This window comes from Aythya fuligula, chromosome 21 (assembly GCF_009819795.1).
Source record: "Aythya fuligula isolate bAytFul2 chromosome 21, bAytFul2.pri, whole genome shotgun sequence".
Classification (NCBI taxonomy): domain Eukaryota; kingdom Metazoa; phylum Chordata; class Aves; order Anseriformes; family Anatidae; genus Aythya; species Aythya fuligula.
Window position 1 is genome coordinate 2,076,700 of NC_045579.1, and position 219,008 is coordinate 2,295,707.

The 219,008-nt window shown below is 49.6% G+C and overlaps 11 protein-coding genes across 13 annotated transcripts; 4 read left to right on the top strand and 7 right to left on the bottom strand.

Moving 5' to 3' along the window:
• Positions 1-38,544: 38,544 nt before the first annotated feature.
• On the bottom strand, positions 38,545-65,873 carry ZBTB40 (zinc finger and BTB domain containing 40). Its single transcript, XM_032201664.1, is given in 14 exon segments — positions 38,545-38,731; positions 39,994-40,150; positions 40,610-40,732; positions 40,735-40,889; positions 40,891-40,996; positions 46,061-46,229; positions 47,225-47,358; positions 49,981-50,062; positions 50,064-50,174; positions 56,858-57,000; positions 57,579-57,759; positions 64,417-64,547; positions 65,164-65,224; positions 65,226-65,873. Coding segments are annotated over 14 exon segments (2,388 nt in total).
• A 19,824-nt stretch (positions 65,874-85,697) lies between these two features.
• LOC116497737 (guanylin-like) lies at positions 85,698-94,557 on the bottom strand (the record flags this gene model as incomplete). The annotated part of the gene is made up of 3 exons (XM_032201665.1): positions 85,698-86,591; positions 87,266-87,455; positions 94,438-94,557. Coding segments are annotated over 3 exons (378 nt in total), but the record flags the coding sequence as incomplete, so codon positions are not given.
• A 3,532-nt stretch (positions 94,558-98,089) lies between these two features.
• HTR6 (5-hydroxytryptamine receptor 6) lies at positions 98,090-101,543 on the top strand. The gene is made up of 3 exons (XM_032201457.1): positions 98,090-98,818; positions 100,742-100,900; positions 101,124-101,543. Exons 1-3 carry the CDS (start codon positions 98,090-98,092, stop codon positions 101,541-101,543), a joined length of 1,308 nt encoding a protein of 435 aa, XP_032057348.1.
• Positions 101,544-102,786: 1,243 nt separating this feature from the next.
• Positions 102,787-145,696, bottom strand: TMCO4 (transmembrane and coiled-coil domains 4). 3 transcript variants are annotated; one of them, XM_032201456.1, is made up of 15 exons: positions 145,133-145,175; positions 142,295-142,479; positions 141,507-141,681; positions 136,921-136,948; positions 134,237-134,369; positions 128,678-128,775; positions 127,678-127,821; positions 127,074-127,193; positions 125,167-125,331; positions 124,489-124,625; positions 122,220-122,304; positions 120,691-120,808; positions 117,605-117,722; positions 104,764-105,260; positions 102,787-103,331 (listed from the first exon to the last, which is right to left on the bottom strand). In XM_032201456.1, the coding sequence occupies exons 2-14, from the start codon at positions 142,471-142,473 to the stop codon at positions 104,946-104,948; spliced, it is 1,815 nt and encodes a 604-aa protein (XP_032057347.1). In that variant the 5' UTR covers positions 142,474-142,479; positions 145,133-145,175; the 3' UTR covers positions 102,787-103,331; positions 104,764-104,945. The 3 variants fall into 3 exon arrangements, with proteins under 3 accessions (XP_032057347.1, XP_032057346.1, XP_032057345.1); XM_032201455.1 differs by having other exon boundaries at positions 102,787-103,748; positions 104,399-105,260; XM_032201454.1 differs by lacking the exon at positions 145,133-145,175 and adding an exon at positions 145,651-145,696 and having other exon boundaries at positions 102,787-105,260.
• A 10,045-nt stretch (positions 145,697-155,741) lies between these two features.
• Positions 155,742-165,051, top strand: OTUD3 (OTU deubiquitinase 3). The gene is made up of 8 exons (XM_032201703.1): positions 155,742-155,875; positions 156,120-156,268; positions 157,047-157,159; positions 159,959-160,081; positions 160,772-160,894; positions 161,423-161,519; positions 162,309-162,490; positions 162,819-165,051. The coding sequence occupies exons 1-8, from the start codon at positions 155,742-155,744 to the stop codon at positions 162,993-162,995; spliced, it is 1,098 nt and encodes a 365-aa protein (XP_032057594.1). The 3' UTR covers positions 162,996-165,051.
• Positions 165,052-166,988: 1,937 nt separating this feature from the next.
• On the bottom strand, positions 166,989-168,172 carry LOC116497738 (group IIE secretory phospholipase A2-like). The gene is made up of 3 exons (XM_032201667.1): positions 167,970-168,172; positions 167,688-167,800; positions 166,989-167,140 (listed from the first exon to the last, which is right to left on the bottom strand). Exons 1-3 carry the CDS (start codon positions 168,170-168,172, stop codon positions 166,989-166,991), a joined length of 468 nt encoding a protein of 155 aa, XP_032057558.1.
• A 5,543-nt stretch (positions 168,173-173,715) lies between these two features.
• Positions 173,716-174,640, bottom strand: LOC116497709 (basic phospholipase A2 homolog). Its single transcript, XM_032201629.1, has 4 exons — positions 174,612-174,640; positions 174,156-174,320; positions 173,919-174,025; positions 173,716-173,840 (listed from the first exon to the last, which is right to left on the bottom strand). The coding sequence occupies exons 1-4, from the start codon at positions 174,638-174,640 to the stop codon at positions 173,716-173,718; spliced, it is 426 nt and encodes a 141-aa protein (XP_032057520.1).
• A 1,499-nt stretch (positions 174,641-176,139) lies between these two features.
• LOC116497489 (phospholipase A2, membrane associated-like) lies at positions 176,140-177,428 on the bottom strand. Its single transcript, XM_032201228.1, has 4 exons — positions 177,392-177,428; positions 176,730-176,874; positions 176,480-176,586; positions 176,140-176,285 (listed from the first exon to the last, which is right to left on the bottom strand). The coding sequence occupies exons 1-4, from the start codon at positions 177,426-177,428 to the stop codon at positions 176,140-176,142; spliced, it is 435 nt and encodes a 144-aa protein (XP_032057119.1).
• Positions 177,429-178,878: 1,450 nt separating this feature from the next.
• UBXN10 (UBX domain protein 10) lies at positions 178,879-182,274 on the top strand. The gene is made up of 2 exons (XM_032201476.1): positions 178,879-178,904; positions 180,152-182,274. Exon 2 carries the CDS (start codon positions 180,167-180,169, stop codon positions 181,010-181,012), a length of 846 nt encoding a protein of 281 aa, XP_032057367.1. The 5' UTR covers positions 178,879-178,904; positions 180,152-180,166; the 3' UTR covers positions 181,013-182,274.
• Positions 182,275-182,651: 377 nt separating this feature from the next.
• Positions 182,652-194,256, bottom strand: LOC116497612 (ATP-dependent RNA helicase DDX19B). Its single transcript, XM_032201467.1, has 12 exons — positions 194,160-194,256; positions 193,575-193,623; positions 193,098-193,151; positions 192,083-192,218; positions 190,203-190,295; positions 189,509-189,611; positions 188,713-188,827; positions 187,970-188,147; positions 187,283-187,520; positions 186,126-186,288; positions 185,125-185,316; positions 182,652-184,547 (listed from the first exon to the last, which is right to left on the bottom strand). The coding sequence occupies exons 1-12, from the start codon at positions 194,214-194,216 to the stop codon at positions 184,486-184,488; spliced, it is 1,440 nt and encodes a 479-aa protein (XP_032057358.1). The 5' UTR covers positions 194,217-194,256; the 3' UTR covers positions 182,652-184,485.
• A 6,375-nt stretch (positions 194,257-200,631) lies between these two features.
• Positions 200,632-217,975, top strand: VWA5B1 (von Willebrand factor A domain containing 5B1). Its single transcript, XM_032201668.1, is given in 23 exon segments — positions 200,632-200,773; positions 201,163-201,285; positions 201,387-201,411; positions 201,551-201,850; positions 201,989-202,131; positions 202,238-202,369; positions 202,565-202,689; positions 204,752-204,928; positions 207,577-207,687; positions 207,763-207,965; positions 209,172-209,286; positions 210,477-210,662; positions 210,893-211,079; positions 211,953-212,140; positions 213,706-213,895; positions 214,051-214,368; positions 214,674-214,801; positions 214,858-214,928; positions 214,963-215,060; positions 215,776-215,841; positions 216,399-216,468; positions 216,641-216,764; positions 216,904-217,975. Coding segments are annotated over 23 exon segments (3,891 nt in total). The 3' UTR covers positions 217,573-217,975.
• The last annotated feature ends 1,033 nt before the right edge of the window (positions 217,976-219,008 follow it).

Sequence of the window (219,008 nt, forward strand, 5' to 3'; positions counted from 1 at the left end):
CACGCTGTGCTTGCTGCTGAGCAGCCCCTGCGCTGCTCCTGCTCCCCGTCCCTCTTTTCTGCTCCTGTCCTGCTGCTGTCAGAGCCGAACCGCCAGCCTGCACCGTGGCCCAGCGCTGCAGCTGCTCCCTGTCCTGGCCCAGCCTGCAGGATGGTGGCTCCAGCCTCCTCTCCCAGGCCGTGGGGACAGAGAGGAGAAGCTCTGAGGTTTCTCCCCTCCCGGCCGGCAAAATGGGATGCATGTGCTCGGTTATAGTCACACGTGGAGGGAAACGGGTTTGCCCTTCAGTCCTGGTGCACCCAGCAGATGAGACCCCCTGGCAAGTGTTCCTCTCACGTTTTTGGGCCAGGGAGACGGGCAGAATCCCTGCCTCAGTGCCTTTCAGGACACATTGTCCTGGGCCAGGGACCCCTGCGCATCCCTGAGCTGGGGCAGTGGGAGCAGGGGATGGCACAGCCAGGGCTGACAGCACCCAGCCTGATTATAGCTAAATACCCACATGAGACAGGGTCATCCTCTTCAAAAGCAGATCCTGGGGGGACACAGACCCCCACAATTCCCTCACCAAGGTGGGCAAGACCAGGCTGTGGGTGAGGGGGCTCTGCACGTGGGTCCGGGCCACCTCAAGCACTGAGCATCCTCCCTGCCACCCTGCAGAAGAAGCCTCTGCCTCCTTCCCATTTGTCAAGACAGGTGAGTACCCTGCCCAGCATTTAACACTCAGCATCTGTCGACAGCCTGAATGCTTCCCCTCCTGAGTGCTAACCAACACCTGGCCATGATTACCATGGGTGCTGACCCCCACCTATGGCACCTGAGGTGTTATTTACTCTTAGGTGTGCTCGTGGCTGGGTAGATCGAAGTGTGATGGCAGCTCAGGAAAAGGCATGTGAGGAAAGATGGATTTCCCCCTCTCTCAAGTGTCAGCCCAGGTCTGACCTATCTCTTGAACAAAATCTCCCCCCCTCCATGTCTCCAGACTTACTTAAGGGCTTCAGGGAGGACTCGGTGTGGTCACAAGCCCTCCACCTACCCATCTTCTTCCCCCTGGGCCAAACTCATCCCACCCTGGAGCCCAGCGTGGTCCCTGCAGATGCAGGAGGGGCACCCCACAATGACAGAGCCCAGGGCTGCCAGCAGCCTCCTACGTGCTGGAGCAAGAGGAGCTCCCTGCAGGGCTGTACCTGCCCAGCTCACAGCAGGGTTGCAACAATTCCCCATTCAGTCACCCAGGATCGTGCCTGCAGGGTTTGTTTGCAGCACTCATCACCAGAACCTGGGAACGGCCTGGGGCATGAGGTCCCTCAAGCTTTTTTTTTTTTGCACCGGCTGCCTGGGAAGCTGTCCGTCTGCAGACAGCACTGGAGAGATCCTGTCATCAGCGGGATCGCAGCACAGCTCAGGGCCCTGACGCAGGGCCGTGGGGAGGACATGGTGGCCCTGTGGCAGGCAGACAGCAACATCTCACACCACCCACACCACCACCATCTCAGTCCCAACCTCTGGAATTAACCTCTGGGGAGGCAGAAGCCAGCTTTGGCCTTGCAGAGCTGTGTGGTATCCACTCCCAGTGTGATGTCTTAAAACAGGGACCCTGTGGACCTTCAGCACAACCCAGACACGACAACCCACAGCACAGGCTCTCCAGCCCCTGGTGCCATCCCAGCCCAGACACATGGGCCATCCAGGTCTTGTGGGGGTGCCCACAGCTACTAGGCATTGCCCTCCACCTCTTCCCATTGCTTTTCACCTTCTGTGACCCAGGATCCCCAACAAGCTGCTGTGTCTGGGCCCCATAACAGCACGAAGGGGCTTTGCAGGAGCCTGGTGTGCGTGTGTGCTTGGGTGCAGCAGGGTGCTGAGCCCTGGCAGGGGGCTGTACTCGTCGCAGTGTGTCCTGAGTGCCACAGCACGTGTATGTTTTGTGAATGGGAATGCTTGCACACTGAGACTGGAGGGCTGTGGAGGTAGGGGCAGGCATCCCATTTCCACTGGGCTCTTGGATTTGCCTTCAGGATGTGCTACCTGCACCTAATTAGCGCGTGTGCCTGGAGGCTGGGCACTGTCAGGAGCTGATGCAGAATGCAAACGTGTGCAAAAAGCCCGTGGTGCTCCTAACTGGAAACACAGCTCCTTTCCACACAAGGTAAAGAAAGAGCTCAATGTGCAGCCATGGGCATCATCACAAGGCAGCCCAGGAGCCCCAAAAACCCTAGGAACCAGGCATGCTGAAGGCATCATGCCAGGAGCCCTGCCCACATCCTTCCCCCTTGCTCCCGCTCACTGCTCCCTGGTTCTGAGCAGGACAGGGTTAGGGTTTAGTGTTAGGATTAGGTTTAGGGTTTAGGGTTGGGTTTAGGGTTAGCGTTAGGGTTTAGGGTTAGGGGTTAGGGTTAGGGCACGGCTGCAGCCCCCAGATGCCTCCCCCATCTCACTGCATGCTGCCACCTCACTGCTCCCCGGGGAGTCCCTTGTCATCGCCACATCCCTCGGACCTCACACCCGGCTGTCACGCTGCAGGGAGGATATTTACAGGTGCTGCAGGGAGAGGAAAGCACAGCTCAAACGGAGGATCACCAAAAGAGGGAGCCGAGCCCAGCGATGCCCCTTTTACCACCACCCGTCTTAGGGTGAGCCCCACCTCGGGGGCTTCCCCGTTAATCCCTCAGTTCGCACCTGGGTGGTTATTGCCCGTTTCTGCCGGCTTTTCACCCGATGTTGGCCCGTCCCAGCCCCGTGTCCCTGCCAGGGGAAGCCGGGTTCCCGCTGTTCGCCCCCCCGAAGCCCCATTTTGGGGCCGGTGTCGGAGCCGTCGGGGGAACAGCACCACCTTCAGGACCGGGCCGCCCTCGTCGGGCCGCCGGCAGAGCCAGGACAGCCCCCAGCCCCCGGGAGGGGGATGCTCGGGGTGGGATGCTCGCCCCCATATCCCCGGGACGCCTGTCTGTCCGTCTGTCCTATCTACCGCAGCAATACCCCTGCAATGCCAGCATCCCAGCGACAAGTTCCCGTGCTGTTATCAGGGCTGGGACGGCTTCCCTGGTGGTGAAGCTGAGCACCACAGGGACCGTGTCTCACTCCTTTTGGGGCAGCCTACACTTTTTCCTACCCGGTGCCCTGTTTTTTTTTTTTTTTTTTTTTTTTTTTTTCCCTTCCTGGCAGCATCCTAACCTGCAGGTCCCTTCTTCTGCAAGGTGCCCGTGCTGGGGAGCAGGCAGAGTGGCACCAAGCCACTTCTGCCACCACTGTCACCCGTGTCACCTCTGGGTTTCTCCCCTGCTGCTGCTGTGGAGTGGCCACAGTGCCAGGAGTGAGCTGAATTTGGGATTTCTCACGAGGTGCCTGCCCGCTGCTGCCATGCTCGGAGCTGTCACGGGGCACGACTGTGGGAGGCCCTTGGCCAGCTGAGCAAATCGGCACCCGATTAATTAAGGTCAGGGCTGGGCAGGCCTGGCTCGCCTTTCTTCCTTGCCATGCTGTGTGTTAATATCCTTTATATTAGAAAAAAAAAATAAAAAATAAATTCTTATCATAATTTTTCCTCATTGAAGGGGATGGTTTGGAATTGGAATTGAGACAAACACAAGCCAGGAGCACTGGCTGCAGAAGGGGAGAGTTTAAGAAAGGCCTTTTGGTAATATCCATCGTTCTCTTATCAGTGAGGATATTAAACGTATTGAAATGCTAAGCAGCTCTTTAATGGCTGTCTCTGATTTTCATTAAACAAGCAAGGGATGAGCAGGAGAGAAGGGGATGCAGTTACTGTTCTCTCTCTAAGAAATTCTGATTGCTGGATATTAATGGCATTAATGCTCTTTTATCCCAGAGCACTGGTGTTCTGCTTGCCTTTTTGCCTATTTTCTCTCTTGCCGGAGTAGAACAAAGTCCCTGTTCCCTAAGGTGGGTGCACAGTTGCTACGAAACTGTTAGGGACTGGGGCTGTATACATTAGCAAAGCAAAAGCCTCCCAGGGACCATTTTTTGGTACCAACATCTCCAAGCCTTGCCATGCCCACGCTGCCCAAACAGATACACGTGCTCGTGCCTGGATGGGGCAGCCTGGTGCTTAAGTCAGTAAGGCCTGGTCTGCCCCAGTCACTTCCAGGCATGCAGAAAATATGAATCTGTGCCCTGTCTGAAGGCATGGCTAGGGAACATCTCTGCCCCCTCCTAAATCCTCTCTCTGCACCCAAATATACCTCGTTGCTCTTAATATCCCCCCTTTGCTTTGCAGTTTTTAGCATGTGCCTCCTTTCTGCATGGTCATAGAGGCTTTGCTGTTATAACCACCTCCCCAGGAGCCGGGGCTCGAAAGCAGCCAAAAATATCACAGGGATGTTGGTGGCACTGTGAGAGTCAGCAACCACAGCAGAAAGCTGTACCAAGCAGGGGAGCAGCAGCTGAAGCGTCTACTCTCTATCCAGTGCACATACATTTGGAAAATGAAGGGATGCAGGGACAGCCCCTGTGCGCTCTCGGGAAAAGATGCTACAAACAAACAAAAATTAACTGGAGCTAATAAAACAAGGGCTGCAAAAACACCAAGCAGCACTGCGTGTATTTTAATCCCAGCCTCCAGGGTGCAGTGGCTCTGATAATGACAAAGGGAAAGGCTTTGTGGGATAAGCAGGTGGTTTGAAACACGTAGACTTTGGGTAAATGCCCTGGACCCCTGCATCTCCCTGCTCTGGGGCACCCCTTGCATTTCCTGAAGTCAGCTCGTGCTTCTTTCCTCCCAGGCATTTGCACAACTTTTTCTCCTTTCCTCTCTGTCCTTGGTTTTTCCTCTCTTGTGCATGGCTTGTTCTCACCTGTCCCTGGGGCTTCGTCCCAGACAGATGAACCATCTCATTTCTGCCAGATGGTGGTGGCACCTCAGTCCCCATCCCCTGCCACCCATTGCTGCCTCCTCTGTTTGCACAGGAGGTCACTGCTTTGCTCTCTGATATCTGCCTCATCTTTTCTCTGTCTGCACCATCAGGCTTCTCCAGTAGCAACTACCCAAGTGCTGTTTACAGCATCCAAAAACAAAACAAAACAAAACAAAACGACACAAAAAAAATTAGTTGTGCTATGGGACACAAATCCCCCAGAACATCAAGAGGGGACACTTCCATGGTTATTTCTCCTCGAGGCTTCCAAACAATGGAGACAAGATGGAAAACAAAGCAGAACAACCCAAACCAGCCACCTCCAGGGTCCTGCAGCCTCCCTTGGAAGCGTGTTGCACACTGTGTTACCACCCTCCAGCATCCCCAGCTTCTGCTGTCCCAAGCAGATGATCTCTGCTTGGCCCCTAACCGCTGCTGCCAATGGTACAGCCATGAGATGGGCAGGAAAGACCTCCAGCCCCACCTCAGGAATCCTTTGCACCGCAGACAAAATGCACTGAGAGCTGCCTAAACTGTCGGCTTTATTGCAAGCACTTTGTTTCTGCTAGAAGCGGAAATCTCAAAGAGGCTTAATTATAGAGCTGGGCAGACACAGGCGTAATCCCTTTGAAAGCCTACAATGAGACACTCTCCAAAATTAATTTTGAAACTGCAAAATAACCAAACAAAGCTCCACTTGAAATTGGGTGAGTGGTCAGGGAACAGTAGTGAGAGAAGTGGGAATACCCACAGCACATCAGAGCTCAGCCAGCTCTGTTCCCCTGTGGAGATGGGCGCCGGGCAGGGGTGAGACAACAGCACAACTGCTCCTTGCTGCTTTCCCAGGGTGTGCTTTTGGGGGGTTCAGCCCTGTCTCTGTTTTTATCACCTTAGGAAATCTGGGAGGGAACCACCAATACGCAAAGGCAAGGCTGGAAATGGAGGAGGACAGTGCCAAGCTAAGATCTTCTCCTCCAGGTTGGGTTGCACACCCTGGGGTCCCCAGATGCAGTTTTAGCTTTAGTGCTTGCTCTTTCTGATGGTGAAGTTCAGTTATTTCGGGGACCATGCCACAAGCTGGGCTTCTACATACACAATTTGGAGCCTGTCCCCTGCCCAGGGGCTGTGTTCCTTCATCTGGGGTGTTGAATGTAGGACTATTTAAGAAGGACTGGAGCTACACACCCTGCTCTGGCTATAATATAAAGTCATAAATAACTTGGTTACCTTGGGTAACCTTGTAAAACTGCAGCCCAATTTCTTCAAACATTCACCTCTCCACCTTATTTCACTGAGATTTAACTCCCTGTGGAGCGTGGGGGGTCAGTGAAAAGCCCTTCATTAGTTCAAGGGTCAGCAGAAGATGAACAAACAAATTGGAATTTTGTAAAGAGATTATATCTAATTAATACCGTCGCAGGAGCTAATTAACAGATTCACTCGGAAATTGTCAGGAATATAATCTATGTTTCAAGGGTAGGTGGCAAGGGGTCAGGGAGAACACGCTTTATGTTTCACAGGGAGGAAAGGGCTCGGAGACAGGAATCAGAGGTAGGTAAAACCCAGAGCCGGGGCAGCGCTGTCACCGCAGCTGAGAAGCCAGGTCTGCAGGAGTCCCATGGCTCAGGGTCAGCAGGAGGCTGTCTGCTCTTCCCAAAAGTTGATGCAAATACTTCCAAGCTGCAGAAAGGAGTGAGGAGCTGTTTAACAAAGCCTCTGTGCTTTGGCAAAGCGTGGCATACAGCATCACGGGGCAGCTCCACCTGCCAGCCCATCTCCTCTTTACAGCTAACACGGCTGCTGTACCTCACAGCCCAGGGTGCGAGTTTTGCCCCTGGTGAGTCCTCGAGGGCTTGCCCAAAATGTGCCGCGTTTTGTGAAGGTGGTGGCATCAGCAGGCAGGTGAGGAGCGAGAGGTCACGGTGCCAGATGCTGGCATCACTTTCCCCCATGCCCCATTTTCAGATATTGTGAGATTTACCCAGTCCCTAGCATGGATGACATTTATTTGTCCTCTGGTTTGGGGACTTAAATTGAAGTCAAGAGGCTTCAGAAGGGAGCTTCAGCAAAATGCAGATATTACGGGGCCTAAGACAAGTGCCTGGGGACTGGCAGGACAGCCACACAAGGGTCATCTTCCTCCTGCTCAAAATGACAACTAGCTGTCTCTGTTGTTTAAATACATACAAGTCTGGGTCATGTCATCGTTTTGCGGCCCCCCCTTCTGTGTTTAGAAAGAGTCTTTCCATGAGGCAAAGTAGAAAGAGCCCCAAAAGGAGCTGTTCAAGTCAATTCAGCTTCCCCACAGGTTGTTCTCCTCTCTACTGCCCCACCACGAGGACATCACAACCAAGCTCTTCTCTCATGGTCCCCACTTGCACCCTGTTGTGCTGACCAAGTTCCCGTGGGGCACCAAGAGCTAGCGAGAGACCAGCCAAGGCTTTGGTCTGCTGCACAGCAGGACCAAGGCACCTGCTGGGACATCTGAGAGCACTGAGGCTCCAGACCTCAGACCACATCTCTTCCAAGCCATCCTTACAAGTCCTTGAGGACCTCTCATCCCGGTCTATCCACTGAAAGCTCTGTGGGTGGACCCAGGAGGACACCCGCTACCATCTTCTGTTCCTCTGGTCCTCCAGTTATGCTGCTCAGGTCTTGGATACTCGGGTGGCAGTGTGAGGAGAAGCAGGATCTCCTCTGATCACCAGCACACTCAGATCACAGCCACATGTTCGCAGAGAGAAGTCTCTTCACCCTTGTCTGAGGTAGTGCCTGGCTTCCTTTTAAACATACACGTTCAAAGTAAAGCAAGTTACCTTGGCTTTGAGATTTAGAGTCCATTCACCTTCTACTTCAGCACTGTCCTTGGCTCCTTTGAAGAAATCACCCGAGCTAATAACATGGTCACCTTCTGCTTTATCCATCCCGTGCACCTGCTGGTGTCTGCAGCCTCCTGCACTGCCCGCCTGTCTCCAGTACTTAGGGCACAGATCTCACTGCTTATCACAGCACAGGCAGCTTCCAGGCACTGTGGTGGTTTCATTCCTACTTTCAGATCTGCTCTCATCTCTGCCATGGGTCACTTTTGTGTGTCAAGTGTTTTCAACCATGTCTATGAGAGCTATGTGCTACTCACCCTTCAAATTCATCACTCTGGACAGGGTGACTTCGGCTGCCTCCTAAATTCTGATTTCTCTGCTTGGAGGTAGCTCTGCAACCAGACCTCTCTGTCTCTTTTGCAAGTTCTCCAGCCACAGATCAGTCCCAAGCTCTTCTGAGATTTTTCTTTCAGAAAAATCTGATTAAAACCATGCCTTTCATATGTTTCCATTTTTTTTTTTTCCACGGTGTTCCCGTGTGCCTTGGATTCCTGTGCTGCACTTTTGTAATTAGCTTCCTTGGCCTGAGTCAACTGAAAGCTGCCAGTGAAAAACACTGGTTTCAAAGCCAGCCAGTGTGAAAAATAAGACCAGTACCTTAACACCTTCTTTTTTACTGCAACCTATTGCCTACAGTGGCAGTGAGAAAAGCTGCTTGAAGCTGCTTCATCACGCCTAGCTTTGGAGGAGCTCTAGCATCCTCCCATGGACATGCACAAGAGCAGCAGTAAAAGGATGAGAGGAGAAAACCTCCTGTTATACAGCAGCAGAAGCAATCAGCAATTCACTGGTGGTATGGGAGAGAAGCACCAGACCTTCCCCTTCCAGAGAAGATTAAAAAGCCTCATTTCACCTTTCCAGGTTGCGCCCCAACCTTCAGAAAGAGATGTCTCTCACAGGCCACATGGCTGGGCACCCAGTGGTTCATGCTGGCGTGTACAGACACGGGCCCTGAATACAGAGCCTCTTGCAGCAGCACAGCCTCCCCCAAGGCTTGGAGAGAAAGGTTTTATCCTAGTGAGGTCCCCAAGGGATCAGCCATGAAGAAAAAACTCAGAAAATGCCTCTGCAGCTGGGATCATACCTAGGAATTGCAGCCCAGCCTTAGGGAGTGGAAATTTTGGCTCCAGAGCTTTTCCCAAGTCCCGGAAAGCTTCCCCTCTGTCTCAGCATTATACCAGGTGCCTTGGGCAGGGAAGGTGAATTGCAAGTCACTACTGGTGCCAGCAGCCCATTGAAGATGTGTGCTTGCATGGCTGAGGTGCTTGGAAGTGAAGTGCAAGGCTCCAACCAACCCAGTAAAAATGCAGCTCCTTGCTTACTTAAAATACTCTGTCTTTAAGGATGCCTGTAAAATGTCCAGGCCTGGGGATTTCCAGACCATTCTTCTCTATTCATAAAAAATGCTGCTCCTCCAGAGACTATTAATGAAGTGACTGAAGGCCCAAGTGCACCAAAAGGGAGGGAACAGAACAGAACTGCTTTGGCACAGCAGATGGGAGACTTGGGTCCCCTTGGGGTGTAAACCTGCAAGTAAAAGGAGAAAAATTCTTGCCTTCCCTTAAATCCCAGGCATCCCAGCTTAGAAGTCCTCCATCAGATAACCTTGCAGGAGTAAACACTCCTACACCTCCATATGTGCTCATAAACCAGTGTGAGTGCCCAGCCTCGGTTCACACCACCGCCTCCCTTTCTTATACCCCTTGTTGCATTGGGAAAGGCCCTTGATCAGAAACCCTTAGAGGATCTGACCCTCTCCTCCTACATCCCCAGGTAAACCCACGGGGCTGGAGCCTGGGGTGACTCTGTTCACCCCAGCCCTGCTGAGCCTGGCAGCAGGGGGGTCTCGGTGGGATGCTCCCTTGAAGACAACAGGTCTCCAGTTCGGGGCTTATCGCTTGTGTTCTTTGCCACTCCAGCCAGCGCTGAAGAAGATAATTACTAGTGATAATTTATTCATTACTGGTTAACCCATTTAGTCTCCCTAAGCCTGCCTCTAATTAGAAAACAAGGACCAGGCTGCCTCTCCTAGGTGGTCTCTTCTCCCTGGGAGGCACCAGCAGCACCCGCTCGTAAGCAGAAGGGGAGCTGGCAGTGCTGCAGCCCAGCAGTGCCGTGCTGATGAGATGGGGAAAGAGGGCCTGGCTGCACCAGGGAAGGCATCAGAAGGCTGATTCATGATATCAGAGGGGTTTTGTACAAGTGTCAGAGCCAAGCTGAGCCAAGCACCCCGTCTGAAACAGCACAGACCTCCTGCTGCCCGGCCAAGGAGCCACCCTGCAGCCCCAGAGCAGTGCCAGGTTCCTCATCACCCCTCATCCTCCCAGCCTGCAGGGGTGGCACTGCAGGGAGAGGTAGGGACACAGGGGACACGGGGACAGGGGTGAGGTGTCTGTGTGCCCACAGCTTTGCGTGAGGCCACTGCAGTGCAGCCTGGCCCTGAGCAAACTGCACACAGCTGCTGCGACTGCCGGCCCTCCCGCTGGGCACCAATCTTCATCTCTTTGAAATATGCATTAAAATACATGAGCCACACTCTCTGGCCAGGGCTCCCAGCACTGGATAATTGCTTCTTAAGTGCTTTCTAAATGCAAACTGCATGTCATTCTTACCATCACTGCCACCTCCCCTGCACCCAGCCTTTGATCTCCTACATGTCATGACAATATTGCAATTACCCCGTCAGTGTCCGAACGTGGTGGTGTTCCTGGCTGGAAAGCACAGGGATTTGCCAGACCATGGGGGCCTGCCCTAATGATCTGTGCATACGAGGGGCCCACAAGAGCCCTCCTTGCTGCACGCTGGCCATGGCCCAGCCTGGGCACCACCAGCCCAGAAGATCATCGAGGAGTCACGGGAGAGGACAGCCGGCGCAGCTCTCCTTGGCTAAAAAGATGCTGACTGTAAATAAATGCAAACAGTCCCTTGGATTTCCTGCTACATGGACCTTTCTGGTGATGTGTACTCTCCTTTCCCCTGGCAGAGCATTTGCAAAGTCTGTGGTCTTTAAAACTTAGCCCCAGATCCCTGCTTCTTTATCCTTTTTTTTTTTTTCCTGTGACCCCTGAGCTTTAAACAATGCTGAAGCCCCCAAAATCGTTTGTTTTATCTAAACCAAATTCCGACTTTTTGATTTATGGGGAATGCTGGGAGGGAAAAAAAAAAAAAAGAGGGCAAAGAAAGAAAAAATAAAAGCCATCACTATTCTGGATTGGTCCCAGGTGTTGGTTTATAAGCCCTGTTTTCCAACCTGGCAGAAAAGCCAAACTCTCATCCACCCACCTCCTCCCGTGGAGATGCAGCTTTGAACGCAGCAGCCGGGGGGCTTCCTTGAAGCTCACCCTGAGCCCTCCACAAGCATCGCTCAGCGGTTCAGGATGGGGCCAAGTGGAAGACCTGCCAGCACCGTGCTTCTGCTCTGACCGGGCCAGCGCAGGACCACAGGGCAGAGAAATTGCTTTGCACCCTGCCGAGACTACAAGGTGGGATTGTTTAGCAGAGCGTGGCTGGGAAAACCTTAGGGGATGCTGTGGGGATGCAGCAAGGAGGAGCAGCCCCGGGGGTCTTTTCCGCCCCCACCTGCTCCATCTGGCCCAAACGGGGACAGATAGGCCAGGGCAGAGTTGCTCAGCAGGGGATGAGAATTATGATGGAAATGCCGTGCAAAGCACCTCCCCACCGCAGCAGAGCCTCTTGGACTGTCACGCTAGCAGCCCCAGGAAAAAAAAAAAAAAAAAAGAAAAAAAAGAAAAAAAAAAAAGATCCTAATTAAGCTCCATGGGTGCAGTACACGTGCACCACAGCACCATCAGCAGCATCGCCACCAGCAGCCAGGCTGGTGGACGGGGAAAATCGTGGACTGCCACTGTCAGCGTGTGGCTTCAGGAGCAGTACAGAGGCATGGGGCTGTGTGGACCCCTTCCTCCAGCAGTCTGATATTGGCCTTGGGAAGAGGGAACAGGGACCTGGCATCTTCCCTCTCTCCCCAAGGGCTGAACAGAGTGACTCCCTTGGCACACCATGAAGCCTCAGCAGCCCCAGGAGCCACAGCATTTTCTAATGCTGAAGGGTGACAGAAGGGACACTTAAAGAGATGTTCTTGTTGCTCCTTTCCTTCCCCATTCCCTGTAGGTGGATAAGTCAATTCTGACCACTCCTAAAGCCTATAGGGATCCTTTCACCGCTCAGCTCACCCCCTCCTCTGTGCAACGCAGGTCCCTGGCAGCTGGTCCCTGGCATCACCTTTAATTTACTGTCCCCAGCAGCTTCTCAGGCAGTATTTCCCAATTTCCAAAGCCCCTTGCCCAGCCATACGTGCTGTCAGTGCCCTGCAAGGCAGCAGGCTGCTTTCCCTGCTTGCATTCACTGCCCTGGGGTGCAACCTGGCAGTGACATGGTGGGGTGGGAACGTCTCCTGCCTTGCCCAGTGCTGGTGATTTGCCCTCTGCTTCATGCAGCCCCGAGTCCTACAGTCAGACCACTTGAGTTGCTCTGCCAGAAAGCACTTTCTTGCATCCATTTGCAAGAAGGGCCCTTTTACTTCCCCAGGCACCTCTCTCTCTAGCAAGGGTGACTAGAAGACGTGTCTTCCCCGTCCCGTTCATTATTATCTCCATCTCACTGTGCTCTCTCTCATTCATCCCCTCTCAAACCAAATAGCTCCCTTCTGCTCTCTTCTCATGTGGAAATCGTTCTCCACCCATTATCATTTTCATGATTTCACTTTCTGCTCTATCCTCTGTGATGAGACACCAGGACGCAGCAGTCCCCCGTGCATTTCTGGGCACGTGGAACATCTTCCTTCATGCTGGCGTGTCTTGTCTTAATGCATGTGGAAAACTCATTTCCTCCCTTTCAGTGGAGATGCCATCCCCCGGGGAGAGCTCATCGCTGCAGTTCCCAGGCCCTGTGTTGATGCAGGGGCATCTCTAACACCGAGGAACAGATTGTGAGGGTCTCGTTCCCAGCTTCAGATGATCCTCTGCTCAGCTGCTGCACTGCCCTCTTTAATTTCTGTCTTTTCATCCTTTCATGCCAGAATAAGAAGATGCGCCATGTGTCTCTCTGTGGTTCCACACAGGAGAGTTGTTTATCAAGCAGCAGCTCAGAGACATTTCCACCCTTGGGTTTTGCACAGTGTGATCCCATCTCAGCCACCAGAAAAGTGCCAGCATCACGCTAGCAGTGCTTCCTTCAGGCAAGGCTCATGCTGCATGCATCAGCCTCTCTGCTGCACCCAGCAGAGCAGTGCTGGGACCCATCTCCACCGCAGGGCAGCATCTCCCCCAGCCGTGGTACAGCGGGTGGCCGGCCTCAGCTGCGGCCAGCCTGGCTGCTTGCAGAGCTGAATAAACACTTGGGCTGGCACACGCCTGATAAGGCTCTTTTTTATTCCACTAAACAATGTCACACGCCTTATCTGACAGAAATCCGTAGTGTTGCTCCAGTAGTTCTCCAAAGCAGTAATTTAACCCCAGACGCGTTGGTGTGAACTTGGGTAATTACCTCTGGAGCTGGCTGCGGTTCTGTGAGGTCTGTAGGTGTCACAGGTGCTCTGCCTCAGCAAGGTTATGTCGTTTAGATACTTCATCATCCCATGAGATGGTCGTTCAGTCCATAAATAAATCAACAACCTCTCTAGGCTGATACGTTGCTTTTTTTTTTTTCACATGGCCAGAGCATGGTGCGATGCTTTACACCACATTTCCCCCTGAGACTAATCAAAGCATTAGCAATTATAGCTGGTCTTTGAAGTCTCTTGGTTCATGACTGAACTATTATTGAGCTGGGTTTCCAGGTCATGGCCATGTGTCACCCCGAGAAGGACCAGCACCACCAGCAGAGCCTGGAAGTGGTGGGGTTTGTGGTGGCGTCAAAGGTAACACGCCACCCTCCTGCCTCACAGAAAAACTGTACAGTTTTAGCACAGTTTTAGGATTAACTATCTCCACCCTGTCTCTCCCCTGCAGAGCCGTGCCAGGAGCCACAGAATCACAGGACAGTTGAGCTTGGAAGGCAGCCCTGGAGGTCCAGCACCCTCTGCTCCAGCAGGGTGCCCACATCCAGGTGGTTTTTGAAGCTCTCCAAGGAGAAGACTCCACTCCCTGGGCAGCCTGTGCCAGTGCTTCAATACAGAAGTGCCTTCTGATGTTCAGCTTTTTGTCACGAGCTTTGGAGCCCCGTTTGATGTCCCTCTGTTGGCCTCTGCTGGGAGGGAACCGCAGTCAAAATTTGCAGTCTGGGCCTCGGAACCTTCTCAAGCCCAGGCACACACTGCAGCCCCTGTCTGGTGGCAGACCTTCCTGCTGGAAAAAGAAAACCCGCCCCGGCAGAGAAAGGGGAAATTCCCAGGGCTGGGGACAAAAGGATGGATGAAGCCCCCAGACATCAGCATTGTGCACGGGGCTGGGGCAAGTTTCAGGCCTGAGCTCTGCATGTCTAATGGAAAGAGATGCGGTTCCACTGCGGCAGGGACAAGCTCAAATGCACGCCAAGGGAGGCACACAGATGCCAGCATAATTAGCCACAAAATAGACTTTTCAGTATCACACAATGACAAAGAGAAATAAAAAAAGGCCTGCGTGCTGATAATTCCTCGGCGTGCCTCGGTGACAAGGAACTGGGACAGACCTGAGCTTCCACTGAGCCAGAGGAAAGTGTATCTTTAAAAAGCGGATTATCTGGTTAAACAGAGGGCAGGGGGCTGAGCCGGGAGATAATGGGGGTGTCTGTGACAGCTTTATTAGGAAGTGCCTAACGTCGGAGTGATTTCACGGCGGCTCTCAGGGGGACGGGTGGCTCTGGGAGCACCGCTCTCTGCCTGCAGAGCCCCAGCGACGCTGTCAGATGGGCTTAGAGGACACCAACCCCAGCTCTTTGCCGCAGGAGACAATGGGGGCAGCAGGGACCCCCAGCCCCCCAGCCTGCCCCCCTGGGGGTCTCCAGGCTGCGTGGAGCCTGCTCGAAGAGCACGGCCAAAGGGTGGGACGGGGAAGTGTTGCATTCGTTAGCAGCAGGATTCATTCTGCTAACCTGAAAAGAGGGGCAGGCTTGGAAGCACAGGGCAGTGTCACTGTCCCTGCTGGCACCACCAGCAGCCTTGGCCCCAACCCCGTGAGCTTGCAGGCTCAGCAGGCTCTGGTACAACCTCCCCTTTGCCTTGCAGCTGCATTCCAGGAGTCTCACCTACCTGCTCTCTTTGCCTTTTTTCTTGCAGGTTTAATCATTCCTTGCCTCGTCGCCTTCTTGTATGATGCAGAGACCCTGCAAAGCTGGCAGGGCATCCGTGCAGCTGATCCAGGCTAAGGATGGTCCTCAGCCACATCTCCAAGACCTCCTCCATGCAGGCCCAGCAGAAAGACACCACCTCCAGCTCGCGAGGTCCTGCCACCCCACTTTGACCCCATGGCGTGTCCCACACAAGCCTGGCACTGATCCCTGTGGTGCTGGGCTCCCAGATATTTGGGAGCACACAGACCCAGGGTGCAGGGGGCAGTCTTTCACCAGCACATGGAGCACAGATCTCCCTTCTCAGGGCTTTTCTGCCAGGGCAGGGGCCCAGCCAGGCATCGATGCTGGCTGAAGCACCAGCAGGATGCTCGGCACTAAGAAATCTGAACTGGGAGCATCCCATCCCCAGGGACCAGCCAGCAGTGCAGGGCACCAGAAAGCACACACAAAACCGCGGCTTTGCCAGCAGGACTCCCAGCCCAGGGCTCAAGGAGCAGCTGTAATCGGGACCAAGGGGCACTCGAGCCAGTCTGTAATCCCAGATTTTACACAGGCTGAGCAGGCCCTGAGCAGGTTGCCTGGGGTTTACAGCAGGATTGACAGCTGCTCCCATGCGGCCCAATGCCCCGGCAGCCCGAGCAGCCCCGAGCGGCTCCTGTCACCCAGGGCAGAGCTCCCCAGTGGGATGGGGGCAAGCTCGGGTGCTGAGGACCTGTGCTTTCCTGCACCCGGCCATGGCTCTGTCCACAGGCATCAGACAGGGGATGTAAATCTGGGTCTCTGTGAACAAAAGGCCACAGCGCCTCTGCCCCCAGAGCTGCCAGCTCAGCGTCAGAGGACTCCCCACGGCACAGGGGAGCCGGCGATGAAGCTGTCTCTGACAAGGGAAGCTAAAGACATAAGAGGGAGCATGAAATCGCTGGTGACAACCATAACAGGGGCAGCTCCAGACAAGAGGAGGCAAGGGGGAGCTGGGCTGTGCATCCAGCCAGGATGCTCTGCAGCCTTTGTAGGGAGAAATGCGTGCGGTGCTGGGATGAGGACAGGCCGCTGTGGCTCTTTGGCAGGTGAGGCCAGCACCCCTCGTGTCAACTACAACGTGAATGGAGTCCCTGCATTGGCCCTGCTCTCTGGCATTTGCTGGTGGTGCCCTGACCCCTGTCTTTCACCAGGATTGGGTCTCAGTGGTGTTGCCCCAATCCTGGCCATGCAGCAGCTCGTGAACACCAGCCTGTTTGCAGCACTGCCCGTCTTCTGCTGCACCTCTACAAAATGCATCAAACCACTAAGGGGATCGAAACTCCCAGGGGATAGGTTTGCAGGGGCTGCACAGAGCTTGGCAGAGACAGTTTTTGGCAGATGAGCCCCAAACCTGTCATTTCCCCCCATTTCAAGAGCTCGTCTTCCTCAGGCTCCTGGCCTGGGCAGCCAGCTTGGACAGGAAAGGCTTGCTAATTTCCCTGGGAAAGCGTTCTCTGTGCCATTATCTGTTTAACCCAGATTGCCTGAGCCATTACACTGCTCTGTCAAACCCCCCAGTGCACTGCCTGTGCTGGAAGGGCTGCCCTGGCACTGCCTCAGCACCCTGCCCTGCCCAGCCACCTGCCTGCTCCCCATCCCCTCTGAATCTCTCCCGGCCTTTCAGCTCTCCCCTTCCCCTCTGTGTGCAAGGGCACCCGAATTTCATCACCCTCTCTTTCAACTTTTCCCCTCTCCACTTCCCCCCCTCTGTAACAAATCAGTGAAAAGAGGGAAGAGAAGAGGCTCCAATGACAGATGGAGCTGGTGCTATCATCTCTCTTAACTGTCACCGAGAAAATCACACGGCAGCCACTGAAATTCAAATTAGAGTTTTGCTGAAGCTGCTAAAACTCATCAAAAGATATCTTTGAAGTCCACTGGCAGGCTGGTCATTTCTTTTAAATTAGTCCCTGTTGAAAATGAAATTGCAGGGAGTTGGTGTATTAGCATATTGGAGTGCGAGAGACAGCATAATACTGCCTTTCCAGGGAGCAGAGACAGTTTGCTCCGACACAAAAACCACACTCAAACCGGGCTCTTATTGCATTAGGATAAATGAAAGAGTCATTTCAAAGCTCCCCATTAAGGGGGACGGGCTGGCACTCAGAGAGGAGACAGCAAAGGCAGGTCAGTGCTGTCCCCGTGCTCCTGCCCTCAGAGCCAACCTGCCGGCCGCAGCATCCCAAGCCCATGCTAACGAGGGGCTGCCTCGTTAGCAGAGCTGCCTCATTAGCAAGGAGAGAGGGGCCCTCTCCCGCTCCAGTCCGGGAACTGGTGTGAAGTCAGAGTGTTGTTCAGGACTTGCGGCAAGAGCGCAGGCACCCAAGGAGGTTCAAAGCCAGGATTCATGTGATGAGAACTCCCCTCTGCTCTCCTGAAAGCTGTCTTCTTCCACGCTGTGCTTTCCTTGAGCCTCTCTGACAGACAGGAGGCTGTGTCCTGCTGCCCAGGGGTAGCAGAGCACCTGGGAAGGGTCCTGAGGATACCGGGGCATGGAGCCCAGCCCTGGAAAGCTGCAGCAGAGCCAGCGGAGCCCAAGGCAGAGCTCTTCTGCTTTAACGCTTGGCATTGACCTGAAAAAGAGGGTAGTGACTCCTCCTGATCACTGCTAACTAGGGTTAGGGTTAGGGTTAGGAACCCTAATAACCCTCCTAACCTCCTGGTAGTGACCCCCCCAACCCAAACCCTGTGTGTCCTGTGTCTCCAAAGCGGGTGCCTGCCAGAGATGAATGCAACAAGAGCTCACGGGGATTCAAAGCCCACGAGGCCCTCTACAAGTGGTGGCTGGTGGCCCCAAGACCAGTTGTAGCATCTCCCATCAGTGATTATTCCTCAGCATGGACAAAACTGAGTTGACATCTAGCTCCAGCTCAGCCCGACCCAGGTATTTGCCCAGAAATGCTGCTCCTAGGATGAGTACCAACACTCTGCTCTCTCCCAGGCTTTGCCTCACACCATCCTTCCCTGTCCCAAGGGGCTGAGCACAGTATTTCTGCCCACCCAGGAGGTACCCAGACAGCCACTTCTGGCTCTTTCCCCAGCCCTGCTAGCCCAGGGCATCCGCTTTCCTCTGCCTGCCCTGAATCTCTAAGCAAAGGTTTCCACGTCAGCCCAAAACCTTGAGATGTCAGCTGCTTTTGGATAGAGCTGTTGCTTTCATTACCGAGCTGATGTGATGGGATTTTGAGTGGCACTAGTTACACTCCTGTGTCTTTACACATCATGCCTTTGAGCCAAGAGCACTGTGCTGTTGGCTGCAGATTTCACACGGCTCTGAGCGAGGATCAGGGCAGGTCAGAGGCAGGAAGTGTGGCCAATTCCCCCTTGAACCGCAGGAGAACATGGAGCAGAACTTGCCCCAGAGCATGTAACCTGTGACATTTCCCTGGGATAATGCAAATTGTACCAGCACAGACGGAGAGATTAGCTCTGCTATTGTGAGCACGCTTGGTGCTTGAACTGAGGTTTTAGCTGAAGGTTTTGTTAGGAAGATCGCTGCAGGATAGGTCTGAATGTCTCCCTCAAATTGTTAGCTGCTTACTGGGGATTTGCCCTAGATTTTGGATGGAGGAGTACAAGGAGGTACAAATCCAAAAGATAATACATCAAGGTGAGTAGTGGGGAGTTTTTTCTCCACCGTCTTGGTTAGTTCTTGGCATTTGGGTGCATTTCCCACCCTTGTGTCCAGCACAAAGTGTCTGGATGGGGCAGGTGAGGACCGTATGGGATCATGCAGACTGGTCACCTCGGGCAAAGTGCTGCCCAAGCTGGAGATTCAAATCCAACCTGCCCTCTCTTGATCACGATTTTCAGCATTTCACCTCATCCCCTTGCACTCCCTCAGAAACCCTACAGCTTCGTCTGGCAGCAGCCTCAACAAGAGAGCAGTAGGGCAGTTAGACAGCCAGGCCAGAAACAAATTTCTTGCAGCTCTGGGTTGTTAATCATCTTCTCACTGTGATGTGAGCGGCTGGGATGCTGCAGGCTCCAATGGCTTTGCTTTTTCACTTCGCCAGCCTGGGCACACAGCAGCTCACCTTACCTGGGACAGCAGTGGCAGCATCCTGCAAACACCTCCATTGCTTGCCACCAAGCTTGAATGACAATAGCAGTCGTGTTTTTGTTCCTGCTGTTGTGATCCTCAGCTCCCGAGGCACCTGCTGCACCAGGAGGAGAGCAGCAGTGCGAGGGGCCTTCCCACCCAGACGTGCGGAGGATTGCTCCTTTCATCCGCCACATGCAAGGAGAGGAGCAGCTGGTGCCTCCTCCTGTCCAGCCCTGCACCACCGCCTCCTGTGCTGGAAACGCAGCCAGGCCCAGCCATCCAGCACGGGTGTTAATAGGCGAGCAAGAGAGGGTGCCTGGGGATGGGGAGAGCTCCGAGTCGGCAAGGCACGGCTGCCTTCATTAACCTTTCACTTTGCATGCCACTTCCCGTTAGGGAGAAAGGGCTTAAACTGTCACCGTGTTCTGCTTTAATGGTGATAGGGGCAGCCGTGCACTGAGCAGGGGCTCAGGCTGAGACTTTGCATTGCACACCCCAGTCTCATGCCAGCCTGGGTGCCAGCTTCCCACACATCCCCCCTCACCGAGCCCAGAGAGCCTTGCACACTGTGGGACCCCCTTTTTAGGACATTTTCTCAGTGATTTGGCAAGCCCATGTGTCCCTGGCATCAAACGGGGTTATGAAGTGGACTTCAAGAGGGAAAGGGGAATGCACGTGCCAGGCATGGACACGGTGTCAGCCCAGGGGCCAGCATGACGGACACGATGCCCCACATGAGGCACTCCTCCAAAAGTGATCTTAGGACTTCTCTGTTGAAACCTGCTTGCATTTACTGAGAAAATAACCTGCTGATAAGCTCAAAATGCAGGAAAATAATGTAAAACCTCAGTGGGAGACTACATGAAAGGGAAGGGGATTTTGTCTGATGCCCTTTCCAAGATGACCCTGTCCACTCATCCCCACATCCATACCAGCACCCACACCTGTGCCCAAGTGCTCTGGCCAGGAACACTTGTGTGTCATGGGATCTCGTTTCCTGGGCTGGTGTTGACGAGCTGACTTTTATGCCTTGAAATACTTTTTCCTCTGCCACAAGCTGCTCCCCAGGAGAGGGCAGAGAGGCTGGTTTTGCAGGAGGGACATGAAGGAAGAAAGGGCATCCCGTCAGCGTATTGATCAGACACTATTTGTTACAGAGGCCAACAACTGACATTTGTTTTCATAGTACTCATGAAAAATTTTATCATCCATTAATGCTTGGCACCAGCCCTGGTGTCTGGTGGTGAGTAACCCAGGTCCCACTGGTCATTCTGCGAGGCAGAAATGGGGTGACTGCACCACGAAGAAAGCCAAGATCACTTTGATGCTACCCAGGAAAGGAGCTATGTCCTCCGGGAGGATTAATGGGAGTGCAGTTCAGCCTGTGCTGGGCAGAGGGAACCATGTGCTCACTTCTCTCTGCTGGGGCTCTGACATTTTGTCTGCACGGGGACGGTTGGGTCTGGCTTGACGGATGGCCTTGCAGCAAGCTCCCAAAGCTGCGTGTCTCCTCGGGCCGGATTCCTGTAACGAAGCCTGACAGCACCACTCAGACCTGCTCCCCTGCTCAGCGTTATGTTAATGAGGGGGCAGGTGAAAATCCTACCTATATCTTATTTGCCCATTCCAGAGATAAACACACAGCCCATTAACAGGAGCGAGCAGAGTCTGGAAAGGTGGTGGCAGAGCCTGACGTAGTATATAAAGGACGATGCAGCACATCACGACTTGTCACGGGTATTGGGTAGATGTTTTTATTCCAGAAGCAGATACAACCATCCAAAAAACAGAATTACCAGTCAGATATTTCCATCAGTGATCGCAGGATCTCCCCACTCACAGTTTGCCCCACACTGCCCAAATCTGCTACCCTCAGCCAAGCCCTTTTCCCTTGTGCTGGCAGAATGAAGCCCTCCCTCCCCTCCAGCTCCTGTTCCTGCCATCTGTAGGACCATCTTCCCCAGGTGAGCCACAAATGTGGCCTGTAACCACACGTGGCTCATAACTCTGTCTTTGCCTGGCCAGGCAATCACATTAGTGGGGGTGCAAGGTGCTGTGGTGCCCATCAAAATGCACTGACCCCATAAAAAGATATAGCAGTCCAGAAGGCAAGTGGACAGTAAAGCTGTAATAAGTGAGCAGTGTGGCCCCAGTGAACACTTCCCAGTCCCCATGAGCACATGAAGAACTGTGAACAAGTTTTAAAACTCCAACCAGGAGAAGAGGAGCCAACACTCACCTGTCAAAGCACAGCCCAGCTCTAATGAAGAGATTCTGAGCTTTTGACTTCTGACAACATCCAGAGAGGTCACTTTAGAAATGTTGAGCTTTTTCCAAAGAGGTATTTTTGTCCAAGCCAGTCATTTTGTACTAACAGCTTGGAGAATAGCAAATCAGCATTCTCAATGAAAAAAAAACAACACTGTAGCCCCACTCATGCTTCTGCAGCTTTTATGCCATTGAGGACATCGAGGCCCATCAAACCTGGCAGGCACAGAGCATGAGCTGGAAGGATCCACACGTCTGTTGTCCACGGTGAGCTGCACTCCTGTCATGAGCACAGACACACACTGAGCATCTCCTCCTCACCTGAATCCCCGGACACAAGATCATCTTGGTCTTCCCCCCATCCTGCACATCCATAACCCTCAGCCACCTTCATTCCCTGGCTCCCTGGGGCTGGAGGTGTCGCTGCAGGTGGCTCCAAGCCCTGTCCCTGCTGTACCTGCCTAGGAAGGAGGCCTTGGTGGCCTTTGGTGCAGCTGATGTGTGTGCAGCCTGCTAATGCTGGAGTCTCGTCACAGGAACACATCCCTCAAGCAGTGACAGGGCCGATCAATAAGGGGACTGCTCTTTAGCAGTCCCTGGCAGGGAGCAGCAGCCCTCCCGGTGCTATCTGCCAGGCAGGCAGGCAGCCACTTGTCTGCAGGATGGATGAGGGGACAGGCTGACAACGGGGGGCTCTTCCCCTGCCACCCACACGTACAAATCGCTGCCGTGCTGCACGGCCACAGCAGGGCAGCCTGGAGATGGATGGGGACAAGGCACGGAGAGCGGGTCACGCAGCCTGAATGTGCAGCTCCGTACCCACATCTGTAAAGCTCGTGGATGTGCACGAGGACAGCAGGGCTTTGACAGGGCTCCTCTGACCCTGAGGGCCCTCTCTTGCCCCGGGTGCACCAGTGCTTGGTACCCAGCTCTTTCTTACCCAGCTACTGCGGGCAGGATCCCTGGAGCAAAGGAGAGGAAAGATTTCACGTTGCTGCCAGAGGTCCCACTGGAGTAAAGCACCGAGGGCTTGCTGTGGGGCTCGTGGGGCTGGCAGCATACTCAGATAACCACTCATGAAGTCAAGACGAGCCAGGGAAGGCAGCCAAGGCCGTCCCAGGAGACCCCATCCCTGCTCAGGAGCAGAAGCACGTCAGAGCCTCTTTGTTGTCTGCTGACAGAGGAGGGAGAGCGCCGGGCCCTGCGGAGGAGCTGCCGCCAGCGCAGAGCCCGCGGGAGGAGGCAGAGCCCTGCAGGACCCCAGGGGTGCTGAGACCTGCCGGGGTCGTGACAGCGATGGGAGCTTGGAGGGCTGCTGTCATCGCCTGTTTAGTGCTCCAAGGACAAGCACGGTGACTGCTCTGTGCTGAGGGAAGGTGCAGCCAGCGGCCAAGTGAAAGCTGGTTCCTCGGTGCAAGAGATGGGGACGAGGTAGAGGCCAAATGAAGCAATGGGACCAGCTCTGGATGCTGGGGGAAATAGTCACGGGTGCTGAACGATAGCACACACCTCTCGTTTCAAGAAAACCTCCAACCAGCACCAAAATGCAGCAGAAAACACACTCCTGCCATAGCTGCCACCTGGTGCTGGCAGGGAGCAGCAGGGATAGCATGAAGAGGTGCCCAGAGCAGGTCCTACCTGAGAAGCAGCCTCAGATAACACCTGGGAGCTCTTTTGTGGCTCGTAGCAATGATGAAATTGATGTTATTTAGCAAAGGTCCCCAGTCTGGGAACAAAGCACCTTTTCCATGTGTTGCAGAGGGGCCCAAGCCCCTCAAGAGCTTATACAAAGGCCCTGCTGCTGCAAACCTTTGGCAGAGAGGCATTAAGAGAAAACACTGTTAGACAGGGCAGGTAAAGCACATCCACATGGAAAAATGTAAAACGCACTCTCCCCAGCACCCTCAAGCAGCTGGAAGACAAAATGGGTTGATTCTGGTGGAAAACAACTTAAAGGCAACAGAGGTCCCTGCACAATCCCAGCCAGGTGAGATGCTTTTGGACACCAGGTCCCCAGGTCTGTGCTAGAGAAACACAGTTTTCCTCCAGCCCCAGGGGAGGGACCTGGGGAGCCCTATGCCACAGGCTGCCTGATGTGGGACCCCAACCCCTGCAGGGTGTCCGTGAAAGCTGGGAAAACTGAGAGCAAGGTGCAATAAGTAATTAACACTGCACCAGAGCAGAAAAGGCCAGAGCACTGGCTGCCGTGCCAGGGCTCGAGCAGGGAGCCAGACAGACCTCGGTGCCACGCAGCAGGTATCTCCCGGTGCCATGTCACCCCCCTATCATTTCCAAGAGACAAAGAGAGGAGACTGTCGCTTCCTCCTGAAAGATAAATGCCTCCAGATTGTAGCCACTCGACAGGTCCACTGAAATTCATCAGTTCTGACTTGAAATGAAAGCTGTAATAAATCTCCCTGTTGAATAGGAGATCAAAGGCAGATCATTAGAGCTCTTGGATTACCCTGTGAGAGCGCACTTCCATCAGCTGCCACGCTTCCAGGCCCCCCGTGTCCAGAGTGACCCTTTCAGTGGTGCAGTTTTGACTGTAAAGAAAAGGACAATTTCCCTCTGAAGAGGCCTGGGCTGTGACCTTCTCCTCTGCTCACCTCTCCCCATCTTGCTTTCAGGGAGGTTGCTCTGCACAGCTCGTGGCCACGTCCCTGGCAGCCCCGGCACTGTGGCCCCGGTGAACACCGTGGCACGGTGCGGAGGGGACAGGGCAGAGGAGCTCGCTGCTGGCCCAGCCCCAAGGGGCACCCATTCCCCACACTGTGAGAACCTTCCATGTTATTTGTCACAGGCAAGAAAAATCTTCCCCAGGAGCTGGGGATGGTCAGTTGCCCTCCTTAGATCAAAGACAGAGTTCATACAGACCTCAGCAATGCGTAGTGGGATTGAGTGTCTGTATTAGCCCTGGCTCTGGAGAGGTCGATAAGGACATCATGCTGATTTCCACTCTGACCAAGGTGAGTCTTAGTGAAGGGTTTGCTGACTTGTGCCCACTAGAGATCAGGAGCAATCCCTTTCCCTCTTCAAACATTTGCTGGTAGGGCCACAGCTTTCATTGGCAGGACGAGGAAAGTTGCCCCTCTTTCCCAAACCTGTGTGAGCTAATCCCTTCCCTCTGGGGTCCCCTGGCCTTCCTCCTTCTCTCATTTCAACCTCAGTAGTTGTCCCTGTGGTGCCACATCCAAGCTGGCAGCTGCTTGTAGGTGCAGGGGAAAATCACGTAGCAGGAGCAAAAGGCAAGCAGGGCGTTGGCAGTGGCATCCTGTCAGACATACAGCTGCTTGTCCACTTGTCCTGGCTCCTTGGTCCTGCCAGGAATTATCCTCTCCCAGCCTAATGCTGATCTGGTGAGAGTTGCTCCTGAGCCAGCTGGAGGGATGCTGGTCAACCCACCTCCCAGCACCAGGGGAGTAGTGTCCCCGTCCCTGCCTGTTTCTCCTGGCCTGTCAGTGTTTGGACAGCCTCAGCAGGCCGACGTGTGATGGATGTGGCATGAGGGACACCCCCTGTGCTCATCCCAGCCCAGGGAAGTCACGTCTCCATCACCAGGCAGCTGCCTGGAAGGAGGTGTTGAAACAGCACCTGGCTCTGCAGGTGGCTGGAGTCTCAGAACTTACCAAAAGGGGAAAAAAAATACAGCCTGGTCAGACATACAGCAAAGGGACCGTGATCCCCAAAAAGCCACCAGCAAGTCCTTGATGTGATGCTCAGATGTGAGGGGATCCCCGTGCACACACATGTGCTTCTGTGTGTACCACAACATGACAAAACCCGGTGACACTTCCAGAGCTGCGGCTCAACAGCTGGAGATGCAATTTGAAAGATCATGCAAATTATTTTATTTCTCTAATGGCGCAAGGCGAGTTGGTCTTTTCCAACGCCCAGGGGGGCACTGATGGATTTTCACCATGACAGGCTGACAAAGACCAGCTGAAGCTCCTCGCCACATGCAGGTGGGACCCACAGCTTGGCTCCAGGCGTGGGTGCTGCAGAGCCGGGCCGGGCTCACAGAGGGGTGAGGTTTATCTCCCTGCAAAATGCACTGCAGGAGACAGAGTGAATTTTATTCCTGGAGAGAGATTTTTTCCGCTGCTAGGGGAACTCAGACCAGGTTTGCTGAGCTTAGCTCTGAATTGAGGGACCATAATAAGTCCATTAGCTTCAGAGGAGTTATCCCGAGCACACGATTCGACCTATGGAACCTAATCTTACAGCGGACTAAACACGGGGAGGATGTAGCTGTGGAAGTGAGCGAGAGCCTCGGTCATATTGCAGACAGGAGGACGTGGCTGTGATGTGAAAATAAGCGCTGAGGGTGGAAGCAGGCTCCCGTGGGATTTGTTTCACCATTTGAGATGCGTGGGGCTGCCGATTGAGCTTCTCACTGTGCAGCTGCCCTTCTGTCCAGAATGTGGCATCCTTCAATATCACCTGAAGGGTGTCCAGAGACAGGGTAGATGTGACGGGGATGTCACACCGCAGGGAGAGTCCCACAGGTTGGGTCTCCTGTGATGTGGGGTACCCCAAATTTTGGAACACCTCTAGGTTTCTTCACAATTCAGGATGCCCCCCAGCATGCGATGTCCTGCATCTGCAAGTGCTGATAGAGGATGCCCTCAGCAGTGTCGCTGATGCTTGCCTTTTATTAGGCTCCAGACCTGCGGAGAAGGGTCGGCAGCTGGAAGGGGCAGGATAGAAAGCAACAAAAAGGGCCCCGGTGCTGGGGTTGTGGTTATGAAGACACAGCCCTGCAGCCTGTAGCTGAGCCATCTCGTGGCTTGGGAAGCACAAACGGGCACAGCACCCCCAGCCCTCGTCTCACCCCGCCTTGGGCTCAGGCAGCTTCCCAGACCTTTGAGCGGAGCCTGACACTCTCACAGCTGAAACTGCTGAGTAAGATCAAACATGAATCGGTCCCCAGGCTCCTTCAGCTGCCCGGATAATCCCCAGCCTGAAAGGGAACCTGAATCCTGAGCGGTTTCATGCGCCGGGCAGCAGAGCTGAGCCACTGAACCCTCTTTGTGCGGGGATAATGGTCGCGGCGCCTCGCCTCCCTGCACCAGCGTGGCCGAGGAGAGGAGCTCTGGAGCTGTCACCGCTCACAGCTCCAATCCAGCGTAAACCAAACTTTTTGTTTAAGGTAGTAGTTTAAAAAAAAAAAAAAAAAAAAAAAGGAAAAGAATATGTCTTTGATCTTGAATAAAGCTTTTATCACAGAGCCTTCAGTCCCGGTGAGCAAAGGGGATTATCTTTCTTTCCCACAAAAGTTCACCTCTCGGTGCAGGTCACAGGAGGAAGATTTCGCTGGAGCGGGAGGCATTTCTCTGGGGCATTCACCCCAAGTCCGGTGAGCAGCCGCTCCTGAGGAAAGCTTTTCATGAGCTAACCTACTGCCTCAAATCCTTCCGTCCATTTCCTTTCAGATGCAAAGGGAAAGAAAAATAAAATAAACCCTCTGAAAGAAAGAAGAGGGTGCAAACTCCCTGACAATCGCCTCCAGCCTCATTTAGCAGGAGAGATCTCAGCCCAGCATCCCGCTGCCTATCCTAATTCCCCAGGAACAGCCAGAACTCAAAGACATCACCTAGAAACACATCCTGATCCCGGTGCCAGCTCGCGGGCAGCCAGAGCAGAGGCTGAATTTAGTACTTCACAGGGCTTGGTGTGGATCTGACCAGGGGTTATCACCTTGAGGCCACCCAGGGCAGCCCGGAGCCACGAGCATCGCCTCTTTCCCTGCCAGGTGAACCCAAAACGTGCACAGCGCCCACGCTGCGGGCAGCTGCTCTCATTACGGATGCGCAGGGCTGCTTCCCGGCTTCCAAGGCAGGACCGTGTAAAGGGATTTACAGACAGAGCCTGGAAGCTCCCAGGGGCCAGCGGAGGAGGGAGCATCCCCAGCACACTGCCCCTCTGCTCTCCTGCACAGCGCTGCCAGCCTTGGCCAGGGCCATGGTCGGGACAGAAGGGTGCGGGGCCAGGGCCAAGTTCCCGGCTCCCAGGGCATTAATCAAAGTGACAAATACGCCTTGACATCAATTATGTTGCTTTCTTGTTCAGCCAAGAAGTAATTAACTTAAGTGAAGCAATTAGGTAAACTTATCAAGTGAGGTTAGCGGTACTTTAAGCAAACAGCTAATTGGGCTGTGAAGGGACCAGAGGGAGTGGCGCTGGCTGTGGAGCAGGGATGAAAGGGGTCAGGGACAGGGATGGGGACAGGGACACCCCACCCAGAGGGGGATCGGGGCTGAGTTTGCCGTGGCTGCCAGCTCAAGGGCAGGTCCTGCAGGAAGCACATGGAAAGTGAAGCTTGCCCTCTCCTCCCTACCTCCGAAACACCCTGCACAGCACACGCCAAGAGCGAGTCATGCCCCAGCCCCAGCCCCCTGTCCTTTCTGCTCTTCTCAGGACACAGACAAGAGGAAAAGACACAGCCTCAGGGGCCTCCTAAGAGCTGGTGGAAGGAATAAAGCGATCGATGGGGAACCCCACTGTGAACAAGAGATTCACACAAACAGGCCCTCAGAGCGTTTGCCAATAATAGCGGATGAGGCAGAGAAGGGGGACGGGCACTCGGTGCTGCCGAACTCCCTGCAGTGACAGCAATGCTGCTCGGGCTGGCAAACCTGCCCGGCCCACCTCATTCCTGCCCTCCTGCCCCCAGGGGAAAGGTTTGGGATGGGATGCTCAGGGGATGCTCCGGGAGCTGGCACTTTGTGTTGCACGGGGTGGTGTGGAGAAGAGGGAGAGGGGCTGGGGAAGGAGCTCCTGCAGCCCAGATATGCCCCCCAAGGAGCCCCTCCTCTGAGCGAGGATGAAGGACCCATCTCATTACCAGAGATAAAACTCTGCAAAGATGCATCAAGAATGACAGAGGGTCAGCGTGGCTGTGCCAAGCTCCAGCCCCCTGTCATGCGTGGAGATGGATGCCGTCCCCTCCAGGCCCAGTGCCACCACCTCGGGCAGAGGGTGCATCCACGAGTCAGGCTGGGTTACAGTCACTTTTAGAAGACTTTCATACTTTTTATTTCTTTTCCTTTTTATTTTTTTTATTTTCATGGTGAATCTAGCTCATTTTCCTATCTTTCAAGCCAACGAACTACTACATTTTGAGGTTTAATTTCCAGATTTCAGCAGAATACACAGCACAAGCTGCTTTTAAAGTTTGCTAAGGTGTCGAATCAAAACGCAATACTATAAATGATTAATGCACTCCTGTGTCGCAATGAAGCTGGAATATTTTAATTACTGAATAATGAAGTCAACACTCACAAATCTCAGCTGTCATTAAAGAATCTGCGTGGCTCCGTGTGCCCGGTGGGAGAGGAAATCTTGCAAATGGACAGGATTCGCTCACCAGAGGTGCAGCCAGGAGCACCACGGTGGTGGCAGGCATGAAGGGCTGGGCTTTGCAGCCCTGATTTGTGCTGGGCAGTGAGACTACACCCCGTGTGGGATCTGTTCTTTCAGCAGGGTGACTGCTAAAGGAAATACATTCAAGCTGCCCCAGCTGGGTAGAAATAATGGTGACCTGAGCCCATTACAGATCAGACTTCCACGAACACCCAGGTGAATACCATTGCCACCATGACAGCTTTCTCCAGCCCCAGTAAGGACAGACTGGAGCTACCTTGGAGTGGGAACTGCCTGTGTACGAGGCCAGATTGGAGCTGGAGAGACCCTGGAGACAGCAGCGTGGAGCAAATTGGAAAGGGCAACTCTGGAAGACGGTGAACAGAAGGCAGAAGGGTAAAGTTAAAGCAACCTTGTGTGTGCTGGGACATGCCTGCAGGCAGCAATAGGCACCGTGTCACCGACACAGATGGAGCATGTGGCTTGGAGTCGCAGTGACAACACTGAGGGAAGGGTGGTTTGCCCTGCTGGGGGAAAGGAGAACAGGCATCAAGCTTTATGGAATATAAATGGCTTCTTTGACGAAAGGAGAGCCTTGCAATGACAGCAGCAGGCTGGCAAACAGCCCCAGAGGAGCTGGAGGCTGCCATGGAAGCTGGACACAAAGAGAGAGGTGCTCTCTTTGTGGGAATCTTATACACGAGGGATAACTAAAAGGGTTGGAGATGTAGGGCCAGGACCTCATGGGGACATGCTGGGGTGGCTTCCGTGGCTGGGGTGCTGGGATGGGAGAACACAGGCTCATTAGGAAGGACAGGCAGGGGACACAAGGAGCAGGCATCACCCTCTGTGCCAGGGAGCCCCTGGGGTGCACAGAGCTCTGCCTGGGATGGGCGAGGGGCTGAGAGTTTTGTGTTTGGTCAGGGTTATGGTGAGAGCAGGGACAGGGGACATTATATTGGGGGTGTGCTGCAGGCCCCCCGATCAAAAAGATGAAGCAGATGAGGCTGTCTATGGACAGATAGAAGCAGCCCACCTTCACAAGGCCTGGTCCTCATGGGGGACTTCAAGCACCCCGATATCTGTTGGAAGAGGAAGTCAGACAAAACCACCATGAGGTCTACAGGGAAGGACAAGATGCTCCTGGACAAACTCAGACAGAAAAAGGAGGCCTACAGACGGTGGAAGCAAAGACACGTAGTCTAGGAGGAACACAGACATCGCCCAAGCAGACAGAGAGCAGGTTAGGAAAGCCAAAGCCCTTTTAGAATTAAATTTGGCCAGAGACATCAAGGTCAAACAGAAAGGTTCCTGCAGGAGTGTCAGTGATGAAACGAAGACTAGGGAAATTGTGGGCCCTCTCTGGAAGGAAACGGGAGACCAGGTCACCTGGATGAGGTGAAGGCAAAGGCAGGGAAACATTCACCTAAATGCTGAGGGGGGTGCAGTGCCCTGAGAGGAATTCTTTCCCCATCAGGCTGTTACAAGAAATGTTTGAGTGCCTACCACAGGATTATCACCTTTGGAGCACGAGACTAGCTGCTTCTGAAGAGAAGACCCTAGGCGAGCCAGACCAGCATGGCAAATCCTGTTTCCTCATTGATTTTCTTGAAGGACGCCCGGGAAAAAGCTGGATGTATGTATTCATTTGAGCAAGGGATATTAGAGACTCGTGCAGTGAGATTATAAGTGACACTAAAGGTTGTTCTCTCCTAAACCTCTCTTTTCAGGCGTTCACAACTTCAAAAAAAAAAAAAAAAAAAAATATTTGTGCTGGAGATGTCTTGGGCTTCAACACACACTAAAGGTTTCGGGGGAAAACTAAACCTGAGACAAAGTCTCTGTGGATGTGTTCTGCATTATTTGAGCTTACCAAAACAAAACAAAACAAAACAACAACAACAAAAAAAAAAGCAGAAAAGCAGGGAGAAAGTGCTTCCTGGTAATCGTTTGTCATAATCCTCCTCTTCCATCGTGCTGCCCACCTTGAGGACACCTTGTCTGCAGCACGAGAGGAAGCAGAAAGGCAATGGTGGGGAGTGAAACCAGACAAATTCAGGCACTTGGACATGCAGGGAGAGATCATTGCTGGGGGAACCTCCTGAGGCAGGGAGAAAAAAAGGGCTCTTCAACTCCTGGCATCCATGGGCCCACACAGATGCCCCTGGACTGGCCACGCAGGCTGCACAAAGGGCCAACCCCACAGAGGGGCTCTGGAGGAGGCACAGAGGCTCCTGGAGGTCTCAGAACACTGCAGAGGACAACGCCTGAGTCCTAAGGGCCCAGCCCATGTCTCCCTGGGCTCAGGTCCTACAGCCCCTGCTGAAGCCCATCCCCAAGCGGGCATTCAGCTCCCCGACCTGCAGCCACTGATCCCAGCTCCTTACAGCTTCTTCCTGCTTCCCATCCAGGAGATGGGCTGCTTTCGCGTTTAAACCAACACCAATTTGTCCCTCCAGCCTCCAGGACTGAGTGACCTGCCTCGGGGGAAGTGATTATGGCCTGATAGGAGCCCGGCCTGCTGCTCCTCTCCCCGTGAGCACCCAGTGTGAGCAGATCCATAGGAATGGGCTGAGGACATGGAAAAGGAAACTGTGTTGGATCACTTTGGCAAGGTGAGCTCGTGTCTGTAATGAGGGGCAGAGCCATGTTAGGGGAAAACAGCCAAGAAGCCACCAGGAAGGCAGCAGCCCCGTGGCTGCATCCTACACCTACCTGGCCAGACAGGGACATGACTGCCAAATGGGAGAGTGCAGGAACCCTCATCCACCTTGTTGCTTCCCAGAGCCGCTCCAAGATGCTCAAAATAATATCTCAGGCGTCTGCAATCCTCCAGGTGCTGAATCATCCGTCTGCAGTGCTTGCATTAGGCATGCAGGAGAGGTAGAGTTGTTTGCAGCGAGAAGTGGGGAGGGTGGCAGGGGTGGGAGGCGAGTGCCGACACACGACCAACAAGAAGTGTCAGCAGCAAGGCTCTCGTTATGAGACTGCCCCGCTGGCCTTTCGAGGACTGAGGGGAGAAGGGGACAGAGCCTGCCAAAGCTTGGCAGTCATGTGTGTATCCTACAGGGTTTCGGGCAAAAGAAAGCTTGGATGCTCAGCAGGGCTGACAGTTTGGTTTCTTCAGCCCGTAAGGAAGTCAGTGTGAACCCCAAAAACAAGTCCTCATCCTCCTGTACTGCTGAAGCAGACCCAAGCCAATTACACAAAGCTGCTGGCATCCTACAACCCATCACCCGGTCCCCAGTGCCATCAGCTGCACGGCGCTGCTGTTCTCTGCTAAAAAGGAAAAGCCCTCTCCTACCACTGAGGAGAAATGGATGAGTGAGAATGGTTTATTTATTTGGACTTCCAATAAGACTTTGACAGCATCCTGCACCGGGGGATATGAAATCATACAACCCACTCTGGTTATGCACAAGGACACCAGAACTTTTGTGTGTTTAATAGGTCTACTGAGATGTGGCAGATAGCAGAGGATTATCTGGGTTAGTCGATGAGAGAGGCTGTGAGGAGCTGCAGAGGGATTTCACTGCTAACAGAAACCGGTTTCACTGCAAGGGAAACGTGGTGTTGATAAATGGAAGTTCATGCATGCCACAGGGATCGTCTGACCTACTCCTGTGTATCACCGAACTCTCTATAATCCATAACCATGCTGGAAGAAGCCCTACCTGTCACTGGACAGCTCAGTCACAGCAGCTGCTGAATGCTCAGGGGCAAAACAAACACCATAAGGTTTGATGTGCAATGGGATAAATGAATGTAGTATTATTACTGCATTAAGTATCAGCTGATGGAGCCCCTCTCCAAATTCTCTCTTGATGTGGCCTCCGGACTGGAAAAAAGAGCAAGCAGCACAAATTGGGTCCAGAGAACTGTCCGCACATTTTTAATTGCCAAAGGATCCTTCCAGATATCCCACCTACCTTCCACCTGGCACACAGCCTTCCCTGCAACCCTTCCAGAAGGCCAGAACAGCAGTTATTTACCAGCAACCAGAGACCTTCCAGATGTGCACCTGGGTGTAGTCTCTCCACACAGCAAAACCCTTTGCGGGGCTGAGTGTGTACCACAGACCCACCCCAACCAACCCTCCCCAGTCACAAGAGACTCTGGGCTCAGTGGGAAAAGGTCAGGGAAGCACAGAGCACACATCCTGCCTGGACTAGGCTTCCCATATGCTGCAGGGCTCTAGGTATCCCTGACCCAGCCGATGACACAAATACTGTCCAGTAAACTTGACCCCCAGCTCCCCAAAAACAAGATAGGGATCGACTGCTCCTGTTAGACTTGAAAAGGTCACTGCCTAGGTTGCCCTCGGTGCTGGGCATCTCAAGGATGTTCAAGAGGGGAAGGGAAATAACGCAAACCCAAGCACCTGTGCCCTGTGCAGATGTACCTTTACTGGCACTGATGCCCCTCAGTGCTTTTGCTGGGCTACAGGTCATGTTCCCCTGGCACAGGGAGGTGAAGGCTTCCTCCCGGTCACTCCTCAGCCATGCCCAGCAGTTAGAGCTCCTTTGCTTTCAGACAATAAGGCAGCCCTTGATTTCTGCTTGTTGTTGTTGTCTGCACTGTCTCCAGTTTGTTGTTTGCTTGTCATACACTGCTGTGGGTGAGCAGCTGTACAGGAATGACATCCAGTCGCAGCGCTGCTCAGAGCATGGGGCAGGAGTAAACACCTCCGTCTTCTGCCAAAAGCAGCTACTAATGCCCCCAGATGTCACTCACAGCTCCACGCCCCTCCTGTGATGACCAGCAGTCCTCAGGATGCTTTCAGACATCGCTTTCCTGACTGCAGTCCCCTCCCGTCTCCGTGCAGCCAGCTTCATCTCTTCCCAGACACACAGCCTGACATTTAGCGATGCTGAGATGCGCACAGCTCGACTGCGCCCACATGCTAGGCAATTTGGATCCCCACTGCTCCTTATTGCTCCTCCAGCCTCTGTCTCATCTGCTCACTTTTTCAGCAAGGACTTTGTGTTTCCTTGCAGGTCACAGAGAAACAGGTGCCGTCGTGCAGCTCATGGGTGCTTCCCGGCCCTGCTCCTGTTTGTGGATAAGTTAAATATAGCAACTTAACAGCAGGCTCTACACAACAGCCGTGTGCCTCATATTAAATGGATTAAGAGATAGCTCACTTTATCAGGTTTGTTTAAATATGATTAGAAACCTGGACAGATTTCCTGCTTCGAGTAATCACAAATGGGGCTGGGAAGGCAAAGAGAAAGCTTCTGTTTGCACTCCCATCATGGCTGGAGAACTGATAAAAGGAATTCCTGTTTTAACAGAGGAAATTAGGACGCACTGCAACTTACCGCACCATAGAGCAGACTGTGTTGAGGGATTAGACGCATTAACTGGTGCTGGAGAGACAACGGAGCCCTCTCCATTAGCCAGCCAACCCTTGCCATTACCAAAGGTTGCTGAGCCCATCTCCTGGGGAAGCGCTTTGGCTCCTGCTTTCTGCAGCAAACCACGGATATTCAGGAGAGGGAATTCCCTCGGGCTGCTGGAGCATCTTGTCTTTGCCCTGTGAATTGCAGCTCAGCATTTGCTGAGCTGGAACCCGTTAAAAATACTGTTTTCCCTTTTCAGCTTTGAATTCGTCGGGGGACACGCTGGCAGCCCGCCAGGCTGATAATGAAATCTGCCAAAACATCAGCATCAGCTGCAGTGCGGGGACTGGCAGGGCCTGCCTGCCGAGCAGGGCCAGCTGCAGGAGAGACAACCCGTGCCGAAGGCTTTCAGCCTGCTGCTGCCCTCTCCCTTCTCCTCTCTCCTGGGACACTGCCTGGGGTTGGAGAGGCTTCAGCGACGTCCAAGCAGGCTTCCTAAAAGCACAGTGCTCACTCCTTGCCCCCACCACCTCCATCCCTTGCTCCCAGGCAGGGCAGCCATATCGTTGTACATAATCATAGGTGGGTTGGATTAAAAGAAAATAATAATAATACCAGAACACAGAATTTGCATGTGCTGTGTTAAGATAACACAGTGAGGCTGCACGTTACACTTTGCATTGGGAAACTCCGAGTGAGGGCTGCAAAGGACCCTGCTGTACACCGTGGCACCCTGCCCTTTTCCCAAGGTTCCTCCCTGAACAGGACAAACACTGGGGCAGAATGAAAGCTGCACAGAAAACAGACATTTCCTAACAGGCACAAGCTTCACCCTGCACCCTAAGTGGCACTAATTAACACAAGGAGACACACAAGCCCACCTCTCCCAGGCATGCACCAGCTGGTAACTGATCCGGTCCAGGAACTAGCTTCCTCCATGGGACGTTACCCTGCAGGTTTCTGTCACAAGCACTCTGCCTTTTTTTCCAAAAGCAGCTGGCACCTGCAAGAGTAGGACACAGCAAGGGACAGGACAGTCTCGTGCTGCAGCCTGACCTGGCAATAGGTTCTGTCCTTCCTGACAGAGAATGGCACAAGTCAGTGCGTGAGATCCCACATGGGTCACCCAGCACCCATGAGATCTGCAAAAATTATATTGTCCAAAATGGGGATTTTGCCTTGCAATCAGCTGATTCAGATGACACATGAAACGAGGCACTTCATTCCCTAAGTTTTATTCTTACATAGAGAAAAGGGTATGCAGCATTAGGAGAAATCAGCAGTGACTGGTACCTTTGGCACTGCGCATACCAAATCAAGGCTGTGCCCTGGGAAATGTGCAGGACAAAGACGTCACTAACGCTGCACTTTGCTCTGACACGTGTATTTCACCAACCAAGAAGAAACTGGAAAGGGAAGAGGATCTGTCTTATCTCCTTGTAATGACAGAGCAGTGTCTGATGGTGTCCTTTACAGCTCTCCCTCAGTGTGTACTGCTAGCAGGACTCTGCTGGGGACACAGCCACCCAGGCTCTTGCAGGCAGATGTGCTGTGCCACTTCAGTTCCCTGGATGCCCCACAGGGCACTGGAGCTGCACTGCACCTCAGCTGGTGTCCCCAGCCAGCACCAGGCCACCCACGGGTGCACAGCTCCTGGGGATTGGTGCAGGCAGCTCTCAAATCTGGGCCTCAGACAGGAGAGATGGCCCTAAAACAGGAGACGTGAGCCTGAATGGCACCCAGTGTGTGATTTTTGTTGCCTTACACGTCACCGTGGCAAGGCTTGGCCAACAGGGACCAAACAAATGAAAACCAAAGTGCTCCATGTGCATGCTCTTCCCTAGTCAAGCTCCCTGTGCCTTATTAAGAGGGCTATAAAGAAGGTAACTTCCCACCAAGCCCTGCTAAACCTTTACTCTTCCTCCTGCATTTTTCAGCCACAAAAGGAGATCAACTGCACCAAGAGCTCCCTACAAATGTTGGCTCCCAGATGAGGGCCAGGACATCTGCAAAGCAATGCCAGGGTCTGCTGTGAGCTCCCACCTATTTTCCATCCTCTAGGGGAGGAATAAAGATACCCTACAGTTCTGTGGGTTAAGCATCCTCACTGTCACACCAAAAGCACATGCACCAGCAAAGGCTCGAGGAAAATAAGATCACTGCAGCCACCAGAATAGTGCAGACAGCATGCCATGGGATGGCCAGGCACAAGACAAGTTCTTGCAGTGGCAGAGGTCAAGAAGACAAGCAGTGTGCAAGCAAGGTGAGACTGATGAGGAAAGAGTGAAGGACTGGACACTGGAGCTCAGTGCTATGGGTTGTAGCCTGGGAAATTCACCTCCTGCTCCACAGAGCACTCACAGGACCCGTGCAAGATTTCTGTAGCTGCAAGTCCCCATGGAGCCAGAAAATGGGGATCAGCTCCCACCTCTCCAACCTGTGGGGCAAAATCCATCACATACCTTCCACACACACTTCTAGGCATGCTTGTCTGTGCTGTCTTTGTCTCTGTGCTCAGCCTGAGCACCGTGCACAGCTCTTCCTACATCCCTGTGTCTAGATGGATGCGTGATGCTCTCCAGCAGCCTCCTCCCTGCTTTGCTGCTGGCTGCAGGGAGTGTGGGCTTCCCAGGCTTTTTCATCGCTTCACCTCAGCATCACCTGTATTTTGCTCTCTCCACAGGTGGGCACAGCCCAGGTTCAGGCTCTCCTTTAAGCGGTGATGTCCGGGGCTTGGTGCTGTGCTCTGCAGCCTGGCACCAGCTCAAGGTCTCTCCGTGCCTGCCAGCCCAGGGGCTGGGGCTGGCCCTCAGAGGCTCAGAGGAGCAGACGCACCTGGCCACTGGCACTACTCAAGACCTCGAGCACCATCTCCTGGTCACTCCTGGTTTCAGTGGCATGTTACCTTAACGCTTCCTCCATTTCACTGTCACAGCAAAGCCCTGGGGACAAACCACGCACACAGCTGAGGGAGAGAAAGGCTGCAGCACTTCGCAACATTTCAGCAGGGTCATATGGTTGCTGGCTCCCAAAAACCTGAAAAAAAAAAGATGCGAAGTTAGCTCCACCAAGCCATGGTGCAGTCCCCATGGCAGGGGCACTCCTTGCTGTTCACTCCTACTCTTCAGGCTGTAACAGGACCAACAAACTGCCTTGCTGGCACAAAAGCTCCTGCTTGTCCAGCTCTGCCTGGTGGCTGCGAGCAGCCAGCAGAAGATGCTGCTGGAGAAAACTCCAATCTGTTCATCTCCTGCACCCCTGGGGCTCTGGGCTGCGTGAGAAACCAGACATTGCTCCCTGCAGGGTCTCGGGGTGCAAGATGTGGCAGGGATCACTGCTCAGTATGTAAATATTGCAGTGGCAGAGTTCAACCTTTTGGCGTTAGGGAAAGGAAGATAAATGCTATCAGTCCCCTCTGAGCCACAGGAACCCTGCATCTATCTAATTGCACTTCATAATGGATTCAGCAAACCATTAATTATCAGATTATATTTTAGGAAACTGCAGATAAAAAGGCTTTATGAAATGTATTCTTAAAGGGCCCAGTGTGCTGCAATGAATTTGTTGCATCATCCTGGCACCAAAGAGGCAAGCTTTACTTCAGGTATCCGAATGCATTTTACAAAGCAATGTCCTGCTTTGTAAATGTTTTACAAAGCAAAACAAGGGGCCCTGGCTTACAGGCACAGCTCCTTCTTCCTTGGATGTGGCAGCTTTGTCACCTCCTCCCTGAATTAGGGAAAGGGTGGAAGGTCTCAGGGCTGTTGTCTGCTCAGAATGAGGATGTGGTTGCCCAGCCCATGCTCTGACCCTTCTTTGTAAAGCACAGTCACCTCCAAAGTGTGGATGAGATTAGACCTGCACCATGCAAGGTGTTACCTAAATGGCTGCAGAGCCATTTAACCCAATTCCCAAAGAAGACTCCACTCGAGTAGAAAAGCCCAAACAGCATCTCTGCACTAGGGGACTTTTCCAGCTGGCTCAGTGGCAGCAAGATGGTAAAGGGGAGAGAAACAGACAAAACAAAGCAGCCTTTCCTCACCCTGCAGAGTAACTGGCATCTGTGAGAATATCACTGATTCAGCCATAAAATCTCCTTCTCTTCCACCCTAAATTCTCAGGACAGCTTTTTCTTTGTTCTCACAAGCCCACCCTACCTCAACTTCATTCTAGGCTGCACTGGTCTCCTCCTTTCCACCCTGCTCAGGGCAGTGGAAGACCACACACGAAGAAAACCCATGTTACATCTTCCTTCCTGCTGCTTTATTTCTCATGAGCTGGGAGAGATGACTGGTCCCACTCACCCAAGCCAGCAGCTGCTGGCTGCAGGGCCAGTGAGACTTCCCAGGTCCTTATGAAGATCTACAAACCTCTCCTGTCCTTGGCCATGCTGTGCTTGCTAGATGCCATCCAGACTTGCTTTTCCACAGAAACCATGAATCTCCCAGCTAGAGTACCATGACTAGGTATGGCTCCTGAACTAGTCCAGTGGATACCAGGTGCCACACGTGGGCACCCACTGCTCACTCTCCTTTGGTTTCTTCATGAATCAGAGCAACTTTGTCATCAAACAAGTCCTCCATAGTCGCTGTCACCAGCTCCGAGCCAGCTTGCCTCACTTGGGATTCGGGCAATGTCACAAAGACTTGGGAGACAGCAACCTGGGCTTCCAAAAGAGATGATGTGTTCTGCTGCTCCTTCCCCTGATGTCTGAATCACCCGTATAGGAGACGAAATGGAGTGAGACATTTACAGCATCGCTTTCTTTGCAGTCGCTTTGCTGCACACATCTTTCCTTCTTTCCTGGCCCTGTTCCGGCAATAACATTTAGCTTCACACCAGAGGACTGCAATTACAATAGGCGTGAGAGTAATGGCAAACTCTAAGCTACACACCCTAATGATGCAAAAGAGAAAACAGGAGAACAATTTAAATATTTCTCTCCACAAAATTGCTATAATTTAGCTCCACAAGCAGTCATAGACAATAAACACACTATGATTACACACTAGAGGAGTGCCAGCCCAGGGGATCTTACACACTAGGCTCCCTCATCCAAGGAGCTATTCTCCACTGATGGCTGAGGTTTTAAGAGAAAGAGTCTGGGTTCAGGCCTAGCATTTGGCCTCCAACAAAACAGCTATCATCTCACGGGGTGTGTCATCTGGCTTTTAGCAGCCTCTGAGTAACCAGGCACCTCTGTACACAGTCAGTCCCTCTCCCTCGGCTCCCAAAAACAAGTTTATGAATATGAGTTGCAGCCTGTGAAGAATAAAGTGTGGAGGTAAAGGAAGGGACACTGATGGCTCGCATTCAGCTGGGTTGGAGTCTTTGCCCTTCCCCACACAGACTGCAAGGGCTGCAGCAGCTGCATCAAGCTGCTTGCCTTCAGCACAGAGCACTCAAACCCTAAAGCACTCTGGGCTTAGGGGCTTATGTACTGGATCCTTCTAAGAAGGTGGAGTCAGGAAGCAAAAGTGGTGACAGGAACCACAGCGGATTTGGGGAAGAACAAGAGGGTTGGAAGGGGTGGAGGGATGAATCCAGGGGGCTGCAGCACGGAGCAGTCCTTACCTGCACAATCTGGGCTGTGGTGGCTCAGGCCTCTGTGGTTTGGTGCTGTAGGTAGGATTATTCCAAAGGAAATGTCGGAGTGGCTTCCAACATGCCACGGGCCACTGTGAATCCACCATGGGAACCTGTAAACGAGTGGGGTATCAGGGAGAAGGGATTCACATGTTGCAGTGAGTCCCTGCTGGGTTTCAGCCCTGCACATCCTGGCCATTTGCAGCTCCCTGTGCCTTTGGGCTGACCCTGACCCTTGCACCCCAAGCTCAGAGCCCCCAGGTTCGCTACTCGTACTGCTCGGCCTCTTTCTGCGTCCCAGGGGCCCTGCAGCACCATGTCAGCACTGAGCACTTCAAGCAGACAGAGAGCACCTTCACCTGTGGGCTCTGTGGGGAACTCTTCACCTCCCAGGGTGAGCTGGAGGGGCACTACAGTGCTGAGCATCCCAAGGTGGCCACAGGTGGTTCTTCAGGGTGGAATTGGAAGCAAACTTGGCCCCACACTCCTCGCAGGAGAAGGGCTTCTTGTCAAAATGCTCCATCAGCTTGTGGTACTGCATCCCTGGGGACATCAGGGCAGCACCAGTGCCCAGCACAGGAACCCAGGGACAGCTTCTGACAGCCAGGTGCCTCCCGCAGCTTCATCCCAGCCCACCTGGGCACCACGAGCTGGCCACGAGGAGGGCAAAGAGACACAACGCCTCTTACTGGTCCTGCTGTGCCAGCCACAGAATTGGAACAGCTCAGTTATTTTTGGAGGCTTTTAAATTTGCCAGTAGCCCCACTTTTCCTTGATGAGCCAAGTGGAAAACCAATTAGGGAAGAACTAATCAGAAAGTAGTTGTGCTCAGTGGGGCAGGAGAAACAAGCTGAGCTGCATTTCCCTCACATGGCACTCTCAGAGCTGCAGGGAGGAAATTTCAGACTATCACTTTATTATGTTGTCCAGCCTTCTTCACAGCATGTGCACAGGGCCCTAGGATAAACCCCTCTTTTCCCACCCTGCTATCACCAACCCTACCTGAGGCATGAGCAAACTCTCAGCCATAGATGCCACATGCCACAGGGAGACACCTCTTCTTCTTCTTGGCCATCCCCACCGCTCCATGGACCTCCAGCTGATGTTTCTCCAGTTCTTTGTAGATTTGACTTCAGTGCACCCCTTACACTGGATTTGCTTTCCTCTGGCCACCCAACAACATTTCATGTGCACCTTTAGGCAGCAGTAGAAGTGGAAGCTCTTATCACAAGCTTTGCAGATAAAACTCCTCTTGGAAGAAGCTTTCCCTTGTGGTTCCTTCGGTTCCTGCCCTGTCCTCTTCTTTGTCTAGAGCTTCAGCTTGGGACTCACTGTTCACCTTCCACTTCCTGATCCCAGCTTCCTCTCTATTTCCTTCCATCAAGAGCCCTGTGTACAAAACAACTCCTGTTTCAGTGGTGACCAGCAGGACTGAACACCAGCCCCCTGGTTCCTCTTCTCCTGAATTCTCCCATGCAGGGAGTCACCCCTACACAGCAGGAATGGGCATGAATCAGTGGACACACTGAGACACCACAATGGTGGCACATGGCTCTGCACAAAAGCAGTTGTGGCAATGCATGGTACAAGGCACAAAGAAGCAGTCCTTTAACTTTTCCACCCACACGTACCAGGGGCTGGGTTAGGTGACAAGAGAAACATCCAGATTTTCCAAAGAGCTTGCTCCTCACTTGGTGAGGACTGGAACAATTGTTGCTTCTAAGAGTCTGCCTCTTGCTCAAGCGTGTGAAGTTATGGCCATGCTTAAATGTTTGAACATCTGAGCCTCAGGGATGATGCTGTCTCACTAATTCTGCCATTGAGAGTGGATATCCAGCTATTAATTACAAGAAACCTCAGGAACACTTCCCAAACACAAACTCTTTGAAAGAGAACACAATCTTGCTACAACCTTTTTGAGTCTTCTGGTTAGGGCCCTGAGGTATTTTAAATCACTCATTACATTCACTTCTTACAAACTCTAATGCTTTTCTGAGTCCCTGTAACACCATCATCTCAAAAAGCAAAAGCTGGAAAACTCACCTAGGATCTCGGTCTACAGAAAAGACCCACAGGGAATACACATATGGAAGAAATCAAAATACAAACAGATATATTTGGCTCCTTTGTTATAATGAGAACCATGCATTGTGTGGCCATGGAAACCACTGCAGACTTCTTTTGCCAATGCACAGGAAATTCATCCTGTATTTGAAAAGCTTCATTTCTGCCTTCCTCACTATGGGAAGAGCTCAGACAAGTTTTCTCCCTGCATGGTGATACCGCCCCGAATTTCCAAGCAGCTAGAAGCTAGTTGACATAATTCCAATGCACACTGACTCAGAAATCTGAAGATGTCAAGCGGTGACCCACCAACCCCTGACTATATCAAGGGAGAAAAACAGACCATAAGATTGTTTTCCAGTTTGCCCCCCTCTGTCAAAACAGCACTACGCACCCTTCACCTCTAAGGTCTCTTCCCACATTCCTGTGACCCACTGTCAGTTTCTCTGATCTAAGCAAACAAGAATCTTTAAACCTCCCAGAAACGTTGAACGTTGAAAAGAGTTGAATGTATGTGAAGATATGAGCTTTAAGGAAACCAGAACTGGATATGTCTAGAAGTGCTACAGCAGCAGGAGCTTAACTTGTGTCCGGCTGAAGCAAATAAAAGTTGTGCCACAGAGTCCAGTGGGCTACAAGCCAGCCCCTGGCCCTCCTGCTCTTATGCCTGTGATGCCCTGTTCAGGATTACAAGGGATGTCAGCACAGTAAAGCTGTCAGAAGCACCTCACGACAAGTGACTTCAGAGTCACACCAATCTTCAAGACACCCTCTTACCTGTTAGGGGGCATGACCTTAGAGGAATGTAGATTTCCAGAACCAAAACTGCCTTGGTCATGCCCCTGGCTGACCCTCCGGGGAGCCCACAGATCCTGAGGGTCTGTGTACATCAGCAATGCCTGAGACAGGAACTGCTGACTGTGCACTCCTCTGGGACTCAGGCACTTTGTTTCTCTGTGTTCTCTGGTGGCAAAGACATCCAGCACTGGAAGAAAAATCCTGCTGTTAATTACGGCGTATTTCACAGTGAGTTCTCTTTCTCTTTCATAAGTGGTCTGCTGAGTTTGTAATCCTGGTGGATACTGGAGTATGTGACTCCAGAAGCAGAGACCCCCTTGATGTATGACCAGTCTCTTCTACTTCTTAGCTTAAGCTGGAAGAAAACCCTGCCTACATTTTTGCATCTATCCCATGTCAGGAAGCACATGAAGGTCAAATGTTTGCCGACATGCATGGAGCCATGGACAAAAGTTATACAGGAGAGAACGGAATTTTACTTGCAGACCCTCCAATTTAACAATTGCAATGGCTGACTCAGGCCTAAGTTAAATGCCAACTGCCTTTCTTAAACGCAGCATTATGCAGACAAACACCCTCTTGTCTGGAGTTCTTGACACATCTCTGAGATCTGAAAATTACGCATATTTTGACAAACCAGATCTCCCAAGAAGTGACTCTACAGAGACCTGGAAAGCAGCTAGCTAGTGAAGAGATTGTGGAGTTGGCTGGCACAGACAAACCTTGTCCTTTTAAGCACCAGCTGCCAATAGTAAAAGCAACCCAGCTACAGAAGGGACCTGAGGAAAAAACAACAGACTTCATATTGTACCTCCATCAGAGAAGCCAAGCCATTACTTTGATGATGCTGAGTGTGGCATCAAAGGATGAAGCTTCCTCCACAGGAAGTCCTGGTGCTTGTCAAGTGGTTCAGCTCACCTACATTAGGTATCAGAAATATATTTTCTTTCTCTCTGTGATAGAGATGTAAAAAAAAACCATAGCTTTCAAATGGAAATGCAAACTGCATGTGTCTCCATGGGGCACATATGTTCTTCAGAAATGTGAGATTTCCTCCGTTTTTAGTGCAAGCTCACATCTCTCAAACATGAGGCTCTCAGTTGTCATTCACATTTCATGCTATGAGCCACATGGTTGTTGATCCATAACTGCAATCCGCAACATTCAGGGCTGGTAAGCTGTGATAGCAGAGTTAAGGAGACCAGTAGAAAAACTAAGATAAGGAAGTTCATTGTAAAGACCCATAGAATGCCAAAGAAAGACTGGTAACTGGCAATTCTTCTCTGATTGATTCATACAAAAACGTTTTTACCAAATAAATACCATTTTTTCCAGGGCTCTTGTTTTTCATGTTGCTTCTTGCCTGATTTTGTCTCAACTTTGGCTTGAAGCCCTGCAAAGACTCTTAGTAACAGCAGTCTGCTCTCTTTGATATCAGGGCCAGAGAAGCAGGCATCTGTCAGAGCGATTCAGCTGACTCCCTCTGCAAGGTATCAAAGAGCTAAGGTGGTCTGCACGTTCAAAGATACCTGCAATTTTTGTTGGCTTACACACTCTAGAATGTTAGGAGGAAATTCTTCACTCAGAGGGTGTGAGGCACTGCACAGGTTACCCAGAGAGGCTGTGGATGCCCCATCCCTGGAGTTGTTCAAGACAAGGTTGGAGAAGGTCCTGGGCAACCTGATCTGGTGGGTGGCATCCCTGCCCGTGGCAAGGGGGTTGGAACCAGGTGATCTTTAAGGTTCCTTCCAACCCGAACCATTCTGTAATTCTATGATCTCATGGTTAGACAGGGTCAAGAGAAGTGAAGCAGGTGACCAGAGCTTCAGTGGGGAACAGAGAAGGAATGGCAAATAAGAAGGAACCAGCTTTACTCTGGAAACCTTCATCAGAGCCATGACCAGGCAAAAAAGCCACCTGGATTGGCAGCAGCTCTTTACATTATAAGGGGGAACATTATAAAACATTATAAGAGGGAATCTAAATCAGAAATGAGCACAAATAATGGATCTACAGTATACAACACCTCTCAGGGGACCATTAAGGCTAAGGAAGTCAACACGTAGGAAGAACTTGAGGAAGATGAGCAGAGTGTGTGACCTTCTGAGCCCTATGGCTGGAGCAGTAAGCCCAGTCCTTGATTTCTTCTATGCATGCACTTCTCTGAGCCACCTAATCCCACCTACCACTCTTCAATCCCCTACCACCTTTCCCTATTGCTCAAGAATGAGACAAGCTAATGAATGGCGCCTCTCTCTCTACCCCTTCCTGGCAGAGAGAGAACATTTCCTTTGCTTGTTACTGACAAACATAAAAAAAAAAAGGCAAGTGTCAAAGCCAGGAGGCTTATGTTCATTCATAAAGACCAATCATGGCTCTGACTTAAATTGTCAAACCAACCAATTAAATTTCCTACCCCTAAAAAAAAGACAAGACTTTAATAAAAGCCATTTACTCTAACTAGCAGCGGTCTGTGAGTGTTCCCAGCCTGCACTGTTAGCTATGCAGCTCTAACACCACAAGTAAATAGGGATGGACTGAACTGAACGTGTCTGCGCTTGGATAAAAAGCACACCGTGCACATCCATCAGACTACGCAGCCGAAAAAATCCATACCTGGACAAACTGGGAAATATGATGGCATAAAAACATGTGAGAAAACAGAATAAGCAAGTCACGTTTGCATTCAAGAGAATGCAAACCTGCAGTTACTTTTCTAGTTCTCTTATCTTTTCCATTAAAGCACCAAATCCTCTTAAGCATTCTTCCTTCAAATGACGGATGCAGAGGCACAACTCAGCTCAGCCGGAAAGCATCCCACAGCTCAGGGCAGGGTCTCACACATGGTTATTGCTATGCATTTGTTTCTGGAGTTCAGGAAATTACCTTTGCCAAACTGGTACAGTATGTAACATTTCCCTACTGCTGTGGGACTCTCCTAGGGGATCATTTGCTTCACAAAGTGTATATATAGCAAAACCAAATTAAGGCATGGTGAGACAATTAACTCAGAAAATAGTCTGGGGCTACAAACTGCACCATCACTGTCATCCTTTCACAAGATAAGTGCACTCAGATGTGAGCTTTTCACAATCGGCCTGTGAAGTACTCACACATATACAAAGTCAACAGATTATAATGGAAGTCCAAATTCATATAGATCCAACAGTATGCTACAAGGAGAATCAAAGAAACCCCACAGGTATGGATAAAAATTCTGAGAAATAGCCTAACATAGATACAAGCAATGTAAATGAGTTGCTTAAATGTCTCCAGAGCAAAGGCTAGCATGGAGAATTGCAAGCGCACCTAAGGAATACCAGTATGGGGTCAGTTAGTCTCCACAACTCTCAGAAGCAGACACGTTTGTCTGATGCACTTTAGCAGCAGGAGAAATTTGCACTCCAAGGTGTTTATCCAGAGATCACCCCTGGGAATTCTCCTGCAAGTACAACCCCAACATTAAGAGCAGTTCTGTGAAACAATCTCAGACCACCAGGATATTGAGGTCCGCTACAACTCAAACTACCCAAAACTCCCAGTACTGGGTGTGAATGACCACAGAAGGACGAAAGCCTGTGCATTTCTTACCCACGTCCCCAAGCTCCTGCATCACTGGCTGCAGGTCTGGGAAATATACATGGACATTGCACAGCAGCTGACAGATCTTGATGGCCTGGACAGTCTTCTCCTGTGCTGTACTCAGAGCTGACTTCAAGGAGGCCTCAGAACTTTCCTTCTGAGCAGAAATACTCAGTAGCTACAGAAGTAAGAAGAAGAAAACATCACATGGCAGAAATTTTGGGCTGTCAAGGGATGGATGGTCTGGGAGCAAGGGCATGTTCACTTTTTCTGTTTCATCTTTTCTGCTGGGAACCTGCTCTGAGAAACCAGCAAAAAAAATCTTTCCAAACAAGTCTTTACCCTTCCACTGATACATGTGCATGAGCTGAAAGAATTTCAGGACTAAACCAAGTTCCAATAAATTCATTCTCAGACTTTCTGAATTGGTATCAGCTTACTTAAAACTACTTCTCCATGGAAATAGAGTTTACAAGTTTACCCAACTTGTAAATCTGTCTTTCATACACAGCTTTCCCTGGGCTTTTCTCTCGCTTCCAAATCCAAATCTTCTTCAGCCCACCACTGCAAGGAGAGCCAAAGTGAGAATCTGTGTATGCCACTATGCACCTTACACTTCCAGATCTCCAACAGCAGCTAAACAGGACAGGAATGTGCAACTGCAGATTGCTTCATGGAAAAAGCTCACAGCTACTTACTAATGAACAGAGACCATTTGTTTTATCAGAGGGCAAACAGGCAAGGCACAATGGTGATACAGAATCACAGCACCCTCAGTGCATTTTCTAGGAGTATTTCATTATCGTGTTAGATAAAGTCCTCAAACAACTGACTCAGAAGGAAACCCTTTCAATCCACTGGCAGTTCTGCTTTCTCTAAGATTTCAACAGCCATCCAGAACAGAACCGAATTTTCTGTATCTGCATATCTGCATTTTTACTAACTGAAAAGCTCACTGGCAATTTATTTCACCTAGAACCTCCTGCAGAATTATATAAAACACGCAGTATGCTCTCACTTCTGCAGAGGGATGCCTCCAACTCTGAATGCCTTGCCTGACCTAAGGAACATCCCCTGATTTCAGTGCATGCTAGGGCTTTTCCAGATTCTGAGCACCAAATTGTGCTGGCTTCAAAAGGCAGCTGGGGTACACACTGCATCATCCCCTCATACCTTTTTTACTGCTTCTGTGAGACCTGCTTCCCCTGGAGCCAAGCCCTCCAGGTCTGCTCTCTGCCTAATCGTCTCCAAGATCAACTTGCTGTGCCGCAGGATGATCTCAGTGGCTGTGCTTTCACTGGTGGCCACTGAAGAGGAAAATAAAAAATAAAGTTATTTACAAATACAAAACCCAAGGAGAACCTAAAGGCCTAACACCCATAACAACAGAATCAAGAACTGAGTGGGCTGAGTCATCATTGGTGCAAATGTTAAGGGAACACAAACCAGACTTGTGACTGTACAGTGGCAGTAACACCTTCTTCTCTCCCTTACACTAAAAAAATGCAAATTCAACCTCATTCCTTCCTCTCACACCTAATTCCAAGCTGAATCTGCTGAGGCTTGACCTGATGAATCTGAGATACAATGACTCTAGAGTAAAACCACAACCTTTTATAGATACCACAGTATGAGAATACAACAGAATAATTCAATAAAGAAAAAAAAAAAAAAAAAAAAAAAAAAAAAAGCACAAACCTTACTCAAGGCAATGAAGAGATTTGGGGAAAATACACTGTGTACCAAAAATAATTGTACTTGTCCCCAAAAATGATTGTACTTGTCCCCAGACTAATTTATAAATAAAGCTGGAAATTGCCAAGTAGATGAACCTGATTTTTTTTTCCACTGCTAGAGTTACAAACTTGGAGAAGATGCATAGTGATATTTTCATAGGAGAATCCAAAATAAAAAACTATAGTTCATCCAAGACATCTGTGCATATTTTTTGTTTGCATGCTTACATCTTCTAATCATTTTGGTTCAGTTTCAAACAGAAAGATCAATTACTCACAAGGCACTACTTGGGAGGAAAGCAGTGAAAAACACACAGCTTGATGAAAAGAAAATACAGTCCTTGGGACCTAGGAGACACACAGTGTCAGATAAGAAGAGAAAGCTCTCCAAGGTGGTGAAGGAGGCAGTGGAGACTGTGGAATAATCAAGGGATGATTTTGAGCTAGTATGAAAAACTCCTTGGAAAAAGACTTACTGGAGACATCTTGGTGAAGCTGAGGGAAACCCATCGAGCACTTTAGCACTGTAAGGTTTAGGTATGACTTGTATATGCCCCATATGGATCAGGGAGTGGTTTACAAATAAAAATATTTTTCCCTTTATCCTATCAAAATGTTTCTGATTTTATTACACAGACCTGAGTTGTCACAAATGCATTCCCAGCATCCCACCATCATACCAAGGTGAGCTCCATAACCAAAGCATATTCTCCACCAGTCCTGTCTCTTAGCACTACATTACAGGACAGGCAAGGGCTACCACTAGCAGCTCAAATCGTTCCCTCCCTCTTCATTTTCATGATAAGAAATATTTGTGCTTCTGTTTGTTCAAGCTGCAATTTGAGGAGATTCAACTCTATGTAATTAAGCAATGCTCCTCCTCGGAATGGGTATTACCACTAGATAATTAACCATGTTGGGAGTCTGGTGTTTCAAGAAAGCAATCATGCTTAACAAATGACAAAGCAAACTGCCTGTCGGGAATGTTTGCTACAGAAGAAGTTATCAGCATTATGAGTGCAGTTTTGCTTTCTATTAAACAATCATTTACATTTCACTGCATATTGATTTAGCTTTTAATTTTCAAGTCACTTAAGAGCCAGGGAAATTTGCCACTCTATCTGAATTGCTCAGACTTGTGCCTAAATCCACCCCAACTCGGAAGGCTGTTCCACCAACTGAAAGCTGAGGACTCCACGTCCCAGTACCACCATAGGCAGGCAACAAAAACAACGACAAAAAAAACCACCAGAAATAAGAAGGGGACTAGCTGTCCATTGCAATGATGTCTACTGGGGACACTAAGTATGGGACACCCATCAGCACAGTCTACTCCAGCCAGGAGACCACAAGTTAATAATCATGATCTGCAGAAACACTACCTGGATCTAGGGGAGGACCAAAGCCCAGCTAAGTTTCCCTGGCACTGAGTAGATTAAAACCTCAGAACCGCATGGTCACTTTTAATGTGAATGGAAATTACAAGGCAAGAGGCTAATTGAGCAAAAATACCTCTCTAGTTGTTCCCACAGGAGGGCAAAATGGTGATGATAAGATAGCCCTCAGAAACTACGTTCATATGTCAAATATAAGATCTGGAAAAAGCCCACAATCTCTGCGAACCAAAAAGAAATTCACAAAGACAGCAGCCAGGTAGGTCACTGCCTACATTCAACGTCAAGACATCTGTGAGTTTGGGGAAGTTTTAGATATATGCTTTCAAAGCCAGCCAACATATGTACCATGAGTTAATGTCACCAATGGATCAGAGTTTGGCAAAGATGCTTTCCCCTGTGAAGAGTTTATTATGTGAAAATTGTTCTGTCCGTTATGGAGAATCACGCTGCTGCATTTAAGTGACTCAAACACGGAAAGTAACTTGACACTAGCAGGAGGAGTTCTCCTGTTTTCCAGACATGATAGCCTAGTTTCAGCATCAAACTCAAGGAAGGAGAGCAACAGGCTTCTGCCCAACATCGCTCATTTCATTGCAAAGCAGCAGGCTTCTTTTTGGCATAGTCCTCTCACCCCAGTGCTCCAAATCAGTTTTTATTTGAATAAAATGGCCATCTCATTCCCTGATATAAAATTAAGGTTATAAGAACGCACTGAAGTTCATAAAAAGCAACCAGACTTCCTCTCAATTCACTCAACCAAGCCCCCATATATCTGAACGTAGTGCACCTATCATACCTTTGTCATCAGAGACATTTGCTGCTACCACCAAGTTGTCTAGCAGAAGGTGGAGACCAGGGAATGATGCCTTCACAACCCCCTAGAAGTCTGACCAAACTTTCAGCTTTCAGGGTTTTCTCTTCTTCCACCTTCTTGAGCAGATTTTCGATGGCTTCCCTCTGAGAGCTGCCTTCACAGCAATCCAAAACTGCCTGTGACAAAGAAACAGACAAGAAACTGCGAGTGCTTCCTACAAACTCATAGACCTAGATAGCTCTAATGAAACAGGGACAGTATCACAGTGCTAAGAACAGCAGCAAATCCATATTCACTGCTTCCTTTAATTTGATTAACTGGGAGATGTTATGGGGTGCTGGTTACAGGAGAATTTAAACACATCCCAGAGTATAAGAACATGAACCAGCAGTGTGCCAAGGAAGCCCAATGGCATCCTGCATCAGAAATAGCATGGTCAGGGGGACTAGGGAAGTGGATGTGGCATTTAGGGATGTGGCTGATGGTTGGAGTTGATCTTAAGGGTCTCTTCCAACCTACGTGAGTCTATGATTCTAAGCAATTATCCCCTTGTACAGGGAACTGCTGAGACTGTGCCCTGTATACTGTGTTCAGTTTTGGGCCCTTCTCTACAAGGACATCGAGTTGCTCGAGTGTGTACAAAGAAGAGCAACAAAGCTCACAAACGGACTAAAGAACAAGAGATAAGAGGGGTGGCTGAGCGCACCACGGTTTTTTAGTCTGGAGGAGACTGAAGGGAGATCTTATTGCCCTCTACAACTACCCGAAAGGAGGCTGCAGTGAGGAGAGCGTTGGTCTCTTTCCTCAGTGGACAAGAGAGAAAACGTGAGGAAATGGTCTCAAGTTGCACCAAGTGAGGCTTAGGTTGGCTATTAGGAATAATTTCTTCATGAGGAGGGTGGTCAAACATTGGGGCAGGCTGCCCAAGGAAGTGGTGGAGTCCCCATCCCTGGAGGTATTTAAGAGACATGGGGAGGTGGCACTAAGGGATGTGATATAGTGATAGGACTTGGTTGCTCAGGTTGATGGTTGGACTTGATCAATGAGCAATAAGACAAGAGGAATTGGCCTCAAATTGCACCAGGGAGGTTTAGATTGGATATTAGGAAACATTTCTTCACTAAAAGGGTTGTGAAACATTAGAACAGGCTGCCAGGGAAGTGGTTGAGTCACCATCCCTGGAGGTATTCAGAAGATGCATAGATGCGGTGCTTAGGGACACGGTCTCATGGTAGACTTGGCAGTGCTGGGTTAACAATGGGACTTTATGATCTAAGAGGTCTTATCTGACCTAAACGAATCTATGGTTCTATGATCTTGAAGGTCTTTTCCAACCCGGATGACTTTACGATTTGAAACCTTGAAAACTATCTGGGTGGTTTCTTACACCAACTCTTGCTCTTGCAAGTTGTTAACAAACAAACAAAAATATTTCAAGGACAGAGTTCAAAACAATTTTTCATTTAATATTCTTAGCAAATACTTTTTAAATTGGCAGTCTCTTTTCCCTCATTTCCCCCATTTCTTCTGTTTGTCACTTGAAGATGAGATGAAAAAAAAAGATGACTCATTAAATAAACACTCTATTAATTGAATGATTATTTCTATGATGAGGCCACATGAGACATCTTATGTGTGAGACATAATCAGCGTAGCTTGGAAAAGCTCTAGTATGCCACTGTAACACCTCTCCAGCTCAGCCAGTACAGACAGATTTGTGGGGAATGAGAGGGGATCACAGAAGTGTGTACACACACACAGACTCCTGCACAGGGGTCTTACTAAGTTTGTGCTCAAGGTTCCTACAAGGGAAAGCCATCTCCCAAATACATGTTGACCTACTCTCTGTGTTCCTAAGCATTTATAATGTAGAACTGGAAGGAACTTGGCAGGTTACCAGTCCATCTCACTGCTGTCATAAACACTACGTTATACAATCCCATAAATAAAATTATTAAGATCTATCCTAAAACTAGTTATCCATTTTGCTCACTTTCCTCTGGTTGGAAAGCTCTTCTACAGTCTCATTCCCCTGTTGATTCTTCTAATTTTCAGCTTAAATTTATTCATGGCCAGTGTATACCCACTAGTTCATGTGCCAACGCTATCTTTTAGCTTAAAAAGCTCTTTTAAACTCTGTATTTACTCTATTCCTCCTCTCCAATTTCTTTATAAGAGCATGATCATATTCCTTCTCAGTCTTCAGTATACTTGTCTAAACAAAGCAGCTTCTCTTGTAGAATAGCTTCTCCACTCCACTGATCTTAACAACTGCAGAACTGCCTCTACTTCAGTACAAATTCATCCTTTTTGAACACGACTAGAACTGCACACAGTATTTCAGACAAGGCACTACTCTTACCTCTTGTTACGGAACTTTATACGACTGCATCATTCAATTCTCACTAATAACATCCCCATACAAATAATTCTTCTCCCACTTGCAGATCCTCCTCTGTGTAGGCAAAAGTTCCCAGTTTTGCTCATCAGCAAATCCTCCTAGCATGGTTTGATATTTGTGTCAACAACATTAGTGATACAATTAATTGAGTACCAAGAAAGCCACTGGTAACCTTGCTTCAACATGTCAGTCCTGCCTTTGGCACAACCTGTAGTTATTTCCCAATCAGCTACATCCTCTTTTTAGGATCACCATTTCCTTTAGTTTAACAATTTTCCCACATGAAATTCAAATGCTTTGCTCAAGTCTAGATTGAGGCAGAAAACCCCATTTTTATCTCATCAAATAAAGATTCCAGGTCAGGCAGAAACAATTTACTTGAACACCTTTGCTTCATTTTATCCCATTTCTTTACTTACATGCAGTGCTTCAATTACATATGCCTTCCAGCCTTTTCCAGTGCATATTCCTGTGCAGCCATAGCTCTGGTTGCCTGATCACTGCTTCCCACTCCTACACACGTCCTAGTTTTAGCCCCTTTGTAGGGACTACTCCCAACTTGAAAAATGCATCCATAAACCTTGCTCTCATAACTATGTGTGTGAGCTCCCCCACTCTGCTGGATGATAAGCCAGAATCCCCTTTGCTCTCAGAGTTGGGGTTTCACTTCAGGAAATTTCTATTCTTGTATCTCTTCACCAAAGCTCTCCTGGATTTGTCCTTTGGCTCAGCCATGAGTTTGTGGGTCATCTCCTCTCATTATCCTTTTTCTTTACTTGATCAAACGTTTGTTACTTATCTCAGTATACACTGTGATTCCCAACAGTCTGACATGCTGCAAGCCTCTCTAATTACATACATTTTCAGACCTCTAAAGTAAATTTCTTTGTCAGTCTGCTGTTCGAGCCATTCCTGGCAGGTTCTTTACTTGGCCTAATATTCCTCTTCAAGTTATACATTCACTCAGGTCTGCAACCTCTCATACAAATTCTCCTCTCTCGTTGGGGATGCAAACTTCAGACAGTTCTCATACCTTTAACATAAAAGAAAAGAACCCAACAGCTCCTCCTGAGCTCTTATGAGCAGCTGAACTCATTAATTAGTTTCTCTCATTTCGAAAAATCTGTCCTTTTATAGCCAGAACTCTGTTAGTGAACTTGTTGGTATATCCTTCCGTCTAATTCACACTAAGCTGACTTTTGGTCTCTCAGTCTGAAGTCATCTTTTAAGAGAACACAGGAGGGGTACAAGAATAGCATCCTTTTGGAGAGCACATACTGGAACCTGTTGCTGCTCCCTGGCAGGTATCTGCACTGCACTTCAACCAGCCTGTATTGGGGTTATGTTTTGGTAGTGAGGGCTGCAGGGGTGGCCTTTGTAACCCATGTTAGATAAGGGCCAGTTTCAGATAGCTAAAAAAAAAAAAAACAAACTACTGCACAAAAGCAGCTGGGAGAGCCAAGAGTGAGAACCAGCCCTACAGCGCCCAAGGTCAGTGCATATCCCAGGCAGAGAATATCTTGTGCAGATATTCTTGCTTGTGTGGTCTTTAACACTTGTCCTAGCTCCAAGGCAGTTTGATTTGGGCACCAAGTCGTGTAGGCAGTGGAGCTAAAGGGGAGGTAAATGGGAACAACATAAAAGGCCAAGAGGGAAGAGCAGCAGGAGCTCATGCAGGGGAGCTGGAGAGGAGTAGAGTGATGGAGGGATGTTGCGAGAAGTAAGCAGGAGCCAGGTGTGCAAAGCAGGAAGAGGAAGGTGGGGTGAGGCAGGCTGGAAACCGTGGCAGCAAGGTCTGCAGTCACCTGAGAGCCCTGCCTTACCACAACCAAATGTGAAGGGGGAATGCCAACACTTCAATGACATGAGATGTCAACGTATAGACCAGACGGCTACCAGCTGGTAAAATGCCCGGTCCCTTCTAGAAGAGGTCTGGACAGAAGGAAAAGATGGGTGGTGTTTTTTTACAGCCACTCTACTGCTCCAAGTTCAGGGCTGCACCATGGACTGGTGACTTTGAACTATGTGACAACCTAAGCCAAGGGACGCCATGCACAAGGGATTATCCCTCCCTTCCATTTCATCCAAATTTGTTTTTCTTTTCTTAAGATTTTCCACCCAAGCCATACCCCAGATCCTCCACTCTACCTCCTCTCAAACACTAAAAAAGACACAAAGTTAAGCACTCAAAAATGGAATTGCTAGATAAAAAGTTCTCTACAAAACCTGAGAGTTGCAAAGGGGCTTCACTTCACCATGTAGTGTTTTTTGAGCAAAAAAAACCAGACTTGCTCCATGCACAGCTTGGAATAGGCAGAGAACGATCCTAGTTGTCTAGAAAAAAAGGGTATTACATGTAAGACTCATCTTTCTCTTGATGAATAAATGTGTCACTAATGAGGCAGTAACTGCAAGAAGAAAAATAAAAGTCTCATCTTTATGAAACCTTGGAGAACTAGATCGTATCTCTGCCAGCCCAGAGCTCTTGTGTGATTCTGCAAGAATCGGGTAAGATGAAACCTTCAGAGGTGGCAGCTGAATTCCATGTAAGTTTTCCCAGTGCCACACCTAAGACACCAGAGATCTCAAGCGCACATATGCCACAGTTCCACCGTTGTAATCAAGTTAACTTTGAAATAATTATGCACATTTCCACTTGTCTAGGGAAAAAAGAAAAAAACAAAAACAAAAACAAAAACACAGCACAAACAAATAAAGCAGACCTTAAAATAAATAAATAAAAGACAAAAGAACCCCTAGGACCCCTGTTCCTCAGTTCAGTCTACACTTGGCAATTTGCACCTGACTTCCCTGTGCCTCACCTCCCAGTGCAGCTAAAACAAGGGCAAAAAGGGAACCCATAGAGAAGAAGAGAATTTTGTATTCAGAGCAGGGTTTGGAGGCTCTGCAGCAAACAGTCTGGGAGCAGGCAGCAACTGAAGAGGATAAAAGAAATATTGAATAACACTACCCCTTCACCAAGGCAGAAGTCCTGTGAACACCAGAGCGTATGATCACGCAATTAAATACCGGATCCTATGCCCAAGGGTCAGAACTATGACAGCAGAATGGTTTTTGTTGTGTTTTTTTTCCCCACATGGGAAGGGAGATAAAAAATGGCTGTGTTTTAACTACCTGAATTTATGAAGGCCACACACACACAAAAAAAAAGAGTGCAGGGAAAAGGTGCAGCTTTTAAAAGCAAAGGCTGGATTCCGATGTGAACAGGGGTGTGAGAAAAATTCTGAAGTCCCCACTTTTGATGCAGTTTTTATGGCTGGGAGCTCAGCACCCTTGCAGACCTCTGCTGACAGCCACAACAACCCTGGCATATTCCAAGTCCTTTGCTGCACTCACACCTCTCTCCCTCTTCTCACATCCCCTCCCAGGCTCAGACGTGCTGCTCTCAGAGGAGAAAATTCATCAGCTGCTACTCACCCCCTAGCCCACGAGGACAAGGTGGATGCTCTGCTGGCAGCACTTTCTCTGGCCCTCCTGCAATCAGCTGTAGCTATATCCAAGGCTGCCCTGTGCTGGAAACCTTGTCAGGGATTGCGTGCAAGGGAGCAAGACAGAAACTGAGGCATTTACAAGATGAGCAAGGGTTTTCGAGCAGCATGTCGTGGCTCCGGTCAGGCTCACTCAGACAGAAAGCAGACATCATTCATGTCACTGAGCACAACAGTGCTTTCCAATCCCTATAATACTATGTCAGGGGAACTAACCGATGTGACAAACTAGGACAGGAGGTCTGCAAGCTATGTGCTGAACGCAGCACGCCAGGACACCTGCAAGTTTCAGCTGTACTGGCAGGATACAGCCAGCTCGCCTCAAAACAAAAAAAAAGAAAGCAAGTTTTACACTACTTTTTTTTTTTTCTCCTCTTCATGGCTTCTTCAAATCAACATACATAATGCAACTGCTTACAGGAAAGCAATAGTCCTCCACACCAACTGCTGCATTCAAGACATCAAACAATAAGCAAATAAATAAATAAAAATCAGTCAATGGGTCTGCTACACTTGCAGGCAACTGTGTGCCCAGAGTTAAAGTAAATAGATGCTGGGAGAGCCAGCTGAAAGATAACTGAGTACACAAGGACGTGATGACATGCAGGCAGCACAGGGCTGTAACAGTTCTGCTGAAAACAAACTGCACTGCAGAGTCTTCTAGAGGCTCACAAAAAGGTATTTAAAGAGACTGAGAAACACTGGGTGCCTCCTCTGCCCCAGTTGCAGCTTTTGGGGACAATCTGCATACTGGCCAGTTCACCCTGAGGCACCCTTCCCTGTTCAGCTCTCATTATTCCCACAGCTCACAAGCAGTCCATGCTGTGCAAAGGGAAATCACCCTGTGAGGCTAGCTCCTCGCTTGGCAAACCACGTGGAAAGACAGTGCCTTGCAGACACACACGTACACCCCTCGCCCACAGAGCTTTCCTTCTCACGGATTTGTTACCCGCTTCTCCGAGGCGGTCAGGAATCCCTCTTCTGCTGCCTCCAGGAACTCTATGATGGGGCTCAGCTGTGTCACGCTCTGGATCAGCTCCTCCCTGCATCCCAGCAAACGAGCAGTCAGCATCTCTCCCTCTTTCGTGCTCTCTGGGGGGAAAGGGATTCAGAAGCACAAGAGAAGAAACAAGTCAGTCTGAAGGAACTGACAGGCTCCTGAAGCGAGTGAGACTTTGTGAAAGATCTAAGTGAATAGCAAAGCTCATCCCAAGCACAAGCAGCAGAGAAAAACCACTTTATGATTCTCTTTAAACTCTGTGAAAGGAAAACGTCTCATTTATCTAACAGAGCACAAAGCCATAAAGCAAGCTGGAGGTTAACACCAGGTTTGCAAGGCCACTACTTTGTGTCAGACTCCACTAAGAAAGGAGCTTTCAATCCTGAGGCTCAGCTGTGCTCTGGCCCACGTTGGCTGTGCAGCCATCGATCCAACTCTCCAGGCAGCGATGGGGAGAGCCCTGCGCTGCCTGCAACCTGCTGCTGTGGAACAGAAACACGCCAGGATCGTGGCCAGCACACAATAAGCCTCCTGTATCTGAGTAAGGATACAAGGATTGAACAAATGCTGGAGCACTGCAGCCTGCCAGGGGGACGTGACCAGGTTGCTGAAGGTGCTTTGTCTGTGTGGTTACCCACTCATTTTGCCAGAACCTTGCCTAGTTCTCTACCTGTTTGCTGCAGGGCTTCTCCACCGTCCTGTTCCCTCTCCAGCAAGGCTGCTCTCAGCTTGGGATTCACATCTTGAAACAGCTTCGGTGAGGGCACAAGGGTCTGTGCATCCTTCACTTTGCCCAACAGCTTTGTGAGCACCGACTGTTCCCCTGCCTCTGCCAGACAGGCAACCAGAGCCTACAAGAGAACAGGCAAAGCTCAGGGAAGGTTTAACAACACAGCCAACTGCCTGATAAAAGCAAAAAGCAGAATTCTGGGGGTTTTCTTGAGGGGAGGAAAAAAAATAAAACATAGAAACCCATATACACATGCACATCAACAGAAGGTGAGCTCCCTGAGGCCCTGCCTGCACTGAATTCAGCCCCAGGAGATGTCTGGGCTGTGGCCACCAGCCCCAGCAAGGAGGGCAACAAGCCCTGCCTGCCAGCTCTTCCCCTTGCAGTGAGTCCTGCCGATGGGAGCTGGTGAATGGCCCCGTTCCAGCCCCAAACAATCCTCTTCAGACCAGGGCTCTCCTAACAGCAAAATGCCAATAGCTAGCTGACCTTTTAAGATTGTAAACACTTATTTAAGAAGCCCAAGACTAGAGGAGGGAATACAAGATATCAGTGCAGAACAAGGAGAGTACTTGCATAGAGAGCAGAGAACATTTTAGGTGGGACTTTTAGGAATTCCCATCCCCAAATCACAATGGAGTCGTATCTCCTGGCTTTGGGCACACGCTTTGGAGATAAGGCACACAAGTGCTGTCTGTTGTGGGCTCTCAGCACACCTGGTTATCAAGCTCAGAGCTCCAAAATCCACTCCAGTGACCCAAAAGAGCAACCAGAGGCAAACAAGCCTGTGCAGTTATGGAAATAAAAGGAAAAGAAATAAGCTGGAACTCTTGCTCCCATTTCCCTGGAGCCCTTTAACGCTGTAAATATTGCCCCTAAAGACACACGCTCCCCAGCTCTCCACAAGAGATGCCAGCCTTTCAGAGCAGGCATCCTTTATTAGAGACTCCAGGGATGCTATAAAAGCACCTTTGAAGTGGAGAGCTTAGCCCAGCTCCTGAGATAACGGCCATTTTCTGCTGTCATTGTCATTTTTATTTCTATGATAAAAAGACTGAATGTAACTGCTTGAGGCCACACCAGGGGGATGCTGGACTTGCTTTTCCTAGCAGGTGTAAATGCTCATATTTTAGGGCAGCGTGACAGTGCAATGACCTATTGCAAGGAGCGTCCACAGAGGGGGAGCTGCAGGAGTCCCAGTTCTTACCCACTAACGGCATTTTTCCTGCCAAACAGAGAGACGTAGACATGAAGGGCACTGTTATAAATGAAATAAAAAAAAAAAAAAAAAAAAAAAAAAAGAGAGAGAGAGAGAGATGCAGCAGATGTGCTGAAGAACAAGCTGAAAGGTATTTTTTAATCCAAGCATCGATTTTTAATAAGACTTGATAACCAGATCGTGTTTGTTCTCAAGGTTTGCATGTCTGGCCCCTACCAGATGAGGCTGATCCTGCAAAATATCTCGAGGCTCACCTTCCTAAAGGTGCTCAGCACCTTGCCATATGCATGTTTTTAATATGTATGAAAAGTAACTTGCATTGTTGTAATTTATTTATTTATTTATTTTTAATTAAAATCAGCACAGCATTACTACCTAGAGATCCACTTAACATCCCTTCCTCGGTGCATGGTTTTCGTTAATGGAAATGAGTTTTCAGAAACTGAAAGGCTCTGCTATTTATAGTCTGTTTCTGGAAGACCTTTCCTCAGACACGTTGCTCAGTGGGAGCAACAGCCTTTTAGCATTGTTTTGAAGGAGTGCATGGTGCATTTTAGACTTACTTTGAAGCAAAAACAGCTCCCAAAGAACCTGGAAGAACTGGAGAAATAGTGATATGAAGCTGGAATCCCAGCTTCCATTCAGTGGTAAGGTGCCCATGTGTTGTAGCCTCATCTATCAGGCTTTCACTGCATGGGACACTTGCAAAACCCTTCATGGCCAAATCGGCACAAAGCAGCATGCAGTCAGCTTCCAGACTGGGGCAAAAGACAGGCTGAGGGCAATTTCCCTGGGGCCAGGGAAACCAAGTCACTAAGAACGGACTTCAGCTTGAGTTGTACCACCAAATGGCACCAAAGTCCACTGAGAAGTTCAGCCCTGACTGCGGGTGTCAGTCGTGGTGCCTGCAATGCTGCTCACAGCCCTACCAGTACCTCAGTGATCACACACCATGAGAACGTCCCCCCAGTTCATCTTAAACCTCCCCAGTTCCACAGCAGCCCCGGGGTAAGAAACACCACAGAAGATATGTCCCCTATCTCCATATCAACTTCCACATTTGTGGGATTTCTTTCCTAATACCTTCAGGTCCTATGCTGCTACATCCCCTCATCCTGCTGCAGGATCTCTTGCTCTTCCCCATTTCTCCTTCACGCTTCAAATTCTTGTGCTTCTTCTAACATTCCCTGGAGTAAACCAGGTGGGAAAGTGGTGAATATCCCACGTGCAATGACCCATAACTGATCCTGCAGATTTCACACAGGGATGTGGGGAGAGAGGCAGAGCAGCAGGCGGTGCAACCACAAATCCAGCTGGCTGCTAATCCACAGCCTCACCTTTTTTCTGTAGGTGGATTTTCACATCTCATCCGTGCTTCTGCTCCCACTGTGAGACATGCCTCAGGTGCAAGAGATCTCTGCAAAAAGCCACTTGACTACTGCTGAGTGATCTCCCTTAAGCAGCAGCTTCAGCACTAATGCAAGCACCTAAAAGTGGTGGGAAGGTTCTTCAAGAGACGGGCTGGAAAGCCAGGAGGCTTAGGGTGGCAGTCGAACCTTGCTTTAAACCCTTCCCTCATAATCCCAGACACACTCAGCTCTAAGACTCACCCCTGAGCATGGCAAATTCTGCGTCAATAACTCAGCCCTAGCTTCCTTCCCTGAGGAAAGCTGCACAATCCATAGCCAGCTGCAAAGTCTCCAGCTGCAGGCAGCCAGTTCAGAGATGTAACAACCAGGCCTCTGCGAATGCAGGTTGGTTTAGGTTTTTGTTTGTTTGTTTTTACAGTGTACTTTTTGATGTGCATAACATAAAGAAAATATAAAAAAGCCATCAGAAAACCACAGCCCAGCACAGATAAAGCCAATGCCTGCAATACCAATGGCATGAACAGCACAGCGCCCAGCTCACATCTGGCCCACAGAAAAGCTCCTCGACTACAACTGAGCCATGAAGTCAACCAGTTACCACTGGTATAATACATTATATATATGATATATCATTGGCATACAGTAATCAGAGGAAAACTATGTTCCCACTGCTAGTTCAGCTCGCTGAAATGTTTTGTCTGTGGTTCCTCCCCCACCAAACCTGCATTTGTAAGTGACCTACGAGGGAGACTCCAGCATCAGGAAGGTGCCATGGAGGATGCTGGCTCCTGCTTGCTGTGCACAAGAATTAAAGCTCAGCCAAAACTTCCATGCAAGAAGACCGGAGCAATGAAAAAGTTTCTGCAGCTTTGCCACCAGGAAAACAGGCAAACCTGCAAGCTCGTGCTCCTAATCAGGATGCAGAAGGTAACAGCAAACCTTTTTCCGCCGCATCCAGAAATTCCTGCAGCTGCAAATGAAGGACAGCGATAATTGGACAGGCCCATATGCAGTGGAAATGATCCACAAGCACAGTGACATTTATTCTGCACTAGAGAATCAACGCTCCCCCACTTCATCTGAAACCAGTAGAAGAGGGAACAAATGAGCTGTGCAATAATTTGAATTGAGTTTCTCTAAGAGAGCACAGGAAGATAAGACTTGACACCAGCAAAGCTCTTCTACGCTTCCCCAAATTACTGCAATTTCAGTCTTGTTCTCATTTCCAAGCAGGTTTCATCCAGGCCAGAACCAAATTAGATAGGAATAGTTTATGTGAGTTACACAGAGAGACTTCAAAACAAAAACAACACCCCAAAAACACATCATCTTAAATAGAAAACCAACTTATAAGGGTACATCTGCATTTTTCAGCCCAGGGAAGAGAAGGTAGCAACAATCTTAGAGAAAAGTAAAAATTCTGACAAAAGCAAGGCAAAAAATCCTGCAACTTAAACTTCTGCTGGAGGTACCTGGAAATAAGGCAGCAATGCTGAAAGGAAGCACAGCACAACCCCATAAAACATAGGGCAAACACGAGCAAAGGAACAGAAACAGGGAGATGTCTAAAGCAAACTCTCACTGAAACCTAAGGAGCTTAAAGCCAGACCAGCCTCTGCTCTAAAAGCAGCTGATAAAACCCCCACCAACACTCCCGAGCCCCAGTGCTGTGCGTCAAAAACCCAATACTGCTTGCATATAGGGACAATACACTCAGAAAGGACTTGTGAGCAGGAGGACAGGCACGAGGGATGAGAACTCTCCTCTGCAGCACGGCAAGCTCTCCCTACCAGACTGCTCAGCATGAAGAAAATGCAGCTCCTCGCACTGCGTGGTTACATCTACAGCCATCTCACTGGCTTCCAAATTGCCTTTACTTATCCTGAGGCACCCAAGAGACTTCAAGCAAGTGACTGGTAAAATAATATGAAAAGGAAACAACAACAACAAAAAGAGAGGAAAAAAAACAATGATTTCCTACCACTGACACAATTTCAGCCCTAATTACACATCCCGAGCTGGGCTCTTCTGAGCTGAACTTACACTTTAAGCATCAAATATACCACTGTGTGGTGGCCCCCAAAAAAACACAGGGCCCTTAGGGGTAAAAGCAACACCCTCTGCTGAAAACAGAGCCCAGCCCGGTGCACCGACAGATCCTGCTTATCCCAGCAGGAGCTCAGAGAGCAACGGAATAGGCTGAGCTGAGAGTTTTCGCCTAAGCCCTTACTTACACTGAGCTGCATCCCCCCTCCCCACTGCCTTTGGGGCTGACACTTTTCATGCTTGTTGCAGCTGAGAAGTGATTTTTCTGCAAGGCTTAAAGAAAATCCATTTCTCATTTATTCAGCATTTATTTACAGCTACAGAAAAATTGTCCAGGTGCCATTCTGCAGTCAGATACCCAGACTGTCTCTGAGCACTGCAGCTTCCCATTTGGGCCCTACAGCTCATCTGGGAGCAAAACGGGCAGGGCATATGGCATGTAAGGGCCCACCAACCTCATCTGCCAGGCCTGAAGAAACTCAAAACATTATAGTTACTGCAAAGCAACAGAAAATGGGGCTCCTAGGCCATTACAGAAGTAAGGCAGTGTACTTGCCTACCTGCAGCAAGGGGTGTTAGCAGGTGAGGGGGACACACTGGCACAGGATGCCCCCTGGCAGCGCCTGTCCGTGCCCTGTGAGTACAGCACCCTCTCTGCAGCGCTGCTCCAGTCAAGCTTCAATTACCAATGGGTAAAACCTTAAACCTGACATCATTTTCTAATCTGGAAGATGAACAAACACACAGAAATGTAATCTTTCTGCAGGCATGCAGAGAGCAACGCACTCAAAGGTGCTCGTCAGCCTGACCAGGCTTGCAGCTGCAACCATGAATTAGGACCTACATCTACCTCCTGAAGCTCCAGCATTTTTAAATTGAACACCATCAAAGGGGTCAGCCACTAAGAGAACACAGACTTTCTTCCGGTGAACATTTAAAGGCTCATCAGAAAATAAATCTGTATTCCTCAAAGGAATTCTCCTACCTGCTGTCATACTTTTTTTTTTTTTTTTTTTTTTTTTTTTTTTTTTTTTTTTTTTTAACCCTAGTAAAGATGTTGACTTTGGTTTTCAAAAGCAGAAAGCTGTCTTGGCCAAAACATCCCATGTCACGCAGACATGCTGGTACTGCTGGGCCCTGGTAACTGAAACCCAGACAGCTTCCCTCCCAGTGAGCTTGTAAAACCTACAGGTCTCAGCCCTCTAATCTGGGGAACATGAGTTCTCGATGTCAAAAGTCAGGCTAACCACAGAGTCTCCAAAATGTTGGCAACAAAACTGCCATGCTCTTAGTTCATTACATACAGAAAAGCTACAGAGGGCAATTCATGCAGCCAGGCAACCTGGCCTGAAAACAGCTCCATCAGAAGCAGCCCAGGTGAGCTCAGCAAATGCTTCACAGCTGTGGCTCTTCCCCAGACACTGCTCAAGCAGTGCCCCCAAGTCTCCCTGCATGGCCACTACACAAATACAGGAACTTCAGTAGTGCCACTGCAGATGTAACCCGCTGCTTCTTTGGTGGCTTTGAGCTACTATGATGGCTGGCATCTATTGTTCAGAGCCCACAATATCCTCCAGCACTAACCAAGCCCTAGATTCAACTATCTTCCAACACCCACCTGAGCATCATTCACCTGCAATGACTGCTTTTAAAGTGGCACGCCACCAGGAGAAGCGTCATGGGACAGCAGGCCAACACGCCACACATCTGTCCCCACCTGTGACACTCCTGGTGAACAGCCTGCAAAGCAGAGCAGAGCAGATGCTCCACAGCAAGCCTCCGCCAAGGGCTCAGGAAGTCTGTTTGGGGATCTCGTGTCAGTCATTGCCCTGTTGATACAGTTCCCTAAGCAAATGCCATAAACAGGAGTGCCAGAGCTCTCCTACCAGGCACTGAAGATGTCTTCAGGGCAGGACACCTTACCTACTTACTTACCTCCTTACCTACACGCAGGAGCAGCTTGCTCTTACAGATGCTTCTCAAGGGTGTTGTTCAGGTGAGCACGATTTGCCCTTCAAACAACAATGCACCAGAGCCCCAGTTTCCCCATGAAAAGATTTCCTGAACAGGGCCCAAACTATTCTAGCCCTCAGCAGGGTGGAGAAGAAAAGACTTGTATTATTTTTCCAATAAACACACCTACCTCCCTTTGAGAGGCATCAATTTCTCTGCACTCTTCTAGTCTTCTCAGCACAGCCTGGGCATTAGAATGGGCCTCAGAGAAAACACTTTCATATCAGAGAAAGAAATCCAGTTTACAGCTTTTGCTCTCTGCTGCTGTGTGAGAGAAACAAGATGAGTTATTTGCTAATTGAAGGGATTCACAAAAAGCATGATGTGATTGAAAAGCATCAGTTTGTAACCAGCACATTGGCTGTAATATGAAAACTGTGACTCACAAATCCCTTCTAAAGATATCACGCAGCCTGGAGGAAAAACCAACAGTTTATTTAACACTAGTTATAAATGGAACATTTATTTTAAATCCATTGCAGCCTCTGTTTTCCTCCCATGCTGAACACAAGTTTAAAAGATAAGGTGGTATTAGCAGGCAACCCTGTGCACTTACTGTTACAAAGATTGTGTTACCACCCCATGTTCTGCACTAACACAGATCCCACTGTACATCAGATGCAATCACATGCATGGATAGAAAAGTTTTGCTCACTACAGCTCTGGTAAAGCACTAAGAGAGAAACAATCACGAAGGCCTAAGGAACATGCCAGAGGAAAAAAGTCCCTACAGAACAGGGGTACACACCAATGCTGCTACCAACCCAGGGTAAACTAGAATGAAGAAATGCAGAGAAAAAGATCCTGCATACCAAGAAAGTGTAATGCAACTGGGTTGCAAATCATTAAGAGGCAGCGCTGTGCCCAGACCTGTAACGTCTCACCTAAATCATTCTTCATGTCTTCTCCAGAGGCTCAGCAGGCTCCTCTTCGGCACAGACACGGATGAGAGCCTGACTCTGCCCTGAAGGACCCAGAGCTGCTCAGCATCATGTCCTGTGGAACCCAGGTGTGATTTGTGGTAAGCTCCTGGTCAGGAAGAGAAACATCTCCCTCCATTTCTGCTTCTACAGAGCCAGGAGAAGGGGACACTCTCTGAGGGTGCAGGGTATCTGTTTTTTCTTCTTCAGGAGTTTTTTCAGACTGGGGCAGATTATCAGCTTCGGTGATGTTTCCAGATGACTCTGCTGTCTGACTGGAGTCCTCTCTCACTATCTGATCCTGACTTGAGCAGCTGAGGAGGTCTCTAAGGAGGGTTTTGCAACTAACAGCCACATCAAACATCTGCAGACAGTCTGACACAGAGATGACTTTGGTGAAGCTGTGTTTCCCCATCAGGAGTTTGCCAGTGTACATCATCTCCAGCAACAGCACAAACTCCTCAGGTGTCACCACAGAAGCATCAATGGAGATAGTGCCTGTGCTATCCAACAAGGATTTAAAAAGCAGACTGGCAGCCGCCAAAACAATCTTGTGCGCTCTAAAATGAACAGTCCCAATGAAGATGGTACAATCACAGAACTGCTGCTCCTTGCAGAGTGTGTACAGCTGCTGCAGCAACTGCTTGCTGTAACTGGGAAGCTCCATGGCTCTAGGATCTAGTGGCCTCCTTTTGCCTTGGTCTCCACGCTGCTTTCACAAGGTCCAGCTAAAGAAAAAACAAAGGATCCTACTAGCAAAAAGAAGCAAAAATCATTTTTCAGTTACATCCCCTAGCAGTTTATTACACTGTGGTTTAGTGGTTACAGCAAGAAGAAACTCCATTCTTAACTGAGACTCCCCAAATTCAGCATCTTACCCAACTAAAGCTGCAGAGTCCAGACACTGTTCAAACATAAATATTTCAGCAAGAGCTTAGGTGTGAAAGTTAAGTCCCAGGAGTTACAAAAAGGAGAGAAGAAACTCCCAGACATGACTCCTACCACAGAGCTCTAAGATGTGTGAATGCTCTTCAGATCAGGCACTGCAGTGCCACACACTGTCTGCACCCAAGAATTAGATGAACCAATGCAGGAAGACCTGCTCAGACTATCTATCAAATGCAGAGGAGAATGTGAAGTGTTGGTTTTGACTTACAAAGCACTAAGCAGTTTGGGAGCAGTTAAGTTTCTCCCCACATCACTGCTACGATCAGCAGGAGCATCTGAGCAGTGAAGGCAGGTGACTGCTTGCAGCTCGGGCTTGTCAGCACCTCCCTTCCTGGCACACCACAATCCTAATACATTGACTTATCAGGGACATTACATGGTCCACATTTTCCCCCTAGGCTTTTTCTCGGGTTCCCAGAGAGCAGAGCTCAGCTCCTACCCCTCCACTCCCCTCATGAGGGAGCTGCAGGCCGCCATGAGGCCTCCCCTTGGCCTTCTCTGTTCTGGGCTGAACAAACCTGGGGACCTCAGCCACTCCTCATACATCTCCCAGTCTAGACCCTTCACCGTCTTTGTAGCCTCCTGTGGACACTCTTTAATAGTTTATTGTACTTTTTATACTGTGGTGCCCCAAACTGTACACAGTACTGGTGTGTCCCACACCAGCGCAGATCTCTCAACCAGATGGCAGGCATCTGACCTCTCAGCTGCTATGCAAGGATTAATTCTTGGGCAGAGAGAGTCAACACTGGATGAATCCCCCAGAAGACAAATGTTTAAAACAATAGGACGCCCCCAAAATAGGTTATCCCCATATTTTTCTTCCTCTGCTTCTTTTTGAGCTGCAAGGCTTCCAAATCACTCCAGACTCCTGAAGAACAACTGACATCTGAAGACAGCTCTGGGAACCTGTGAAGCAGCCCTTTGCCTGAGCTGGTACAGGCTGGCACAGGCTGCCGCCACCTCCGGCAACCACTGCCAGGAGCGAGCCCTACACTGCTCTGCAAGTGCTGCCACAAAGGATTTTCAAGCATGGTTTTAGGATTTGCAGGGAGTGCCAGAGAGCAGGCCATGTACAGCACTGAGAGGCAGAAGTCCACAGGCCAAATCTCATCTACTGGAGCATCTCTTTCTTCTTTTTTTTTTTCTTCTTCTTTTTTCCATGTTGCTGTAGGGAGAAGTGATAAGACATCTGCCAGCAGAATTTTTATCAGGAGGGTATCTAGAGTTTTTGTCTATGCTAGACAAGATAAAGATGTTACTGTCTTGTCTATACGTTAGGATGCCTAACACCGGTGCTGGCAATGATGCTGAAACAGAACAGCATGAGTGCTAGAGGAAGAGCACCTGGATAAATACCATTTACATGACCTTCATCTGCTTAACATCTTTGCACCTAGCTTCCTACTCTCTCATAGAGAACAGAAGTAACATTGCCTATCACCAGGGCATGAGCTTTAATGAGCCGAAGTGCATATACCACCCTTAAGCACTGCCTCGCACAGAAGCAAGCTAATAACACCCAGCTTGCACCAAATTCCTGGGGGCAGGAAAGCAGACACTGGGCACAAGTTGAGTTGGCAGCTCACTCCCACAAGGCACTGGCCCCTTTCGAGTTCAGACTTTGTTGGAAACAGGACCTCTTGCCCACATGCAGGCAGGACTCAAGCTGTCCTAGTGCGTAGCGCTGCCTACAGCATCTGTGGAAAGGCAGAAGGAACCAGAAGACATCGCTTTTACAAAAACTACAGATGGCTGAGTAATCTGACGGGTGGATACCACCCATCCATGACAGCAACTCCGTCTCAGCCAAAAGCTCCCCCATGTTTTAAATGCCGAGTGCAATGCACCTTCCTTTTCAATCGTCAGAAATTCAGACTAAAATGCCAAATGGTTTTGGCCTCACCTCAAAACAGAGTCATCATGTTCTCCATGTGAATACCACTGAGTAGGAGCACAAGGTAGGTGGGTCCTTCTCCTGAAGGTAGGGAAACCTAAGCAGTCACTGATACCCCATCCTCCTGCTTCCCAGGACCCAGCACTCTGCTCCTCCAGGAACATCATTACCAAAGGCCATTAGCTCTACTTTGCAAGTCTCAGATCCAGCCCCTCACATAGGACTGGCCACCTGCACCTAGAGCCTATTAAACACACAGGCTCTGTTATCCTCCCACACTGTTGTAAATCACAGGCAACCAAGTTGATGTCAGCTGAGTTGCTACTGAATGTGGGAGAAGAAAGAGACCCATTTCGTTTGCCAGGCTTAGTGTAATAGCAATTTTAGTCCGCCCACTCCTTGCCTGGAGTTAAAGGACTTCCAGTATCTGAGATGAAATCAGGTCTGCTGGTTAAGTGATAATAGCTGTGGATCTTCCTACAAAAGGACAAGCAAGAAACATCAGTGCCCTGGAAGAAGAGATGTCTGCTCACTTTGCCATGAATAGCCTTATGCATAAAAGCTATCACTTCCACAGTTGTAAGCTGGAAGAAGCAGCAGCACCGTCTGCTCACTCTGTTCCTGGCAAGAATATTGAAGATATATTTGCCCATGACAACGCAAAACAGTAAAGCCCTAAGCAGCCTAAAATCACCTCCCCTTCTTTATTATAGCAATTAAGAGCAACAGAAAATGTGTTTTCTGTTTCTAATTCTGAGCAATTAGACTAGATATATTTGTTAAAATACATTTTATTTCCTTCATTATAGGGACACAAGGATCCCCTATTGCCAACGAGAATAAACATTTTCTTAACGGGGGGTGATTGCCAAGACCATTGTCAAGGCAACTGCCTGCCACTTATAATAGTTTTCAAGCTTTTATTCAAAGCTTAGGACCAGAAAGGACCACCACCAGCAATCTGCCTTCTCATCTGTCACTGCCTCCTAGAGTTCTGGGCTTAATACCTTGGCTCTGGCTAAAACTTCTCTTCCTGAAAGGTGCCCAGTCATGGTAAGAACTGATGCTTAGGGTGAGAACCCTCCACTGCCATACTAAGTTATCCTAACTGTTGAAATACACGCCTCATTTTTTACCTGAATTTGTCTGGCTTCATCTCCCAGCTGTCTTCTAGCTGACTTTTGGGAGATATGCCTGCAGAACTGGGCTGAACTAGGAGTCTCTCTGAGAGCAGATAACTGATACTTCAATAGTGATGAGTGCTTACAGAGTGCAAGCTATCTGCCTCTGCCAGCTCTGCTGGGGAGAAAAAGCCATTTGTCACTTTTTCAGCCTAAAACTGCTTTTCCGCATCCTCTTTGAGCCAGGCTCAAAGATAAGACCACTGCTTTTGTTGTTGTTGCTGCTTTGTTTTTCCTTTCTGAATTTTAAAGTTACTGTCCCAGCCAAGGGCTGCTAGCTTCTCCAGGGGAATGCAGAAAAAAAATAATAATCATGTGATATTAGGTGGAAAAGTATGTGATAGAGGACAGTCAAAAATATATATATATTTGAAGCCGGTTAGTCTCCAATAAATTAAGTAAAATCTCTTGGAAGCATCCATTATATACAATATATATCTAGTCGCAGTGTTTTATGCTATAATATTGCTGTGGTTTAGTTTTGGCAGTGCCACACAGCCACTCGCTCACTCTCCCAAGGTGGGATGGAGAAAAAAATTGGAGAGGTAAAAGTGCTAGAACTCATGGGTAGAGATAAAGACAGTTTACTAGGTAAAGTAAAAGCCATACATTCAAGCAAAGCAAAACAAGGATTCATTCTGTACTTCCCATCAGCAGACAGATGTTTGGCCATTTTCAGGAAAGCAGGGCTCATCACACATAATGGGTTCTTGGGAAGACAGATGCCATCACACTGAACATCCCCCCTTTCTTCTTCTTCACCACAGCTTTTACTGCTGAGCATACCATAAGGTATGGAATATGTCTTTGGTCAGTCTGAGACTGCTGTCCTGTCTGAGTCCCCTCCCGGCTTCTTGTGCACCCCCAGCCTCCCTACTGTGTCAGGACAGTACGAGAAGCAGAGAAGTCCTTGGCTGTTTCCAAAGACTGCTCTGCAACAACAAAAAACATTGGTGTATCACCACTATTTTCATAAAAAATCCAAAGTACCACATTGTGTCAGCCTCTATGATGAAAATTTAACTGTGTCCCAGCCAAAACCATTACAAATACCAATTTTGGAGGTAGAAAAATTAGACCAACTTTTAGGCCTGTGATTTTCCGTCTTCCCACTCAACAGCACTCTCAAGTCTTTTTTTTCCTGTTATATTTATTTTAATACATTACCCCAAATCCCCTTGCTTATGTTATCTTGCAGGCTTCTTATTGCTAATTTCATTTACTAAAGACAGGGAGAACCATCATCTTACCAGCACAATTTTAATGCATACAGAAGTATAATATATAGCTTTTATTTGCTTTCCAACTTTAAGCTCTGTCTTTTGATGATTTTTCAGTTGAGGAATATTTCCCTTTACAGTCTCTCCTAGGAAATAGCTGCTTAGAGTCACCTTAACCTTTCGCAGGGAGTTTTAGGCAGATTTCCCACAAATGAGAGGATAAGACTTCCCTCTTGTGGCTAACCAAGAAATAGGTAGGAAAATAAAAAATAAAAAATAAAAAGTTTGGTGAAAAAGAGTTTACTGCTGTCCTTATTTCAGCCAATTTTTTTTTTTTTTTTTCATTTTCTCATCTCTTCTTAAAACACACCAAAAAGCAGCTGCCCCTTTCTGCATATACATTTGCCTAGCAGTCCCTTAACTTTTAATACACTTTATCATCATTGAACTTTATGGATTTGAACCTCCAGATCTTCTCTAAATCCTTGTGTTTGCACGTAGACGACCAGGACTGACATACTCATATTGGTACACCAGCTGCACATGAGTCAGCAATGTTACTGCAAGGTGCAAATGCCAGGAAGAGTTGGGGATGTGAAGAACCATGGCCTGCAGAGCACATGAATTAACTTTTACTTTCATTTATCCTGTTAAGAGAACTGCCTTTCAGAGAAGATATGGGCCGGATAGTACAACTCCAGTGGGAATCACGTGTCGAATCCAGTGGGAATCATGTAGTTCACACAGTGATGTGAACTACGCTGGATTCATATGGGCACATCCTCCCTATCTTCTGCAAGATAGCATGCACCCTGCTAACACTTGCTAACAATTTCTATTCCTGCCCTTCAATTTCTAATTCGGCAGACTAAGTAATTAAGACACAGTAATAGCACTGCACATTTCTAAAGGTAATCTCCAGAGTTAGACTGGTGGGTCTGTGTGTCTGGTTATCTGGTTCCATGCTGGTGTTTAACCTCACAGCACAGTTTCCTTCCTTATTTTTTCCTTTCTTCAGATGATTCTGTCATGCACATGGACTTTCTTGTTCTCTAGGCTCATGTGATTATTAGAGGCTAACTGTACTTTTCTGACAAGCTGCATCTGAGCTGTAAGTTTCTAGAGATGCTGAAGAAGTGTAATCTAGGTGCACGCTTAAGAGGGATGATGATATTCATGGTTTGCTGACTGCTGTAGCCATGTCCAGGTCACCTGGCAGAGCTTTCTGGAGGCATCTTCTGGTATACCCAAAGCACAGTGCTGGTGCACATTTGAAAGATGATGCAGGAGTTATATGCAGAGCTTTGTTGGACAATAAATGTCAATTTCTCAGGCCTGATTCCCAGAGTATTGCAGGAATTGATATGTTACTAGTATGGAAAAGGTGGAAGACTTGTAGGAAAGAAAGAAAGTGGCTTATGCCCCAAGAGCTTGAATACTGCCTGACTAGGTGCAGCAGCCCTTGTCCACACTGTACCATAAAGCTTACTCATACAGTAAATGAGAGCATTTTGTTATGCCGCTTTATCTGGCCTTTTGCCAGGTTTGACCTTCAAGTGATTAGCCAGCCTCAGGAAACAGGATCTTCAATTACTCCTATTTCACACTGTGCAAACATTATTCCTGCCATAAATTCTTTTAGGCAGGGTTTATATCTCCTAGATTTTATTTAATCCCAAACATGTTGATACTTATCAAACAAAGGCTAGCTTTGCTGTGTTTAAGCATTAATCTGTCTAGTTTCTTTTCAAACCCAGCTATCTCCTGACATCCTGTACTCACAGATAGCACATGCTGTATACTTCCTTGGCAATACTCTGGTCCCCAAGTGATTTACCTGCTGTTTTGGTATCTGCACCCACCTTCCATGTCAAAGGCCTTGCAGAAGTCTAGGTAGATGACATTGGTTGGTCTTCCTATGTCAACTGATGCAGTCACTCCATCCTAGAAGTCCACCAGATTGGTCAGGCATGATTTGCCCTTGGTGAAGGTGATCTGTTGTCTCAGATCAACTTCTGGTCTTGTATGTGCCTTGACTTTGCTTCCAGGAGGAGCTGCTCTGTGAACTTCCCAAGCACAGAGGCAAGGCTCACCAGTCCTTAGTTCCTTGTGTGCTCATTTCTACCTTTTTAAAAGTGGGAGTGATGTTTCCCTCTTTCCAGTCACTAGGGACTTCACCTGACTGACAGCACTTTTCAAATAGGTTGGAGGGAGGCTTGGCAACTCCATCAGGCTATTCCCTCGGGACCCTGGCATACACATCACTGGTCCCCATAGACTGTATATATATATGCATAAATATGTATCTGTATATATATTCATACACATGTGTGCACATATATACAGTGTGGGTTCTCCCAGTAGCCATTGTTAGATAATCAGTCTTCTCATTAGCTCTCCCTGAATACCAAGTTTCCCCAGTTGCCAGTGCTAGAACATAGAAGCCCACAGGGCCACAATCCCAATCCACAGACCTAACAAAGACCTAAACAGACCCCTGTACATACCTAAGCAGATATACACACACACACACATTGTCTCCACACACAGGCACATGCATACAGACAGATCTCTCTGTTGACTGACCACCTGCACAACCAGGCCTCATGGTCCCTCCAGCAGGAGGCCTGAAATCCCCCGGTGCCTCTGTCAGCCAAATCCTCCTGGTGCCTCAACCCCAGAGACAGATACATGCAGACTCCTGCCTCTCAAGCCTCTTAAGCTGCTTGCCAGCTACTCTGGCTCGATAACTCTAGCGATCACACACTCGCATACCCACACTGCTGCAGCGGCTGGAGCCCCCATGGGCCCCCAGTCCAAATCCAGCAGCTGTCACAGAGACCACGAACAAACATGCACACAGAATAAAAAGCTCCTGAATCACGAAAAGTGGTAGAAATGGAGTTTAATAAGAAGACAAGGCAGGCTGTGCTGATCAGGGCATGGCACATACTGACCAGTATTCTGTTTACATATGGCCAGTCCCTCTTATCTGTTTATCCATCTCGTTTCCAAAGTTTATCCTTCTCCAAACCCCATTGAGCCCTATATTTCCCCACCTTTGGTTCCTATAGTAAGTTTCATGAGATCCTGAAATTCAGTTCCCTTGCACCCCATGATGTGTCCCATACCCTAAGCAAAGATAGGAAGGGAGAGAGAAGAGAGGGTGAAGATCATGATATGTTTCACATTCGGACCATGGTGCTGAAGCTCTCCTGAGACAGCCCTGTGAGAAACCAGGACATAGAATCTTTTCCCTGACTTCTTATGGTTTCCCCACCTGCCATTGCATGTCTGTGCTCCTGTGTGTCCTGTGTTGGAGCATGAATAGCTGAACCTTTTGTGGGTTGCCCACCTCCCTGTAATGGGCCTGGGAGTATCAGGGGCTGGATATTATTCTGGTTCTCCCACTTGCCATTGTTTCTCTGTCCTATGTTGTGTGTATGGAGGCAAGATCTTTATAACATAAACCAACAGTCTCTACTATCTCAGGTGTCACATACCCAGGAAAACATATTAGGAACACAGATGCATAGTGTAGCATTTACATATATTTTTTTTTCCCAAACAAAACAAACAAAAAATGTTCCTGAAAAATATTAACTTATTTTTACATAATGTTGAAATTTCAACATGGGATCTGCCTTTGGATCTAGCTGCTTGCCCATGTTCTCCATCTCCCATTAGCAAAATGCTTTTGTCTGTGTTAAGACTGTATGCATAATTTATTGAGTGTTATAGGCAAATGTTAAAATAAATTTGCATCCAATACTTACTCTCTCTCTCTCGGCAGTCATTAGCTCATTCTCTTTATCAAGTCACCTGTCAAAGAGGGGATCTACCACTAGACATCAAGAGAATCAGTTGTCTGGACTAAATGAACTGAATCACAATTAAATACAGGTGCCTAGATGTTAGGAGACACCAGTTGCGTTTTGGATATTGTTTAAAGCAGATGAATGCCAAAAGGAGTACCAGGAATCAGTATATCTCCTCATCCACTGGAACAAGGAAAGAGAAAAGTTGCTGAGCTGATCAAATAGTATCTCACAATGACTAGACAGAAAACAAACAAAAAATGCCTATGTCATCAATTCTGATTCCCATGTCTGGTAGTGAAAATATTCCAGCAAGAGGAAAAGTACACTGAATGTGTCTATCAAGTTATTAGGAAAAAAAAAAAAAAAAAAGCAAGATATATACCTACAACTAGATAAGCTACAGAAAAGAGCAAGAGCTAAGGCTCTTTCTGTCTTAGACCCTAGGCTGTTTTCTTATTTTTTTTTTCCCCTTTTTTTTTTTTTTTTTTTTTTTTTTTTTCTGAATCCATGGCAGTCATACAAGATATTTAATGTAAATACTCTTTTTTATGTCATTGGTTTTATAGGTTTTTATTGCTTGCAAACCAAACCACGTCATCATCGGTGCTTTCTTTGACCTTTGCTGTAGTTAAAATATTACCCAAAGGACAGTCACACCTTTGTGTGTTCAGTGTTTGCTGAACATTCATTTTGGATCCTTTCATTTGTGTGATTGGTAGGAGTGTGAGCACTATCCAGGGATAAGACCAATACCACCAAAATTGCTTGCAATTGTTTTGCACTTCTCGTGACCACAGGTGTTTGGATCTTGCTTAGCTAGCACATAACTAGCCATGTGTGCTAGCACACCAGTGTCAGTGAATGGACTGAACACTCCAGCTGCTTTACAAGCAGAATCAAACCAACGTCATTCACTAGTGGTGATGGGGGCTTACACTTTTGTAGGTTATATATGGATATCATTAGGTGAAGCAGAAAATAGAGTCAATACCACAAAATATAAGATAATGCAAGGTGGACACATCTGGACATGAAAATTTACAGTCCGTTTGAAGACTGCTGTTGTGACATAATGTGGTAGCCAGGCAGATATTTTGGATTTCAGGATAAAAAATACTCCTGAAATGGAAGACAATGAGTACTTCATCCTGTACAAGAAAATGTAACAGGCCTTCATTACACAGAAAAAGGCTTGGCTGGTTCCTGGAAACCTGTCCCTTGAGAAGCAAAGGACTCTTTCTAGGATTAGTTCCTGATCAATGCTTTTGTGTCTCAGCTGGTGGGAAAAACATGGACAGAGAACAGATAACTCACAGGTTCCTGGCCTGTATTACCCAAGAAAGTAGAAACAAATAGGTAAGAAATGTGCTTCATAGTAAGAACACAGATTTTAAAGATTTATGTGCAGAGTTACATGTAGCTAGCGGAGAAGTGCTAGCTGATGTTCTTCTGGAGAAAAAGGCTTTTACAATTCAAAATGTGAGTAACCTGTGCTGAAGACTGTATTAAGACACAATTCTTAAGTCAAAGTGGTAGAGATTGGTAACCTGTTAGTTAGGAGCTAAAGTGTACTGGTTGACAGCAGGCTCAATGTCAGCAGTGTGTCCTGGCAGCCAAGAGGGCAAACCACCCTTTGGGGTGCATTAAACACAGCATAGCCAGTTGATCAAAAGAGGTGATTCTCCTATACTTAGTTCTGGTGGGGCTTGAACATTGTCTGCAGTTCTGCACTTCACAATATAAAAAGGATTTTAAGGTACTTGAAAGTATCCAGAGGAGGCCAACAAAGCTGGTAAAAGGGCTAGAAGGGGAGGCATAGGACACTTGTTTAGTTTGGAGAAAAGGAGGCCAAGAGGTGACTTTATGACTCTCTACAACCTCTTGAGGTGGGGAAATGGAGAAAGAGGTGCTGGTCTCTTCTTCTTGGTCACCAATGGTAGGACACAAAGCTGCACCAGAGGAGGTTCTAAATATTAAAAAACATTTCTCTACCATGAGGGTGGACAAACACTAGAACTGGCTTCCTGGAGGACTGGGTGATGCCTGATGCTCTTTAGTGTCCAAGAGGCATTTGGATAATGTCCTTAATAATATGATTTAAGCTTTGTTTAGCTCTGAAGTGGTCAGGCAGTTGGACTAGATGATCTTTGAAGATTCCTTCAAAGGGGGATGAACTATTCTATTCATTTCATTTCATTTCATTTCATTTCATTTCATTTCATTTCATTTCATTTCATTTCATTTCATGTTAGGGTTAAAAACTGTTAGGTTTGGTCCGATGTGAAACAGGCCTTCTTGTCAGACTAGCAAACTCTGACCTTTCAGTGATACATATTGCTAGCTCAGCGATATGGCACCAGGCCACAAGTCATCCAGCATGAGACAATGCTGCCATCAGCATGGCATGCATTGGCCACATGGCTGTGTGTGATCGCAGCAGCCTGTCAAGGATTGCCGAGTGCTCCCCTGGGGCTGGAGCTGCCAATCGTGCAATGCCCTGGGTTTGGGAGCATGCAGGGGCAAAACGTATTAACAGAGCAAGTCGCTCTGCATCGCTGAGGCAAGAGCATCAACTGAGGTCAATGTTGCCTCTGCAGGAATGCCTGCAAGATGTTGAGACCTACTGCACTGACGGGATGCTGACTATGACCTGGCTACGTGTCTATGACATTGACGGTTCAGAAAGGCATCGTGCTCGTTGGTACACTTGTCATCACCCTGGGGTCAGTATGTTAACAAGCTCACTCATTAGTAAATTCCTTGTCTTTTTTATTGTTGCTCAAGCGTGTGTGTATGAGTGCATTTGACAACCCCAAATAGCTCACTTGCTTTATATATATATATATGTATGTGTGTGTGTGCGTGTATAGTTCTTGTCTAATCCTTGTTGGGCTGAACCAATCAGTTTCAGCCCCTGGAATCTAACTAGAAGCTGCACCAGAGGAGGTTCTAAATATTAGGAAAAAATTATTTACCCTGAGGGTGGGCAAACACTAGAACTGACTTTCTAAAGAAGTTGGTGATGCCCAATGTTCGTTGGTGTCCAAGAGGCATTTGGATAATGTCCTTAATAATATGCTTTACGTTTTGTTTAGCCCTAAAGTGGTCAGGCAGTTGGACTAGATGATCTTTGAAGGTTCCTTCAAAGGGGGATGAACTATTCTATTCTTTCTATTCTATTCATTTTAGAAAAGCTCCCAGTGTCTGTCAAGAGCCAGATGCTGATGCTTGGCCTGAGATAATTGACTGTTTCAGTGTCAGGTGCTTTGCACAGGTCACCTGTGATTTTCAGTTCCTAGTGTGCTTTCCCTCATCAGCAAAAGAAATTGGGCAAGACCACTACAGCCCAACATTTGACTCAGCTGAGCATAAGGCTTCTAATTTTATTTGTGATATTTCTTTCTGTTTGACAACTACAAAATCAGCTATACCTATGTCATGAACATGAAAAACAGACATCAATCCTCTAGGACAGGTACTGTGTATGAACTTCATTTTTCTGCCTCCAAACTATCTCATGTTCTCCAAGTAATTTTTTTTTTTTTTTTTGTAGTTAACCTGTACCTTGACTACAGAAAACACCAAACTGGGCAGAAGCATTGGTCTGACACAGGGTAGGAACGCCCTGCAGAGGGACCTGGGCAGGATGGGTCGGTGGGACGAGGTTCAGCATGCCCAAGTGCTGGGTCCTGCACTTGGGGCACAGCAACCCCATGCAGCGCAACAGGCTTGGGGCAGAGTGGCTGGAAAGCTGTGCAGAGGAAAAATATCATAGAATCACATAATGACTTGGATTGGAAGGGACCTCAAAGATCATCCAGTTCCAACCCCCCTGCCATAGTCAGGGATGCCACCTTCTAGATCAGGTTGCTCAGGACCTCATCTAACCTGGTCTGGAATGCCTCCACAGATGGGGCATCCACAGCCTCTCTGGGCAGCCTGTGACAGTGCCTCACCACCCTCTGAGTGAAGAATTTCCTCCTAGCCTCTAATCTAAATCTCCCCTCATTTAATTTAAAACCATTCACCCTTGATCTGTCATTATCCAATTGAGGAAAGAGTCGTACTCAATCTTTTTTTATAAGCCCCCTTGAAGTACTGAAAGGTTGCAATGAGGTAACCCCGGAGCCTCCCCTTCTGTAGGTTTAACAGCCCCAGCTCCCTCAACCTTTCTTCATAGGAGAGAAACTCCAGCCCCTTAATTATCTTTGTGGTCCTTCTCTGGACCTGCTCTTAGAAATCAACCTCCTTCTTGTGCTGGGGCCCCCAGACCTCGACACGATACTCCAAGTGGGGCCTCACAAGGGCGGAGCAGAGGGGAACAATCCCATCCCTCGACCTGCTGACCATTCCTCTTTCAAGGCAGCCCTAAACCAAGTTCAGCACCTTGCGCTTTGACTTCTTAAGCTTGTCCAGGTCCCTTGGGATGGCATCCCTTCCTTCTGTTGTATCAACCACACCACTCAGCTTGGTGTCATCTGCAAACTTGCTGTGGGTGCACTCAGTCTTGCTGGAAACTGAGAGTGTTGGTCAATGTTGGCCTGAACATGAGCCAGCAGTGTGCCCAGATGGCCAAAAAGGCCAACAGCATCCTGGCTGGTATCAGGAATAGTGTAACCAGCAGGACCAGGGCGGTGATCATCCCCCTGTGCTCTGCTCTGCTGAGGCTACAACCTGAGTGCTGGGTTCAGCTTTGGGCCCCTCACTACAAGGACATCAGGGCCCTGGAGCGTGTCCAGAGAAGGGCTACGAGGCCAGTGAAGGGCCTGGAGCACAAGTCCTGTGAGAAGTGGCTGAGGGAACTGGGATTGTTTGGTCTGGAGAAGAGGAGGTTCAGGAGGGACCTTATTGCTCTCTGCAACTGCCTGAAAGGAAGCTGTGGGGAGCTGGGGGTTGGCCTCTTCTCACAGGTAACCAGTGATAGGACCAGAGGGAATGGCCTCAAGTTGTGCCAGGGGAGGTTTAGGTTGGAAATGAGGAGACATTTCTGCTCAGAAAGAGCAGTCAGACACTGGAATGGGTAGCCCAGGGAGGTGGTGGAGTCACCATCCCTGGGGGTGTTCAAGGAAAGGTTGGACATGGTGCTTGGGGACAGGGTTTGGTGGTAGGAGAATGGCTGGACCAGATGATGTTGGAGGCCTTTTCCAACCTTAATAATTCTATGGTTCTGTTCTACGATTCTATGGCTTAATGTGACCTTCACTAAACCCATTTTGATGTTTTAAATCACTTTGATTTAAATCACCTTTGAAAACATCTAAGGCTAATTCTCTATGTAAAGTACAATTTCTCTGTGTTCTCTATACGAAGTTCACTTTGGTTACGCTTGCATGTAAATCTGATGCTGACAAGCACGGAAATCTGGAGATTGCTGCTGTCCTATACTCTTCAGAATGCCTACTGGCAGTGTAATTCAGCTGACTGACATCTATTTGTCATTGATGACACGCTGAAATGCATAATAAATTATCGAATACGTTCAAAAAGGAAAAAGGACAAAATATATGTGATCATCTAAAATGATTTAAATCGTATTACATCAATACTCATTTTAAATTATTCTTCTAAAAGTCCAGTCTGCAGAAGACTAAACACTTCTGCGGGTGAATGAGCAGACCTTTGAAGTCTGTTTCTCGTCTATGAGGTGCTCCTTGAACTTACTGTTATGATTTAATGGCAACTAAATCAGCAACGTTGGCAATAAAGAGAGATTTATAGCTAAATCACATATCCTTCTGATTCACAGTCTTCCTTCATAATTCTGATTAAACCCTGCCAAGTCTATGCAGGCTGAATTCACAGGTAGAGGTCCTTGCTGGACTTTAAAGAGTTTAATACTGCATAGAATACCCCAGTGACCCAGTCTGTGCTGTGGTTAAAGCTGAGATGTGAACAGCATGAAGTAGCTTGGAAATACTACATAGATACCTTGGGGGATTTGTTCACAGAGCTCCTACATGATTTCTTACCTCATTCTGTCCTTTGCCTTCTTGTTACATGTTGTCCGCCTACAGCAGAGTAGAAATATGTTTTTGTGTTTGATTTTTAACAGGAACCCAGGAGTTGATATTCTGTAAAACGTGTGAGATAAGGGGAGAAAGATATCAGCAACAGTCTGACAGCTATGCTGTCATTAGTAATTAAACATTAATGGAAAATTCTTGCAGAAGCTACCATTCACTCATACAGAAGAGCCTGGAGATGCCAGAGTTAGCCTTGCTGGACTGCACTGGGTATATACTGATGATTTGATTCCTCAGCTGCCAAGGGTGATAAAACAGTTGTGTAAGGAATAGGCAGATCTCTGTAATTTATGCCAAATCCTAGCTGTTACTGAACAAAAAGAGGAAGATGGAGAAGGGCGCATGCTCCTGTTATCTAGGCAGTATACATGTGATGCTATGGAGAAATACCTGGGGACAAATACCAGTTATCAGCTGCAGACTTTGAAATCCGTTCTTAATCTCCCTATGTGACCTTTTGGCCTTAAAAAAAAAAAAAAAAAAAAAAAAAAAAAAAAAAAAAAACTTGTGCAAAAGTTAACATACAATATGACTCTCTTATTATGTTTATGTAATACAGGCATAATTGTTTAATAAATAATTTGAAATTAAATTTCAAAATGTTTCTATTGCAACTGGCTTTAGTAGATTTCAGAGAAGTGTTTCATTCATGTCTCGCATTCCCTTCCCTGAAGAGCTGATATTTATTACAGTAATTTGAGCATTCGGTCAGGAACATTTCAAAAAGTCACTCATTCAGCCAGACAAAAGGCGTTGAAAAGGGTTCCCAGTTCCCACAGTGAAGGAATTTTATATTGAGTTAGTTTTTACATTTTTACATGTTTAATCACTTTGTTAATCTATTCCCCAAGGCTAAGTACAAACAAAATCATTAAATATTCACAATCATTACAATCACAAATATAACTACGATTTAACAAATACCACATTTTTACTAGATGGCATCTGTCTTCCTTGAAAGGGTTTGCAGAGGATGATGAGCATGTTATGAGAAACAACTAAGGAAGTTCCTCTAAGTGAATTTCCATGCTGCCAAGGTCAGAATCAATGGACGATGCTATATTACACCCTTTTACAATCCCTTCCCAGGTTTGCTTCAAAAATGCAGACAACACAGAGGAAGGAAGTACACTGGATACAAACTACACTGAGAAAAAATTTCAGTAATCATTCCCGGTCTTCATTCACTTATCCAACGAAGCATAATATTGGTCAAGAAGTGCCTCAAACAGATATAGGTATGCAGTGCGTCACTGAAATATTTGAGAACACGGTTACAATAGGATGATGTTTGTTAATAATGCACTGTATAAACTGTGACTGTTTATGATACCAAACGTGAAGGGGGCAGAGGTGAGTGAGAATTATGACTGTGATGTTTTGTTTATGTGTTTATAAACTATGACCTTGACTTTCAAGTAATACTTTGTTGAAACTCTCAGAGTCTACCACACCCTTCAGGCTGCATTCTTTGCCTCTCTCAGAGTCTCTGCACATGACCTGATATTGAGTTGACCTTAGTCTTCAAAAGTGCTTATTTGGAAGAGTGTAAAATGTAGCCATAGGTCACAGTCAAGGTGTAATGACTGGCAATCCTGCTCAGTAAGGTATACATTTATTTTTTCATATATTTAACTCAATATTATAGCATTTTGCACCAATTATAGGCAAAATGGAAGGTTGAGCACAGTAGCATGAGAAGGTTGGTTTTATAACAACATAAGATGAACGCAATGTGACTTTAACAGAAGAAACTTCATTGTATGCATCCCCTCTGTGACAGGTGTCTAGATGAAGAGAATGAGCTAATGACTGCCTTGAGAGAGAAAGCATTAGATGCAAATTTATTTTAACATTTGCCTATAACACTGAATAAATTATGCATAGAGTCCTAACAGAGACAAAAGCATTTTGCCAATGGGAGATGGAGAACATGGGCAAGCAGCTAGATCCAAAGGCAGATCCCATTTTGAAATTTCAACATTATGTAAAAATAAGTTAATTAATATTTTTCAGGATCATTTCTTTTTTGGCTGAAAAAAAAAAGGGGGGGGGGGGGGGGAGGGGAAGAAGAAGAAGAAAGAAATGTAAATGCTACACTCTGCATCCATGTTCCTAATATGTTTTCCTGGGTATGTAACACCTGAGATAGTAGAGACCATTGGTTTATTTTATAAAGATCTTGTCTCCATACACACAACGTAGGACAGAGAAACAAGGGCAGGTGGAAAAAACATCCCTTTGACCACTCTCACACTCCATTTTAAGAGTGTTCACTCATAGCCAGAGACAGCCTTCTTCAGAACCAATTACCAGCATCATGCTGTGAGATCTGCTTCTTGCCTGTGCATCACGATCCTTTATGAAGCAGGGAAGTATCCCTTTAGCTCTGTTCACAAACACGAAGGCTCTGTTCACAAATATGAAGGACATTTAGCTCCAGGCACAGCCTGTAGTCCAGATCTCCAAAGGTTAAAAAGTCACATTAACCCATGAAATCCATATTTTTGGATGTAGAAGCAAAAGTGACTGGTTTTCACAGACTGTGTGTAGTCAGAGTAGCCATCTGCTGAATCTACATGGTCAACAGTCTCAAGTGGTCAAAGAGTCCCTTCAGAATCTTCCTGTGGGACGATTTATGGGCCCGTTTGAGTATTAATTTCCATACCTACCTGACATGTGTAGGGCTAGCTTGTATCCAGTACACTAAAGTCTTTACAAAGCAGATACACTTTGGGACATGATAAAAAGTATGCCTCCTTGCCAGTGTGTACTCCTCCAGGTAGTGTGCTTGTTCCTGCGTAGCCCTCACCAGAAAACAAGTGAACTTCTTTAACATGATCCTAGACGTGGTACATGCTAGATGCCTGGGTTACCTGGGTACAATGATATCTGGACCATCATGAGCTCAGTAACTTTTATAACACTGCAAATAACAGGCAGGAAAAGAAGGAAACATGCAGCCCATAAAAGATCGCAGGTGGCAGTCCTGACTTCTTCAAAGAGAATGATGCGTTATAAAGCTTAGTCTATCTTGCCTCTTAGAAAAACACAGGACTGATTGTCAGAAACAAAGAAGAACTGGCAGAGATGTTTCTGGCTCACTGTAACAGGCAGGATCTGCTACATGTCATGCAATTATCTTCTGAACTCTTCAATACAGCCAAAGTAAATAACTGGATGAAGAACACAAACCACCTTCTGATAAGGAAATGATAGGAATGTACATGACAAGAGCAGGTGTAGAGTCCTGCCCCTGGGAAGGAACAACCGCATGTGTCAGTACAGGCTGGGGGCTGACCTGCTGGAGAGGAGCTCTGCGGAGAAGGACCTGGGGGTCCTGGTGGACGACAGGTTGGCCGTGAGCCAGCAGTGTGCCCTGGTGGCCAAGAAGGCCAACGGGATCCTGGTGGGCATTAAAAGGAGCGTGGCCAGCAGGTCAAGGGAGGGGATCCTCCCCTTCTGCTCTGCCCTGGCCAGGCCTCACCTGGAGCTCTGTGTCCAGTTCTGGGCTCCCCGGCACAAAACAGACTGGGATGTGCTGGAAAGAGGCCAGCGGAGGGCCACAAAGATGATCCGGGGCCTGGAGCATCTCCCCTGTGAGGAGAGGCTGAGAGACCTGGGGCTGGTCAGCCTGGAGAAGAGAGGACTGAGAGGGGATCTCAGCAATGTGTATAAATACCTGAAATGTGGGAGACAGAGGGATTTGGCCAACCTCTTTTCAGTGGGCTGTGGGGACAGGACAAGGGGCCATGGCCACAAAATGGAGCCCAGGCAGTTCCGCCCCAACGTGCGAAAGAAATTCTTCACGGTGAGGGTGACGGAGCACTGGGACAGGCTGCCCAGGGAGGCTGTGGGGTCTCCTTCTCCAGAGATATTCAAGGCCCCTCTGGACCTGGGCAGCCTGCTCTAGGGAACCTGCTTTGGCAGGGGGCTTGGACCTGATGGTCTCTTGAGGCCCCTTCCAACCCCACAGTTCTGTGGTTCTGTGATGGCATGGTGAACATGGGGTAAGCAGGAGCTGACCAAACAAGTGAAGATCTTTATGAATCTCTGTGAGCTACCTGAGAAATGTGAAGCTGTTGGCTAACCAGCTCTCAAAATTTGCACTGCAGTATTCTGTGACCTTGATCTTGAAGAGGTTTAAGTATCTTCAAAAGCCAAAGTCAAAGGCTGAGTGAATTTTCTTGAGACACTCACCTGTGTAATCCTTGCCACTAAGGAGGGTAAAAGCATTTTTGGCTTCATGAGGCAAGGAACTGCCAGCACGTCAAGATGGGTGATTCTTCCACCCTGCTCAGCGTTGGTGAGGCTGCACATGGAGTGCTGTGGCCAGTGCTGTGCTGTGCTCCCCAGCACAAGAGAGACATGGGCATACTGGAAAGGGTCTAGCATAGGGCCACAAAGATGATCACAAACTGGAGCATCTGTCCTATGAGGAGGCAGAGATCTGGGACTGTTCAGCCTGGAGAAGAGGAGGGGCTCTGGGGGATCTCATTAATGCGTAAATAACTGAAGGGAGGATGCAAAGACAGAGCCAGACTCTTTTCAGTGGTGGTCAGTGACAGGCCAAAGAGGCAGTGGACACAAAATCAAACATGGGAGCTTTGCATGAACATCACAAAGCACTTCTTTACTGTGTGGGTGACGGAACACTTGCACAGACTGCCCAGAGATGTTATTGAGTTTCCCTCCTTGGCAACTTTCAGAAGATGCCTGGATGTGGTCCTGTGCACCTGGTTCTATGTGATGTTGCTTGACTGGGGGAGAGTGGCAGAGTTGGACCCTTCTAACCCCAAACGTTCTGTGATTCTGTGATTATCAGTTTAGCAAGTCAGTTTGGGGTTTCTGCACAAGCTTGAAGCTTCCAGGATGTTTCCCACAGGTGACAGTGGATCAGTGGCTAGGCAGGGAGCCCACCCTGATGAAAGCTCTCCTCTGCTCTGAATATACTGAGCTACTCCCTACAGCCCCGATTCCCAGGTTCTGTTGGGAAATGCAGTCCTCAAGATTTAGTCTGCAGTAGACTTCTACAAGGTACTATAAAACTGAAGCTTTCAGTCCCACTCCTGCCACTTCTTTCTTGGTTTCCTTTGTTGTTTCTTTTTTTGTGTGTGTGTGTCCGTACTTCTCCCATAAATACAACCTTAAACTGTACAATCTTCCTGTTATTAGAAATCTCATAAAGCAAATACAAAATGGAGATTTGGTTCCCTTCTTTAACCCTCTCTTACACAAGAGAGAAGGAAGTAGACAGACTACCAAAGAAGATATATAAATAAATAAATAAATAGAGTAAAATAAAAACACCCCAAAAAAACCACAAAATTGTCATGAGCTTTTATTTCATGTACAGTAGCATACAAACATGGGCAGACTCTTTCTTCACAATATTGCCACCAAAAACACACACACCACACAACAAAATAAAATGACAAAAACATAAATCCCGTCAAGTCAATGTTGACTTAACAAACAGGAAAATCCATTGAAAGAAGGGAACTTCTATATAACTATGAGGAAAAGGTTACTAGCTACAGTGCTTGTCCACCTCTATTCCATAAATTGGCAATAAACTATTAGTACAAGTAACAGATGGAGAATTTCCTGGGTGTGAAAGTGTAGCTAAACACTTCTAACTCGTCCCCAAGTTGCATGCTACAGTTCTGTTACAAACGTACACATACCACATGCAGACCTACTGGCACAGGCACTTATCCAATCAATTGGATAGTATGTGCTGGAAAAGATTATAAACCTATGCTGCTAGGGGTATGTGTGTAGGAGAAGGCAGATCACAGGTAGATTTAAATATTAAAAGGGAGAAGACTACTCAGTTTGACCCATCATGTTCCAATCCAGATAAAATAGTGAAAGCCAAAACAATGAACCCAGAAATTTTTCACTCCAGTCAAGCGTGACACAGCTCATGTAGACAGAGGCACAACCCAGGAAGGGAGAGCAGTCAGCTCAAGAAAAGGCTCAGCTCAGGGTGAGACGATGCTTCCTCAGCATCTCAGATAAGGCTTAGTCTTCTTGTTGCCAAAACTGCCCTGTTGGTATTACCTGATTTACTTCAAGATTCCCCCTAGCATGTCTATGTGAGGCAAGAGCTTCAGTTTGACTATAGTGGAGGTGGAGACTAAATATTGATTTTTGAGAGTATGTGATCTTGCAACACAAATGCACAAACTTGGCACATCTTCTTCGGATTGTTTCATCCTTTTTCAAAAGCACCCAGAGCAGGCAGCATTGGCACAGATTTCGCACAAATCAGCGTCTCTGACAGCCATGCCTGTTAGAGAGAAAAGAAAGTGTTTCACTGGGATAGCAAAGCAATATATTGGAGAGCAGAGCCACACATCAAGTGGCTGAGAGGTTCCTTTCTGTTGCTGTTCAATGAATTTTGATGTCATTGAAGTTATTGTTGACACAAGAAAAACTAGTTCTTGAGAAAATCTTGCTTAAAATAATGAGATCAAACCTGAAATCACCAGGAGAACAATGGTAACATGTGGAAATAAGAGAACAGCAGGGCATCTTGTGGGAGGGTGGTGAGGATGCTACCTTTTTCCGCTAAAGTGGCTAAAGTGGCTTGTAAAATCACAGCTTTAGTCATATTGGCAGCATTTCTTCCTAAGGTTTCCACTGTATTGGACAGTAAGTTAATAAAACATAATAAAATTATATATATATGTATAAACTCTGGCTCAAGAATCACTCCATATGCCTTGGAGACACAAAATGCTGAAGACTAATTCACCTCATCTACATCTCACACCTCTTTTAGGGTATCCAGAAATACACAGCTACTTGGAAGAAACTTTTGTGGGTTTTGTGTTTACAACAGCGTGGTCTGCACAGGCTACAATTAAGCACCATAGCAGTGGTGCTACGATTTCAATATTTGAGGTTGAAAAATGTGATTAAAAAAAAAAAAAAGGAAATCATCCAATATGAACTACATACTCAGCCTCTCGAAAATCATGGGTGCATCTTCTCTTTTACACACAGCTTGGAACTCCTCAGGAAGATCTTTCTCGTTGCATGGAGAATAGGTAGTCTTTGAAACCACCATGCGAGGATTAATGCTTCTGTTCTCATCCATGAGCTCCTTTAGCTTCTTCACGGATTCAAGGGAGAATTTCAAGTCGCCATCCTATGTAGATAGAAGAAGAAGAAAAAAGAATAGAGGCAACAGGGAGTTAGTCCTTAGGCAAATGTATTCCATTTCAACTGAAGACTGCTAAACTGGGAGCTCTCTCCACATACCTCTATTATAGGGAAAAGGGAATGTTGGAACAAAGCTTAAAGAAATTTGGGTGCTCAGTGAAAGTAAAGGGATCAGCAATTCAATACATACACCCTTCAGAGCAGGAAGATCTGGCTGGCTTGTCAGGGTTTTTGTTAAGCACCTCAGTGGATGGAGGCACAATTAGTGCATTTCCCACTCTTGTGAGAGAGACACATAAAATCTAAGATAGAAGGATATGGATTGAGAAACGTCAGCCTAGAAAGGAAATGATTGGGTGATATGTCATAGAAATTTACAAAATCATGAGCTGAATGCATGTGAATGGGGATTTATTTTGTTCACTCTTTCTTCTAATACATTAGTAGAGAACTTCAGGTCTTGGCTGTCACGTGGCATGCTCAAAACAGAGAAAATTCCTGCGCATTCAACATTAAGAGCTGAACCTGCTCATCACAAGATACTGTGGCGAGTTTCCATGAACTTAAAACTCGTCCATACGATTTACGGAACACAAGTTGAGAAAAACTCAATACATCGCTTCTGACTCAAAGATCATGCCAAAGCTTTGGGAAGCTTGAAGTGTAAGTATTACTCTTCAATAAGGAAGTATTACTCCATGCTATATACTGTTTTATCCTTTGTGTCTGTTAATGTCCATTCCCTCACAGTTTCAAGAGAATCACTGTTGAGGTAATAAACTTAAATTGAACGTGTTGCAATTGTTAAATACATATAATCTGTGTTAGTATGTAGGCAATCACAGTCTGGCCTAAAAGAGGAATAAGCATTTTCAATTTGTTATTTAGCATTTGCTTTATCCTTGTTTAATGAACAAGAAATAATCAGAAGTATGATCAAGTGACACCTACATATTCAAAGAAATGAATTTAATTGAGCCTGCTATGGCATACGATCAAATGTTTTTTGCTTCATAGTCTCATTAGCTTGATGTTCAATTGTGTGAGAGTGTTTTTTTTTGGGGGGGAGGGAGAGGTGTTGGTTAAAGAATACTAATAAAAAAACAACCATGGACATGCATTTATTTAACAAGTCAAACTCTTTTTTACTCCCAATTAATTTATGATTTTTCTCAGAATAGTTTATCAGACTGGCTGATTGTGAAAAGTTAATTATTTAGAACTCAGCTCTAAATTCAACTATCAGATGCAGACTCTAAAAGCACAAAACAGAGAAAAAAAAGGAAGAATTTCCACAAGAATAGTTCCAGAGAAAGCAGAAAGGGGTGAAGCGAGCTTTATTCAGTCCTTTCACATAGGATTTATCCTTATTACCACTGCTTAGTAAGGATGAACATTTATGAGAGATAGATTTATGAGGTGCATTTATGTCCTGGTGACAAAATAAAACAAAACAAACAAACAAAAACATCAACACCATCTCAGAAGAGAAAAGTGTGTCAGCGAGAGCTGAGTCTGAGCAGCGTCTTCTCTCCAAGGTAACAGTGCGTGCTGTTCTGCTGAACTAGCAGATTTTATCACAGAAATAGTCTAAGCCAGCACTTTAGGTTTTTTTGTTTGTTTGGTTGGTTGGTTGGTTGGTTGTTTCTTGAGTTTTTCTGGGTTTATTCCACAATTAGCTAGCCATCCTCTTCCAATTTTCATCCCAGTAATTCAAGATCTGTGCAAGGAACTGTCTAGATACTGATATTCAGCCTTTAAAAACACTCTAAAAAATCCAATAAATATTGCTTGTGGCTTGCAAACATTTTGTTAAATCGATGCTTTCTGTGACATAGTATGGGAAAGGGAAGAAAAGTCTTGGAAAGATTTTTCAGAGAAAAGTATATAAGCCAACTTTGTGCACTGAGTTAGTCAGACATCAGGGAAATTAAGTAGTCCAGCTGAAAAGAGTGCAACACACATGCACAGTACATGTGTGTCATGTCCTATAAGAGGCAGAGAAAATATAAATGTAGTGATTAATGAGGAAAGCATTTGAATTACAAAGAGGAGCTACAACTTCAGAGCTGAACTTTGTACATTTTTACCTCAACCAGAAACAGCTATCCTCATTTGGTTATTTTCTACAGTTCCAAGTGGAAATTTGATTTTTTTTTTCCTTAAGTTGGGAACTATTTTTTCACTCCTTCAAAACCTACCGTGCACACATAAAGAGAATCAACTATTGCTTAAATAATATTAGCCCTTTTGTTACTCCAAGGATGTCATTTACAATGCAACCACACTGGAATCTCCCAAATAGTTTCTAGGGATGAGTGCAGATAGATCTGGGAATACCCAGACAGGAATATCAGAGCAGTGATATGGCTGGTGAAGCATGATGTTAGAAACACCTGGAACATTTTACAGACAGAAAAACTGAGCAACATGGACATGATGTCAGACAACAATCTGGAGAAAAGAAAAAAATCAGCTCTATTAATTTAGTTCAACATTCCTGTTGTAGCTACAACTCTTCATACAATACAAATATATCACTGAACTTGAAAAAAAAAAAAAAAAGGCAGAAAACTCACCTGGACATAGACTCCCTGGGAGCTGTGCACCAGTGAAAGGAGTATAAGGACTGTAAAGGACAGAAAGCCTTTCATTGCACCTGCAAAGTGTAGCCTCTCCTAGCCTGAATATATTTTCTCTTGCTTTGGTATTTCACTGTCCTTCCTTTGTGTCTCTCAGATTTGCTCTAGTTGTCAGAGCGCTATCTCCCCGGTGCAAAAAAAATAAGCTTTATAAAGCCTTCACACAGCACTTGCTTGGTAATCCATTAACCTAAACTCCTTATAGGCATACAATAAACCTTCAGTGGCCTACCAGTTATCTACTCCTTGGAAGAGCAGGACAGTCACACCCAGGCAAATACTGGTGTTTATGACTCTCTCCCACTTTCAGAAACTGGCCAAGACAGGCAAGAAAATCACTGCGGCCTCCGGCACATAAATAGGAAACACTGGTCTTAGTTCTAACAGCATCCAAAACCAAGCCTCCATGTGGGGAATGGATGGGCAAAGATGGTCCTGGAGGTCATTCCCAATGTTAATGATTCTATGATTCCATGGCTTGGAAGCAGGCAAATTAATAAACAATTAAAGAAGTTGCTCTCTTGCACTGATTGGTGGCCAGTCAGTTCTGAGCTGATTGCTGAGCACGCAGTTCTCCTGGGACTGCAATCCTCAGAGGGGAGCAACGCTCTGGAACAGATGAACACAGGGTGTGCCCGAGTGTCAGCACATCCACGGTGTCATCTTGCTTTTTGCAGCACCTAATTAAAACGCACGCATTACAGGGGTTGTCATTAAAGATAACAACCTCCAATTTGCCGCAATGCAACAAATCTGTTTCTCTGTGGCTTTCAATCTTATCCAGAAACATGGAAATAGCACGTGGATATTTATCTTCTCTTATTCTCTAATAAGCAGACATGGACTATTAATGAGAGTTTCTCAGTCCCCTTGGGCCCTGGTTTTACAGGTTTCTGGGGTGCCCTCCTAGTGTCTCTCCCGACCTTTCCTCTAGGCTCCCTTTGGGTACAGGAAGGCCGCTATAAGGTCTCCCCAGAGCCTTCCCCTGCATGAAGGGAAAGCCCTGCACGCTGTGATCCCCAGCTCTGCTGCACAACACGTCTGCCCCGGAGCCAATCGCCCTACTGTGTCTGAGGGAGTTCTCTAAAAATGGAGCAGCAATTTTCCCAGAACCCCCTTTCATAACTGTTTCCCTTGCAACTCAGGTCGGAAACTCGTTTCCTTTGTACCACGGTTGACTGTGATTAAGATTTTCTGTCCATTACCTTGTATGTGCTCTGATAATTTGTGTGAATCCTTGTGCTGCATTCGCTTCTTCACTAATGTAAGGTTCATTCCAATAGGCATAGGCAAAACTCAAGTTATATAATTTGATTTTTAACATTTGATGAGAGGTAATCGGAGCTGAGTAATAAAGTCACATCCTATAATCACAGTAAAATTACAAATATAGATATTGAAACGATTCCTTGAATTGACAAGAAGGGCACTGCCTCCTTTCTCCTTCCCCTGCCTGCCATGGAATATACCAAGCCAAAGGATGATGTCAATTCATGTCTATTTGCAAGTATTTAAACCTGCCCATGAAAAGAATCAACCTACACAGCATTAGGGCCTTCCAACGTGTTTTATGATCCCTGATATTGCTAATTTTAATTGCAAGAATCCAGGCAGTCTTAGGGCAACAAGCTACAGCAAAACTCCATGGTCTTCCACACAGCCTGTGGCAACCTTAGTCCTTTGTGTTTAGGAAGTGCTGCTGTCCACATTCCCTACTAGAAAGAAATTAGAAGGACACTGAGAGCACCTTCATAGTCTTAGCAAATCTAGGACCATTTTCGGTTCAGGACAATTATCTCTTCCTCTTGTGCATTTTGAAAACTGACCACTGAGGCACATCAGATTTCCCTCTCCAACCCCACTCACCTGGGCCATGGTGTCCCAACAGGTGAGAGGGCAAACACTGCTCTAAAGAATTTCCTGCCCAGGGCACAGCCCTCTCAATCCCAGAACCCCCACAGCTTGCAGGGTTACAACCACCACCAAAGCTTTCTTCCTAATTCTTCCTAATTCTCAGGCTGATTCGCTCCACGTACAGAGGATGTGCCTGGTACAGCTGGCTAAATGCTGCTGCACAGCCACAGGTGCTGGGTTACTCACAGCCCAGCGCTCCGTGGGCATCACTGACCCATGGCAGAGTGGGTCAAGAGCACAGCCATCAGTGGAAGAGCACCCGGCAGGCGCTGCTGGCAAATAGGTTGGCACCTGAAGAGACAAAATAAATACTTGGAGGAATGGGCAAGGTGACCCAGGCTTAGGAGATGTCTGAAGGATGATTAACTGAGGAACTGCCAATCACAAACACCATTATATTGACATATTGAGTACGTGTGATCAGGATTCCACCCACACTCACATTTGTAAAGTCGTCAGTGGGTCCTGTGCACTGACAGTCCTGATTTTTGAATCCCTTGGAGGGGAAACTCCAGCATGCACACGTCTCTCAGCTTCTGAGTTCCAGAAAATGCCATGTCTCCAGGGGGTCTAAGCCATTTCTGTGCGATGTTCTACCAAACTTCAGCTAGTCTAGTAATTCCACAGAAACACCAGAGCTGGAAATTATGGGATAACCTCTCAAGTTGGGAAGGGTACTTTCTACTCCCTGCTCTTCAGGAGCTTAGATTTATTTATACTTGCACTGTCAAACAAGCTGTGTTTGACACATACGGAGTGTTTACCTGCAGAACCCCCACAAGTGCAGATTTGGTCTCACTTTTCATGACTTGTCATTAAAAAAGTCAGCCATTCATGGTTGACCTTTTGGAATCCTGGCCTCGGTGAAAACTGGCAGCAGCTCAGACATAAACAACAATCTCATTTAGAGCTTTACTAGAGAGTAAACGTGTTTATGGAGTTGGCTCTAAATATTATTTTCCTGTTAAACTCTTTTATGATCGGGAGCAACTTACAGGCCTCTAATGTGCTATTGTGCTTCCTCCATAGTTCTTTATCTCATTTGTTTTTTTTCTAAAGACTGATCACTTTTTAAATCTGATCATTTTATATTTAAAAAAAAAAAAAAAAGGCAAGGGCCTACAGCTAGGCTTAGCAAGCCACAATTAATACATAACTCAGAGCCCTGCCACAAGCCCTGTGAAAATGGAGAGATAGAGAGCCAAGAACCACATGAAGTTAAGAGCACGCACACCAACGTGGCTGACAGTTGCATGTAGTCTTCCAGAAGGTGTGTCAGGCTCTAAACTACTTTGGGAGCGAGGCCTGTGCTCTCTCTGGTGTTGGACGGGCGTAATTTGCGAGAAGCTGTGGTATTCAACGCAGCCATAGCGCCACCAGAAGAGCACAACACTGCATGCCGCCAGGCTCCCGGAGCAGATTGCAGGCACAGGGAGGCAGGACAGGCTCCAGGCAGGGTGAGACCTGTCTGCCACCACGGAGATGGTGTCCAAGGGCTCTGAGCCCAGCTAAAGCCCTGGCACACCAGTGGTGTGCTGTAATCTTATGGCTGAGCACAGCCACAGTGGGGTCTTTTAACATCATGGCTGTGCACAGAGTCACAGCATGGTATGGTAACACCATGCCCAAGCATCAAGTCACCACAGGGCCTTGTTAACATTAGTGCTCAAAAGAAAGTCACAACAGGACCTTGTGACCTCGTGGCACAGCACAGAATCACAGTAGGTAACATCATAGGGCTGCAGTGTCACAGAAGGGCCTTGTGACATCAAGGCTCGGCAAAGAGTCATAGAGGATATTAAAAGCCTGACACGGTGTAAAAGCTGGGCTTTGTGACCTCAGTTCCCAGCATGAATTCACAGTGGGATTTTGTAAAATCATGGAATGGCAAAGAGTCACGGCCTTTGGATACGATGCCATGGCACAGAGTTGCACGATGGTGTTGTAATATCACGGCCGAGGACAACGTCACAGTGGGTTGCTGTAACATCATGGTCATGCACAAAGTGCAATATTGTAACATCATGGCCCAGCAGAAAGTCACAAAAAGGACTTGAGCCCTCACAGCCCAGCACGTAGTCACCGCGGGTTGTTGTAACACCACAGCCCATCACAGCAGGGCCTTGTGACCTCCCAGAACAGCACAGAATTGAGCATTGTAACATCACAAACCAGTACGGTGCCACACGAGGGGCTTTCTGACCTCGTACCCCAGCACAGAGTCCCAGTTTGGTGTTTGGTGGCAGAGGACAGAGTCACGGTGGGGTCTTGTAACATCACGGCCCAGTACAGCATCACAGGGTGGCACTGTGACACCACGACAAGGTTTAGGGTCACAGTGGGGCTTCCTAACATCAGTGCCCGCCACAGACTGACAGGAGGCCCAGCAAAGTGTCACAGGGCAGTACTTACTGTAACATCATGCCTCCAAAGAGCGTCACAGCAGGGCTTTGTCGTATCACAACCTGACACAGCCACAGTGGGGCGTTGTATCACCACGGATCTGCAGGGCTTTGTGAAGTAGCCACAGCTTCATAGTGGGACTGTGTAATGCCATGAGCCAAAAGAGTCAATGCAGAGCCTTTGGACATCATGTCCTGGAAGAGAGTACGAGCAGGGTGTTGTAATATCATGGCCCAGCATAGTGTCACTACAGGGCCTTGTGACTTCACGGCCCAGCACAGTCACAGCGGGGCGTTATATCATCACGGCTTTGCAAAGTGTCAGAGTGGGTCTTCTGACCTCATGGCCGAGCACAAAATCACTGTGGGGCATCGTAATATCGTGGCCAAGGACCAAGTCACAGTGTGGATGTGTAACATCACGGTCATGCATAGTCACGGTGTGGAGTTGTACTGTCATGGCCCAGCACAGCCTCACAGCAGGGCCTTTGGCCATCACAACGCAACAGAGTCCCAGTAAAACTTAGGAACATCAGTGCCTGGCACAGGGTCACAGGACATGTAATTTCACGGACCAGCACAGAGCCACAGTCGGGCATTGTAACATCATGGCTCATCTTTCTCTTCTCAGCCCTGGGGAGGCCACACGTGGAGTATTGTGCCCAGTTCTGGGCTCCCCAGCACAAGAGGGACACATTCAAAACCCCCCTGGACACATCCCTGTGTGACCTGATCTAGGTGTTCCTAAGGATTGGATTAGATGATCTTTCAAAGTCCCTTCCAATCTCTAAAATCTGTGTTTCTGTGTTTCCCAAGGACCCTTCCTCTTATCTTCTGGTCTCTGGAGACCTCACAGGGCTCTCTAGTACGCTCTTGGGCACACTGGAGGCCCCCAGTGGCCCTCTGCTTCACTCTAGATACTCCACATTTCCACCAGGGCCACACAGTGCACTCTACCTACCCCTGAAGTCCTCCCAGTGACACCCAGTGTCCTTTAGAGGCCTCCCAGTGCAGCCTCCAGGCCTCCTGTGGCCTTCCAGTGTTCTCTGGGACCTTCTGGAGGCCTTGCAGGGCCTTGCAGTGTACCCTAGCACACCTTGAAGGGCTCGCTGGACACTCCAGTGACCTCTACAGCCCCCTACAGCCACCCCAGTGCCCTCTGCTGTGCTATACTGTCCCCAGCAGGCCTCCCAACACTCCCAGGACACTCTAGCATGCGATTCTGGTCTCCCAGTGCACCCCAGAGGCCTCCCAGGGAACTCCTGTGCACTCTAGGGTGCTCTGGGACCCTCTTCTTGCACCCTAGAGGCCTCCCAAGGCCCCTTCCTCTTATCTACTGGTCTCTGGAGGCCTCGCAGGGCTCTCTAGTGCACTGCAGGGCACACTGGAGGCCTCCAGAGGCCCTCCATGCCACACTAGATCCTGCACATTTCCACCAGGGCTACACAGTGCCCTCTAGCTCCCTCTGGAAGCCTCCCAGTGGCACCCAGTGTCCTCTGGGATGCCCTAGAGGCCTCCCAGTGCAGCCTCCAGGCCTGTATCAGATGCTCTAGGTTTGGATTGACACAGAGACCCTGGGGGAGCCACGGGCTGTAACCACAGAGGTGAACCCCATTTTACATCTCCCCTACCCTTTGCTCAGAGATGGTTTCCAGGCCAGAATCACCCATTCATCTCCTAGGAAAAGCAAGACAAAGTTGTTGGAAAGGGGATTAGAACATTAGATCTTGGTAAAGAGACAAATTTCTGTTCATTCCCTGCGCTCGTATTCCAGTTTCCAGCTGGAACCACAGGCAGCACACAAGGGACAAAGGCTCCTCCTCACTGCTCACTCATGCTCTGGCGCTGGTAAATGCAGAGATGTCACAGCTCTCCAAAATCGCAGCATATTTGTGCCTGGGGCAGGCAGCTGTGGCAGTGGGATAGGGCCTGGAGCTCACCCGTGCATCCCCAGAAGCATCCTCCCAGGGGAAGCGTGTCGACGAGAGCCGGCTCTGTCCTACCCTGGGACCGCAGTGGGGGTGCACCCACAGCTCCAGTTTGTGCCAGGGTCAGTGGTGCTGGCACTGGTCTCCTCCATCAGAAATTGCAGCTTTTCTTTGGAAAACAAAAACAAAACAAAACAAAGCAAAACAACAACAAAAAAAAAAACACCTTCCAGTAATAAAAAATAAAAAGATATCAGGCTTTGCCAGGTACCCCAAGGTATTGGCTCTGAAAGGTGAGGTGGTAGTACAGGGTGCCTGACACCACTTAAATATTCAGAAGTGTCTTCTGAACGAGGAGAAGGGACGGAGAAGCCAGCAGGTCATGCTGGGTCCTCCAACTTCTTGCCTCCCGCCTGCCAAAAGGCAAGTTGCTCTGGGTTCACCCAGGGTTGCCCCTGCAAAGACTGAGCCCCAAAAAAAAAAAAAAACAGAGTGGAGGGGCAAGACCCCTGGCTGTCTGAGCGAGGCTGCAGCCCTTTTTTCCCTTGACATCACTCCCTGGCTGTGGATGACTAGAAAACCACCCAGCAAGTCCTTTGCATGCCTCTGGCCGCTTTCTGAGAGGGCAGCTCTGAGGTGCTGAATGCAGGTTTTGTTGCTCTTTATCTGGCTATGCAAAATTCGTCTCTTATCAGCCGACACAGGGGATGGAACCCCGTGCTCGGCGGTGCCTGCTGGGCTTAGCTGCAGATTGCTGCTGACCTGCAAAGAGAACACGGGGGGCTCCCCACGTTAGCAGAAGCAGCGGCCGAGGGGATGCAGAGCACGGTGCTGGCAGAGAGGGAAACTCTGGCTGCCACTTCACGGAGTTTAGACCAGATCCCCGTTTCCATTAGGACTGTGTTTTCATTTCATTTCATCTCCTCCTCTCCCCCCTTCCAGCCCCACCTCCTCCGAATCAGCATTTCTGCATCCTTCTCCGTGCACACCAGAGCAGCAGGTAGAAGGCTGCCTGGCACCTGCAGGCACACACACACAAACCCCTGCGCCCCGGACGCACCTCTGCAGGGGGACGGACACCTCCGGGCAGCTTCCCACACTCCTGCGTGTGGCATCTTCCTCTCCATGGGCGATCTTGGCTGGCAGCATCCCTGTGCCTTCCTCAGGGCTGCTCTGCCTCTCCTCGCTGCCTCCCGCTGCAGCAGCAGAGCTCGGGCACGGAGGAGCTCAGCGGAGCCCCGCTGCCCCAGGGGACAAAGCTCTGTGGGTGGGCAAGCACAGCTGGGAGGCACAAGCTGAGTATCGGGGGTCCAAAGCATCCTGAGCATCTCGTGGTCCTCCTTATCCCCCGGTCCAGAGCATCTGGAGCATCGCAGAGCGTCCTGACACCCAGAGCACCCCACGCATCTCCAGCATCCCGGCATCCGGAGCATCCCCAGCACCCAGCAGCGCAGGGGGATTTGCAGGGATGAGGAAACGCCTGGCTGTGAGTAACGGGGAGGGGAACCTTGCCGCTGCTGGTCGGCTCCTGGGAACGTCTCTCTGCCCTGATTATCGGTGAAAAGAGAGAGCGGGGGAAGAGAGGGAGAGGAGGAGAGTGGAAAGGAGGGCAGAGAGAGGGAGAGAGGTGGCACTTCTCGCCCTGGGGCTGGCTCCAGCGATGATCACCTAGCGCAGGTGACAGCTGGAGGGAGTCCCCAGAGCTGCAGAGCCAGCCCTGCCGCCCGGCTCCCCATGGAGGGTGCTTTGGGGTCCCCCAACGCCAGCGTGCTGGGGGAGCGCTCGCTGCTGGTGGGCAGCAGCTGGCTGGCCGCCTTCCTCTGCTTCATCATCCTGCTGACCACGGCGGGGAACTTCCTCCTCATCCTCCTCATCGTCACCCAGCGCTCCCTCCGCAACACCTCCAACTACTTCCTGGTGTCCCTCTTCATGTCCGACCTGATGGTGGGGCTGGTGGTGATGCCCCCGGCCATGCTCAACCAGCTCTACGGGCGCTGGGTGCTGCGGGGCGACTTCTGCTCCCTCTGGTACGCCTTCGACGTCATGTGCTGCAGCGCCTCCATCCTCAACCTCTGCGTCATCAGCTTGGACCGCTACCTGCTCATCATCTCCCCCCTCAAATACAAGCTGCGGATGACCTCCTGCAGGGCCCTCTGGCTCATCCTGGCCGCCTGGACCTTGGCCGCGCTGGCCTCCTTCCTGCCTATCAAGATGGGCTGGCACAAGCTGGAGTTTGAGGTCCGCTCCCCAAATATCACCTCGCGGGGGGACGAGGAGCAGTGCCGGCTTGTGGTCAGCTTGCCCTACGCCCTGGTGGCCTCCTGCCTGACTTTCTTCCTGCCCTCCGCCGCCATCTCCTTCACCTACTGCCGCATCCTCCTGGCAGCCCGCAAGCAAGCCGTGCAGGTGGCTTCCCTCACCTCCAACGTGGCCACCGCCACCTCCGACGAGGTCACGGCACAGGTAAGGGAGCGAAACAGCCCCGGTGTCCCCTCCAGGAGGACAGCAGGCAGGGCAGGGAAATGCTTCATGCAACCTGGGCTTCCCAAATACAGCCTGGGAGCTCCTCTCACCCGTCCTGCAAACCCCCAGATGTGTGCCAGGGCTAAGACTGAGCACTTTGCTCTGCTTTTCCCCATCCCAGCCTTGTTGTGGGGTCCCCCAGAAGGAGCAATTACCCCCAAAACTGCCACCACCACGTCTCGGCCCCAAGATGCAGGTGGGGATGGGGTTTGCATGTTTGAGCCACGTGCTCAGGGCACCCATGGTGGGACAGGAGCAGGGAGGCCTCATCCTGCTCTCACAATTCACAAAGAGCCAAGGCTGCTGCTGCTGGCCACCAGCATCGTCTCTCATGCTCCTGGGAAGCAAAACTTTGTACAGGCAGGTGCCGAAAAGACAGTAAATAAATGGGTATTAACCCAGCGGGTGCAGCTGGTACAGGGAGCACAGCCGGGCACCTTCCAAAGCTTACCAAGAGGAATGAGCCCCTGAATTCCCAGCACGGGGACGTGGATGGCCTCAAGGCTGCAGCCAGGGAGGGGATTTGGCAACTGGAGGGAGAAATCCACCTCCACTGTGGGATGAGAGCAGCTCTGCGGTGTCCTTGGAGGTGCTGATGCCTTGTCCCAGCAATGGAGCACAGGAACAACAGGACTATGAGCAGCAAAATAAATTAAGATCAAGGCAAAAATGTTCCATGGTGCAAAATAAAAGCAGTTTTGTCTCCCTCTTGACTAGCATCATCCCAGGGGGGTTAATCTTATCTAACTTTGGGCTCGTAACTCTTGGCCACGGTGAGCGTGAGACATCTGGGGGAGAAGTTTAAGTAAAGGCAAGTACAGAATTCTGAAGGGCGCCTTATTTTGGACATCCAGCTTCTATTTTTGTTACCCGGTCTACAACAGGAACTGCAAAGTACCTCCTTACTCGAGACTCCTGCCTGAACCAGGCCGTGTGCTTTTATAATCAAAACGTGGCTGCACTTGGGGTTGTTTGTATTTGTCCAGGAGAAGGCAACTGCTATTAAATCTAACAGCTTTAATTCCTTGTAATAGGTTTATTGACCTCACATCCCACAGGGAAAATACAAAGTTAATTGCCTTCAAATACCTTGATTTAGCTTGTTCTCTCTCTTTTAAGAAAGGAGCCAGAACTCTGACCCAGCCAGCCCTCCTGCACATGATGAGATGTACCAGACATTCAAAAGGAAAATGAGAATCAAAGGACAAGCAGCCAATACCATTAAAATGTTTGTTTTGTTTTGTTTTGTTTCCCCCTGGATGCCAGGTTTTTGGACCCTACAACCTAAACCTTCTTTGGGCTTTAGCTCCCTTCAAGCATTTTAAACTGGATTTTTTCTCTTTTTGGGCAGGAAGCAGCAATAGGCCTCACCTAATCACAGCAGAGGGCTGAGATAATCATTTTGGATGGCAAGAACGGGAAAAGGAATGGGTTAGTTATGGTGTTTGTCAGCTGAAACGTTTGGCTTCCTGCTTTTAAAATGCAATTAGTTTGCTGCTCTATCAGCAGCTAGAGATGCCTCTTCAGGGCATGCTTTATCCTCACCGAAACACTGACAGAGATCGCTTTTTCTGTACAAGAAGCATCTCAATGATAAAGTCCCTATTTTACAGGGGAAAATAAAATAAAAACCTCTCAATGTTGAGGGTTTCATTGCTTCCTCTGCCTGCTTTATGATTCAGGCACTGTGGCGTGGGCCATCCTCCTGCCCCGGTGACAAGGGAAGTAATAGCCCTTTTTTTCTGTTTTTTTGCAGGTTTTTGCAGCACCAAATGCCACTTCCCTCGGGCAGGAGGCTGGCACCAGAGCCAGCAGCTCCAGCCTGGGGTGAAGCAGTCTCTCACCGCCCGTGTCCTGCTGCAGGTTCCCCGTGCCCCCAGCCAGCCCCCGGCCGGCAGCGAGAGCAGGAGGTTCGCCAGCAAGCACAGCAAGAAGGCACTGAAGGCGAGTCTGACGCTGGGCATCCTCTTGGGCATGTTCTTCGTGGCCTGGCTCCCCTTCTTCATCACCAACATGACACAGGTAAGCACGCGTTTTGTTGTTTGTTTTTTTTTAACCAGGAAGGGCTGTTTTTCAAAAGCGTTTCACAGCCGGGCTCGAGGCTCAGCTGCCTGCAGGTCTAGCCAGAAAGCTGCAGTTTCCTCGGGGAGAAAATCCCTTCAAAAGCAAGGAAAAATGCTGGCATACCTGGGAAATGCTCATGGTCTGGGAAATGCCACTAATCCTTGCCGTGTCTCCCCACCAGGCAGTGTGCGAGTGCGTCCCAGCCGGCTTCTTCGACGTGCTCACCTGGCTGGGGTACTGCAACAGCACCGTGAACCCCATCATCTACCCGCTCTTCATGAGGGACTTCAAGAGAGCCATGGGCAAATACCTGCCCTGCTGCCGACGCTCGGGGCAGCCCCGGCCCAGCGCCATCTCCCTCTCCATGAGGAACTCCAACAGCGGGCCCCGCGTGGCCATGTCCCTCAAAAACGTCCTCACCTTGCAGGCCGACACCGACTCCGTCGACTCCGGGGCAGCGGTGGACGAGCACAGCCTCCCGCCAGCCTCTGATGCTGCCCAGGCTCTCCTGGCCCCCCACGTCCGCTTGGTTAATATTTTTGACACAGAGTCTCACGAAGAGGAGCTGCAGCACCGGCAGCTCGGCACGCCGGTGGCCTGAGAGGCCGTCTGTGGGGCTGCAGATGGGGGAGGCACAGTTTCAAAGCCTGGTGTCCCAGGTAGAATTGCCCTGGCACAATGCAAACCCTGCAGGAGGACAACCACAAGGCATTTCCCTGCCCACACTGAGCTCCTCCATACCTTCCTCAGTGAAACTCGCATCTCCTTGGTGCTGTTGCTGAGCACTTCTGCGGGTAGGTTTAGAGCGCAAAGCCACGTTTTACTGCTGAATTAATCTGCCTTGTTTCTCCCTCTTTCTGTCTCTTTACTCACCAATTCCTCACCCTTCTCCACGAGCTGCTTCTCACGGCCTTTTCACAGCCCGTTGATCTGATCCTCGCACCTTTTTGCCTGAACGTCTCCCCGCACTTCAGCCAAGGGCAGGTTCTTCAGCTTCCACTCATACAGCTCAGCACATCCCCTCTAACTCGTGCACGAGGCGCACCAAGGGAAGAGGAAACACATCCTGTGACTCACGGGTAACGGGTTTGGGGCTGCTTCAGTCCACAGAACATCGTGTCTGCTTGGAGTTTAATTCTCTCGCCCGATTTGGACCGTATCTGTCAGAGTTTCCTGTGAAAGCAGCGAGCTGCAGCACGCTGAAACCATCCGGTTTAATCGTGAACAGCCTGCACCACGGGGGATTAAATCTGATGCAAAATGTTCAGCACTGCCTTTTGGATATTCCACAAGGGTGTGGGTGTTCGACTTGTTTGTGGCTCACTGGATATCCTGACAGTAGTAAGGAAATCAGCTTCCCTTCAGCTCTCATCCTACAGCTTCCTATTTTTGGCATGACCGTCGTACTTTGCTCTTGACAATCCACGAGTTTTAAGATGATGCAATTAGAAAACAGACATTTCTGTTCTTCAAACCAGAATATTGACTTCCAAACGATAACGCCACCCCCCCTCAACCCTCCTCAGAGCCATAAGCAGGGAAAATAGCGAGCAGCATGGCCAACGGGCACTTTACAGAAGCACCAGTGAATGCTTGCAGCTAATTCTTCCTCAAGTGCCTTTCAGATGCAGTCGGGTTGGTAGTTTGTTGCTGTGCCCTCCCTGAACTCCTGCCCTACTAGCCTTGCTTCAGAGCTCATGATTTTGGTTGTGCTCCTGAAGCCCGCAATCACACAGACAAACCAACACGATGCAGGGAGAAGAAGCTGCATGACAGGCAAAGTCTCATTAGTTTTCTTTCCACATTGCCCACATATGCTCCAGAACTGAACAAGAAGTGCTTACTTCAATGACTAACTTGACATTTATTTGCTACAAACACACTTGCAGCCGATGGCTGGCCCTGTGGTCAACGATAAATGACCTCAACTCATCACAGGTTCAAGTATCAAACTGTTTAATACATTTTTTTCCTTATATCTGTGGCCAGATATTTAGCTTGGTCCTGGTATCGAGCATGAAGATGAATGTGTTCATCTGTCCACAAATAGTTCTATATAAAAACATCCATGGGCTGTAACTCCAGTTAAACCAGAGTAGAAAAACACGCGATGGACTCCCCGGTTCCTCAGGTAACCAGTTCAGCAGACGCAGGCTCCAGGAGATGAACAAAAGGAGCTTGCTGCCAGCACCCAGCAGCACTCTGCAACAAAGCTGTTCACAGACACATTTCCTCCACGAGCAGAGGTTGTTCAGAATTTCAGCTGGTGAACTTCTCCAAGCCAAATTTTAGGAAGCAGCAATACCGTTCTCATCGAGCTACTTCTTGGTGGGAAGGCGTTTGCTTGTGGACAAATCTTCTGATCCTGTAGAGGAATCGTGCCCCTTTCCTACAGCCAACACCACAAGAGCTGCCTGCGACGGGCGGGCCCCTGGGGGATCCCAGCACTTGCCTCCAACAGCCCCAGCCCAGCCACGTGCCCATCGTGCGTTGGAATCTGGAAGCTCTGAGCCCTCCTCGGTGGCAGGGCTGGGGCAGAGGAAGAGCCAGGCCCCACACCCAAAGCACTGCCGGGTCACGCTGCCGCCTCGCTGCACCTCAACTGCCCGAGGAACCTGAAGGTAAGGATTGCGGAAAGCTCAGGAAAAAGAGGAGAGGTTGGTAGGAAACCAGCAGCAGGGAGAGGGAGGACTCCATGAAGCAAAAGCAGAAGCTGCGATTGCACTGCTTCCCCTCACGTGAGTCAATGAGGCCTTCCAGATCTGGAGGTGGGAGAGTATTTATACACAAAGGCACTTGGTTTAACCTAGAAAAGAACAAAGGTGCTCTCAGAAGGGGGTTTACCCTCTTGCCATACCCCTGCTAGGTTGCATTTTCTTGGGCTGGGCAGCAAAATAGGCCAGGAAAGGGTCTTTTAGGGAAGATGTGATGGAAGATGCATGGCAGGGGATATAAAGCTGCGTCCCTCTGGTTTGAGACTGGGGGAGAAGAGAGTGGATGCCAATTCGCTTTATGGAAGGAGGTAGAAATCAAGCAGACTTGTGTTTATCCTACGCCAAGTATTAGTTTTATTTTAAGCCAATTAAAATATGTTTAGACAGGGCTTTTGAGGCTGGAGATGTGTGTGGGACACAAAAACAAAAGCCTCTGTGGGTTGCTGGCTTGCGAAGCCTGGGATGAAGTTTCACAAAGTAAGAAATCATGAAAAGCCCACTCTGCTTCTCCTGCTGTCTTTCACACCTAGGGACCCAAAGCACGTTTCTAACAGTAATGAGGCCTCAGCTACTCATCACCCTCAGCTCGCAGATAGGGAAACCCTCCTGTCGATTGGAAAGTGCCCAAGCCATGGCAGCAAACCTGCAGCAGAACAGGGAAGGAAGCCAGGTGCCCTCAGCCTTTCGCCTTCCCGGTTAGCAGAGCTGAAGCGAGGACGCTGAGACACGCAGAGCTGGGCACCTGGAAACCAAAATCCAAATCAACCACTGAGGGAATCAGCGAGAAGGCATCAGGCCTTTCTCATCTCTGGGAGATGTCGTGGGCAGCTGCTCCCAAAGCTTGGATCCAGTGACACTCTCTGGGCCCTCAGAAGGGTCTGAAAAGTGCAGGTGCAGTTCCGCCAGCTCCGCTGATACTCCTTCGGGAAGCAATGGATGGTGCTTTCTGAGCGCTTTTCGTGCTGGCTGAGCATCCCTGCCCATCACAGAGCTCCAATTCGCCTCCACACAGGCCAGCTAATGTGTGGGCTTGCTGAGGGTTCTGCTGCCTCTCCCGTCCAGCCAGAGCAGCCCCGCAGCTGCTCACAGCCCGCACGGGGAGCCCACCTGGTGCTGAGCACACAGCATCCACGTGTCCATGGGCCTGAGGGATGCCTCTGTGCAGCTGGAGCTGGATAAAATGTGTGTGGCAGCTGGCCTGCGGGGAGCAGAGGAAGGATTGGGGATTCGGTTTGGGGACAGAGAGAGAGAGAAAGAGAGAAAGAGATGTCTGCGCCAGCTCTAGAGGTTCAGTCTGTGCCTGTGCCCACTGCCAGCTCCCCATCTCTGCTCGTGTCAGCAGGCACAGAGCTCAGGTGTCCAGAATTCAGGCTGCTGCTGGCCGTGGGTGCCCAGGACCAGTGGCCACCGCCAGCTCCATCCTCCTCTTGCACAGTGTTTTCCTCTGCCTGAGTCTCGCCGCCTGCTTCCTGCTGCGATTTCTTGGCTGGAGGGGGGAAAAGTCCGGCACCAGCCTTCTCCTCCAACCGACACTCCTTGGTTTTAATGCCCACAGCTTTCAGGATCGTGTCCATTTGCTTCATGTAGTCCAGGTGGCCCTTGACCTACAAGCAAACGAGGAGTCTGGTTAGTGGGGAAGCTGTGGGGAACCCAGCTCAATTCCAGCCTCTGTCCCAAAAGCCTCCACTGCCGTGAGATTTGGTTTCAGCTCGGAAAAGCTGAAAGAGAGAGGTCTGAACAACGCAGTCCTGCATGGAAAAACCCTAACCTTGTGGCACACACTGCTCCTGGATTACTTTATCTTTGGGAGATGTATGTTTGGTGCTTGGGCATTGTACAAAATGGGACTCGGTGCCACGAGGGTAAAAGCGGAGGTGATCTCAGGGAGAGACTCGCAGATAGAAGACGACTTGACTCAGTTCAGCTCCCTGCTCTCTGGTAAATCACGTGTCCTCCCTGCGCCTTAGCTTTCTCATAAAAGATTACCTTATTTCAATTAAGATACAGTCATTAGATCAACAGCTACCAAGTGTGTAAAGGTTCCTGGCTGGAAGGTGCTGTGAGGCACTATGTGAATGTCCACTGAGCTGTCCTTGTGGGCACCATATAAAACCGGGAGGCCAAGAGTTTTAAGTTCATAAACCCAATTGAAGTCAACAGTGCACTGTTTAAAAAAAAAAAAAAATGACATTAGACTGTAGGGTGATTTCTGTGATAAGATAAACCCTTCTGATGCAGCTCTTGGAATGTGTCCTTCCAGTCAGGGCACAGGAGGGAGAGAGAAAAAAAAAAAAAACTCCTCGGCAGTGCTAATTATTGTTGTGTGTTAAAGGCTACCTGGCTGGAAGGGCAGAGCCTGCCTCCTCTGTTTCAGGTGTCCTGCTCAAGCCATGTGTCTGAAGTAATTACAGCCAAGATCCTTCTGCAGACCAGCCTGTAGGTCTCCCTTGCTGTTGTCCTTGCAGCCAAAACACCTTTGGAAATTATTTCCAGCAGTTTAATTCCTTCCTGACCCAGCCAGAAAGCTGTCCCAGGCATCACCTCCTCTTATTTTGCCAAAGCTTGCCAGAAATTAGGGAATTTCCACACCCAGCACTGCAGTCGCAGTTTCCCTGGGATGGGCTGTGCTCACACGGATGGTAAGAGCTCTTGGAAGAGATTTCCAGCACCCCTCTGCCCAAAGGTGCTGCGAGCCTCCTCCTCTGCAAGGGCAAAATCCAGAGCTCCTGGCCCGTTGGGTGAAGCAGCTTGTGAGCGGTAACATTTGGAGGCATTAGGACTTGGAGCAAACTAAAGGATTTAATCAGCCCATTAGTAATGCAATATGCGACTTTCATCAGTCCAGATGGCTCAACGGGCTCGTGATGTTTCGAACAGATTAGTTCATTAAAATAACCACCGAAGGACGAACGGACTGGCTGTTAAGATGTGTGCACTGTTCTCTGAAGAACTATGAACCTTTTACTGCCCCACAGGGGAGCCTGGGGCTAAAGAAGGCAACAAACACAGCCCTGGACAAGGTGGAGAGAAGTGAGAAGGCGATGGACTCACCGGGAGGGGTTGCTGAACCTCTTGGTTTGCTGGGTTCGGAAACCCTCCCAGTCATCACACTCCACCTGTCCCGGCCAGTGCTTGAGGATTTGTAAGGGGCTCGTTGTGTTACCCACTCAATCAGAGAGAACAAATTCCCTTTGTCACCCTAAGGACTAGATTTTCCTAATTCCTTGGTATCCAGCAGCTTCCACTAAAGCAAATTCCTCTTCCTTGAGCACCAGGAACACTGAGAGGTGATGGGTATGGGCACGCTGAACAGCTGAGCCTTTCCTCACACAGCTGAAACAGAAGCTGAGACCTCCCAGAAGTCTGCCCCTTACTGCAGATCTACTAACACCACTACATCTCCTCAAAGGAAACTCCCTTCTCTTTCCAGGAGAGTCCTAGGAAGGATTCCACACAGCCAGACAAACAGGAGCACCAAGAAGCTCAACGGCTCTTCTCAGAAGTCTGCTACCCTGTGACACGAAGCCCTGAGCCCTCACCAAATGAACAGCCAAGAAAACTCCTTGCTACTTTCTGTGATACCATCTTGGTGGGAAAATTCAGCACCTCCATCTCTCGAATGCCTGTGCTCAGCTGCAGTCTGCAGGGCTGAGTGCTCCTGCTGGGGGGGCTGCGCTGGGGAAGGGATGGGAATTTCCAAGCTGTCCTAAGGGACAATAAAAGTTTTAAAGAGAACTAAACGATTGCTTGAAACTTTGTCAGAGCAAAGTGCAGGAGGAACACCAAAACAAAGGGAATGAAAAAGCACTCTTGTAACCAAAGCAAATATATTGGGGCTTGTTACAAGGAAATGAAAACAGAGAGTTAGGTTTATCGGTGTGCTAAGGTGACTTCTCTCTTACATCTGCTTTTATGGTTGCCTTGACTCATGGCAAGACGCAAGCTGACTGTTTATACCCCTACTTCTGCTGCAGGACTGCAGCACTGCACAGAGGGATCTCCAAAGGCCTACAGCCCACAGCAGTGTTCAGGTGGATCTCTCAATCAGCTGAAAGGAGCCATCACTCCAAACAGTCCGGAAAGGTTTTTAACATTACATCAAATCAAAAGTGTCCCAAATGTCCTTGAGCTGTCTCTACAAAATTCATCTGTCTCTAATCTGTCACCTGTCTCTACAAAACTCACATGGAACTCATCTTGTTCGTTGCAGTGACCGTCTCTGGTTAGTGGCACAAAAACACGGTTCGATTTATGGGCACTGAAAACAAACCCCTGGGCCTGAAAGCAGCCCGCTGGTGGTCTCTGCATCACGGCAAGGAGTGAGCTCGGATGCTGCTGTCTCTGTTAGTGGGAGCAGTTCCCCGTGGAGAGGGACCGGCAGGTAGAAGTCTTTGCTCATTGCAGAGCCACCTGTTTTAAGATCCTGTTTGGCCGACGTAAGAAACGGCTTCTTCGTTGACAGCAAGTGACCAAGGCAAAGAGCATGGACCTGCTCTGAAGTCCAGCACAGGGGACTGTAAAAGCTGCTTGCTCTGCAGGCTGTGTGATTTGCAAGAGCTCAGCTGAAAGCCCCCTGGCCTTTCTGCTGCCTGCAGAGAGAGATAAAGGACAGGGCAGCTGGACTCTGCTTCCCTCCTGCTCTCCTTGACAAACACCCAAAGGATTCAAGGAGAATTGCAGAGGAACAAGTGAGGAATGCAGCACGAGCAGAGGGTTCACAGGTACTCTGCACAGCAGTGCAGGTCACTGATATGGCTGAGAATTGCAGCTCTTTGACTTGCTTTGAGCCTGCTACACTCAAAAAGCAACCCTACCATGCTGGAAAAAATATCCCCAAGTCAACTTTTCTCTTCAGAGCTTCCTCATCTCAGCAGTAAGCGATGCCCGTGAATGGCATCACATTTACAGGACTGCTTTCAGCTAGATACTACCTGTTTTAATATAAAACATGACTTTGCACGGAGTGAGAAGAGTTAGCAGAGCAAGCTGCAGTTCCCGAGGCACAGACAATAGCCACAGCTCACTTTTCAGCAGCCCTTTCTTCCCACCGGTCTGTGTGCATGTAATAAAATGCAACCTACCTCTGAGCAGCACATCGCGACGGAGCCAGCTCAGCAACGTTTGCTGTCAGGTCAGCTGTTTGCTTTGCTCTCCACATCAGACAGCGGCAGGGAATTTGTTGGTCACAAAACAACAGCGGCAAAGGCTGCCTGATTGCAGGACTCCCAAGCCATGCCAGGTTATCAATCAAAATGCAGTCACCTTTGCCAAAGCGGCAGGTGTCCCTGGTCAGAGTTTCTCCCACGTGTCAGTGTGAGCCTTAATTCAGAGTGCTGAGTGTGCCTTGCCTGCCAGAGGACTTTCAGTCTTGCAGAAAATTTCCTATCCTTTTTTCACAGCGTTTTCTGAAAGCTTACGGCAACGACCTAACACTGCTCAGCCAGAGGAACGGGGCTGGACTTGGGCACGCACACAAAAGCCGGTGGGAGAGCAGATTTCCACTATGAGCACCAGCAGAACACGAAACAAACCACAGAAGAGGCTGGCACTGAGCTAAGTTAAAACAGACGTAAAATTCCCCTGTTTTCGTTCTTTGGAAGCAATGATTTCCTGAAGTGAGGACATGAACAAGTCCAGTAGCTGAGAAACTAGAATTTAAATGGATAATTAGAAAATGTGGCCTGGGCATCCGTGACAATTCCTCCTTCCCACTTAGAGGTATAACCAGCTTTAGCAATTCTGGTTTCCAGCAGAGGAGAAGCTAATTACATTTGAGGAAATCTTTATGGAGCTCAATTTATTTTGTAAAGACTGCCAATGTCATTTACGTTATTCCCCATTCATGTTTCTATTTCTGCTCTGAATAGCTGATGGAATAAAGATCGGAACATGATTCAGGCACAGCTAACAGGCTTTCCTTCTAAATCATCCCTTTGCACAATTACAACTCTTGTGAATTGAACACACTGACCTGCCTGGGAAAAGTTCTTTAATTACAGTGACATTTCTCAAGCAAGACAGTAATTTCTTCACGCAGTCAGCTGGGACGTTACCCTCAGACAGAGCTGAGGCCAATTCCACAGCAATGAAATAACTTTTACCAGTGACTTTTTCCTTCAAGCTTTGAAATGCTCTGTGGGAACGTGCCTGTGTTGACCGTTCTGAGTAAACACCACTTTTTTGCTTGGAGTCGTGCACTGCAGAAAACCCAGGCAGCTTTATTCTCAATTCACCTCTGCCAATTCCAAGAGGACTGCAGGGAGAGGAGAACCAGAATACAACGAGAAAATGGAGGAGCAAAATGGGGGAAATAAGTTTTAGATGTCTGAAGCCCTGCCGGGCTGAGCAGGGAAAAGCTGTACATCCGACAGGACTGACTGGACATTAGAGGGAGCTCTGTAAGTGGAGAATTAATAAGATAGCTCTTGAAAGAGGTTCAAGGGAAAGGTACCTCCACGAATGTCCTGCTGACAGGCAGTGCACTCCACACCAAGCCGTTGAGCCAAAGGTAACGGCTGCTTATGTACATTTTTCAAGTGTTGCTGTGGATTATTTCTTTTGGAGTTTCTTTTTGCTGGTGCTCTCACTAATGACTGCCAGAAGTGGAATCAGCTCTTCTTTCTTTGGCTGTGGGGTTTGTGTGTGAACGTTCCCAGTCCTTCCAGCCGTATCTAAGTTGCAAAACATGCCACTTACTTTCAGGGTGGCATAGTCAAATACTTATCTCTCTGTGCTAAGTCAAGTAGAAATTATTTAAATTAGATGGTGTAAGGAATGTCTTGAGAGGCCTGGAATATACTGTGCATATAATTACAGCAAGGAAATAATTTGAGCAGAATATCTTAGACCTCAAAGGAAAAAGGATGCCGAGAAATAAAGACTAGCTCGATGTATCAAACTGGAGTGTTTGGGGGACCCAGATATCTGACATTGGAAACTACAGCAGTCCAGTGGTGATCCAAAATATCTGCTGCATTGATCAAGTCAGGATTATGAAGAATGTTTAGAAGGGTCCAGCTTCTGCAAATGAAGACACTGAGATGAGATTCGGTCTCCATAATGCAATGACAAAACAGCATCTGCCTGCAGCAGGGGAAGACTCCTCCTCTGGAGCACTGACAGGGTCTGCTCACCCATCCTCTCCCCTCCTTGCTCCAAGAATACACAAGATCTGGCAGCCAAACATTACTTTTCCATCTTTGCAGCTTTCAAAACAGATTTTCAGCTCAGCTCCATGAAACAAGATCGGTTTTTACCAGCTGAGCCCTGGGATGCAGGGCAGACTTAAGCATTCTCCGAGTGGCTTCCCCAGGTCCTCTTCTTCCCTACTTAAGTGCCTGCAGCACCGAGACCATCCCCTGCAAACCTCAGACCCAAAAAGTCAACCACCAAGCAGGCTACCTGACTGTTTAGACAAAACTGGGTCACAAACACCACGGATGGTAACCCCGCTAGAACAGGCATCGGTGGGCAGAGGGAACTGCTCCAAAGGGTGTGCAGCCACAGGCAGCAACTCGCCTTTGTGACGCTTTTTAACACTTAGGGTTAACTAAGGGAACTTTTGCCATATTTCAAGACAATGTCCTGTTCTCAGCTCATTCATACTTTAATCTCCTTTACAAATCGATGGTGATATTACATCTAGGCGAGAAGTCTTGGCCATTTAGGAGATTTCACCAGCTGAAATAGTGCAAGCTCTCTCCTGAGCACCTCAGTCTCCTACAAACCCATCGCACCTGGATATGCTGCAAGTTTAAGATCTGTCATGACCCTAACGTCCCTGGGGCAGCAGGCAGTGGTAAACTTCACGGTATTTCAGCTAGATTATGAATATCAATCATACGTGCTGCTGTAATTGCAAGATCTCCAACACAACTGCTGAAACTGTGCTGCTACAGCAGAAAACCTCGCGTACACACTGTGTCAGCCAAGTCAGTCTTCTCCTTGATTAACACTCATAATTGGCTGTTGATACAGAATTTTCTTCCCATGTTAGCTGAAGAGGTTAGAAATGAAGCTCAAAACTGAACACAAAAATGATACTGAATTGTCATTCGTGTTCCAACACAAGACATGAAATAGAAAGATAAATTCTCTCCTCAGTTCACCTGTGTGTGTTTTATATAGCAACTCCTGCAGAATCAAGCATTATTAACAACACTTCGGGAACACTCCCACTGCTTCTGCTGGCGGCTCTGCTCACGTAACGGCTGTGTGATTGGGATGGCTGCTGGCAAAGTCTGCACCTTACAAACCTGTTAACTGCAAACCCGTCAGGAATGGAGCCTGCACCGTCTGGCTTTATGGGAACAGTCCTATTTTCAAACTCAAGGTGTGCTAATGTGTAAAGCGTAAGAGAAAAATCTAAAAGATGGGCAAGTAGTAGTCCAAACACTGCACTCACTCACTCGGATATTGTAGAAACCCTCTGCAAAATGATACCCACGTGTTCCAGGCACAATGGAGGAAATGAGAAAATTCCTCCTGTAAATCTGCAGCGAGGCCATGTTGTTAAGGCACCACGCTGCTTCTCCATGGCAGTGTGTATGCGAGTTTTGGCACCAGATTTATGAAATAAAGGCTGAGGGACTGCTATAGAATGGTTCTGCTTGCCTTTTAGAAGCAGCTAAACATCCCCTGCCTTCCAAGGAGTATATCAAGATCAAGCAATGCATCTGTGCTGAAGCAAGGAGCGACACCAGCCTTCGAATTTTTGTCTGTCACCAAGGGAAAACAAACTGCAAGTTATTGATGGGTCCATTTGCACTTGTTTTGGAGAAAGCTTATTCAGTTCCTTCCTCCGTTCTAACGTATTGACATTGCCAGCACACTCTGCTTGAATCCCAAAGAGAAAAATGGATTTAATATGTATTTAATGCGTGGTTATCAGAGCTCCCAAATGGGAACAACAGCAAGAAGGATCACAGAAAACTAAGCCACCGACAACTCCAGGGTTGCATGGACATATGAAGAGGATGAAGCTTTTCCTTCCCAGCCAAAAAATGCAGGAACACACCCCTTATAGCCTCGCAAACCAGTAGATTTGTTTCCACAAAGGCCTGCATGCCCTCAGGGAAGACATCATCATCAGCCTTGGCCACCAAAGAAGTGCATCAGCAGTGAATGACCACAGCACTGCCCCTGCTGCCAGCTGACAAGGGGATGAGAAGAAAAGAAGCATTTGCATCTTTGGGACACTGAACAGGTGGAAAAGAAAACCCGAGCTGGTTCCTTGGGAGGCGCTAAGGCCTCCTTTCAAATTCTGATTTCTGTTCTGTTCCTTTCTTCCTCCCACATCTTTACAATTTACCTTTTAATTGATACTTGGAGGAAACTTCAGACACAAGAAGAGAACTTTTCTACACGAAACAGCTGGACGTACTGGAGGTGCTTCATAAACAAAATGGCTTTCCTTTGCACAAGTCCTTGCAGAACGTGCTCACGTTCTCCCTTCTCTGCTCAGAGCCCACCACTTCTCTCCTGAAGCAGCAAAGAAATCAGTTGGACATTAAATGAAACTATGGATTTTTGTCAGGGGAAATCAGTTCCCCTCATCACTGAAGAGGACTGGATTTGTCTGCTTTTCTGCATGCAGCTGTTCGAGAACCCTCTCCAGCCTCCTTCGGGCCACTGCCTAAAGCTGAATTCTGCTCCTCGCTCATTCCTGTCCATATCCTGTTCATTCCTGTCACCAGGGGAGGTGGCGCTGCTCGTTTGAATCAAGTGGAACAGCAGGATAGTGAGACAGAGGCAGCCTGTTGCATTTTGAACTCCCCAGGATTCTTAATTAACCCACATTTTGTAACCACAATTAATTCTTTGTTTCAAATACTAGGAATACTAGAAATAAAAACCAGTTCAAAGTATTTTTGGGGGGGAAAAGCCTAAATTACAGATGTGCCAAATCAGATGGATTTCACAAAAGTCAGACTTCTCATCTGCTTCTGCTATGTATGTACCCGGCTGGTTGAAGACCAGACTGTTTGGAGTCAGTTTGCATTCCCTCATAATAGGAATACTCAGCTTCTCTTCTGAGAGTGCTTTTGGAAAGAAAGATCAGTTATTCTTGTTTGTTTTTTTTTTTTTTTCTTTAGTCATTGTCATAAAGAGAGCTACTCCAGTGTTCAGTTACAGCAGCAAAGAAAAGCACAGGCAGAAAGCTTTTGAGGTAGCTCATATTTAAGAAGCAAAAGTGTGCTGGGGTATGATCCTGATTATTCTAAAAATGAGCTCTGCTCTTCTTTCACTGTGCTAAGATGCTTCAGGAGAACATGGCCATGAAATACAGCAGCATGTTTTGCTGCTGTGCACCGTTACAGCAATGCTCAAGAGATAAAAAAAAAAGTACTCGTGTCTTCAGTCTGTGAGTTGTGCAGAACCCAGAGCTGGCTTGCCACGTGTTTCTGGAGAGGTTTACTCTCAGGTGGTGTTTTTGTCTTGCCTTTATAGGAATTTATGAGCACCAGCATCAGGTAGGCAGCTGCCATCTGGACCACGTGTGGATGAAAATTACAAACAGGAGAACTGAGCTGCCAGCATGCTCTCTACCAGTTTTCCAGCCCTGCATTCCTCCTTCCCCCAAGCTTGCAGGTTCACCCCAAGTCCCTGCTGCAGTGAAATTGTCCAGAGAAACGTAAACTCGACTTGTGAGGCTCTGTGAAAATGCTCCGCCTGAAGCGATGGCTCTGAGCATTTCTGCAACATTCAAATGTTAATGCAAAACATAACCCACAGCATCCCACTTGAACAAGCAGCAATCTAATACACCACAGCTCAATTACTTCCTCGGTCTTTGTAACAGGTGCTGTCAAATAAATCTACTGAATAAATCAGTCCCATTGTAACCACCGGGAAGGCTTTCATAACTGCATTTGCTGAGTGGGAGGACGTTTTTTTTCTCTGTTTTTTTTTACTGACAGTCAGATAAAAAACATGCTAATCAAGAGAGATGTGCAATAAATGCCTTGGAAGTGAATTCCTGTTTATGCTGAGGTCTCTTAGCCCACCACTTGTTCGAAGGCTCTGATACTACCACAGCAAAGAGAACCGAGCCCTCTGGGTCCTGTCCATTTTTCCCCATGGATGGACTGTAAGATGTCAAAAGTACTGAAGCTATTTTTATATTTTCACACTCAGCGCTTTTGCATCATCTGTGCTTTATATTCCTAGCCCTGCTTGTTATTCCTAATCCCTGGCTGAGTTTCAGTGGGACCTGAAAGGCTCCATCCCCGCAGATGTCCTTGCTGGAGGTCCCAGCAGGTGAGTGGCTGTGCACCTCCTCTTTGAAGGCGCACCCAGGTCCTCTGCAGGGTCCCAAGGTCTGCGAGGGCTGGTGACAGAAACAGAAGTGAAGGAATGACAGATCCGCTCATCCCAGTGCCTGCCCATTGTGGTGAAAAGCCTGCAATTAAGTCTCATCATTATTGTTCTTCAAAAGCAGCGAGAGCTTAATTGAAAAGCAACCCTGTTTTTTTAGATGCTTAATTTCCACTGAAGCTGAGAATCAGCTGTATTTTTCTGGTGATGTCAGGATGCAGCAGAGCCCTCTGCAATCCCTTCAACAAGCCAAAGCTCAATGAGAAACTCCTAGAGGGACGTGGTGAAGCAATGGGTTCCGCTGGGTTACCCCACAGCAGCAGGCACTCACAGGATAATACTTCTCAAGCCACACCAAGCACTCTGCATCACTTCAGGACCCTTCTATGGAATCAGATGCACATTTTGTGTTCCAGAACTTTCCAAATAAGCCATCTAAACTCAAGGAAACCTCATATGTTTTTTCTGGAATTTAGGAAAAGTCAAAAACAGGCTTTACTGGGAAGCTTACATTCCATTTCTCTGAAACATGCACCAGAATGACAAGTCTACTGCAAGGCAGGTATCTAATCTACACGTGAAAAGAAGTGTATACATTACACTGTACATATGATGATCCCCCCTCCCATTATCTCTATTTTGTAGGAAAGGCAGTAGGATGTTCTCTGACAGGCAGGAGACTGGGCTTGATGGATATTGGTCTGAATTACTGCAGATGTTCTGATGTTTTGTCTCCTTTACCAGAAAAGAGTTTTTTTCAGTAAAGGGCCTCATATTGAGCAATTGTTTTATCAAAAATATCTGTCTATATTTCTATTATGCTGCTGCACTCTATTTGCAGTAAAATCCATTTTTGCTTTCTTGCCACTTCTTATGTAGTGCCCCTGAATATTCCCTTCCCCCTCCTTCCTCTCCCTTTTTACTTTTAAAACGTTCATCAGAACGCACTGCGTTTCTCTTCATACAGCTCCATGCTCAGGAAAATTGAACAAGAGAATGACAACTACTTAACATAGGTGTTCCCCGCCGCAGAGATTGCTTTTTTCTTTTCCCGGCGCTTTGCAGTAAGATTAAACAAGTGGAAGTGTCAGCTCTTTCTGAAATGAGAACAGTCTGTTGGCATCCTGCAGCACGAACACAGATGCACAACAGCAGAAGATAAGCAGACAGCAGCTCTGCAACCATTATTCCTTTAGCTGAGATGTAAATACTGCTCCTTTGGGGAAGAAATGGAGAGGCTGCTACAAGCCAGGCAGGGTCAGGTCTGCAGGACTTCAGGGGGGTTTGAAGTTCAGGAAGCAGAATGTCAACTGCAAGAGGGTCTCTGAAGAGAACTCAGAGGGAGGAGGGTAACGTAGACTAACCTAACAGGGAACGTCACCCTTCTGCCATCACCATTTGAATTCCTCTGCCATTTTTCTTTTAATGCCATCAACAAATGTCACTGCTTGCAAGCCATGACAACTCCAGGGACAGTGAAAAAATGATTGTGGGGGCCTGTGGAAATGCTAACCAAGAAAACCCAGTAAAATGCAAAGATACAGGAACAGCCACAGTGCTGGACCACATTTAAAAACCCTCTACTTCCCTATTACCCCCCCACTTCCTTTTGGGAGGTTTATATTTTGGTCTGTGAGGTCTATATTTTATCGGTACGGCATTAAGCCCCATGTTTTCTGGCAAGGGCCATACATAGCTCAGTTATAATGAATGAAATGAGCTGGTAACAGTTGGGTATTTATAGTCTCTGCAGGCTGGTGCTCCAAAAAATCTGAAAGCATTTCAAAGCGCCTTTGGCTCCAGAGCAACATCGATAATCCCAGCAGCCTGTGGGGACATTCAGCAAGGGTCACAGCAGGAAGAATGACCGTGGAAGTGCCCTAAGCTTTCTGCTGAGCGTCTTCCAGGCCAGTTCACAAGAAAGTGAAAAATAAACTGAATCATTAAGATGTGGAAAGACAAGATTGCACATCCAAGATTCTTGTGAATATGAATACAGAAGCCAGGTTCTGCATGATGTGCTCTCTAAGAGCTCACTCATGAGTAATGATGAGGCACTGAGCTCGCTAGGTTGCTTGCGATAATCGAGTTGAATATTGCTAATCATTAATGACACCAGATAGCTTTGAGGAAGCCAGGTGCCTATCACGTCTACAGGTGAAACTGGTGAAACGCTTCCTGCTTCCTGAAAACCTACCCTCCAAAACCCAGCAGCCCCGCAACCTAGCAAAGCAGCCACTGACACCGCAGAGCCCTGTGCCTGCCGGCAGGTTCCTGCACCACGGTGTCAGTGTGGCCCAGGGGACCAAGGTACGAGGGCTAGGAACCTGCCCCCGCATGAACTCGAAGGGCACGGAAGGCGCCACCCAGATAAGACTGCAGGTTTCACCTGCTCTGAGGTCATGTGTTTGCGCTACACGTTTCCCAGCTGCAGATCCTGCCTACCTGCCAGCCCGAGGCTTACAAGACAGCAAGGACTTTTTTGGGAGAATAATGATCTTTTCCATCTCCGCTGTGAAATATCTTAGAACAAAAAAAAGAGAATCTAACAGCAAAGGCAGATTCTAGCTGGTTACAGTGCTGCAAGTGAAGGACAGATGGAAAAACTGAGACTAAAGCAAGTTGTACTTACGACAGACGAGAGGTCCATGTTTACCATCCTCCTGTCATCCAAGTCGACTGGCTGGAGGCCAGCAACATTGAGCTGGACGGAGGAGGTTCTGTACACAAAGCCCAGCAGCCAGTCCCCCCTAGGAGCAGAGCAAAAGAAGAGCACGAATAAACACTGGTGCTAAACCCGACACAGCACGTGCTCACTTGGAGCATGGGGAGAACAGATTCCTGGGACATAACAATGTAAATCTTAGTTTAGTCCTGATCCATGGGGGTAATTTCATTACATTCGGTGGGTTTAAGAATCTGACCTTTCTATTTATTTCTGCATCAGCCTGGAGACATTAATACATTCATGTTTCATCTTTTGAATAGGTAGACATTCTCCAGCCCGCAGAGAGCTGTGAACGTGAGGAGGTCTGCGATGCCAATATTGCTGACAGAAATGTCAACGATGAAGCCCCTCGGAGTGCTCCTGATCTGTAGGTACTGCACAAATACAGAGTTTCAATGACAAAATGAGCAGGGGTCTGTTCCCACTGTGAAGTATTGCTGTAAATCTTTGGGACAGTTGCAGGGTAGACTCTGGCATGACGAGGGAAGGTGATGCATCTTTTGGAAATCCATAATCTGTTCTCCTATGCACAACAGCCTAAAACCCAGACACTTAAACACCACTACAGTCTGCAGAGCAGATTTAAGCTGGATGTGAGTGGTATGCATACTCTGTGACAGCAGCAGACGAAATGCACAAGCACAAGAGACTGTTTCTGGCTGCTCTTGTTCACTCCCAAATGGTCTGTGCTAAAAGGTGCGAGTGAAGGTTGCACAGAGCTCTGCAAAATCCCTGCGACACATCCACACTGCATCAGAGTCACTGTTTGATCCACTACCCCACTGCTACTGAGGCACGGGTTCCTTGGAAAGCTTGCTGAATCCTTAACTACAAATTTAGTTAAGGTTTTCCCCTAGGCATTTGTAATCCTGCTGTGAGATCGAGCGGGACAGCCCTGACAGCTGGCTTTCACTCCCCAGCTACTTCCAGATTTCAAAGCTGAAGGAGACGAACTACAGTGGACTCAAGCTCAACAAATTGTGCCCAAATGTGATCTTGCAGGAGGATTATTCAGTGTAATTCATCTGACCTAAATACAGTTACTCCTGAAGTGACAGAACGAGGACAAAATTTATGTAAGTGAGAGATGGGAGAAGGAGGTGGAGGAGGGGCTTTACCAAGAAAGGTTTGTATAACCCATCTCTCGTATCTAACATCCTCACACAAACTCTGCCTCTCAGTTACCTCCTCCAGCTGCCCCTCGTGCTGAGTAATGTTCAAATTCAGCAGTTGAGGGCAAAGCAGAGAACTAACGTGGAATTTTTCCTGGCAGTCTCCTCACCTGTTTCTTTTTTTGTTGTTTTTTTTTTTTTTTCCTATTTGTGAGCAGCAAGCTGTGTTTTCTGCAGCTTTTTTTTGTTCAACATTCAAGTCAGGGGCTAGCCAAAGCCAAGAGACTAACCAAACTGCTGCACATGCAGAGCTACAAATACACACGCTGTGTTATTCCAACAGTACGTGCAGGCTTTGAAACTATAACAAGATGATTTCTTTTATAGTTTAGAAAATGGAGAGGTGGAGCTTTTTGCACTGAAATTGATATTTGTGAAACACATGGAGGAGCAATATTCCCCAGGGCAAACTCAGTTATATGCAACAGATATTCCTAAATCCCAGTCACTAACAGACAGGAGGCAGCAATTGCTTTTTCCCTGTGTCACGTGAAGAAAGACTGAAACTGGTGTGCACATCCGGCACCCATAAAAACTCCTGTGAGCCAAAAAGGACAAAAGCTACATTACTCAGATGTTTCAGCAACATTATTCAGACGTTTCATTATTTCAGATGGGATTAATGATTTTTTTTTTGTTTTATTTTTGAATGCTTTTAAATCCTTTAATTCTTTCTTGTAAGTTAATACACTATTTCAGGTGCACAGTAACAGTAATTTCTCACCTTATACACATGTAAGACATACCTATGTGTGTATGGAAAATGTCAACAGCATTTGCAACTGTCCTTGATCTCTGGGTTTGTGGCTTTATAAGCTGTCTTTACTCACAGTTACATGTTCTTTGCTAATCTTGCCTGGTTATTTCTCAATTTATTTTCCCATGCTCTTGGTCTTTCCTGCTTCATTCCTTCATTTTCATTTCCCTCTTCTAATTGTGCTGGTAAGCAATGTCCTTGGTCCTTGTCACAATTATCTTCCAATACAGCCATTAGGTTTGGTACTATCACTTGAATTAATAGCTTTTGCACGATAGCTTCAGCTGCTTCTGGCCTCTGAAATTCCCTCTTTTCAGCCAGCAGCTCCCACAGCTCTGCAGAGCAGTGGTCTGCACAGTTTTAAAAGGCTGACTTTTAGTTTCAAGGTAACCCTTCTATTCTTTCACATCCATAGTAAATTTGCAATGGCTATTCTAGCTGTCCCTCCTTTGTAGGTAAAGTATCTCGTTCATGTGGGCTATCTTGATGAGAAACTGAGTCTAGATATAAAAACTCCAGTTTGCTCAAGCTCCTTCCCTTGCATGACAATTTTCACAATTGTTCTCCATGAGCACCACCTAATGAATTGTACCTCAAAGCTTTTAACAGATTTTAATTCATTTTCTTTATTTCTAACTGTCAGTGAACTTAAAGGCTGCATTTGGAGACCCTTACATAAAGGTGAGATTTAAGGGGGCAGCAGAACATGTCAAATTATTCACACAAACACTGACCCAGCTTCAAACTGCCACAGCAACACAATGCTGCCACAGCATGAACACGACCTACGTACCGATAACCAGCATCGCTGTGCAGCACAAAGTCAAAAGCTGGATACAAAACAGCCTCAAACTGTCTCTTGCAGACTGTCATCTCCAATTAATCTGATGGAGAGACCTCTGGAGGGAAGAGACTGGCACTGTTGTCTCCGGCACTACTGAACCAATGCACTCACCAGCTGAACAAACATTGGCTTACAGAATGTTTACAAGGGATAAATGCACAAAATCATTTCAAAGTGACACTAGCGTAAGGAAGCAGGGAACTACACATGTACTGACCTGCAGTAACCATTTATGATCCTGCCCGACACCACTTTTGTGAGAGCTTTCCAGTACTTGGCTTCACCTTCCACTGGAGCTCCCAGTAAGACCACATCTTCAATGATCCCCTGCGAGTCTGTCAAGGTGAAAACAGAACAGGTCAGATTTAGAAGCTGGATCAGAGAATACACTTTACACATACATGAAGGAATGGTATATTCAGAAATGCGCTACAGAAAAAACATATTTCTGTGGTTTAAAGACAGAAACAATGAAAAGGAAGATCTTAAGCAACACTTTACATAATTATTAAGTGTCTGCAGTTCCAGTTGCAATCAGTAAATGTGAAAATTAGAGACCCTGAGACAGTGAAAGGAAGTGGGCTGATGGCAAGAGGGAGAAGTGGCCTGGCCTCTGTCCAGAAAGAGGCAGTTCAAGCAGCAATATATGGAAAGTTGCTTCCACCAACCTATTGACCTGGGTTTGTGTAAAGCTGAACTATCACATTTTGAAACTGGTGAGAGGGACTGACATTCTGTACAATGAGAGTGTGTTACAAATGAAGCACAATAAACTCTTCCCACAGCCAGTCCTCATCTCAGATGAGGAGCATCTCAGCCCCTGCCATTCTTAAGACACAAAAAGAGTAGATCTAGGGTCAGATTAGGATCTGGGTTCTGGCTTCCGTGTAACTCCATTAGGATCGTTCTGGATTTGATTTGATTTATTCTGAGAACAGAATTCCCGTATTTGAGGACTTCCATCTTAAACCAGAAGTTAAGTTCTGGTATACAGCTGTCAACAGTAAAAGTGCTGACCTTCACTGTCCTCACTTGACTTTATTCCCCCTTCCTGGACTTTATTGAACAGTTTCTTTTATAAAGCTCCTTATTAATTAGACTTTCTGTGAGGATGAACAGTTAATTAATTAAATGAGCTACGTAGGGGGGAAGGCGGGCTGCATATGCACACTCACTACTGACTCAACTCCAAGATGCAATTTACATCAACTGATCATAACGATTTTATTCTTATTCTAAATTAAAAATAGAATCTATTAATAAACAGGACCACAACGGGTAATAAATTGACAGATGGTTTTATACTTGACTTTGGGGGAAAATTACCATGAAAATAGCAGATGACAGAGGTATTTCAAAGACTTAAATGGAAAGGAGGACTCATGGAACCAGATACAAGAGATACAGAGAGCTGCCAATACAGGCAGAGCATCCTCTGCCAAGATTACAGTGGCTGTGGGCAGCTCACAGACTGATCTAGGAGTCCAATGGCACAAAATGTCAAGGTTGTTGTACAGACTGCTGCCCAAACCATGCTGCCAACCACACTGGAAGATAGCAAACTTAATCTACTGAGCTGGTAGATCTGACAGAAGAAAAAAATGGTTCCAAATGCATTTCACAACCAGATTTTTAGGTTTCTGTTTCATCCTAAAAAATTCAAGCTCTCTTCCAGAAGAATTTCTCCTGTTGGAAGAAAAACGTCTGTAAGGAAAATGAAGAAAAGGATTAAAAGGTGAGGTTTACCTTTTTCTTGAGCCATCTCCTGCAGACAGAAATAAATGACTCTGGCACCCAGACTAAAGCCAATCAGTGTGACAGGTCTCTTGCCCTAAGAACAAAGAGAAAGAGGAAAGACCATCAAATACTGTACTAGACCAAGAAAGAGAGTCTGGCCACAGGATCCCTAAGACCCTTACATTCAAAGCTTCTGCTTGTGCACGGTCTTTTAAATGTGAGCAATTCTGTCCATTGCAAAGGATTATCTATCCCTCAAGTTTTGCACAGTTCCATATTCAGAGCATCTGTGTATTTTGTATTTTTTGATACTCCGAAAATCAACTGAAAGAACCCAGTGACAAGACGTTACTCAAACAGAAACAAACCAGACACTCACAGTTTTGAAATTTCCAAATGAAGTCTAATTCAAGAAGCAAAATGTTTTTGGAAATGTTTTGATAAACAGAAAGAGAAACTGTAATACAAAAATATTGGCCCCCTCTAGATTTGAGACTGAATTGCAGCAGCACTGTGTGACTGTCATAAAAATGATGTGCAGAAAGCTTTTATTTTGAATAGCCTAATAAGATTTTCTTTAAGATCAAAGAGGATTTAATCTCAACAACAATGAAAAACAGTCTTTGTATTAACCAGGGAGCAGGTGTGATGTCTAGGACTCCCTAGGCATCACGCTAACTAGTTGTAGATTCTGCAGCACACTGAAATGTGTCTTTTCACAAAAGCTAATGCTTAAAAGGCAGTAACAAATGCCACCAGCAAAACAAAAGGCTTGTATGAAATAAAGTTTATTGCCTTTCCCAGGATTGTATTTTTATGAGAAATCGAGTTTGTTTCTACTCTGCTGTTTCACATTGTTATCAATGACATGCAGCTCTGGGGTCACAGCTCCTACAGGGTTCCTCTGTAATACATCCTGGACTGGCGTGGCTCTGAGACTAACACGGGGCCAGCAGAAAACAGCTTTCGCCTCCGTGCCAGTGGTAGCCCAGCAAATAATGGCAGGCTTTTGTGGGGCAGAAATGGCTTTTGCAAACTTTCTCAGCAAGGCTTCTCAGGTCTGTCACTTCTTACAGGTACCAGCCCACTCCACTTGTCTGTTTGGGGTATTTTATTTCACCTCTACTTCAAGCTTGCATCACATCTGGACACATCTCTTCTTCCTTGACAAGTCCTCAATACCCTGCTGTTTCCCTTTGCTCCCTTTGCAGTTTGTGAATGCCCTCTGCTTTTCTCTCTCTCATTTTAGCTCATACTCTGCCTTTTGTTTCACAGGCTTCCAAGAGAAGCACAGAATTACTCACCATAATTGTGCCTGTGCACCTACAAAGTACTTACTTGAGTCGCCTGAAGGGCAACATCCATGTGAATCTGTGCTCACAGCCGCTTTGATGTTGGTGCTTCACAACTGCAGCAATGCAGGGAAGTGCAAGTGCGTTTACCATAATGGGTCAGTGTGTGCTATCTTTGCTTGCATGCCTGATAAAAAGACTGCGAGCTCCTGAGATCCCTTCCCCACTACTCCCCCACTTTAATTCATCCCAAGAGAAGAGAGCTGTCAGAAAGAAAAAAAATCCAGGTCTTCTCGTTCTGTTTCAAAGGATTCTGTTTGCTACCTTTCAGTGCTGGATTTTCCTCCTTAACTTTGTTTGCAAGAACACTACACGGACATTGTCATAATTATTCCAGAATTAAGGCTAATGAAAGCCTGCGTAGTTAGAGCTGAGAATCAATAAAAGTAGAGAGAAGCTGGATTCTTCTATTAGATTATTCTATGTGTGTTCTGGTATCATTTAGACAAAAACACAGCTCATGCTGCATCTGATGCTAAAAAGTATTCTCTTATACTGCTTTGCTGTGCCTCTGAATTCTCAGTGAATGCTTTTACCACTCTGTATTCTCCTTTCCACCTATCTTACTTCTGTTCTCAGATTTTTCACTAGGTGAGTTGCCCGGCTGCTTTGTGACATGCCCAAGCTATTTATCAACTGTGACCTGGATCTCTCCTTCATTCAGGAAAGCTATGGGTTAAATGTAACTAATTCCTGCTAATGTAATCTTAGCAGGAATTCTCTGATTAACTTGGGACTTCCTACTTTTCCTCACTGAAATAGATATATGCAGGTCACCTTCACGCATCATTTTTTTCATTTTATGAATAATTTTCTTCTCCCAGGAAAGATAACATTTGAGAGTGAACTAGCATCACTAGAAAACCTCCTCCCCGTGGGCCAGATCTCCTCCAGACATTATTCCTGGATACCTTCTAGCCGATTACCTGCTGCCGGCTGAGCAGTATATGTGCTAGGTGTTTGCCTACTTCAGCAGACCGATGGAGACACACTCCCCAGGGGTTGTCGATGACACTGGCAACAGTCAAGAGCGAAGTTGGCCAAGTCAAGGCCGTGACAATACCTGCAACGCACAAAGCAAACAGCGCCGCACAGTCACAAATCTGGGCTGCTCTTTGGAAATGTAAAAGGCAAGACAGTCCACTGAAGTTAAATGCTAAACCTAGGACCTTTTGTTATTTTCTGTTCTTCTTTCTCAAGAGCTGATCTGAGAAATGTTTTGCTAGACTGAAGATAAGAAAGAATCTGGTGTTCCAATATTGAGGCAAACAAACTCCATACATGAATGTATCTTGGATGTTTGAAAGGTTTATGTAAAGCACTAAAACACAGGGTAATAATATAGAGAAATAAACACAGACACACGTAAAGAAGGGTGTTTCCAACCATAATTTTAAGACCAAGTCAATGACACAGAGGCAGAGTAATCCAGGAAAAATCATAGGTGTGGCAGAGAAGGTTTTTTGGTGATTTTTGCAGGGCGATGCCAATACTGCCAAAGGAAATGCCTTCCCAGATACCGTCCTTGTTTAGGAAAGCTACTTTAAATAAACACCAATAGTGAAACTGCACAAGAGTAGATGTGATATGATTTAGGTTCTTACCTGACAAGACAGTAAATTTTAGGGCTTCTTGTGCCATCATGTTAACAAACCCATTCAGCAGGGAATCTAAGGCGCTGCCAAGCTCCATCAGGTACTTGGATTCCCAGGCCAGACAATACTGCTCACTCGACTGCAGCAGGCTGCTCCATGGTGCTGTGAAGCTCCCTGAGAAAAGTCACAAAGATGGAATTCATGTTGACAGAAAACACAACAGTGGCTGACTCCTGGCAAGATGAACCCAATACAGAGTGAGGAAAGAACCTGCAGAGCACTGGAATGCCCTGTGATACTCAGGAATCATATTTGAAAATACTGCTAGATTTCAACTCCATTTTTCCACTATTTTACAATAAATTTTGGCTTTGTAAATAATCCCACAGCTTTAGCTGCTTTGGCAAAGGCTTCAGTATGGACAGAGATACTGCGTTCAGGCTTAGATTTTGTGACCCGTTCAATTACCTCAGAGACTGCCAAGGCAGATGGACACTACTACTAATTATGTCAGGTATTAAGGACATTCCTCCTATCATCAGGCATCAGGCCAAGTCCTGCAGCTCCATCTTCTCATGCAGACCAAAGGAATGTCTGTCATGAAAGGGATGAAGTGCTGAATGGCTGCATGGACTGAGTCCAGAGACATGGAAAACATGTGCAATCTTTTCAAAATCTACCACAGAGCATCTTCCAAGCATCTTCCAAGTTAGGCAAGGATTGTATTAATGGCTTGGTCTAAAAAGAAGTAAGCTGCATTTGAAGATTTAGACTGCAATTATTTTTATTTTGCCATCAAACTTAGCCTCTCTGGTTTACCTTTTTTTCCCTCTAGAGGCTAATCAAAAGTAGTGCCTGAATATTTGAGAAAGAATTTACACTGTGCAAGTCTAATTTTTGCCTGAAAGAACATTTTTTAAGCCACACTCTCCCCTGTTCACCTTAATTAACTAGACCCCTTCCTTAATTAACTAGACCCCTTCCTAAATTGTTCCTTCTCCAAACAATGCATGGCAAGTTGAAGAAGCTGCTGACCAAAGTGGCATGCGTGAGCCCCATGACAGATCTCACAACAAGATTCTGTCAGGTTTATGGACATACAGACAGACAGCTAGTGAGAGGTCAAAAATCACAATGTGCTCTGAAAAAGTCCTGTCCTCAATCCCTCTGTGTTAAAGAGCCATGCAAGTGTGTAAACAGGCACAGCTGTAAGGAAGAAAATGGATGACAATTTTAGTTTAGTTTTGTGGGCTTTTTTTAATCATTATAGCAGATTGCTTCTTATGGAAGAAGAATGCATGTCATTTGTAACCCCCTTTTAAGGGCAAACAGACACCAAAATGTTCCTGAAGTTTGTACGCTCGTGTTTGTAACAGTGCCTGGGAGCCTTCCAACCCCAAGGATTTGGACCCCTGGCAAAAAGACAATGAGAAAAAGCAAAAGCACAGTGAAAATAATCTGACTCTGACAGCAAGCTGCAATCCAACAAGCAACAGGACAGACGTTAATGATATCCAATGTTAATTATCATGCTTCTGAATCAATTGGCAGCTGTTCAGTCAGGTTGCTGAACAGAGCAGACAGTTGACACATTTTATATGACAAGCTATACTGGAAACTAAAACACTACAAACTTTTCAAGGCTGTCTGTAAGTTCACTTCCTTAGTGTTCTGCTTAAGGGGATTTACTCAACCCAACTTTCTTGCCAATAAACTCATTAGCTGGCAGATACCAAGAAAACAATATTTTCTTTTAATTCTTGGGAGGATAAACAGAATGTCTCTGAGGTAGGTAAGACACTTCATACTAGTGGTGGAAGTCATCAGCCCCAACCAGACCCTTCCTAACAAAATCAGACAAGATTTACTAACAGAAACAGTCCAGGCTCCTCTCAATTTCTTCATCTTGCTCTTACCGTATTTGCCAGCGCACAGCCACCCAGTAATTGCTATGGTGATGTGAAGCTGCTTTCCTTCAGTAAGTGGGAGGAATTCAAATTCTTCTATGGCGCCCACACGCTTCTTCATCTTGTATCCTACGCACAACAAGACAGAAACACAAATCTCAGAAATCGCACAGCAAGGACAGACCCTGCTAACAGTAGAAGTTGATAGGAAATGACTTGGGTCTTGGATAGGGTCTTTTCCTTTACAATCCCCTCAGCAAGATCATGCATTACTTGGTATGGAGCCAACATGATCCTTCTGAGCTTATGTGATCTGTGTGCATCCCAGCAGAAGGCTTTTTTGCTGCAGACCAGACATCAGCTGTAACAGCCACTGCCCTCCATAGTGGCAGCTTTCATTTCTTTCACTTTAGCTGCATAGCAAATATTATTTCCTGGCCGGGTCATCAAGGGTTACACAGTGTCTTAGGCAGCCTTTAAATAAAAGTCAGTTCAAAGTTGTCAGATCACACTGAATCACTTCCCTTGCTCATCAGAGTGAAGTCATTAGCTCTGCATTTCAGAGCACGATCCTGTGCCCCAGTAGCTGAGCAACATGCAGTCACTCTCTTACCAGTAAGGCCAGCTCCAGCGGCTCCAAACAGGGATGCCATGACAGCAATTCCAGCAGTTGAACCTAAAGCAGCTGCCCCTGCACTTCCAATAACAGTAGCAGCTCCAGCAGCAACCAGAGGGGCAGCAAGACCCCCTGTCAAGCCTGAAGAGGGAATAAGTGAGATCATCAGTCTAATACCATGTACAAAAACCAAGCAGTCATTTTGCTGTGCTGCCTGAGTACTGCTAATTCTACTGAGATTGTAAATGGTGGCCTATTTTGCATCACCAATAAAGGGGGCTTTCTGAGACAACCCCCAGGCCCTGAATCTCTGCACGGACTGACTTCAGTAAATATGAAAAATAATTTAAAAGTCAAAGGAAGAACGTGTGGTAGGGTAAGCATTGCCCTATTTGCTTAGGACACACTGATGTAGTCACATATTACTCAAATTTGGCGTTGAAGATGTAATCATTGTATAACACAGGAGCATAAAAAGGGAAAGAATCTTTTAAGGATGACAGCCTCAGTTTGGTATTTTTCCCAGCTGACAACTCGGTCTTGTGATTTTACTCCATGCTGTGCACAAACCAATGCTCATTAACAAGCCAGCTCCGAGTGAGCTAGAGCGTGTCCCAGAAAAACATCATCTGAAATTTTCAGTCTCCTTTTTAGCATCTTTACACTGATCCTCCACCATGCATTGAGAAGTGCTCCATCAGAGCCAATGGGTTTTCACTAGAATGACTTTTTCAGCTAATTCTTACAGTTTTATTTTTGTGTGGCTGAAGATACTTTCCATGCTTTTGAGAATTTTTTGGTTTTTGTTTTGTCTTGTATCTGAAGTGACATACTTTAGACTGGCAAAGAAAAGTAATGAACACTTTAAAGTTACAGCCTGGACTAAGAGGTATGTTGGCTCCTGTTGCTAAACGTGCAAGTCCGAACTGCCCTCCCTACCCCTATGCTGCACATGCAATTCAGGAGCAAGCCTCCAAAATGCCCAGAGCAGCCTCACCGATCACTGTTCCACCCCCGACGGTTGCCAAGCCGATCAGCAGGTATCTCTTCAGCTTCCTTCTTCTTTCCTTCTTTTTTCTTGAAACTTCTGCAGTTCTGCAAAGGAATTAGAACCACAGAAGCTGATGAAAAAGCCTGACAGTTAACAATGCTGCATTAAAATCTGCATATATTCTTCTCAACGTCATTTTCCTACTGGGAACAGTAGGAAAGTACCATGCAGGTGTGGACTGAGATAACACATTCAGATTTATGAGGATTGTCATAAAGCCACAGATTTAAATTGAAACAACTGAATTGCTCAGTAAAGCTAACAGATGTTACTTACTCAGAAAACACTTCCTAACAGGAGTGAAGCTTGTAAAAAAAAAAAAAAAAAGAAACAAAGTCAGAAACATTTCAATAACTTTATACTGCCTATGTGTCTTAAAATCTATTGCTGCTCTTAGAAGATGAAAACCATTTTTGCATTGTGCAGTTAATTGTTAATTCTGTGTGTCTGATGGAGAAGAACTGGTTCCTACATATGTGATGTGTTGGCAAACTGCATTGGAAAGACTTTCACCTCTAGACCGCAGACAACCTGCCAGGCTCATTTGGCCCATTTTAACTAGTTATTAGCTGTGAGATGCTGCAAAGTCTGGTCAGACTGAAGGCACGCATCCAAAATGAAGGCAAGCAAGTGAAAGCTGGTAGGCTCAGCTCAAGACTTCTGCCTTCAGGGAAAGAACCTGACAAAAAGGAACGGTCTGTTGATACCAGAGAGGGGAATTCCAGATCCTGCACCCTCCAGATCCTCTCAGACACAAGTCTATTTCTAGGAATTCAGGGCTGAAAAAAAAAAAAAAAAAAGACATTTGGTCTGATTATGCATAAAGTACTGCAACAAAGATGTTAACCTTTCTGATCACTGCACCATGCAGTTTGCAGTGCTCTGCCCAGTGCCAGCAAGGGATTCCCTACTGCCAGCAGGAGCAGTGTGTTCCTCCTGAACCAAACTAGTCACATGCTGATATTTACCACGTCAAGCCCCATCCTCTCTGCACTCTGTCAGCGTGTGCAGGAGCAAGATTTTACCTTGGGCACAAACAGCAGAGATGCTAAGACTGGGTTATCTCAGAGTAGCACTGATGCAGACTGGACATCACCGGGGTGATCTGCAGAACAGACACAAGGCAGTTCTTCACTCCTTCATTTATCATTAAAGTCACAGGTTGCTCCTACCAAAAGCTCACCCAGCACACAGCTGCGTGACAGTACGATGGGAGCTGCTTGATGTCCATTAAAAGAAAACCCTGAGCGCAGACAGGACTTTGAGCAGCAGTTGTGATATCATCAAGCCGGAAGGTAACTGCCACAACTGCCAGCTCTCACTTTTTAGGGCACAGCCTGCAGATCAGTTCCTTGAGGCTGTGAGCGCATTGGATCAGGGCTGGATGCAAGGACAGCAGGTTAAATAACGTCTGTGTCATGTAAATCCTACACCACCGTATATAGACCTTTGGCACTGATCAGATATTCCTAAATGAAAGCAACCCTGCAAATGTAAATGATTACTGTTGTAATCACTTATGCACCGATAACATTTTTTTTTTCTAATGGTGCAGTTCTGTGAAGCTTTCTGGTTTGGGTTGAGCAACAGAGCATCAAGAAATCTACATAAAATCCGCCACGACTTTTGTCCCCTTATATTATATACCACACTTGTCCTAGAGACCCTATTACAGAGATAAAATAAATTCTTCCCTCTGACCGGTGCAGCTCTCCAATACACCTGGGAACATTCTGCTGAACGCTGAAGGTCACTGCCAGCTAGACCTACGAGCTGCTGTGTTTGATCCGGACTAAAGGCCAGATTCTCCAACTGTTCATAAACAAACCGAACAATGTTAGTATATAAAAAAAAAATTAGAATTCAGCCCTGAATCCCCTGAAAAGCACATTAGAGGACATAAAAAAGCATCCACCTTCTCCTTTCAGGAGCAAGAACTAAAATGAAAGTAGGCTAAAACCACGAGAAAGCCAAGTGGAAGTAGGACAAGTTGTTTCTACTACTAAAGAGAAGAGGGGTAATTTGTGCTAACAAACAAGACAGAAGCAAATTATTTTTCAACAGCATTCTCTATATTCAGCCGCTCTCTAATTACACATCACAATATAATAATATGGTAGTTATTAAACACAGTCATTAGTTCATTTGTCTGTGTGCATTTAAGGTACACTTTAACAGGCTTATCAGAAACAGGTAAATAAACCTAAAAGGAACAAATCATTTATTAGGCACTACATTCTCCTTCTCTCCTCTGTCTTTGGTTTATCTCTTACAAAAAATACTTTCAATTTCAGAGGAAAGTGTGAGAAACAGAGGATACTGGAATAAATTGCTTACAGAGTAAGTTTCATTCCAGCCTGCCTACGCAGTGGTTAATCGGGGCCCTTGAAACATGAGAACTTATCTTGCTTCCAAACTTGGATATTATCTCTCTTAATCCTAACCTAATTGTGGATTTTCATTATCCATATAATTGCCTAATCCTTCCTGGAACCCTCTAAGCGCTCTGTAAGTTTGATAAAGGCAATTTTAGATGAGTCCCAAACAATACGCAGCTTTGTAAAACACAGAAGGAGGAGAAAGAAGCACGGTGGGTGAAATCCCTGCATTGCCAACGTCAATGGCAGAATTTCTACTGCCTTGCATGGCATGGAGAGTTTGTCTCCACGGTGATCCCCCAGAAAACACCGTGCGTTACCTCCACTCACACATTTTGTGGTTGCAAACAGAGCTGTTTGCAGAGCACAGCAGTGCAGCCTGCAACAGCTACATCTTCTGCAATTTGTGTGCAACCAAGTGCACTTCTGTGACTCCAGGGTCAAGCCAGGATTTGGATACGCACTCATCTGTGCATGCAGTCACCAATCTGAACACCTGGCTTTGGAAAAAAATGCTTCTGGAGTTCTTCAGACAGCTGCTGCTGACATCTAAGTAGGCAATATCCAGCAGTCTCCATTACACAGTCATTCATCAGCTTTTGTAGTCAATGGGTAGCCTTGGGCTGCAAACAGTAAGATCAAGAGAGCTGAAACATGGCTAACCTGCATTTAGCTGCAACTTGGAACAATTTGGATTATGCTCATAGAAAGCCAGCTTGCTGTATGTCCTGTCTGAAGACAGTAAGCCAGCCTACATAGAGCTTTTAGCTGGCATTGCTTTCTGTACATAACTGCTGCCAACTGCTTGTGACAGTCACTTTCCTAATAGCTTCTGCATTACAGTTGTCACTCCATTACCAGGCTCCTTTTCTCCACTATGGCCATGCACTGCCCCTTCTGATACTCCTCTACCCTCAGTGAGCTTGGATTTGCAGCTTCTTGACTGAACCACAAACCACATTTAGAGAAATGGTATAGGTGGGATCCCAGATCATTTTCCAATGATGACAAGCAGCATGCATACATGTTAGCGAGCAACTGGTATCCTATTTTCCAGTTTCCCACAGAACTGTGTACAAAAGAGAGGTTCATACCTGCAAGTCAGAACCTGTTTGGCACCAGTAAGATGGATTTAAGAGTTTGGAGCATTGTCCTAGAGGCGACCATACTCAACATGTAACTTTGCACCTGCTGGGCCACAAGCCAACCTGTCCACAGTAGCAAAGGCGAGAGCAAAAGCTTCTGTTACAAGTATCAATAAAAAAACGCCTAAGCAGAAGGTGCCAAAAACCTGGTTGGTAGTTGCTGCTTTTCCAAAACCTCTTGCAGTGGATGGTCAGAGCTGGAAGGATACTAAGCAGAGTCATTATATAACCCTCTGCCCCAAATCTGTGAGGTCAAAGCACCGATGAGATTATGTTCCCTTTCCTTTCCCTGTTGTGCCCTAACTCTAAAACAAACAAAGGGTCATCCCTGCCCTACAAATCTCAGCCCTGTGCTAGTTTTGGTACTGCAATAATGAATGTGTTTGCACTGCGGTCTTGGGCTGCTCTCATTGTGAAGGTTTTATTTTCCTGCTTTTATCTAACAGTTATTTCCATGGCTGTGAGGTGGGCCTCTAAACAAAGAGCAAGGTTGAAATCTACGACTTTTGCCACACCAGGTATGCACAAAAACCACTGAGATAGCTACAGCATTTAAAAACCACACTCCTAAGTACGCAGTGCAGCTTTGCAGTCACTCCTGCCACTATCAGACAAACTGCTATCTTTTGGGGCTGCACTGCAGTCCATTTCAGGAGCCACAGTCCAGACAACAGAGAATTAGGTCCTAGAGCATTTTAGCAAACACCGCCCCACCCTCAGATGCGTGTTGTCCCACGCTGCATGCCACGGATGGAGTTTATTTTCACAACCCATGGCAAAACAGTGCCCATTAGCACCAACCCTTGCTCCTGCACTACAAATGGTGCTCTGTCTAGCAGTACGTGATCTTTGAGATTATTTTGACTTTCCCTTTTTACAGTGCGCTATAAAGTTAAGCTTTATTTAAATAAAGCCATAATGGAAAGGTACCTGTCACATGCTGAACGCCATGGGAATGTCTGAACATGTACTGCGTCAGAGACATCGATTAAAGTTAATCTCATAACGTGTTTGCTGACAAACACAAATATTCAACGGTTACTTGAAAGTCCACTGCAGACATCTTTACTGTTTTTTATATGGCTAAACCTTCACACAGTTCATGCCTCGCAGGCAAAGTAAAAACATTACTCTGAGTATAATGCCAACTTTGGGGCTGTTTTCCGTGTAAGAACTTGCAATTAATAGGCTTAATCTTACATCAATTACATAGAATTAGGAGTCAGGTATTCAATGGCCCACAGGTATCTAAAGATGGCAGATGGTTGCCCTCAGAGGTCTATCTCCAATAGGAGTTAGCTGTCTCTTAAATAGGCACGGAAAAGGCCAGATCCATAGAAAATCAGCAGCTGAGGATCGAACCCTGAAATTTTATACAAACTTGATTCTGCATGAAGCATTACTGCAGAGATGTGAGTTAGGCTGAAACTGAACAATGAGAGACAGCCTGGCTTTAGGGCTCAGACCCTTCATTTGTTGACATTGACCAGTTCCCTTCTATTAAGCAGAGTAAAGAAAAAAAAATCCAAATTCTGTGCTGGTCACCAAGCATGCAGCCTGTTTGCCTTTCAGCTTTATGGTTCCTTCAAGATGGTCCAATCCACCTGTAAATCTGTTTGGTTCTATCTAAGGAATACTGGGCCAAGAGATAAGAAATACAAGCTCATTATGATGCATTTAAGCATAATCTATGGTCTAGAAGACAAAACTGAAACAAGGATGTGAGGCAGTTTGGTGCAGAGGAGCTCTAATCAGCTCGCAAGGTTGGGTCACAACTCTGATTTTAAGAGTGCTGAGCTTTCATGGTCCTCGGTGCAGTCGAAGTGCTGTGAGGGCTCTGCAGCTCTTATCAAGCCATAAATGATTAAGTTAAGAACCAAGGGGAGCATGATCAGAGACTGAACTTAGGCACAATCATTGATTCTAGACTTTCAAGCAGCAGCAGTGTTTTTTCATCCCATAGCCAACTGAATTGTTCTTACTCTGACTCTTCCTCTTTTTGTTCCTTCAGGCTCTCAAGCAGTGATTCCTCCAGGGCCTCCAGCTCCTCCAAGGGAATCCTCAGCAGCCAGATAATGCGGCAGATCAACACTCTTGCTCGAGCATCATAGTACCCTTAAACACAGGCAAGCCCAGGAAATTAAATCAGTCTTCATCACACCAGATTAAATAGCAAGTGGTACACCCAGCTGTGCTAGAGAACCGTATCCCACGCAAGCACAGCTCCGACCCTCGGGCCCTCTTTCTCTTTCATGTGTTTAAAACTATTATTCTCTAGAGAAGAGAGCTCTAGGTGGAAAATCCTCCCCCCTGCAAACCTCATCCTTTCAGCAGTCGCTGTCCCTGGTGGCTGTGGTTTAACTCAGCAGGCGGCTCAGCACCACACAGGCATTCGCTCACTGCCCCCAAGTGGGATCGAGGAAAGAATGGGAAAAAAGGTAAAACTTGTGGGTTGAGATAAAGACAGCTTAATAGAACAGGAAAAGAAGGGGAAAATAATAGTAATAATGATAAAAAAAATATATACAAAATAAGCGATGCACAATGCAACTGTTCACCACCTGCTGACTGATACCCAGCCAGACCCCGAGCAGCAGCCTCTCCCCCCCACCAGCCAACTCCCCCCATTTATTGCTCTGCGTGACACCGCATGGTGGGGGACATTTGGCCAGTTTGGGTCAGCTGTCCTGGCCGTCCCCTCCCAGCTCCTGGTGCACCCCCAGCCTCCTTGCTGGCAGGGCAGCACAAGGTGCTGAAAGCCATCTGTGTGCTATCCACGTTATTCTCATCCTACATCCAAAACCTACATACCAGCTCCTAAGAAGAAAATTAACTCTATCCCAGCTGAAACCAGGACTCAGGTAATTGCCAACAAGGCAGGTCTCAAATCTTTTGGTCTTCTTCTCCAACAGAGGCCTTTGGGCTTTGGAGAGACCGGATTTCTCTTCTTGACATCGAAATGTTGCAGCAAGACCAGTCCTGACTGGTGATATCAAACACGTCACACACAGGCAACGTGGCACAGAACATCTCAGGTACGCACTGGTGCAAGATATGTCCTATTCTACAACTACACCTTCATAAAGCTTTATGCTCAATCGATCTTGTTGGCAACAAGAGGGACTCTGGAGTTTTGAACCACCTAGAAGCATGGGGTGACTTCAGTCCCGTGTAGCACTGATGATTGTTTGCATTTATTCCTCACCGCATGAGATGCAGGAGTGGACATTGCACTAAAACAACATCTGATATGATTACTCCCAGGCTTATAATTACATGTACTTAAAAAAAAAAAAAAAACAAAAACAAAAAAAAAAACCACAAACAATAGTTTAAATTTAATAGATTTTAAAATGTTGCGTGCCAACTCTTTAGTTTTTAATGTGTTTCTCTCGGTAGCATCTGCTGCTTGCTGAGAGCGGGCTTCTGTAAAGGGTTCTTGGTGCATTCCAGGATGGAAAACACAACAGTGTTTCTGGGGTTGGGTTAAGATACCTGTAGGACAGAACTACAAAGAAGAGTTCTGATATCTGCTGCACATAGATCAAATACAGCCTTCAGCAATTTGTTAAGGTTGTTTATTTATTACCATCATTACCAAGATACCAAAATACTTCAGGAGGCTTTAATCAGGCCACTTTTAAAATTTGTGCTGAGTCTAGAACTAAGGCTAGGATTTATCTTCACCTCATCCCTGACGTGCCACATCATGCAAGTCTGAGCAGGTGTCTTAAGAAGCAGCCTTCCTGCTCCCTGCCTGCTAATGCACAACTTTGCTTTCTACTCAGCCAGCCTGGCAGTAATTCAGTAAGGCTTGAAAATCTATTTGTTTTAAGTTCCAGCTTAGCAAAATAAGCAATTTTGCAATAACTGACGTGTCAATTTTCCATTAAAAATAAAACAAGAACAAAAGCAGTACTTTGTTCTCAACTGAAACAGGCTCATCAACAACCAGCGAGTGCTTTCCTGTATGAACAGGCTACAGCACAGGGATTTTAAAAAATGCAGGTTGTGATAATAAACAGGCTTCTTTTCAAAATGAAGATTTTGTTCAGACGGCAGTCTTTATTTCATGATTTTTATCAGACGAATCAATGTTACAGATTGTAAACCAGAATTTTGTTGCGTGTGTGGTACAGTATACACATAAAGTCACATTTACTCAGAATAGGCTTCACATTAAACACACTAGAATTTATTGCCTGAATATATTTTTTTTCCTTTTAGACAACAAGTGGCACACAGAAGATTTGTGGGGCTGAAATTTTCATTTTCAGTTTCATTTTCAATTGAGGAGGGCTTCACTGCCCTCCTCAAGGAAGGAGAGGCCCCTAGAAGGGCTGAAGAATAAAGTCTCCCACCCAGGTATTTAATTTCAAAACTTTTTTTTTTTTTAATCAACACATACAATTGCATGCCAATACACGATATGTGAGGCTAAGGAGGTGAATGATTGTTCAATTTTTAACGGGTATTATTAATCATTCCTGTTACAATAACTGCCTTTCCTGCAGTGGTCATAGGTGAGAGTATACCCCTTTTGCTAGAAATGAAGCTAGGATAAAGCAGGACGGGCTGGTACCCTGAGCTTTTTGAGCATTGTAAAGTATCAGATATGAACTCACCGATATTATTCTTATAAAGAACAAAAGCTGAATAAACTTACCATCTCTAAGAGAGAAGGACAAAAGATCCTAAAAAGAGAAGAAAAAAATATTCCAGTTAAAAGTGAAGAAGTACAGCTAGACGTCTTAAAATGGAGGCATGAAAACCGATCGGACCATGATTAAATTAGTGCAGCACGTCCACTCCTAAATGTGGGATGACAGCAAACTGTAACTGAATGGAGCAGAACAGAGCAAGGCCAAATGCTTCCAGCACAAATTGTGCCTATCCAGGTACAAATGGCTGGAGGAGTAGATCAGCACAGGATGGGAGGGCAGCATCTGCTTGGTACATGCTGAAGTAGACCGTAGTTTTTGTTACTAGCACTTGTGTTACCCCACGATTACACAGGACTTTAAATTTGGGAGGAACCAGGCTCTAAGCCTCTCCTACTGCTCTAACATCTTCTGTTCTTCCAGTTACATGTGCTGTATTTTCAACAGGAATAGGTTTGAATGCTACTCAGAGGGAGCAGTGGCCCCTCTGGCATTCTGGGAATTCGTAGCTCTAGGCAGTAAAGCTGAACTGGCACGAAGTTCTTTTGGATAAAGCACTCAAAAATAGAAATCTCAGAATTTATCTGTAAAAAGATTGAGGGACTGTGTTGGCTTTTCATGGGGAAAAAAATGGAAAAACAGATCAATCCAATAGAAGGCTTCTGTGGACATATCCATGAAAAGAGGTCAGTGTTCTTTAAATGAGAAGTCCTAATGAACGAGGTAGTGTTTTTACTGCTTTGTTCTCCTCTTTTGTCACTGAATAACTGAATAAAGTTTAAGTTCTTTATGTAACTACAACGTTAAGCACTAGCTCAGTCTAGCTACTTCCCTCTCCTACACACACAAAAGTGAAGCCGAATTTTACAGAGAATCCTCAGCCCTTTGGGAACACAAGAAGCACCGCCAAAGATGTAGGATGCTGCCAAGCAGTTTATGATTATTATTCCCATAAGCCCCTAAGCAAAATTTGTATCATAAAAATGTCTCTAATCATTTCCCTACTGCACGAGAAGTGTAGAGCAGAGAACAAGCCAATCTTAACCTAGTCCTACTAGAACAGAAGCAAACTGTAGGTATTACCCAGTCCAAAGGGAGTGTCTGGACTCTGAAAATCATTTTAACATGAGGGGAGTCTACTACTTCATAAAGGAGAACAGAGAATTTCCACAGGACCAGAGAAACTAGAAGACCAGGGCAGCTGGATGTATGCATCAGAGTGGATGCTTTCTCACAAGGTACAGCCCTAAAACCTTTGCTCCATCGCTGACGAGTGTTTACACACAACAGCTTTCTCCAGACGTGTTGCTCAGGCACCTGCAGGCACACAGCTGGTCGAGTGCTCTTCTGCTAAATCCCTGGGTGGCTGCTCCCAGCCACAGAAAAAGCTGCCTCTGCTTTCCTGCCCTGCAAGCATCTCTGGCAGGTTCTGCTGAGCTGGGCTCAGCACAAAGCAGTCACCACCACATCATCCTGCATCCCAGCAGCTGGAGCACTCACCCATGAAAAGGAAAGTCCTGGCTTATCTCCAGCCTACAAATAACTGTTGTCATTTAAGTTAAGCACCGAATCAGGTCTCCTCTGCTCCCCTCAGTCACCCCACTGCAGAAGAAAAAGGGCCTCAGCCACAATTCCTACTCCGTGCATGCACACTGCTCCCCCAGCTGTCGTTTTCTCCAGACTACCACAGGCAGCCTCCTGAAGAGGGCTGCATTTTGCTCAGAGCCCGTTTATAGGCAGTAAATGCTCCCCAGGTGTTGCAAAGGGAGCCACAGGTCACGGCTCAGGCTCCATACAGGCCACCCAGCGTACAAGGTGGCACCCAATGGCAAAGAAACTCCTTCAAAAATCCGGCCTAAGCATTTAGGTATGTGTAGTTCAAAAGGTGAGAGATGGATGCGGGTAATCAGGTGATAAACAAACTACTCTTCCATTGCATCAGTGACCATCAACATACTCAGCTCTTCCTAATTGCTTAAGGCTTTGCACGTACTGCTGGGTAGTCATCTGGAATCCAATCAGCACTGATTAGATTAGTTTACAAGTAGTGTCTCTCTCTCTCTCTGCAGTTGTTGTGATGTTTCATTTTGAAGCGGAGGTGGTTTTAATTTCTCTGTGGACTCTGAAGACTACCACACATGCGAATGAGTGAAACCTTACAAAGAAAGGAAGACAATCGGTATTTGGAGTCTTTGCCATGCACTGCTACAAGTTCAAAACGGATTTCCTCAACAACAGAAAGTTTCCAATCCATACTGCAGTGCCTCTGAGGGGGGGAGGAAAGAAAAAAAAAAAAAAACACAGGGCAAAAACCACAGGGCATTGTAAATGTGTTCAGAGAAAAAAAAAAATAAATAAAGATTTGTAAGAACTTTCAATGTTTTCTCACCTATCATAAGGAAACAAAAGTGGGCAAAGTCAACTTCTTTCCCTCCCTTTTGTTGTCACTAAATGTAAATAGAAGTATTCCTAACCAACAGGAATCACTGCTTTCTCCTACCACACCCACAACCTGTTTGTTACAACTCCTGTTGTCTAGAAAGGATTCAATTACCCAACATTTGCATGGATTAGTCACCTGCAATGAATGCAAACAAAGACAAAAATTCACAGGCCTCGAATATTCAATGAATCAGTGGTGAGCTCATCTCCAGTCTCCTGGCCATGCATCATCTCCTCAGCACCTCTGAGGTGGAGGGCGTTCAGAAATGCAGGCAGCAGTGCTGGCAGGACCCTGCCACTGAGCACACCGAACAATTTGAGGGTGTTCTTGTAACAACCAGGTAAATAAAAGCAGCTGAATGTAAAGAAGCAATACTACCATAAAGCAACAGATGAAGAATTACCAAGGCTTTGTCCCACAGCGTGTTTATTTTCAGGTAACAAGGACAAAGCTCATCTCAGTGGGGTACCTTTAGGTTGCCAACGACATCCTGCAAGACTCTTGTGCCCTGCTCTGTGACAACTGTTAATTGTGTATTATTTTGACTGAAGGGATCACTTTGCATATATACATGACTGCCTAAGATCCAGCTGGTGAGGTATTAGACTGGTAACTACTCCTGGTCTTTGCTTTCAACTAATCAAAGAATCATTATCTACGGCTTCTGTGTTCCACCTGGAACCATGATAAGTACCTCAGTTCTCGTAAGATATTGCACAATCCCACTGACCCGGAGCCCCTTTTGTAAAAGCACATGGAGCCCTCATGCAGGATAAGCTCTAAGCAAGCACAAGTTAATTTTTGCCACAGTTTCACCCTTAATAAACTCGCAGCTATGCAGGAAGATTTGCCTTACTCTAGAAAATTCATCCTGGAGTAGACAGAACCAGGGAAAAAAGCCTGGGAACTACCAGGCCATCTAGATATAGAGAGACCCAAGAATAGATTTATTCTGAGCAAACAACATCAAAAGAGCTTTGAGAAGATCTGTCCTAGCTGACTAATTAACTACACTTAGATTGCCAAGCTATTTTGAGCCTTGTAACATAGGGATGTTTGGGGCAGACCCTTTTAAGGACTGCCTAGGAGACACAAAAGAAGGCTGAGATAATGGGAGTTGGTCGTGACCGAGGAAGATCCCTCCCGTCATATCTTTACTCACACAGCCTTGCTCTTGCATCTCTTGCTCCATCAGGTTGTCATTGCTGAAGGTGAGTGTGTGCTAACCATTACTCACCGCCAGCGTACCAGCTGCTCTCAGGATGCCTCACCACTTCCTTGTGTACCGGAGCTCGGTGACCGTGGCCACAGCCTGCCTGGCAGCAGCAGCTCTTCGCCCTCCAAGGCACACATAACGTGAGAGCGAATGAGGAGATATCTTCCACAGCTGAGACTCTGAAGCAAAGGTGAATGCCACCAAAATGCGTACTCTCTTATCTTTACGTCAGCTCGAACATCAGAACATTACGGCTTCAGCCTCAATAACGCTTTATCAATGAAAGAAAGAAGGACCTGTAACTTTTTCCTTCCAGCCAAAGCTGACTCTGGAGAAAAGACTGGGAACTGTGCTCTTTGGAGCACCCTCTGTGCTGCAGAACACTAGCTCTGCCTGTACCAGCAGTCTTTCTGCCTGGTTCTCAAATATGTAGAGGTATTTTGTATTACAGGGAGAGGAACCTTAAGCTGTGTAAAAGCTGGAGGATCTGGCCCCCTACACTCAAGCTACCCATGCGTATACACATTTCTCTGCTGCTACAAAATCCCCCTCGTTCAGAGTAGGGTGAAAGGTCTCTTAAACATACAAAAACTCAGGCCTAGCACGTTCAGTGTTTCACCGAAATCCACAGAATGTCTGTATGAATCAAAAACACTGCAGGAGTACAGTCAAAGCAAAAAGGCTGATGGTTCTCTGTAGAGCAAAGGCGTCAAAGACAAAATGTTAATTCAGCAGGAACTGCATCTCACGGTCATCACTTCCGTGAGCTGTTAATGGACAGAGAGAGTGCCAGCCACACAGAAGCACACGCGTACCAGAAACCCAAGTTTTACTTCCCTGACTGTACAAGCAGAACTTCCACTGCAAACAGACACCCAGGAAAAATCTTCTTTGCAAAAGCAAACAAGGACAAGGGCAACGCATGGACTTACTTGGATAATGACAACAGGATTATCTTTCAAGATGGGATCCTTCAGCAAAAGCTGGGCAAAAGTTTCTGTGCCCTCACCTCCTAAGCCACTGGCAAATGCTGTCATGGCAGGTAAGACAGCATCAGGCAGGTCCAGCCATTTCACCAAACCATCTATGAATTCTGTTCTGAAGGAGCTGCAAGGCAACAGAGGAGGTTAAGGCCCTGTAACTGGATGTTTTTGCAAGCTTTCAGTGGTCTCTGCTTTCAAATGCTGATCTATTGCCGTTCACACAAAAATCAAAGCATGCTAAGAAGTCAACAGAAGGTGAGCTTCTCACAAACAAGCTTGCTAAACAAAGAAGAAAGCAATCAGGATGAGGCCAGACCTTTTTTCAAGACATGCTTTGAAGCTTGCTGTATTAAGGGATGCAATTTGTGCTGAAGTACAAAAGTCCTAAAAGGTGTAACAGAAAGTCAGTATGATTAAGGAAATAGTTGAGAAAACACCTAATGTCAACATGTCCTTTACATTTCAACAGGCTTCAGAAGAACACCAGCAAGGAAACGGCAGGAAAACATCAATGCCAGCAATCAGTCTGCAGAGCAGTCAGGTCTTACAGACTCAGTTTTGTGTCACCTTCACTAATTTGAGCATTCATCTTCGTGAAGAGACCCAGAGCTAAAAGAATCTTCAAATCCTGTACCTTTGGAGACCCCAAACAGAGCGGTATGCCGACACCAGCTTGGTCTGAGCTGCTACCCAAAAGCCACCTCCTTTGCTCGTCCCCGTGTGCCCACGTGTAGTACCTTTGCTCTTTTTCAGGGAACAGCCCTGCTAAGGATATCCCACAAAGCGCTGCGTAGGCAAATCTTCCAGGTTCCCCCAGCTGCTGGCTCAGAAGCACGCACGAGTCCTTTTCGCCTGCCTGCTCAGCCCCGCTATGCTGTTTTGAAGTCCAACTTTTCCACTTCTCTTCTGCGGCCATTTCTACCTGCAAGTTCAAAGAAGAAAAAGGAGGAAAAAAAAATTTAAAACCAGGAAGCAAGGAGACAAAAAAGCTTTTTCACTGCCACACTTGCTGGTGTAGAGTAAGCAGGCCCGTCAAGGTCCAGCTGGTGCATCCTGCTGCAATGTGATGCTGTGACCAAAACCTACAACAGGAGGCCTTCTGTTCATCAGCTCTTAAATTTCTGCACAAAATGAGTTGACAGTACTTCTCACAGAAAAAGGAGAAGTCCTCTTCAAGGTGCAAAGAGACCGGGCTCCACTCAGCCATATCATTCACGTGTTTACTGCAAAAATAGCACGGAGAATAAGAGTTCTGAACCTCGTGCAGGGACCAGTACGGCTGCCTGGGAAATAATTTGCCTCTCTCCTCCTCAACCCAAACTGCTCCTCTGTTCATTTTCCTGACGGTGTTATAAAGTTGAGTCCAGCCACAGCCTCTGATTAGAAAGACTTTTAACGGGACTGCTTATTTCCCATGGCCCTTTCTGTGCTTTGCTTATAATATTCTCTGAACTGTGCAACCCACCACTGCATTTCCCAAAACATAACATGCCCACACCACACGGGCCTTGAGCTGGGCCAAAATATTATCTTGGGGAGCACAGAAGCGTTTGCACCTTTTGATTACGAGCTTCCAACCGAACTGCTCAGAACTGCTCCCAGGAGCCCCCCTCGTTATACAGGGAGGCCTGGCTGACAACACAGGCAGCTAACAGAGCTGAGGGAAACCAGGCAGACACATTTCATGATTTAATTTAGGTAAGAGCCTGCTCCAAACCTCACTTACATCGCTGGGAAGTTCTACCGACCTCATCAGGACTTGATCAGTTTCCCAAGGGCAAACTGTGCATTTTGCTTTCTGCTTGCTCTTAGATGCCTCCTTTCTTCTGAGCCCTGGCGAAAGGAAGGTGACTAAACGGGAATTAGAATAGAACAGAATAGTCCTAGAATAAAGAAGTGCACCAGAGGAGCAGCTCCTCTTACAGATTTTATTACATCTGTGCTATCTGTCATGGTCTGCAGGAATAAATGAACCCTGTTATTTCCCCATCAATCGGAGAAGGGAACGGCCAGATTCTGCTTCCCCAAGGAGAGTGGTGCCTGGGATCAGGGCCAGGCCCTCCACCCTACCAGTCGCACCACGCAGCAGCAGCTGTACCCACAGAACTGCAGCCCCGGGGACTGAGCAGGATGAGTCCCCATCCTCTCCAGGATTCTGTCCCCCGCCCTAAATCTCAAGACTTCCTTTTATTACCTCAGGAGCTCCAAAGTCCTTGTCTGGATGCCCAAAATCTATCTCACATCACTAAGTTCTGATCCTTATAAAACATCCACAGCCTGACTTACCAACCAACTTGCCTAGGAATAATCTAACTTGAAGTATCAGTAACTTCACAAACAATAATCTGGCGTGGCAGCTCACTCCTGGGCACAGATGTATTAACTCACCATGGGAACCAGCACTGAAAATAAAATTCCCTTTGCTGCTGTGATAGATTTATTGATTTGTTAAGAAGCCAAACCAGCAACCCTCAGAATATTTTATCTAGCCCTAAAGTTCCTGAGATGCTCATAGACACCACGAGGATGTCCTTAAGGAAAAAATTAACAACAGATCTGAGGAAGAGGTAAGAGTATCCAGATGGCTAAAAAAAGAGAGCAGTGACCCTATTTCCACCCGTATCTTTGCTTTGGTTTAAGATGTGGCAGATTGACCCTCATTCCAGCATCATAAACATGTAACTCAACTGTAAAGAGGTGCCTGGATAGTTGGGTTGGGGGCTACACCAGCCTCACAGGCACACCCAGGGTTACACAGAATTTTAATCTAGGAGCCACAGGGTCACATGAAAAGTAAAGCATTTATAAAGAATCCAGGAAAAGTACAACTGCAGAGTTTAACCTTATTTCCCAATAATACAAGAGGTGACCTGTTATGGAGTGACACCATAGTGGCTTCTTGCAGGCAACTTTATTTCCATTATGCAGCAAATAATTTGTGATGGTGAGTATCTAGAATACCCCAAGAAAGTTTTGGAAAGACTTTTCTCTGCCACCTCATCTAGAAATGAGAGCTCTGAGGATGCTCTGATCAAGACCCTGGATGTGTGCCCTTCACACAGGTGTCGATTTTGCCATAAACATTGAGGAAAATGGGCTTGGTTTTTCACATGGCAGCATAAAAATAGCAACGTGACTTAGTACAAATACTTAGCCCAGGAAGTTTTGCCACTAAATTCAACAAGAGGGAATCAAGACCTGAGCAAGAAACATACAATGAAAGTTATTTACAGCTTGTGACACTGGAATTCAGGTCTCTGTCTTCAACAATGCAATTCAGCAACCTATAGCATTTCCATAATCTGAACTGCCATTTGAAAGAGAAACTTGTATCGCTTCCAGTGCTTACTTTTCACACAAAGCCCTTTGTTTTCTTGAGAGGTGGTGTATTTTATATAGTGCTTCCTGCAATCCTATGGGGAAAGTAAAAAGATAACCCTTCTGTGGATCTAAAGCTGTACAGCAGAGGCATGCTCTCCACAGTCAGCCTTCACTTTTAGCCCATCAATACTAAGCGCAAACGTGGAAGGCAATTAATCCAGATTAATGCAGCCCTGGATAAAACCGCTTCTCACCTCACAACACGCGAAGGCAACGCAGGCCGCTGCCACGGAGACGTGTCCTAAATAAATGGAAATCAGAGATTAGAGATGGAGGGCAGAGGGACAGGGGCATAGCAAGGCTAGAAGCTGAAATTGAGCAAAATTGAGCGTGTTGGATGTGGTTAACACAGACGCTTGTAGCAGCAGTCGTTTAGAAGCAGGGTCCTTACACGTCAGGTAGGCACATTACCAGCAAATAAAAAAACCCTCAGTGGAAAAACACAGAGACGCCTCAGCTCGAGGCTGACACTGCCACTAGGCTGCTGATAACACTCAGTTTTGTCGCAAATCCTTTCAAGTCCTACCACCACCAGCCACCCCCCCACGACACCCCCTGAGGAGAGCGACCCCCTGCAGGGGCGGGAGAGCCCAGGGGCGCGACGCCGCCACAGCCCTGCCCTCAGGAGCCGCACCACGGCCGGTCCCGGAGCCGAAAGAGCCCCGGGGAGCCCCGTGAACCCTCTCCCCACCTCCCCCGGCCCGGCTCCGACCTGCTGCCGGCCCGGCCGCCCTCAGGGGCCGCCGCGCTCCCGGCTGCCACCGCCTCCCGCCCCTTCCGCCCCTGTCAGCCCTACGGAGATTGCGTAAGGACAGCGGGCAGTGCTGGGCGGCCTGCGCTCTCCTACGCTGCTGGCGTAGCGTAAAGAGGGCGGGCGGGCGGCGCGCTGCGCTGAGGGGGGTGTGTTTTGGGGCCGGGTTGATGGCGAGCTCTGCTCCCTGTTTTCGCCCTATTCCTGGTATTTGTACCGCTCCCGGCCTTCCTATAGGGATTGTGATAGGGTTGTGACAGCGGTGGGGCAGCAGTGAGGCCTGGTGCTGCTTCAGTCAAAATAGGTGTCACAGCTCCTTCCTCACAGCACCCTTGCTCTGCCATCTTGGGTGCCCTGCTAGGGTTTAGGGCTGAGCTGAGTGGCAGCTCTTCCGTCCCCCTTTAAGGCTCTTCTTTCCCTCTGAGAATGCTTCTTTCTCAGAGGGAGGATTGCAGAGAGCGATGGGGTGAGGTGTTTTGGGTGAAAGCTGCTCTCAGGTCACCACCACTGAATCTGTAGACATCTTTGTTGCCCCTGACACGAGACAGGTTGGCAGCTGCTCTGAGGGCAGGTGCTGCCTCACGCTGCATGTGATCCACCATGTGGGATCCCAAAGGCATCCAAACAGGAGCTGAAGTAGCTTTTTGTGTGTATATATGTATATACACATGTATGCACACATCACGGCGTGGGTGAAGCTTCAGTCGTGCTTCACCCTGTGTTGTTACCAGGTGGGATCCCAAAGGCATCCAAACAGGAGCTGAAGTAGCTTTCTGTATGTGTATATTATATATATATGTATATATGTCCAGGCAAACATGAGGACCATGGATATATTGCTTCTGATGGAAGCAGGGCTCCAGGCACAGGCTGGGAGGCTTTGGTCAGCCAGCTGTAGTTAACTGGCCCTGCGGAAACCCCAGGGCTACACCTGGGCTGTGGAATTAACTCAGCTACCTCAGCATAAGGCTTTTGCATTGTGTTTTATGGGTTTTGAGAAATGTTTTTGCTTTGAGAGGAGGCTCGAGTGGGAACTGCAAGTACAGTGCTTGCCAATTCTTAGTGAAATCCAGTTTTTCAGGGAAGAGAAGCAGTTTTTCTGCATTGCCATGTTTCATGAAAGCAAAACTTGGTTACTTGGTATCTGGGGTAACTGATTTATACTTAAAAATGTGCTACTTTGGACTTGTAAGGTAAAAATAAATAAATAAATCCACATACTTTTTCTGTTTAAAAGCCCTTTTAATGTGGCCAAATATCCTGTCCCACTTGCTTGCAATTAACATTAGGTCCTTTCGCTTTATTCACACAAGTACTCATTACCCCTATGTATTTTAAGCATCATCATATAGATAAATGTGACAAGGTTTAGAAGGCGTGCTCTGCTGATCCCCATTAAGGTACAAAAGGTACATACATGTACTTCATTTGTGACTTAGGTAACTGCATAACACCGTGGACAAGCTGCAAATAGTTCACAACAAGCAAAAAAATCCTCTGGACACAAATCTGTGCTCTCAGACCAAAATCTGCAAATTAGTTTCTTGCAGATTTGACAGCAGTGCGTTTGAGGACCAAAAGTTGTCTTTGTACAGCATCTGAGTGATGTTGAAGTGTGAAATACACTATTTATTCCATGTTTATTTTTGCCTGTTTATATCTGTGTGATAATGCAGAAGAGCTGTTCAAAGTAGTTCAAATCAGGAGTGGAATGATAATTAATCATGGGTTTTATCAGATGTTGTAAACTTGGGATCTTATTATATAGCTTAATAATAACCAAAGGCAACATGATTATTGATAATTTAAGGTTCTGTAGATAAAGCTGGACTCCTGTAGTTAACAGTGATTTAGAACACCTCCGCTCACATTTTTTAAGGCACCCGTCTCCCTCACATAATTAGCTGTGGTGGGTGACCGGTGCTGTTTGTTGATAAGAAACCTGAAAATGATTTGGGATGGGGAAGGTTTGTAAAACATAGTTCTGATGTATTCATGCAGTACGTTGGCTGCTGCTTTGGCCCGTTTGTCACTATGAACCTCTCTTTGTCAGACTGCAGTTTGTTATTTAATCACTGCACGAAATCAGGAGCCAGCTAGGTATGGTAAGCAGGGCAAGGTCATTTGGAGCTGAGACTTTATTGTCAAAAAAATTGGTGTGAAGAAGAACCGGATGCAAACAGATCCTTTAACATTTTAGAATACAAATAGGAATATTTTGACATTTTCACTGTAAACTTAATTGCTGCTTCAGAGGTTTACGTCATCATTGATCCTTATCTTGTCAGATGGGAATTAGCAGCTGTTATAAAAGATTTCAGCTTATAGGAGGTAATGACTTCCACCAACATCCATGAACTCTGGATCAGATAATTGTTACTGGCTCTAAAGACCAAAGAATCATTTCAGTTGAATGCTGAACACAGGCTTGGCAAGTGTTAGCACAAAGCAGCAGGGGTGGAAATCGGGACATCTGTGGCTGGTGATCTCAGCGCGTGGCTCCACAGAGTTCACAGAATGTTAGGAATTGAAAGGGACCTTGAAAGATCACCTAGTCCAATGCCCCTGCCGGAGCAGGAACACCCGGATCATGTCACACAGGAGTGCTTCCAGGTGGGTTTTGAATGTCTCCAGAGAAGGAGACTCCAGAACCCCATGGGAAGCCTGTCCCAGTGCTCCATCACCCTCACCATGAAAAAGTTTCTTCTCATATTTAACTGGAACCTCCTACGTTCCAGCTTGCACCCACTGCCCCTCGTCTTACCAAGCTCTCTCAGTGTGTCAGTCTCTCACTGGTAATTGCACTGGTGTCCTACATTGTGTTAGAAATTCTGTTTGTATCTTCAATGCAGATACAAACCTTTGGTGCTCTGCCCTTATATCTGGGAACGGGATGGCTGTTTTCAGGGGAAACATTTATTTCCCTTCAAATCCTTCGTGGTTTGGTTGTTTGTTTCTTTTTGTGCTATGAGCATCAGTGCAAATCAACATGATTCACGTGTCCTGTTCTTCCTTTGCACATTGGGGCAGTGGCATATGCTGCCTTCAGGGAAGCCTTTTTCCATTGGCTTTTTTGCCATCGTAGAAATTAGTATAATAAAATTGAATGTGAGACCCTTTTTGGTATGTAGCAAACTGATTTTTTCAGACTTATTTTCAGACGTCATTTGTTGACTCCCATGTACTGACAAGCACAGAGAGGTGAACCCACACATCGTGTGATATGGAGGATGAGGGACACTGCCTCTTGGTATCTTCAGGTCATCTCCTGACTGATGATAGCAAACTCTTATTGGGTGTGACTTGAATGCCCTTCTGGAGTGGGTGTTGTTTGGTATCGGTCTCACTTGGGAAGAGACCAAGTGTCTTGGGCAAAACTGCCCATCTTTTTTCCTTCGTAATTGGGGTATGTCATGGCTCCCGTCCAGTTCATCTTTGCCATCTTATCTTTAGGACAGCCTGTTCTTTCCTCGCTATCTGGTCGTTTGAATGAGAACAGAGTGCTGCGCAATTAGTGCACACTTTTCCTTTAACCCTTCTACCTTACTTTGATGCGTTCATGCACAGCATGTCAAGGCCAATATGACTTGTTACATGCCTCTGGAGTGCAAGTCATCCACTGCTGTGGGCAAAGAGCTCAACTGGAAAATTGTCCACGAGCTGAAAGACTTGGCATGAGTTTCTGGGATGGCTTTCAGGTGAATACCCGGCCCATCCTTTGTGTCTGAAATAATATCATTCAAGAAGATACTTGTGTTTAAAACTTCCTGCCTTTTCCCCATTGAAAAGCTTTCCTTGGTTTGGCTGTTGGTGGGTGTTATTACATACGTACTCTGCAATTGCTGTACAAATCTATGAGAAGAAACAAAGCATTTGTTCTCCTTGAAGGTTCCTGTTCTTAGGTAGAAAATGGACCTGTTTTTTCCGAGGCACAGGGGGACAACAGCTCCTTACCCTCTTCATCTAATCCGTTTTATCTGCTGGTGGGACACACTGTCCATATATATAGAGAAATGCATATGTATAGTGAGCAACTGGGGTCCAAAAGTTTCCCTTCTTAACGAGCGCAAATATTTACTACAGCCCTGATCCAAAGTCTGCTGAGACCTGTGGTACTCTTAAAAACCTAACGTAGCTAAAGCAAGCTCCTAATTTTTTCCAGTTTTATTTTAGTTGAGTTGTAGGGTATTTTCTTTGCAACTAAGTTAGTTTTTCTTTTAAATCAAGGAAAAAAAGCCCAGCACATTACTTTTCTGCTTTCCTCACTGACTCACTTGTACAGACTCCCTAAAATGCTTTCCCAGCTGTAGTTCCTGTCGGGAAGCTGTGAAATATTTTGATGGCAATTATTGGAGAGGAATTAAAACACAGAGTCAGTGAGCAATTAGCATTATTCAGCTTTAATGGACACGTTCCATATATTAAAAAAAAAAAAAAAAATCGTGTGTGGTATAGCAGAACAATTGACAGATTCCTTTTTATCTTTGGAAGGAGAATTTGTGGGCATCTCCAACGGGCAATGTTGCACGTAATGTGAAGAGAGCAAGAAGAGAGGTGGTACAGGCAGCCAGATAAAGGGGTTCAGCTGAGAGAAACTATTTCTGTGCTCCATAACATGGGGCACTTGGAGTGTCATCAGCTTTTCAGAGCCTTGCACTTTGCAAGTTGTGAATGTAACAATTAGAAATGTTGATTTTGCCTCTTCCTCTCTAGTTTCAAGTGCAACGTGAGATGACATCAACTGATGTTCCCTTTTCCCGTTCCCACCCCTGCTAACAACCTTCTGGTCAGGGATCCGGATTAATGTGATAAACTCTGTTAAAACTACCCTCTCGCATTAAGGCTAGGCATCCAACCCCAGATTTAGCAGTCTAATTCCCCACATTGTCACAAGAAAAGGTACACCTGTGTTAGGAATGGGAAAACACAGTGACAGCTACAGATTTTCACAGGGTACAAATGTCACACGTTTCAGCTAATGTTCTGCAGTAGAAATTGGAGAGAGGATGTGAGCAGGACTAAAATGATGAAAGCAAAACAACAACTATTCATCTGGGATAAAAACCGGCTTACAATTTTATCTTACAAATATCAGCATACAAGTATTTTACCGTTTTCAGTAATAAAATTAAACAACACTGCATTGCCTTTGAGGCTTAGTGGGATAAGTTCAACACTTCGAGGTTCTGATGTGAATGTTTGCTTTCAAAGTCCAGTAACTGCCTAGTGCTCCTGATACTCGGCTGTGCAGGTGGAACCAGTCATTATCTCGAGGCAGCTTGTGCTGTTTCAGGCAATAGCAGCGACGTGGGTCTCCTTGTGGCAGGCTGTGAGTGAGTTGCCATTACAGCTCCAGTAGAATTTAGGAGTGCAGCAAAGCACCATAGACATGAGCAACCCCAAAGTAAGCATGACACAAATTACCCATTTTATCGTCCCCGAGTATATGAACGGGAGGATGAGGATCGTGAGAATCACCAAAAGCAGCAGGAGCAGCACAAGTCTCTGGATAGCCAGCCTATTGTCTGCTGGAACATTTTGGTCTCTGTATAAAACATCTTGGCTGCTCTGAGCCCAGCTGCTGCTGTCCAGCCCCGGGGGAGAGATGTGTACCTCAAGAGCTGTGTCAGGATGTTCCAACTGGTCCATGATTTCTTCTTTGTTTGGAAGCGTGCGGATAAATCCTCCTGACACAGGCGTGTTTTTTCTGCACAGGGGGCAGGTGATTATCCAGGTATCGTCTTCTTTCCTGAGGATAAGCTTGAGGCAAACTGCACAGAAAGCGTGCTGGCAGTCGAGGAGCTTTGGGACTCTGTACACGTTGTACTTGTTGAAGCAGACCAGGCAGTCCATGTCTGCAATAGATGGTGTGGGTGAAGGCTGGTAGCTTCTTTTGGAACCGTACACTTCAGGAGAGCTTGAGTTTATCACCATAACAAGCGGCTTTGCGTTTGGATAGTCACTTTCCAAAAATGCTGGCTTAAAGGTATCAGGACCGTCTGGCTCTGTGTCCAGAGATCTCTCCATTTCTTTCAGATGTTCTTCAGCAAACGCCAGTCCCTTCGCATCGGCAGCGTTTTCTGTGAGGGGTCCTGCCCCGCTCATTTCTGCAGCACCTTCTGCAAAGGGCGCAGGACCTGTCTTCTCAGCCTGGGGTGTCCCAGAAGCTGTCGCTCTGTTTTCGCTGCTTGGCTTGTCCGTGGGTTTCTCCATGGAGATAAACCTCGGTGCGGTTTGTCTTCCCTTAGCTGAAGGGTCTGCGGAGTTCCTGGCTCCTTTTATGTGCTCCTTTATTCCTGTTGTGTGCATGATCGAATGACAGCTTTAAGCGTGTTGTGCTCTTACAATGTGATGTTTTTATGAGGTGGTGACCTGAGTTAACGATTAACTCCGTGGCTAAGACACTTTACAACGGCTGATATCACTGAGCAATTCTTGTCCAGAAGCAGATCCCGTGGCGTTAAGAGTCTGCAGCTTTGTTCACTGTGATAGCCAAAGGGACAGAATGGCACTACCATTATTACCAAATTAGTACTTAATTTCTTAAAAGTGATTTCTCTGTGCCCTAAACACAGCCTTGTTGGACAGTGGCAGATCCAAAAGAATTATCTGGTATGAAGTGGTGTACGCAGTGCTTTGATTAGAGAGAGCATGGGACAGAAAGGCAGAAGTGTCCTGCTTCTCTCTTGCACTGGCTTTCTGCATGGCCTGGGTAAGTTGTTTCATTCTCCTCTTAGCTGTTGGCATAACCATGGCGAGGAACGTGTCATCTCGTGCTGCGTCGCAGAGCCTTTTACCTTGGATTGACAGGAGAACCCAACATCTGTTAGCCAGGCATGGCAGAGCTGTCACAGCAGTGCTGAACCCTCCAGGTAGGAGCTCTGCTCTTGCTTTAGCACTGCTTGCTGCACCCGAGCTGCTCCCTTACAGCATAAATATGTTAATGTTGAGTGTTAAATGTCGGATTATTATCTGTTCCTTATTGTAGGAACATTCCTGTTGGTTTTAGTCATCAGAGGGCTTCAGGCACTAACTGAAGCGTGGTTTGGGATCCCCGAGGTTCTTACAGAGTCCATGGAAGAGATCTGTTGGTAGGGCTCCTCCTTTTCTTGCTGTTCACAGGACAAGCTCATGCACTCCCAGGAATGCACTTCTGTTAGGTGGTTTTGTGAATATTCAGCTCATCTAAAAAAAAATAAAATAAAATGCACAAACACAATCCCTCATTCTCTAACTTCTTTCTGCCTTTCTTGAGGTATAAAATACAGGTTGTTTTCACAGCAAGAATCCCATGGAAGGAAGGAAGGTAGAAAAGGAAGGATTGCCAATACCGGAAGGCTAGACTAGGTCAGAATTCCTGGGAGAAGACATGCAGTACCGATTCTGTAGCCTCAAGTGCACCTGAGTGCTGGAGCAATCTGTGCTACCGAGTCCCAGCCCCTCTCTCCAACAGAGCAGCAGCAGAAAGAACTGAAACAGCCGCAATTAGAAGGGGAAGGAATTCAGGAGGGCTCTAATCTCATGAACTGCTGGCAGGGGGATGAGGTGAGAAGGTTCTTTGCTGAGAAATAGTAAAAGGTTTGTTGTTAGCAAACTTCATAGAAGTGTCTGGGTGTTCCTGCTGTACTGCTGCTGACACAGGATATAGCAGTGTTTGACAGACTTCGAGGTGACCCCAGATTTTAGGGAGCGTGAAGATTTGCAGAAGTGAGACTCATAACTCATATCTGAAGTGCAAGAATGTTTGGAATTGGGCTTGGTGCACTGCAAGGCTTAGTTATGTTTAAAAATTGGATAATTTTTCTATTGCATTTCACATACCTTTTAGTAAGTTAATTCTGTTAAAAAAAGAAAAGATACAGAGGGAAAAAAAGTCCATTTTTAAAATGCTTTTCAAGTTCATATTTAGACTGCTAATTCCTTTCTTAGTGTCTTAAAACGTAGAGATTCTCAGTGAATCAGTGGACAATATGAAACAGTTTTGCATTGCAGATGTTGGGAAACTGGAACAGACACCAATGGGGGCAGCTACACTGCAAACTTAAAAACTCAGTGGGATGAATCCATGCCTTTGCTGTTGCTCTGTCTTCAGCAGCGGCCGGGAGTGACTTTCCCTTTGAGCACATGTCCTGGAAACCCAGCTGTTGGAGAGGTGTTGTTACTTTGCTACTGATGCACGTCAGCAGCAAGGACGACTCACTCGAAGGAAGGGAAAACAGAGCTCGTCACAGCTTGGCGAGGCCCTGCACTTCTCCAGGCTGAGCTGGTTTTGGCTGGTCAGGCAGCGGGTGAGCTCTCCGCCCAGTTTTATTGGTGATATTTAATTAAAGATGCCTCTTCATTGTTGTCCTCCACTGGTGACGTTTTCAGCCACGTGTTCAAAGGACCTGTCCAAATTTTGTCTCTGTTTTGTCTTTGGCTGCATGTGTGATGTTCACTGGCTTGTAGATATGTTATAGTGAGCTGAGCTGACTATAGCTCTATAATGCTTCGTATGCTAGTTACCATTTCATTAATCATTTGCAGTCAGTTTGCAGACACATCCTGTTTTCCTGCTTTTAGAATATTTGCATACGAAAATGTTTTTCCTTGGAATGTCTCCTCTCATGGATTTGTTTATGGCAGGAAATGGATACAGAAGAGTAGTCACATCATTCCAGGTTAATCTCGGAGTGAGACACCAGCTTGCTATCACAGAATCATTCAGGTTGGAGAAGACCTCTAAGGTTATCTAGTCAGCCCATCAAAGCTATAGAGCCTTCAGCACAGTAATCTTCAAAATATTCTAGGAGATAATGTTTATAGTCCCTTGAGCTTCTTCCTGCTCTCAAGTTATATTACAGCTTCTTGTGACTGGACAAAAGGAACTTATAGATATATACGATATTAAATATTATTTTGATGTGGAGCCTCGTATGGTATCACCCACTAGTGGGCATAAGCGTGAGTAAGAGCAGAGAGCTGCAGTGCCTGGGCAGTCGCCTTCAGACTTGCAGCACATCTTCTGGCGTGGCAGGGGGCTTCTTACACGGGGGTTGAAAAGCAGCTTGGAAGCAGCCTTTTTACCTGATCCTAACCAAGGCCTGTTTGACCTCACAAATGTGACCTGAGAGCCTCTCGGGGGAATCCAACGTGGCTATTTGGTCTTGCCTTGTTTGTCTGCGATGTGCTCTTGTAGCACACCCGTAATGCTCGTGCCTGGGAAGTTGACTCACTCTGTACGTCTGGGTCTGTTTCCACCTTGGGAGTGTTTTTTCAGCTTTCACCAGGAAGCTGTTTGGATGCACTGCCTGAACAGAGCTAGGAACTGGGATCTGAGAGCATCAGGCAAACTGTCTTGTCATACCTGCAGGGCAAAGTAGGGCAAGAAAAAAAATAAATGGGTAACCACAGATGGGTTAAAATGGACCCAGTGATCGGGGGCAGCACTGGATGGTGTTAATGGTGGGGTGGTTTTGTTGCTCGCTGCCAGAAGGGTGGCAGAGCTTGAGGCTAACAGATCTCCTGGTGCTGAGCCTTCAGCTGCGGCCGTGGTCTCAGTTTGGGGCTCGTAACGAAGCTCTGGAGCTGCCCCAGATGTCTTACAGCTGCAGCACCAGGCTCGGTGGCGGTGCTCCCTGTGGTTTAGCAGCTCCCCATCCACCTTGTGCCCAGAGAACAGGTGAAGAAGCCCTTTTCCTAACACACCTGAGGTTCACTCCCAACTGGGCAAACCGGGAGCGGGTCCCAGCGGGTCCCAGCAGGTCCCAGCGGGTCCCTTCTCCCTGCCTGCTCCTGGCTCAGACACAAGCTCCCCGTGCAGCCTGAGGAAGAGGAGGGAGGCACCGAATCGGGCTCTTTCCAACCCTTTCCAGGCTGCACTCGCAGGACGCACCCTCACAGGGCTTTCCTGACAGAAACTCGCCCCGGCCTTTCCCTTCTGCAGAGCTGCCTCAGCACATCCCTTGGCGGCGCTGCTCCGCTGCTCCCCGAGTGCCACCTCGCGGGCTCCTCTTCTCCTCCTCTTCCTCTTCCTCCTCCTCCTCCTCCTCCTCCGGAGGCAGGGAGCGGGGATGTCCCGCAAGCAGGCGGCCAGGGCCCGGCCCTCCGGCCGCAGGAGAGCCCCGAGCCCCTCGGCGGGCGGAGGCGGCCTCGCCAGGCAGCTCCGAGCCCTCGGCCTCAAGCTGCGGGAGGTGCCGGGCGATGGGTGAGTGCCGGGGCCGGCCTTGGGTCCCCGACCCCAGGGGGGATCGCTCCTTGCTCGTCCCGAATCCCCCAAAGGCTGTGAGGGGTTCGTGGGTCCCCCCCCGCCTGGCACCCGCTGCGCCCAATCTCGTCTCCTGCTGCCCAGGCTGTGTTTTTTCCACTTGTACACAAAGGTCATTGGTTTAATGTTGCTCTCTGTAGAGCAGCACTTCAGAAACGCTAACATTTAGTTTCTCTCCCCTTAGCAATTGTTTGTTCCGGGCCCTTGGTGACCAGCTTGAGGGACACTCCCGAAACCACCTCAGACATCGCCAGGAGACGGTGGACTACATGGTAAAGCAGCGGGAGGAGTTCGAGCCCTTTGTGGAAGATGATGTGCCCTTTGACAAACACGGTACAGACTCTGCAGGCACTAATAGAAGGGGTTGTTCCAAAATGAGGTTACATCTCCTTTGAGTACCTCTCCACTAAACCGTTTCTCATCCCTGAGCTATGCTGTGGCCACTCTCTAGATTTTAGAAACAGCAGTGAGTTTGCCTTTCTCTTTGTTATCTTTCTGTAGAAAGATGAGCTATTAAACTTCTCCTGGAACTTGTTTGAATTTAGGAAGAACTCAGAGAAGGAAAGAAAAAGAAAGTCTAGAAGTAATAATTTGGTGTTTTCAAAAGGAACTTGAGAAACTGAAGTTTTCTCAAAACTTCAAGTGTTCAAGGGTGAGCAGTGGGTGTTGCGTGGCTGATTTCCTTGTATTTCTTTTTCTCCTTGACGCTTGTTTTTTCGTAGTGTTAACCCAGGGGAAGATGGAAAGCAGAGACCAGCGCAGCCTTTGTTCTAACAGCTTTGGGTATGTGCCAGCTGACATGCAGGTGCTGCATGAAAGTAGCCTGGTCGTTCAGCACATGGCACCTACCTTCAGAGCTTTACACAGAACTGATGGCTTTGCATAATGAAAGGGTGTACTGTGCTTTTGGAGGTTTATGTGGCCATTTAAGACTTAGTAACCTCCGTTGCTACCAGATTGTTGCCTCTACGGTTACCATTTAATAGCTGGGATTTCCTTTCCAAAATTTCTTGGGCCCTTGTTGAAATTTATTTACTTGCTAAACGTCCGGTGCTTTTTGAAGTCTCAGAAACCAGTTCTTCATCTCTTCTGAATGTTTGTTTTCCTTTAGTTACCAACTTGGCAAAGCCGGGTACCTTTGCTGGCAACGATGCTATTGTGGCCTTTGCAAGGAACAATCAAATGAATGTGGTTATTCATCAGCTTAATGCTCCACTGTGGCAGGTGAGAAACAAAACTTCCATATTTTGGCCTAATTTTCAGCTGATGGATACAAACAGTGTTGAAACTTCCTGATCTGTTCACAGAAAACAAATACAGTGGTTGGCAGCCATAGTTAGCTTGGCGCTTGCTTTTTGAGCGTTGAAGGAAACCTCAAGTTCTCTGTGGGATTTGGAATGAGGAGTTGGTGGTTCTGACAACTGGAAAAATGAGGTTCTAGACTGGGCAGGAGAGGGAAAAAAAGGTTTTAAAATCTTAAAGTGGTGTTTAATCAGCTTCTGGAAAAGACTGTGCACTGTGGATTCCTCTTGCAGCTGGGGACAGGAAGAAGTAATTCATTGGGTCTCTCCTGCTTTCTTTTTTATTGTTGTTTTCCTGTGGCAGATCCACACTGGCATGGGTCCGTACTTGATCTCTGCCTGTTCATCAAGCAAGTGAGAGCCTACATCCAAGCCAGGATTGTTTCTTGACATTTTTAATGAGGGTAGTAGAGGGTTTAAGTGCTAAGCTGAATTCACAGAGTACCAATGAAGTATGTAGGTGAAACAGGGCAGTAAAGAAAAAAGACCAGGTAAAAGCTGTAGGTCGTGTCTTTGGAAACATTTGAAACAGTGTTAGATGGATTCTGAACCCAAATAAGTTTAAACCTGTATCTATGTGGCAGCAATGTGCAGTAAGACAGCTCACCTATGTATAAAAAAAAAAATAATCAACTGCTTGACCTGCGAGAGAGAACAGAGGTAATGGAGGTAATGACCCTGCAGGAGAGGTCATGGAGGTGCTGTTCATGTGTTGTTGCTGTTTTGAACCAAATACTCACCTCAGTGCACTGAACTCTTATCGAACTTTTTGCACATCCTCTCAAAAAACTCAACCTCCTTTTTCCCATTCATTGACCTTTCCTGGGCTGTAAATACCACGTTTGTGATGAGGTTCCATTTTGTGTGCCCGAGTGGAGTTTTGTTAGTGAGGGTGCGTCATGAAAATGGCATAAGTAGAGAGAGCTGTCAATAATTGTAATGTACGGAGTCCCCTGCCCACACAGAGGGGATCACAACATGGGGACAGACTTACCAAGTTGCTAATTTTCCATATTCTACATCCTTTTTTTTTTTTCTTTTTTTTTTTTTTTTTTGGAACCCCTTTGGAAAGACAAGATTACAAAGAGAGCACTTCCAGAGAAGCAGACCAGCAAGATGCTTTAAGCAGATGGTGTGAATCTCTCTGTTGGTCTCAACTCTAAAGCAGATGGTGCATTATCCTTTAACTTTAAGAGAGCCACTGGCATGTGCTGAAGCTAAGGTGGAGAAATGTGAGCAGGAGAAGTGTTCGGGACCTCCAGCTGTTTCTCAGACTGTTGGAGCTGGGCATTTCTATGCTGACTTCTTAAGGCTTTAAGCACCCTTTACCTTTTTTTTTTTTTTTTTTTTTTTTTTTGATAGTGACCGCAAATATAGAGATAGAAGTTAGCACAGATGTATAAGTTATTTTGTTGGCTTTTGGGGTTAGTATTCACCTTTTCCCTGTGTTTTTGCTTTTTTTTTTTTTAACTGCAACTACGTTTTACTTACAATTTCAGTGTATTTTGGAAAGAGCACACAAAAAGAAGCTTCGGTTTCTTTGTCAGTAGTTGCCAACTTTCAGAATCTTTCAAGAGCTTCAGCATTTGTTAGATACCTATTCTGACTCTGGCAAATGAAAAATATTGATGACAGATCTTACTGAAATCCAACGCAGCGAACAGCTTAATAAGATAAAAGGCAGGAGTTAAGTATAACCAGGCACTGAGTTGGAATTTACAGGTGAGCAAGTGTAAAATAGATGAATGAAGAATATCTATTGTGAAATCTGAAGTTGTTAATGTAACTCAGAGTGCAGACGTAGTCGAAAGGTGACTTGGTGTAAATTCTATAAGTTGGGAAAAGATGTAAAAGGATTGGGAAACTCTGGAGCCCTAAAGCAAACTTTTTTGTTGTTTGCTTACTGTCATCTTCTCCAGCAAGGGTGTCAGATCTTTGAACTCTGGCTCGACAGGTAAGCAAAGGAGATTTGCAGGTGTGTAATTTTCTGCATTCCTTGCAGGAGTTGAAATGCTGCTGGCTTTTAGCTAATAGCTTGAGACCCTTATGATCGGGGTAGGAATTGTTCTTGCATCAGTATAGATAATACCACAGCGAGAATTCTCTTACAGAAGCCACTGTAATTGATGCTGACAAAGCAAAGGAACATCTGTGCTCCTGAGTGGAGTTAATAAATTTTCATGGTTTGGCTTTATTGGTCTTTCTTTTAAAAGCAAAAAATGTCAGCTTCGAATGTGAATCATTAAAACACCGTCTTGTCACAACAGCAGAACAAAGCTTACTCTGGGTGAGGGTTTCCACTGTGGTCCTGATGTGACCAGACTCATGTTCCTCATATTTGAGGGGAAAAAGGCATCGTTTATTGAATGGAGGCTGTTGCTGAAAATGGGGCTGGAAGAGATGATCAGAAAATTGTAGAAAACTTAGGAAATCGCTTTGAGCTTAGCCCTGAAGTATTTTCATATCATGTTTTGTTTGTAATGATGTAACTTCTGTGAACTGACCCCGTGCTGTTTATCTTATCCTTGAGACAGAAGTTCTGTTGATACTGTAGGCACATCTGGATTGTTAGGTCAACACTTCCTGTGTAAAGATACTCCAGTAGCTATGTACTTTGCTTCCTAGCACAGTGTTTCTCATTGCTTCAAAAAATAATACTAAGAAAAATCCGATGCTGAAGTTAAGGCCAAATCCTCATTTGTGGTCTGCTTGGTTCAATTAGATTCGAGGCACAGACAAAAACAACGCGAGGGAGCTGCACATTGCATATCGGTATGGAGAGCACTATGACAGCGTGAGGAGAATCAACGATGACTCAGAAGCTCCAGCATATCTTCAGATGGAGGTTGGTTACGACAGAATGACCTGAGATGGCTGTGGGGATAAATAACAGCTGACTGTTACTGGTTGATTTGCTTTCTCACTTGCATTGCGATCGAGAGAAGAATTTGGTCCCTGTCTCATGTGGGGATAGAAAAATTCCTAACGTGATTGTAATTAGTACTGCCTGATCTCTTGAGACCATATGTGAAGTGCTTAAATTACTGGGCTGGAAATCAGCCTTGAATGTGATGCAGTGATACGGGCTGTAGAAGTCTTGAAACAACCCCATCTAAATTACGTACTCATCACCTCAAATGCAAAAACAAATGGGAGGGAGGAAACGGATGGAAAGGCAACGGCCGGATACAATAATTCTCTTGATATCTCACTTTTTCCTGTTAAGGAATAAGCTGTGCTGTCTTCAGAGTTCTATGCACACATTTCTATGATGTGTGATATTGTAAGAAAATGAATACTTCATTTAAAAAGCCAGTGATTGTTGGTGTACATGATCTCGTACTATGAGAGTTTGCTTGACAGTGTATGAATTGTGGGAAATGGTTCCAGAGCAAACAGACGTTACACAATATCCAGGACTCTTTGATACAGGATGTTTCTGAGAAATTTGTGCCAAAATTAAATCTATGTTAATGGCAGATTTTTTTAAAAATTGTGTATGATGAAATAACTGTACACTTTACTTTTCCTTTAGATGCTTTCCAAAAGTGAGGCAAATGAGGAGGAAATGAAGCCAGAGAAGAGTGGCTCTGAAGATGAGACTGAAGTTGAAAAGGAAGCTGCTATACAAAAAGTGTGCAGTGCAACTGGATGTTCAGTAAGTATTGAGTACCCTTTCTTCCTTAAGAAAAATTCCAGAGAGTGTTTGTCCTGGACAATTTAATTACTACAGTCACAAATTGGAATGCATTTTGTCCTAGACTCAAATGCATACTGTGTGTGAATACTGAACAGTTTTGTAAGGTTTGTCTTGCAGTCTCTCAAGAAAATTTACTTTGAAATTTTAAAGAGTTTGTTTCACAAACTGTCTAGTCATTCAGGATGTTTGGTTTTAGCTGTGGTCACTAGATAACCTGTGTGGTTACTGCAGGTTGTACTGTGCAAATGCAGAGAATGGAAAGGATCAAGAGTGAAACAGTTATACTGAAATAGTATAGTCCTTTTTCCTGGGATCTTTGAGATTTTGAAGTTTTTTTCCCTCACTTTCTTGAGAAATGGAGTATGGGCTGATTGGAGGTCATGAAAGCAGACAGCAGCCCCCTCCTAGTGGTGCAAATGGTTGCCGAAGAGGTGTCTGTATGTCACTGGTTGGAACTCTCTTTAACGTTATCTTTCTCTTGGACAGGACATTGAGTTAGTAAGCCAGGTTCTGAAAGTGGAAGACTACAACGTAGATTCTGCAATATTTGCCATCCTTCAAGTGAAGGAAATGGAAGGAATTGGTAAGTACATGGACTTTGTCACTTGCTAACTTCAGACAACATTCTTCTGAGGCATCGTTCACTGTAAACAGCAGTTCAACAGGGACAGTAGCAGTGGAAGCTTCCTGTTGGCTGTGCTGCTGCCTCAGCCTTTCTGTGTTCGGGAAGGTTATGAGGGCAGATTTTGTGCACCTGTGGAGCCTTTCAGTAACAGTGCCTGTTGTGAGACTGACCTGGCACTGTTGAAGGCACTGAGCTAAGTTCGTATGAGCCACTGAGCATACCATATCCTAATTGATCTGTTTTGCATTTGTTCTGCTCTACAGTCTTGAAAACTCCATGTAAGCTTAGTAATCCCTGGAGCCGTTCTGCGGCCTCCTCACCAGATAACTCAGGTTTACCAGTATCTCAGAGCATGTTCCATCCTAGATCTGTTCTCTGGAGAACCTGAAGTACAGGTGTAGCCTAGTTCTTGAGCACTAGAGTCCCTGGCTTTTCCCTTGGTTGCCTGTGACATAGGGTCCTCTCTGTGAAGTTACAAGCAGACATTACTAGACCTTTACACTGAAGTTCTGTAAAATAACAGCATGCCACTGGATTAGTGTGGAGTGTCCCCTTTCCACATTCCAGCAGATGAAGAATATGTTGTCCTATGTGAGCAGACAGAAGAGGCTACTGAACTTTGTCTTTTTCCCTACTCAATCCAGCTTCCAAAAAAAACAGTTCCAGAAAGCCTGGAAGAAGGAATTGGCTGACACAGAGACAGCTTCTGTGTATAGAGTGTCTGAGAAAAAACTCTGTTGTTGGTAGGTGCTGAGGAGCAGCGCGATCCTCAGAGCAAAGGTCAGAAATCATGCACCTCAGCCCTGTGGGAAGATAACAGAAGTGGTTCAAGAATCTTTGGAAATCAGAGTTCGCATCAAGATGAAATAGAAAACCACAAAGGACTGGCTAAATCTAGTGAAAATAGTCGATCCAGCAAAAACCCAAAGGTATGTGAAGGGTCGTTTGACAGTGATATGTGGACATCCTTTAAAGATTAGAGCAGTTCTTAACCAGCAATTGTTCTCTTGTTTGAAGTAAAAAGTGCTTCCACTTACTGGATTTTGTAGCTGCTACAGTTGTGACTTTCCTCCAAGTCAAGTGTTTATTAGTGACGTACAGCACTTTTTCTAAAGTGCACAAAGTTCAGATAGTCTGGAATAAAAATTTTCTGGCAGCTGCTTTGGTATCTGCTTGTCTCCCTTCCAGTGTGCTATTTTTCCCCAGCTGGGCAGTAAATGGCTGTTTTCAACTTTGTTTTCATTCTTCCCTTTTCAGGTATCAAAAAAACAAAAGAAGGAACAGCAACGGCTGGAGAAAAAGAAGAGACAGGAAGAAAGGCACCGACAAAAGGTCTTGGCCAACAAAAGTAACTGTGCAGATAGCAACAGGAGAGAGACGGACTCGGATAACCAGATCACCTTGGTGAAGGCCATGACAGCTCTAAACATATGACTGATTGTTCTGAGCATTCTGGAGAGAAAAGCAAAGGAAACTGATCGAGACAAAACTCCTCTTAAGCAAATTTCCAAGCACCCGCTGTCATCTGGAAATCAATTTCTGCAGAAATCTCTGAGCACATAAGAACTTTGTTTCTTCAATTGCAGGGCAGTTACTCAATAATTCTACGTCAACTTGTGCGAGAGAAGAGAGCTTTAAACTTAACAAATAAGTAGAGGTTTATTTTTGTTCTTATGGAGTTAGGTTAAGGTGAGAACCTTTTCCTCACACAGCAATGCCAGACTTGCTTTGAGATCTCTTGATATGCTTAGATTTGTTATAGCAACTTTGTGCTTAGTTATGCTTAGAGGAGATTTATTTTACCTTACTGTCAGGGAAAGCGTTAACAGTTCTCAACTCAGGAACACACTTTTTTTTTTTTCTATTTAAATTTGAAAAGCAAGGGAACAGAGGAACAGAATCCTTCCGAAAACTAAATGTTAGCCAACACTATCAAACATAATATTCCTGTTTTCTTTCTCATCCAAGAGAATTAAACAAGTGGGCTCCTGGGACTGCAGAGCCATTTCTTCTGATCTATAAAGTCTACTGAGGTAGCAATATGATACACTATAAGCAGGCATGGGATTTCTGCCGAGTGCTGTTACTCGAACATCTGGAATCTCATCTCCTTTGCCATACTTTGGAGCTGTAGGGCCACTGCAGAGCTTTAGTCCAAGCCAGGAACTTGATAGTTGTTAGTCTCTAAATGAAATTTGTATAGCCAATGGATCAAGAGTTCTGGGAACAAGCTTCCAAGCAGCAGTGATCACTGGGATCCCTGCCTGCTTCACTCTTCATAAATCAAGCTTTTTCCAGAATAGGATTTTCATCTTAAATTCCTCTCGCATATGCTCACCAGGTACTGTGGAATGTATAGCTTGAACGCTGTGGTACTTTTATAGGGAATTTAGACTGAAGTGTAAGGACTGCAGGATTTGGCCCTAGGTTTGTGGCTTGCAGTATTTCAGCCTCACTCAGGTTTTGGACTTGTATCAAGCACTAAGCTTTAAGAAACCATGTGCACTTACACACAGTAAACAACAGGAGGCACTTCATCAGCCAGGGCAGAGATGAAATACATTTTTACAAAGTAAGGAACATTGTTGTTTTTCTTCAGTACATTGTTTGAAGCTTCCAAATCGATCTGGAAATGTAAATGCCTTTTTTGACTGAAATGCCAAAACCTGAGGTAGTATTTCTTCATATGCTCTGCTACTGCTCTTAATAGAGCATTTGAACAACAAAAAGGAAGGAGCTGTACTTTAAATACTGATGGTGTAGGCAAACAGGCTTGAATGCTTGTTAAAAAGTTACTTTGGTTCCTGTAAAGAGCTTGGCAGAAATAAAAAGAAATATAAAACAGCTCTTATGCTTTATGGAGGGACAGTGTCTGGGAAGTGAAGAAGCATTTTACGTGCTGCTGTAAGTGCCTGTGGTAGGCATTAGAAATTACTGCAGAGGGAAATCTGAATAGTATTTGGTAGGTAGGAGAACATGGATGAGCCTTGAATTTTCAGTGTTGTTTCAAAATCAGTAAAATCCATTTTATGCTAACCATTAGATGACCTGTTAGCAATGGTACTTCTGGAATTCTCTTTCCCACCTGACTTTTACAAAAGTGGAAAGAATGGAAAGCTTCAGTGGGACAAAGTGCAAGTCACTTCACTGGTGTGATGAGACTGGAAGGCAGCAGGCATGTCAAGGTAGTTCACGTAAATGTATCACCTTTGTTTTACCCAGCCGTGGAGGGATGTTTTTGGTTTTTTTTGGTTATTTACCACCAGTCTTGCCTCATCTGCAATATTTGAACAGCAAAGAAAGTCATCCATGATATCCACATGTGCAGCAGCATTCTGGAAGGTGCCTTCATTTTCTGTTGGGTTCTGCTGAAACTACACAAGAGTTTTCTTTCCCTTTCCTTTTTTAAATGCTCAGTGGGGCATATGCTTCTGTTACCAAACCAAATCCCCAGTTTTGGGTATTGAGTGCAATAAAGGTTTTAAAGAACGTAGAATAATCCTAGAATCATTAATGTTGGAGAAGCCCTCCAAGGTCATCTGGTCCAGCCATCTCCCTACCACCAATGTCAGCCACCAAACCCTGTCCCCAAGCACCACGTCCAACCTTTCCTTAAACACCCCCAGGGACGGTGACTCCACCACCTCCCTGGGCTACCCATTCCAGTGTCTGACTGCTCTTTCTGAGCAGAAATGTCTCCTCATTTCCAACCTGAACCTCCCCTGGCACAACTTGAGGCCATTCCCTCTGGTCCTATCACTGGTTACCTGTGAGAAGAGGCCAACCCCTAGGTCCCCACACCTTCCTTTCAGGCAGTTGCAGAGAGCAATAAGGTCCCCCCTGAACCTCCTCTTCTCCAAACCAACCAGGATGCCGTTGGCCTTCTTGGCCACCTGGGCACGCTGCTGGCTCAAATTCAGGTGAGCATCGACCAACACCCCCAGGTCCCTTTCCCTGCACAGCTTTCCAGCCACTCTGCCCCCAGCCTGCATGGTGTTGCTGTGCCCCAAATGCAGGACCCGGCCCTTGGCCATGTTGAACCTCATCCCATGGCCTCTGCCCATCGACCCATCCTGCCCAGGTCCCTCTGCACCCAATCTGGGTGAATGGTGTTTTGGGGGAAGTGTGGGTTAAAAGCAAAACTTCCAGATTATTTTAATGCATCTGCATCTCTTCATTTTGTTAATAGGCAGGAAAGGTTGGGCGTTGAGTAGTTGTGACCAGAACCATTTCTGTGGATGCACTCTGGCTACTGAGGCACACGCTCACCTGTCAGCTTTCGTGATGTTTGGAAACTTTGACAAAGGTGGGCAAATTGGGTCATTCTTTATACAATCTTATTAAGGCGATGTGTGCACGTGTCACTGTGTGTGTGTGGCTGAGCCTTGCTGGTGCCTGGAGCACAGCCTGTTTGCACACACAAACCTTAGAGGGCAGCATTGACTTAATCAGCTCTATCCCAGCTCATTTCTCTCTCATCTTTCCTTTTTGATATAAATATTTGGTTCATATTTCTGACTGAGGAGAAGCTTAGGTATAACTTGAAGAAACCCACTCTCTAACAGTGGAAAGCCATTGAGTGACCCAGTGACCCTAGGAAAAAAATATATATATTAAAATAACAACCTTGTAGAAAAACTATTAAAATTATAACCTTGTAGAATCCCAGAACCATCTAGGTTGGAAAAGACCTTCGAGATCAAATCTAACCATCAGCCTGACCCACCAAGTCCCACCACCAAACTGTGTCCCATAGTGCCCCTACAGAGTTCTGCACCCCACAGAGGGTGCAACCCCACAGACGGGTGCCAAACTGAGCACAGTCTTTGAGGCCAAAGGCAGCACGGAGGCACTTCCACCTCCCAGGTGTGATGAGCAGCTCTTCATTAGGGCTAATTGCTGCTGCCATGCACCTCCTGGGGGACCTGCCTCATTCCAGAACCCTGTGAGGACCTACTCAAAAATGGGGGTGCAAGAAGAAGCCACCCCGAAACCCCTGTGATGCTGGAGGAGCTGCTGGCAGTGCCCTAGTAAGTACTAATTGCTTAAGGAGTCAATTTGTGAGCAGGATGGGGCCAGTTTGCACCCGTGGTCTGGTCGCCCTGGGGTGCTGGACCCATCAGGTCTCTGGGGAGAGCTACAGGTTTCCCACCCACCCAGGCACTGAGCCTTGAAACAAGAAAACACATTAGATGCATTTAGAAATTGTCTTTGAAACTTATTTTTATTTGAAGAAATCTTTTTTTTTTTTTTTTTTTTTTTCCATGATGTATTGAGTTACAAGGAGTGGGTGGGCTTTCCTTGCGCGCAGGTTCAGGGTCTGGCCTCCAAATGACATTTTGGTGCAGCCGGGGCCAGAGCTGTGCCTTACTCCATCTCACTGCAGGAGAAGAAATCAATTTAGAGCATTTCCATTTGATTTCAAGGCTAGCTTCTGTAGCAGCTGGGACTTGAGCCCTTGCACCGAAGGTTCGAGTAATTGCTGTAGCGTTTGTTGTAGGTCCTGAGGGTCCTCTTGAAGCACTCTGCTGCTGCCTTGTCACACTCACAGGCTATTTTTTCGCAGGTAGTCCCAGCTCCTTGGAGGGGGGGGGGAGAAAAAGGAGCAAGAGTTGGAGGTTATCTTTTGAATCATTCCCACTGGCATACGTAGCCATCAACTCCGGGTAGTCAGCCCTCCTGCCACCATCCTACCCCGGTGCACAGAGTGGCTACAAACCAAGCATGACCCCAGGGGGAGCTTTTAATTTCCTTTACATCTAGCTCTGTATAGATACTTGTCCTGGTCATGAGGACGTGCTTCTTTTTGATTTGCCCCCCCCCCAAATGGCAGTGTTTGTTCTGGGTGGATGGAAGGATGATCAGGAAGTTGGGGTGACAGCACCACGTCCCCGTCCAAGTCAGGTCACTTCAAGTGTTCTGCATCCAGCTTGGTCACATTGTTATCTACCCCCTACAGAAGGGCAACCCCCATCCTTTGGGAGGTCTCCTAGCTCTAAACTTCACCATTATTTGCATTATTCCTGGCACCTTTCCCCTCTTTCCACCCCCTCCAGGTTGATCTAAAGGACACCAAGGAAAAGAGGTTCCCCGAGAGCGTGGCTTTGGCCTCGCGCTGTCTCTTACCGCAGACAATCTGGCTTCCCCGGGTAGAGTATTTGTAACTGACCAGGACAGGATTACAGCCAGGGGATAACAATTTCAACCTGCCGTAGCAGCAGTCGTGGGCATGGCAGCACCTGGTATCACAAAAGGCACCGTGCCATCAGGGGAACAGCGGGGAGATCACTGCAGCGGCTACCACCCGGTGGCTCCTGCAGTGCCTGCTCCAGCTGCACCCTGGTTTGAGCTTTGGGAGGAGAAGAGGGCTGGAAGCATCCTCTCCATCTCCCCCAGCTCCTCACTCACCAGTCCGTCGCATCCAGAGGTTGCTTGCCTCCCCCCAAGCCGCAGTAGCAGCCGTAGCCATTGTACGCCAGCGGGTTCTTACCCGTCTTCAGCTTGATCATCTCACCAAACTGAAACGCGTTGCCATCCACGTCCACGGGGACCAGCCCTACGACTGGAGACCTGCTGTTAGGAGCACCAGAACAAAGCCCCCACCCGACCATTCGCCCCAAAACCGCCCGAATTATGGTGGATTTAGGGAAGCTGTTATCACCCTGCTGCCTCCAGGGGGTACTTACGGCAGACGAGGAGCACCAAGAGCTTCATGGCTGGCGGCGAGCAGCTCTGGAGTGGGGTGAGCCTTCGGGTCCTGCACCTTAGGGTGCGCTCAGCTGCACCTCTTATAGCCAACGTGTGCCCGCTCAGCCTGGCTCCTCCTCTGTTGTCTCCACAGCGGGCAAATATTGACAGTCCTCGCCACATCGGTCCCGTTACGTGTGCAAGCTGCTCTCTTCTTTGATGGGGGCCTGCTCGGATGCAAATCCCTTTCTCGGAAAAGTCGGGGCGCCCTTTGATGGGAGGTTTGGGTGGACTGGGATGAGTTGGGTCAAGCCTGTGCACAGCTCTGGGTATCTCAGCGCCCTGAACAAAATGGGAAAACTCGAGGGAAAAGAGCAGCAATATGGTTCCTGGATGGCTGTTAGGTTTTTTGATGTCTTGGTTAGAAAGCTCCATGCTGTGTCTTACTGGTTGCCATAATTACTCACTTGGGCAGGGAAAAAACACAACCAGTGCAAAGCATCCCCCTCCCCTGTTTTTTTTTTTTTTTGTGCAACTGGGAGCTTGCTGGTGCCCAGATGCCCCTTGCCAGATCAGCCTCCAGGCAAGGAAAAAAAAAATGTGAGTGGTATATAATGGAAGGCTGATAAAGGGGGTGATGGTGTCATTGGCTTGGAGGGAATCTCTAATGAGGTGATGCCCAAAGACCATTTTAGCCATTTTTTCTGGCGCAGAGGTTGCAGATGCCCAGTGTCGTGTGCCTCGCGGAGCACTTTGCCAGAAACCCCGGCACTGAGACAGGGAGAGGAAATCCCCTGTCACTGAAACTGAGACAGGGAACGAGGATGTGGCTGCGTGGATATCAGAGGGATGGTGAGAAAAAGGAACTGGGCTCAGGGCCTCAGCAAGTCTCTCTTCCCTGCCTGGTACTTGTCTTCCCATGCCCAGATGAGGCTGGGCCTTGCTCATGGGGTTTTTGCCCCTCCTGCAGCACCACAGCCTCAGCTTTTGCTGAATTTACACACACGTTTACACAAAGTTGCCTCTTTTCACACCGTGCACCAATTCCAGCACTGCCTCCAGCGCTTTTGCAGCCCCATTTATTGCACCTGAGGTAACAGAGCAGCCCCTGGAGCCTGAAATGAGCTGATCTGTACAGCCAGATGTCCGAGCAGAAAAATACATAGAAAGTTAAAATTAATCCAGAATTTAAATAGAGAGCGAGCATGTTTCGGCTCATCCTGGTGTGCAATCTGTCTGCTCGAGCGCCCCTGTCCCATCTCGGCAAGGATTTGATCCTTGATTTACGCCCTGCAAACAGCAGCTGCTCGGCACGGGGCTGCGCTCTCCTTCCTGGTGGGTGCTCGTCCACCCCCCAGGCTAAACACCGGGCGCCTGGTTCACAGCTGGAGGGAAACCTTTCTGGTTTGAGGGACACTTCCTTATTCGAGGGGTGCTTCCCGATTTAAGGGATACTTCCTAGTGCGATCGAGGTCAGCTCTGGGGCAAGCCGGGGTGGGAATTGCAGCTGCCAATGGCCAGGGCACAGCAGAGCATCCTCCAGCCCCAGAAAAACCCCCTTTTTGTCCCCATTTTTGGGGTTGTGTTTCACTGCAGAGCCCCGTGGCAGCTTGCAGTGCTCTCCAAGTCCTCGGAGGAGGTGAGACCAGCAGAAAACCTGCATCACTGGGATGCTTGAGGCAGGAGGAAGCAGCCACAGCCTAAGCTGCCTTTTCCTAGGGGACGTGCTGGGGGTTGTTGCAAAATAAGGCCGAAACATTCTTTTCTGGTGAGAAAGATGTTTTGCTCTGTTCCGAAAGTTAGGCAAGCGTGAGCTCCCTGGCTGTCCCAGGGCAGCAAAGCTCATCGGCACCCAGCCCTCCTGCGTCTTTGTGCCTGTCCCCAGCCTTTCACAGCAGCTTCCAGCCCTTCTGCCTGGAGGCAACTGCAAATTTCGGGAGCCTGGAGGCTGGGACCGAAGCCATGTGGTTGCTGTTGAAGTAACCTTCGCCTGGCAGAAATTGGCACGTGTTTTATTCCAGCAGTGCCTAAACCCTCGTGCCGTGCCTCACCTGGTGAGACCAGGCACAAGCCAGGCAAAGGCGAGCTCTGAGCCGTTTGGAAACGCTGCTGCAGGATGCGAGAACCTCCTGCTGTCAGTGTTAAATCAGGGGCTCCAGGCATCGGGGGTGATGTTTGACACAGGCTCTGGGCTCTGCTGCTTGGCTCCACTTTTAGGGTTTGGGTATTTCAGCAGGAAGCCCTGCGCACAGGTGAGTTTCTCCCCGGTGCCAGGCGTTGTCACTGGGTACAGCGGAGTCGCAGCACAAATAGGACCAAAGCTTTTTGCTCTCTGGCTTTATTTTGGAATATTTATTCTGGAATACTTGGAATATTCAAAAATATTTTATATCTTTTATTTGGAATATTTATTTTAGTTTCATTCTGCAATGAAGCAAAGAGCTGGGGGAGCCGCGACGTTTCCGTGCAGCGACTTGCGCGTGGGGAGCTGGAGCCAAAGGGGACAAATTGCCAGCTTGTGCTGGCTTCCATCATCTCGCCCTTCACTGAGACAAGGCGCAGGTGTCCCGCTCCTCCCTTGTTTTTCTGAGCAGAAATATCGCATCTGTGCAGCTCTCCCTCCCCGGATCCAGTGTCTGATGACGCAGCTTCGCACGAGGGCGGCTTTCCTCCTGTCGAAGCCAAAACAAAGCCCCGAGGAAGAGGGTTGGGAAGGGCTCCTGGCGCCGTGCTGAGCCCCGCTCTGCTTACCAGCACGGAGGTGGGTTCGTGAAGGGCCTCACTCCATCAGCAGCGCCTTCCTCGGCCCTGGCACCTGAGCAGCGCCCGGCTGCGTGCCCAGCAGAGCCGCGTCGCCCGCTCGCATTTGCAGGCTCCTCGCTGGCACCGGGTCCCCGAGCCTGCGGGGAGCGAGAGGAAGAACAGCGCGGGGATGGTGCTTGGGGGATGGCTCCAGGGTGATCCCAAAGCTCAGCCACGGGACTTACTGCAGGCAGGACCCCCCACCTGGGGGGCGGCGAGGCGCTGGCTCTGTCCCACGCGGCAGCGGCGCGCGGCCAGCCGGGCGTAGCAGCAGGCACGGAGCCGGCAGCACCTGCAGCGAGAAGGAGAGCCTGGCCGCAGGCGAAACGCAGCCGTGGCTGCTCTCTAACCCGTCCACAAAAGTCTCTTCAAGCAGGGCTTTGCATCCCCTCCTGCACCAAGGCACCCAGGAGCTGCTCCGGGATGCTCTCCAGCCCCATCCTGCTTTTCCCCTGTCCTACACCGAGCCTCTTCTCAGCCCTGTGCCACCCAGAGAGCCTTTGTGCATCCCGGCTTTGGGACCACTCCTGACCCTCCGCTGCCATCCCAGCAGTTTCAACTGCTTGTCTCTGCCTCTCCAGGGCTGAAAGAAGAGGTGAGCACTGCCTCGCTTCCCCAAAAACCTGCTGTTGCTGTACCGGTGCGCTGAAGCCTTCGCTGCGTGCCCACGGCCCCATCCCGAGTCGCAGATGTGCGCAGTCAGGTTTCCCACCGTGCTGCCCTCCAGCCCCGGGGCGAATGCAGGTGGGAGCTTTCCGTGAGCAGCAAGCATGCCTGGAGCGACCAGAAAGTGGGATTTTATGAGTTAGGTACAGAAATCTGCCTCGGACAGCCGGAGCAGGGGATGTTTTGCAGCCTGGCCGCACTCACCACAAGCAAGCAGCAGGGCGAGGACCACCAGCAGGATCTTCATCTTCCTCTTACCCAGACCAGGGAGGAGAAACGACACCGCTCAGCAAACTTTCTTCTGAAATGAGGTCAAATCTCAAAATTTGGAGGGAGAAAGGCAGGGGTGCCTCCTTACACCAAGGGTGTAAACACATCCCGGTGCTGCCCCACCGCCCAGACCTCTCCCTGCTCCCGTACCGCCGCTCCTGGCACCCAGGCAGGACTGGGCAGCCACAAGCCGTGCCTGCAGCCCCTCTGCCGAGCTTCTCCCTTTAAATAACAGAGCGAGACGCAGCGTGCTGCCGCCTCCTTCCAGCACCCCCACCCTATTTTTGTCCCTGCAGCAGCCCCACGGGTGCCGGCGGTGGGCTGAGGCTGGGGGCTGCTCACCGGGGGACGGTGACGGCTCCGGATCCTCGCTGGCTGCCGAGTGCTGCCCTCCAGCTCCCGGCTGGAAGCCCCAAAATGCTTCCTCCGGCCCTGCACGCCGTCCTGCTACGCCCCTTGGCTCGCCGGCCAAACCCATCCTCTCCTCGCAGCCCGGCCTTACGCAGCCCAGAGCCCCCCAAGCACCCTCCCGGTGCCAACCCAGGGCTCTCAGCAGCCTCCTGGTGCACTCCCGGTGCTGCCTGCAGCTTATCAGTGCTTCCCAGGACACCCCAGTGCCCTCCCACTGTCCCCCAGTACCGTCCAGAGCTTTCCAGTAAACTCGCAGTGGCCCCCCGGTGCTGGCTAGGGACTGCCAGGCACCCTCCTGCTGATAGTGGCTCAATAATTTCCTGGGGCTCCCCAGTCCCCTCCAGTGCCCCCGAGGACATTCCCAGTGCCCCCAGTGCTCTTTAGAGCCCCCGTTGCCTTCCTGCTGCCCCCCAGTGCTGTCTGAAGGCTCCCAGTACTCCCCCCAGTTCTATCTGGGAGGGCACTGGAGTGCTCCAGACAGCACAGGGTTGTGGTAGGGGGTGTGCAGGGGTGTTATTGCAGGTGCTATAAAGCACTGGGGGCATACTGGGGGGTACTGGGTAGTACTGAGGTCCACATACAACGTACTGGGAGGCTTTAGACAGTGCTGGGAGGCATCAGGAGGGGATTGAGGGGCACTGGGGGGCACTGGGAGGCACTGGGAGCACACTGCCAGGTTGTAGATGGCATTGGTGAAGGTATTGAGGGGCTCCAGGCAGCACCTGGGGACACTGGGGGTGTGCTGGGGGGGTCTCCTGCCAGCACTGGAAGGCACTGGGTGGTTGGTGAGTGGTTCTGTAAAGCCCAGGGTGGTACTGGATGTGTGCTCAGAGGATCTGGAACGTACTGGGAGGCACTGGGAGGCCACGGGGGGGTCTTTAGGCAGCACTGGGGGGGAACCAGGAGGGTGCTAGGAGGCTCTAGAGAGATCTGAGGAACGCTGGGGGGAGTACTGGTGAGCCATATACAGCACTGAGGTGTTACTGGGAGCACTGGGAGCGTGCTGTAAGGGACCCAGTGGTGCGCAGGGCACCCTCCCAGTGCCCGATGAGTGTCCACAGAGCCTGCGACGTGCTCAGGGAGGGCAACGCTGGGCATTTACAGGGCTCGTGTCCTGCCCAGCAGCAGCTCACCGAGGAAACGGGGATGTTTTAAGCCCAGGATTTATTTTCACACCGATACAAACTCAACGCCGATGTGGCCCAGGCGGGAAGGAGCGCAGCTCAGCCCGGCCGTGCGGCTCCAGGCCCAAAACCCCGTTGGGAGCAGAGGGCAAACCCGAAGCATCTCCTCCTCCTCGTGCTGTCCCCAGCCCCTGTCACCTGCACCTGTAGCGGGGGTACAGGCGGTAGCGCTTGCTGTAGCTCCGCCGGCTGCTCCTCAGGCACAGCCCCAGGCTGCGGTCGCACTCGCAGGAGAGCTGGGCACACCAGGAGTCCCGATCTGCAGGGGATCAGCTCCAATTCTCATTTGATTGTATTTGGGGGGGGGAAAAAACCCCTTTTCAATGCCCCCACTTACGGCAGGTGGGGCTGCCGCCGTGCCAGCTGTAGCGGTAGCGCTGCTTCTTGGCATCGCAGCCGTGGCGCAGGAGGCCGTCGTAGCAGGTGTCGTGCAGCTGGCAGCACCTGTGTAAGATTTTTCGGCTTTTGGTGGTGTTTTTTTTTCTTCCCTGCTTCCCCTATTCCCCAGGTTTGCGGCCAAAGGTGTCCACAGGATGGTAAAATTTGGGCAGAGTGATTTTGTGTAGGTGCTCACCTGTCTGTGGCGTCCTTGGGCCGTCCGCGGCCACCCAGGCCACAGTAGCAGCCGTAGAAGGAGTAGTACAGGATGGCGTTTCTCCCGGTCACCTTTGTGAGCATCTTCTGCAGATCCCAGAGGTTCCCACCGGCCAGGGATGAGCCTGGGGGAAAATCAGCGGGGCTGACACCACCCCTGTCCCCCCTGTTAAAGCAGTAGCAGCGAGGATGCTGTCTCTTTGCCATCCTCCTGGTACCCCTGTGTGGGGTCTTCTGCTGCAACCTCAGCTTCTGTGACAGGGGAGACTTGTTCCCAGGGTGGGAGGGACATTGTTTAGGGTGTTGTAATGAGTTTCAGAAAGGTGGTGACAAAGGGAAAAGGGAAAGGAGGAAAACCCAGCAGGGCTGGCCCCCAGTGCGGTGTTGGATGCTTCTGGGGCCGCCCTGAGAGCCAGGACACCTACCCCAGGCAGACAGCAGGGCCAGCACGAGGAGGGAGTTCATCTTTTTGGTGATTCTGGACGAAGAAACCAAACCCACATCATTTCCCCGCTGCATCAGCAAGGCTCTCGTGGCGGGTGGCCTCTCCTCTCTGCTCCCTCGCCCAGGGGCAGTGGCGGTGCCTGGCTGGGGACGGAGCAGGGAGGCTGGGCCCGGTGCTGCCCAGACTTTGGTGGCGAAGAAAGGGGAAAAAAAAAAGCAAAATGAAGAGAAAGCAGAAAAAGTTGGAGCCCTCAAGGGATATGGCCCCAGCCTGGTGTCTCAAAGAGCCTCTCCTCTGCTGCTCAGCCCTGATTTTTCTACCTGCGCCTCCATCCCTGCTCGCAGCACAGCTTTTGGTTAAGGTAGGAAAGGGGGAAAGGGAATAAATGAAAGCGTTCCTGCATCCCTGCTTACCTTGGGGAAGCCTCTGCCGCTCACAGGGCAGTGGTCAGCCTGGATCCCTTTATATAGGGCTTGCTCCCCCCTCTGCTGACCCGCTGCCGGGCGGTCAGCTCGCCCCAGTTTTGCTGATGGGACTTTTCAGGAAAGGAGAAGGCGCCGTCCTTCCCCTTTACAGGAATGCAACCACCCCTGGCCCCCTGGTCGGTGCTGGCAGTGATGCTGGGGAAGCAGCAGGGTTTCCCTGCACAGGGCCAGCAGGGGGAAGGCAATCCTTAAATGCTGGCAAAAATAAAAAAAAAGGCTCGCCTGTGGAAAGTACAGCGTGGTGACGGCAACTGAAAGGGAGAATCCCCTTTCAGAAATGTCAACAGAAATGTCAAATTTTCTTAGCGAGTAAACATCAGAGGAGGGTCTCAAACCTTCTCCCACATTTTCCCACTTCTTTTTCCTCCTCTAAAAGCACCTTTCTGCCACACCTTGCCTGCCCTTCAATGCACCGTTGTGGTTTGGCTCTGGCTTTGGCTTTGGGAGCAGCCTTTTTGGCTGCACCAGGTGAAGCAGGCTCACTAGAAGGAAATCATTTTGTTGGCAGACCCCGGGGAGGTTTGCTTGGTGGTGTGGATTTGTCCCCATTTCTGAACGCAGAGCGCTGGGATTTGAGCAGCTCTGTGGTGGGATAGACCCAGCTGAGAGGGGAGTAGCTGAATTTTGCAGTCTGCATCACACCTGCGGCTTTTTGGGGCTGCTTTTGGTACCATGGAGCATCGGGCAGCTGGTGCAACAGGGTCAGGAGGTGCAAGAGCTCTCACCAAGCGCCACAGCCTGGGTGCTGCTGCTGCTGCTCCGTGGTATGACAGAAACACACCACAGAGCACTTCTCGTATCTTTTATTCACATTTTTATTTTACTTTTTTTTTCTGGGAAATTAGGTTAAAGGAGGAAGAAACTGAAAAGAAACAGTGATGTGTTTTTTGGGGAGCTGGGGGACCTCCTCATCCCACACAGCCTTGCAGAGCGGAGGGCTCCAGCTCTGCTCAGTGCCCAGATCACCCTCTCCTTTCCATGGTAATGAGGAAAACCACTCAAAACCCACAAACACTCTGCTCTCCCCGCCCCCTTCAGCACTGGAGCTTGCTCCCTCGGCATCTCAGCTTGAAGTAGAAGCGGTAGGACGGATTGTAGGACGGCAGAGCGCCAGCGAAGCACGACGCCACCGCCTTGTCGCACAGGCAGGTCTCTCTCTTGCACCAGCTCTGCTCGTTACCTGCGGGGGACAAATGCAAAGTTCAGCGGTGGATTTTCCAGCCCCCAAAGCTGGTGTCGGCTGTGGGAGATGCTGCGGTGGCAGGGGGGGTCTGTGGGCAGCCCCAGCACCCTGCAGGGCATCCGCCCTGCCCGCTGAACCCTGCTGGCCACTGCCACGCTGGGGAATGCTGCAAAACGCCCGCTGATACTCACCGCAGGTGATGTCCCCATCGGTGACCTCAAATTGGTAGGGGGTTATCAGGGGGCTGCACTTATTCTCTCGCAGCCTCCTGTAGCAGCAGTCGTGGGCACGGCAGCAGCTGCGGGAGACACCGTGTCAGCGTCACAGCCCTGCCCGGGCAAGGGAAGGAGCAAACGGCTTGGCAGCAGCACAAAGTGACTCCAGAATGGTGCCAAAACCCCTCTTGGAGCTGCCAGCGAGGAGCTTTTGCAGGGCACTCACCTGTCGGTGGCGTCCACCGGGGTGCCTCTGCCCCCGATGCCGCAGAAGCAGCCGTACCAGCTGTAGGAGAGCAGCGCGCTCTTCCCCGTGACTGCCTTGATCATGCGCTCCAGCTCCAGAACGCTGCCACGCGCTGGCTGTAGCCCTGTGGAGGGACAGAGGGACAGGGGGACAGGGGGACAGGGGGACAGGGGGACATGCTCACACCAGCACAGTGTTCCCCGTGCAGCACCCGCACCGTGTTGCACACCAAGCAGAGCAGTGAGTCTCACGGTGCTGCTCCTGTGCACATGAACTCTTCTCAGGGTGCCAGCACAAGACCCTGAGAATCCCCCAAACCACCTCTGGATTTTGTTTGCTTTTCGCAGTGATCGAATTTGGCCTCGCAGGAGGTAACAGCGGTCTCTTCACAGGCCCTGTCTCACTCGCATCCCTTGGCCGTCAGTGCCACATCGCCAGCATCAGCCTGGGGTTTGGCAGGTGACAACGGGCCCCAGCACCTCTTAAAATAAATATCAGCATGAGCAGCCCTACACAAGGCATTGCAGAGAAACTGCAACATTCAGCCAACACCTGCACGCCCCAAAATGTGCCCAAAGCCTGCGGGTTTGGGTGATATTCATGCCAGGTGGACGAGACCCCAACCTCACCACCCAACTCACCGCAAGCCAGCAGCAGGGCGAGCAGCAGATTCCTCATCCTGGCAGAGAAGGGAGCCGAGGCAGCGGGCAGCGAGCAGCTCCCTGGGGCTGTTGAAGTAAGAAGGCAATAAAATCCCACCCTCCTTACCCTGAGGAGCCGAGGCTTCACGGGTTTGCTTTATATAGATGGAGAGGGGAGAGGTCCACCCCCTCCTCGGTCCATGCATCGCGCAGCGGCTCCTTGTCCTCCCCCCTTACACAAAACCCAGACGGCCGCAGTGCTCCCTCTGAAATGATGCTTCTGCTCTCCAGGCAGGCACGAAGATCACCACTGTGGAGTTAGGTGGCTGGAGAGACAGGACACAAGTGATTTATGCCCAGAAGGTGAATATCTGGCAGGGCAGAGGTGTTTTTTTTTGAGTTTGTTTTTTTTTTTTTTTATGGTTTTTCTGTCCTGACATCAGGGCGCAGGAGACCCTCGGGCTTCCCATGCACGGGCAAAGGGTCTGTGAAATGAGATCATCAGCCAAGCAGGCTGGGAGCGCCATGAAAGCCCCATCTGAGATGCCTTTTGAGCACAGGTCATTGAATCACCGCGCCTGAGACATGATGCAAAGGGAGGCAGAGCGCCGGAGGAGATAAGGAACAAAGGCAGCTATCACTTCGGAGAAGCCATGGGGCCCAGAGCAAACAGACATACAAGCGGGTGCTATCGGCATGTGTATGCACAGCTCCACCCTTGGTAATTAAACGTGCTTCTAAGGAAATTTGGACATAAAAGAAAAAAAGGGTCACATGTTTTGTATTCAGAGGATCACAGAATGGAGGAGGATGGAGGCACCCTCGGTCCAAGCCCTGTTAATGCACCAGCACCCGCGCGGCACCACGAGGGCTTCCTGATGCCGGGACACTGGGACACGGGGACACCCGATAAATGAAGCCCGTATCAGACCCACACCATCATTTTGGGCCAATTTGTGCCCATTTCTGTCCCGCATGGCCCCGTGTGATGTGTCCCAAGGCAGTTTCTGTATTATCCCCTCATTTATTGCCCATTTCTTGCTTTTCTGAAAGGAGACCTGCCCGCCGCCATCGGCAGCCTGGCTCTGCCAGCTCTGAGCCAAAAAGCCCCCGGTGTGTTGCTTTAGCTGTGTTAGGGTGTTTTTTTGTTTATTTTTATTTTTATTTTTTTTTTTAAGGGTGCTCGTGGGAGTTTGGTGTTTATTCGCCCGGTTTTACTCAGGTGAGGCTGCTGGATTACACTGCTCTGAGGCTACTGCCAAGAAGGAAGGGGGTTAAAACCCGATCCCGAGCACCAACAGGGAGGAGGGTTCAGCGCCGCGCTCTCAACCGCGGGCCGCTTTTTGGGTTCAAACAGCGCGGTTTCGGGGACATGGCGCCGGGAGGACCAAGGCCGGCGGCGCTCTGCTCAGAGCGGCCGCTCCTCTCTGTGGTAGCGGGGCGGGGCCCGGCGCGCGGCCGGAAGTGGGGCGGTCGCCTTGGCAACGCGGCCGTGTTGGGCGGCGGGCGGCAGGTGAGGGGCGGGCGGCCCGGGGGGCTTTTATGGGGCCCTTTTGGGGCTTTTTTTGGGGTCTCTTGGGGGCCTTGGGTCCTTTTAGAGCCCTTTTGCGACCTCTTGGGGCCTTCTTGGGGTCATTGGGGCCCTTTAGGGGGCTCTTGGGGCCCTTTTCGGGTCTTTTGGGGGCCTCGGGCCTCTTGGTGGGGGCCTTTTAGGGCCTCTTGGGGGCCTTTTATGGCGCCTTGGGGCCTTTTGGGGCCCTTTCATGGCCTTTTGAGGGCCTCTTGGGGCTCTTTTGGGACCTTGAGGCCAGGCTACACACCTGGGGCTGGGGCTTGACCCCCCTCAGGGCCCGCTGCTCACTCCCCGTGCTGTGGGACTGCAGCACTTTGCACCCCCCCCACCTTCCCCTTCCATGGGCTCTGTGGTTTCCCCATCCCAGCCTCTCACAGCAGCACCCAAAGGCGACGCGTGCCGTGTTGGCACCACGGTGAGCCTCTGGCACGTGCAGTGCCAAGGGGTTCAAAGAGCCTTGCTCAGGAGAATCCCACCGTGGTGGCTTTGGGCAGGTTGGGTGGGTCGGGGGGTTGTTCTTTAGGCTGCCAGCACAACAGGGGATGTGCGGTAAGCTCTGCAGCGCATTCAGGCATTCCTCTTCACTGCCTCAGGGCTTTTGTGTCAGCGTTTAGTAAACCAAACCCCCCCCGTGTGGGTGCGAGGAGGCTGCGGTCAGTTGCCTGGGTGAGAGTCAGTGCTGCTGTGTGGGAGCCCTGGCTGGAGAGGGCACTGAACGGCCAAACAAACCAGCCACGGCTGCAGTGTTCCCACAGAGCTTGTTCCCTCCCTCCTGCATGTCATCAGACCATCAGGGATTTTTTTTTAAATGCCCAAAGCAGTCGGTCGTAACCAGAAAGTCCAGAGCAGGAACTTAATTTTTCGTCCCAGGAGCAGCAAAAAGGCCAGGTGCACGCATAGCTCATTCATCTCCCATTTTCACTTCGTCTCTAGTTTCGACAGCAAATGTTTCTGCTCTTTCCATCACAAACTTCCTTTGCGAGGGGAAGGGCGCAGCTTTCCGATGCCCTCAGCCTCAAAAACTTGAGGCGATTTGTGACCAGGCGTTATCACACCGCAGGACGCAGACAACAGCCTGGATTTTTGCTGTTGTTGGATGGCACCCGGCATGAAAGCCGCAGGGAGGTTAAATTCTATAGGTTTCGGGTCAGTTCCTGTAACTTTTCCTTCTGCTGCCCTCCCTGCAGGTGTCCTGGGAAGCAATGGCCACAGCAGCTCTTCTGAACTCAGCACCAGCTCACTGCTACGTCCCTCCGAGCACCGCAGCCCCTTTCTTTCAGCCAGTTGCCGCCGCCATGCACGTCACCCGGCCAAAATCTGCCAAGGGACGCACGAGGTCGGCCTTCAGTTACTCCGGAGCCTTCCCCTGCAGAGTGCCATCGTCACCAGCAGCTCCCCACGAGTTCGGGAGCAGCCCCAGAGCCTCGTCCACTCACCCGCCGTTCCCACCCGGCCACGTGTCGCCGGAGGAGATCCCCGAGCTCCTGCAGCAAGTGCCTCTGAGGAGCTCCTCCTCGCTCAACAAGTACCGGGTGCTCCCCTCCATCGGCAGAAAGGACGCGGCGGCAGAGCCGAGCAGCCAGCACGAGGCGAGCTGGGGGCAGGAGGGTGCTCAGCAAAGCCCAGCTCCTTCTGGGGAACGAGGATCTGCCAGAGGGCTGGCAGGAATTCACATCCCTGGTGAAGGAAACTCGTGTGCTCAGCGTCCCCCCGAGAAGCCGGGAGGGCAAACGAGACGGGAGAGCTCCTCGTTGTCACCCAAAAATTTGGAAGAAGCGCTGCAAAAACAGCCCCGGCTGCTGCTTGCCGTTCGGTCCCCCTCCGGTCAGAGATTTGAGCACTGCTTCAAGCCCACAGACAGCCTCCAGACCGTGCTGAGCGTGGCAGAACAGAAAACAGCAGCCAAATATGAGCGCTGCAGCATCGAGACCACGGAGGTGCCGCGCCGCAGCTTCCCCGACCTCAGCCGGACCCTGCAGGAGTGCGGGATCCTCCCCAGGTCCGTGCTGTGCATCCGCCAGGCCGAGCGGCACGAGGCAGAGCTGTGAGTGCTCTGTGTGGCGGGATGCCTCGTGTCTCAGCCACCGCAGCATCTTCTGGAGCTTGCTGAGTTCCAGAAGCTTCCCTGGGAGCTGCCTCGTGTACATTAAAGGCCGCGTGTTGAAATCCCACCTCGCGTGTACGTACCCGCTGCCCATTGACGGATCTTTTTTTTTTTTTTCCATGCGTGTGATTACAAGTTCCTTCAACAGCCGCCAGCCTTTGGCCTTTTCGGTTTCTGAAACTGCTGATTTTTCGTCTCTGGAGGTTGTTCTCTTCTCAGAGCAGGAGGCCTCTTCCGTGTCCTTGTCGTTTGTTTCAGGAAGGTGCCACTTCCCAGCGGGGATGGCGTATCTGGGAAGACAGAAACAGAACTGGTTTGCCCTGTGGTCATCTCCAGCAGCTTCAGCGACAGCCTCGGCAGCCTCCGACGCCTCAAGAGAGGCTGTAGCTGAGGTCAAACCCCTAAAACCACCTGAAAATAACAGCAAGGATGCACTGGGGCTAGCAGATGATTGCCAAGTATTAAAACATGCCTGTGAGGGCTCGGCTACTGATGGAAAAACTCCGCGCAGCTTTTAAGTGTGGCTATGTCACCCTTTTAAGAACAAATAGCTGCTTTTTGGTTGTGTTGACTGAGCAGCAGGGCCTCCTCCTTCGTTTTTCTTCTCTCATTGAGCTCCTGTGACTCGTAGCTAAGAGCAGGTGGGTTGTCAGGATGGGATGATGCAGAATACTCCATTTTCACTGAAACGAGGTGGTCTCCAAGTCTAGCAAGTGCTGCTCTGGGGGTGTTTGCTCATTCAAAGTATTAATTGGTTTTGACCGAGGACTTGGCTCACCCAGCAGACCGTGCTGTTACCAAACCGCTGTGGCTCTTGCAGAGGGGAGTTCATTAAAGACTGACAGGGTAACTTGGCAGGTTTGGGGGTAAATACAACGTGTGTGTGCTGAAAAAATGGGTTTCTGTTGGAAATTCTGATGGTTAAAGGCAATAATTACAAAAAGAAATGGGCAGCTAGCCACACGGTTTGAATATTGCGAGGTAAAGCCACATTTTTTTACATCAGTATATGTACATCAGTACAATGACCACTCTTGCTGTCAGGAAGAGGACTGTTTTGCAGGAAAGCTGAGCAGCCACTACGTCACCACACTTAAACCAGCCTTAAAAATGTGGATTTCCCGGTACTGGCACCTGATTTTATGTATGTTTATTGTTTCTGCTTTCAGAATATTTTCATAGCGTGTGAGTAAAACTAATAAAACCTTTTTGGCTAAAAGTTGAACTGAAAGTGATTTCTCTGGAACTGAAAATGCTTTTTTCTGGACGTTTAGCATTGTCTTAAACAAGGAATGCCCGGCAGCTGCATGCAAACACCTCGGAGGGTGCTGAGGTCAGCCAGTCACCTTGTGGCCGCAGCCCCCAGCCCAGCAGTTTGCACCTCCAGCCTCTTGCTGCACGCCAGCTCGCAGCCCTGTGCCATCCCCCTGCTGCTGCAGCCCCAAAAACCAGCGAGCACCACCCAGCTCTGCAGACAGCACCAGAGGAGGGAGAGCAGCGTGGCCTCCTGGCTGCCCCCCTCCTCACCCGAGGCTTCGAAGCAAGAAAAAGGCGTCCAAGCAAGAAAGGAGCTGAGGCAGCGCTCGGTTCGTGTTCTTTATTCCAATTAAAAGTACATTAGAAACAGCACACAGGACCAGCAGCAGCTTCCGTGACAATTCAACCCGATGCACTGCTGTCGCCAGGTCATTCAGCTGTACTACCAAAGTAGGTGATTGAAACGTGTCTTCCACTCTGCACGCAAGCACTCACTCACCTGCCACTTTAAATAGGTTTCCAACAGAATAAAAATAGATACACCCCAGAATACAAAAAGTTTAATTTTAACAGTTTTTTTTTTTTCCCGCTAAAGCCTTTATACAAATTGATAAAAGGGTGCACAATTTCCTAAAATTTTAGGTACATTTTAAATGAGCCTTTTTTTACTTGGTAAAAGGATCCATGTTCCTGTCTTTGAACAGAATATGATGGCCAAAATTGCAAAGTAAATTCCTAGTTAAATTTACAATTTGTACATTTGTTTTGAAGTGATTCCTGCACTGAGTAGCAGGCCCATGGCTGCTCACGCATGTCCCATTTTCCCCCCCAAGAGCTGTGCACCACTAAGTTCTAGGTCAGGAGCCTCCTTCTCCTGGAAACCAGGCTGGGGCAGCAACCCGCAGGCTTTCAGCTGTGCACGCTAAAATGGTCCCAACCGAACTAAAAGCCACAGAAATCGCAAAGAATTCCTTCTCTGGTGAGGATCACCTTAGGGCGAGAGACTGATGACCTGCCTGTCTGCACTACGAGCACAACGAAAGCGGAGGCGCTTCCCCCCCTGAAATTTAAATTTGAGCAATTTAACTCAAAACTCTGATACTGAAACATCCTGTAAAGGTAAATTTGGTGTTCTAAAGGTATTTTTTTTTGGTCATTACATGCTATTACGATTTTATTTTTTTTTTTTTTTAAGCCAGACAAATAATTCTGTTACTGGTCAGTGAAGTCCAGCAGTTCTGTACATGATTCACCCAGAGCTTCGCAGCAGCATCTCAGAACCGGCACTGCCTGCCTGAAGGTGACCAACCCCCACCCCAGCGGACACTATAATCGTACGGAGGTGAATTTATTCAGCAAATCAATTAGTACAGTTCCCTTCACACCGTCCCTCCCTCCCCATCTACCCACCTATAGTTTGGCAAGGTTAAATGCTTCAGATGAACTTCTAGAGTACTTACTTCAGCACTGCCACCACTGCACCGCTTTACGCGCAGCGGCCATTCTAACAAGTCGAGGACAAAGTAAAACAAAATACCGCCCAGCAAAAGCAACACGGCACCTGTGTTAGAGAGTCTGACCTACTGGAGACATCCTTTGGACAATTTACTTAACAAAAAGCTGGGCAAATCCATCAGGAAGCCAGAAATGAGTCTTAAGAGCTCAGAGGAATGCCAAAGAGAATGACATCCTATTTTGTACAGGTTGAGTTTCTAGCCAAAAAACAGCTGCCTTGGTTTTGCTTTTCTTTTTTTTTTTTTCTTAACCCATGTCCATTATTTTTTGGCTGCTGAATTTTAACTGATCGCATTTAGGCTGAACTTTACTCCAATCAAAAGCAATAAAGCTTTTTTTTTTCCCAGATTAGTTTTTGATAGTTACATATTGCCTAATTTTGGCAAGTCTATTTCTTAGAATTCAAAAGATCTTTCCATTTTAAGGCTAGACTAAGAAATGTTAAAAGCTTCTGTAAACATTTCCTCCCCATAGTTGCACGTTTTGAAGTCCAACTGTAATTTTTAAAATGAGGTAATTTTTGTGTACTCATATCTTAGGAGTCCTTTTCGGGACTAGCTGAGAGGCATGCCAATCTGAACGCTGATCCAATTGTAGTGGGAGAGCTTCCACAGCAGGGTACACACCAGTTCCAGCAGCTGTACTTCAGTTAGTTATCTTCTCGATTTCATCCAAGTCGTCAGTGTCCAATTTGTTTATCTTTTTGTCTGTGAAAGAGTAGAAATAAGTCACGCACCGTACCACAGAGCAGGGGAGGGAAAGATGCTTTCTTCAGGTCGTCCTGAGTGCAGATTCATCCATGAAACATTCATTCAGGTTTTAAAACTACAACATAAAACTTTTTTTCTTTTCTCAAAGGCCCAGCAGGATACTCACACGTTACCAGCTCCACACGTCCACTTTACAGACTACCCAGGTAACCAGCAAACAGACAACTTAGTTCAACTCACGCTGCGTGCAGCAGCTCAGAACCCTGAAAGTAACATTTAGGTACTCGAGAGGCACCTATTGCATGCTGCTCTACAAAATCTGTGGCTCTCACAAAGAGCATTACGTGGTAACAGCCCATTATCCTCTTGTATGAGGACAAGTACTGCTTGTTGTGCAGTTTCTTTTCCAAACATTTATTTTGGAGCCAACTGCAACGCAAAAATGCAGCTCGTGCTCTTCTGCATTCAGTTTAAGGCTCAACAAACATTCATTAGGCAGACCTGCTCAGTATACAGCAAGCCAAAATTCTGCAGGAACATCTAATTTGAGAGAAATAAGCCTGAGGGTACATACTGAAGTGTTCCTGGATTCTGTTGAGAATATTCATGCTGTGCTTGCTGTCCACCATGTTGATAGCCAGTCCTCGCTTGCCAAAGCGACCTGTGCGCCCGATCCGGTGCAGGTAAGTCTCGTTATCAGGATTTCCATCTTTATCCACAGGAAGGTCAAAATTGATAACAACAGAGACCTGCTCTACATCAATCCCTGGTAAAAGAAAGCATCGGATGCCATTTAAACCATTTCATAGCAGGAACAGCCTCCTCTGGCCCAACTTGCGCGCGTTTTTATCAAATATCTAGGTTACTCAACAGCTGAACTTCCAGCTGCTTTCACATAGCTGCTGCGTCGTTGTCTCTAACCTGTGCAAAGACTCAAAAACCAGTCTCACACTCTGAGGCAACACCAAAAGTAGCAAAGGAACACAGAACCTACAAGTGCTAACTGTAAACAGATCTTCCCCCCGGGGTAATTACGGGGTGGTTTGACATCTAGCCATCTAGTGACCACACCAGAGAATCCCACTGAAGCGGCGAACAGAAAAACAGCCTGAGCTGCTCAGGTTTATCCAGTGCTTGAGGATTCCTCCTCCTTTCAGCAGCTTTGCTTTTTCACATATTGTGTTGTCTTAACTGTTCTAAGACGTTGAACTGCAATACGAATTCCTAGTGGAGTTAAGTAGCTTTCAGATTTCCCTGGTTTGGAACATTTTTATTTTAAACATTTAGGGTCAGCAAGTACAAGCTAGGCATGGCACCAGAGACATAAAAACGTCACGGGATGGATGTCTTCACCTCAAGCTGCAGGAAGCCTACAAGGAGCCCTGTGTTTGCCCACAGCCATCTTTCCATGCACGGACCCAGGCAGCAGCCCAAAAGTCCAGGAACTGCTTTAAGGAACCTTGCTTGTCTACACTGGAACACTTTGATACAAATTCTTTCTGCAAGCTGCTCGGCAATATTTAATCTTAATAAAACCCTGCTCCTGCCCCCCCGCGCAGCTCTGCCATGCCCTACCTCTGGCACAGACGTTCGTGGTCACCAGCACCTTCTCTTTGCCCTCTCGGAAGCGCTCTATGACGGCAGCTCGCTGCTCCACCATCATTTCCCCACTGAGCAATGCCACCTGGTGGCCTTCCTTCGACAGCTCCGCCGCCAGCCAGCCAGCCGTCTTCCGAGTCTGAAACACAGAGAGAGAGGAAGTTTTAACGCTGTAGGACATGAAAAAGCCTCTCCTGGCTAGACTGGAAGTTCCACGGCTGTTCAGTTTTGATGTTTCACAAGGAAATGGCTCCTGAATGCTGTGCTAACCCCTCCCCGTCCCAGTCTGGGCTCCCAGCTCTCGTATCAGACATAGGGAATGAGGCATCTGCCACCGCAGGGACCCCTTTACGTGTTTTTTTGGTGCTCTGCTCCTCAGTTTTCACTCTATGAGGAGACTGGCATTACGTATGTGCACTAAAGTCTCAGGACCATTGTCAAGAAAACAAAACAACTCAGCTTGGAAAACAACAGGGTTTGGGCAGAATGAAGCCCCACAGAGGCTCTACACCATGATACATTAAACTGTTTCCAGTGATGTTGTTTTTCCAAGCTCTGTGTCTGACATCCCAAGATAGCGTAAAAGCAAACTGCTGCAGCAGTCCCCAGATACAGGTTTTATCCTATCTGAGCAAGCTTTATGGGGCTCAGCTGGTGCTATCTGCGCTGTTTTTCTAAGATCAGCGTCTTCCATAAAAAAGAAAAAGCCTCGGTGTAATTCCTGGAGAGATCCCAGCTGTGTAACAGCCCATTACCAGAGGGAAATGGGGTCCCAGGAAAAACTGTATCAGATGAACCTCAAGACCTTCCCATCCCTCACTCTGCCCTGGTTTTATCCACCTGCCAACTTCACTTTTTTTTCTGTAGTTTTGACCAATGTTGTCTTGGAAAATGCTGCATTACTCTGATCTTTGCTTCAGAAGACTTCAAGAATAAAAATGGCCATTGTGGATTGGCCATTTCTTTGAGTGAAATCAGGATATCACTCAAAGAAGCAGCCAGAAAAGCCAAAGAAAAGAGCAATCTGTCTCCTTGGTTACCTTTTGAAAAAAAAGAACAAAAAAAGGCAACATTTTTAGCACCGACAGATACTAACAGGGTTCTTGGGACTAACATTCCCCAAAGGGACTCACGTGGCAGAAGATCATGGCCTGGGCAATGGTGATAGCGCCATAGATATTACAGAGAGCCTGGAACTTCTCATCTCTGTTATTGCACAGAACATAATACTGCTTAATAGTGTCCAGCGTCTCCTCTTCTCGTTTCAGCTTGATAATGTTTGGGTCAGGAACAACTTTTTGAGCAAACTTCCACACGGAATCCTCAAAAGTTGCTGAAAACAGAAGCATCTGGCAGTCCCTGGGGAGCATCCTGCAAGAGAAGGCAAAATGGGCAGGGTCCCCACATAACAACACCGTGGCCCTGTGACACCCTGATGGGATTCATGCCCCGGGCGAGGCAGAACAATATCCTCAGAGCCATTTCTACGGCTGCCAAGGCTCTTGCTTTTCTCACCAACACCTGATCATTTCCCCGTGGAAGGGAGGCATCCAGACCCATATTCTTAAAAATGAATAGGCCTTACTCCAGGGACAGACGTTTTATTCTCCGAGAAAATTAAACTGCTTGTCATCCCCTGACATTCCGCCTCCACTAGCCATTAGGATTACAGCTAAATATATCGTTTTAATCTTGTTGCTTTCTCAGGAAAGACACCAGGCAAGAACACAGCCCCACTGTCCCGAAGTTACAAATCAGCTATCATTCAGAGGAAGAAATAGTTGCCTCCCTTCCCGAGGCAACGTTCACCAAGTCCTTACCTCTGAATGCGAATGCTCTGATCCTGATGGCCCTGGGTTGCTATCATCACATCAGCCTCGTCTAAGACGAACACCTTGATTTTCTTGGGGTCTATGAATTTCAGCTTGGAGCACCAGTCCAGCACAGTGCCAGGCGTGCCGATTACAATCTGCTCAGAGATCTTCTGACCTCTCTCCACTGCCAACACACAAAGGGAATTGTTCACAAGGTGGCTGTGCAAAGAGTGAAAAGCTCTGCCCCCTCTCTCCCTCTCTGAACTAGCCTATTTCACCATTTCACTGGAACACGTAGCTGAAAGGCCAGCTGTCCTAGTGCTGTGTGTCCCTTCACAGGTGAGAAAGTGAGTGTGTGAAGCATACAGGCCCCACTGCTTCATTCTGGTTTGAAAGATTTAACAGTCAGCACAATTCTTTTAATTCAGCTGTTAGACTGCATCTCCAGACTGCACGAGCAGCTCAGTACAACTCCTCGTATTTAGCTGAGGTTGCGTTAAGGAAGAAATCGTGGTAAAGCCAAAAATATTCAGCACTGCCCCAGTGCCCCCCTCTAGGTGAATTCCCATCGCTTCAAATTTGTATTCAGTACAGACCTGATACTGGTGAGAACAGGACTTGGTAGTGCTCACATCTAATACAAAGCCCAGCAGACTGATTTGCATGTTTTAAAAGCGTTATGTTCCCGTGCTGTATTGCAGCCCCGTTTTTTCATTTGCAGCCTGTTGGTGGTGTTCCACCTTACTCACATTTATTGCCTCGCACAGCATACGCGAGCTTCAGCTCCGGGTAAAACTTTCCCATCTGTTCGATCACTTTTCCCGTCTGAAGTGCCAGCTCGTACGTTGGGGAAAGGCACAAACACTGGAGGGACAGAGGAATAACGAGTGTGAGACGACCACTGCCCTGGGCAACACTACAGCACCTGCTTTTAAAAACCCTACTTGGAATTCTACAGAGGGCAAACATGCGAGGAGCTGACCTGTTTGTGAAAACCTATCCAGTTCTGCGTTCTGAAACTACGGCAAGGAGTTTATGGGCTACAAGACCTGAGAATATAGATTGGCTGCTAGGGGACAAGCATGGATAGTAGTGACAAGGAATCTACCACCTATAAGAACAGCATTTTTTAAGGAAAGAATCCTGGCCTTGGTAACAGTGCTCAACTATCTTCTGAGGATAAGAGGTTTAAAAAGTCCCTTTCCAGGCACTGTCTGCCCTACTGTCACAGCTCTCTTCTCTTCCACCCCAAATTACACTTCCTCAACCCCTCTCAGCATGCAGATTTTCTCTGATTTACTTCCTCACAGGACAATGGCATCCAGACCAACAAAAGGGAGGGAGCGTCAGGAGGAAGCTGTCAGCTAAATCCACACCTAAAGGCTGCCCGCGCTGCCAGCCCCTGCTGAGCTGTTTACAGAAAGAGCACTGCAGGGACAGGTTCAGCAAGCCAAGAATTTGCTCTCCGAGGCCTCAGGAGAAGCCCAGCCTCCTCACGAGGCGGCCCTGCACCACCTCAAGGCCCCACAGAACCAGAGGAGTTACCTGTGGGTACTTGTTCCCGGGTTCGACGCGGCTGAGCATGGCGAGGACGAAGGCAGCCGTCTTGCCAGTACCGGACTGAGACTGCGCGATCAGATTCTGCGGGCTGCAGCAACACAGGGCAGAGTTAAACACCAGCCTGATAAACACCAGCCCAACCAAACGAGCCACCCAGCAATGCTGGATGACAAAGAAGACGCAGCGAGTGCAGGCTTAAGCACTTCAACAGCTGTTAGATGCACCGCCGCGCTGCGTGGGTGCCCACCGTGGGGCAGAAGTTGGTTTCTGCCCTCTACCAACTCTCTTTCAGCCCAAGTGACCTCCCAGTTATGGTGATTTGGGAGGAAAACTGCTGTTCTCTGGCAGGACTTTTCCATTATGCACATCTCCCCCTGGTGTTTCAGTACCTCACACCTTGCAGCTCAGGGGTGCAGAGAAAAGGGAAAGCCTGCCCAGCAGACGATGCAGCACCTCAACTGCCCCCACCCAGCCCGGATTGCTGGAGCAATGCTCTCTAGCAGCTTTATTTCTCCCTGGATTTACCAGCAGCAGCCCCATGCAAAGGAAAAACCTAAGGCAGCTGTCACATCAGAAACACTGGGGCTGGGGAGCCCTTCCCCACCCTCCCATCCCACGGCACATCAGGCCTTTCAACTCCTTCCTCTGCTGACAGGCAGCAGCACACACGCGTACGTACGGTTCAGCAAGCATCATGGGCAGGGCGTTCTCTTGTATTTTTGATGGTCTGTTGAAGCCCATGGCATAAACTCCTTGCAGGAGCTGCGGTTTCCTGAAAACAGAGAAAACAGAGGTTTACTTTTAAGCTTTGCCTTTGAACCCCTTCCAGCAGGCAGGATTTGGGTAGAATCAAACAAGGGTCGCTCGGCGTTCATCTCATCAAGGTCAGCACAACACCACAGCTAGCCAGGGGCCTCTAAAGAGATCATATGGCTGGAATAATGCTTATTTTTGTTTATTTTTGAGAAAGTTACCTTCTTAACTGCTGTGAAGCTGTGTGCGTATCAGAAAAAACTGCCCTGTTCACACCTTGTTACCCGTGGAAATCTAGGTGTTTCTCCAGCTGAGCAGAAATGCCAAAAAAGCTCACGTTTCCCACTCAGATACAGAAGCAGCACCACGCTGCTATTCTGCTGCAGGCTATCAAAATCCACTTGGATTTCATTTGTGGACAAAAAATGCGAGAAAAACCCTTACAGCTGGACCCAGAGGTGCCAGGCTCTGCGGGCCCGTTGCGATCCCACTGGTGAGTGACTGCGACAGGCACCGGGAAGCTGCAGCAGCAAAGGAGAGCACAGCGCTGCTTGGAACAGAAGCTTCAAAAAAAAACCCAAACCACCTCAGTTTACTACGTCTAGCTGCACGCCTGCCTTTCACACTGCAGGAAAAACTTTGTTTCGCAGCTCCAGAGGCTTCTGCTGGGCTTCTCGCATCTTCTAAAGCAGCTTTTCAGACAAGCCCAGGGATTGTGGGGTAGAGACCATTAATCCTGGCCTTTAGGGCAATCCCTCCTCCTCAGACCTCAGCACCAAAACGGTCGCTCCTTCAAGACCTGAGTATTCGGCCACGCAGCCTCTGTCGCTACAACCCAGGGGTGTAGCAACACCGCCAGTCCTCAAACACTCACATTGATCTTTCTTCAGGGGAGCTTTCTAGTCTCAGCTGGTGGTTGTGTAGCCAAGGGGATTCGAGAACAACCCAAAATTCAGCTCATGGTGTCAGCAGACTCACCACCAACCTCCAGGCGCTCACTGAAGCGCTGTCAAGAAGTGAGCGCTTTCCACTCCAGGCAGGTTACTCTTTTCCTGCCCGCCGTTTCCTCCTGTTGAGCGCTCCCCACTCAGCCCAACACGCTTTTTAAAAAGCCCGTATTACTTTCAGGGGATGGCTCGAACAAAAGCCCTTTGAAACATAACCTTGCGCTGCTCAGCAGCAAGGACAGAGCCCGGCTCCGCCACAGTTGCCAAGGATACACCGCCTCGTAACGCGACGACTCAATTAGTCTGCTTGCCCCTGTCATTAACTCCCCGGGATTGTTTGCCTTCTGAGAGATGGGAATGAGTCTAAAGGGCACCACAGGCTCTCAGGTTTTTGGGAGACGTTCAGCCACGAACGTTCCTGAGATCACTGGAAACCCAGAGCTGTGGCAGAGGAAAGGCAAGCACCCTGGTGCTGTTTGCTGCTGGATCTCCCCAAATAACCCAAGAACGGGAACAGGAGCTGGTTCAGAGAATATTCTGTATTTCTTAAATACAAATTTGCAGGAACTTAAACCAGAAGCCTGTGCACTTTTCAGTGGTCTGAGGCAGCCAGGAAATCTAACAGGGCACGAGGAGAGACCACAACCATCTGGTGAGCTCCAGACTCGCATCTGTTCTCACAGGCTCCTCAGAGCTGCCCCTGCTGAGCTCAGCAACACTTCCCCCAACCATGAGGGCCAAAAAACGAGCTGCAAAACAGCCACAGGGGAGCCTGTTCAACCCTTCTGCTCTTCAGCTCGGTGCAGAGGAGCTCCTGGCACCACCACCAGCCCCACAGCCCCCAGCTGACGGCACTTACAAGCGCAGCTCCTCGAAAGACTTGACGGAGTAGAGCGGCGAGGTGGGGTCCCTCTGCAGCACCTCCACCTGGTTGGTGGTGTCCACCAGGTTGCTGCGGATCAGCTTGTTGAGCAAGGACTGGGTGGCTCTGTCCTCTGTCAAAAAAAAAAAAAAGGAGGTGAGAAAACGGTCAGGGCCTGTTTCAGCCCCTGCTCCCGCTGAAAAGCGGCACGGCCGGTTGGAAAGGACGCGCTGCACCCAGCCCCAGAAATACCCAAACTCCCTGGTAGGGAGCAAAACCATGACAGAGCCCCAATTTCCCCAATGAAACGTCTGTCGAGGCACCCCCCACGGTATTCAGGAAGGTAAAGAAAAGCAGGCTCAGTTTTAAGGCCAAGGGGGAACCTGAACACACACGAGCTCTGCTCGTTAAGCTGCAGGTTTCAGAGCCCGCAGCTCAGCACCTAACTGCAAGGTGGGACAGGGCCAAAAGCCCCGCTGCCACCTGTGGGCGGACACCTTTTCGTTTCTGTTTTCTTTTCCTTTTAAAGAAGGTTTGAGGACAAACAGCATTTCAAGATTCCAGGACTGGAACACTCTAAGGGCTGAGGATAAGGGAGATCAAAACAGAAGGCGAAGCTGCTGCACTTTGAGGTTTTCCTCACGAGTCTGTCTTCTCAAGTGAGCTTCTCATAAGGCACCTTCTGAAGGATTTAGGGTCATTGCTCACCCCTTAACAGCCATTTCAGAAATTCAATGTCTTGGTTGCTTCTGAAGTTCCAGCTCTGGGTTATCCAACGGCTCCTGCATCCAGCCCTGCCTCTGAGGACACTGCTGTCCCCTCACCTCTCTCCACTCTAACCCAGGATTCCCCCAAGTTATTACAGGACCCAACGGCTTTAAAATTTATGACTAGGTCCTTGGGGCAGGAGCCAAGATCATCCATCCACCCTGGTGGACTCACTTTAGGTACACAGGAAACAAATCTCTCTTTCCACGTGCCTCGCCACGGCATTGACCCGACCAGCACCCACCTTTCTCCTCATCCTCTGTCTTCTCAACGTTGTCGTCCACCTTGACGACAGCACCTGAATTCAAAGAGAGGGGAGTGGGATTTAGGGGATTTAGGTTTGGAATTCTGCAGAAAAGCTGCAGAGCAGCTCAGCAAACAGCCCTGTGGCTGTGCAGCAAGAAAACCGAGCAGAGCTTGCTCCGTGCAGCCAAATTGATGCTGGTGCCTGGTCCAAGCCAAACACACCACAAAATTTTGCCACTGAGACCCAGGCAGAAAGACTTAGCCCAGCAGGGCAAGCTCAAGAGGTGGAAAGTTAAATCATTGCGACTGGCTGAGCAATCTTAGCTTTCTGGTTTGTTTTTTTTTCCTGCAGTTTCTTGACTGCAGGGTGCTGCTCGGCTCGGACTCCACCATCTTCAGGGTCGTCCCCTCTGTCCCTGAGGGGTTCTGCTCCAAACAGGAACGTGGTGAGACTGCCACAGGGAGTGTAACTCACCGTTGGAATCCGGCTTGGCTTTCTCCTCCTTCAGGTGCAAGCTGCTGAGCTGTGGGCGAGGAAAAACAGCGGGGTCAGGACCCTGGTGGGGACGGGGGTGTTGAAACCCCAAATCCAAGGGGCTGAGGATGGGGACAGGGGATGAGGATGGGAATGGGGGATGAGGATGGGAATGGGGGATGAGGATGGGGCTGAGCGTCCCCAGCACAGGGTTTGTTCCGCTGCCGGGATGGCGTGAAGACAGGGCACAGAAATGGGGGCAAAAAAGGCGTTTGTGGGGCAGGAGAGGCAGCAGGACCCTGAGCTGAGGCAGCGCCTGGATGCGCCTTGAGGGGAAAGAATGGAGGGGAAGAAGAGAAAGGAGGAAAAAATATATTGATATATATCACCCCCACAACCTGAGGAGCCGGCCCCACGACCGAACGACCCGAGAAATGGGGGCAAAAAGGGGAGAATCGGGTCCCTGCAGCGCTGCCTGCGAGGAGGCGGCGGCCGCCCCCCAGCGCTGCCGGGCCCCGTTCCCGGCCCTGTTCCCGTTCCCGTTCCCATTCCCCGGTCCCGGTGCCGGTCCCGGTCGCCTCTCACCGACTCCGCCGCCGCCTCCTGCTCGTCCACGGCCAGGGCCCACGAGTCGGTGGCCATGGCCGGGCCGGGCCGGGGCCTCGCCGCCAGCAGCCGCAATGGCGCCGGGCGCGGGGAGGGCGCCTGCGCCGCGCTCCTCAGGGCCGGCGGCTGCACGGGCAGGGCGGGCGGCGTTCCGCCACCGCGGGTTCCGGGGGATTTGGGGGGGAAAAGGGGGAAAATAAGGGGAAAATAGGGGAGAATAGGGGAGAATAGGGGGATATGGGGCTGACAGGGTGCGGTGTGGGGCTGGGGTGAGCCTGAGGGTGATGTATGGTGAAGGGTGTTGGTCCCTGTGTGGTGTGGGGCTGGGTTCTGGTCCCCTGTGTGGGGCTGGGGTCAGCCTGAGCATCCCTATGTGGGAAGGGTCCTGGTCCCTGCGTGGGGTTGGGGTCACCCTAAGCCTCCGTGTATGGGCTGAGTCCTGGCCCCTTGTGTGGTGTGGGGCTGGGGTCAGCCTGAGCCTCTTGTGTGGGAAGGGTCCTTGTCCCTGTGTGGGGCTGGGGTCAGCCCAAGCATCGCTGTGAGGGAAGGGTCCTCGTCCCTGTGTGGGGATGGGGTCAGCCTGAGCCTTCTATATGGGAAGGGTCCTGGTCCCATGTGGGGCTGGGGGCAGCCCAAGCATCACTCTGTGGGCTGGATCCTGGTCCCTGTGTGGGGCTGGGGTCAGCTTGAGCATCCCTATATGGGCTCAGTCCTGGCCCCCTGCATGGTGTGGGGCTGGGGTCAGCTGAGCCTCCTGTATGGGAAGGGTCCTGGCCCCTGTGTGGGGATGGGGTCAGCCTGAGCCTTCTGTATGGGAAGGGTCCTGGTCCCTTGTGTGATGTGGGGCTGGGGTCAGCCTGAGCCTCTTGTGTAGGAAGGGTCCTGGTCCCTGTGTGGTATGGTGTGGGGCTCTTGTCAGCCCAAGCAGCCCTGTATGGGCTGGATCGTGGTCCCTGTGTGGGGCTGGGGTCAGTCTGAGTCCCCTTTGTATGGGAAGGCTCCTGGTCCCATGTGCAGTGTGGAGCTAGGGTCAATCTGAGCCTTCTGTATGGGCTCGGTCCTGGCCCCGCTGTGTGGAGCTGGGGTCAGCCCAAGCATCCCTATGTGGGAAGGGTCCTGGCCCCCTGTATGGTGTGGGGCTGGGGTCAGGGCCTGCCTCACTGCACGGTATGGGGACCAGCCCTGTGGGATGGGACTGGCAGCCAGCCCTCCCTGCTGCGTTTTGTAGGGCCCAGCCCTATGCCATGATATGGGGCTGGGGCCAGGCCCTGTCCTGCTGCGTGAGGGGGGGTCCCTCGGTCAGGCGAGCCCTTCTCCTAGGGTCTGGGGAGCAGCTGCTGGAGCTGCTGACACCTCCCAAGGCTCGAGAGACCAAAATGAGGCAAGTTTTTACAACTTTGGGATCGTTTACTTTGTCCTTGAGCTGCCGAGCCTCTGTAGGCCACGACTGGAAGGTTTTCCCCCAGGTTTGGAGGTGCAGAGGGGGGGTTCTCAGCCCCTCTGGGAACAGAGGCTCGGGGCAGAGCAGGGGCTGTGACATTGCCAGGGGGACTGCAGCTCCTTCTGCCCCTGAAACAGAGAGGCAAGGAAAAAAAAAACAAGTTTGCAGCATGAATCAGTGACTTTTCTAACATCATCCCATTAGTGACACAAGGCCTGGCCCTTCACACAGCTCTCTGTGATTTTTTCCTTCCCGATAAATCCAGGAAAGTCCCTCTGGTCCCTTTCCACGCAGGTACCCTGCAGAGGCTCCGTGTCACCAAAACCTCCTCAGGACACCAAGCAGAGGGGCCGGGAGCCCCGTGCTGTGCTCCTGGTGTGTGAGCAGCCCTCAGGTGGGTCCCACAGCTCGCCGGTAAAGCAAATAACCCTGCCTCGGCTACGTGTGCTGGTAGGAATCCGGGGATTTTCCCCAATAAATGTTCTTTTCTTCAGCAGAGCCACAGTGAGCAAACACGGAGCAGCCAGCCGGCTACGTGGGCTACTCTGCAGCTGATTTATTTGTCTGATCAGGACCATAAATCCTCCAGCTTCGGGGCTGAAGTCAGCTTCTGGGGAAGGGAGGGGACTCGGCTGGGGTCTGCTGGCAGGGTTTGTGGATTTTCCTGTGAAAACAGGTCCTAGGTGGAGCCGAGGTGGTTCTCGGTCTGTTCACCCATCCCACAAGAAGGAAAACCTCAGCCCTGCTGCACGTCCCCTCCCTGGGGAGCCGTGCAGCCCCGTCCCCGCTGCCTCAGTTTCCCCTTGACCATTCTCCCCATTTTTAAGCCTCAGCCGCCCCGTGTGGTGCTCATGTCCGGCACCAGCACATCCTGCTGGAGCATCCTCACTTGTAGGGCAACCCCATGGGTGTCTCACATGCCCCACAGCAGCGAGCAGGGGGCAAGGAGCTGCGTGTGGGGCTTTGATTTCCCCTATGAGGGAAGCAGACGAGCAAAGTGCCGTTTCCCTTCCCACTGGGCTCCGTGCTCGTCCTCCATCCCTTCCCCATACCCCCGGGAGCAGGAGGGGGCCGCGGGAGGCGATTGTCATGGTTACCTCTCCCCGACAGACACAAATGGCTCCAGCTGACCATGGGCACCCACGGGGCTCCTCCAAGGCTCCAGCCACGCACCGGGGGCAGCCGGCGAGCCGGGACCCAACCTCGGCGTGCTCGCACGTGTGTGTCCACCGAGGTAAGCCCCGTCCCCATCCGCACCCCACCGAGCCCCACTGGGTGGCCAGGAGGGAGAGAGTCAGTTTTTTTTTATTATTTTTTTTATTTTTTATTATTTTTTCTTTGGGGGGGGAGGCCGCCGAGGTGGCCGCTGTGCGGCTCCCCCCACCCCGAGCCCTGGCGCGCCGTCTCTCCCTCCCGTGCTCTCTCTCCCTCCTCATCTCCTGTCTCTCTCCGTGCCTTTCAGAGACAAAAGCAGGGCTGAAGCAGTGCCGGCCGCCCTCCGACAGCCCTCCGGCCGCCTTCCAGACCCCCCCAACCCAGCTGCAGCAGCTTGCAGGAGGGGGGGGGAAGTTGCTCCAGCACCCCCCAAGCCCCCCAGCCACCCACCCACCCCCTCTCCCAAGGCAAGGTAAGGAAAAGAAAGCAGCCGATGCTCTCCACTTGCTCCTGCACCTTTTTGGCTGGGCGTGGGGCGGGGGGGGGGGGTTTGGTTTGGGGCGGGGGTGCGTGCTGCTGCTTCGCCAGGCGGTGCAGGATCCCTGTCACAATATTTTTCTGCAGGCAACAAGCCCACACTTGGCAGAGCTGCTGCTTCCCTGCCTCGGCCCTTTCTCAGCCGGTTGGGGAGCCCCTGGCCGTGTGTGTGTCCCCCCCATTCCACTGGCTCCCCAAAACGATGCCCCCCCCGTCGATGGGGCTGCAGGCAGGGGGCAAGGGAAGAGGGCTGGATGGTGGTGCTGCAAAGCTGGGGGTGACAGTCTGCTCTCCTGGGCAGGAGGAGGGAGAGGACACGCTGCTTTGGGGGAAGAGGGCACCGAGCCCACCCCAGCGACCTCAGTGGTTTTGGGGAGCCCTCTGCTCCCCCCACGTGAAGGCTCGCAGCACCAGGGGCTGGTGTGCGTGCTCGGCCGGGCAGCTCTGTGCTGGGATGAGGAGGAGGATGGAGCAGGGTCACTCCTTGACCGTGTCCACATCCCCTCTGGCTTGGCTGCCTTCGTTGGGGGCTTGAAAAGTTTGCTCGCAGGCAAAGACCCAAAATTTGCCCTGCCACCCTCCTCCTTGCCCCCCTTCTGGCTGGAGGGGTAACAACCCCTGCTTTTGGAGGTGCTCCCAGAGCAGGGGTGCGAGTGGCAGCTCCAGGAACCCAAATCCAGCCCCAGAACCCAAATCCAGCCCCAGAACCTGGGGCAAGAGCTACAGCCCAGCCCCTGCTTGGGGCACAACCTGCCTGAAATCCATCCCTGGGGAGGTGAGGACAGCCTCGGGGTGCCCTTTGGGGCCACACCAGCCTCTCCCACGGGGGCAGAAATCTGCTCCAGCTGGGAGCAGAGGCGCAGGGTGGGGAGCAGCAGCGGTTCTGCTGTTTTTTTCAGGGCAGGCAGGGAACTGAGCACTTGTATTTTGGGGCAGGAGAGGGTAGGGCGATGCCCGGAGCTGGGAGAGGCTCCCACACAGACAGCACCACTCGCGTTCTCGCTCAGGGAACGCGTTCCCAAAAGCTCAGGGAACGCAGGGGCTTGTTTTTTTTGGCTCTGCAGGCAGGTGGGGTGTTGCTTTCCCAGTGTGGCTGCCGGGAACCTTCCCGAGGTGCTGCTGGGGTTCCCACACCGCAGCAACAGGCGCTCCCGTGCCCGTCTCCGCCAGGCACGGCGGCTGTACCCAGCCTGGAGAGCCACTGGATGTCAGTGTTGATTGATACAAATGAAGCCGAAGGAATATCTGTGTTTTTTTTCCAACCAGTTGCACAACAACAGGCACCCTCCGAGCGGGGTGGATTTAGGTGGGACCTGGAGGTGACGTTGCCGGGGTGCGAGCGGAGCTGCTCCCAAAACCCTGCTCCCAAAACCCCCTCTGGGGAGAGGCACGGGCTGAGAGCTCGGCTCTGAGGCTCGCTGGTCCCTGTTCGGCCGTGGTGCCAGCGTGAGATATCTGCGGGGAATTACCAGGGGGGTTCCTTCTCCCCGGCAGATAATGTGGGGTGGGGTGAAGGGGAAGCAAGAAGGAGGAAAAATCTGGGGTTTGTCGTGGCACGGGATGAAAGCACAGCTCGTGGCCAAATGGCAGGGGGCTTTCCAGCCAGCGGGGGCCACGGGGACGTTTTCTGCCTGGTTATGGGACCGACACTGAGGATGGGGTGGGAGTGAGATCCCCGAGGGCACAGCTGGCCTGTGCTCGGCACGAGTGGCTGCGTTCTCACCTCTCCCCACTCCCTCCTCACCCTCAGCCACCTTTTGGACACGGGGCCATGCCATGGGTGCGCTGTGGGTGCTGGGGACCCCGTTGTCCCCTTCTGGGTGGTGGCACTGCCGGGACCCCGGCGCTCTTTTGGGGGCCAGGCTACCTGCATACAGCAGTCAGGGTTTTCTTTTCTCCTCGATGCATGAAAACAAACCTCAGCAGAGCATTTTTCTGCCTCTGCCTTGCGCACACCTGCTCCAGAGCCATTTTTTTTGGCGGCACCAAAGCCTTTAGGGGCACGGATAGCACCTGAGCAGCCCTCTGGGCTTCACACCCTGCTTCCAGGCGCGTAATTGCCCTTTACCCGAGCTTAAAATCCAGCTCCCAGCCTGCCCGTGGCGATCACACCCGTGCTGTGCAGCAGAGCCCCTCTCTCTGCACGTCACAGCGACCATCCTCCGACGTCGGCGCAGCAGCAGCAGCCGCACCAGCCCCGTGCGTGGCGCACCGAATTCAGCCGGGCTGAGCTCCCAGCTCCCTCCCCGGTGGCCAGGGAAAGATCATTTGCAAAGCGAGGGGAAAATAAAGCCTGAGCGTGGCCAGCCGAGTGACGACTGACGTCCAAAGCCCTGTGCTGCCGCTCCCCTGGCGGGCAGGATTACGGGCACGGCTGGTTTTGCTGATGCAGCGAGCGCAGGGCGGCCGCGCTGATCTGTCCTGCTGAGGCCGGGCCAGCGGCTGTGACGCTGCAGCAAGCGGTGTCCGAGGCTGGGAGGATGCGGGGATGCTCCGCACGGCCAGCAGAAATCGCTGGGGAGCGAGGGTGCTGCCAGCTGGGAGCTTGGGGTGGGCTCCTGGGGGGCGCAGGGGGTGTCCTGGGGGTCCCCGTGCCCGCTCCCTCCTCTCCCCGCTCCGTGCTGCAGTCACTGAATGGTGTCGGATGCTCCAGCCCTGTCCTGGGGCAGGGAATGGAGCCCCCCTGAGCCCTCCCCATCTTTTGGGGTGATTTTGGGGCAGGGCTCGGGCTCACCTGGGGTGGGAGCTGGCACCCCGGCCCTTGGGGAGAGGAGCTGGCACGGAGGAAAGCTGCAGGGAGAGGGCTGAAATGTGCTTGGCAGGAGCGGCCGCTTTGCATCCGAATGGCTCTGCCGTGCCAGGATGAGTCACCCTGTGCAGGAGATGGGGAACGTGTCCCCTGGGGGGGACGAGGACAGCCTGGAAGGCCACAGCCACCCCCTTCTGCCCCTGCTCCAGAAGTAACGGGGGGCTGGCGAGGTGTGCTGCTCACCCCCACGATATCCTGCTGCTGCCTGGCCCCACAGGGTCCTGCATCCCCCATCGGTGTCTTATGGGGTCTCACCTCCATCCCCACTTCTGCCAGCAGGGCCATTGCTCCGGGTCTTGTCCCACAGGGATTTCCTGCCCTCTGTCCTGCCCACAGGGCTGCAAAAAACCCAGGAGCCGCTAGCGAGACCTCTGCGGGGAGCGAGCGAGGAAAACCGCGGGCACAGCAGGGCCACCGAAGACACCAGGAGGTGGCGGGGACGTGCGGGTCCCCCAGGGCTCCTCCTTGCGTCCCCCAGCTCGCCACCGGGCTCCCCGTGACCGGGGGAGATGCCGGGGGGGCTGCTCAACCGCGGCACCCGGCGCCCGCTGCCGCTCGCCGCCTCCGAGGTGACCTCGTGCGTCAGCGGCTACGCCTGCGGGCTGACGGCCTCGCTCACCTACCGCAACCCGGAGGCGCAGCCGTGTGAAGGCAAGTGTCTGCACGGGGTTTCGGGAGCACGCTGCTCCGGGAGCTGCCTCCCCTTGGTCGTTGTGAACCCAAAGTTACGCGGGTGTTTGTACATCAAGGGCGCGCTGCTGGCTCGCCTTGGTGCCCACCGGGATCCCCAAGTCCTTTTTGGCCAGCCCATTTCCCAGCCCGTCGTGGTGCCCGGGGTTGTTCCTCTGTGCCTTCCTCCCCCGTGAGGCTCTCACCAACCCCATTTCTCCACCCGTTGAGGTGGAGGGGGCAGCAGCACACCCCTCTGCCACCGCTTCCCCTGGGAAAAACCCACGTGGGGAGCGCAGAGCGGGGAGAAGCAGCCCCCTAAGGTGGGTCTGGGCGAGGGCTTGTTGGGCTAACACCCCGCTGGCCACCAGGGCTCTTTGTCTTCCCCCTGGACGAGCACACAACCGTGGTGGGGTTCGAGGCGGCGGTGTGCCAGCGCGCCGTCACCGTGCAGATCAAGGACAAGGCCAAGATCGACGCCGCCTATTTCGACGGCTGCGGCCTCCCCGACGGACGAGCTCACGACAGGAGCGGTGAGAGGGTTTTGGGGGGGAGCACAGGGGAAGGAAAGATGAAAAAGTGTTGAAAAGATGAGGCTCTGGGGTTCGTATCCCTACGGTGTGTGCCAAAAGGGATGGTCCCATCCCTCTTGGAAAGCGCTGTTGCTGCTGGAGAGCCAAAAGGGCGATGCAGAGGGCCGTGGGTTGGGCTCTCGGGAGGAATCTCTGCAGCAGAGGTTGCTTCGAGCATCTGGCCCAGGGCTGGGGTGGTGGTGGAGGCCTGAGGAGCAGTTCCTGTGGCTGACACCACGTCTCGTGGCGTGGCCATCTCTGCAGGAAGGATTGTGCTGGACGAGGACTTGGAGAGGATCGCTTTTGTGGCTAGCCTGGGCACGATTCCTCCCCTGGAAAGCATCTCCGTCTTCATCAGCACCTCCTCGGAGCTGCAGACGCTGCCCAGCGGGGCCGTGAGGGTCCTGCTGCCAGCTGTGTGCGTCCCCAAGGTCCCACAGCACAGCTCGGAGAGCTCCAGCACCCTTCCTGCACACCAGCTCCGGACGTACGAAGCCACGGGATGGGACCGGGGAGCGGGAGGGGGGCTGGGGACAACACCCCAGAGCACACGGGGTGCGGATGCTCGGTCCCTGGGGACGCAGCACACGTGGCCAGCATTAACCAGGGCTCGTCTCACCCGCAGAGCCAAGCCCTGCTGCGGATCGGGGAGCCCGGAGCAGGGCAGCAGCTCCTGGCTGGCCCAGCTGCTGGAGAGCGAGGCCACCAACCCCTCCGAGTACGAGTTCAGCTTCCACCTGGAGATCCGGGGGCCGTGCTTGCTGGCAGGTAGGGCGTGCTGCGGGGTTCTCATCACCTCTAGGCAACGCCTCCCCTCATCATCCTCCTCCTGGCGTGGGGTCCTCCCCGACCTCCCCGCGGTTCCCCCGGGCAGGCGTCGAGAGCCCCACGCACAAAATCCGCGCGGACGCCGACCCCTCGGCTCGCTCGGCGAGGAGCATCGTCATCACGCTGGCCGACAGGCACACCTTCGACAGGCCCGTGGAGATCCTGATCCACCCCAGCGGTACGTGGGCTCTGCTTTCCCTCCGCCACCGCAGCCCCTACCCAGAGCCCTGTCCCGCAGCGCTGGTGTCGGGATCAGGGGCTCTCCGTGAGATAATCCCAGACCCTCTCGGGGCTGCCCCTGTATCTCTGCGCTTGGGGGTGTCTGTATTTCGTGCCGAGCTGACGTTCAGCTCAAGCGGTTCTGCGTTTCCAGAGCCCCACATGCCTCACGTCTTGATGGAAGGAGGCGATATGACGCCCGCGGAGTACGAGCGGCACCTGAAGGGGAAGAACGATTTCATCAAAGGCACCAAGAAGGACCCCAGCGCCCAAAAAAAGGTGAGGAGCACGAGCTGCCGAGCGTCAGCCCGGCCGTTCCTTGGCGCTGGAGCTGCGCAAGAAGCCGCTTGCTTTGCTTGCTTGCATCACGCCGGCCCGATAACTGCAGCATCCTCCCGCGGAGAGGGCTTGGCGTGGAGGAAGAGGGGAAAATTCTGCACTGCTTCTGATACAGCGAGTGTGGAAGAAGCTCTGCGAGGGTTATTGTGTGTGTAATTAGTGCTATTCTAGCACGGCGTAATTAGGTAGGTGCGTTATTATAGCATTAAGGGTATTATTGCAGTGACATAGAATAAAATATTCTTTTAATTGCTCGGTAAATGTTTACCCTTTCTGGATAGCTGTCAGGAAGACAGAAGCGATCGGGCTCGGCATAATGAGCTAAAGCGGAGACAAAGGTAGCAGAAACTTCTCTTTGTTCTCTTGACGAGCAAATGGAGCAATGTCTGCTCTGGGATTTCTGCCTCATCTTCTGGCAGCTCTGACGCGCTGAGTGACAGCTCCAGCGCCCCGAGCTGCTGCGGCGGCGTGCGGGGCTGAGCGGAGAGGAGGGGACCGGGGGCAGCGGCCGAGTTTATGGGGCGGGGGTCTCCCCCAGAGCTCGTTTCCCCGAGAGAAGCATCGCCCGCCTTGCCCTGCTGCCTCCCCCTGGGCTTTCTCTCGCAGCACGGCGCAGGGATAAGGACGGCGCTCGCTCTGCTCAGCAGGCGCCTCCTCTAATTGCCTCGGCTGTGCGGCAGGTGGAACGAAACGCAACTCCCACACTCCGGCTCGGATGGCTCCCTAATTATTTCGGTGTCTTTAGCACGTCAAGTTGGTTTTTGAGGGGGGAGAGGGGATCGTTCCGCAGACGTTTCCCCGCAGGAAGCCCCCCGCTGTGCCCCAGGCGCCCCCCTCCTGGACAAAAAGCCTTCCTCCCTAAAGGCCTCGGGGTGGATTTGGGGTGAGAACCAACACCACGCAGCACCTCTGGCCTGCAGTGAGTCAGCCCAGAAATTTTGGCATTAAATGGTCTTTTATTTCCATCCCTCGGGGGGTTATGCAGAAGCCTTGGGTGCCCGTCAGCTGGCAGGGTGGTGGGGACGATCCAGGTGCTCCTGGATCCCCAGGAGCATCCCAGGGAGCGCTGTGCTTGGGTCCAGGGGCACAGCTCAGCGCCTGGGCAGGGTCCCAGCAGGGTTCCCAGTCTGAAATGGGACGGACATCCATGCTGGGAAAGATCCTGACGAAAATAACGTTGTTGAGAGCAGGAAAAGGGGAACGGAGCGCACCCCTCCAGCTCCTGGTGGCCGGTTCATTTATTTCCCAAAGCTCAAGAGGGAAATGCAGGAAGAAAACAGCCCTTTGGGGTCTGGTTTCTTCCTCGTGAAGTCAGCAAGAGCTTGCAGCCTCTGAAAGCAAGGGAAAAGGATAAAAAAAGGCACAAAAAAAAGCCTGTGGGGCCGGGGCAGCTCGCTGCACAGCCTCCCGCAGCCCCATGGAGCTGGGGGAGCAGGTGAGGCGTGACGGAGCCACCTGGAAACCACGGTGGGTGGCAGAACCAGCTCGGGAGGGTTTGTCCTGGTTTAATTTTATCACGTCTCCAACGGAGATTGATCCTTGAAATAAAAGCAGGCACAAAGCAGAGAGCCGGAGACGTGCGGCGGGCGGGCTCCTATTGAAATTCTGCCCTGAGCGACGGGTTGGGCTCTCTGAAGCCCTTCGGTTCCCACAAAGGGAAGTGGTGGAAGGGAAGGGGCAGGGGCAGGAGCAGGGCAGAGGTGGCAGGAGGGAAGCCAAGCAGCCAACACGATGTGCTGAGCGCCGCATCCTGCGCTCTGTCAGCGAGTGGCCGCGCACAAATCCTCGGGTAGCTCTGCGCCTCGTGTCACACCAAGCAGTGCTAACGAACCACGTTACCCGAGGGCAATAATGACAATTTAATAATCATTTTGGTGAGGTGTTTTCATCAGCAGGGCCAGAAGGAGCGTCTCCACCCGTAGGCACGCTGTGAACCCCCTCCAGGTGGAGCGGGGCCGCAGGATGCCGCCCCCGCCGCCTTCCCTCTCCTTCTTCCCTGCAGACAGAAATCATCAGGAAGCGCCTGAACAAGGACATCCCCCACCACCCTGTCGTCATGCTGAACTTCTGCCCGGACCTGCGGACGGCCCAGGAGGATCTCCGCAAAGCCCCCGGCGAGTTTATCTTCCTGGTGGACCGCAGCAGGAGCATGAGCGGCGGCAGCATCGCCCGCGTCAAGGTACCGCGCGGGACGGGGGCACCTGAACCATATCATAAAGGGTTCTCAATGCCTTCGTTAAGAGGGGATGGGGGTAATTATACACCGTGGCTTTAGTCATGGTGCCTGTGCTGCTCGTTAGGTACATGCATTGATGCTTCCAAGCCCCCTCACTGCCCCTGCTCCTCTCCTTCCCATCCGTGCACCAAGCACAAAGGGATTTCCCTCTCCCCATTGCTGGTTTCCCATCTCCCGTGACCCTTCTCCATCTCTCCCCGTGCCCGGGGCCTGGTCGCTGCCTCAGTGGGAAACCTCTGAGAAGGACAAAGGATGCTTCGGGGCTTTGTGCCAGTCTTAGGAGCCGCGTTGCTGATGGGCAGTGCACCTGGAGAAGTTGTTAGAGCATGAGGCAGCCCCTTCTCAAACACCACTTGTCTCCTGCGGTCTGGTGGAGGGTTGTGAGCGGCGTGCTGAGCGCTCTGGGTAAAAAAGGGGCCATGGAAAGGCTTTTCCATGGTGTTATGGGGCTCTGGGGCCTGGCTCAGCTCTGTGCCACTGCTCATGGGATCTAGGGAGGTTCCTACACTGGTGGCTGTTCCATTATCCTTAGCCCCTAACGCATTTTGGGGCAGGCTGGTGTCCACCAGCTGGCACATCTCGCGGAGCAGCTCTGGCAAAAGCTCTCCTTGGAAAGTTCCTCTTGATTTTTGGGGCCAGCTGAGCCCCAATACCTTAAAACATCCTCTTGAGCAGGTGCAGGGGCAGGCTTCCCCTTGGGGCTTCGATTGCAGCCAGGGGCATCCCGCTCACCCCCGTCCCTAACACGGGCGACTGCTGGATTTGGGGCACAAAAGTGCCCCCCCAAAAAAGTCTCCCCAGTGCCACCGTGTCTCCACCTCCGGCAGAGCAGCTCTGCCCGCAGCCGGAGGCGGGTGGCGGGGAGCATCTCGAAGCCATCTCCCTCCCCATCCGCCTCTCGTTTCCATGGGAACTTGCCGAGGATGGCAAAAAGGAGCAAAAAGGAGCAAAAAGGAGCGTGTGGTGCCACCGCAGGCAGCAGGGAGCCTGAGGGGGGCCGTGGGGGTCCTCTGGGGAGCCCTGGCTGTGCCCTGTCCCGGTGTTATCTCCACGGTGCCTTTGCTGGTGCCACGCAGGGTACCCCCCCTCTTTCCTTCACCACATTTCGGAGCCTGGGAATCAGGAGGTGTCCCCACTCCGGGCCAGGCTTCTGCTTTCTGGCTCGCTGCGTGGTCTCAGGTCCGTCCCCTGGGGATATGGGGACACTGTGGGGACAGAGCCCCCGTCCAGGTCAGCTGAAATGACGGGGGTGGGAGGTTCAGGGCGTCCCCTTACCATGTGGGGCAGCGGGGCCAGGCTCTTTTGGAGGGGGTAGAAGAGGTGGTGCGTGCGTCGGCACCAGCCAGGCTGCCAAAATAACTGGGAATTGACTTCTCCGGAGGCAAACATCTCTCCGTATCGAGCCGCGGTATTGATACCGAGTGCAGCAGGATCAGGATCAATATTTACCACAAGAAGCAATAAATCCTTCTGCTCGCTCGAACAGAAGGCAAGCTCTGGTAGCCCACTTTGGGAAGTGCTTCAAGAGAAATATTTGGAGATCTGCTTTTTGTTGTTGTTGTTTATTTTTGCGTGTCTTTTTTTTTTTTTTTTTTTTTTTTTTTTTAATCCTTGCAACGAGTTCCAAGGCGGGGATGTCAGCGCTGAGATTTGCAGGAGCCAGCACCCCCGGAGCCTGCCGGGAAGCGGCGATATAAATACATCCTCGTAGGTTTGAGCTAACAGCTTGGTGTAAAGTCCTCGGGAGCCTGCTAAAGGGCAGCAGCCCCGCTCACGTACGGTACCTCGTGGCTCTGCTGCGTGGCTGCCTCTCCGCGGGGCCAGCCCGGATCCCGTGGCCGCGAGGAGGCTGCGTGCCCTTGGCGGCTCCTCTCCTAGGGCTGGCGCGAGGTTTTCTGCTGCCCTCGGCAGAAGTTTGCCTTTATCAGCACATAAACAGCGAGTGCAGGGGCGCTCCCGGCGCTGCCAGCACTTTGCTTTTGGATTGTCCTCCCTCTCCTGCAGCGCTGAGTGCTGGAGCTGCCCTGCACAGCTCCATCCACGCGCCTCTGAGGCCGTGCTGGCGGCCCCTTATGTAAAAGCCCAGGAATAGGCAGGTTAGATAACAGCTTCTGGTGGAGAGAAGCGCTCAGAGCAACCCCTCCCTGTTATTTCCATCGGTGCCAGCTAAGGGAGAGAGTTGGGGCTGGGGGAGGCTTTTCCTCGTGTGCAGCTTTGGGCTGTGTGTTTCTTCCTGCAGGTCTGGGCACGGCGATGCGCCGCGCCGCCGCTCCGCGCTTCACACCCCGCTCCTCATCACCCAGCAGCTGGGTGCTGCACTGCAAGCACGGCTTCCACCGGTTAAATAAATAGATAAATAAATAAAAGAGATTTTGCACCGCTCTTCAAAAGCTCCCCTTTCTGCTTTGCGCCCAAATATCGCGAAGGAGCTTGTGCAAGGAGCAGAGGAGCGTGCGGTGCTTTCTCAGTGCAGGGAGCCACGTGCAAGGAGCTGCTTTTGCATCACGTGCAGGTGGGAAAAGGGCATGAACGAAGGCAGGAGGGGACGAGCCGTGGTCTGCCTGACCCCTCTGCTTTTGTTCACCCCGCAGGACGCCCTGCTGGTCCTCCTGAAGAGCCTGACGCCCGCCTGCCTCTTCAACATCGTGGGCTTCGGCTCCGCTTTCAAGGCGCTGTTCCCCGCCAGCAGGAGCTACTGCGAGGTGGGTGAGGGGCTGGGCGAGCTGCTGCAGGGCACCAGCCCCTCGAGGCTGCTGGCTCTGCTGCTCCTTTGGCAGGAGAGCCTGGCCGTCGCCTGCGAGAGCCTCAGGAGGATGCGGGCTGACATGGGCAGCACCAACGTCTTGTCGCCCCTGAGGTGGGTCGTGCGGCAGCCGATCCCCAGGGGCCACCCCCGGCTGCTCTTCCTGCTGACGGCCGGGGCCGTGGGCGACACGGGGAAGGTCCTCGAGGTGCTGAGGAACCACTCGTCCTCCACCAGGTACTGGGGGCTGGCCGCCAGGAGGGCAAAAAGCCTGGCAGCAGCAGGGTGGGCTGCTCCTCGAGCGCAGGGGGCCGCGGGTCTCCGTGGCACAGAACATCCCCGCGTCAGGAGCCGAGGCAGGAGAGCGAGCTGCTGCCAGCCACGGGAGAAACCTCAAAGGGTTTGGAACGGATCCCAGAAGTTCAGATGCTTTTTAAACAATCAAAAGCGGGATAATTGGGCTGACAACTTCACAGGCTCTCGTTAGATGCTTCCTGCTAGGAGAGATTGACACGCGAACAATCTTCCTTGCCTGTTTTTTTTTTTTTTTTTTTTTTCTAAAGCACATCTGGGTCCAGACCCAGCTGCTTCCAGGATGGGGCTGCACAGAAATGAATAGGCTGAAAAAGAGCAGTGGGGGAAGCAGCAAATTTGCTCCTAGCCTGTTCCTCAGCCCTGACAGTCTGGTTTTTCCTCCGTCTCCTTAAGGGAGATGAAACATCAGAAAAATGCGAGAAAAACCTTACTCCTCTTGCATCCCTCAGAGCTCAGGGCCGATCAGGGAAGTGGCTTTGCCCTTTTTCTCTCCTATATGGAGGGATTATCGGGGGCACAGGACTACCCACCCCTCGCTCCTGGAGGTGTGCCAGTGAGCTGGATGCAGCCAGTGCTGGAGCTTGGCCCTGGAGGGCTCCGCGCAGCGCGTGTCTGAGTCGTGCCCGGCCTCCGAAGGAGATCAGAGCCCCGTGTAAGAGGCTGCGAATCTCCGTAAGACCTGCAGCCATCTGGAGATTAAAACCTCCAGAAGAAAAGCCCCTGCTGCAGCCGCAGACTGCTGCCAAAGGTGTTTTCATCCCAGCCCTGGCCGTACGCTGCACCCTCTGCATCCCTATGGGGTTTGCAGCCCTTTGCCAACCCCCAGCTCGCTGAGCATGGATCAAGGGCAGCGATCTTCCCTGGCTGGTTCCCCTTTCCTTGAGAAAACGTTTATTTTAATTGCGAGCAGAGATAATTGCTGGGTCTGTAATGCTGCTGACCACAGGCAGGGAGAAGAGCTGACTGGGCAGCTTGCTCGCGCTCAGGGAGGAGGCAGGGATGGGGGGGGATCCTCCAAATGAGAGGGTCACAGCCAAAAATCTTGGAGCCCTGCTCGGGCAGAGAGACCAGCAGGGAAACTGGGAGCTGTTCAATGTGCCTGACGCTCTCCATCCCATCCCCGTGCAGGTGCTACAGCTTCGGCATCGGGCCCAGCGCCTGCAGGAGGCTGGTGCAGGGGCTGGCCGCCGTGTCCAGGGGCAGCGCCGAGTTCCTGGCCGAGGGCGAGCGGCTGCAGCCCAAGGTATGGCCACCCTCTGTGCTGCGGGGAGATGGGGAGCCCAGGGCCACTGGTGTGTCCCCCAGGGCCACCGGTGTGTCCCCCAGGGCCACCGCATCGCTCTCCACCGCTGCCACATGGGCGCAGCGAGGGGGAGGCAGCGGCTCAGCCTCCGGCCCCGCTCCCTCTCCCGGTGCTGCCTTCGCGCCTCCCACTCGGCAGCAGGTGGGTGAGCAGGAGGGGATGGAGGAGCAGCCTCATCTCCGGCTGTCGGAGGGAGTGGGAGCGTGTTTACCCCTGCGCGGGGAAGGGGAGAGGCGAGAGCCTCCATCCGGCAGCTCCGGCTTCAAAGGGAGCTGCTGTGGCAGGCGCAGGCAGGGGCAGGAGAGCCGGCATCAAAAGCAGCCAATTAGTTTTGAAGTCAGGCTCAGCCCTCGCGCCGCTCAGGCAAGAAGTACCCGGGGTTGGAGGGAGGGGAACGGGCGGCGATGGCTTTGCCTATTAAGCCAGCTTGAAAGCAAACGAGGGCGCTTCATTTCCACTCTCCCCATGAAGACCGGGGCCGGTGACTCAGATGTGCCGTCAGAACGGCCCTACGTGGGCTCTGTCCCCTGGTAAAAGCACGGTGTCATCTGCCGAGTGACCAAACCCCAAGGGAATTGGGTCTTCAGCCCCTAAATATCTTTAAAAAGCTGCCTCCTGCGTGCTTGATCTCAAAAGGCCCTCCGCAGCCCTTCCCTCTGCAGGAACCTGTAGCACGCAGAACAGCATCAGCATTTCTGATCTAAATTAAAAACAAAACCAGTGAAGAGAGGTGTTTTTTTTTTTTTTTTTTTTTTTTTGTTTGTTTTTAATAGAGCTATTAATAAAGAGCTTTGCGGGCTGTGCAGCTCGGTGCCTTCAGCAGTCTGAGGTGCCAATTAACAGCTGGATAAACCACAGCCTGGTGCGTCGCCTGGAGCCTGTGAACAAGCAGCGGGAACACCAGGGGAGGGTTGAGGTGCTCTGCCTGGAAATCTGGGGCTGACTCCTCCTGGAGTGCAGGGAAATGCCCGCGGGCTCCCTGCGAGGTCCGCCCAGGAGATGTTCACAGATTTGGGCTCTCCCCTGGGTCAGGGCATGGGGCTGTCGGAGACCCCTGCGCCTTTTGGGGTGCTCTGCAGAAGCAGGGGAGGGTCTGCCTTCTGTATGACCGCTCCTCTCTCCTTCCCCAGATGATCAGGTCGCTGAAGAAGGCGATGGCGCCGGTCCTGAGCGATGTGTCCGTGGAGTGGGTCTTTCCCGAAAGCACCGAGGTCTTGGTGTCCCCGGTCAGCACCAGCTGCCTCTTCCCCGGTGACCGCCTGGTTGGCTACGGCGTCGTCTGCGACACCTCGCTGTACCTCTCCAACCCCCGATCCGTGAGTCCGCCCCCAACCCAAAGGCTTTTTTTTTCCCTTTTTCTTTTTCTCCCCTTGCAAACCTGTGGTCATGACTGTTTATGGCTCTCTGGGTGGGAAGGGAAGCAGCGGGTGAGCCACTGGGGAGCCCGACGGGTGGCCAAGGGGATGGAGAGAGGCGAAAAGGGCACCGGGGTGCAAACCCACATGGGAGCTGCAGCCCTTGGGACTTTCTTCTCCGCTCTCCCCAGGACAAGAGGCGGCGGTACAGCATGATGCGCTCCCAGGAGTCGAGCAGCTCAGTTTTCTTGCACTCCCAGGAAGAGGGAGCCAGCACGGAGAGCTGGAGCTACCCGGAGGGCTGCTGCCCGGCCGAGCGTGCCCCGGATCAGCTGGCGGTGGGCAGGGACCCCGGCGGAGAATCGGACACGGACACGGGTCAGGTTTCCCACTGTGCAAGCGTGGGGGTGATGCCCCCATCCTCCTAACCAGCTTTCTTCCCTGCTCTTCCGATTTCCTTCCCTGACAGCTAAGCCTTCCCAGCTCTACCTCTGCAAAGTGTCAGGGGGTTTGCAGGAGCGGTGACGGATCTCCCGAGGCTCGAGCGAGTCTGTTCGCTTGGGCTGTTTTACCCCAACGTGTCAGGAAATGAAGGGAAGCCCCGGAGATCTGGCTTCCCCAGAGGTTTGCAGAGCAGCTCCAGCTTTGGCCACGTGTAATTATTTACAAGCTGCCCGAGCTGCCTGCGGTGTGGCTGGAGCAGGTCGGTAGCACAGCCAGGCCATGCAAAGCAGCTGCTTCTTGCAGCAAGCCCCAAAGTTGGAGTTAAAGGGGAAGAAAAGGGGAAAATTGGCCCCAAAGCCCTGGCTGGGGCTGCGTTTCCGTGCTGCAAGGGAAACCTCCGCCACTCGCGGGGTGTTCTGTGCTTGTAATCAGAGAAGAGCTGTGCTGTGCATCCTCTCAACCTTGTCAAAAGTAATGAGAAATCGTGCATTTCCAAATGAAATCCTCCTCTCGCTCTGACAGGAAAATGTCTGCGCTAATGAAATTTCATTAGCGAACCCTTTGTCTTCTCCAAGGAGATTTGGGTAAACGCAGACAGGTTTTTGTTGTGTGTGTTTTTTTTTTTTTTTCCTGGCTGAAAATCTCTCAGACAAAACCTCCCAGCCTGCTCCCCTGGCATCCCCCCGGGGGACTGAGTGCTCTCGTTTCCTTCTGTGGTTTTGTCACTTCTCTTCCGACCGAGCAGGGCCGAGAGCATCCCCCTGCTCCCCAGGGGGACCGGAGCCCATCCTCTCTCCCTCCGTGCAGGAACTGATGCCAAGACGTCCTCCAGGAGACGGGCGTTCAGTGCCAACCAGGTCACCAGCCACGAGCCCCTCCGCAAGGAGCCCACGGCCAGCGATCCGGGCAGCGCCCTGCTGAGGAATCCCCTGCGCAAAGCCCACCTGCAGGACCTGCAGCAGCTCAGCCCCGAGCCGTGCCCGCTGGATTTCCAGGTGGGTGCCCCCCGAGGGGCTCCGCGTGCGGCTGGGGCCAGCCTGAAGCACCGGGGACGTCTCAGGTGTGGAAGGGCAGGAGCCCGGGTCAGGCCAGCCCTGCCGGGTGCACTTTGTGCCGAGGTGTGCCCCAAGCACGGAGGAAACGAGGGCAGGATCCCGCTCCCCGTTTCTGTTTGCTGAGTGCCTCTCCTTCTCCTCCTTCGCTTTGCTCTTTGGCTCACCCCCAAGCTTCTCCCCGCCCATCTGTACTTTGGCCACGCCATACAAACTCTGCCTGGGGCGTATCCATGCCCTGCAGGGTCCCAGGATCAGTCCCAAAGCAGATTCCCCTGGAAGCTGCAGCCCCTGCAGAGCTTTGGGCTGGCACCCGGACACTTGTGGTGCTGCCCACTACATCCAGCAGCGGGTGAAAGGCGGCAGCCCCGGGGACAGCTTCAGGCCTCTAGAAGGCTGGGGCTGGGTTTTCTCCCTTCCTCAGCATCGCCGCAGTGCTCAGCTCCGAAATCAGGGCCGGGAGGATGTGCAGCAGCTGCTGCTGCCACACTTTTGTTCCCATGGAAACACGGAGAGGGATGGCTGGGCTGCCACGAGGCTTCAGCTGGCGCTGGGGCGCAGGGGGTCCGCAGGGGGATGCAGGGGATGAAGGGGATGAAGGGTCCCTGCTCCGTGGAGAGGAACGAAGCCTCTACCCTCCATCTGAAAAGCACCTCGTGGCAGGCAAGCGCTGGTGTTTTGGGGGATGCCCTCATCCTCCCTCACCTTGCCAAGGCCCAGCACAGCACCTGGCCCCGTGCGCGAGAGGCAGAAAGGACCGGAGGGCACTCAGTGCTTAACAGAGTGCATCCTGCTCCTAATTAATTGCAGCCTGGTTTCGCTGCCCCGAGGGCTCCCAGCAACTCTCCCAGCTCCGAGGTTGGCCGCCAGGGCTTGACGTTTTTGGGGCTGTGGACGTGAGCCCTCGGCTCGTCCCCACACACACACGGCTGGGATGGAAAGGTCAGGGCTGGCGGCGGGCAGCGCAAAGCCCCGGCTCCTCGCCCTGCCTGGGAGAAGAGCCCAAATTTTGAATGGGAAAGGGCTTCTTGGCTTGTAAGCAGCTCCCTCCTCTCTTGGTGAGCCTCTCCTGCTTCGGGTTGCCCCCTTGCCAGCTGCCTGCCTCCCCTTTTTGCTGGTGGGCTCATCCAAAAGCTCGGTGGTGCTGGAGGCTGGGTTCCTGCCTGCCATCCGCATGGGATCTGGCGCTGCAGATGCCACGGGGGGGGGATTTGTGTCTCCTGAAAGTGGAGAAACGGCCTCGTTAAAAATAAAATAAAACAAAATCCCGTCTCCCCATCCCTTGTGCCCCCCCCCCCCCTCCCGTTACCAAGCAACTGGTGCTTGATCTTTCTGCCTCTCTTCTTCCCTTTGGCTCCGGAGCAAAGTCATTACAATGCCTGGAGGGATGAAACCCCAATTTCACCTCCTGCAAGTCTGGGGAAAGAGCCCCTGGGGTTTCGGGCGCCTCAGGGATGCTGTGTGGATGCGTCCCAGTGGGGAAAGCTTGCTGTGTTTGCATTTCCCAGCCCTTCACCACCAGGATCCGTGGTGCGGGTGCCCGCCGGCCGTCCCTGCTGCACAGGAGCTGCGTGTCCTCCTGCCAGCACCCCGAATCCCCGCCAGCACCCGAGGCTGCTGCTGGACAGGGCTTGGGGCCCCTGGATGCCAGCAGCAGCCTGAGGTCCTCATCGGACAGCCGAAGCCCCGGGGAGCCGGGTAAGGTGGCAGAGGAGGCCCAGCAACCTCACCAAAATTTTGGTGCTGTGGCATCGCCCGTGAGAAAGCTGTGCTGAAAATTAGGAATGGTTAATTACGGTTTCTGGGGGACGGAGGGGAGCTGGGTGGTTAACCCCGTGGTTGTCCCTCTGCAGAAGGCGCCCAGCATCCGTCCTTCACCTTCGAGACGGAGACCTCCTCCGACTGGGAGCCCCAGGACTGGGATTTCGGCGCCGCCCGGGGCTCCCCGTGCTCGCCCCGTGCCTCCTGCAAGGCGGTGGTGAAGGGGCTGCGGGGCGGCGAGCCCGTGCAGTGGGAGGTCGCCTTCGACATCCGCCCGCTCCTCTGCGAGCGGGGCAGCCGGGAGGAGGGCGACGAGGACCTGTGGAGCGAGACCTTCCACCACCTGGCAGCCAAATCCGTCATCCGGGACCTGGAGCAGCTGGCTGAGAGGGAGTGTGAAATCGAGCACGGTAATTAACGCCCGGTAACGCACGCCGGCACGCTCCCTGCTCCGGCTCCTCTCCTCCACGCGTGGGGTTTGAGCATTTAGTGCAGGGGGGTGGCGTCGAATTCGGAGGGTCCGGCAGCAGCCAGGTGTCCCCGCCCTGAGCTGCACACCGAGCATCTTTTCCAGCTCCATGAAATAATCTCTGTGCGCGTTAAAGCAGAGGAGAAGCAGCGTGAGGCATCGCGCGGAGGGATGCCCTCGCTGCCGGGCAGGAGCTGGGGCAGGGAGCTGGGTCCGGCGCTGACTCTGCCACCTCTCCCACGGCAGGGTCAGGCCGGCGGCACCAGCTCAGCGCTGTGCACACCAGCAAGGCCTGCAACGTCATCAGCAAGTACACGGCGTTCGTGCCCGTGGACCTGAGCACCAGCACCTACCTGCCCCCCGGCGTCGCCTACACCCGCGCAGGTAACGTGGAGCTGCAGGCAGAGGGCCCGGCCTCAGCTCCAGGTGGCCGAGCTCGCCAGCCCGTGGGTTTTGTGGCTCCAAATCCCTCGCTCAACGCTGGAAATTCCCTTCTCTCCTGCCAAGGGCCAGCGGCCAGGCAAGGCAGCCCGAGGAGCCTCAGCTCGGGACACAGGAGGCACCGCGGCGTTTCTGCAGCGCGTCCCCTGTCACCCTGCGGCCAGGACGGGGATGATGGATTTCATGGCACGGGTAAGGCTCCTTGGCTTTTCTTTTTTTTGGTCTCCTTCCTCTTAGCGGTGTAGTCCATTAAGGTGTTTATTTATTTATTTATTTATTTATTAAGGAGTATTTTCTCTGTTGTTTTTTTTTTTTTTTTTTCTTCTTCCCTCTTTTAATACGGTGCTCGGAGGTGATGCAGCTTCCCTTGGCTGCCAGGCATGAAATCCATCCTCCAAGCCTTGGAGATGGCATTTCCAACGCCACAGCCTGCTGCCGTCACACGCACGACCCCCCAAAAAAAAAAGCCCAGGCATTTGCTCTGGATAATTAATCCTGCATCTGCCTGGAATCCATTCTCCTTAAGCAAGGCAAAAGCTGCAATTTACCCTAAAACTCCCCAGCCGCAGGCAGCGCCTGCTGACCGTGCTTGGCAGTTAATTGGCAGCCGCGGCGCAGAGAGCACGAGGGATGAAGCGGGGCGTAATTAGAGGCGAGGGGGATGCGAGGCACTTGCCTGTCACCAAATCCTCTGCTAATGAAGACAAGCTGGGCTGGGACCGCGGCAGGCATTGCCGGGGCTGCGGCTGAATTAAAATTGCCTCCGCGCTCAGGGGTTTGCGTGGCGGGGAGGTGAGGGGTGAGGCAGCCCGTGGCGGCCTCCTCCTGCCCCAGCAGCGGGGAGGAGGTGGGCAGGAGGGGTTGGGGATTTCGGGTGGGTGATGCTGATGCCGTAAATCCCTTGCAGATGCGGACGAGGCCGGGCCGTCGCCCTGCAGCACCCCGCTGTCCTCCGGCTGCCGTCCCCCAGAAGGTAGGGGAAGGTGCTCGTGCCTTTTCTCAGGGTGTGGGTGCCCAAATGTTGGGGTGGCCCCAGCTAAAATCCCAGAGCTGCTTCAGGATGGGCTACACCGCTCCCCATGGCCGCAGCCCTCCTGAGAGCCGCTCTCCAGAGCCACACCGGGGCATGGGAGCTTGCAGGGAAATGGCTCCGGGCTGCTCGGACATAACTGCTGGAAATCGAGTCAGTGATTTGGGCTCCTCACCCGATTTTCTGCTGAGTGTTCTTTTTTTAGACCTTCTTGCCTACAATTAGGCCTGGGAGCGCAAGGCCTGGCTCTCTCCGGAGGTGCAAGGCACAGAGCCCTGGGGGCATTTCGTACAGACCTTCCCACACTCGTTTTTAAGATGCACGGGGATTTCATTGTCCCAGAACGTATGCAGGGAAGGGGAGAGGCAGGATTTTGGCAGAGCCTCAGCAGCCCAGCAAGGCACCCCACACCCCAATGTTGTGGATTTTGCTCCCTGAGCTCTGAAATTTGCTCTCCTGCAGCACTCACCTGACTCCTTCCTGCCTTTGTTTCTTCCCAGCGCCGTCCCAGAGCCTGGCTGCCTCTTCTGCACATTCCCCAAAACCCATCGAGAGTCTCTTTGCTGCGAGGTAGGGCCCAGCTCCTCCTTTCTCTGCTGCCAGCTGCAGGTCCTGCGGGTCCAGCACAGACCCGAGCACAGGGACAAGCAGCGAACGTGATGCTGGTGGCTGTGGAGCGGGGAGGTGGGCACTTGGGGGGGGGACACAGGCAGGTGACAGCCACCCCCCTGTCCTCCCGCAGGCTGACCCTCCACAAAACCAGGCTGCTGACTCGAGCTGCCAAAGGTTTCATGAGCAAATCCCCGGGCAGAATGAGCGAGGCCAGCTCGGAGAGCGACAGCGAGAGCATCGACTACCTTCCTCTGGTGAGGGCACCAGGGACCCCCAAATCATCCCGATGGGCTCTCGCTGTCTGACAGAGACAGGAGCTGCTCCATCCATGCAGTTTCTCCCCAAATTCCCCAGCAGAGGTTAGTATCTCAGAGCTCTCACCGCTCCTTGCAGGCGTCCCTGCAGCTGGCCTGCGGCGCCTTCCTCCTCAACTCGGCCTTCTGCGAGGCGCTGGGCATCCCCATGGAGAAGCTGAAGCGCACCTCGCCTTTCTCCTGCCACCGCCTGGCGCTCAGCCCCTCCGGCTCCAGCAGCTCCAGGAGGGCCGTGCCCGGCGGGGAGCGCACAAACCTCGGGCACAACGGGCAGCTCCCGGTCCCTGACAGCACCCACGGGGCCGTCAGCCCCTCCGAGGACGCAGCCGGCCGCCCTCGCCACTTCTCGGGGAGCGCCGTGGAGAGCATCTCCAAATCCCTGCGAGCCGAGAGCGAGCTCTCCCCGCCGGCCATCACCATCCGCCGCTTCTCCTCCCCGGAGCAGCACGGCCCCGAGGTGCAGGCTCTGCTGGCCGACATCGAGCTGCGGAGACAGACGGAGCCCGAGGGGATGCTGTGGGCCACGGCCGTGGCGCTGGCCTGGCTGGAGCACAGCTCGGCCTCCTACTTCGTCGAGTGGGAGCTGGTGGCGGCCAAGGCCAGCCTGTGGCTGGGGGAGCAGCGCTTCCCGCAGGGCTGCAGCCTGGCGGCGGTGAAGGCGGCGGCCCAGCAGCTCTTCGTCTTGCTCAGGCACTGGGAGGAGAAGCTGGAGTTCAACCTGCTGTGCTACAACCCCAGCAGCGTGTAGGGAGCTTGGGGAGGACGAGAGGAGAGGTTCGGGGACCTGTCCCCAAGGGAGCAGCCGGCGCTGTGCCTTAGGAGCTGGAGGCGCAGAGCGTGGCCCCCTCCGATCAGGAGCACCCTGCGTGAAAACAGCAAAAGGAAATTTAATTCCCTGCCAAAATGCCAAAATTTTCCCGTCCTCCTTTCCACCCAGGAGCCTGCTGTGCCCTCCTGGGGGGCTCTGCCCTCCCCAGCCACAAGTGACACCCCCCCGTCTCCCCTCCTTGCTTCCCTGCTGCTGAGAGAACATTTTCCAGCCCAAAGCTCACTTGTTACTAGAAGTCAGTGGCGTTCCCGACTTCAGTTCAGCTTTCAGGCATTATTTTTTATTTATATATTTATTTTTGTTAGCTTTCTGCTGGAGAAAGGCCCTGGTTCTGTTTCAGCTGCACTGGTTTTGTCTTGGGGGGGGGGGGGGCTTGGAAAAAAAAACGAAGGAAGCGCAGCTGAACGACGGGCACGCAGGTTTTGGCTCCTCTGCTGAGCAGGGATGGGTAGGAAGGGGAGTGTGAGAGGAAGAGATGAAAACTGCAGCTGGAGAGTGTTGGAAAACAGCGGGAAAATGTGGAAATATTGGCAAGGCTGTTCCCTTTGAGACAAAGCATCTTCTCTTTTAAACCTCCCCACAAGGGAAAGCCTCCTCTCGGCTCCCCAGCAGAGCACCGGGAGCCGGGAGGGGCTTTGCAGGAAACCTTTTGCTTTTTCTGGCCGGAGCTGGTGGAGATGGGCATCTTCACGGCTCTGTTAGCGCTGGGGTTGTTGCCTCTTCTTGCTCCCAAAGCAACGAATCCCAGCTCCAGCCCGCTTTTTGCTGTAAAAAAGCATCAGGGAGAGCTGCCACGGGGCTGTTTTGGTGCCAAACAGCCTGGTTTGCGGCATGATGCAGCTCGTGAGCAAAACCTACCTCTGGTTCCCTGCCTTCCCCTGCCCACTGCCACCCCTCTGCTCCCCAGGACTTCCCCAGCAGGGTTTATCCCCGGGCACAGCATCCCAAGCCCTGCCCGCCTCACCGCTTGCTGGCTTCCCGACCCCTTCGTCTCCCCAAAATCCCAGCATCTCTCCTGGAGGCTGCCTCAGCGCTCTGCTCGCCCGCAGCCACCGGCAAAATGAGCTCCTGCCCCAACACGGGGGCTGCTGGAGCCGGCAGCTCCCCTGTGCTGGGTTTGGGCTGCGTGCTCAGGGTGTTGGCACAGCCCTTCCTGCATCCTCTTTTTGGGGAGAGGGGCCAAAAGGGGCTGGTGCTGCTCTCACTGCTCTCCAGCATCCTACAGAGAGCCTCTTGGTGCTGGGGGATGCTCCAGAATGGTCCACGCCAGGGCACCAAGGCTTCAGTGGATGAGCATCCTTCGGCACCTTGCCTTCTCCCCTCGGTGTGCAGCAGCCTCGCCGCGTCTCAGCAGG

What these genes read in the sequence shown, in the direction of transcription:
- LOC116497709 (XM_032201629.1), bottom strand. Translation starts at nt 174,640, where the DNA reads ATGAACTCCCTCCTCGTGCTGGCCCTGCT. An exon ending in CTCCTCGTGCTGGCCCTGCT is followed by an intron (nt 174,321 to 174,611) that starts GTCTGCCTGGGG and finishes GGGTGGTGTCAG; the next exon opens with CCCCGCTGATTTTCCCCCAG. An exon ending in CGGCGGCAGCCCCACCTGCC is followed by an intron (nt 173,841 to 173,918) that starts GTAAGTGGGGGC and finishes GATCCCCTGCAG; the next exon opens with ATCGGGACTCCTGGTGTGCC.
- LOC116497612 (XM_032201467.1), bottom strand. Translation starts at nt 194,216, where the DNA reads ATGGCCACCGACTCGTGGGCCCTGGCCGTGGACGAGCAGGAGGCGGCG. An exon ending in GACAGAGGATGAGGAGAAAG is followed by an intron (nt 192,219 to 193,097) that starts GTGGGTGCTGGT and finishes TTTTTTTGACAG; the next exon opens with AGGACAGAGCCACCCAGTCC. An exon ending in CAGAGCATTCGCATTCAGAG is followed by an intron (nt 187,521 to 187,969) that starts GTAAGGACTTGG and finishes CTTCTCTTGCAG; the next exon opens with GATGCTCCCCAGGGACTGCC.
- HTR6 (XM_032201457.1), top strand. Translation starts at nt 98,090, where the DNA reads ATGGAGGGTGCTTTGGGGTCCCCCAACGCCAGCGTGCTGGGGGAGCGC. An exon ending in CCGACGAGGTCACGGCACAG is followed by an intron (nt 98,819 to 100,741) that starts GTAAGGGAGCGA and finishes GTCCTGCTGCAG; the next exon opens with GTTCCCCGTGCCCCCAGCCA. An exon ending in TCATCACCAACATGACACAG is followed by an intron (nt 100,901 to 101,123) that starts GTAAGCACGCGT and finishes TCTCCCCACCAG; the next exon opens with GCAGTGTGCGAGTGCGTCCC.
- UBXN10 (XM_032201476.1), top strand. Translation starts at nt 180,167, where the DNA reads ATGGCCACAGCAGCTCTTCTGAACTCAGCACCAGCTCACTGCTACGTC.
- LOC116497738 (XM_032201667.1), bottom strand. Translation starts at nt 168,172, where the DNA reads ATGGTCGGGTGGGGGCTTTGTTCTGGTGCTCCTAACAGCAGGTCTCCA. An exon ending in CCTCTGGATGCGACGGACTG is followed by an intron (nt 167,801 to 167,969) that starts GTGAGTGAGGAG and finishes TTGTGATACCAG; the next exon opens with GTGCTGCCATGCCCACGACT. An exon ending in GGGAAGCCAGATTGTCTGCG is followed by an intron (nt 167,141 to 167,687) that starts GTAAGAGACAGC and finishes CCCCCCTCCAAG; the next exon opens with GAGCTGGGACTACCTGCGAA.
- OTUD3 (XM_032201703.1), top strand. Translation starts at nt 155,742, where the DNA reads ATGTCCCGCAAGCAGGCGGCCAGGGCCCGGCCCTCCGGCCGCAGGAGA. An exon ending in CAGCATATCTTCAGATGGAG is followed by an intron (nt 160,082 to 160,771) that starts GTTGGTTACGAC and finishes CTTTTCCTTTAG; the next exon opens with ATGCTTTCCAAAAGTGAGGC. An exon ending in GATCCAGCAAAAACCCAAAG is followed by an intron (nt 162,491 to 162,818) that starts GTATGTGAAGGG and finishes TTCCCTTTTCAG; the next exon opens with GTATCAAAAAAACAAAAGAA.
- TMCO4 (XM_032201454.1), bottom strand. Translation starts at nt 142,473, where the DNA reads ATGGCCGCAGAAGAGAAGTGGAAAAGTTGGACTTCAAAACAGCATAGC. An exon ending in CGGGGGTGGAACAGTGATCG is followed by an intron (nt 127,822 to 128,677) that starts GTGAGGCTGCTC and finishes TTCCCTCTTCAG; the next exon opens with GCTTGACAGGGGGTCTTGCT. An exon ending in ATCATAAATGGTTACTGCAG is followed by an intron (nt 117,723 to 120,690) that starts GTCAGTACATGT and finishes CTCTGCTCCTAG; the next exon opens with GGGGGACTGGCTGCTGGGCT.
- LOC116497489 (XM_032201228.1), bottom strand. Translation starts at nt 177,428, where the DNA reads ATGAGGAATCTGCTGCTCGCCCTGCTGCTGGCTTGCG. An exon ending in CGCCCTGCTGCTGGCTTGCG is followed by an intron (nt 176,875 to 177,391) that starts GTGAGTTGGGTG and finishes GTCCCTCCACAG; the next exon opens with GGCTACAGCCAGCGCGTGGC. An exon ending in CCGGTGGACGCCACCGACAG is followed by an intron (nt 176,587 to 176,729) that starts GTGAGTGCCCTG and finishes TGTCTCCCGCAG; the next exon opens with CTGCTGCCGTGCCCACGACT.